Raw genomic sequence first — 272,028 nt, forward strand, 5'->3', positions numbered from 1 at the left:
GCGATGCGCACTACTGCAACAGGAATTGGCGGAGTCATGATGAAGGGGGTTTGATGGGCTATGACTACCCATTGGAACCCTGTTTCACCAATTATGGTTTTCGGTTTCAATTGTAGTTTTGCCTGCTGAGCTGAATGGACAGATTTGTGTCGATGCCATGGATTCGATCCACTCTACCGACCTTACTAATAGGTCACATTTTGACCTGAAAAAAAGATATGTCAGTGTATTGTGTGTATTATGTGTGTGTAAGTACAGCCGGGAAAATACAGTATTGAGCACACCATGCAATACAAGTCTGCGCAAGGGAAAAATGGAAGGGACCAAACCCAATTTAAATTTTTTTTAAATAAAAACACAAAAAAACAATCAATTCTCCATAAAAAATTCCTCCACCACTTATCAGGACCAAAATAAAAACCCAATAGTCTAAAACTGCAGTAAAAGCCAAAACACAATACAAAAAATTTTAAAAAACATAGGAGGTCAAACAGCGCGATCACCTCCAGAGACCTCACCATCTACAACCCGTCACGCACTATATGACCCACGGCCTAATCATTGTATCTCTAGGACGGCCATATATGTTCCTCGCATCCTGGGAACCAGGAGTATAGCAATTTACTATTTCTGCCAACTGAAGATTTTCCGAATTCTGCATCTTATCATATTGTATATTGTGATTCTATTTTCTTACATGTTCCAAATATGTAGTACGTAAGGTGACCATACGTCCCGTATTTCCCGGGACAGTCCCGGTATTTTCTGTATTTTTGGTCGTCCCGACTTTTTCGCAAAAGTGTCCCGGTTTTTCCCGTATTTTACACGACGCTTACTTGAATTTTTATTCTTTATTGAAGTCGAAGATTGAAATTATTTTTCAACTAATAAACTATATTATGATAATTACAACTATAAATGAGAATATTTATCTCCCACATTTGTCTTGGTGAACGTTTTTTTCGTGAAATTCATTTTAATCCACTGCAATTTGCAGTAACGTTTCATTTCCCGCCATTGTGATTTTACCGTAATTTTAACAATATCTGGCAACTTTGCTCGGTTTTGGCGTCATTTTTCGCGATAATTGGCGATGTCCTGTATTTTCCCGTATTTGCAATCTCAATATCCCGTATACGTATACTCTAGTAGTACGTATTCAGCCTAGTAGTACGTAGTTTTGCCAACCATGACTTCATCAGCGTGATGTCGTGTCCAGACTCACGAAAACGGTAGAGTATTTTTCCTACGGATTTCGACTCGACTTTTGCGGACGATCATTCGTCAAGCGGATATAGAGGACATTAATCATTCAAGTCAAGTCAAGATCGTTCGTCAATCCTTCGGCTTGTGCTGCCCCCTATAACATTTTCCCACCCGATCCGGCGGTAGCAGATCGGCTTAAAGTTCGCATCGCTAATCAGGTCTTGTCTCTGATAGAAGGAGGTAGCGGAAACACACTCGTCTCTCGTTGGTTGTGATGTTGACATCATGTCAGTTATTTAATAGAGTTGTCGTTGTCGTCCAAGAATCCTTTTTGGTGCCGGTGCCTCGACGTATTTCAATATATATTGGATATTGTGAATCACGACTTGCTCGGAGAAATGGTTAAAGTTAACAGGTATTTAATTCGCACTATCATGTTATATCATTATTGCCTCGGTGAGGATTTGGGGGCGTTTTTTTTTACATTAAATTTCTGAATTGGGATTTTTCAATATTTCAGTTATTATTCACCGCCAGGGCCGCAACTTTGTCACCCGGGGCAAGCCAGAGTTTTGGCGCCCCTTGCATGTAGAGGAAGCAGTCTAAGGGTGAATTCGGCGCCCCTTCTGGTTCAGCGCTCGGGGCACCAGACCCGCGTGCTCCCCTTTAGTTGCGACCCTGTTCACCCACCCCCCAGAGCCGTCTTGAGAGCATCATGGGCCCCCGGGTCCAGTGATTTTTCTGAAGCCCTACAAGACAAATTTTCGTAAATTTCAACTAGATCTCATTTTTGTGAGGCCCCTTTTCTCTTGAGGGCCAGGGTGGACCCATGCCTTAAGATGGCATGCAACCCCCACTGTTTAATTTAACTGGCATCTCTCCATTCCAATACAAAACTGAATGTTAATTAGCAGTTGACAATTTGTTGCTATAATTTGAGTCGTATTTACAGTAGAGTCTCAGTGAACGGGGAGGAGAAAGCAATAAGAAAACTGCATTGGATGTGGAGGGAAGGGTTGCAGAGCATCATGGGCACCCGGATGAAAAGGTTTTTTCCTGAGACCCCCAACCCCTGCCATGATAGAGATGGCTCTACCAATTAAAATGAAACCAGGGACTCTCGAGCTATGGATCATAACCCAAACCATCTTGGTTTGCAGGTGCTCCCTCAAAGGGTCGTATGAATTGTTTCACTGCTAGGGGCTCCTGAGCTATGAAATTAACGTGCTGCCTATTGAGGCAAGGGATGCTCCTGAGCTATGGGTCCTGACCTCAAAGTTGATTCGCTGGGGCTTCCTATATGTGTTGTTCAAATCCATTCAGTCTGTTATAAATTCACTTATTGCATCATTGATTTCCCTAATTTTGAAGTTCAAACAGTTCCAAATGTCACAAAGAGTTAATTTTGTTGTAGATTTTGGGTCACGGCTGAAAAAGGTTGAGAACCCCTGGTATATTTGAATGCGATTTTGAAAAAATCAATTCTCACTAAAATTACAAAAAAGAAATGTTCTTTGGTGCCGAAAAAAATTTGCTATTTCACCAAACACCAACTCTGGCCATATTGCAATTTACTGCCATTAATGAGATGGGTTGGAAATGAAGGCACTGTCTATTGGTGGGTGCCTCAAGTTCATTGGGGAAAATATCCATATCCTCGCTTGGGTTCAAACCCGGGACCGTGACAGCAATCTTTGCGGTGGTAGATGAGCATCTTACCACCATGCCACTTGGGCACGAAAAAAATTACTGCAAATTTTGTCCACAAAAGCAAATCACAGAAGTCCAGACCTTGAAATTACTTGAAACTTTTGTAAAGAGGTGGAGACTTGTAGCTGAGACGAAACAAAATCATCAATGGGTGCTTTATCAGCAATCTCTGCATCACAATGAAAACCTTACAAAAGCACCAGTAACAGGAAAATTTGAACCAGATCTATATTTTCACTTTAGTCCTTCGGGCCGTGCTAGGGTGGACCTATGCATTATGACTTGTTTAGCTGTTTGGTTCTTAATTCAATTAAATTCATTTCACAGCAGCCAAGACTACATTTTTGACATGAAAAGGCACTGGGCAAAACAGGAATTAGAGGTCCTTTGCAACAATATTTGAAGATGTTTTTTTGGTTTGTCAGGGAGTTTATGTTTGAATTTTGGGGTCTCCCAAAGTAGGCACAGATCTAGGTCAAGGTGTCGGGAGGGGAAATTTATTATTTAGGTTTGTTGAATTGTCCAATATTTTAAGGGATGGATAAATTTCCCCCCTCATATTGTGGCTCTTGGGGGGGGGGGGGAGTGAGCGGCAATCTCCGGATCGGTGCACGCCTCAAAGTTATGTGGGCCTTGGAGAAATGTCCCACTTGCCTATGCAGAAGTTGGGCCCGGGTCAAGACCAGTGGCTTTTTTTCAACGAAGGCTGGAAGAAGACTTGATATGAATGTTATTTATTCACACACGATAAATTTAGTAGCGAAGAGAGTGAAAAATTTGGGTGATACACCAAAGACTCCAGGGTAGGGACCAAGACATTTAAAACTGAAATTGTTCTCATTCACAGAACAAACATGATAAAGTAAGACAAGTTCGTTCTTTAAAAAAAAGGAGGAGATTTCAAGTAGTAATTTCGAAAATTTTGGCACCTCAAATTATCTGGAAACTTAGCTCTTCCTTACCCTATTCAATGCTTATCCATGAGCTCCATTGGCTTCCCAGGGCTATTTAACAAAGAATCCTCATAAAACCTTAGTCTAGTACATATTGTGTATTCATAAAAGAACCATTCCAGAGCATAGACAGACTCACGTCAATATTCCCAGCTTGTCATGACATCCTGTGATGGGAGTTGCTATTCACACTTTTGGAAATACTGCTTATTGATTATTGTATTTAGCTGTAGTTTATAGAGGTTGATTGAGAATAGGTGTTCTCTCAACTAGGAGTAGGATGGCCAGATCATGTGTCTGAGAAACCTGTTGTACCCCTGTGTCAGGAAAGTTTTCTGACAAGGATGAACCAGGTATTGAACTCGCGACACCTCTAAACATCCTTTGGTATTTTAGGCGAGTGTCTTATCGACCTAGGCTACTGTGCCCAAATTAGTCTGAGAAATCTGGAACCTCTTTTGCAAATTTACTGATGGAACCTGGGACGCCTTTAAAAATAGTTTCTTATATCCCATTATGGTGTCAGAATGCAGAGCAATGGCAGTCAAACTTGGTTATAATGACATAGAAGATTCCATAAAATTCTGTCGTTATAAGTGAGGTGTTGTTATCACAGAGATTGAAGTTTTTTTGATGAGATACAGGGTGATCAGCGAATAAGCCCTTATTTCAAAATTAAATATCTCTACAACAAAGATCAATAGAATTATGCGGTAAACGGTACGTTTATTAGCAAAAATGTAAGAATGTCGTACAGAAATTTCGAAAATTTAGTTTTTTTAAAAAATTTTTAAAAATTTAAAAAAAATAAAAACGAGATTTTGGGGTTCCGAAAATCCTCATTTGTGTGAAGAGAAACCACTGCATTCGTCTAAAGTTACTGCATGGGCTGCGGTATGCGCCAGAGGCATTATCGGCCCCTTCTTCGTGCGAGAAACGATTACTACTGAACGTTACGTTACAATTTTCAAACAATTTCTCAGCACACATGGCGCATACCGCAGCCCATGCATTGTAACACAATTTATAAATCATGCGAATTACTTTCATTCCTGATTCAAGCAAACGGGAATTGAAAGAAACCTCGTTAAAGAAACTGGACATTTTCATAGGTTGAGGAGGGCAAAATATAGACATTTTTTGTAAAGTTCTATCAACAAGTGAGTCAGAGTTTTAAACAAAAACTTTTTTTTTCAACGTTAGATGTAAATAGACCAAGAGACAAACATTAGCTGGACGAGATCAGCTCTAATCTGAAGAATTTCTTGGAAAAACATCAATGAGAAAAAAATTGGTGAAAAAATTTGTTATACATCTGCGGTGATTGCTTTTCATTGATGGTGTTTAAGCAAAATTTATTGATATTATTCTCATGAGAATCAGCTGGAGTTGCCAGTTATTGACATAGCTGAGGTGTCGTTATAACGGAATTTGATTAATTACTCTGTGGTCTCAATGCATTTTACATAGCATTAATATTCCATTACTATAACCCCTTGTAAGGATACGTTCTTCTGATTCCTTGAGTTTGAGTATCTTTATATAGGTTATTGTTGTTCACTGTAATTGTTGGTTAATAGGTAATTAACACTAATTGTTCTTATAAAAAGTTGTCAATGGGAAGAATATGCAGGATCGCAATTACAAAAAAAAATTAACTTTGTCGCTTGGGTCACATGCTCAGTGTATCATACGCTCTTGAATCCTGTGTGTGTGTGCATACAGGACGTCTGGTAACTCTCACTTTTTTTAGCGTCTCACCACGATTTGTTGATCAAATGCTCTAGATATACGAGATATATAATCATTATTGCATTTAAGCATTTCAACAGGCTGGCTGGTGCAAATATATATTTTGAAAGTGAGAAAATTCAACTGCCCTTGTGGCGAATCGAACCCACGTCCTTTCACTTTCCCGGTAAATGCCCTAGACCACTAGACTACAAAGGTAACGATTATCTTAATCTTTCCTTGGAGTTTGTGTGTGTTCACCCGGAAAGTGAAAGGATGTGGGTTCAATTCCCCGCACACAAGGGCAGTTGAATTCTCTCACTTTCCTAAGTACAGCCGAATCCAATGAACTCCAAGAGACCAGAGAAATCACCTCATTATAATGCAATTTCGTTATAAAGGAATTCTAGGTTTTTTGCATTGTTCCTATATAAACTTATCTGGGGGATTAGATAAGTGTTTGTTAAAACAGGATTCGACTATATCTTTGCATCAGCCAGTTGTTAAAAATCTTCATATGGATAGTGGAGAGTGACATCATCCGTGAATAAGTTGCCATCTGATGCAGTGTCAGCAATTATGAGCTTTGGCCTGAGTTAGGTACGACCATCCATGGTCCCTTTCAGTGCACACGAGCTCCAAGGAAAAATTGAGAAATTTATTGCCTCTGTATTCTAGTGGTCTAAGGGAACCCAGAAAGTGAAAGGACATGGGTTCGATTTCCCGCAAGGGCAGTTTAATTTTCTTTCCTAGATATATATTTGCATCAGCCAGCTATTGAAAACGTTCATAAGATTGTCTCCCTGTCGATTCTGCACTTGTGATGAGTTCTGGAATAAATTACGAGTGTGTCAGTATCCCCTGTATCTAGAAAACACAGAACAGTGTGTCTACCGAGGACTGAATTATATTTTATTACAGTAGGTGTACTAGGTGTTCAGTGCATTGTCTTCGGAGTAATAGGCGAGTCTTGTGCCTTGGCATGACATGAGAGAGAGCTCTGAATTAACCTTTTAATCGACTCCTCCTACATTACACAGGAGAAACATGCTTGTCTCTGCTGCCTAAATCTAGTTATGGCCTTGTTTTTACCCTCAATATATCTCTTAGACCAGGACTTAACAAGTGAGAAAAATTTAGACGCAAGCAAAATTTCATGGGCACTAAGTTTTTTCCAGACAAAATGTATTTGAAATAGAGTATTCTTTCACCTGTCCGGGACTTAGGGACCACTTTTGATCCTAGCGGACACTCTGACATAATTTCTGATAGTTTTATTCTTTCCACAGATTTTGGCTCAGTTTTCGTAAATAAAAAGTCAAGTTACCTATTGCCAATTTTTCATTCATGTTTTTTGTCAAGTTCTGCCTTAAACAGTAAATTTATATAGGAATGGATAACGCCATTCATTTACAGTGCAAACCTTTAGTTTCTTAATGATGAATTAGGTATTGAATTGTTCATTGAATAAATAAATATAATATGAATGTCTTTATTTTTCAGGTAGTACAGCTTCTCCAGCAATGGGTTATCCAGTTCGATACAATACAATATTACCTTTTGTTACCTGAACATTTATAAACTTTTTTTTTGTTGCGTTATGTCTGTTGGAGAAGCCCTTGTTTATAGTAGTCATTTGGAATCCTCGCGTGCAGCCTCCAATCATACAAAAACTCTAATGCCTTGTAGTGATATGAAAAGCCTGAGTTGCAAAAGGAATACAGCGATCAGTGGCAAGTATGCGGGTGGTGCCTTAGCGTCTTGTGTGCCTGGATCCTCCTGTGAGGCCTTGCGTTACGCTGTGGCTGCGCTCAACCGCTTAGATGACTTCACCTGTGAGAAAATAGGATCTGGATTTTTTTCAGAAGTTTTCAAGGTACTTTTATTATATTTTTTAAATTTTTATTCAACTTGAATGTTTTTTTCCCTTACTTTCAAACTTGCATCATCCTTAGAGTGAATACAGTCAAATTTTGTTATCGGGCCACTCGGATAACACATCATTTTCTTACTGGGCCACTGTTTAGAAAATTCGAATGTCCTCTATGGCAGTTTCTCAACCTGGGGCCGTATGGCCCTCTTGTGGTCTTGAGATATTCCAATTGGGCCACGGGTGGAAATGAAGTTGAAGGGAGGATCCATGAAAGTCCACCAAGGAGACGACGATAGAGCTGTGAGAAAAAAAATTTCAGCTGTGAAGAAATAAAGATTGTAAGTGAAATATGAAGGAAAAGGTGTGACTAGTTTTAGAATCCAGCAGAAGTGCCCACAAAAACCATTGCCATATTAACGCAAGAGCCCTAGCCAGACACATCCCGGGTGTCACAAGCGCACCTGAGTGCATAGGCAGTCTCATCATAATAAGATCAGATAATGTTTTTTGAAAATAAGTGCAGTGTATTGGTAGGCAGGTACTTCCAACCAGATAAGGGGCTCCTCGTGTTAGCAAGATGGCCTTACATAGAACCAAGGCCACCTGAATGTATGAGGCTCATCTGGGCTCTTATGTCCATAGGTGTTCTACAGGATGAAATTCAGCACCATGATTTTCGAGCCCCACTAGGGCCTTCATTTTCAGTTGTAAATGGCTGAGATTTTCAGTCAAAAATGGGCTGACATTTTCAATTGAGTATAATTTCATACTTTCAGCTAAGAATGGTTTGATATTTCCAGCCTCAAATGAGTAGATATTTTCTGTCAAGAATGAGTTGATATTCTCAGTCGAGGATGTTTTGTTATTTTTAGCCACAAATGGACTAATATTTTCAGTCGAGAATGGTTTGATATTTTCTAATCTAGGATGGTTTGCTGTTTTCAGTTGATGTTCTGATATTTTCAGTGGAGAATGGGCTGATATTTTCAATTGAATGGTTTGATATTTTCGGCTATGATTGGTTTGATATTTTCTGTTGAGAATGGTTTGATATTTTCTGTTGAGAATGGTTTGATATTTTCTGTTGAGAATGGTTTGATATTTTCTGTTGAGAATGGTTTTCTATTTTGAGCTGAGAATCAACTGGTATTTTAAGTCAAGATAAAGTATAGTTTTTTTCAAAAAAATATCATTTTACCCACTTCTTCTACCTACCTACCATTTTATCTACTTCACTAAATGATTAATTTAACTAATTATTAACTTATTAATAATTACCAAATGTAAATCTTTGTCAAGTGTGAAATATTCTAAATTTTAGTTTATACCATTTGTGAAAACATTTATAAACTGCAATTCATAGGCGTACACAATTTTCTCAAGGGGGGAGGGGGGTTTACATTTTTTCCTGCAAAATAACACTATAATCTCGGCTTGGGGGGGGGGTTAGAACCCCAAACCCCCCTTTTCATATGCCAATGACTGCAATAGCTCGACTATTCTATGAAAAATATCAGATCACAATTTCGATGTTAAATGTAAAAGGTTATGTAAAATACGCAAAAATTTATAAATATCATATATGAATGTTTTTAGGGATATGTTCTTACTATTAGTTTGCATTTACATCAAGCCTGAAAACATTCGTTATCAAGTATATTTTAACTATTCTATGGAAAATATCATATATATATTTAAAAATATCTGATATACATTAAAATATTGGATATTTTTGATAATATCACGATATTTACAAACCCTGTGTGCCCCGAAAAATCATTTATCCTGAAAGAAGAGCTATTTAGAAGCCATGCTATGAAATGCATCAAAGATATGATAGAATCAAACAAAAAAAAAATTCACTTTTGTATGAGCGTGCCGAGATCTGGTTTTAATTCTGGTTTTCAACTTATTCTGTTACTGTAGGGGTGAGCTACAAACATGTCCCCGACATCTTGAAACAGGGCCCCTAGACTGGGATCTTTTATGGGTCCCCCGACCAGACTTTCACGGGGGCTCCTTTATGATGAATTTATAGTGTGAAAAAACAAAAAAGTGATTAAAATCACACTGGGCCCCAGGGCTGGAGCCTTGTCAGCCCACCCCTTGTGGGGGCGGGCCATGGCTACAAACACAGTTGGACTCGCTTATAATGAGCATAGATATTACAAGTTTTCACATGAAACAAAGTTCTATTTTTCGTGAATTTTGTATTGCTTATCGAGCTGGTGCGGATATAAATTCACTTATGATAAATATTTTCACTGTTTTTTCTGACTGTTATAAATGGGTCTTACTGCTGTACATTTGTTTAGTTTTTCGTCACTTTCATGAGTATGGTCAATGCTATCAGAAATTCAGATATTGAAGTATGGCTGTTAATCATGCATTTTATTGTAATGATTTCAATATTTTTTTATTTGATATCTTTTTATTTTTTTTCAAAAGATGGTTTAAATTTTTAACATGAAAGAGGCAAAAATTTCTCTCTCCACCATTTGTGGAAAAGTCATCCAAAATGATTTTTTCCCTAATTTTTAAAGCAAAAATTGATTGGCTCCCAAGAAATTTGGCTGGTTTCAAAATATTTTCAATTTGTCAAGTCCCGAGTTTTATTGTACATGTATCATTTGTATCTTGAACAGTAATTAATCATCAGGGGAACTGGAACAGCTTGATTGGTTGCGAGTTTTTTGGCTTGTTTGTTACAGTCTGAGTATTTCAGATGTTTCCATCCACACACACATATAAGCAGTTCAAGAAATTTTGGGAGGTCGAGAATTATCTTGAATTTAAGAATATCGAATAGTTCCATAGTTTTCCCTTCAGTGTTTATGCTATGCTTTATTCAAATTGTATATTTTACGAGGAAAAAAATATTTATTGTCCACAAAATAATTCTGTGGAGAGTAGAAAATTATTTTATAATCATATTGAGTATTTATTCTTCGTATAACGTAATCATTTTAAACACTACGTGCAATTATCAGATGCATTTCCAATGGGAATTTTTATATTGAAAAGCAATATTTGACGATTTTGGCGTGACGAACAGCATAAATGTAGTGTTCGAGAAATTTAGAATTTTTCCTATGGGTCCACTTCATTGTTAGAGCCCTATGCACTCTCAGATGTCCCATTTTAAAGTGAATGACCATGTCATTCATGTGTCTGATGCAAACTATGTTGAAAGAAACAATGTGCAAAAAATAAAAGAGAAACATTTGGTAAAAATTAAAGAGAATTGATCATGAAGTAAATACTTTATTAGACAAAAAAGGTCTCCCGATTTATCATCCTTCATTCTTGTATTCATATTAATTTTTCGATCTGGTTATTTGTCATTGAAATCTCATGATTCATAGTTCCAATGATGAATTAAGTTGCTTTTGCATTTTATCAGTTTAATGGAAATGTATTGCTTCATCTCATATTTTATACCACATTTTTCAAGCGGTTTTCATCCCACCTGCTATGACTGGATTTTTAGTCTGCATATCAATCATCCTGATGCATATTTATTGCTATTTGAAATAACGTAGTACAGATGTCATATTACCCTTTGCAAAACATACCTTTATTATTTTCATGTTTTGGTGTCTTAACTAGAAAGAGGACCATACTTTGTTATACTGGATTGGTTTTGATCAATATGAAAAATTGTTGAAATTTATGATCATCGACATGTGTCACGTGCATAACTTTTACATCTTGCAATTGGACATTTAAGAAAATCTTTCTTTTATCGTATTAACTGGTGAATTTTTTGACCCACTTAAGGAGTGGAAAATGGTTGTCCTAAAAAATGATGGACTATGGCTTTTTGTCATTTTACTTCGAATACAACTCAGATTTAGGGTGGTATTCACCGATGTTGTTTAAACTGTAGCTATACAATTTTTGGATTGGATATCAACATGGATTGGTGTAAAACCTGAATTTTGCAATCCTTGTTGATTTCCTGTCTTAAAATTGTGGCTAATAGTTTAAATCATGTCTGTGAATACCACCCTTAGAAAGTCAAATCTCAACACAACTCCATTTTTCTCAAAAGGACATGACACATCTCGATCAAGTGTTCTCTCTTTGGAACAGTCTACTGCTTGGAGGTGTAAGCCTATCCCTACAGATTTAAATGCTTCATTTTTCAAAGGATCTAATACTTTAAAATCTGTATATATGAAACTGATTTTCTGTGTGTCCATTCTCTATACAAATCTACAATTTCAGACAGATTGTTGCCAAATTCTGCAAATATACAAAACAGGACCCGGATTAAATGATAGGCTAATTTAAAAGTTCGTTAGAGCTGGTCAAATGCCCGAAATGGGCAAAAATCGATCTGGCAACAATGGTTTCTGAGCCTCAACAATTACTTTCGGAATGCTTACTTTGGTTACCGTGGTTCCCTAGCAATGCATTCCAGACATGCATTGCATATGCCTTTACAATGGTTTGTTACTTTTTCAATCCTCCCAGTAATTGAAGAAAATCCGCACAATGCTGGGTATTATAGCTACCGTAGTATCTTATAAAATTTCTTGGACAACGCACTGAATGAACTACATGTTTCCTACATTTGTATTTCAGCTGTTAGGATGTCCGTACCCTATATTATCATGACAGATATACTGTATACACTCTATAGCATAGCACATAATATTAAGGGCATAGCATTTAGAGGGTCGTAAAATTTTAGATGTTCAGTTTTTCACTCTGTGGGTCAAAGATGGTTATCGCTCATGGTTCACAAGTTGGTGTGCTCTTAAGAGGGTAGCTGCCCCGGTCGGCAAATTGTAGTTGGGAACAAAACATAGGCGGAGATAGACCTGGAAGTCTGCGGGGGGGGGCACAGTCATTATTGCTGGGGCACGATGATGTCAAATCATATGTACATTAGATCAGTCAACTCCACCTTTGACGCGGGGGGCAATGCCACCCATGCCCCCCCCCCCCCCCCGATCTCCGCCCATGGAACAAAAACACGCTATCCCTTTTAAGCCCGAATGATCGTGTGGATGAAATACTTGACAATGTTTTCAAAAATTTCCTGTTTTTAAAGGCAGGGTTGTTTGGTTTAAACCACGGTTTTAACCAAGTGACTTTTTTTGTAAAACAAGTCTGGTTTTTTTCAAAAAAATCGCATAAAAATTACCTAAATATAATTTTTTCCCCTGAAAAATATCATAGTGGTTCATTATTAGCCAAAATGTTTCATTCTTACATTTTCCTATTCTTGTGGTTACATTCTGGTGGTATATCTTTAAATGGTGTAAGATGATGTGGTTTTTTTTCAAAAAAATGTCAAAGTGGCCTAATAATTATTAGAAGTTTTAATGATTTTTCAGAAATTTATTGTTTTTAATGCTATTGAAACCAAAAATACACGTTTCTTTCACCAGCCCTGCTTAAAGGGTTATACAATTATCAAATTATACAGTGATGGGGGTGGCAAAATTATGTTTGCCCCCGCCCCCACAAAAATCCTTAGGTTCAACACGATTCAAGCGTCTAAAGACTGCCCATTCTCGTAACCCCTAAGGAGTTTGGAATCGCCTCACTTAGGTCGACGGGAAAAGTTACCGCCATTCACCCGGGACACTGAAGAGCATTGCCGGCCCGTACAGCCCAGGGCCAATTTGAAAGGGGGGAAATTTTGTGGTGGCAAAGTTGAAAAAAAGTATTCGAATTTGTGTTTTTGGACCGATACTGTATTCTCAAGGTGTTTTCTGTGCTACGAGTTTCCTGAAGTGAAAAAATAGGTATATTGAATACAGAATTTTTTTTGTTGTGGAAAATGTAATTGAGAAAAATCTGCTACCGTCCACGAAAATAATCCTTTGCCAGCTGTGTACACGTTAGCTACTGCTGCTGGTTACCTGTAACCGTGTGACAGCTATGTGATCTCTCCTTCACTCCCTTGTAATAGAACAAACGAAAGCTTATTTTTGGAGGTTGTTTGTGTGGCATCGCGTTACATAAAATGAAGAGAAGAAAACTTCCTATTCCTCTCGTTGGCCGAGTGCCACTGTTGTCACCACGGGACCGAGCCAAAGCAACAACCTCTCCTCCTTTACTCCGTGTGGAGTAAAATTTTCTGTTTTTGTCACATCTGAAATGTATTTAGGCGAGTAATGTCTTCTCTTTGAAACCACAGCGAGCAAGTGATTGATTGTAACTGGGTCTCGGTGCAGTGATTGTACGTACTCCTTTACAATGAATGCTTAGTCAAAATCATGCCATTGAGGTGAGGCGCGTAGAATTACAAACCTGTGGCCAAAAGTCAATTTTACGAATGTCGTTTCTTAAATATTAACTATTTCAGATACTTTTTCGGCCAGCTTTTTCCCACCGGGGTTACGAGAAAAATGTAACGAATAGTGGTGTAAAAGTAAGTTATAATAAATATTGTAGAGAATATGATTTTAAGACTGGTTCTTAACTTTTTTTTCAGCCGTTACCAAAAATTAACAATCATCTTTGCGACCCGTAGGATTGCTTGTTTTTGCAGAATTTGTGAAACCAGTGACGCAATAAGTGCATTTATGGCAGGACTAAGTGGATTTGTATGACCCATCACAGAAGCACCCACGAATCAAGTTTTGGTCGTGACCCATAGTTTAAGAATCAGTCGCTGTGGCGGTTTCGAATCCGCCGTCGCCATAGTGGTGGTCCACAGAAGTTGGTTTTCTGTGGTTCCCAACGTCGAGGCCCCAATGTGAGCCGTTAAGTTTCGCCACAGACAGCAACTGGCTTAGAACAGTTCAAATATTCAATAATTACACTTCACTCACAATTTGAAAAAAAAGAAGAAATGGTAGCTTTGTGTGTGTGTGTGTGTGTGAATATCAGTACTCACGGGGTCACTTTGTAAGGAGTCCGCTGTGTAATTTTCATTCACTAACATTGCATTTAGTGCTGTCAAATTTTTTTTTTTTCGATATGCAAGTTACACGAAATGATACATTTTGGAATTTATGGAGAGGGGTTGCTCCAAATTGTTACTTTTGCTGCAGGTGGTCCGTGGAGATTTAACCTTTATAGGGGAGTCCGCAATGAATTTGATTTCACAAAAGGGGAGGGGTTCGCGTCGTCAAAAAATTGGGAAACACTGCTTTAAGGGTTTCGTATAGCATTGATATTATTTCAATGATTTCTTAAGAGAGGCGTCTTCAACCTATTGCTTGCGAGCAACACCGTAGTGTTCACCTGATAGTGCTCAACGTCTGATATCATGTTCATTAGGTTTTGCTCGATATCTTGAGTAAACTACCTCATTCAAATTCATTTTCGTTTCGTTTCTGAGCTTAAGCATATGCCAGAGTGACCATGTGTGTGTGCTCTTCTTCAGCCACTGGATATCAGCTGAGATTCACGGCTCTTCTAAATACTGTTAGCCGAAGACGTTTTTCATAGAACATAGCGAATGATTCAAGCATGGGATTAACAAGGTTCTATCCCGAAAGTCGTGGGGAAAAATTATCTTTTTTTTATACAGAACGGTAAGTTTGCTGTTCAGGAGGAGCTTGTGAGAAATCCTGGCCGGGGGTTGACAAAGATTTTATCTTAGATGACGGCTCCAGGATTTGCCCCCGCCCTATATGACTTCAAGGGCTCCTCAACATATGGCAATTTTTCCAAGGGATAATCAGATTATATATGGATGTTATATGTATATGTATGGATGTGGTTTCTACATCAATTGTAGGTGTCTCTTGGACATATAAATTATTTCAAAGTTAAAAAGATCGAAAATTTTCTATCTATTCGAGTACCCAATTCGACGGTTAGGAAACGCTGTTGTAGGTATGTAGACGAATCTTATCGATCAGTCTCTTTCGAATGTGCCCTGTGACCGTTCTGAGCCGAAAATGATTTTGCTTCTCTTCTGGACAGGTTGATAATGACATTTGGTGTTCAGCTTTGATGTAAACAAAACTTTAAAAATGATGCTGCTGTTCAGGATCTACATTTCAATATTGTGTACTTCCCCGGAAATGTTTTCAGCAATTACGTCATTATGTTCGAATGTGCTCTTTATGCTCGAGAACTCTTTGGTATTCTTTGTAGTGACTTCATATACCTGCTAGTTATGGTGATGTTAGAGCTTCACTTACTTTGTGCTTTTGCTGTTGCATCACTTGAATGACATTGAGAGTTAAATTGATATGATTACGTGGGAGAATAAAAAAAGAAAAGTCGCAAAGTTATTTTTCGCCATTGTGTCGTAGCCGTATCGGTGTACTGTCTGTCCCAATGTATATCTTTTTACTCTTTTTTTAGGTCTTTGTCGGCCCTCCCCCATTTTTTTAGCTTGAAGGTTGTAATTTACCTGAAGGGACGCTTCTAATCCGCTGTTTGTGCGTCGTTACGCGGCCACTTTGTAGACAATAACGCTTATTACTATAATTGATCCACTACGCTATTTTCATTCGCACGCGTGTTACACGCACAATTCACCAGGTTTTTTTCCTTTCTCTTCTATATTCCTCTGTTATTTTCTTTGGTCAGTTTCATGGTTTGGTGAGCTTTGCCGACGAGCACAAACGAGAGCGTGTTACTTTGTGCTTCGACTATTACCTCTGGGGGGAAAAAAATTGTCTGTGTGGACGGCCTTCATTGCGTCACTCTAACCGTGAATTTGTCGTTTGTCCTCATTGTCGTTAATTAAAACAGCTATTGTTAGTTGTTGATAATGTAATAACATTTTTTTTTTCGTTTCGGCCACATCGGATAGTGAATAATTTGTTGAAAAGTAACTATTTCGGTGAGCGTGTTGCTACATCTAGTTACGCATGAGCTTTTGTCACTGTTACTTTTGTTTCTGTCCTTTAGAAATGCGATTGCGAATGATATGGCAACCAACAGTCTTTAATGTAAATTCCTTAGGTGAAAAATCCGTGTGAATTTCTTTCTTAGTTTGGTGCTCAACTCTGCTATCAGTTATCGAAATGCAGGCCCGTCGCCCCCCCCCCCCCCCGGCTTTTGAAAATACACTACAAATGGTATATATATATGCGTACCTTTAGTACATGCTCTTTGCCCCCCCCCTCCCCCTGGAAAAAGTTGAAATGACGGCCCTGTGTCGAAATTTGATTATTATCATTATTATCAATGTGACTGGCAGCTGGTGCAGGAATTTGTAGACCGTTCATGTTGATTTCAACACTTGGGAATGAGACAAAGAATATTAAAAATCCCCAAACTTCTCTGCCAGCATTTCGACGGCACTCTATAGAGAGGATAAACTGCTTCAGATTGGGAATCACAGCCCTAACTTCGTTCCATACAATTTTATCTCCGAAATAGCTCGTGACAGCCCTGACAGATCTATTTGCACACTTTTTGGGAACCATGCACGAAGAGTATCGTATTCGTATCGCTTAACCGCCGAGTGTAATTTATGATTTCTTGGGTTCAAACCAGATTTAAGTGCAGAAGCTTGTTGTTCAGTTGGCGGGTAGCTTTTTCTAGAATTTATATATTTTTTCATATTTTTACTTTTTCTTCAGTATTTATATGGTTTTCCATTCCCCGAAACTGGATCAAAAACACATTTCAAGATTTCCCTCCTCCCCCTTCATCGTGCCGAGATGAATTGCGGGCGGCACGTCTGCTTTGTGTGTCTTTCTGAGCTATCAAGCCGGTCATTTCAAATGCTGCTCGGGTGAAGATAATGGCACCGTTTCTGGACCAAGCGGGTCAATCACAGCAATAACCCTCTCTTCATGATACCACTTCGAAGTCGTCTTAAATGATCAGTCGCGGTTTTTTTTTTACTCCTATTCGTAGAGTCATTCCATTCGAGAGGATAAAAGTCATCCAGACTGTTACCGACCACGCAGCTTTTTCTTTTAATACCTGCTCCACTTTGCACAAAGAAGGATCGTCGCATTAAAAGGGAGTAAATAATGTAGTTGGTGAGTGTGTGGCGATTCTGTCCATCATCGTTAGATTCACCAAACAAGATCGAGAGGAAAGATATCTCCGCTTGATTTGGTCCGTTTCACTCTAAAAAAGAATAGGAGTGGAGGCAGGATTAGGTTTTTTTTTAAACTTTAATTCTTCCTCGTCCAATGATGAAGATGGGAAAAACGGCTCTCACGTTAAACTAAACGAAAGCGTATATTTTTAGCTACTCGAGAAGGGGACAGTAAAAAGTAAAGAAAGAAGGTCGCGTGAGTTGGGTATTTGATGGAATTGTGTCTCTTTGTCTTGGATTGCTGCCCCCTTTTATTTATTTTTTTTAATAGACGTGGTTGACATACATATACTGTATGTATCTGTTATACCTGGCGAGACTCCCGCTTCTCTTCTGTTGATTTTTTTTTTAGTACGTTTAACTTAAAGAATGATAAGGATTGCGTATTTGTTATGCATTGGATCGAATTTCTCATACTGCAATAGCCCTTCCGGAATTGAGGTGGTGCTTGCGATCTAAGTTCAAATTCTTCCACATATGGGTAGGCTCATACAGGAATCGTTACAATGAATGATGTGTGTTTCATTGACTTCCTGTCAAACCGAGCATAGCTCCGGTCTATCGCCATCGGAAATTTAGTACCGAATGAGTTGTGCCGGAAGTGTGCATGTGTACCTAACAGTCTGTGGGCGTATCCAGTGTTGTGCGTGATTTTAGTGCTGCCATTTATTTTTAAGACTATGAAGTGTAAGGATTGAATTTTTGCACTGTTGTAGGTCTGTTGCTCTCGGTGGCGAGACTTTTTAACGGGGAGATTGGGTCGCATTCACGCTTCGAGGTTGGAAACCACAGAAAACCTTCAGCCTACGACCACTGTCACCAGTGGGGTCCTCGCGATACGAGTTCGTCACTATGACCACTCGCCAACACAGCGGCTGTTTTCAAAGTGAATTTTCATTTTGATACAGAACGTCGTATATCAGTCTATTGCTGGATGTGAGTGAATCTCAACGAAAAATCGGATGCGTCATTTCTTGATTGGATTCGTTCGTGGATCATTGCATAATTTAATGATTTTTGAAGCACAATAGATCGATGATTTGTGCTTCATGATGAATAGGCGAATTTTTCGTTGTATAAAATCATACATAACATGCTATGTTTTGATAAATGTGAATCCGGTAATTATTGATTATGCATAATCACCTATAAAAATCCGGCGATTATTCACAATCACCGATTTTTCATATTTACCGCGACATATACATGCCATTCAAAACAAATTTACATCGCGTACAAGGTACCGCATCGTATATCGTACATAAACTCGTGTAGAGATCCGCAGTTTTGTTAGAATCTGTCACGCACGTAAACGTTCGGCCTGTAAATGGATACGCCACTACCACCATGTAATGTCAGAACTGGTGGTATTGCATTTAATTGTAAAATGCAGAAGGTAGAGGTTCATGATTCGTGTTCTCAAGCAAAACATACGCGATTTTTTTTCTCTTTTTTTTAGCAGGATAACATAATCCTTTTCAAATTGTACGTGTCGTATCTCTCAAAACGATTTCTGCTTCTTCCAGTATAAACTTATCGGCATTTCTGAAGTGTTTTCTAGGTTCCGTCTCGCGCACGAATTGGTTAGAAGTGTTCTCTTCAAAGAAGCTAGCTCACGTTCTGGATTAGAATTTGTCCGTGACTTTGTACTTCTTATGTATTTTCCAGGGATATGACACGAGGATTCTTATTACTATTCCGAAGGTATGCCTTCATATACATACATCGTTTTGTGCGTGTGAATGCATAGTAGTTTGCCTCAACTTTACTTTTTTCTTTCCACGTATCTTCTGTCATCCATTCGTTTTTTTAATACACCTTCTAGAAGTCCTCGGGCACGTTTCTGCACTTATTAGCCACAAAAGCGTGGCAAAGGTCAAGAGCGGAACTGGTAGGACTGTCGTCGTCGTCGTGACGAAGAGACTATGTTAATACCTACACGGTTTTCTTTTTCTTGCACTTCTCTCAACTCTCTTACATGCTAGTTGAGTAAGTGGCTTCACGTAAATTGCGGAAAAGTGTTCACGAACTTGTGACTGTATTTCGGATCTCAAGTAATTCCTGATGTTAGAGTTACTTTATGGTTTCTCGAAATCATGCTTGATATTTTTTTTCCCTTTTTTTTACCTTCGAAAACGGAAGCAGCAGCTCGGCTTCATAAATTATTTAAACAATTTTGTAATAAAGTATCCGCTGATTCAATGCTCTTGTAGGTAAATTCCTCGAATAATACGAGTATTAATACGGATACAGTAATAATACGAAAAACAAGTTTAGTAAGAGGTTCAACATAATGTTCAGTATCTTACGCGCTGATTCGAAAAAATGATTCTTATTTACAATATGAAATTCAACATCCACAAGGGCTTGGCAAATCGGAGGGAAAAATAGGGGCCAAGCAAATTTCTTAGGAGCCAGCTAGATAATGTTTTTTCAGAATTTTTGGGGAGACCGGACACGCCAGGTGCGACCTGGTACCTGACAGTCACAACATTCCATTGGCCCATCTAGGTGGGCCAGCTAAGTCTGTTTCTTCTTAAAAAAATTTCATGAGACAAATTAAAAAATTCCATAATTATTGAAGGGGGGAGGGGAAAGGATTTACTGTATTTAGTTTTATTTTGTGAATGGGACAATTCTCAGCCTGCTTCGACTTTTTTTTATCCTGAAAAAGGGATTCTGGTATCCATAAATAGAATTAGCTTGTATTATAATAAACTGTACGATAAGAACGGTTAAGTGTTACCCATTTATAGCGGCACCACGCCGTGAGTGAGAGAGGCCAGCGACCTTGTATGTGTCATGATTTCTCAAAAACATTTTTGCCGCATTCACGAGACACAACCCCATCAACGCAGTGGGAGAAATATCTTCTGAGCCAACTCGTTCGTTCTACTGAAGTGCGTGTAAGGAGTGGTTATTAGAAGAGCCCTATGCAGGCCCAGTTAAGGCAATTGAATGGGTTTTTTAAACGTGGGTGGGCCGAACGATTGGGGAAACCCTGCTGATGGGAAAAGAATTCCGAATGGTGACGCTTATTACATTTGTCTGCTCAGTTTTTTTCTTCTACAAGCTTCAAGTTTTGAGGATTCAAATTTTTCTCGATTTCTTTAAGTCGTGAGGAAAACATCTTCCTCAAACACTTGATGTTTGGTGCTTCTGCATACCAGTTATAAACAAAATTCTTTTCAATTGTGACCAAACACTAAATTATCAAAAGCGAATTATGCTATGTATAATTTTGCGAATTAAGGCCTGGGTTTCATAAACTAAACTGATATACAGGGTGCATAGGAAAGTCCCTTCATCTTGGAATAACTCACGAACCGTTGATCCTAGAAGCCGGAAAAATAATTTATAAAAAGATTATCTCGAACTATACTGCTTATAGAATTTTACTGCTTATAAATACCGCATCTTTTACAGATACTGAAACAACACTGTTTTTGTTTTTTAATGTGGGAGAGGGTGTATTTCAATTTTACCCATTGACGCCGGTTGGTAAGAATATTTGCCTTTCGATATTTAAATTTTTTTCTTTGCCAATAATTGGTGGGAGTGGTTCCACTTTGTCTTTTTTTCTTTCTAAGAATCAGTCGTCTTTAATGGGTTAAAGAATCATTAATTCTCGAGTGAAAAATCCAACATACGCATTGGATACTCTTGGGTATTTCAGAGAACAGTGCTCGCTAACATTAGGTTGAAGATGCCTGTTACGTATACAATCCTGGAGATGATTATCTAAGACGATGTATTTACCCGACTTTTAGGCAGTGAAAATGGCAAACACCCGGTGAATTTTTTTTTTCCATGTAAATGGCGTTTTCCATTATATAATATCAGTAATGAGAGTGCATTTCTGATGTCACTTATTATCGTTAATTTTTCGGTAGTCTATCGATGGACAAACTCAGTGGATGTATATTTTCTCGTCCGAATTTGATACATGATAGATCGCCATTATATTGAGTGCTACAGATTACTGATGGTCCAAAGTGAATCATCCTTTCAAGATCCTTATCCTATTTTTATTCACTATTGGCGTTTGTAGCCGAATTGAAATTTCCGAATTTTATTTATCGTGATGTATTTGTGATTTCAATCTAGACCTGACGGGCTGGTTATGAATTACGCAGATGTGAGAAAAATTAGTTCTTCAGAGCTTTAAAAATTATCCAGGCGGCTTTTGTATGTTGGTGACGCCTCACTCATCACGACTCCATGGAAAATAACGAAGAAATTGAATTTTAATGGTACTAAATATGGTTTAAGTTGTCCCGTATTCCAATGCGTTTTTTTAATCGATCGAATTATATCGTTTGGGTCTAATCGTTTATTATAAAAGACGCTCGTTATAAGAATTAAACGAGCAGAATAAAAAAAAGTTAATTGATTGGTAGCGTATCATAAAGAAAAGAGATCGGCCGTAAATAGCGCGTGAACTTTTTTTTTTCTCCTCTGTGGTGAGTTTGAGAAAAAGAAAAGTACGGCCGGTCTTTTTTGGAACTTTCTTTTACAAACGTTATCAGCTTTCAATTTCTGTGAAATGTGTCATTGGTTGATTAATAGGGCTAACACCTCCACCCCACAAGGAGAAGAAAAAAAAATTGAGATTAAAAAGAAAAAAGGCGGCGCGCGTTGGGAGGATAATAATGCGTACGATATGTTTGCGTTGTGCTATTTTTGGCAGGTTTTTGTTCGGAAAATGAGGCGAAGCGAGTTATATTTATATAATCTTTTGTAGATTCTCGATGACTTTCGGTTATTTATGCTGCTTTCTTAGTTTTCTAATGTGCGTGTGTGGGTTTTGACAAACTTCACGAATTTCTTTTGAGATTTGCTAGTTGTATAATATTAGAGTCAACGTGTCTATCGAAACGTGTCCTTTTCATTGCTTCAATGAGAGTTTCAGATTGATAAAAACCCTTATTTGATTTAAAAAAAAAACATATACCATTTACTGCTAAAAACATACGTAGGCCTACTGTTTTTTGTTTAAACTTTTGAATATTCGTATGCATCAGAGCTGGATGAATCAATTGCCCAACATGCCCGAGGCATGTAAACATTTTGACCGGGCATTTATTTTTTTCAACCATGTGTTCGCGACGCTAGCATATTGAATATTGATTCGGGAATGTATTTTAAGTAGGGCATGTAAATTTTGTTGTCCAGCCCGATATGCATATAAACAGGGCTTGACAAATCCCAGGTGTCGGGTCACTACTAGAAAGTCTGTATTGGTGCCTAAAATTTTCTATGTGATTTTTGACTCGGGGTTTGAGGATGAAGCAAAATTTTCCGATTTCATGTGTTTTCCAACACATGGGAAGGAGTTATTAACTCCGGGAAAAGTCGAAAAAACAAACATTACGTGAGATTTTTTTCTTCCTAGAAAATCATGGAAAAACCATGCTTGGTTCTTTACCCCCTTCGCTTACAAGCCATTGGTAAGAAATTCGGATGTTCTTTATTTGACGAATCAGTGATTGAGATGGTAACGTTGTCCTAACCTAAACACACGTTAGAAAAAGGAAGGCGAAAGGAAAAGATACAAAGAAAAAGCATTGGCAAAGAGTTTTTGTATTTTCACCTTCACCCTACGTCTTCTCTTTCGCTTTTACATGTATGTATATGCTAGTGCCAAAGCCCGAAGTGCGGCCAATTCGCTAATTGGCCAGAGATTCCTGGCGAAAGCTCGATGTGCTGGTGTAGGACGGCCCGGTAGGAGCCAAATCCATTTATTTTTTTAATCGCCGACGTGTGATACCCAACCGGGAGCGCGCGCAACTATAAAAATGTTTCAACGAAACATTAATTTATAGTTGTTGTGGGTGGAATCAACAAGTGAAAGAACTACAAATGCTAAAGAAAGAATCTGGTTTTTTCCTTAAGTTTCGTTTCTGAATTTTCAAAAAAAAAAAAAAAAAAAAAAAAAAAAAAAAAAAAAAAAAAAAAAAAAACCTCAAAAAATGAATATTAGCCATAGCCGAAAAGACATTGAATTAGAAATTAATTATCGGATAATATTAATGTAATCAATTACAGAAAAAATTCTGAATTTTCTAACATAAAAAACTCATTCGAGGGGGTGCAGGAAAGAAAAAGGTTGGGAACCACTGGTCTATATATATATAGCAGCTGTATTGGATTAGCTCTATGTGGAGAGAGAAAAACTATAAAAATAAAAGAAATATATAGCTTTTTCTGCCAAATTTTGGAGAAAAAAATGATTACCGCACCGTAATTGCGTTACGACGGGTTGTCATAACTAATGTGGACAAAAAAGTACGCCAACTTGACGATGATCGCGAATCATGTCTTTTGTTATCGGACTTTGGTCAGGGATCACTGGTCACTTCGCTAACTGGCCGGGTTAATATTTAACGGAATTGGACAATTTCGAGCTTTGGCAGTAACATATAACGTTATATAATAGGAAGATACATTATATGTGGTTGAAAAAGTTCCTTATGAGGAGAAAGGAAAAAACGGGGAGGGGAAAAAATTTTATATGGTTAGAATTATAAGGCTTCGCGATAGTGAAGAGAGGAAAGAAAACACAGAACTTTTATGAATTTATTCTCCCCCAATCGTTTGGACGCAGTATTACGTCCTTGATCATAAAGTGGTTAATAAATTTAACTGGTGTCGAATTTTTTTCGATTTGTCAAAGCCTGCATGTAAACCCTACTTTCCGTGCTGCTGACGGCAAAAAAAAAAATGTGTACTCTAACCTTCCTTTTCCCTACTACAATGTTTTGAAGATCCGTTTTTTCCGAACAAAAATTAATGTGGGTGACTCATGAGTTTAAGCCCTGCAAGCCTCCAAAACCATGTTTTTAAAGCATTTGCTCCGTGACCAAGAAGAAATATGCTGAATATTGTGCGTTTAACGTATCTTCGAGAATTTTATAATAAGATGCGACTTGAGAGATTTATTCTTGATTTTAAATTCATTTTCAATCAGATTAAAAAAGAAATACATAAAACATTATCATAAAAATAATAATGGAAGTCCCTCGAAGTCAGAACTACAGCAAAGAAAAGTTATTGGGTAGGTCGTGGCTTTTAATTCGCTTCAAGAGCTAAAAATTAACTTCTAAAGACACGTATAAGCTGCGGCTTGATTACGGGAAATTATACGATAGCCTCTACCATTATTTTCCAATGTCATCCGACGGGACAAGTATTTAATAAAGTGAATTCGACTTTGGTTAATTATATAGTCAGAGATAGGACATTCGGACGAGGTAGCGAAAGCACTTGAAATATTTTGTTAGGTACTCTTTTCTTTTATTGGGATTCTTTCTCCCCCGCCCTTACATCTAATGGAATTATTTTAACGATAGTCTGTCATATTTCATATTTTTATGGATTAATGTTGACTACGTTGCAAACGTCATTTTGGAAGAAAATATCGATTTTTATTTTTTACGAAAGCCCTGTTTGTTGTGATTCCAAAACAGGCCTTGTGTTGTTTGTGACGCTAAGAATCGAATTTGCGTTTTTACATAAACTGAAGAGCCAAAAAAACTGGTACAGGCATGCGTATGCAAATAAAGAGATATGGAACCAATCAGAGTACGGCGCTGCGGTCGGCAACGCCTATATAACCCAACAAGTGTCTGGCAAAGTTGTTAGATCGGTTACTGCTGCTACAATGGCAGGTTATCGAGATTTAAGTGAGTTTGAATGTGGTGTTATAGTCGGCGCACGAGAGATGGGACATAGCATCTCCGAGGTAACGATGAAATTTGGATTTTCACGTACGACCATTTCACGAGTGTACCGTGAAGGTCGGAATCCGGTAAAAAATTAAATCTACGACATCGCTGCGGCCGGAAAAAGATCATGCAAGAACGGTACCAACGACGACTGACGAGAAGACCCTTTTCCTGCGCGAATGCAGGAGAAAGTGTTTCAGCAAAGTCAAGTTGTTTTCTTTCAAGTGGTCCTTTTCGTTTTATCTACCGCAGTGAATATGTGAATAGAAACTTTAAACGTGTTTTATACGAAGAATGCTATTTTTGACATTTTACTTGAGTTTGATTAGATTTTTAGAAATCGTTTCTCATTGCATCATTATGAAATTTTAATGATATTTTGCTGTAGATTGTTGAGGTTATGAACCAAAATCTAAGGCCTATTACACATATTTGTCTAATTACAGTGTTTTATACACGATATGCCGAATGAAATTAAAAAAATTACATTCACCGATTTCAGCGTAACTTATGATACCATACAATCCTTTAACTTTTTGTTCATAAACTGTACTATTACTAGCTAAATGTAATGTGAAAATAGCAAAACATTCCATTCATAGAATTTTTTGCAATCGTTTTTCGAATACAGTGAAACCTCGCTACAGCAATACCTGATATACAGGTCCCTCTGCAATGATATTTTTTCAGACCTTGCTTGGAATTAACCTATAATATAATGTTTAACTCCTCTCGATACAACGATGTTCTTTAATTCGATAAATCCCTCTATAACGATATTTTTTGAGGATATTTCCAAACCGCTATTTTTTTATATTTCACTCAAAATAACCTTCAATATATTTTTGAATTCCTCGCCAGTTTTTGTCCTTTCGAGGGTATTAATAACATCGGTATTCAGCACTTGTACCCGCAAAAAGTGTTGAAGTTTCTGTGAAGCTGTTTTTGTGTAATACACAAGTATTGTGCGGGAAATTACATTACAACTAGTTGTATTTTGTTGAAAAATTAATAGATTAGAACAGCGATATTTTTTCTTGGTTCGCAGAGTATCGTTATATCGAGGTTTCACTGTATTACCTGAATTTTGTTTAATTTCACACAAAAATTGCCTTTTCATAGAAAATGACATACGTAGTTCAAAATCTTCACCAGCTTCTGGTCCTAAAGAGGGGGGAGGGGATGTACGTGGTCGTTGATTTGAGTGGAACTGCATATAATACGTATTATGCAATCGGCACTTGGTCATACCACATCGGTGATTTATTTATCTCACGGGGTTGTTTTTTAATATATTTGAAATAAGAAAACCGTGAGACGACCTCGGCCCAGTTTGGATTTCAAAATTCGAATGCAAATCCATCGTGTTGGTAGAGGATGGCGAAAAAAAAAAAGTTCTCGTATTTATTTCGCTTCGCTTAGCGCCAGGTCGAGATTATTTTTATTTGCGAAGCTAATAACGACGGGCACATCCGAAAAATAGCCGAGAGATTAGTTTGATTTTTCTTTTCTCTTGACACGTAAGGTTATATGCAGTATAAGTTCTCTACTTCAGGAGAGAGGAAAGAAAAAAAATTAGCGAATTTTGCGTACATGGGAGATGAGCATTCGAATATAAAATGCTGTTCACGAAAGCCATACAGGGTTCTCCTTGGAATACACATTACAAAAGGGAAAAATGAAAACTATTTCGGAATTGCATTTGTGAAAAAGGTCGGTGAACTTCGTGTTGGACAATGGCGTACGTGTACGAATTTTTAGTCGGAGAAACTAGCTCAGTTGTCCGTTAAATCGATTTATGATTTTTTTTTTTTTGTCGTTCCTAGTATAATTTTGTGTATGTAATAATTTGAAAAACATTCTTGTTATAAAGAGATGGACGGCTTTTTCCTCAGCTCAATATATCAAGGAAATACATTTTCTGGGTATTATGCCGTGGTGAACTCGGAAAGAAAAGTCATTCGGTCTCCGCCATGACTCGAACCCATGCCCTCTGAGTTTTCTTTCCGAGTTCACCTCGGCATAATATCCAGAAAATATGTTTCTTCTTTGATAGACGGCTTTTTTTTCTCAGCCCAATATATCTCTCTAAATAACTTTAGTCTTTCAAAACGGGACATTTTTATTGAAAGCGGGACGCTTGTGCATATTTGAACGTTAGTGTTCTGCGATGAACTTTTTCTCGTAAATAGTGCTCCATAACTTGAAAAGTTTCCGAACCACTGGGCTAGATCACTAGATACTAATAGATCATCCTCTGGTCTCTGTATATAACGCTGAGCAAAATTTGGCAAATTTTGAGAAAGGGGCCCGTTGGAGTAAAACAGAACGGAACCGAAAAACATCAGTGAATCACCATCTTGTCTGCAACTAAAATTGTTCCATGGTTCATTATACTCTAATCGTGCAAATAATGCTTTTATCCATCTGGACTGCCCAAGTTTCACTTCTCATCACTGAAAATGACAATACAATTTCGGTCCATATGATACACACTTGCTAGCTCACCGTAATTTTGTGTTTAGTACTCTTGTTTCCAAGCTGATTTTTCGCCTTTTTTTGGAAATATTATTGCACCTGTTTCTCATATACGTTTATGAATCATATTCACTGTCACAAAGTGCGGATGAGCTTTTGAATTGCAGTGCATTCATCCTTTGCGTAGATTCTTGGTTTTGGATTTATTTTTTTTATTTGAATTACGTGGCCAAAGGGATGCGGGAAGGTAAAGCAAATAGCACAAGGGGTGCGGAGTGGAAAAAAAAATAACCACTAGTACTTAATGATTATAAAATTCTCAAAGAAAATTTGAACGGTAAATTTCGAAACGCACAGTATTCAATTTAATTTCTATGTTAGTGGTGGTTTTTTTTGTGGTTCTTTGAATGTAAATTCAAAGAGCGGCGGCTTGTATGAAGCTACGGCTTTTCTTTTTTTTCCTTTCGGTCATTTTTCTGAGTGGCATATCCTCTTCGCTCCAGACGTATACACGTGTACCTCATTTTTAACAGTTTTAACTGGTTTTTAACGATTTTTTTTTTTAAATTTAAGATCTGAGGTACTCTTGTAACGAACTCAAATGGTCCTAGTAAAGATATCGACCAAAATTAGTTAATTTTTTTAAAGATCATTTTTACATGCAAGAAACATTAAATCAATCAAAGAAATTTTTTAATTGTTAGTTTTGGCTCAGGTGTGAAGAGGTTATACATTCTATATTATGGGAAATAAAGCCTTGACCTTTGTCATTTTTTTGGTGATTTTGATCACAATTAAGGAAAATTTTCTCGGATGAGATACGTGTTAAATTGTATGTCCTGTTGTTCATGGATAGTTTTTGTGACATGTGGTACCAACGAATTTTCTGCCCGAAAAGCTATTTTGTAAGCTTCTGGTTAGTAGAATCAAGAATATCTCGTTAAGGATAAGTGATTTTGAAACAGATTTTCGCTTCGTAGAAAGCATTCATAAACACCAAAGTTTGGTTTATGCTATGCAGTATTTTTCTTTTTCAATATATATTGAAAAATTGTCGCTTAGACTGTCGAACCCGCGGTTTACATCTTCTATGATTAATGTTGGACATGTCGTTTACGATTGACACATGGGCTTCATCTTGGTGGTATCTTTCCACCTATATCAAGCAAGTTCAAAATGGTGTGAGGAAAAAAAATTGTGCGTCCTTAATTTTTAATATTTGCGTGTACCAAACGGGTCAGGGTGGTGAAAATTGGAGACGGTTTAGGTCTCGGAAAAAAAACAGTGATGTAGCGGATGATTATTGTCGAGAAGACCTAATTAGCAGAGAATGGAGAGATGGGGTGCAGTATAACTTGAAATAATCATCACGATCATGCCCGTTCGCGACTGTGGCCTCGTTATATGTATTATGTGTTGTGTGCTTAATGTCATCTCTGTTGAGGACGGCAGCGGAAGGTCGTCATTCAAAGGAAGGATGAATACAAAATTATATGTATGTGATATTCAAGGGAAGTTCGAATGACGTATCGCAGACACAGTCGCAATAGAAATGTCCTTTTACATATTTATTAATTGAATTAAATTACTGTTTTAAAAGAAACTTTTTTTTATTGGTATTGAACACTAAAGTGCTAAAGTACGGCATCACCAAGGATGCAAATAATTTAGATTACTTCGAATAGAGTCTTGTGAGAAACTCGAATTTCTTCATTAGAAAATAAAAGTCTAGAAACTTTTTTTTTTAAGCGCTTGTGTATGTTTGCATATGGCACTGTTTGTGCTTTTCTTTTTTGTGTTGTGCGTGACCTTGAAATGGAAAGTGTTGTGAAATTAGGAACAAAGCTGTGATTGTGGTGTTTGTATCTCTAGATATAAGTACACACACACGTTGTCGCCACGATTCCTCACCCTTCAGACAGACGCGCCGGAGTTGATGCCAGTTGGCGTTTATTCAAACTTGATTTATTCATTTTCTTTCATTTGGGCCGAAATTCTAATTGACGTGACCTGTGATGATTTTTGGAAGTGTGAGAAACAGTTGAACATCTAATATACATATATATATTGCTGTATAACGCGTTTTCGATTTCTTTAAATTACAAACAAGATTTTAATTTGAGTCAAGGATTTTCATACTGTCATAGTGGCTTCCTGAGCTCCCAAAATCTGCATTCATCTCTCCGTGTTCTCTTCCCATCTAGATCAGTGCTTAAAAAATGTCTAGAGAATGTCTTGAAAATTTATAAGTTACCTTGGATAGGTAGACATTTTCACCTCCAAAGGAAATAGACCTCACTGTTTTACAACGGTTTTAAGCAATTTTCAATAGCCGTTTTGTTTTCTTTAAATTTGTTTCGCCCAGTTTTTCGTTGATAAAGAAAAAGAATATACGTTCTCGGCTAGCGTCACAGGAAGTAGATTTCAAGCTTAGGGGCCCGTTGGTGCAGATGAAGATTGTTTCCAACTTGTCCGGAAAAACGGGAAACAAGAGGATGCTTAACTCAAATGAAAAACTTTGTCTTCCTCTGTTGTCTCCAGACGACCAATCGGCTCTGCCCATATGGAATATATATCCCAGACAAAATTATAGATTTTATTCTTTTCCTTTATGATAAATAAGGGGAAAGAAAAAAAAATCCACAAAAGGGCGATCTGCTTGTTCAATGTTAAAATGAATTGACCTGCCAGATACCCGTATCCATGAAATTTTCACTTTGGAAAAAAAAGCTTTATCAGTTAAGTTATATGTTCCATGTTGCCTCTTTTGTAATCTCTTGTTGCTGGAGACAGATTTTTTTTTTTGTCTATTCTCTTGTCTTTGGGGTGCAACCAAGCGACAGAGTATGGTTGAAACTGGAAGAGTTGTATTTTTTTACGTGTAAATGAGAAAAAAAGGTGAAACTTTGTAGAACGCGTTTACGACGAAGTCCTTGTAAGCTGTGTGTGAAATCTGGTTCACGGGTCAGTACCACCAGTTGTTCGACTCCTTATGGGGGTTTTTTTTTTTGGAGTTTTTCTCTACTCCTGTGTTAAAAAAAATGCTAGTCTAGACAAATTTTTTTTTCCCCCAGTATTTATTTTATTGAAAACAAATGATCATAGTGTATCTCTAATGGTCAAAATGAAGACGCAGATGAAAGAAACTAGGCATTCCCATGCTCATGACGCAAAGTATCCACGAAATATATTTAAGGTATCCGACTATGCAAATGTTGACTACGTTATTTTGGAAGGAAATATAGATTCTCATTTATTTTTTTTAAAGCCCTGTTTGTTGTGATTCCAAAACAGGCCTTCTTTTGTTTATATGACGCTCAGAACCGAAGTTACGTACACTTTAGTGTTGCGTTTTTGCATGTAATCCGTGAATAAAAACTAAACGTGTTTTACGAAGAATGACATTTTTTACATTTTACCTGAGTTTGTGACACGATTTCTAAAAATCTATTTATTGTATCATTACGAAATTTTAATGGTATTTTGCTATACATTGTTGAAGTTATGAACCAAAATCTAAGGTCTATCATATATATTTTTTGAATTAGTGTTTTATAGACGCAATGTGTAGGATGAAATTTCAAAAAATTCACATTTACATCAACATATTTAAGTAACTTATGAACATATCATGCAATCCTTTTAAATTTTGGTTCATAACCTGCAACATCACTAGCTAAATGTACTGTGAAAATCGCAAAATATTTCATTAAAAAAATTTTTTGCAATCGTGTTTCGAATATCATGCCTAAATCGAATTTTGCCTAAAATTTGACATACAAGTTACTTTTTCGTAGAAAATGACAGGTAAACCAAAATTTGTTACTTTCACCATTTCGAGACGCTTTTTATCAAAAAATGTTATTAAAGTTCACTCCAGTACCACTTTAAAGAAAAGTGACAAGAAAGGTAGTCGCGGATACCTTAAAGCAGTTCCTCAAAATTCTTTGCCCTACCTTTTACATCGCTCCAATCTTAGTAGGTGGTTCGCGGAATCATTTTCACTTGATACTATTGCACTAATGATACATTTAATGCTGTGAAACTTAATACAGTAAAATCTCTTTTGTGGTCACCGGCGGGACAAAAACATTCGTCCGTAAAATAGGGGGTGACCGTTAATCAGGGGTTTGAAATGCGTAATTTTATTATATAAGGGGAAATTATTTAGTCGTAAAAGACGGGTATCCGTTAAGAGGGGTTTTACTGTACAACGATATTTTTATCATCCAAATAAACAAGAATATATTATGAATTTTATGGAGCAAGCATGGTGGCAACCCGCTTCATCAAAAAGGCAGAGAAACACAACTATATTCTACGTTATGATTTGGAGTTTTCCCAGTCTAATTCGTTTTATTTTAATTTAAAATTCGTTTTTACAATCTGAAAAACCAGCTTACATTTTTATCCATATTTTATGAGAAAGTAGCAGTGCTTTGTATTCCATATGCTATCAAATGGATGATGAGTTTGCAAGAAGTTTTAAATAGATAATCGAAGGGGTCTGGGAATTGTGCGTCTGTCAAGCTGAAATGCGGGCCCGTTTTCCCCGGAACCTTAACAAAATAAAAATTAATAAAACCATAAATTTGATATTTAATTTCTTTTGTAAAAAAATCAACTCGAATTTTTTCAGATCCCACAAAATTATGGATTGTTAAACCATTTCCTTAAAAATTAAGAGCATTTCCGCAGACATGACCCCATAAAAAAAAATTCTGTACCCCCCCGATAATAATTTCGCATATTTTATTTAAGACCGGTTGGATTAATCTGGTCGATCAGTTGCTAATCGCAGTTAAGAATTTTAGTTGAGTTAATTGACACGATCAATCCGATTGAAATTCTATTACAATTTTTATTGAAGGTATGCAAATTAACGTGATTTATCCGACGAAACCGATTACATGTCCCAAATTATGTTCCAATACACAACATTTCAGATTTAAGTAATTATGTTTAAAAGTATTTGAATCAATATTTTGATCAAATTATTTTGGCACGGAGAAATATAAGTTGATTCAACGAAAACTTATGATTTCAGTTTGAAATTGAGTTTGATGAGAGTTTTGGAAGACAAAAAACCAAAACCACCGAAAGCAATATTATTTGTGTTCGGGAATCGTACCTCCCCATTTCCCAGTATCAGAGGCGTACCCTGGGAGGGGCACCGGGCGTCCACGGCCCTCCCAAGACAATCACAATTAAAAATATTTGCCGATATTTCTCGAAAGAAAATACCTTTTTATAATCAATTTCTGTTAATTTAAATGCTTTTTGAAAGTTAGTAACTCAATTTTTTTCCGGAAGAGAATCCTTGTGCCCCTCCGCTCAAAGGTCGATCTTGCGTACGCCCCTGCCCAGTACCATGTTATTTAGAGAGAGAGAACTGAAAACCAAACAAGACAATTACAAAAACAATCACTATTTGACCCAAATGAGTGAGCTCAAACTCAATTTTTCTATAGTTTTAGTTTCTAAAGGAAACAAACAAAAATATGAAGATCGAAAGTAGTTTCGAAATCGGTGACTGACATCAAATAACTGGTTTTCTGAAGAAAAAAAACGATCCAGTTTAAGAAATTATGGGATTTGTGTGTGTGTGACAAATATTTCCACACATTAAATTACTTTAAGGCGAATGTCCTTAATTTTTTGATCGATTGCCATCCAGTGCGTAAGTGCACAAAATAAATTAAATATATTTTTATAGCATTAATTAATGTTATATAGTTACCAGTACCACGCTTGTTATGAATGATTAGCATTTGAAAATATTCGATTAATCAGTCGATTAATCGATTACAATTTTTTTATGTGCCGGTTAAAAATTTTAATCGGTTTCAAGCCCTAATTTCATTTCAATAAAACATTATGCCACGGTTTCTGGATGTTTGGCCAGAAATGTCAAATGGGCTTTCTCTTAATTCCGTCGAGATCATTCTTGATTATCGAAAATCGCCCGAAGATTTACTGTTATTATCACTTTCCTCGTGTGAGTGATTATTATTAGCATTGAGAGTGGTCGTTGCGAAATCTATTTCTCGCTTTGAAGTACGTTATTCAATTAACGATTTTATTTTTCCCTCTGCGTCGTTGAGTCCGTGTCAAATGTTGGGTGTTGCCGTTTCTCTCTCTGTTTTTTGTGCTTTTTTGCATAATTCTTGCGCTCGCGCCCGTTGCACTCGATGGAGGTCGGACCTCAACGAAGGACGTTTTCTGGGACATTCATGTTGTTTTACCTTGTACTTCTTCCAGAGGTCGCGCTTACCTTACCGCTGCTTATTTTATTTCTCTTACTTTTCGCAAGTACCTCCATAAATATCTTGCGCTCGAGTTTATTTTGCTACTTTCTTTGCGGCATTCTTTCAGCAAACCATCCTGTAAAATAAGGTGACAGATAATAATAATAAATGTCAGAGAACTATAACACAAAAAACCGAATTACGATATCGCCATGTATGTGTAAATTTACATTTATGATTTAAGCTGTCTTTGTAAGACAAAGGAACTGAATCAAATGACAATATATCTGATTTATTTTCAGTTTTGCATGTGGGGCGTGCATTTGGGAAATAGTTCGAGCCTCCTTTCGGTTGTGTATAGACATATCGATTACTCAAGAGCTGGTTCTAATGTAGGTACCTAAATAAAGCTCAAAATTAATTTATGTAAATCTGGAATGTCTGGCACGAATTCGTATGCATGTTTTGCTTTCGGAACTGAATGCGTAGCACCTACTCGTTTTCTTTTCCTTCACCGAAAGATGGAAAGGTTACGAAAATACACCGTTCCGCCAGAAATACGGGTGTTATTTGTCTTGCTTTCTCTGGAGAAAAAAGGGGAACTGATGGAAGAACAAAAGACTGAAATAACTTTTGAGTAGATGGATGTTGTATTGATCGGGGTTGGAAAAGTAGTGATTCTGGATAAACACTGGTGGTGATAGAAATTTATTCAAGGCTGTTTCATTCAGCATCTCGTTCATTGGCTCGTGATCAGCGAGATCTTTTGTATTAGTTGTGTTTGAATCGCGAAAATTCAACGACCATGACGTAAAATAAATGCTCCAATATCCAGAGGGAAATGGCCAATATTTGCTGGGGAATGTCTTTCCTTACTCTTTGAAATTTCATTTTCTTGAATTACCACGAATTTCTGGATCACTTGGTGGATGTATGAATTAGGAAAATCTCCATTCGCAGGAAGTATGTTGAAATCTGTTTAAATTCCAAGCATCGCCTCATTTCTCGTCAATATGACTACAATTGAGCAATAGTTTCAAAGGATAAAATGTAGGCACTATTGTAAGGAATATGTGGTGTCAACTTCAAGAAAAGGCATTTGTGATTCTTTCTGTTAAGAATGAAAGTTGTATTCCTGCTTATGTGTATTGATCATCAAATTGTCAATTTTCAGAGCTCTTATTCCTTTCAAAATCGGTGGTATTTCCCAAACAGTATTTCATTTTAAAATGAAATACTGTTTGGGAAATACCAAGTATAAATATACTTTTGGAATTTTCTTTTTCTCAAAGTTTTTGCTACGACTTGAACTGGAGTTGTAAATGCATTTATTTCACGTCTCTTGTAAAACCCATTGGAAAAAAAATGGTTTTTACTAGCGCTAAAAAGTATCTTGCGTTTTTCTTAACGAAAGGGTTTTTTTTTTTACCTTCCAGCAATAAAGGATCGCGTTTACCGTTTTTTTACGGTCTTGTTATTCGTTGATAATACAGAAGATGGCGGATCATATACGTTTTCTGCGATAAAAAAAAAATGATAGACTTTACCCAGCTTCTCTGAAGACAAAAATTACCCTTTATTGGATTTTCTTTACGGAGCCCAATTATGACGTCTGCATATCTCTTGAGCAAACTAGGATGCATTTGCCTTATTTTATGCCTTTATTCCATCCTCTTTCAAGAATAGGTAATGCATACGTAACAAGTGTGTATACACGCGTGGATATTATGCGGCGGCTTTGCTCGACCGACCTTGAGGAAACGGAGGGAAGTCTTGCCGCTACTCGGAGACAGCGGTGTTTCCGCTTTTTGTCACAGCGAAAATAATAAGGCTTTGTCCTCAACGGGTTGAAAATCGTGGATGACAACCCACGGACAGCGTCGTGATGTCCATTTTCCTCTGCGTATTTGTTGAATGTATAGACCGTGAGGGGCACTTTTTTTGGCTAAAGTATCAGCAATCGGCCAATGCCATTACTTTCGTCTAGTTATGTAATCTGAGGAAATACTTTTCAGAGTGTTTTCTTGAAAAAACACACGCATGACAATACTGGGAACACAGCTTTTCGCATTTACATCCCTCTGCAAGGCTATATGCATTTATAACATGCACGCTACCTTCAAAATCGCATGCCTTTCTTCCTATTATTCTGCCCTCCAGAATATTCTTATCATGTTTGGGAGGGAGGACGACCCTGTAAGAGCGCAACAAAAATGCGATTAGCGTAATAAAATAGTTAATTATTCTTTAATCATTTCCAGTAGTGTACCTTAGCATTCGATATGTTTTGAGGGCAAGGAAATCATCTTTCAAGGCCAATAAGCTGATACGAGAAAGTCGCAGTTGTGACATTTGTTGTCGCATATATTCATTAACTGAATTGTTGCTATAGAATTATCGAAAGAGAAAATTAATTGAATCACATGATCCCAATGCTGATAAATTTCCTTCGTCAGTAAATGTTTACCGGGAAAAATTTTGGAACGATATTACGAAAGGGTGTTCAGGGTGAATGAATACACTACACTTCTACGGAGCGTTTGAAAACTGAAGCATAAATTTTTTTTTGCTATATCATTGTGAAAGAGTTGACTACTACATTTTCTTTTTGCCCAACAGCAAGTTTTATCAATGAGCCGTTTGAATCATAGGGTGCTTCTTAAATACTCGAGACCACCTCGAGCTGCGAACCAGATAAGGTGGTGGGAAAAAGTTTAAGGACAACAGAAAAATCATAACTCGAAAACTTGGGAATGTAAATGGATGAAAATGTTAGAGCAATAATTACAAGTGAAACTAAACATTTTCTTTGAAAATAATTTTGACTTCTGCACTGCTCCAGAAAAATTGTTTAAATTATAATAAAGATTAAAATCTGAAAAATAGTGTAAAGGGGCGAATGTTTTCTGACGTCGGGGGAAAGAGATTTGCATTTTTCTCATGTTGGCGTAACAGCCAAGACTGTTTTGATCAATTATTCGCTGTGTAATCGAATTTGCTTTCTGAAAGCGTCAAGATGGCTAAAGACAACATATTTATGGGACATTAAAAAGGCAAAATATTTGCTCTCAGAGAAACTGCGATGCCTGGTCATGAAATTTCTAGAATCAAAAGATGAAGGCTGTTTGTTAAAGTTTCATAAATGGGCCAGAGAATTATGTACTAAAAGGTTGCACAAGAAGGCTTCTTTCTTTTATCATTCATAAAAAAAAGAAAAGAAAAGACGATTACACTCAGTTTTTACGTGAAAAAAATCTGGTCTATTCAAAAGAAATATAGTTTGCCTTGCACACTTTGAACTGTGCCTAATATGATTAAAAAAAATTCAAATGTCTGGTACGCAAAACCAAAATACAACCACCCCTTACAGACAGCACAGAAAAGCCATGTGAATTGGCCAAACAGCATGTATCTTTCGGTGGCAAGTCAGACGAGGATGTTTTCTTTGATGAGAAGCAATTTAGACAGACTTGATAGTTTTAAATATTACTGCTATGGCGGAGCCATATTTTGGAAATATAGGTATATCAGGACAGTTTCAGCAGAATTTCATAACTTTTAGGACGTTTTTGTTCGGACAGGACAATGCTCCTCCACATGTTTCAGTCTAAAAAAATTTTGAAGCCGATTCAGGTGGAACCTCTCAAGTCATTGAAAAGTCCTCTTAATCCTGTAGAGCAATTGCGTTGCATTTTGACTCATGAAAGGGTATAGAAATTGTACACAGTACGAAAACAATCTTTTATTGCAATCATCAATCAAGCTTGGAACACAACTAGTTACTTATGGCTTATCTCAATCAATGACTTCCCGAATGACAAAGATTGTAAAGGAAAAAAAATAAAACTAAATTTTTTGCACTTAATTTTTAATTGCCCTTATACTTTTTTCCCATGTTTTGACTTTTACTACTGTATAATTAAGTTTTTTTCTGGAGCAGCACTCATCAAAAGTATTTTCACTGGAAAATGTTTAGTTCCACTTGAGATTATCGCTCTAAAGTTTCCATATATTCACATCCACATGTTTTCGAGTTATGGCGGTTTTTCGGTTGTTCTTAAACATTTTTCCACCACTTTGTGAGAGATTGGCCGGAGTAACATGCACTTATACTGATCATGTTGTGTGAATTGATTTTGTTTTTAGGAACTGCTTAAGCTTGTCGAATGGAACCCCTTCGCAAGCCGTTTTACTATTTTCTTTCTTTTTTAAATTTGGGATTTTAAGCATCTTAAAATTATAAATTTCGCACGATAGTAATTTAAAAAGTTCTTTTCCTGTTAGATATGACGCCCTCTTGTTAAAAATTGTTTTTTTTAAAGAATCGAAGTATTAACTTATTTTTTTTATCGAAATGTGGTAGCCGTTATACACGTGTTATATCAGTTGCCGAAGAAGAGGGAGCAGCGTTATATTCAGAATGTTTTGAAAGAGTTTTCAAGATGCATGCGAGACCCACTTCTACGAGTTCGGATTAAGATCGGATCTTTTCATCACTGCTTGGATGTTCCGCTCGGCATCGTCCAAAGTTCAACTTTGGCATTGACGGGAATATCCCTGTTTCGTTCCTAAGTAAATAAATAAATCAGGACTTGAACTGTTTTTGGGTCTTGAAGAATACTAGTATGTTACAATAACAACCGCCTGTTTAAAAATAATAATAAAATGACTGTTATTTCAAGTATAATAGCATCGAGAAGAGCATCTAAAATAAAATACATCATCGATGCATGAACAAATAAATATTTCTTTTCCAATTGACTTACCATTAATGGCTAAGGTGGAGCAGAGTTCAGAAGGATCAAGCAACTCTTCCAGAAACTTGCGGAGCAAACATCGTTTGACCCTCCGTTTTTTCTGTGCGGAAGCTTTTAGCGAGTTGAATGGTTGAAACTACTTTTCGAATAGACTAATTTTTTGAGCTGTGGTAGTTTGAAAATGTGCATGTAAGATGAATTTTCCTTAACGAGTTATATTGACTGAAACAAGGTGTTGAATTTTCCCCAGTAATTTCCATGACTTTGTACATCTAACAAATATAAGCTCAGTATGTTTCCAGTGTTCGAATAAACCTACTGTTATTACTTCCGGCATGTCATATTTACTATAAAGCAGGGGTTCTTAACCTATGGGTTGCAGGTAGGAGCATCTGACATGGGTCGTGTGAACTGACTTGAAATTCGGTAATAAACCCATTTGTTGCGTCACTTGTTTCAGCGGCGCCTTAACGATTTTTTTATGAAGATACAAATGCCACAAATACAACGTCACAACGCCCAACAAGGTGGCTGAGAAAAAGATGCCCATAATAGATATGGATGTCATATATTTCAAAAATGCAGTAACCCAATTAATGCAATTACAAATAATATATATACATGATGAAATATTATACAATGCCCATAAAGAATACTTATGGTTGTCTTATTCTAAGTATGAATAGCTTCAAGATTTACCCCAACATGTTTATCGTATTTCTTTTTAAACGTGTCAATTGTGTTACAATTTACTACCTCCGGGGGTAAGCTATTCCATTTATTTAAACAACCCTATTGGAGGAAAATTCCTTGCATTGTCCCTCACCAATCGATACTGGTATCCACTTGTAATAGTCGATTGACGGTGCCCTAATAATTCGTGGTCTATCCTATCCATCCCGTTGGAAATTTTGAACACTTCGATCATATCCTGCGTTCACCCAATGTAAACATTAAAAAAAAATGAAGTCTCTCTTCATAAGGAAATATTGAGTCTCGTGCAGCGTTCGCGAGTGGGTTGGACCCAAAGCCGCTTGAAAGATATCTTAATGCAGCTTTGGTTGGACCCGAGCGCGATGACATCAACACTCTACACGTAGTGAGGGGATGCGCAGTTCATATTAGTGAGTGCATGAGCGTTTGTGGTAGGAAACGATTCCCCTCAGAGCCATGGTATTTGGGTGATGACACTTCAAAATTAGTGAATAATTAAAATATTGAAAATTCATTATTTTTATAAATTATTCCTTGATTGATGAAATATCATAGTTAATGAAAATTCAGAAGCAAAGGAAAATTACTACGTAATTTAAAAAAAAGCTAAAGAGGTAGGCTACATAAATTAATCAAAATTGAAGATGGATAAAAATTAACGCAAATTTTATAATTGAAGAAAATTTAAAATGAATCACTCAATTAATAAAATTAAATGAAGATTATTATATAATTAACAGAAATTAGAATGAATGAAAATTTAGAACTTGTGAAAAGTCAAAACAAATGAAAGGATTGATCACACAATTTAAAACTGATAATTCCAAAACTGCTGAAAATTCATATTTAATGGAAAATAACTAGATTAAAATTGGTGAAATAATTAAATTTTATATTTAATGAAAAATAATTCCTCTCCGTCGATCGATGAAATATCATTAATGAATATTGGGATTTAAAGCCAAATTCAGAAATTGAGTGAAAATTATTTCGTAGGCCATTAAAAAAAAATTGGGGGTTTTTTTCCTCCAAAAATTGATAAAAATTCTGAATGCATAAAAATTAATGAAAATCAATTCGAAATTTGGAAACAATCACAAAATTAGTGAAAATTCGGTGTATCAGTGAAAATCCCGAAATTAATGAAATGCCATAATGAATGAAAATTTAGAGCTAATGGTAAGTCAAAACCTTAAAGAACAATATTTAATAAAAGTTCAGAAGGAAATGAAATAATTCAGGAATTAATTAAAGAAATGATTGATAATTCCGTGTTTATGTAAATAACGTTGATATTAATTAAACAACATTTCAATGACTGTTTATTTTTTTAAAACCCGTGCCGAATACGAAGAATCGTGCTCGTGGAACACGAAAATCTGTGGCTTAACAGCAGTTCCAACGAGTACACGCGAATAGCGCAGTGTAGTCTCTTGTCCCAATTTGCGCTGTCTTTTTTGATTTCCGTTGGCTGCAAAACAGTTCTACCCTGCGTCTTGTCGCGAACGCTCCATGCGTCTCAATTTGCGCTTAACCTAACTCAAGCGTCGTGTGCCAATAAAGACACGCGTAGCTCTTCTCTGCAACCCTTCAACCAAGTCTATATCCCTCTGTACGTATGGTCTCCAAAACCTTACAGCAGTGTTTCCCAAAGTGGTCAATATCGCCCCCTGGTGGACGATGGAATGGTCCAAGGAGGCGATAGAACCTACTGATTTAACATAGAATCCTATGGGTTTACTTGAGTTGGGGGGCGATGAGAGGAAAAAAATTCTGATGAAGGGGGCGATGGAACAAAAAGTTTGGGAGACTATGCCTTACAGCATACTCCAGTCCAGGACGAACTAAGCCTTGAAAAAGCGGAAGACAAGATTCATACATGATGAAAATTTGAAATTGGTTTAAGAACGTAATTTCAGAATTGATGGAAGATAATTCTTGAACTTACGATAAATAATTGCAAATTTATGAAATAATTTCAGAATTAGTGAAAGCTTTCAATAATTTGTCACCCCCCACCGTTTGATTCGGGATCCTGACTACAGACCTTGCTGGCCCCCACCGGTTAAGACGCTATGTGTGAACAGGTTTCACTAAAACTAAACATTTTATTACCTAATCAGAAATATTTAAGAATTTTAAAATTAAAAATATAGATTGAGTCGTCATGGTGATTTCGGGTTGCGGTTTTACCCCTTCGCGTACAAGCTGTTGGCGATAAATTTGAATGATCTGTATTAGACGTATAAGCGATGAATATGGTAGCCTTGTTCGCACGTTAAAAAAAGGGAAAAAAGCAATAAGGGTGAAGGAAGGAGGAAGAGTACAGGCAGTAGATAATTAGATAAGAGTTACAGAGAGAGATAGATGTACAGTACCCCTTGCTCTTTCGCCCTCACCTACGCCTTCTCTTTCTCACTTCGTGTACAGTATGCTATGTATTAAAAGGATTAGTTCTCTGAGAAAGATACGTTATATGTGGGGGAGGGGGAAACACGCAACTTTGTTTCATAGGGTTGCAATGAAGCTTTGCATACGAGGAGAAAAGTTTCAAAAAACAGTCAGCTGGATTGAATTTATTCCACTGGCATTTGGACGCAATATTATGTCCCTGATCCTAAAGGGCTTAAAAAGGTTGAGAACTCTTGCTACAGAGCAGCGGTTCTCAACCTTTTTCAACTCGAGTATCCCTTTTTGTATATAATTTTTATGGCGGAGCCCCGTAGGCCTTTTTTTCCATTTATCTGTCAAATTTACTTATTTTCTTTTCCTTGATTCTTCGCGGAGCCTCTGGGAAGTGCACACGGAGCACCGGTTGAGAACCGCTGCTGTAGAGCATAGTTTCCCCAACTTTTTTTGTACTATCGCCCCCTTCAGAAATTTTTTCTCCCTACGCAATCTAACCCATAGACTCCTGTGTTATACTTGTAGCTTCCACCGCCCCCCGGAACATTCCATTGCCCACGTTGGGAATCACTGCTATAGAGCAATCAATTATTGAATCCCTTGATAATTATAGTAGTTGCTGAGTCGTTTCACTCGCTAATTTCTTGTTCGACAGCATTGATGAGGGGGTTAGAATCCCCGTGTGTGGCATGGAAGCAAAGCCTTGAGGTATCGGCTTTAAACTGTACGTCTTGGTCTAACTAGCTTGCGTCGTGTGTATATAAAATCATCTTTAATATGACAATAAGAATGTGGGTTTTATGTGATAACTGAAATTTTTGCTAAAAATTCCGAATACACTTTTTATGATTTTAATGTGTCGTTATATAGCAGTTTCACTGTTGATATTTCTAGAACATAAATGCATTTTGGGTGAAAAAGTCTTCTATAACTGATGTTCTTTTTCCATTTATTAGGTCACTCATAGAACTACTGGACAAGTGATGGTATTGAAGATGAACACTTCCTTGAGCAACAGATCCAACATGTTGCGAGAGGCTCAGCTGATGAATAGGCTTTCTCACGAGAACATCCTCAGGTAATTTCGTCCTCCCCTTATTTATATTCGTTGCTCTCTCTCTCTCTCTCGTTGAAAACTGTCCGTACAATTTTATGATTAAACGTGCACGTGTTTGAAAATTTGATTTGGGGAACTTCAGCTTGACTTTCGCAAATAGGTGACATTGATGCCTCGATCATGCACAATATCATTTTCCCGATGAGTTGTATTTCGCGCTGCATCGACAAAGATATAAAGCTGCTAGTCAACCCTCATAATTATAAATGATTGGGGAAACAGACATCCAGAACAAATCTGTGCTCTTGTCTTCATTCCCACAGGGTTCGTTGTCTTTTGGATGAGAGAGAGAAAATCATTATTCTAAAAAAAAAAACCCCACATAACTATATTTTCCTTGAATCTCACGACTGATAGTTATTATACGCGCATGTACAGCGAGTTTTCATTTTCCTCTTCTGTTTGTGCTAATGAGACTAGCTGGGTCTTTCTTCTACTAACTTCCTTAAAGGAGAAGGGACTTTGTGGAGATTGTGGGTGGCTTGCTTTTTTTTAAATAGAAGTTTTTCCTCGTTTATTCATCGTAGTTAATTTTTTTTCCTCCCGCCTGACCGCGTTATTATCTTCATTAGTGTTGTAATGAATCAATCCCGCAATTTTTCTCTTTGGATGCGTTCTGTTGAAAAGAAATTGTTCTTAGTACAGCGCACGCCGCTTAATGTGATCACAACACTGATAGCAACACCCGGTTATACGTACGATGGCCATATGTCCCGTTTGGTTGAAAGGGTATGGAGACGGGACAACTCCGTTTTTCTTTCCTACATAATAGGTTTCAGTATGCAAAAAAAATCGTGCTTTTTTTCAAGTGTTCCGATACAGAATTTTTCCCTTTTGAGTTTAAAATCTTTTTTTTTTACATTCAGAAAATTGTCAGGAGTTTCATTGGAGCTGTCTAATGTGTATTATGAATTACGATATTTCTTATAATGTACGGTACGTTTCATAGATTCCCTTGTGAAAGTTTTCCGGCCGAGGAAGATGTGGTTAGTTGAAAACCACTGACCATGAACTGAAGAAAGGGACTTTTTTTTTTATCTAACTTCTTTCACTATAAGAAAGTCATTGTAAAAGCAAAGTTACACGGATCATACAGGCTATTACGGCCCGATAAGGACATTGTGAACTGAATACGGAAATTTTTGTCAATAAGGGAGCTTTCTGACCTCCTACAAAGTAGTGCAGGATGATAACGATTACTTATAGTGTAAAAATAATGCTGGGTCAGCCTTAGCTTTAAAGTTTAAATATACAAAAAGAAAATATTTTCGACGGAAAAAAAATAACAAACCGAACAAATTTTTTTTTACAAACTAGTTTTTTTTCCCATGTTATGATATTGGTCCATTCTGTACTTGGTGGGAAAAGGTGATAACAATATCTGAATGAGTACATTATCCATGATGCTAATACGTGGCGTCTACTGTACTTACGCGGAATTAATCTAATTTATTCTCACTTCAACGTATGACTCAGGCCTGTTTCTCATAAGTTCAGGCCTTGGGCAAATATGATTTTTTTCACCCCCTCCAATTTCGGGCCCTGAAAATTTGTGGTTCGTGAGCGCGCGCGCACACACACACACACACACACACACATGATCTGTGCTTGCCCATGCGAGAAACAGGCTCTGCGTTTGGTAGCACAATGGATTGCAGCCCTAATCGAAGTTTCGTGAGGAAGAATTGTTCAGATTATTTTCATTATTTACTATTAAAAAAAAAAATTGTGGTTATCTAACATATCTCCATATTATAACTGAGCGGTTGAAACTTGTAATAAAGAATTTCAAGGTCAGACAAAAAGGACTTTCATTGCATTACTAGGGAAGATATTTTTTTACAGTTGGGAGTTTCGTGCTGTTTGACACAATTATCCTGAACAAATTCGTTTTCGTCGCACTGAAAATGAAGTTTTGTCTACTACATGTGTTATGATGTTTGATGTCTAGATTGGTGGTGGTTTGTCTGGTGTGACGTGTGCTTTTCCTCTCGTCATTCCGAGCCTGCATGTATGGAGGTCAGTGGCAATTCCATGGGAAAGTAGCTTCATGTCGTCGTCGCTACTTGTGTGTGTGTCCCCTTTTTGTGCTTGTGTTTATTTACATCACTTCCCTCCTGCATGACACACACAAGCCACATAGTTATTTGGAAATTATCTCTGGCACGCAACGTTGTTGTTTCGTTTGTCAGGTGACGTCAGTTTAATCATCCGAAGACATACATTCCTGCTTCGTTGGTTTTTATATGCAATCGTGTTTGGTGTATTATTGTAGCTTTTTATTTATTTATTTCCTCTCTTTCCATCTCTAGCCAGCGGATCATCTCGCCACCCTGTTGTGTGTCGTGCTGTCAGATTTGATTGTCGTTTATCATGATCTGCTGTGGCATTCATTGCTCAATACATTGAGACACGCCTGGTAATTTTGTATGAAATCGTACCACGTTTATATTTGCATGCATATCTGGGGAATTACTGTCATTGATAAAAAAAAGTTATCTTTTTAGGTCTGGTTTTGTAATAGCGCACATACCCCTTGCTTGCGTGAAGAAAGAAATATAAATTCTGGATATTTGTGGTTTTACAGTCCACATTGTGCAATGTTCGTCATTCGAGTACATCCTGTAAGAATTGATTCATTTGATTTTTCTCCTGGATTGGGAGGTAGGATGTCGATATTTTTTCGCCGGTATTTGCTGAGGGCATAATACAGAGTGGGCAAAAAGTCCGTAGAAACTTTAAAAATTGATAAAAACCGGAAAAATAACCGAAATAAAAACGGTTTGCAAAGTTAGCATCGCTAGGCCACGGGAATTTTTTTAAGACGGAAAATAAACTTACAGAAACAGCCGATAGGTGGCGCTTAAGTACACAAGTTAAAAGATACGCAAATAACGAACAGAATCCCTCCAAATCTTTTATTATAGCAGTATGTGTTCCACATGACCACCACCACAGGGGATAACACATTGCATTCGAATCACAAATCCAGCAACGGCAGAGTGCAGCAGGTCCGGATGTATACATGACACCTCTTGGCGGATCGCATCTTTCAGTTCCGACAGAATGGACCGGGACGATACACTTTTCTTTAACTTTTATATGTCAGTGCCACCTATCGGCTGTTTTTTGTTATTTTTTCCCGTCTTAAAAAAATTCCCGCGACCTAGCCCTACAAACAGTTTTTCATTTCGGTTATTTTTCCGGTTTTTATGAATTATTGAAGTTTCTACAGACTTTTTTCCCACCCTGTAAAAAAACAAGACAGAAGGTAAAAATATAACTTCGCTGTCTTCGACAAGGATAGAATTTCATAAGACTCATTAACATTCAGCTGTAGCGTCAAGAGTCGTAATTACTCAGATCCGAAAGATCATTTTGTCTATAAGTTTTACAATGACTCATTTGAATCATGGGTAACTTCTTGAAGTTGAAGGTTATCTGAGTTATATATATCAAGGGGGGAAATGAAGCTTTTACTAATTGCAGAGAAGATTGCGACGAATGATGAAAAAGTTGTCTTTCCTTGCAGCAGAGCGTAAAGTAATAAAAAGTGCGATTCCTATTTGAAAAAGGCTTTAAAATATCTGAAAAGATAAACTCGGTAGCATGAGGATTCGACAGAAGAGAAGTGTGATTTTGAGTTCCACGTATGTCGTAAGCGGATGTGAAACAAATTCATTCTCAATTTTTTGAAAATTTGCGTTTTTTTAAATGAAAAAAAAACTCATTGCCAGTAAGTTCGGTGTTTTCCAGTGGGTGATATTGAATGGACGGGGCTGGGGCTATTGATCCCATGGTACAACCAACCTTCATTATTTCACGCACTTTGGCGTGAATCGCAGAAGTAGAGACGTTAGCAGCCTCACAGAAATCACCAGCGAATAAGGCAAATATATGGAAAATACAAAAATCCTAATGCATTTTCGTCGCAAAGGGGGTGTCGTCTTCAAAAGAAAATATATCTGAGGATCTTGGTTGTGTAACGGTCAGAATGGTAGTATAGCCTCCCTTCACTTCGGCAATAATTAGACGTAATGAGCCAATATGTATGTAAAAGCAAATTTATATAATGTTCGCACGTTTTTATTATTCGTTATTTTAATCCTATTACAGCTCCACGGAAGTATTTACCGATAGCCGAAATTTTTCTTATGAAATGGTTTAGCCCTCTTTTTTCCGGATGAAGGGGTTTAGGCCCTATACTGTCTGTGATTCGGCACCATACTTGGGAATCGATTAAAATTTTTAATTGGCTAACCAAAAAATTTTAATCGAAGTTTTAATCTAATATTTTGAAATGCTAATCGTGGATAGCAAACGTAATATTCGTAACTATACAATAGTAATAGTGAAAAAACAGGCATGTATTTCATTTACGGAGCTGCAAACGGAAGTTCCGAAGAGGCAGCACGAATGTAGTGAGCGTCTTTCCCACAGGCGGTTGCCCAATCCGTATTACTAGTGCGCCATTATCCCTTACGTTACAACTGAGAGCGGTTGCACACTGGAATAACTTCACAGGGCTTGCGCCTTTTATTCACTGTGACGCAGATTTGCATACGGTTTCTGCCACAGATTACATTTTCATGCATGGTGCTCTTTTTCTCCTGATAAATTTCAACAGGAATGTCGTTTTAACGTTTGTGGAGCGGCCGTTTCGAAACGCGCGTTTGCGTTTCATGTTGGATTATGCATTCTTTGATGGCAATTGTTTGTATTGGTGTGTACTACCACCTCTTAAAGGTTTTCCATCTTTTCTTAATCACCCTGTAGACAATTCCGAACAAAATTTGAAAAAAAAAAATCGTTTTAGAGAGATTTATGGTTATATCGAGTATTGTTTTGAAGCGAGGTTTCAGTGTAATATGCTGAACATGTCATAAATCCTGGAAGTTATAATTTGAATCTTGTCTTTTTTTTTTTAAACCAGTTATTTCATGTTAGTTCAGTTGGTTCTTAACGTTTTTTCCTTCCCGCATCCCCGTTTTGTTGTCGTTTTCTGTAACTTCCATCAAACTGAATTCGAAAGTGAAATCACGGTAACTTGTATTTCCTCGTGTCGAAAAATATGATCAAAATAATGATCCAAATATTTCTAAATATGGTCACTCATCTGAAATATTGTGTATTGGAACATAATTCAAGAAATATAATTGGCATTGGTTTTATCAATTTAATCAAGTTAAACTATAAATTTTTAATAAATTTTAATCGGATTGGTCGAGTCGATTAACTTGACTAAAATTTTTAACTGCGATTAACAATTGATCGATTAATCATACCAGCCCCAATTCAAATATATTCGTTTATATAGTGAAGCTGCCCGTTATCTTGTCGGGCCTGTCTTGCCACAGTAGTTTCGAATGCAGGGTGGGGAGGGAAAGAACCGTATACGGACCGTTAGCTTTTCGAGACAATGCCCGTCTGTGAACATAATGATTCTTCCTTTGTGGTCAGGAAGCCACGACCGTTATATCCGACAGCAGAAGCCATCGTAGACAAGCTGGTTATATGGTTTATTCCTATTGATGATACCTACCTTCACGAAAAACATCGTGCATTTCCCGCCGCCCACTCTCGAACCTACGGGGGTTTTTCGTTTTAATCTTCCGGTATCCGGTGAAATACTCAGCCAGCTAGTCAACCGTGGTGGATATCAACAAACTATATGGTCGGAAAAGAAGAAAAGTCATCAACCGCTATAAAAGGAGATATAATATATGTATACGACCTTCACCAACGATCAAGTCGAGAGATTGCGTTTGAACTTCTTTATTTTTTTGCTAGAAGGAAGGATGAATGAATACGAGATTTGAAGAAAAAAAAAGAAATGTCCCTTTAGAAACGAGACTTTTTTTTTTCTCCTTGTGAGACTTGAGATGGTTCAGAGAATCTCAATTCAAATGCTGAGAAAGTTGAGAACACTTATAACAACAGTGACGCGAGGGGCATTAAATAAGCCTTTGATAATCAGATAACGTATTAACATATACGATGAAGTGTTCCGTAAGGTTTGGATTTTTTTTCTTTGCTGTGATGACTTCTTTGTTTACTTGCGAATAGGACATGTGTATGTTCTTGGAAGCATTATGCATAATCGGTGTCCACATTCGTTAATGCATCAGAGTCGTATTTAATTTGATTAAATTTCGTTGATTACACTATATCCGGTAGAAATTTTCTTTGTGGATGACAGTTTTGATGCTGGTGAACCATAAACTTGATGAGACAAGGTGAGCAAACGGTAACTTTACCAATAGCTGGTTGGGAGCGAATCGGGGTTTCATCGCTACCTGTTTAAAATCATCGGTGATCACCGAATCGATTATAATTAAATAAATCCTAGAAAAAATTCGTTGCAGATTTCCGACAAGAAGGTAGGGATTAAATGTTCGCTCACCAAAGCTGAAGCTATCGAATGTTTCGATTATCATCCCACCCTTTTGCTCAGCGGTTCCGGGTTTGAGCTTTGGTTCGTGAATATCTATCGGCATACCCATTTCAGACAAATTAGCTCCCGAGTTCATGTGATGACATTGGTATGACAAAATCATCTCAGAGTTGTTAAAGCTGTCTTGAGAAGCTGAGTTGTCGTGGAATGACGTCCCTAAATGTGATTTAGGGAAAATTCTTTGATTTTCCAAAAGTTTTGGTTTACCATCGGGGGCAAAAAATGAACGCTAGAACTCTGCCGCCCGACTTATCCCGTTGGAAGAAATCTCCAGAACATGCAGGGCCGGACCCTGACTTGATGGGGCCCTGGGCAAAAGAGGTATCGTTGCCCCCCCCCCCCCCCGACTGTGGTCGTAGAGGTTTGGCACGTCAGCAGATACAGTGCATGTTTCTAAACACACAAAATTTTAAATAAGAAATATAATGCAAAATTCTCCATTAAATAACTTACAATTAATGAGTTTTTTGCACTCCCAAATGAACAAAGTTATTAATAATGTTATCAGTCTAGTTTTTGAGTTATCTTAGCTTTGATACACAATAAAGCTAGAGGGAGAACGGTTTTGCTTGTATAAAAGACGAGTGAACTAATGATTTTATCCTTTAGGACAGTTTGATATATTGGTTGTGTTGTCAATGATAATTCAATGCTGTCTCAACGTTTGCAAAAACTTTGAAGTATATACTATTACAGCCGAACTTAGTTATTTCGAAGTCCAAAGTCACTGAAAAAAGTTAGATTAATCGGATAATTCGAATTTGGATAACTCTATCCCGGATCTGTAAAATGGCTACAAATTTTAAAATTCTATCAGCATTCACATAAGACAATCATCAATTATTAAAATTTTATCAGTTACTTCTCAAATTTCAATAATTATAGTAATTGATCTTAGCTGCTACATATTATTCCACAGTTCTGGAATCAGCATCATTGCAGAATTTCTTGACCGTGTTCGAAGCCTTATTTACTTAAACAGTTCATATGATCATCCGTTCCGAAACTATTTTGCTTAGCATTCTTATGCCATCAACAAAATATATTTTCATTAATGTATTAGTTACGTGCCGATATTTTCTATACTCTTGACGAACAAAAAGATTCAGATTTTGAATGGTATACCATGATAACATAATCGCGTTATTAAGTAGTACACATTCCCGATGCACTCCAGATGAACAATGTTAAAATGGGAATCACATTATCAAAAAAAGAGAAAAAAAGATTAGAGTTAAAATAGAATTTTCTCAAACTTATTTATTTGTCTTTAAAAATTTTCTGTTCAAATTAATCGAGAGGAGAAAAGTCTGACTTGTAGAATTTTTCAAAAACTAAATTTGCTCGTACAAAAATCACGTTTTTTCTCCTCCGACATCGAATTATCCAAAAAATTGGAATTAAACAAGAAATTTTAACATTAAATAAGATAGAAAACTCAAGAAGAGTTCGTGAAGTTCGAATTATCCAAAATTCGAATTAACCGAGTTCCAGTGTATAAATTTGCTACCTTTAAAGCATGGGTCCCTAAGCAAATGCCTACGTTGCCCATGTAAAAATCGGGGCCCTGGCAACGGGATAAGTTAACCGGGACAACGTTTTCACAGAACGAATACGTAGCCATTTATCAGTAACTAGCTGTTACTCGCGGCTTCGCTCCCGTGGATTTGGCAATCTGAAAATTAGGCTACTCGGTGATGATTCGCCCATACGACATTTGAACCCTCCTCCTCCTGAATCCCCTTGGGGGATGAATTTCAGAAATCGTCTTAGTGGGTGTCTACACCATAAAATATGATAGACCAAATTTCATATCTATAGCTTCAGTCGTTTCGGCTCAACATGATTTCTCTATGTAACCTTTGCACCCTCTTATTACCCACCATTTTTTTCTTTCTTTCAAACCGAGGGCAACTCGGGTCTATCGCCATGGGCAATTTACTACCTAGTGAGTTGTGCGTACCTAATAGTCTGTGAGTGCGTCGTCGTGTCTGATTTTCAGTGCTACCATATTTATTTCAGAAGTTAGGTGAGTGAAGTGTAATGATTGAATATATGTACTGTTTGTAGGCCTGTTGTTGCTCTCTGTGGTGAGACTTTTTAACGGGATGATCAGCTCGCATTCGTGCTATTACCCACACCCCCCATGAGGTCGAATTTCGAATAGCCCCTTCTTGGTCAGTCTTTACGTCATGAGATGAAATAAAACCACTGACCAAATTTCTTGTTTATAGCTTCAGTGGTTTTCGGCTCAGCGTGATTTCTCTATGTAACCCTTGAATCCCTTTAGGGGTTGAATTTCGAGAAAAAAAACCCTTCTTAGTGAGTCTTGCGTCACGAAATAAAACCACTGACCAAATTTCTTGTTTATAGCTTCAGCGTTTCCGGCTCGACGACGATGAGGAATCAGTCAGCGAACCAGTCATTCAAGACATGTTATTTTATATGCATAGATAATGATATGCAGTAGAAAATGTGAGAGCTTCCGAAGTGCCATTATGTGTGACAGCAGTCTCGTACAGTTTACAAGCCAATTGTAGCAAGCCTGTTGCAAGAACTGGACACAGCTCTACTTTGTAAAAGTTTTCAATAGATGAGGAAAAAAGTTCTGAAAATTCAAAAAAATTATTTACTGTGATTACCTTTTACTTGCGTATTGTATCCATGTTTGTTTTTTGGGGCGAATGAAAGAATTTTTTTCTAATTATTGAAAAAACCCATGGAAACCCGTTATAATAAAAAGAAGCTATGTGGTTCTTCAATTTAGATATTTGTTCATTTCCTTAGTTTAGCTCCTATTGATTTGAAATGAAAACTTCTACGCATTTTTTTGCCATTGGTGGTCGTGAAGTGTCATGTTATATATGAGCATGATCGTATCTAGTCTCTCTGTCCCAAGTTATCCTTCGAAGCCCTTTTGTTTTGTAGCTGACTGTAGTCTCTCACGTTATATACAGAGATTCGTTGATAATATTGTGACGCATTCGCGATGTCAATCCTTGATGGGGGGGAAATTTGCCTCGAGGTCACGCATGCGTGTTTATGGCTAATTAATCGGAATCGTCATCGTTGCTATTATACGCTACTTGACGTAATCCTTTTTTTTCGTGTGTTAATAGTTATTTGTGTGAATACATTTTTATATGCACTGCGACATAGCGTCCGAATCACGGAAACGGAGGCATGACACATCATCGGGACGAGCGTAGAATTTTAAGTATGTGCCGTTCCCCTGTAGAATGCCCATTGTTTTTTTGCACATTCTCTTGTCTTGATCGAGCCCTGGCCTTAAGTTTGGATGACGCTATCATTATAGGGTGGAAACGTTAATTGTTGTTCTTCCATGACACAACCTTGAATTATGTTTTATTTCTAGGACTAAAGAAATGTCGCTGCAAATGCATCTGTTTAATTTGTTTCTTTTTTTGTCTGATTATATTTGTAGGTTCATGGGAGTTTGTGTACATCAAGGACAGCTCCACGCTTTGACTGAGGTGAGAGGAAAAACCTATTATTTCTTTTATGAAAGGCTGCATGACTATGTGTAAGAGTATTGGGTAATAGATCATGCGTACTTTTTTTTTTATAAATCGGTGTATTCGTCTATAATGCACTCGTGTATAATACATCATCCACCAATAATTGTCCAGACACCTCCGACATCAGCAGTGGATAGTTTTGATATTAGGAGTGTTTTCTGCTGGTACACTACAGTGGTGGTTGTGGCACCATTTGAGTCCTGTTCTCAACCCAATCGAGCAATTGCGAAGCGAAGGTACGAGTACACCCGATTTCAGAATTCAGCTGTTCAACTCGCATCAGCTTTTCAGGAGTAATAGCGAAAATCTCCCATTCGATATTGTTCCGGATAATGTCGCTCATAAACACTCGAAATGGCAAGCACGAATCAATTTCAAGGAAAACACAGATTTATTTTACAGAACGGCTATTTATTTACACGTATTCACGAGCAACGATTTGACGAAACGCTAATAAACAGGGAGCGGCTTCTCTCACAGAGTTGCCAACTGCTACAGATTGTCCGTAGTTTCTACGGCCGCAATGAGCTACGGAGCTACGGGAGACACTCTCAATACTACGAAAATCGGTTTTAAAAAAATCGGGTCTGAGTTTTCTTGTGGCGTTTTACTTATTTTTATTTTTACAATGTTGGCATGTCTGCACATACAAGGAATCTCGTATTGTAAAAACTCAACGAAACTGCTTATAGTTCTGCTGTGACGGTGCTTATATATAGGCGAATGAGGGTTCTCCGAGTGCGTTTTGCCATATTCTCGTGAGATGTTACCATTCCTCTTGGCGTCACGATGTCGCCAGCTTATCGGCGTTGTCGCCAAACGTGCTAAGTTTGTCGTCAATTTGGCAATATTTACAGAAAAATGCGTTAGACTATTTACAGGCGAAAAATGTCAAAAAATAAAGATTATTGACAATTTTCGTACCAAATAATCCATAAATTTGTCTAAACTTACTGGACTCTTACGAGTTAGAACAATACCCTCTTTTTTCGCACACCTCAGGCTTTCACAACCAAGTCTTTGTACCACTCTGCAACAGTCGCATTGGCGCAGTGCATTGCCATCCTATAAATAAAATCGTCAGTAGTTTCGTTGTACACAGTGCAGGAATAACGCAATGGTCAAGAATACCAATGCACTCATCCACCGTCTTGATAGCATGAACCAACAACATGGGGGAAGGGCTTACAGGGCTATCACTTGCATGCCCGAGATTAATCCTATTATTTTTTGTTTATACTATAAATTTACTCGGGCGACTCTTGGATCGTGCGGACGCACGAGGAGCCTCTCTAGGAGGGCCGCCAAATCCGAGTTGAAAGGGAAGTAGGTGGTGAGGTAGTGACTCTAAAAGTAGGTCATGTAAAGTAAGCATGGGTAGAAATTTTTCTCTAGTCTCTCCTGAATTTACCGTAAAGAGCCCGTGAGAGAAAAATCCTGCCTTAAACCCACCTTAGGTCTTGGGCAAGGGGTCCTGCTCTAAGATGTGGGGACTATGATGAAATATATAACCAGTGGTCGCTACAGGACCAGACCAAAACTACCCACTGCCAATATATGTCTGTAGATGATTGTAATCAAATGATTTCAGACAATTATACGTGGGCAGGGTACGTTACCTCTTCCTAGAAGTCTGCATTCAGAATTAGATCTATATTCCACAGATGTTTATAGTTCTATATTTTTGTTATTCGAAATATCAACGTGAAGAATTACAATGACTGAAAAATTCACTGGGAAAGCAAACCTTCTGTTGAGGTTCAAAGTTCGAATGAACTCTGTCATAGAATGATGCACAGTACCGTGAATACCGAATACCATAAGATACAAGCCGTATAAATGTTCCTTTCATCTTTCATGACTTGCACCGATTAAATTCTCTCTCGTTTATAAAGAAAGCGTTGAAATTCATTTTACGATTTTACCATAACAAGTTCCTTATGAAGCATTACTTTTCATTTAAAGTAAAAAAAAAAAATCCAGGAAGAGAGAGAGAAAGTTTATTGAATGCAAATGAAAACAAAATTCACACCACAGGTAGGTTTTCTTTTACTGGGTGTGAACTCTTCCATCTTTCTCATTTTATTTCTCGCCCATCTTTGAAAATCCCATTATACGCTGGAAAAAGCGATAGATTTCTTCGGTCTGACCTTTTGAACCATCTTTGTTGTGGTCTGGCCAATAGTTTTTTTTGAATGTAAAGTATGGGTCGGGCTCGTTATGATATACACCTGAACTGGATAATAATTTTTTTTTTTCACCGTTTTTCATTCACAGGAGTCTCGTACGTGCTTTCTCTATAAAAAAAAACCATCTATTCACCTGACTATAGGCTTCCTGTGAAGAGAAAAAATTAGATTTTTTATTATTAAATGATGGTCGAGGAAGAGTTTTATTTGGAAATGGTGTCACTTGTTAAGAATGGGAGAAGTTCCCAACGCCCACCCGCATTATTAATCAGTTTGTGCTACAGGAAGCGGAAGGCTTGTGTATTTTTTTCCGAAGAGATTTCACTGTTCCGCATTATCACATTAAGAGCTGTATTTTTTTTTATGAAGTGAAATCAGGTGCGAGCCGCTTTCACCTCTTTTGCTCTTACTACGGTAGATAAAACGAAAAGGACCACTTGAAAGAAAACAACTTGACTTTGCTGAAACACTTTCTCTTGCATTCGCGCAGGAAAAGGGTCTGTCACCCATACTGTGTGAAATACATTATTTTTATACACTGAAAAGCCAAAAAAACTGGTACACCTGCCTAATATCGTGTAGGGTCCCCGAGAGCCCGCAGAAGTGCCACAACACGACGTGGCATGGACTCGATAAATGTCTGAAGTAGTGCTGGAGGTAATTGACACCATGAATCCTGCAGAGCTGTCCATAAATCCGTAGGAGTAAGAGGGGGTGGAGATCTCTTCTGAACAGCACGTTGCAAGGCATCCCAGATATGTTCAATAATGATCATGTCTGGTGATTTAGGTGGCCAGCAGAAGTGTCTAAAGTCAGAAGAGTGTTCCTGGAGCCACTTTGTAGCAATTCTGGACGTGTGGGGTGTTGCATTGTCCTGCTGAAATTGTCCAAGTCTGTCGGAATGCACAATGGACATGAATGGGTGCAAGTGATCAGACAGGATGCTTACGTACCTGTCACCTGTCAGAGTCGTATCTAGACGTATCAGGGGTCCCATATCACGCCAACTGCACACGCCCCATACCATCACAGAGCTTCCACCAGCTTGAACAGTCCCCTGTTGACATGTAGGGTTCATGAGGTTATCTCCATACCCGTACATCAGCTCGAAGCAATTGGAACCGAGACTCGTCGGACCAGGCAACGTGTTTCCAGTCCTCAACAGTCCAATGTCGGTGTTGTCGGGCCCAGGCGAGGCGTAAAGCTTTGTGTCGTGCAGTCATCAAGGGCACACGAGTGGGCCTTCGGCTCCGAAAGCCCATATCGATGATGTTTCGTTGAATGGTTCGCACGCTGACACTTGTTGATGGCCCAGCATTGAAATCTGCAGCAATTTGCGGAAGGGTTGCACGTCTGTCACGTTTAATGATTCTCGTCAGTCGTCGTTGGTCCCGTTCTTGCATGATCTTTTTCCGGCCGCAGCGATGTCGTAGATTTAATTTTTTACCGGATTCCCGATATTCACGGTACACTCGTGAAATGGTCGTACGTGAAAATACAAATTTCATCGCTACCTCGGAGATGCCATGTCCCATCTCTCGTGCGCCGACTATAACACCACGTTCAAACTCACTTAAATCTATATAACCTGCCATTGTAGCAGCAGTTACCGATCTAACAACTTTGCCAGACACTTGTTGTGTTATATAGGCGTTGCCGACCGCAGCGCCGTACTCTGATTGGTTCCATATCTCTTTATTTGCATACGCATGCCGGTACCAGTTTTTTTGGCTCTTCAGTTTATGTTGCCGAGTGGTTAGTTTACCAATTCAGATTTCTTGATCGAACTCCTATGACCATTTGAAATGAATGAATTTACCTTGATATCACACAACAAGAGTGAGGTTTCTGAAAATCGGCTTGAAATGGTCACTGGTCTGATTAGCCATGATGTAACCAAAATCACCATATTAAATAAAGTGATTCTGAATCGAAATTTCGATGGGATATTTTGAATTTTCAAGTCTGTGTCCAGTAGTCTTATCCACCGTCGGTCGGAATTTCAATATGCAGTAAAACATCTGTAAAAAAAGGGTCACTTTCAAGTTTGGCCAATTTTTTCTAGTGTTAAATTTTTCCTCACTCTAGTGGTTGCCAAACTTTTGTCCCGTGGCTCATCAAAATAGTTTGGTAGATATTTTCACATTTATAAAAGAAACACTTCAAAGCACTACTAGCCACACAAATTAGTATCTTTTGTCCGCCGCGACAAAGGTTGGTGATGCCCCTACGAACTGCGGCACACACTTTACGAAACATTGTCCTGTGCATTGGGTCATCTCCGGTTTTCTAGGATCGAAGTGTCCTGCTTGAGTGGTTTCACTGTTATTTTCTACAACTCGGCTTTAACATGTTTGAGACTTACCCATGTTGAATCTAAGTACCTCAAAGCCAATCCTCAAGTACTTTGGTGGTCCGTCTCTTATATTCCCAGTCCTAACAGAATCTGCGACGCCCGTCGTACTAATGTACTTCATATAGTAGTAATGAGGGGCTGGAATATATCCAATGTGTAATTGGGTACTCAAAGGGGAAAAAATCGTATTTTTCTCTTTTTGGCACAGAATATTAATACGTTATTTGATGAATAACCGTTTAAGTCTATGCGCAAGTAGCTTCGTATAACTTGAAACAACGTTGCGCCTCTCTCTCTAGCTACTGATGGCCCAATTCCATATTCAAAAGACCAGCCGTTATTTAGGAAACCAGCCCAGATTGTGGATGATGACCGATATTACATAATTGTAATAGCATTTTGTTGCTCGTCCATTTTTTATCATTGTCATCGATATTGAAGTGATTTCACCTTTTGTGATTCACCGGTAGATTCTTTTGTAAGCATTTCTCCAGAGGACGACTGGTTTTGTTTTCTTGTTCTGAAAATTACAAGGAACTCGCATCTGACTCTATAATTTGTGCCATCGTATCTGCGATGCGTGCCGTGCTTTTTTTTTTTTTCATAGAGATATAAAATCTCGATAAACGTGTGCTTGTTATAGCATCCTTTTAATAATGGCTACAGCATATCCTTCGGTAATTTTCGATTCTGTAAGCGCTACTATGCCGTGTAGAGACAGATTTTTATACCTTTTATCTAAGACGGCCTCGTTGAAACTGCTTAGCATTTCCTCATGTGCGAGCCTAAAACAGAACGCACGTGCTGAATATACGTGTGTGTATATGCAGAGATAGGATAGTTTTTTTTTCGCGATAACTTAACACTTTCGTGGCGTTTAGTTAGTTCTATTCGAGATGATGTTGCTGACAGCTTTCTGTTATAACTGTTATCGTGTTCGGATAAAAATGGATATTCCGTTAACGGATGCGCAAAGTAAGGGTTTTATCTTTCATGTATACGAGGAGATAGCGTTATCGACATGAAAATCTCGCGCATTGGCGATATTTTTTTCTCTAATATTTCTGGTCGTCATATGCATACGATATCCGCTTTTATCTTCTCGAGAATTCGGTACCTTTTTATTTCCCTGTCAATTACACGGAACGTCTTTTGAGGAAACGTGAGATTCTTCTAGTAATTTTTTTTTCAAGCATAAAAAATATATCAATATGTATCACAAGTTATGTCTTGTTAAGCCTCTACCCACGCGGGCTGCCTCAGTTGTAAGGTTTTAAAGATAAATATTAGCAATAAAACGATAATTTTTATTTCGAGTTCTAGACGTCGTATCTAATAAAAATGTACAAGCAACTGCCGAGTTATTTTCTTTCAGATATTGTTGTATAGGCCTACTAGATGTGGGCATTTTTGTGTCATTGCCAAAATTTGTATCTCAAAAGAGCTCGATAATTTTACAGCGATGTAAAGTTCTTATCACCTTTCGATAATGTTATCGTCGAAATTTCTTTTTACGTGTTTCCTAAAAAAACATCGATTGCGATGTAACTTTAGCCGGTCTGAGAAAAGTCAGTCAACAAGTTTTTTTATGTTAACGGCTGTATGATCGGGCATCTGACATTGCAGACAAACTTTTACAAATATTTTTTAAAGCTGATTTTAATTTGAGCGTCACGTAACGCCACGAAAATTTCGTATTTAACAGCTGATAGCTCAGGAAGTTGACACGAATGAAAATAATAATTGTGACAACTGTCAGATGAAGAAAGATCCGACGATTCCCAATTCATGCCTCACCATGTCTTCGAATTTAGGTACCGTCACGAAATCGATCTAAGTACGTGTTTTGGTACTTGCATCGCAAAAGTATACGATGCGGACAAAATCCAGGTGAACCTTTTCAAGAAGAATCGCACGAATACCTCATTCGTATGAATCTTCTTCCTGCGTCGAAACATCAAATCATACAGAGCAAATAAAATAAGTACAGGTTTGAAATTAACCCAACGATATCACATTGATGCGAATATGTTAAGTGAGGGTAGTCCTCCTGTAGATCATAGAGATTCATGCCGAAAGTTGCAGCCGTGTTGATATATATCGCCCTATTTTGTTCCCCATCGAATGTCGAATTCCGCTATCGAAATACACGTTTGAAATCATGGAGAGTATTTATTTTACTTAAATTATTCGGATTTCTCTCAATTACGAATGCAATAGGTTAAGTTAGCGTTTATCACGACTTTATTGGGACATAATATATAAAATCTGTTATACACCTTAAAATTTAGTTGGCTTCAATAAAGCCGTAGGTTAATTACGAACAACGCAAATAATTGTTAGCTTTATAAAGCGATCTAGTTAAAAACGACGCGTGATAAAAGTGCATATTTTGAGCCAGCGGATTTCAATGTTACAATAAATTCAGAGGCTTTCAGAGTGAGCCGAAACATGAAGGTGAGTCTTTCATCCCTTATAGTCTTGTTTCGTCATGTGTGGGAAAGTCGCCAGTATAACCATTCACAAAAAAACAAAAAACGTACATCAACGTGTGTATTTTAGTTTGAACTGTGTCATCGTTTGAATATCTGTCGGGGAAACGACAAGTCTCCCACGCGGAGCGCCGCGTCGTAAATACTCCTCTCGTGGTGACGATGACGATAGTATTTCCTATGCAAACTACTGTGTAAATCCCGTGAGCGTATTTTTCCTCTCAAATTCATATTCTGTGGTTTAAAACAGCGCGACCCGATCTTGTCAGTTAGTGCGTTTGAACTTCGCTTGTCGCTCATGTTTATCTGTTAGTCAGTAATGAGCACATTCACTAGGTCTGTCTGTGACTCCCTTTAAAAAAAAAATTGGAAAAGAAAAACAACTTCTATTTGGCTCGCCCCCAAACAAAATAGCCCGGGTTTTTCAAGTTTCAACGTGAGAACTGCCTCGGATTAGGCTGCTCCTTTGCCATGGTTGGTCAATGTTTGTGATTTGGGTGTGTGAAAATTCTGGCTTCAATATAATTCTGTTTATTGATTAAAAAAATAATCTATATATATAATAATTGATTTTCTGTGTGTATGCTCTCTATACAATTCTACAATTTTAGATCGGTCGTCACCAAATTTTGCATATATACCAAATGGGACCCGAATTGAACGATAGGCTACTTTAAAATTTCGTCAGAGCAGGGCAAATAACTGTCGGACAACAATGGTTTTTGGGCCTCAACATCATCCTCAGCCTCACTTTTAGAATGTTTACTTTGGTAAACCGTGGTTCTCTAGCAATGCGTTTCAGACATGTATATGCCTTTAAAATGGTTTGCCATTTCTTTAATTCTGCCAATATTATGTATAATAGTTTATATGCCTTTTTATAATGGTTTGTCACTTTTTCAATCCTCCCAGTAACGAGAGCTTTTCGAATAGACGTCAGAATAATAATCAGCATCACTTTGAGGGTTAGGTAAAAGGATGGTCCCCATAGAAATGTGTTAAAATTTCCGATTTTACTGTAGAAATGCGGAAATTTAGTGGGGTTTTCCGTCACGTCAATAATTTTAAAAATTGTATTGAATTCTCGATTTTTTTAAATATTGAGTTCACTTAGAGCATAGTTTCCCAAACTTTTCGTTCCATCGCCCCCTTCTTCAGAAATTTTTTTCTCTCATCGCCCCCCCAACTCAACCGAACCCATAGGATCCTATGTTAAAACCGTAACTTCTATCGCCCACCAGGGGGCGATATTGCCCACTTTGGGAAACACTGACTTAGAGATAAGAAGTCCAGAATATTAAATATGAAGTAATTAGCCGGACCTCCTTTTGAGTTGGATATCCATGAAATAACATTGATTTAAACTTTTTATTTACATCTTAAGCTCGAAAATGGAAATGTGTGTGTATTGTCTTTTAATATTCAACTGCATAAATTCATACAGTTTAGGTTGTTTTAAAATTAAGTAGGGGTCCATCGAAGAAATTCCACAGCTTTAACTAAGCATTTTTGGAAGCTGAAACAGGCAGATGGATAAGTTGAAGTTCAGAGGGGCGTATCGAAATACTTAGTGCCCCTTAAAAAAGAGAAAAAAATTAATTTCTACGTTTCTTTAAATCTAGATTTATTTATTTATTTCATGAGTCGCGCAGGAAGTCGCCATATTGGTTAACTTGAACACGGTTTGCATGTCCCTCAAAGAAAGAGGGAGATATCAAGTGATCCAAAAAATCTCGGGCAGCGCCGGGTATTATAGCTCTGGTAGAGAGATAATTTAACCTAGGACTTTAACCTACATTGGTTGGCCATAATTGGCGATGGCTTGCACGGTGTCATAGTTTTTGCAACGGGAAAATATTCCTAAAATTTCCCTTTTACAAATTAAAAATCCCCAAAATGTTTTAAAAAGATCCCTTTCACATTTATTTTTGTACGGAATTCGGATCCGCGCGAAAACCTCCCGAATTCTCATTCTCCAAAGTTGGCAGCTATGCAATAATCTTATTGGGTCCATACACTCGAGTATGGACTACTACATACTTAGTAGCATGTGTATAGCAGGGTTCAATCAAGAAACTACACAAGTGCGTAATGGCTTCCATATGAGTCTAGAGCAGTTAGTGGGTCCTTGTAGGTTATTGTAGAATGAATTTGTGAACCTCTAAGAGAGCAACAAAGAAGCCGCTCGAAATATACGGCGACCATTGGAGAGACATGGTTTAATTTAACGGTTGATTGGTGAAGGGGGTTTTCGATCTGGATGACCTGATATTTACAGTAATCATTGTTAGCTCTTGTTTGTGAAAAACGTTACGGATGTAGGTCTCGCAGGTTCGATTCGTATCGATGAATTACAGGTGGTGACTATCCATTGATAACGACTTTGGGATTAGGACCGCCAAAATCCATGTCTTTTTTTATAACAAGGGCTCCAACCCTGGAGATTTTTATTTTTTATACTATAAATTTATCATAACGGTGTCTGTAAAAAACAGGCAGAGGGTCCACCGAACACCGGCATCGGGATCAAGACCCCTTTAGTGATGGACGGAAATACGGGGACACCCGCTCCCCCAGCGTCAATGACGGATCTATAACTGATATAATGTAAATATGTGCGTTTACATTGTATACAAATTGACATCATCGTCCCCTCCCCCCTGCAGCTTTTCAAGTCGCCGCTGTGATGGTCGAGTGGTCATAGTGACGGACTCGCATCGCGAGGACTCGGGTTTGAACGCCATTGTCGCCACAGTGGTGGTCGGCTGAAGTTGGTTTTCTGTGGTTCCCAACTTCTAGGTGCGAATGCGAGCTGATCTACCCTTTAAAAAACTCGCCAAGGAGAGTAACAGGCCTACAAACGGTACTAATATTCAATCATTACACTCCACTCATTTCACTTCTGGAATGTAGATGACCGCACTGAAAATATCAGACACAACACTTCACACACACTCAGACTGTTAGGTACATACACACGATTACACTTCCGGCACAACTCACTAAGCAGTAAATTTCCTATGGCAATAGACCTGAGTTGTGCTCGGTTTGAAAAAAAAAACAATCTTTTCAAGTCACCTCCGCGTATGTCTTCAGTCCCTGGAAAGTCCTCTTCGAATTAAAATTACCGGCACTTCTAGGAAAAATGAAACAAAACACGTTCTTGGGAAAAAGAAAGTGAGGTTTTGCGAAGGAATTTCGAAAAATTCCAGCATTTTTAAAGAGTCCGCTAATGGGGAGTGGAGTCTCCACTGGAGATGGAGATTAACTGGCTTAGGCTTCTTATTTTATTATTAAAGTTGTTGTTTAATTAAGAATATTTGCCGAGCTGAAGGAAGAAAGAAATTTGCAATTCAGTGGAATCTCAAAGCAAACGCGTCCGTATGAGGAATCTAAAGAATTCCGAGTACTGTAACGCAACTGCTGTGAAACCAATGCTGCTTCCTTTCGTTATTTTGAAAGGGACACGTGCACGTCTTCTACTGTAGTTGGAGCCTGAGTAAACTGATTCTAATCCACCCTTGTTTGATTGTCAGAGGTGGATTCCGTCTGCTTGTTGTTTGTCTTATCATCCGATTACGTGAAACACGTGCGGTGTTGTTGCCAATGCTGCCTATGTATATTAAGGGAGGTAACGCAGGCAAAAACTCAAGAGACGGTGAAAGGGATATGATGACGTTACTTGCGAAGGTGTAGGCATGAATGTAGCGCATGCCTCAGTTGTCTGTCTTCCTCTCCCTGGGAGGATTCTATACTTCGAAGTGAAATTGGAAGCATTCCAGAACGTCCAGATGAATGAAAGTTGTGTCTGTATGTATCTTAATTTACTGCGCGGGGCTAGGATGCAATAGCTTAAATATACCGACGAGATATCAAAGGTGCGTGCATATATATTGCGCTGCTTCCATTCCCCCCTTTTTGAAGGTCGTTTTTGATGTCTTTTTGCTCTGTTCGCCGGTATTGGTTGCCAGGACCGTTTCTTGTGTAGTTTTATCCGTTTTGACTAAACTTTCTGGTATACACCTATTGACTAGTCGTTCTTTTGAATATTAACGAGATGCATGTGTGATTTTGTATCGGTTCTTGTCAGAAGAGACATACAGGATCGTATGAATAATAGCGATCAAACGACAGGAAATTACCAACCGATTATTGTGTTGCTTTAAGTAATACCAAGTATTACTTGAATTAGCAGCGTTGGTTAAAATCGGATATTGATACGGATGTATTTGGTAAGAAATGAAATTCTCATTTATGAGAAGTTGAGCTTGTGAGATTCTGTTTGTTCCGGGTTTTGTGGTGAATTGACGTCAGTTGAAAGAAAGAAGCTTCATTCCAGCTTATCAGAAAGTTGAAATGGCCATTTGCTTTCACTTTTTAGCATAATATTCATTACTGCCATAATGGTTCGCTTCGTTGAATTATCCTCGCCTTATACTTTCGGTGTTCGTCCCACGCTAGGTCGACCCCAACCGGAATCGTACGCGAGGATGTCTTATTATGTCAACTTTCGGAAAGCCATTAGTAAGATCGAAACAACCGCCTCATTCATCATATCCTTGTTTTGTTTATTCATTGATGAATGAGATTCGTCACGAAGAAAAACACGTCCAAGTGTTTTATTTGTGGTGCAAAACAACAAACTGCGGAGGAAAGGGATGGAGGGATATCGTTTTTCCTGTGTTCAGGAAATGCGGCCTTTCCTGCTCGTAGCGTCCGACTCTTTGGCGTCCCGTACCGAGCTGAATATTAGTGAACGGATATATCTGCTGTTCGGGGTTTTTTTTTAGCATATATAAATACCTGATCGAGACTTCCAAGAAGTTGCCAAATTTTCATGACACCGTCTTTTAATGTAAAAAGGCCTAAAACGATACAATTATTCAATCATTCGCACATAGATAGAAACATTGATGGTAGATGGCAGCACTAAATTCCGCAGAGGAATGTGGACGAGGTGCATAGTAGTAGTAATGTAAAAAAGGAAAATTACGTGCTTTTGAGGTCAGAGCCGCCCTTAAAGGTCTTGCACCTTGTACACATTCCTATACGAAATTTACATGATCCCCCCCACAAAATATATATAAACTCAGGGCTTGGTGTTCATATTTTTTGCTTCAACTTCGATATTTATTCATATATTTTTTAATGCAAAAAGTATTTTTTTTTAATTTTCGAAAGAAAATACATTTGTTATTACAGTCGGCCCTCCGTATTCGAGTTTTCCCCCCTTTATTGGAATTTTTTTTCTTTTGCAGCACTCAGAAATCGTCATTCATGTGTTTTGTGTACAAAATTTGAGTTGTGTGTGTGTTTAGGATGGCTCGCTAATGACATTGTCATCACTAGAGCCGTTGCAGCCCCCAAGAGAGAAAGTCATCTTCGGGTTGGATTAACCTTTGACCACAATATGCGCTGAAGGATACAACCATTTCTACAGAGTCAACTGAAGAGACTAAGGCCCGCATTACACTATAAAAGTTTGATAAAAGTTCGTTTATAAAACTTGAAAAATGCAACCAATAGGTGGATCAGTTAAGTTCACTCGAATGTAACAGATGTGCTTATTGGTTACATTTTTCAAGTTTTATAAAAGAATTTCTATCAAAGTTTTATAGTGTAATACCGGCCTAAAAGACATCCTCACTTTAGCGAAACAGGTGGGTGGAGGAGAGTGCAATGATATGAATATAGAAGTCGAACAGCTGATTAATAGCAATTCAGAGGTATTGACCGAGGGGGAATTAATACAGCTGACTGCTCCTGAAACTGATGCGATACCAAATGAAGATCAGGATAAAGAAGTAGAAGACAAGTTCACCATGAGTAACATATCGGAAGGACTTTGCAAGTTCAAATCAGCAATAGATTGTTTTCATGACATAGATCTCTCTATGGTACGCTCTTCTCGTGTAGAAAAATTGGTAGAGGATGCCTTGTCATCATATTGTAACACACTTGATGATATGAAGAAGAAACGGCAAACAGAAATAGCAATGCTCTTTCAGAAAAATCGTCAACAATCGCTACACCCTGTTTTACATTCCCTTATACCTCTGCGTTACCCTGCTCTTCAATAAACGAGATATACAAGAAAAAACTATGGTTTTGGTTATTCGCGTATTTCCAACACCCCCTATAGATAAGATCTTATCTATAGGGGGTGTTGGTATTTCCCGTATTCACGGTCACCCCCGTAACGTAACCCCCGCGAATACGGGGGCCGACTGTATAATCAATTTCTGTTAATTTCAGTGCTATTTGAATGCTAAGAACTCTATATCTTTCTAAGAAATTCATTGTGACCCACCCTATAAGCCATATATGGTAAACCCTTGTCTCGCGGACCAAATGCAGGGGTGGGAACTCTGCGCCAATTGCGCCGCACTGCGCCAAAACTAATATCTTGCGCCATCCTGCTCCAATAGCTTATTTTCGCATTTTTCTGAGCCAAATCACGAATTTCGCTTCAGTATGCCCGGAATTTCGGAAAGGACGCCAAAAGTTTTTTTGTTCCTGCTAGCCACGAAACGTTTCTTTACGAAAAGAGCGTGTTTTATTCCACTATACTTAAACTATCGGCCCCTGATCGGGCTTTCCATTGCGAAATCCCGATATTGTCCGTGATTGTGGAACTGAAGATGGTTTGCAGTGCCTTTCAGCTTTAAAGTGCAAATTCGAGTGTTTCCGTTTAAAAAAAAAGTCGTCACTGGAAGCAGCAGAAATTACTGTAGTCGATTGTCATTGTGTTAAATCCCGATGTTTCGTGAAAAAAATTGTCATTCCGGGAGTAAAAAGCGCATGTCCGCCGAATTACGAATGTTAGTTTAGAAACTTTGGCGAATAACGAGTGTTAAATCGCCAATGTTGCCGAATTACGAATGTTAGTTTAGAAACTTTGGCGAATAACGAGTGTTAAATCGCCAATGTTGCCGAATAGCGAGCGCTAAATCGACAATGTTGCCGAATAACGAGGGTTAAATCGCCAATGGTGCGGAATAACGAGCGTTAAATCGCCAATCTCGCCAAATAACGAGTGTCAGATCGCCAATCTCGCCAGATAATGAGTGCTGAATCGCCAAACATCGAGTTGATACTTCCGAAATTTTCTCCCATTTTGCAACAATTTCTTTCCAAGTATAAAAAAATTAAAAACTTATAAAAATTTTGTTAGCTCATTTGAAGTGCTGCTGTTCAAGGCAGCAAATAGTGCCCTCAGTAAGTAAAAATCATCCTAATAGACGGGTGCAAAAAATTTTATGACAGCCGCTCTTTCAAACAATGTGTCAAAAGCCTAAAACACCAAAAACAAAAATCAAGCTGATGAAGAGATGTTTCATAGCAAAAGACAGTGCAGTTTTATTTTGAAAAGGGTTGAGGGTTAACGAAAATATTCTTGTTAATTTCACTGCTCCAATTTATAAATATCTGCTCTGAATCCCACATTTTGCTGCTCCAAAATTGCTCCAAATCCAGAATTTGCTGCTCCAAAATTGCTCCAAATCCAGAATTTGCTGCTCCAAAATTGCTCCAAATCCAGAATTTGCTGCTCCAAAATTGCTCCAAATCCAGAATTTGCTGCTCCAAAACTGCTCCGAATCCTGAATTTTGCTGCTCCAAAGCTGCTCCGAAATGGACTTAGTCACTTCCCACCCCTGCAAATGTGGCCTGCTCAACCCCCGTCAAACCTAATTTTGCTAAAATAAACTAAGCACATTAACAGATCTCAAGTGATCGCGGCATAATTGTGGATCACTTGGTTTGGAACTGTGCCACGCATCACTCATTTGAGCGGCCCATACGCATTTCCACATGATCACTTGGATCCGCGAAACATGTAGAGAGCACTGAAGTGGCTCTATAGACGACTTATGAATAGGGAGAATGTTACTTCAGGTGCCCACAAACTATCGAAAGGTTTTTCTCTTTTTTGGCGCACCGAGTAAGATGCCATTAAGAATATTTCATATTTTCATAAAGGGTGGTTGATGACGTAAGCATTATCCAATCATCCCTCCTTTCCCCCCCCCCCCCGTCATCAAAATTCAGCAAATTGGAACCACCCAATCGATGCTGACGTAATACTTGAATGACTCAAATTTAATTCAACATTAATGAATAAGGAGAGATTAGGTGATTAAAAATAGGTAGATATGAATTCTTAATGATCACCTTGTTTTGTCTGTCTTAATAAGCAGTTAATTTTAATCAAAAAAAAAATCTAATTTAATTTTGTTTTTAAAAAAAAATCATGATTTTTTTCGTACCACCCTGGATAAGGGATGCCCTGCTTGAGGTGAACGAACCAACTGATGGGAACGAGATGGACGTTCTGATCGGGACGTCGAAATTTCTTATTCGATTTACGGAAATGACGCCATACATATGCAGACTGGCGTATACAACACCGGCATTGGCCGTCGTTCATTAGGAAGATTCCTGAATACGATAGTTCGGTATAAAATTCAAAAAACACAGACGAATGAATGCATCCACGATAGTTTCTACACGGGCCGGTGCTTCCGAGGAGGGCTTTTGTTTCCAAGTTCATCGACTTCCTCGAATTTTGTTTATTTTTTTGTGTTTGCCCACGAGAGTGAAACAAGATGGAAGGAAACAAAATAACAAAATGAAATTAGTTTTCATTTTCAATCATTTTTCGGCATTTTTCCTCTGTTCCTTTTTAATGCGAATTCGTCAGATTTTTTCGTTGTTGTTGTTGTTGTGAGGAAGCGCTTCTTTTTTTATCATCAGCGGTAGGTTCCCGGTGCAGCTGGTGTCTGGACACGACTGTTCAGCTGGTCTCGCTCTGATGCGTGGCGGTGGTGGTATCTGACCTCTTTTTCTTGCTGGTTCAAGGTCTCGGCCATTACATAAATCCAATTTAAGATTAAACAAATAAATAAATGGCCGTTTATTTATTTTTTCTTCTCTTCTTTACTATTTTTTGCTTCATCTTCAACATTTTGATCACGGTATTGATGTTCGAGTTGGCGGGGGGGAACCTTCGTATTCAGTATGTCTTTATGGAAAATCATTGAGGGTAATCATTTAGGCTCCATTTACGTCTGGACGTGCTGAATCTCTTTTACGTCGTGAATTCTAGTGAACACTAAAGAACTAGCTTTTAACCTTTTTATAGAAACATAAAAATTACCTACTCGAGAGTAGTATAGGCCTATATCGTGGCACTTTTTTAGATGCCTCAACTAACTGTACCATAAACTCGTATGAAAAAAATACAGAACAGCTTCATGTGATGTATGCATTGATAAGTTAAAAATAATCAATGTTTGAGAGAGATGGACGGTTTTTTCTCAGCCCAAGACGTCAAGGAAACGGATATTTTCTGGATATTATTATGCTGAGGTAAACTCGGAAAGAAAAGTCCCGGCGGAGACAAGATGACTCTTCTTCCCAGGTGCGAGCATAATAATAGCCAGAAAATATGTTTTTCCTTAAAAACTAATGTTTGGTTTGGTTTGCATCGTTTAACGTATGGATATGCATGATAGCTATAGGATTAGGGGAAACATCGTGAAGCGTATTGAGAACTCAGAAATTTTTACATAGGCATTATAGAAGAAATTGTGATTCCCGGAGTTCATAAAGTTGTGGAATTCAATTCACTTTACATTACAGAACGACAAAGCATGTAGCTGTAGCATCTCTCGCCAGCCGTCTGATATTTTTTCCAGAGAAAGTTCGCCGTACTTGGAGTACAATTAAAGAATCCTGAAACTTGCTTTCGAGGAACTCTAAAACATGGAAATTATCGGCTTTTTGAGATCTTCAGAAAGATGTTCTGGGAGCCATATATATATATATATATATATGCCTTAGTGCTTCAGAAAAGTTTATAATAATGAAATCCGTTTCACATTCATTTTTTATACATATTCTGGTTGTCCTGCTCCTACGCAAACATTATTTCATTTACATATTTCAAGCCAACATATTTTTTTAAAACAGTGTGAGCGAACACTTATTTCCCACAAAAGAGCGCTGATCGACGCTTTTTCCCCCTGGTGTTGCTAGTTCGTAAATCAGCCGCTGTGGTGGTCGAGTGGTCATAGTGACGGACTCGCATCGCGGGGACCCCCGGGTTCGAGCCCCACCGTCGCTACAGTGGTGGTCGGATGAAGTTGGTTTTCTGTGGTTCCCAACTTCGAGGCGCAAATGCGAGCCGATCTCCCCGTTAAAAAGTCTCGCCACAGAGAGCAACAGTCCTACAAACAGTACAAATATTCAGTCGCTACACATCACTCACTTCACTTCTGAGATATAGATGGCAGCACTGAAAAATCATACACAACACTAGATACGCACTCAGACTGTTAGGTACACGCACTTACACTTCCGGCACAACTCACTAGGTAGTAAATTGCCTATGGCGATAGACCCGAGTTGTGCTCGGTTTAAAAAAAGTTCGTAAATCGATTTTCAAGGTCACATTGGAACAAATTTATGATTTTTTTTTCATTTATTCCGCATTTAAAATGATTGATTTTACCAGAAATTTTACACTGGGAGAGAAAAGAACCACTTATATCTTCTTTTTTTCGCGTTTCAAACGAATCATCGGTAGTTTGTTTGAACATGATCGATCTTTTTGCTACGGTTGCAAATGTCCTTATAGCTACCCGACATATGCCAATGCTATAATCCGATTTTTACTAAACCACTGGAGCGTATTCCTATCAGCATTCGTCACAGCTGCTGTTATCCTATATTTAAGGGTGGGCACAAAAGGAATAGCCACCACACAAACAGCTCAACAACGACCCAGTGAACAGCATCATGTAAAAGATGGTGCCCGTGACATCGGTAACCACAAGTTCGTGATGTTCTGAGTATGACAATCTACGTCCGTGTTGAATGGGCCACTCACCAGACAGAAATGTGGTTGGCCAAAATAATATTCGAACCCTACGTCCTGTGACACTTTTTTTACAGGATCACATCAAGGACAGCCCTTCCCCAGGGCCGGACTTCGGGGGTGCGAAAGGTGCGGTCTCACCGGGCCGCAAAATTCCTAAGCCCGGCCCTGGCCTCCCCCATTTCAGTGGTTTTCAAACTTTTGTCGACCGCGGCTTGCCAGAATACAGCAGTATCGAAAAGAATCACAGCACTTAAAAGACACTATCAATATCGGCAGCTCACCGCAGCGTCCCTAGGAGCCGTGACGCACATTAAGAGAAATTCTATATCTGGGTGTTTGTAAATAGTTTTTTTTTTTGTAAAGGGGTCATTCAAGTATTACGTCAGCATCGAGGGAGGGAGGGAGGGGGTTTCGGATTTGCTGACTTTTGATGGCAAGGCGTAGCGCGAGGGGGGTCTGGTGGCCCCCGAAATGTGAGAAAATGACTGGAAAAAGATGGCCAAATCTGTTGTTCTATCACTTTGGTTTCCTACCCCCTCCCCCCGAACGAAATTTCTGGCTACGCCCCTGCTATGGGGGTTATTTGTATGTCATAAATTAATTGGCGATTTAAACTGGCGAGACCCATTCTCGTTGTTGCTCAGAGTGAACTTGTCTTTCACTTGTTCATCTTGATCTTTCCGGTGGGCTGTGGCTTCAGTTTCAGGAGTAGTCATATCGATTAATCCCTTCTCTTTAAATGTATCTTGATTGCTATCTGATTAATTCTTGGATTTCTTTTATGTCCATACACCGAAGCCGTTTCCCTCCACCTGCTTGCTAATGGAAATTCAATTTCCATTTGAATTGGTTCCGTTGAAATGGAAGTGACCTCGGGCACACATTGTGGTTGAATAGGTTATTCCAATACGGGCGTTTAGCTGAGCACAGTGAACACCGAAAATATAATTTTTGAGAGTAATTCCACTCCTCTTCAAAATTCTAAGGTGTATTTTTGTAATTTTTGCTATCAGTACTACTCTGTTTGAAAAAAAAATCTCGAATTTGAAGGATATGTATTTTCACTCGTGGACGAAATTTGGAGGAGTAAAATTTCAATTTTTATTCGCATTGGCGAACACTGGCTGGGCATGTTATCTTGACATGTCAAATTGTTCTTGCGAAGTTTTCACTTTATTTTATGTTTCAGAAAAATTTCCAGAAACCCTGGAAAAGTCTCATAAAGAACCTTCGTTAACACGTACAATTTATACAGACGACGCTCGTTATAACGACCCCGCGTTATAGCACCCATTCCATTACAATGAACGGTTGGGTAAGTCCCAAATGTTTTTAAATGCATTATGATCATTTCCTTCGAAAGCATATCTTTTCATGGAACGATTATCATATATGTTTAACCTTCGGTATAACGACCCTCCCAATAAACAGACGGAACAGAGAGGGTCGTTATATCCAGCGTCCACTGTACTTTTTTTCCGATAAAACGCAGAAACAGTTTAGTCTTAAAAATTGAGGAAAAAGACAGCGAATACGGAAGCCGCGATTATATACCGAGTGTATTTGCTACTGACCGAGAATTCGCGCATGGAGCATTTGTAATTTACTGCTTAAAGATACATGCTAAAAACTCATTTGAATAATTTACATGATCTGTTACATTCATTTTTCCTACGAAATTGGGCTCACGTGTTATGGAATGAACGGGTGTACGACAGAATTCATTATCGCTTCGGAATTCTCATTTATGCCTCAACACGAATTCGAGAGTAGGGTAGAGGTATGCACACGCCAAGGCTCAAATTTCCAAATTTTCTCTTTCCTGTGTGCGAGTGAGTTGTAAGATTTTTAAGAAGGGAAAATGAGAGAAAAATTGTCGTTTCCGTTCGTGTGTCGTAAAAACCTGGAAGCTTTGGTCGGTGTCCAAAGAATTTCGTGCATATATATTTTCTTTCTTTTAAGGTGGCTGAAAAGAGTCTCCGATTACTACCAGAAGAAGCTTTGGCATCGCTAACTGCCAAATGTTGTGTATATATATATAATTTTTTTTTTGGTGATACCATTGTATTTCGCTTGTTCGCGTTGTTTTCACGATACCGCGCGTCGAATCGTTATTTATGAATGAACCAGGGGACTGCCAGAAATTATCTAGGTGTGTCGGCCAACATACTACAGCATTCTGTATGCAATGTATGCGGCTGTTTCCACACCAAACCCATCCGATTCTTCTTTCTGTATTCCCGTGAATTACGGGCAACTATTTGCCTGACCTCTACAAGAGCGAGAATTCTCCATCACACATTTCCCTGATGAAGCAAAAGTGTTAGTTGCTGATGCAAAAAAAGAAGATTCTGTGCTTGATTAGAACTTTTTTTTCTTCTGAAAAAAAAAGGGGTGACAACACAAATAAGTTTGAAAGAGACGCAACAAAGCCGCCCTTAGTGGGGCGTGCGACAAGTGCGGTCGCACCGGGCCTCGCGTTTTTTTTGGGGCCCTGCCCTTACGGTAAAGATAATTTGTTCAATAAATTCTGAATTTTCATCAATTCTGGAATTCTACATTTATCTAGAACAGTAGTTCCCAACCGGGGATGTGGGAGAGCATTTTGGGGGGGGGGGGATGAGATGGAAAAAAAATCACGTGTTGACTGATTATTCAGGAAAATTGAAATGATGAAAATTGAATTTTCTTACTTAATTACATTTTCATACATATCTTTTTTTTAGGAATTAGAACCATACCAATTTTTCATACCATGACGCCTCGTCTTCTGCCTTCTGCTGGCAGAAAAGATGAGATTTCTGAAAATATGTCATACAAATTTTGCGTTGTGAAAGATTATTTTTCAATTAGCGATCGTAATTGTTTTCCATTTCGGTTGTGGAAAAATACCATTATTTGCCTAAACTATTTCGTGGGTGGTTTACATTGGTACCTCGTGTTATTAGCATGTTGTGCTTAGATTTGATACTGTCGTGAACATACACATGGCTCAGAAAAAACATCAAAAAATTCAGTCAAATGCATAAGGAAATATAATTTCCATCAATAATTTTCCTTATTTTCAATTCATGGATTCTGAATTTTCGTTTGTTCAGACGATTTCTTTCATTAGGTCATAATTTTAATTGGTTTTGGAATTATTTCTTTCATTAATTTAAAAACTTCCTTTAGTCCAAAATTAACAATTATTTTTATTAATTCACCTTTAATTGTGACTATATTATATTCGGTTGGATATTTTTCAGCATTTCTGTTTACTATATTTTGTAGTGATGTATGAATTTTTGGATGCCAATTCCCCTCTCCCACAGAATATATAAAATCGGGGCTAAGACGCACCAAAATTATGAAGATTTCTCGGACCTCTGCTGCTATTTTTGTACCGGACGCCGTGACTGGTAAGAGCGGCCCTGGTCCACAATAAGTTGGAGATGTTGTGTTTGTAAACAAGATTGACTTTCAGGGGTGTACACAAGGAATTACTTCCAGAGAAATTTTGAGTTACCAATCAACCTTCAAAACGGAATTTAAATTGAAGACCTATTCACCCCCCAAGTAATTAACTAAATTTAAAGTCATCAAGTTCTCAAAAAATTGTCCCAATATAATATGGTAATCAAGTAGTCAATGCTCATTGGATAATACTAGGCAATGCCCACTGACGCATGTGCATAGGGCCTACTTAATCGTTAAAAAAAAAGGAAAGTTTGTGTTAACTAAACTTTACAACTAAAGGTCTTAAAAACTTTACAAACTAAGCCCCTTAATGTTTGCATACATTTTAAAGTACCTGATTACTTAACTTGATTTCAACTACTTGATGCTTGTAAATGGGCCTCAACAGAAATTAATTGAAATGTATTGATATATTCTCTCACAAAAACATTTAAATTTTTGGTAGTTTTGAGGGGACGAGTCTCTTATGCCGCCCCCCCCCCCCCGCGCATTTGGCTCTGGAGGAAGGAAACATTAATCCAATGCAGGGGTGGGAACTCTGCGCCAATTGCGCCGCACTGCGCCAAAACTAATATCTTGCGCCATCCTGCTCCAATAGCGTATTTTCGCATTTTTCTGCGCCAAATAGCGAATTTTGCTTCAGTATACCCGGAATTTCGGAAAGGGCGCCAAAAAATTTTTGTTCCTGCTAGCCACGAAACGTTTCTTTACGAGAAGAGCGTGTTTTATTCCACTATACTTAAACTATCGGCCCCTGATCGGGCTTTCCATCGCGAAACCCCGATATTGTCCGTGATCGTGGAACTGAAGATGGTTTGCAATGCCTTTCAGCTTTAAAGTGCAAATTCGAGTGTTTCCGTTAAAAAAAAAAAAAGTCGTCACTGGAAGCAGCAGAAATTACTGTAGTCGATTGTCATTGTGTTAAATCCCGATGTTTCGTGAAAAAAATTTTCATTCCGGGAGTAAAAAGCGCATGTCCGCCGAATTACGAATGTTAGTTTAGAAACTTTGCCGAATAACGAGCGTTAAATCGCTAATGTTGCCGAATAACGAGCGTTAAATCGCCAATGTTGTCGAATAACGAGCGTTAAATCGCCAATCTCGCCAAATAACAAGCGTTAAATCGCCAATCTCGCCAAATATCGAGTGTCAGATCGCCAATCTCGCCAAATAGCGAGTGTCAGATCGCCAATCTCGTCAGATAATGAGTTCTGAATCGCCAAACATCGAGTTGATTCTTCCGAAATTCTCTCCCATTTTGCAACAATTTCTTTCCGAGTATAAAATTTTTTTAGCTCATTTGAAGTGCTGCTGTTCAAGGCAGCAAATAGTGTTGTCAGTAAGCAAAAATCATCTTAAATAGACAGGTACAAAAAATTTTATGACAGCCGCTCTTTCAAACAAGGTGTCAAATGCCTAAAGCACCAAAAACAAAAATCAAGCTGACGAAAAGATGTTTGATAACAAAAGACATGCTGCAGTTTTATTTTGAAAAGGGTTGAGGGTTAACGAAAATATTCTTGTTAATTTCACTGCTTCAATTTATAAATATCTGCTCCGAATCCCATATTTTGCTGCTCCAAAATTGCTCCAAATCTCGAATTTGCTGCTCCAAAACTGCTCCAAATCCTGAATTTGCTGCTCCAAAACTGCTCCGAATCCTGAATTTTGCTGCTCCAAAGCTGCTCCGAAATAGACTTAGTCACTTCCCACCCCTGCCAATGCTGTATTCCGTGTATTGTGATTGTATTTAATTTTATTCCAAATCTTATCACATTTATTGATTGAGAATTTGTGTGAGTTTTGCTGTTCGTATTAGAGTTGAAGTAACTTTGTCCCGTTTTTTTCCCTACAAAGTATATCAACGGTGGAAGCCTGGAACAACTGTTGCAGAACAAGCAAGTGGACTTGCCTTGGGAACTGAGAATCAAGCTCTCCCTGGACATTGCCCGTGGAATGTGCTATCTTCATTCCCGAGGAGTATTTCATCGGGATTTAACTTCAAAGGTGATTTTTCAAAAATATATATCATACATCTGGTGCAACATAAATTACCAGAAACAAATCGTTATTTGTAACACTCTCACCTTGATCACCATGCCTCATCCGTCAATAATTTTAAATTTTTGTTAATATATTTTTCTCAAATATATTAACAAAAATTATTTCCCTAAAACTTGTCGCCACTTAAAATTCTATTGCTTTCTGCAGCTGCGCTTGTTGCACAGTCCTGACCACCACTAACTTAATTTTGAAATACATTTTCATCCTTTGTTGCAAATAACAAATTTTTAACATTAAAAATTTCTTGGCTTATCAACTCCATGAGCAGTGTTTCTGAAGAGGTATCGAGGTGTGTTGCTGCAGCAATTTTATCAATTACCCTCATGATTGAGCATATCCTTATAAATAAATACAGGATGGGAAAAAAGTCTGTAGAAACTTTAAAAATTCGTAAAAACCGGAAAAATAACAGAAATAAATGGTTTGCAGGCTTAGCATAAAAAAAAACCTCAAAAAGCAGACAGGTGGCACCGGTATGAGCGACTTCGGTGGAAATATGCAAGTGAGAGACAGTTATAAGAACTTGCTCTCCTAATCCACAAGCAGTTCACCGTTGTGAACCGTGTATGTGAATGAGGATGCTGAGTGCTGAGGATAAAGCTTTGTTGAAGTTGTTTTACGTGAACCAGGAATCAGTGGCCATTGCCTTGCGTAAATTCAGAGTTCAGAAGAATGTGAGGACTGGAAAAAAGCCTTTAACAGCTGCCAGACGCTTGGGCTTACCACCATCCTCATAAAGCTCGTTTAGCAATGTGAGGAAACTGGAATGCTGGAGGACTGTGTAAGAGCTGGACGACCATGTTTTAAGAAAGGCACGTTTGCCACATGTGGCAGCCAAAATGGAAGCGTTAGCGTCTTTATCAGCTTCAGGAACCAGCAGTGCTCGTGAGGCTGGCTACCAGACGCTTGGGCTTAACACCATCCTCTGCAAGTAACATTCTTCAGATCATTTCAGATTTTATGTACCCATATAGAATCTTGTCATGGCTTGACTGCAATCCGTAATACAGATTGCAGTCATGCCATGAACTTTTACCAGCGGATACTGTGCAGAGGGAAGCATTTGCAAGGTCCAAAAATCAAACAGAATTCCACCTGGGTCTTTAACATCTTGTGAACAGATGAATCTCATTTTGCACCTCATGGCGACGTCAATGCCCATAACTGTCGTATCTGGATGACGTCTAATCCACGTGAGTTCATGCAGAAACCATTGCTTTCCCCAAAAGTGACAGTGTGTTGTGGTGTGGGTTCACAGGTTCATTCATCATAGGATCTTTTGAAATGCAGTGTCCAGTAAATGAGTGGAAAATGGCTATGGTGAATGCACAGCGTTATTTAACACTTCTGAGAAGGTCGTGCCATGCTTGCGTGAAAGAGATGCTCTTTCTACCATCATGTTTATGCAAGATGGAGAAACTAGTCACACTGCTACTCCGGTTGAGACATTCCTGATACAGACATTCGGAGAAGACAATGGTTATGGGATATTTGAAATCCTGGGTGTATCAATCCGGTGCATCCAATATGTCGGAACTGAAAGATACGATCTGCCGAGAGGTGTCATGCATACATCCAGACCTGCTGCACTCTGCTGTTGCTGGATTTGTGACTCGCCTGCAGTATTATCTCTACTCTCACTTCCATTGTCTGCACTTAGAAGCACCTTCATTTTGCAAGTAAACACTTATTACATTCTGTTTCACGCTTAATTTTTAAAAAGTTAGGAGATCCGGCTTTGTCTGGCCATACCCCAAACTCTAAATATGCGTGACATGTCTAGATTTCATGCACTGTCATACATTTTAATTTGTTCAAAAGTGGTTTGTGAGACCTGGAATTCTGTAGAACTTATGGGAACCTGACAGAAAAGAGCAGTTTTCCGCAAACATTCATGTTTGTACATGTTTTCATTTTTCAAGTGAGACTTCAGTGGGAGAATATTACCTATAATTTTACAGAATGTGTGCAGACGAAAGCAAAAACCATCAACTCAGTTGTGATAACATAAACTAATAGACAAAGCGCAAAATTTTTTGCTCGTAATGTAAACCATCACTTGTTAACCCAGTCAAAATTTTTGCTCATTTATCAAATCGCTCATTAACTGAAGTTCCACTGTATATGCACTGACTTTTAATATTTGATTGTCTTTATTTTTTATTACAGAATGTTTTGATCAAAAGACAAGGAACAAGCATGTTGGCCGTTGTTGGTGATTTTGGATTAGCTGAACGTATACCTGATTCCAGGTGGGGATAACTTAGAATTTAAAGCTGCTGACAGCGTTTTCCAATTTTTCTGAATGGATATACCAATATGATGTCTGAAATACAGGGTGTTTCTAAAAGAATCACCCGATTTGAAATGCATATATTACGAAAAATTCTGAACATAGACACTTAAGATTAATTTTATATTACATGGCTAATCAAGGTTTTTTTACAAACCAAATTAAAGGTACTCAACATGTCCATCTTGGGATGCATGACATATGTCTATACGGTAGTCAAATTCATCTCCCAAACTTTTGCGAGCATGTTTGCATCCACTGCTTCCACAGCTGCTGTTATGCGCATCTTCAGTTCGGCTAATGTAGCTCTAAGGGGAGGCACATAAATGTAGTTTTTTATATAAACCCCCACAAGAAGAAATCTCACTGTGATGTCCGGCGATCTTGAAGGCCAGTGATGTTTAACTGAATCGTCAGGTCCCACACGGCCGATGCATCGTTTAGGAATGAGATTGTTCAAAAATTCTCGAACGTCCAAGCACCAGTGTGGTGGTGCCCCGTCCTGCTGGAAAATGAAGTCATCCGAATCAGTTTCTAACTGTGGGGGAAAAGCCAATCTTGACAAAAATTGGAGTGGTAGCCGAAGGAAGAGCATTAGCCTGCTATCTGTCGACAACTGTGTGAAACTTGAGATTTCTCTTTCCACCTATATATTATTCAATTAGAACGGATTAAAAGCTGAATAGTGATGATTTTTTTTAAATCAGATGATTATTTTTGAAAAACCCTGTACTTTGACCTAATCTTTTAGTTGAACTCATGTGAATATTTCTAACATTTTATGAGACACAGAATTCAATAATTCTCATTTATTTAGTATTAAATTTTTAATTCTGTCTGCGATCGGTTGTTGAGAAACGCTGTAATATAAGTTGATGTACAAAGTTATTTTCTATTTTCTTTTACTGTTTTTCCAAATTAATTCTATTTTTGTGTTTGTCAAAAAGGATTATGAACTAATTGTAGTTGGTTTCTGTATTTGAAGGGATAAAAATCAAAGACTTCCAATTGTTGGATCGCCCTATTGGATGGCTCCGGAATGTCTGAGAGGAGAATGGTACAATGAAAAGGTATCAATCAAATATATTGCTTTTTTTATGCATTCATAATCTTTTGATCCAATGTGGCAATCGCCATACATGGTCATGGTGGAGAATAGCCGATAAGATATCATGAGATCCTTAGTAATGCAAGTACAGTCATGCTGGGCTTGCCAAAAAATTTAGGCGCCAACAAAATTTCATAGGCACCAGACATTTTTTTCGTCCAAAAGAGGGTATTTTTTTAACTTATTTAGGACTTGGGAACCCTGTTTTCATGCTAATAGATGCATTTGACATAATTTCTGATAACTGTGCTGTCCTAAGATTTCAATTCAGTTATAGGACATTAAAAAAAAATTAGGCGCCAATGTGACTTGGGATTTGTCCAGCCCTGCAGTAGTGATGCATAAGGTGCAAGAATCAGTGCTGTATAGTTAGTTGGTAGATTTAGTCTAATTATGCTTGAGATTTCTTAAATACAGTGGATGTATTTGTGCACTTGTGAAGATAATAGCATTTTTTTTGTATTTGATTTTTAGGCTGATGTATTCTCGTTTGGGATAATCATGTGTGAAATTATTGCGAGGATAGAAGCTGATCCCGATATATTACCAAGAACTGAGGTAAGTGGTCAAAAATTTTATTAATTTTTGATTTTTTTAAATTGTATAATCAGTAATATATATATATATATATATATATATATATATATTAGTTTCTGTGCATGTAATCTACATATACAAATTTCATGCATCAGTAATATAATTATAAAGAATGGAAAGGATGAGTAGAGAGAGTGAGAATTTTTTCTAAGCCCAATACATCAAGGAATTAGACATTTTTCTGGATATTATGCCGAAATGGAATCAGAAATTAAAATCATCTGGTGACCGCTGGGACTCAAACCCAGGTCCTCTTGCAAACTGAGCAAGCAAGCTACCATGTACACCACTGGATACATTACTCTTCCTTATTTCATACACTTTGATTAGTTCACCCGGACTACATTCCCATCTGGGGGGGGGGGGGCATTCCCTGAAGTTAAGGGAGGCTACTGATGCATCTATTTCAGCACCTCTCACCACCGTGCGTGAAATACGGAAGGCAGAATCATGTCTCCAGTGGTGTATATGATAGAGCACCTGCCCAGTTTGCAAGAGGACCTACGTTTCAGTTCAATTGGGAGACCAGGTGACTTTACTTCAGAGTGCAGTTCAGATTCCAGGGCAATTCCCGGTTGAATTCAAGGTGCTGGATCCTGGGAGAGAAAACCTAGTGAGGACAGAGGTTTCTAGAATACAGTCAAATCCCGTTATAACGAACACGAAGAGACCGGAATAATCACTTCGTTATCAAAGAATTCCAGGTTACCTAGCATTGTTCCTATGTAAACTTATTTGGGGGATTAGAAAAGTGTTCATTAAAACGAGAATTTAGCTATAACGGTATTCGTTAAAACGGGATTCGACTGTATATACACTTGGGGTCCACTTTTCTTCGCAATATGAAAAAATATCCAGAAAAATATCTGATTCCTTAATAGAAAGGGTTGTTTGTCACGTTTGTTCAAAAAAATTCAATAGGCTTCTATACCCTGTCTATAAATGTTTTTAAAAACATTTTTTTTACAAATTTTTTAAATACTTTTTTGCAAAAAAAAAAAAACAAAGCATCATGGAGAAAGCGACTTTTTATTGAAATTTAACATGTGTAAAGCTCATATACAGATAATGAAATGATTAAAAATTCAAAGCCGTTGGACCCATCAATGTGGCTAGCAATTGCACATTGAATGTTCAAATCAGTAATTGGTGAAACCTTCCCTGGCGGCGATTCATGTTTGTATACGTCGATGTAAGGAGTGATAAAGATTCCTAATCTCATCTTGCACTACATTCTGCCAGGCATTCATCAATTGTTGCTCCAGATCTGTGACATTTTGGGGTGCCCAAATCTGGCTGCCAATTATGTCCCATACATTCTGCCAGGCATTCATCAATTGTTCCTCCAGATCTGTGACATTTTGGGGTGCCCAAATCTGGCGGCCAATTATGTCCCATACATGCTTGATTGGCAAAAGGTTCAGTGACTTTGATTGGCCAGGGAAGAGTATCAACAGCATGGAGGCAGTCCAGAGATATGCAAGCGTTATGGGGCCTGGCATTATCTTGTTGGGAAATAGCCCTAGGATGACGTGTCATGAAGGGTAATGCAACTGGCTGCATGATGTCATCAACATATGGTTGAGCTGTTAAAGTTGCACGCAGGACAACTAGAAGTGACCTGCTGTCATAAGAGATAGCACCCCATACCAGGGGTAATGGCTGTATGCTTCTCTAAAACAAAGGATAATTGGGACCACTGGCCCCCGGCCCTCCAAACACTGGTTCAGTAGTCATCACTGAACACTATGTGATGCCAGTCTACTGGCAGCCATGATTGGCTGCGACACCACTCTAGGCGACTCTGCTGATATTGTGGGGTTAAAGGCTGCTGTGAGCATAACTCTGCCTCAGCCAAGCGTCGTGAGATGGTTGAAGGTACCATGGGGGGTACGGAAGAGGTTGTAGCACTTTAGATAGTGGACAATGATGCCGTTGGGGCAGTTCAGGTCTGTTGCACAATCATCCAGTTATGGCTCGCATTCGTGCACCTTGGCCTTCCAGAGCCTTCATTCCGCTGATAGTTCCTTGCAGCCACCACCTTTGCACAGCTGTGTCCGTACGGTGCAGGTGATGGCCTATTGTTCGGTATGAACAGCCAGCTTCACACATCCCGACTATGCGATCACTTTCAAAGTTGTCCAATTGGCTATAAGGTCTTCAACAACGTCATAGCAGCATTATTGGTTGTGTCTCCAGGGAACTGCAATGCTGACAACAAGAAAAGGTAAACCATCTGCGATTGTTACCTGTTTTATACAATGCTAGTTGCTACAGGTACTTCAAACATGCTCAATGGCTGAAGTTAACATTCATTGGCCTTGAAAATGTAATCATTTGCATACGAGGCATAAAGAAATTTGCATGCGAAATTTCGAAATGATTGGATTATTTTTAGGAATGCTTCATTTTTTTTGGCAAAAAAGTGTATTTACTTACCTCTTAGAGAAAAAAACACAGAAAAAGAAAAATGTAGCAGTAAGTTTTTTTAACGCTTAAAAATCTGCTGATTACGTGTAGTAAAAATACAGCTAAGCTTATACATGTTAAAAATACAGTATAGCTTATATGTATTTTTTAAAAATTCATTTGTAGAACTTTGGCGTTGATTATGTTGCATTCAGCGATATGTGTCCAGAGTGTCCACCTCAATTCCTGGAATTGGCTTTTACATCTTGCAGGGTAAGATAAAAAAAAAATTCTTTATATTATAATATGGTAGACAATGACTAAATTTATCTGAGTTTGTTTATTAAGTTGCTTTCAGATTTAGAAAAGTTTCACTTGTTATTAATATCCATGGCAACAAAAAGCTATGTGTTTCTACACTTTTCAAAATTTGTTTTTACCCTTTTTGATGGCAGACATCAAAATTGTAATTAATGTATTGCCGATGATTGATTTAATTTTCAAAGTGTTGTGTTAATGGGTTCTCATCTCAATCACTTAATCAAAACTTCAATGTGGTGCTCTTTGTTTAACAGCATAATCAAATCATAATGGTACAGAGAGATAGGTTCTGAAATCTTTCAAATCAGTGCTTAAATCTGTTTTTGTAATCTCCAGGTGTGAGTATAACCGAAACATATGCTACTGCATTCAGAAAGTTTCAGAACTTTTTCTTTTGTAACTATTTGAGTATTGGCCAGGTATGGATAGCTTTTGTTATTACCCAATGTTAACCTGACCAACCACCTTCTATAACTAGTTTTATTCAGGATGCATGCTTAAGTTTGTCAGTTGGAAATTACTACACCATTCTAACAGATGTTGGCATTTTCATTTCATACCGTGCAATCGCCCAGGCTCTATCAACCGTTGTCAATTTTAGCCATTGCCCCGGATGAGGGGGCTGGGCGGTGTCGGGTGCTTTATTAAGAAGGGGCAACAACTGCAATCTCCGTAAATGTTTTTAGATGGGCATTTTTTTTCCAATGGACGATTTGTTCACTGTGGGTGTTGAAGGCCTTTTTTTGGCCTCTCGTTATCTTACATTTTGTTAATTGTCATTCCTAAATTTTAGCTTGTCTCCTTGCTCTCATCATATACTGCATCAACCCAACTATATCCTCCCTACAAATTCGCTACCTATCCTGTATCAGCACTGTTGATAAGGAAATAGGTTATTTTACTGTAAAGGCATTATTCCACGTTTAGTGAGAAAAGGACACTCGCCATTCACAGGTTTATTCTGCTTACATTTGAAATCTCTATCTTGTGGTGTCTAATTGGGGACTTACTTCTGGAGAAGGTGGCTAAATCTGGAATGTCTTGCATTGGTTATGCTGATGTTGTAAATGTGACTAAGGGCAAGCTATTGAGAGGACATGGGGATAAGATCCTATAGTCATCCACTAGATCTACTCATTGTAGGTCTTATCACTTATAGTTCTGATGGCTAAGTCAAACACTGCTGAACTACAAAGAATAGTTTGCATGGCCATCTCTGGCTGTATGAAAACCACTCTTCTCTACGCATGCGTATAGAGGCTGAAGCAGTCATCTGTATGAAAAGATTCAAAAATTTGGGTCATTAAAAACAGTACTCACATTACTTATCATTGGATGGACTTGATGTAAATGTTACGCAACACCCATATCTTAACGTGCCAAGTGAGGGCATGCTTTCGAAATTTGCATGCAATAAGCCTTATATGGTTCAAATCCCTTCTGTGGAAGACTGGGGTGTTGCTCCTACTCAGTGATAGAAATATTATTTGGTATATATATTTTTTTTCCAAACCGAGCACAACTCGGGTCTATTGCCTTGGGCAATTTACTACATAGTGAGTTGTGCCAGAGGTGTAAGTGTGCGTACCTGACAGTCTGAGTATGTATCTAGTGTTGTCTGATTTTTCAGTGCTGCCATCTATATTTCAGACGTGAAGTGTAATGACTGAATACTTGTACTGTTTGTATGCCTGTTGCGAGACCAGTGGGGGCTCGAACCCTGGTCTCCGCGATTCGAGTTTGTCAATTATCATTTCCTTTAGATTGTGGCTACAAAACTGTTTTTCAGGCTGAAATCTTTGCAATTCTCATGTGTTGTAGAATTTGTATACATAGGGGTTTTGGTAGATGTATTTTTATATGCTCTGGTGGCTTTTCAGAAGTCTGAAACTACTTTTCATGTGGTCTGGTAGTGTTACACTGCACACTCTGAGATGACAACAGAGGACAACTTTGCTGGGCACCTGGTCATTCAGGTATCTGGGGTAATGATTGGCTGACAAGATCTGGCTAAAAAGGTTTTTTTTTAAAAACTCTTCATTGGTCCTGAGCCAGCTGCCAGATTTGGACATTTCACTGGAATTGATTAGAGATACTGTTTTCAACTCATTCAGGAAAAAACAGTACCAAGATTGACTGAATATGGATGGTCAGCGACATGCAAAAGAGAAATTGTGACTGCCCTCGTTTTAGACAGAAGGAGCTGATGAAACTCAGCAAAAATGATATTCGTAGAGCTGTTGGCCTACTTGCTGGTCATTGTACTCTTAAAAGGCATCTTAATGTCATACGAGTTAGTAGTGATGCAACCTGTAGAGATTGTTGATATATGGAAGAAACAGCTACTCGCTTTCTTTGTGAATGTGAAATGTACGCTTCACATGGATTTGAGCACTTGGGTCGTCAGCTGATCGAACCCTGGGAGCTTCAAGACGTTCCTATTAGATCTTTGCTGAATTTTGCTCTTCAACTACAGGTCTCTGAACTAAATACTTTTAATTGTTTGGGGGATAGCACAATAGACCTCTACTTTACTTTACCGCACACCAACTCCGGTCATATATCGTCATACAGCAATTTCCAACCAGTGAAGTTAGTTAGGAAATGATTCTATCCATCTGTAGTTGCCCCAGACTTGGTATGTAAAAAACTTTCTTCTGACGTTCTATGCCCGGATTCAAACATTGATGGTAACCTTCACGGTGGAAGACTAGCATCTTACCACTGCACCACTCGGGCGCACAATAGACCTCTGGTCACAGTGCTAGGCTCTATGGAACCACCCACCCATAAGTCAAAATCGACATTTGAAAAGTCTCTCAAACAATTTTCTTAGCAGGATAAAATTAAAAGTCAGTTTGCATATAACACGAAAGCCTTAAATGCCTACAATCAAGGTTTAGGCATGTAAACAGTAAGCATTTGAATTTGCTGTAATGTAAAATGTGTGGCTTATAATGATTTATTCTTGATCCATTATTTTCAGATCGATCCTACTAGCCGTCCATCATTCAAGGAGTTGGTTATACTCTTGGAGAAACTTCTGAACTTTATAAGTACTTTGTCTGGAAGCCCTCAGTATATATACCCGACACCTGTCTCGTATCCATCATGCCTGGAGGACATCGATAACATTGACAGCGTCAGAGCTATATGTAAGTGTATTTGTCTTGTCATATTGGATTAGCTTACTGCTAGAGCTGTGTACTTACTGAGTTGAGTGGCGACGACTGGGTGGTTAGTGTACCAACCTATAATCGGTTTCCCTAATCTAGTTTCATTTTTTAAATTACCGAAATGCTCTAATATGGTTCAAACCATGCGATTGATTGCCAAATTATTTGATATGTTATCTGAAACATTATTAGAGATCTCTATTTATTGTGATTGAATTTCATTGATGTTTTTATTCGACGCTATTTCAGTTGCACATGGATGGACGAAGAGTCTCTCATCCAACACTGTTAGGTCTAGATCAAAATCAACTCCAGCAAAAGAAGAGTTTCATTGCGCTTCAGATGAACCAGTTCCTGTCACTCCGAAACGTGTTGGGGAAGTCATGTCTTTGAATGATCCCCATTACAAGCCTAACAGCAATTTGCGTAACCCTTTTGCATCACTTCCAAGGTTTTGGAAGGGCAAGAAATTCATAGAGTCCATGAACTTCAGTGATCCAGATTTGTCTCAATCGTTGAGTTTCGATTTGCCTTCCCCAACTGATGTACAGACGCCACCAGGGACTCCTGTGTGTCCAGAGAATGTGGTCGCTTTTCCAGTGTGCAATAAGAAGAAGAAAGTCTCCCAATCTCTTCCTACTTCTCCAGTTCTGCAGCGCAAGTCAGTAAAATGCCAATTGAATTACTTGCCTATGTCGGCTGCAGAAGCTCCAGACTCGCCTCGTTCCGCATCGCCTGGTTTTTCCTTTTCCCCTTCGCATTCGCCTTTTAACGCAGACGATGGCCTGTTCCCTCATTATAGTTCCGTCCACATGCAGCTAAGCGGTTGCAAGATCAATGATTCCTGCTTGCAGTTTTCGCCCAAAACTCTAAGGAACAGTGCGTCTTTGGTGCAGACGGATAACTCTGAAGCAGTGATGTTCCGCACAAAGACGCCAATCCTGTGTGCCAAATTAAGACGTTCATCTGGGGAATCCGGTTTTTTCAGCGTAGGGGATCGGAATAGTACTTGTGATTTGTCCTTAGACAGCTGCCATAATCCAGAAGACATGCCTTCGTGGACTACAGACAGTAGTGCCGAGCAGCAGTCGGACACTTTGAGCAATATAGATGAAAACGAGCAACAGTGTCAGGGCGGAAAGAAGAGGCCATCTTCTTTTTATTCTGATGACTCTGGTTGTAGTTGCACTCCAATGTCTCAGAGCATTGTGGAGACTCGTAGCCTTGAACAAAATGACAGTTTCGCCAACTGCGCCATCGATGGTGCCAAAGTTGCTACCAATGTCCTAGTTCATAGTCAGGAACGTTCCTGTGGTGATATTGAGAGTGAGTGTGAAGATGCCAGAAACTCGTGTAGTATCCGTTGCATCTTGACAGAGAAAACCCCGTCTAGTCCAGAACAGAAATGTTTTTGCACGAACAACTCCGAATCGACAGACTGTGCGATATTCAAAGAACATGAAGTTTGCGAAGATGCTCAAAGTAGTCTCTTGAAAGACAACAGATCGGCCAAATATTTTAGGAAATCGTCAGATATTTAGGTAAGTTTGATACTTTTGCTAGTTCGCTGTGATGTAAATAATGGATTTTTTCAGCGGCATTGGTAGAATAGTGGTTCCTTCTTTATCATACCTGTATCGTAATATACATCGGATATGCTAAACGTGTTTTTAAAAATTTTTTTTTATTATAGCTCTGGATATCGAAGTTTTGTACTGATATTGCCAAAAAGAGGAGTCTTTTTACCGTCTACAAAAAAAGTGACAAAATTTATTGAATTCCGTTTGAAACAGATGGCTTTATTTCATTTAGTAGTTGATGTTAATATTTGTGTGTCGTATGCGATTTTGGTTCTGTTTGTGCATTCCTCGAAACAGTTTTGTGCGTGTCGAATGTCATGATTATCTGGAATGTAAAAAAATGTGAATAATTATCATTATATGTAAATTTTGTGTGTAATTGCTTCTTACATAATTCTCGCTGTTGCCAAAGATGTATTTTAATTCTTCCTCTTTTGTAATTTTTTTTTTAAGTTAATGCATGTATTTTTTTTAAAGTAAATTTGCGGCTGCGGTTTTTGAATCTGTAGAGGTGTGTGCCTTTTGGTAAAATTAAGAGAAGAATTGAACTAAATACAGGTCTGTTCTAGGTGTTTTATAAATCTTTCGGTGTAATGCCTCCTGATGAAATCTACTCGAGCATTTCCCCCATGCTCTACCTTGATCGGGAAAGTCTTCAAAACTCACCAGGGCAATGCGTCTTTGACCTTAACGGCGAAACCGTTAATGGAGTGGTATTTCACAGGTCAAGTCTGGTGAGGTGTAACTGTATTTTCCATGTGACAACATTCAAGAACTCTAGTTTTATATGAAATTTTTCTACAATGTGTCAATCGAGGCGCTGTTTTTTTAAAAATTGATTTGTGCCTGTTTGTTATCAAGGCAAATATTGGTTTCAGTTATTATTCATGGTTTTCTCATGAAACTCTATTTCTATTTATCTCTTTGCATATGCAGTAGGATCCACAAGTTCTGGAATAGTGGATCCCGTTACTCTTGACGGCTCAAGCACAGGTTGTTAAAAATTTCATGTTCAATATACATACTACCTTTCCTCAGTCAAAATTGCTCCGCCCATGGTACATGATTGAACTTGCAACAAGGATAATTGCATCCCTGAATTCATATCGGATCCAAATTGTAAACAAAAACATTTCCACAAAAGTTATTTATTTTTCCCACTATCAACACTAACAACGAGGCTTTTTGAATAGACGTCATCATCACTTTTAGGGACAAGCACAGGATGATCCCCATAGAAATAAATGTTAAAATTTCAGATTTTACCACAAAAATGTGGGAATTTGGTGTGGTTTCCCGCCATATGAGTGATTTTAAAAATTGAATTGAATTCTGCATTTTGGAAATATTGAGTTTGATTAGAGATACAGAGCCCAAAAAATTTAATATAAAATAATTAGCCAGACCTTTACTTTTGTGTTGGATATTCATGCAATAACATTTATTTCAAAGTTTTATATCTTCTCAAGCAGGAGAATGAGAATTAATGTCTCATTATTGCCTTATAATATCCAACTGCATCAATACACATAGTTTAGGATGTTTTGAAATTAATTATGGGCACATAAATTACATTGAAAAAATTCCGCAGCCGTAATCAAGTATTTTTTGAAGCAAAAACAGATCAATAACTTGAACTTCAAGACAAATTTTGAAATATCTACAGCCCATCGAAAAGAGAAAAAAAAGATTAATTTTTTACATGTTTTTCATGACATTACACCCAAGCACATTAGATCCAGTATTTAATCGCTTCTCTGCCTTTTGGCTAAGATCAAAGTTTAGTATTTAACAAGTAAAGCCAGAAACTGAAGCACTCAAGTTTGAGCCAATGCCACTTCACTTGTAATGATGACATAATTTCAGAAGTACCTAATTCTTGTTTTTCCCTTGGGGAATTCCACTTCTACATAGTGAGTTTCGGTCGCACCTTGCAATTTTTTTTTATAATCGAGAAAAGTTTTGATGTCAGATCATCAAACTTCAAAGTAGGTGTCCCCAGTCTTTTTTTGAGTTCTAGAATTGTGAGTGTTTGCATTTTAGGACGTGGTTGCAAACCTGACTGGGTTTATATAGAAGTGAAATCTATCGTAACTGGTGGCTTATTATATGATTTGCATGTGAGTCAGATACTACGAAATTCCACAGAACTGGAGCACATTGAAATTGTAGGACTCGGAATCATGCATAATCTACCATACGAAAAACTAAGTCCTCACTGTGAGAAAATAATATATTCTTGTATACATGTTTTGTTGCTGCAAATTTTTAATTTCAGCTTTAATATGTTTAAGTAACTAGTAAAGAGATAGCAGATGGCAGAGCACTACACATAACAAGCATTACACAGAAACAGATTTCACGTTAGGTTCACAACACATACACACAGAGCTTCCAGCATGTCCCAGCTTTTTCCCAACCACCTGCTAAAAATTCTTCATTGAGACAGATCTGCGGGCCATGATCTGGTTAGAAGGAGATCCCTGCCCTTTCCCTCAAGGAATTCTACTTCTACCAAGTGCATTACAGTTGTGAACAATGTTTCCAGTCTGGGAGCCAAATATGCGGTATTCCTGCCGCTCGTGGGCTAGAAACAAATATGTAAAATGTTATCGATGCAGGATCCATATTCTGTGGGATATTCTCGTAATCTTGACCGTCCCACATTTTTTTAGAAAAAATGTCCCGCTTTTTCATATAGTTTCAACGAGGCTTGTTTGAATTTTTATTATTGAGTGAAATAAATTACGATTATTTTCATGGCTTATATTAATCATGTTATGATAATTATAACTCTATCCTAGTTAATTACGATCAAATATATTAATTTCACATTTTTCCAACAATATTAATTTTTTTGGTGAAAAGTTGATATTTTATCCTCCCCATTATTTCCCATCATTGGTGACTTTTAAGCAGTTTTAGCAATATTTGGCAACTTTCAAATTTTTTTTCAAAAGTTGGTAAAATATAAAAGAATATTTTGACTATAATTGGAAACTTTACTTGCCTTTGACAATGTTTATGGCCATGATTGGTGTTGTTTCTGTATTGATGCCAATTTCCCGTATTTATACACTAGCTTCCAAAAGTTAAGCATGAGATGGCTTATATAGCATACCAACACCACTTTAATCGTGTTCCTCTGGATGGAGCAGTTACTGGAACACTAACTGTGTACTCTGTACTCTAGCATACAGTTCCTTCACGTTGAGCCTTCTGCGCACAGTACTGGTAGAGATTGTGTTACCAAGTGACACTGCAACCATAGATGTAACAGTTTTGCAGATCGCTTGGTGATTCTGCTTGGCTACTCTAGCAATATACCGATTGCTGGAACAAGTCAAACAGCTATCTGGAGATTTTGAACTACCGACCATGGACAGCCTCTTGGACCATGCAGACGCACAGGGTGCTGCTCTAGAAGGGGCGCCAAAGATAGGTCCTGCATGGGTAGAGATTTTTTCTTAAGCTACCCCTGTGATAAACCAAGGGTATCACCCCCTCCGATGATTAGTATATTGCTACAGTAGCCAAGAGGAATCAACGAGCAACCTCCCCTTGGTAAACATTGTCATGTCAAACATGAAGGGACTGTATGCCCAAGTACTACCTGTTTGTGTTTCACTAATCATCCAATCCAGCAGGACGTGATTGAAGTGGTGTCGTTATGTTATACATTATATATGTTACTGCCATAGCCGAAGTTGGTCACTTTGCGAAGTGGCCAGCCCAGTTAATCTAGCCAATGTCCTAAATTCTGGCTCTCGCTGGCCTTTATATGTCCACCCCTATATCTGTATCACTAAGATGCCAATATTCAGATTCCTTTGATCGTAGGATTGCCATAGCTAAGGTTAGCTGTGGATAATTATAAGTGGCCATAATTTTCACAACAAAATACGTCAACACTGCAATGACCCCTGAATCATAGGGATCAATATAAGGATGTATGGGGCCTGGTATATATAAAAGCCTGGCGAAACCCTAAATTTCAGGTGTTTTCCGGGCCAACTGGGCTGGACACTTCACTGGCTTTGTCAGTAACAAATATTGATAAATCCCTAAATGTATCAATATATCTACCACATCTTTCGTGGGCTGGGTGTAACACCTTGGTGAACTGCATTTGGCCCATGGGTCGGAGGTAATGCACTCCTGGAAGACAGTATGAAGTTCAATTCGTTAATTTTGCTGAAATTCTCATTTCAGTAGTCTGATATTTTTTCTTTTGTTTCGAAACAAGCTCCAGAGTCAGGGTTGGAGCTACAGTCGCATTTTGCTAAAACTTCCTCCCACCCCCGTTTTGCTTAAGGAATTTTTTATCTGGCTTAAACCTCGGTCAGTTGTACAAGTTGCTAACGGCAGATGTTTTGTATTCAAAAATTCTGTGCAATAAATGGCTAACATACTTTTTCGATATCAATTTTTAAAAATATTTTAATGCAGGGGTAAAAACACATGACGGTATATGTATAATTCCGCAATACAAGATTGAATGCAGTTGTTTAATTGCTTGAAATAGATCTGGCAGAAGATTTAGTCTTGATAGACTTTTTCTAGTGACCACTAATTTGAAAGTTGAAGTGGGAAATCACCCTGACTTGTCACACAATAGTGGTCATAACTGTGGTCATAAAATAGCTGCCTTATAATGAGCCCAGGGCTGCGACTGGGGGAGCAGGCAGGTCTGGTGCCCCAGAAATTTACCTGTTAACTTTTACTTCTGCATCACCACCTTTCCGAAATGAGTGCTTGTCCCAACTGACAAAGTATCTGGTTGCAGCCTAGTACAAGCTCCCAGCTCGGGCATCTTCAACTTGTTGCTCGCAAGCACCACATTGCTCCCTGAAGCACCAAGTGTGTGCTCGTGAACACTTGATCAATGCCCAAATTTCATTCAAGGATTAAAAATCTTGATTTTTCATGCAAACATCGTCAGAGGGATTGAGCACCCTTGCTCTTTGATGAGCAAGGGTGCTCTTCTTTTGATGATGAATACACGCAGTGTTCGCAACTAGAAAAATATTTGAGACCTCTGTGTGTGTGTGTGTGCCTTAGCCGCCACAAAAATAGACGCATGTGAATGAAATTTGAGATATAGGTGTTTGAGAGTATGTGTGCGCTCAAAAATGAAAAGGAAAAATAAACTACCTTTCGTGGTTACATCCACATCGAAAATACTTTTAGACATACACTTATATGTATTGTGCAGTGAAAAACCATGAATGCCATTGGAAGTGTACATGCAGCATAATAAATGCCGGTGATAGACAAAAAAAACATGTGGAAACTACCAATGCAGATTACAATACTGCCGAAGGAAGTGACTGTGATCCTTGGTGAGATCTTTGCGTTTCTACGCCAGCATTTATGGTACTACGAGTACAATTTCAACACCGCACACTGTTTTCCACTGTGCTGATCACTTGATAATGCCAGTGCAGGCATCTTTCAAAGTTGATTCATGGAGTGTTGCCACTTGAATTTTTAGAAATTTTGTTGCTGTGACCCTCAACCGTGACAACTTTTTTTTCCCTTCTTCATTCTTGAGCACATACTTTGAAACGCCTGTATCTAGAATTTCATTTCCAGTTGCTGATTTTTGCTGCCTTTAGGGACTCGTATATCTGTAAATATCTTATGACCACCTTGTAACTTTTTTTCCTGCGTGATAAACGATGGTTTACTGCATGTGTCGTGTCTTATTAACTGTGAGGTTCCTATTTTTTGTTCGAAACAAACCAGTGTTGATTTCTGTTGGTAACAATTGTAACGAAGTTTTGTTTTGCATACGATATAACGCTTTTTTTTTCTTGTTTTTCGGGTGATTATAATAAATATATATATATGAGAGTTTCTTTATATGTAATTGAATCGCACCCTTGGCAGAAAAGATAAAGTTTTTAAATGTATTTTTACGAACTGGATGTTCATCATTAATATTGTCCATTGAGAGTCGAAATAAAGGTACTTTATATTTTACAAATTGTGTTGCGCCAATCAATGTGCGTGTTTGATATTTTCCTTCTTTTTTTCCAAGTAATTAGCTTTCTGTGTTTTTATATTTGTGATTAGAATGCTTAAAAATGTGTATCATATGAATGTTTCATGACTATGTGAGGCTAGTAGAGAAAATAGTAGCGATACTATTGTAGAAACGCCATGCATTGTTGTTTGAACCACATGATAGTTACATACTTACCTGGCTATAGGCATACGCAGAGTTTTCTCGAGGGGTGTTTTCAGATTTTTTTCCTATTACTAAAAACCATTTACGTAACCTCGTCCATATTCCTCTGCTGAACCTCTAACGAATTGGTACATGTTGGAATGTACATGTAGTGAAACCTGATGTGAAGCTTGTTTCTGTGTAATGCTTGTTATTTGTAGTGCTGCCATCTGCCACCAGTTTTTTCTAGCTATGAGTGAAGTGTAATGATTGAATAATTGTATCGTTGTAGCCCTGTTGCGAGACTTCCACGGGGAGATCAGCTTGCATTTGCGTCTCGAAATTGGGAACTTTTTTCTGTAAAATAACACTATAATCTTGGCTCGGGGGGGGGGGGGGGGGGTCAGAACCCCAAAGCCCCCTCCCTCCCATATATACCAATGTACCTAGCGCAAAGGTAGATTTATGGTTTTGCCACCTTTTCTCAATTCCACTTTAATTTTCTTTATCATTTATTTCTCAAATTCGCTGTCTCTCCAAGCTTGCAGCCCTGGGATATTGCCTACATCCCGTAAATGTGCCTCTGATCCTGTGTTAGAGCATATTGACTCTCTTCCAAATCTGTACACTTGTGCAATTACGAGACTGACGGTCCAATGTGATACAGCTTTAACGCATAGGTGGAGATAGACTTGGAAGTCTGAGGTGGGGGGGGGGGGACACGATGATGTCAATTCATATATACATTAGATCAGTCGACTCCACCTTTGATACTGGGGGGGGGGGGGCACGCCCCCATATCTCTGACCATGCTTTAACATTCTCAAAATAGGAACAGTGGAACTGGATAAAAATTTGAATGTGCAAGAGGTTGTGCAGTAATACACAGATGTGTGTGTGCAGATTTTTGTCTTTGCCAATTCTAGCCTGATTTTCTTGACCACTAATTTCTCATATTCGTCTCCCTGCACTGTAGCCTACTTATCCCCCCCCCCCCTACACTGAAGTGCCAAAAGTCATGGGATACCTCTTAATGTTGCTGCACTTCGCCGGCTAAAAGGAGGCCCCACACGACATTAAGAGGTATCCCATGACTTAGTACTGAAGTGCCAAAAGTTATGGGATACTTCTTATTGAAAAATACTTTCCCCCATGTATAACGAAAGTATTCATTTCAGACCCTTGATTAACAGTTACCCTTCTTTTAAGGACAATTTTTTTTGTCCCACTGGTGTCGGCAAAAGAGTCCAGCATATATGCTTGCACTTTCACCTGGTTCCTTGCTCTCTAGGCCACGTTTTTGGTTTGCTCACTAACGTAGTCCCATGCACTTTGGGTCAATCGCATATACGTTGATCTGGGTCACTTTTTTTGGTTATTCACACCCTCAGAGCAGGCCATTCTCATGCTGACATGCTTGAACACTCTCTAGCTCTCTTTTGGTCTCACACTGACATAGTCAATTGCTCTCTAGGTCACTCTTTCATTTCTCACACGTTTGCACTCTTTAGGCCACTGATTGACCTAGTCCCATCAATCTCTATGTGAATTTATGCATAGGCGGAGATAGACTTGGAAGTCGGGGTGGGGGCCCACAATGATGTCAATTTATATTTACATTGGATCAGTCTACTCCACTTTTGACGCTGATGCCAAGTCCCTGTATCTCCGCCCATGAATTTATGGTTTTCCTGTGGCCTTTTCCATTTTCTGGATCAATCATTCCTTGAATTTGCCGTCCCTCTGAACTCATTCTCTTGGGCTTCAACCTGTTTCCCCCCGTTTGTAAATATGACTCTGGGAATACAATGTTACCAAGGACTCGCTGAGACTTGGACATCTGTACTACCTTGTAAAACTAAGAAAAAAGAGACAGCCTTTGCTAAAGGATGCTCAAGAATGCTCGAGCACATGCGGCACAAGCTGTTGCTGGTTTGTCCATTCAATTGCTTTGGTTAGGAAGTACTCTATTACACCCTAGATTGGAGTCTCTGGGACTTTATTCCTTAGAATAAGTTTTGGAAGCTGTCTAAATATACCAACAAGTTTCGACAATAAGCTTAGTCCTAAGATTGAGGAACTGCATTTTAGGATTGGTTATATAATGGTTCTTTTTGAAAATATGATTCTAATGAGATGATAGTCGCTATATATTCACATACACTATGGTTACACACATCTTATCTGAAGATGACACTCTCTGCTATTACTATGAAGGTTTCAACAGCTGGCTGATGCAAAGATAAATCCAGGAAAGAAAATTCAACTGCCCTTGCGGGGAATTGAATCCACATACTCTCACTTTATGGGTTAGCGCACTAGACTACAAGACCAACGAATCCTCTTTCCTTCGTAGTAGTAGCGGAGAGTGACATTATTTTCTGATAAGTCCCATCTGGTGGTAGTGTCAAATATAGGGCAAGCGAGAGTATACGGGTTCGATTCCCAGTTCTTTCCTGGATTTATCTGCATATCAGCCTGCTGTCGAAACCTTGGTACATGTATCTTGTATTTCATATGCGCTTTATTTCGAGACAGGAGCAGAAAAACTATATTGCCCATGATTTTCAAGGGTCATTTATTGAAATGTTAAATTTCCTAAAACATAGCACCTACGTCTTCTTTATTGAGAAAATATATCTTGACTTTTCCGGTTGGTGTTTCAACGATTTCTTCAAATTTGATTAGGAATATCGCTGCAACGCCATATGCCAGGGTTGGAATACCTGAATAAGTAAAAGAAAAAGCATCTATGAAATATTAGTCTTATTAATAAACCATTACTAATTATCAAAGAAAGCGTTGATGCGAGAGAATTTTCTCATTTATTGAATTATGTACAGTAAAAACCTCTTTTGCAGACATCAACGAGACAAAAAAATATTTGTCAGTGAGAGGTGACCTTTAATCAGGCGTTTGAAATGAAAACTTTTATTGTACAAGGGGAAATTATTATTTGGCCACAAAAAAGGTGGGGGCGACCGTTAAGAAGGGTTTTACTGTATACAAAAATAGTGAAAGAATTTCTTTTGCCTGTCAAGAAATTACTATCAGATATGGTATGTCTGTCAAAAAAGTGGAGGGATAGGCTTATACATGCATTGAAATCTAAGGGGAGGGGCTTACACGAGATTAAGAGAAAACACCCCCAAAGCAGAATGTTTAGCACTGTTTTGCAACGAGCCCTCCTGACTGGAAATGTTCTGCAGTAAAAATCCCCATACATGTAACAGTGGTTTTTTTTTGTGCTTTTTCTTCCAGGTTGTTCTGTAGTAGCGTTAATTGTTCTGTGACGTATGTTGCAGCTTTTGGCACATTCTGCTTTGAAAACAATGAGGCTTAAGGATAATTAAAGCAAAATGTGTCTGCCAAGAAATGCTTAGATGTACATACAACACTTATGTATTACCTAGAAATGCTCGATAGAGTTGCATACTCCTAGAACATAGGCAGAGATAGACACAAACGTCTTGGGGGGAGGGGGGCAGGAGACAATGTTGTCAATACATATATACAGGGTGGTCAAAAAATTGAGTACTGTTTTTCTCCTCATTCTCGAGTGCTTACTCTGAACCACCTATCTCTAATTCTATTCGCATGTGTCTATTTTTGCAGCGACTAGGGTTCTCGTATATTGTCAAAGTTATTTTGAGACCACTCTGTTTTTGTGTAGGTTACCTGTACACTCATCTTTGATTTGGGGGGAGGGGGGGTTATCCCGTATCTTTGCCTATGTACTAGGAATCAGTAAAGAGCTTGTATAAACTGCCTATGAAATATATTATACATCATGCCATAATCTAGGTTTTGTGTATTTTTTCATTGTTTATATATAAATAGTTTTTTCCAGATTATTTTACGCTTTTCACAAGGTGGGTCCCACTTATCATTGCCCTAGGTTTAGTTCATAAAAAAAAACTGATGTAAAAAAAGTATATATCCGTAACTGTTCCTTACTAAGGCCAATGAGTTTGAGAGCTCAAAGAAATTTATCTTTCAGCTCGAGGTTTTTAACAGCTCTGTATGGGCAGAGATAGGGGGGGGCGTGGTCCCCCTCATCGTCAAAGGTGGAGTTGACTGATCTAATTTATATATGAATTGACATCATGCTTCCCCAGACTTCCAAGTCTATCTCCGCCTATGCAGCTCTTCAAGTTCAGTGGTATTTGATGAAAGGAAAACCAGGCCTGAGAATGTGGTAATTAGCTTTACCATCACCAGCGACGTCCCAGTTAAAGTGAGATATTCTGAACATCCTTGTATCTAGCGAAGTAAGATATCCAATGAAGGAAATTCCTTCAATTCAAATGACTTCAGAACTTCTGAAGCTTTCGATTTTATTCTCTTTGCCCTAAACAACGAATCAAAACGTTGTCTTCTGACCGTTTGATCAAACAATTAAAACATATAGGCATCATTTGACTTGTTGAGTCAAGCTTTAAGTGAATTCTTGCAACCAATCTTGGAAGCTCCACAAATCAAGTTTAGGTGGTGACCAGTAGATTCGTATGACCCATCTTGCACACCTCTGTGAATCAAGTTTCGATCATGACCCATAGCTCTAGAATTCCTGACTGTAAGTGGATTTGTACAACTGATGGTAGAAGCCCCTGACAAACAAGTTTGGGTCATGACCCATAGCTCAAGAATTCTTGACTGTAAGTGAAATATTTGTATGACCCATCTCTCATATCCCTGTGTATCAAGTTGGGCCGGGACCCACAAACTCCAGAGCTCCTTGCTGTAAGTGAATTTGAATGACCCAGCTGGGAAGCCTTTTGATCCAAATCTGAGTCGTGACCCATACATTAACAACCCCTATACTGTAGGTAAATAAGAAAAATAATCGCTGATGCAAATGATATGCGGACTTACCAAGGTTGATGATTTTGAGAGCTCGAAAGAATTTATCTTCCAGCTCGAGGTTTTCAGCTGCTCTTCTAGTGCAGTGGTATTTGATGAAAGGAAAACAGCCAGTCCTGAGAATGTGGTAGTTTGCTTTCCCATCACCGACTGCGTCCCAGTTGAAGTGAGATTTTCCGAATTGATCGTTCTGGACGTCCTTGTATCTCACAAAGTAAGATGTCCAATGAGGGAAATTCCTCTGATTTAAATGACACGTCAGAACTTCCGAAGCTCTCGGTTTTATTTTCTTTGCATTGAACAACCAATCAAAGTGTAGTCTTCTGACCATCATTCAATCAAACACATTGATAATCATTTGTCGTCAATAAACATTGTGAGCAAATGAATTCAGACTTGCCATTTGCAATTCAAATAATTCGGATATTATTCGTGATTAAAAAAAATTATCTGAAAATAAAATTTTTCAATGAGTAATCAATCAATCATTAAATAATATCAATAACAGCATAATTATATCAATTGCAAATTGCCAAAGCCCAAAATTAGCCAATTCGCAATGGGGCCGCCATTTCGCGAATAGGCTAATTTAGTTTAATATTGACCCGATCAATGTCCAAAATTCAAACATCGCCCAGCCAGTTCACAAAGTGGTTGGTGCTCCCTGGTCAAAGTCTGATAACAAAAGACATGATTCAGGATCATCGTCAAGTTGGCGTATTTTTTCATGATAATTATGTCTACATTAGTTATGACAACCCATAATCATACCACAGTTACAATGCTGTAATAATTTTATTCTCCAAAATTTGGCAGAAAAAAAGCTATATGTTTATAGAAAAATAATTATAGTTTTTCTCTCAAATTTCTCTTTTTTTTCTTTCGTCACATATTGGAGCTAATCCAATACAGCTGCTATTTATAGACATGAATCACATGTTGGCAATTAAAAAAAATTGATTTGGCTCCTACCGAGTCACCGTCTTACATCAGCACATTGAGCTTTGTCAAGGGATCTCGAAATGGCCAGCCTAAGTCTGAATCATTTCTACAATTTGGACTTCGGCCAATTCACGAAGTGGCCGCTCCATTGAAAATTAGCCGCATTTCTAGCTTTTGCACTAACATATACATGTAAAATAACATGTCCTGTACGAAGGTTTTAACAACTGGCTGTTGCGAAGATAAATTTTTGGAAAGAAAGAAAACTCAACTGCCTTTGCGGGGAATCGAACCCATGTCCTTTCACTTTACGGGTGAATGCACTAGACTACACAGGCAATGAATCTCTTTCCTTGGAGCTCGTATGCACTGTAAGGGACTGTACATGGACGGCCGGACCTGACTCAGACCAAGCTCAACTGCTGATGCTGCCACCAGATGGCGACTTATGAAAGGATGACGTCACTCTCCACTTATCCATAGAGGTCATTCAAGTATTACTTCAGCATCGATGGGGAGGGGGGGGGGGGTTGAAGGCTGCTTACGTCATCAACCACCCCTTTTTGAAGATATGAAATATTATAAGCTGCTGACGAAGTTTTGCCGACGGGGGGGGGGGGGGGGGGTCTAAAATGGTTGAAAATCTTCTTACGTAATACTTGAATGGCCCCATATGAAGATTTTAACAACTGGCTGGTTCATAATTGCAATCCAAAACAGCTGAAGCTATAAATATAAAATTTTGTCAATAGTTTATTTCATGATGTAAGGAATCACTAAGAAGGGATTTTTCAAAATTTTACTCCTAAAAGGAGAGGAGCTCATAATGGAGTTGAAAGGTTGTATAGAGCGAGAGATCATGCTGAGCTGAAACTAATACAAATACAACGCCACAACAGGCAAATTGCCCAACGAGGTGGCTGACTTAAGAACATCATGGATCCCCGAGCCATTTTTTGGAGGCCCTACCTACTACTACTACACCACACATGCACCCCGCGGAACCCCCAACGAATTGGTACATGCGGGAATGTGCGTGTACGTATAGTGAAACCTGACGTGAAGTTTTTTTTTGTTTCTCTGTAATGCTTGTTATGTGAAGTGCTGCCATCTCCCACTAGTTTTTCTAACTATGAGTGAAGTGTTATGATTGAATGATTTATCGTTGTAGGACTGTTGCTCTCTGTGGTGAGACTTTTTAACGGGGAGATCGGCTCGTATTTGCGCCTTGAAGTTGGGAACCACTGAAAACCAACTTCAGTCGACCACCACTGTGGGGTTCGAACCCGGATCCTCGCATCGCGAGTCCGTCACTATAACCACTCGACCACCAGTATTTGATCAGTATTTTTATTTTGTAATATAGAGACTATGAAGGGATTTTTCAGAATTCAACCTCTAAGGGGTTCTTATTGAGGTCATAAATAGGATTCAACGGTTATATGGGGCAACCATTGCTGAGCTGAAATCGCTGGAGCTATAAATACGAATTTGGTCAATATTATTTTTTATAATATTAAAAAAAAAAACAAGACAAAATTCATCCCCCAAGGGAATCAGGGAAGGAGGCGGGTTCAAATGTTATATGGAGAGGAATCATTAGGAACAATTTTCAGATTACCAAATCCATGCGGGCAACAGCTAATATGATCAAATACATCAATAACAAAAATATACATATCAATTACAATATAAAATACGGTGGAACCCCGCTAATCTAAACTAATTGGGACTAGGACCTGTTCAGATTTTACTGGGGTTTCTTTTTAAACAACGCTTTTTTAAAATTGTAATAATAGAGTATCTCTAAGGGTGGGATAAGAGTTACGGACCAGATAATTCCGTTTAGCAATGACCAAAACAATTGTGGGGAAATTAAAGTGATTTTTTTTTTTTTGCTTCAGCCAAGGGGTGATACAAAACATCAAACAGGCATATAAAAATGTTGCTTCGATATCGCATTTGAGATGAAAATTCTTTTCCGTTCTCCAAAAAATTAAAAAAAAATTCATTGAAAAATGCTATTTACTGGCCGGCAGAAGCCTACATGATGGGAACGTTGCAAAAGTTGTGACCAGGACTTGCTTTTGATAATTAAGAAACAACAAAGGAGTCCAACAAAATCCTCTAGCTTTTGAAAAAAATCCCTGGTTGTGAGGAAACAGAGGTAAAAAATATGTGGGTGAAATGTTATCATTAGACTATAAAAGCCCGTTCACACGCATTAAGTGATTAAGTAGTTAACTAAGTTTAAGTGTTAATGATTATTCAAAAAGTGTCCACATGATGAGTGATTATGTAATTATGTGACGCTTATTGGATAATTTTTATGGAGGCCAAGAGCAACTAGCACATGCTCACTTCAGTCTACTGAAATCAATGGACGGAGAGAAAGACGCAACACGCGGGAAAATAATAGTAATAATTTCTTACATATCTGGCATTCAGAGAGGGTTTTTTTTTTTAAAAAACTCATAGCTTCTGAAACAATGGATGAAGATGATCTGGTAGCATTTACGAATATTGTGATCAGAGCCATATATTGTAATGGAAGTTAACAAAGAGATAAAGCCGAAAAGATTATGGGAGAAGATTCTTGGCGTTTGTAAGAAATTCTAAGGGTTCATCTATATATATGAAATTGATTTTCTGTCTGTGTTCTTTATACAAATCTACAATTTTAGATCGATCATTGTCAAATTTTACATATACGGGAATACATCCTCAGATTGAACGATAGGCTACTTCAGCAGTTCTCAAAATTTTCTGACTTGCTGAGCCTTTTTCAGTGTATAATTTCTATGGCGGAGCCCTGTTTAGTATATTATTATATATGGCGGTACCATTTAGGCTTCTTTTTTTGTTTGTTTATAAAATTTATCAATTTATTTTATTATCCTCGATCACTGGTTGAGAACCGCTGGGCTACTTTAAAAGTTTGTCAGAGCAGGGCAAATGCGTGAAACTGGCGAAAAACTGTCGGGCAACAATGGTTTCTAGGACTCAATAATCACTTTTGGAATGTTTACTTTGGTTACCGTGGCTCTCTAGCAATGTGTTTCAGCCATGTATATGCCTCTACAATGGTTTTTCACTTCTTTAATCCTGCCAGTATATGTATAATAGTTTGTCACTTTTTCAATCCTCCCCAGTAATTGAAGAAAACCTGTGCAGCGCTGGGTATTATAGCTAGTTAAACATAAAAATTACTTGATTTTATTTATTTTTAATTTAATGCCGATACTGTATTAATGTTAAATACTTGATTATGCATTTTTATTAATAGATGGCAGCAAATTCGTTTTGGATGAGAGAAATATTCCAAACCCGTCCAGTTTTTAATATATAATAAATCCTCCACACAGATATATTTTTGAATCTTCAATTTTTTTCAACTCCTGGCAGCACGTCGACCATTATTCCATAGCTTCCACTATTTCCAACATTTCTACAGTTCAACAAACATTCATGGCGAAAATATTCTTCAACCAACTTGAAGCTTGTGTCCTCTGGCCACTGCGCCATCGTATATTTCAGTGGAATTCTAGCTAAACGACAGGAGACAATGCAGCATAAACAGGTTTACGCTTGAGATCAAAATACCCCTGCAAGAGTGACAGACCATGCCTATTGGCGCATAGGTCTGCTTAACCGAAAAAATACAACGCCACAACAGGAAAAATTCCCAACGAGGTGGCTGAAATACAATCATCTTCATTTCACTAAATTACTTAATCACTTACCAACTAAACCCATGTAAATGGTTCTTATCGTCTACATACATTTTAAAGTACTTGATAACTTAAAATTTAATTGACTACTTAATCACTTAACACATATGAACGGGCCTTAACAGATATCAAATTTTCACGGATGCAGAAATCGTCTCAGAAGTTTCAACTGGCAATGCCTCGTCATCAAGCAATGGGTTAGATAAGTGGTTCTGAAAGTGTGTGTCCTGTCGCCTAGAGTTGTTGCAAACTTTCATCAAGGGTGTCACAGTCAGCTGCGAATATTAATGATTGGTTCTTTATTAGACAATTCTGGAGGCGTTGCAGATAAACATTGCCATAGCAAGGGAGCCACGGATGGCAAAAGTTTGAAATCCACTGTGTGGGTTAGATCACGTCTCTCCACCATCAAAGATTCATCCAGAAGCTGAGATAAGTTTTGAAACTGCCCTACCATATGTGGAGTAGAATGATAACGCAACCCCTGCAGGCATCACGTTTCTCAGACGCGATGACTATGAACTGCATCGTCCGCTAGAAGTTGTCGCTCCTTCAAATGAAAATGGAAATTTTTTTCGAGACAACTGTAATTCATCATTATGAGGCATTTATATTCATTGTCCCTATGTAGAATGTTACAATGCAGAATTCATGCGAGTTTTTTCCCTATTGTTGATTCTTCAATTTTCTCATGCACTTCATCTTTTTTTTTTAAATCGCCATTCAGCAGGTTTTTGGATTAGCAGGATTCTACTGAAATAATATAATATAATATAATATATAAAATAATAATTATCAATAACAATATAATCCATGATATCAATTACAATATACAATTAAATATATATCAATTGCAATATATAATCAAATATATTAATCAAAATATACAATCAAATGTATATCAATTACAATATATAATCAAATATATTAATCAAAATATACAATCAAATGTATATCAATTACAGTATATAATCAAATATATTAATCAAAATATACAATCAAATGTATATCAATTACAATGTATAATCAAATATATTAATCAAAATATACAATCAAATGTATATCAATTACAATGTATAATCAAATATATTAATCAAAATATACAATCAAATGTATATCACTTACAATGTATAATCAAATATATCGATAACAAAAAACAATATCAATTAAAATATAAAATAATATCAATATAATCAATGCCGATAAATGACAATATAATCAAATCAAGAAAATCAATTTACATATCAGTAACAATAATATTAATGATAATTAATATAAAATAATTACAGTCAAACAATCGAACCTTTTGGCATCATTGTTTGTCAACAAACATCGTTAGCAGACGACTTCCGACAAACTGTTGCCATTCGCAAATCGAACAATTCTAATATTAAGATTAAAAAAAAAATTATATGAAAATAAAATTTGTAGATGAATAATTAACTTATGGTAATATTTTCAGGAATAAATACCATAATATATGTAGTTTTTAAATAAAAATTTATTATCGATTAATTAAGGGGAAATATTAGACCAGAATTTGTGGCGGACGACATCCATTCGGAGAGCGTCTTTTGTCCCAACAACTTGAACTCGTTACATAAACGTCATCACAACAATCATGGCTGTCCTACAGACCGCTGGTGATATTTTGTTCGAGATCAAGAATTCATATTACATCGGGAATTACCAGCATTGCATCAATGAAGCTCAAAAAGCCAAGGTTCGTTACACTTTTTATAATTCCTAATTTAAACTTGTTATTATTAGACCCGCAGCACCGGGTCCGCTAACATTTTATAACGCCATGGATTTGGCCAAGACATATTCGTGTGGCTAGGTAATGGCTCTCAAAAAATGGTCCGATGACCTCTCGAGAGAATACAAACTCGACCCGCGAACCTCGAAGTCATCATCTATAATGAGGCCAGCGACCTCAAACCTAATTTTGCAAGAATTATCTTAGTGGCACATTTCCAGATGACTTAAAGGACTGGCAGTGCATTTACAGATCACTTTACTGACCCGCAGTACAGTTTCACATCACATAAGTGGCCCACAGCACATTCCCATATCACTTAAGTGGCTAAGTATTTACAGGTCACTTGAGTAACCCGTGACACTGTTTCAGAGCACTTGAGTGGCCTGCAGCATATTTCCAGATCACTTAAGTGCTCTGCAACTGTGGGGGAAATCCACTTAAGGGACCTGTAAATGTGCCGCAGGCCATTTGAGTTATTTGGAATGGTGTGGGTTACTGAAGGGATCTGTAAATGAGCCATGTATCATATCTATCTTCTTTCTTTCTAACCAAGCACAACTCAGATCTATCACCATCTATTGGCGATTTACTACCTAGTGAATTGTGCGTGTATGTAGTGTTGTGTTTGATTTTTCAGTGCTGCCATCTATATTTCAGAAGTGAAGTGAGTGATGTGTTATAACTGAATTAACTTTGTGCTATTTGTAGGTCTGTTGCTCTCTGTGGCGAGACTTTTTAAAGGGGAGATTCGCTCACATTCGCGCTTTGAAGTTGGAAACCACAGAAAACCAACTTTCGCCGTCCACCACTGTGGTGATGGGGGGTGGGGGTTTGAACCCGGGACCTCACAATGCGAGTCCGTCATTATGATCACTCGACCACCACAGTGGCTATGTATCATATTAAGGGATGCTCTTAAGCAGGCATCTGGCCATGACCTGTTATTCTGTCATGGTAGTATGAAAGGAAATTAGTTGGCCAGATGACTGGTTAAACCGCCCTTGGTGCAGTTTCACATCACTTAAGTTACTTGCGGCACAGTTCCAGATAATGTGAGTTATCTGCAACACTGCTCTAGATAATACAATTGAAAGACTGATGTAGTTGAACCCAAAATATCAGGGGTTCAACTACGTCAATCGTTCAATTTTATTATCTAACCCAAAAGGTAATTCATTTACACTGCTCTAAATCACTAGTAGGGAGTGAATGGTGCAGTGGCTCACGACAGGATTTCCAAACCAATGAATTTGTTCACATTCTTCTAAATGCTAAGCACCCTTGCTCAAGGGTTTGTGGGATATGTTTCATAATAATTGATTCAATTCTTTCTCAACAGCTATAATATAATTTGCAGTTGGCAGTTTTTTGGCGACTTTTTCTTTTGGTGCCAAACATATATCTGACACCAGACAAGTCGCCAACACCATAACTGATGCTATGTACACCAAAAACAAAAAAATTCCAGCATAGAAAACAGTAACCAACAAGCATAATAATAAAAATATTACGGAAGATGCGGGTGAATGAAGAAAACTGTTTGGAAACCCTGTGGAAATATTGCCACTTGCACATATGTTTGTATAGAACTTTCTAAAAATCAAGAGAGGAAACTGTGTCGTTATATATATGTTTCCCTTGGCGACTTAACGTTGGACCATCTGAAACAAATCGCTTAGGGAATCTGTGGTTTATACTATAGCTGTTCCTTTCTTTCCAATCCAAGAGATTGGAAGGGAATTTAATCATTAATTTGGTATTACAGGGGATGCCAAAATGTAAACTTGCCCTGCCTGATCTAGTACGTAGTTGCGACGCTGGATGACTGATACTGTGATTATCGACTGTGATTATAGAGCTCGACAAGTTCGAGCTCATATTAATCGATTCTCTAGCGCAGTGCTTCTCAAACTTTTTTAACCTTATTCTAGTCATAATTCAGCTCCCCAGAATAGCCCATTAGGTAATTAGGCTAGATTGCACCCATAAAAGAACCGCTTCAAAGCACTGAGAATAGGAACACATCAATATCTCCAGCATGCCATGACGTCCCTGGACAAAGGTTGGCGATGCCCCTAGGAGCTGAGCATACACTTTGAAAACCACTGCTCTGGCAAATCAGTTATAAATATATCTTTAGTTTCGTTATTTTATTACATTTGAATCTTGATATTTATAGTTGATTTTATTTTTTCTTTTCAAAGACGGATTTATCCAATATTCTGATTGTTCTGTTTTTCCCCCCTTGCAATCTTTCCAAATTACTATATATGCTTTGTCTAATACATGTACTTTCTCAACAGTTCAGTGATCCAAGGCAGTCGCTGGAGAAGGATACCTACATGTATAGAGCATATATTGCTCAAAGGAAGTATGGAGTTGTTGTGAACGAGTTGACTTCCTCGTCTCCTCCGCCTCTGAATGGTGTGAGGATGTTGGCTTTGTATTTGGCTGGTGATGAGAGCAAGAAGTAAATATTTTTTTATGAATTTCCAAAGTATGGTAATACAGTAAAGCCTCTTCTAATGGCCGCCTCTGAACAATGGTAATCTCCGAACAATGGCCACATTTTGTTGGAACAGAATGCGTCCCATAGGCTTAACATTACAAGAAATCTCAGAATAACGCCCACTTTGGACATGGAGTTGGGGGAAAAAATATGCATATCACTATGAGAAAAATAATTTTAAAGTGAGTTTTTTCCGCTCCCTGAACTTTATGGGGGGGGGGGGAAGGGAAAGATTATGTATGCTTTCTTTCCTTGGGTACAAATGCTAGATTGGCATATTGAAGGCAGTGCAGAGGAAAAAATCTTGAAGAGATAACATAGGAGACAACAGAAGAGACCTGTTGTCAGCACTCTTAATGACTAGTGGGATGTGCAAGTTCACGGCACTCCGTAGTCCAAAGGATGGTTATATCCAAGAGAAATTGTACCCACAAATAGGAATAGAAATATAAAGGATATTAATTTTTTGAGAGGGATGTGTCAATTTTTTTTTAAACAAGAATGTATGTCAGCACCTATGTCTTCAGCTATTGGATTGGATTCAGGAATGATCTTGAAAGGTCTGGTTAAGAAAAGCCAACACTCATTAAACCACACTTCCAAAACTTTTTGTTCCATCGTGCCCCTTCTTCAACATTTTTTTTTCTCATCAACCCAACTCAAGCTAACCCATAAGATCCTATACTGAGCCCATAGCTTCTACCACCCCTTGGATTCTATCGCCCCCTTTGGGAAACACTGGTTTAGTTAAAGGTCCAATTAGAACAAATTAGAGGTTTCTGGTGCACCGTCTTGGTCCATATCAGTTTTTCTAGCTTGTTGCGTTCTACCTGAGCACTGCAAGCCTGAATTTCAGTATGTCACAATAGTGTTGTAGATAGATTAATAAATTATTATAATATTATAAAAATATAATCATATATTTTAATATAATCAATTATATATTGTAATGGATTATTATTTCACATGCTATGTACATACATCGCAAATTTTAGTTGTTTTTTTTCTGGAAATAAAACTACCTCTCCCAATAACGGCCACCTCCCAATAGCAACCACATTTTCATGGCCCCGTTAATGGCTATTGTTGGGAGATTTTACAGTATAATGTTTTTTTTTCATATGGCTTTTATTAGTGCAACTGTAGTACAGCGAAAATTCACTAAAACGATACTTGATGCAACAAATCCCGCTTCAATGATATTTTTCCAAATTTTGTTTAGAATTGCCTATAGTCTAATGTCAAACTCCTCCTGATGCTACAATAAAGCCCTCTATAACAATATTTCTGAAGAGAGTCTGAAACTGATATAATGATATTCCTTATATTTGTGTATCTTCTTCGATGATCTAATATTTGAAATGATGTTTTGAATATGATAGTTTGCTTCATTTCAAAATTAACATCTATTTATATATTTTGAGACACCATCACCAGTGATGCGAGAAAATGGGCCAACTGAACTGTACGTCAAGTGTTTCCAATGATTTAGTTTGATTGTTAGGACCCTTAATGGTTACAAGACTGGTCCGTGGAATTCAAATAAACATGAACATTTTTCCATTATTAATATTTTTATTTCTGTGTAATTAAAAATTTTATAGCTTTTAGTTACTTAATACCACAGAAAAGCTCTCGCAAACCCCTATGGTTCTGCAGAATGCCAGTTGGAAATCTACATGCAGTGTTATTCGAAACTCGAATAGAAGTGAAATTTTGAAGAGTAATTTTACACCTCTCTCCAAAATTTTAGAGTATTTTTATGGAAAGCGGGGGTTTTACCCCTTGTGTCAGAAGTAATTCTATTAAAAAAAATTACCTATATATATATATATATGTGTGTGTGTGTGTGTATATATATATAAAAAACTTGACGGAGTATTTTCACTCCTCAACAAAATTTGGAGGAGTAGAATAGAATTTTGATGCATATTGGCAAACACTGCTTACATATCATCAGTGCAAGATTTAGAACACAAGACAACGGCTAACTATACGGTTATTGTAGTTTTCACACAGAAAAAGAGGTTGCTATAATTTAAATTTTTGGTGCCATTACTGGCAGTTTATTTGCCTGGCATGAATAGTACAAAAGTACTGTAAAATGATTTTGCTATCACAAAATGTGTGTGCATTGTGTTTCTTTTGATAGCTGCTGATTGCCAACTGTCTTGGTCAACGTTTTTTATTAAGCAGTTGGTATCCTCTGCTTCTTTACACAATACAATCAGTTACCTGTGGCTCCATTACCATAGCTACCACTTATCTATGTCCCTGGCTAAAATTACCTTGAGGCCAACTTGATGTGGTGATTATTTACCTGTAACACTTTCACCTCTGCAATCATTCATCTGTGCCATCTTTGCACTGGTAGTTATTTACCAGTGACTCCTTTGTCGTAATTGTCTCATCCACAGCTCTCTTATGACAGTAATACTTGTGCAAATAGTTGGGTAAAGTGTGATTTCTATTGATCATTATGTAGACATTCGTCAATATTTTCTACTCTATGTGACTTTGGAAAGTTTTGCTGTGCCCCTGGGAGTTGCAACAGTTTTTTTTAAACTATAAACACTAGCATGGGTAATTATTTTGGGAGTAGTTCCTCGACTCCTTGTTTGATTACTTGGGTCTTCAAATTTATGGAAATATCAGTCCAAAAAATTTGATTTTGCTATCTTTAATGTTTCCTGATCTGAGTTATGTATTAACATTTCCTGTTATTGTTTTATGCTAATTATGCTAATTTTATATTATTTCCCAGTGATTGAAATTTATTATTCTAATTCTCTGTGATCGAATTCTGTTCAGGTCGGAAATAGCTGGGTCAATCGAAGAAACACTGAAGAACGTTAGTGTTGAAGACATTCTAGCTCAGATTGCATATTTGATGGCTGGTACTATCTATTATCTGGAAGAGGTAAGTGAGGGGAATGATCACCCAAATTGCCACAATCTTCTCTAAAATGAGCAGTCATTTGATTTGTACCAGAACTTTCACCTTTAGTCAAACTTGATTTTGCTTATAATCAGCCTATAGTTAACCATGGCCATTTGTGAGTTCAAGTACCTAAGTCATGGCATGACCAAATGTATCTTATAAGTGCTGTTTAGTTATTATTGTTGCTGATGTACTGTATGTATATTTTTAAATCATCTGTGCAACTTTTTTGTTTTTATCCTGTTGCTAAAATTAAGGAAGGCTGCCAAAGTCACGTTTTCTTAGGAGTAGGTTTTTTGTGCTGCACACAAACAATAGGATCATTTCACTTTGGCAGAAACGTAACTTTTTTGACTATGCATTTAATTTTTCCTAGCATGGCACATCAGCTGTTCTGTAATCTGCGTATCTCCATTCAAGCATTTAACTTTTGTGAGAACACAACAAAAATGAAGAGAAGATTGGCACAATGTGTGACGTACAGTGCTTTTGTCTCCTCTAGAACCAGTGGACCAATCATGCCGGTGTAAAGCGCTGCTGAGAGGCTTCTTGGGCTGTGCAGGAAAACAGTCATACGGCTTTTCCTATTGGTGAATAAACGACATGTCGCTCTAGGTGATTCATGTTGTATACAACACAAAAAAATAAAAACATACTCCTAGAAAAATAGGGCTTTAATTTCTATTGTATGTGTCATAAAGAAACAATATCACATCTTCTATGGTGTAATACAGGGCTTGACAAATTGGAAAAAAAATTGTGTCAGAGTTAAACTTCTTGAGCCAAGCATATTTTTTCATAGAAAAACGGTTTTAAATAATATTTTTTTCTGGGATTTCAAACTCTTTTACATGTTGGTAGACGTACCGATATAAATTTACTGCCATTAATGAGTTGGGTTGGAAATGAAGGTGCCATCTATCTGTGGTTGCCTCAAACTCAATAGGAAAAATATCTTATCTATATTGTTTTTGGGTAGGAACTTTGGATTGTGTCAGCAACCTTCACGGTGGTAGAAAAGCATCTTACCACCACTTCACTCAGGGGCTGACATGGCGACTTAATGTCTCCATGAGTGTAGATAAACTTGAAGGTGGGGGGGGGGCATGGTGATGATGATTTCTATCAACATATGTAATTAGGTCATCCGCACACATCTTTGGTGGGGGAGGCAACTATATCTTCCATATCTCTGCCTGTCAGTGCCTGGGATTCTTCATGTTTTGGTGTAATTGTTATCATATTTGCTTGTATTGCAAGAAGACCCTTGTTTGATTCCTGGAAGAGACGAGAGAATAGAATTTTCTTTACAAGTTCACATCAGCATAATATCCAGAAAGTCTCTTTTCGTGATTTGTTTGTTTTAGTAATGCAAATAGTCATCCAATTTACATTCTCCCTGCGTTAGTGAAAGAGTTGTGTTCAAGTGATATGAGGTTGGGACATTAGTTGGTATATCTCGTCAGTCCTTGGCTGATCTGAAGTACTCGTCTGTTTTCTTAGATGGCTGGTAAGTAGTTTTTTTCCAAAATAGCTCAGGTATCCTTAAGCAATCATGATGAAACAGTGCAGGCTTAGCCGGTACTAGATAAATACATGCTTCACCACCAAGGTTGACCAATTCCAGGCTAAAAAATTGGTATTTGCACAGAAATTTCCTATGTGTGGTTAATAAATTGAAATCTGAGGACATGTAACATTGAGAACCCGGACACATTTCGCTTCATATTTTGGAGAGATATTGTAGCTTTCCCAAAGGATGGGTTATACCCAGGAATTTTATTAAAATCAAAGGAACATAGTCGCTTCAGACGAAGGCAACAGAAATGAAATTGATATACTCTCCATGGTATATCATCAATCTAAGATCTTACCACTGATAAATGAAATGTAAATAAAGTTTGCCAATGGGCAATCAAAATGATAAATATGATTATAAGGTGATGACATGTAGCCATTCATCATATAAGAATCTGGCAATCGCCAATTAAATGAAGGATTGTCAATAATTTAGGTATACAAAATTTTAAACCACAGTAAATCAGCTAATCATTGTCAACATGTTGTTATGTGTTCAGTCTTCTATATATTAGTCCCATTGTTGCCATGAGATTTTCAGTAGTTGTGAGTCTTTATCAATGGTCACGTCTAGTTGTCGCTGCCTCCCCAAGTGGCGTGGGTGGTGTAATGGTATGAACCCGTGGCGAGTGGAGAGGAACCACCTCATTTAAAATAATTTTGTTAATTGTTTCTCACTAATATATTGCAAGTCAGGTCATTGGTGCTGGTCCAAGGTCGTTGTCGATCCGGAGCAATCGGTAAACATCGCTCCCGAGGCTCTCAACTGACTGTGGTGAAATGACGCCATTCCTACTGTCGCTGCATCGCGCTTCCACTGATCTGGAAGGTATGCAAATCGGCAATGCGGTCGATGGTGATCGGTTGCTGCTTCAGTATAAAAGGCAATGATAGTGTCTTCTCTACTCACTTGTATTTTTGACTCTAGTTGTGTTTGCTCGTGATGTTCATAATTTTTGATTCCGGTTGTGATAACTTAAACGTCACAGTGGTAAGAAGATGCTTGTCTACCACCGTAAAGGTTGCTTTCATGGTCCCAGGTTCAAACCCAAAGGAGAATATAGATAAGATATTTTCCCTAATGAGGTTGAGGCGACCACTGATGGTTGGTGTGTTTATTTCCAACCCAACTCATTAATGGCAGTAAATTGCAATGCAGCGATATGGCCAGAGTGGTGTTAGGTGAAGTAGTTGTCACTGCCAAGATGACTGATTGTTTGCTGAAGATTGTCGTCATCTTAGCAGCAAGATGTACTCCCTCACACCTGACTGCTGCACTCTTGTGAGGGTAGATACATAGTGTCATTGGCTTCTCTGTCTTGGCTGCAAGTCATACTCCCTCACCTGACTGCTTATGAAATTTACATCAGCATGTCCACCAAAATGAAAAGGGGTTACATTGTCCTGGAAAAGTGATCCATTTTGAACTTATACCCTAGAAGAAAGTTTCATTTCTAAAAAGTTAATCTGGTGCTTAGATTTTTTTGGTAATTTGTCTTGCTGTGTTCATCAACAATATTGTATCACTTGAATACATCTCCTACAGATTTTTCTGTCACCCATGCAAGTGAAACATTGAGTTTATGTTCTTGTAATGCTAATGATTTCTGTGCAATTGATTCCTGATATGGTTTTTAGACATTCAATTATTTCTTATTAGTGGAATTATACAAAAAAAAAAATCAATTTCAGTCATGTAGATTGGTTGTGTATGTCGTAAAAAAGTTTTATTTATTTTAAAATTTTGTCTTTTATCTTCTTTTTTTCATTAAACATAAAGGCTGGAGCTATATATCAAATAAGCATGAAAATGCACGCACATATAATTTTATTTGACTTTCTTTTCTTCTGCAGAACTATGATGGAGTTCTCAGGCTGTTCCAGAACTCTGAATTGATGGAAGGGTGAGTTTTCAAATACATAATTATCTACATGACTTCCAAGCAAAATTGATGTCTTTGTATCGTGTGACATGCATAGGTAGTACTGAAATTCATGCGAGTACTTTCTACAAATCAGAATTTATTCGCTGTGTGGAAAATGAGTATCTTATTTGAATCCACAGGAAAAATTGCTGACATTGCCCGAAATCCCAAAGAAATGTTTCATTTTGCAAAGAAAAGACAAAATTGGCCAAACATCCAGCATCAGTTTGGCCTCTTGACAGTCGAATCTGAGATAGCCCTGGCTTCAGTTGACTGTTTTTGAGACAATTGACATTTTTCTATTGGCTGCTGTGATTTTGATTTCAATGTAGTAATGAACGTAATTAACATATTGTCAGGTGATAAATCAAAAACTATTTGTAAAGAAGAGGACAGTGTTGCAACTTCTGACCGCCTATGTAATAATAATAACTTATGAGGAAAACATGTCTGGTTCAACCTTAGCTTCATAAAGCATAAAAAAAAACCTTTCAGCCTAAAAAAAATTGATAACATTAGCCAAAATCTGACAACGTAATAGTATAGAAATTCTCAAGCGATAGCTAGTACTTCATGGAAGTAACAAAAGAGATGTTGTAAGGACCTTTTTTTTCTCTTTATTACTCGCATGAGAAATAATTTAAAACCATTTCTGTTAAGAACTGCCTTTATTGATATTTTTAAAATTATTGATGTTCATCATAATGTCTTGGTGATTTTTTTTATTTATTTAGCTGTGCTTTAGCAATCCAGACGTACTTGAAAATTTCACGCCTTGATTTAGCCCAGTGAGTGCTATATTTTTTAATGCTTTGATTAAGAATCATGGCTCTTATGACTTGTCTATAAGTAAATTTCCTGTCTATAATCCACATCTCCATATAATCTGCACATGTAAGTTTCGCTTCTTTGAAGGGAAAAAATGGAGTTTTTCTGTTATTAGCGGATGAAATGAAATAATGCAACGCCAATGTCTAATTCAGTGGTTCTCAACCTTAGAAAGTCCATGGCTCAGTTGATTTGTTTTGGAGTGGAAGGCGCTGTCCTACACACAACTAATGAAAGATAAAGAAATAAATGAGGAAAAATTTTTATTTGTGAATGGTAAATCACTCACAGCTTGGTAAGACTTTGATTGGAGCTTGGTACCGGGCCATGACCTGATAGTTGGGAAACACTGCCGTAGTTCATAAGCATATTGTAGGAAATATAAAAACATTACTAACCTTGAATGTACATATAAGACATTGAAAAAAAAAAGTGCTACGACGATTCATTTGTAATCCTCAAGTGGAACATCAGACGTAGACTAGGACAAATCCAGCATTTTCGGTTTCATATTTTTCATTATCATCACTTTATATGGAATTGAGAAATTGTTTGTTTAATACTTTTGTCTTTTGGAAATTTTTTTTTATTGTTTTTACTGCAGAGGGCTCGACAAATCTCAGTCACCATGACAATTAGAAAATTGATATTTGTCAGATGTATCATTAAGTGGACTCAATAAATACAGGGTCCTCTGAATACATTTCTTAAAAATTTAACATTTTTCAATATTTCTTCAAGATTATTAACGAACACACTAGTCTGCACAAGTGCAGTCGGGAATTGAGTAGCTTTTAAGTGTCACCTTCAGTTGACGACGTCAAATGCCCTTAGTCATGTAACTCAATGTTGGCTGCCCACCCATGATTCTTGCTGCACATTATCACTTCTAGCTGACTGCCAGCCTGTCTCACTTAAGTTAAAAAATACACTATTTTGAACTGATTTTGTAGGGTAAAAGATGCTTGGCTCCTATAAAATTTTTCTGGCACCTAATTTTTTTTTTTTGATTATTCAAGCTGTCTTTACTGGCACTTAATTTACACGACTGACACCTGTTTTACACATTTTGGCTGAATATGCGCATCACACATTTCAAGTTCTATAAAGGTATGTTTGTCATCTTGCATCTATCTCTTGCATTTTTCTAATTTTCGAATGATCCATAATTCAAATGTCAAGAAAGTGAGAGATCTCATGGAATGGAAAAGGTTGCTGGGGTAACTTTTTTTTATATCGTCGATGAAACTTACACAAAATTTGCCATCTATTATATTTGGATAAAAAAAATGGGTTTTTTTGTGGATTATTTTTTAAATATTTTTTTTTATTTGTACCTCCCGCTCTCAGAGGAAAAAGCTACAGATACTTAGAAGTTCAGATTTTTTTTAAATTATATAATCTGTGAATTATAGGCAGGAAATTATAATAACTCATTAATACCACGCATTTTGGTGGTTCCTCTCCACTTTGCCAAAATATCCTCATATTGACATTGGTTTATTTAAAATATGCTGTATAATAGTGAGAAGTCAATACTATTTATTATGTAGGATATCATTGTAGTATGGTTTATTGCTGTATTATCGCTGTAACAAAGTTTTACCATTTTAGGAAAGAGCTGAATAAAATGAAATCGTTCGATGAAGATTGTACAGTCACTCAGTTGTGTCTAGCATGGTTGAACCTGAGCAAGGTGAGTGTTTCTTTCATGCATTGCAGTTTCTTTAAACCTATGTACATTCATTCGCTTGTTATTTATAATTTATTTTTCGTTCAGATGAATTCCATAATGGATTGGGAATGCATGTTTTGGTCAGCATTCTTTCTGAAACAACGTTAGCAGCAGTGACTGTATCAAAGTGAGGAAAGATGTTCCGTCTTTCTCTCCTTTTTATTGCTTTTTTTCCCCCTCATCATTTCAAGGTGGAGAATAGGAAACATAATACATTTTTTGCAAGAAAAAAAAAGCAACCTTAAAAAAAATCTGATCATCTTGAAGTTTTATATGCAAATCCCTTTGCACCAATCATGCAATTGATTAAATTTTCAATACCAATAGGTGTTAACTTCAGTCATTCTACTTGGGTTTCTATTTCCAATTATTGGGTTTCTAACTGGAACCATATAAAAAGTAACCATTGGGAGAATTTATCTTTTCTTATTGTCTGTATTACATTTCCCTGGAGACACAAGAATAATGTCATTACAATGACCTATTTCTCGATTATAAGAGTATCCATACTTTTCATTCTGTTATACCATGTTTGAGGCGTTCATCAGCAGATGTTTCATTTACTGCTGCTGTTAACATCATGATTGCAGGTGATGACTAGCAAGGAGACGAAACGGAATCTGTAGCATCATTGTTGACATTGAACAAGTAACATATTGATGTTAATATGGCGTGACGGCTTCTGATTGAGTGGGTGGGGATAGGAGTCTTCAAATTTTAACAACGGATCAGAATTTAATTGAACTTGCCTTCCTTCAAGGGCCATGACATCCAAGACTTTGATATCTCTCTTCTGAAATGCTCTTCTACTCCCAGCTTTTATTATCTTTCTTTCAAACATATCACAACTCCAGTCCCATTGCGTGGGCAATTTACTACTGGATGAGTTGTGCCGGAAGCATGAGTGTGTTTATCTGTCTAACTGCATACAGGGTATTGTCTTATTTTTCAGTGCTGCCAGCTTTACTCCTTTTGAATGAAACATAGCACTCAGCAATACAAATGCCAAGATCAAAATGGTTAAAAAACTAATGCTTTTTGAATTTGAAGACTCCGATCCCCACCCACCCAATCAGAAGCAGCTATGTTATACCAACATTGACATCACTCATTCAATGATGATACAGATTCCGCTGCATCCTCAATTGGAGCGCCAGTAGTCTTCCTGTTTCGTCACCTGCATGATTATGTCCACTGCGGCAGTGGACAAAACGTTGGCTGATAAAGATACAGCATAATAGTCCGAAATGTATGGATGTTCTTATAAACTCTCCGGCCATGAAAGCCTGCTGTGTGTTTTTCCGTTATATGTAAACAATTATTCTTGATTGGGAATTCATTCTTTTCTTAGTGATGTCGGACCCTAATGATAATTTATATCAATTGGCAACAAATGTTTTGGTCACAATCAACTGGTTAAACATGAAGTTAATTTTGGTTGTTTGAGAAACCGTCATATTTTTAGTTGATGAGGGGTCTTTTGTGGTTTCTCACATTTCCAACAATGCAATATTTATTACACAAGCAGTTATGGTGTTTCCCTCTAAAAAAAAACAGCATATATACTAATTGAGAATTTGTATTTAGTGTGTTTTTTTTCAAGAGATTGCTAGTTCTTTCTTTATCATTAAAACCAATAATTATTCTTTTTGTTTTTTTTTTAATTTCAACTCTCAGCTTTATTTTTGAGTATGAATGATTTTTTTTGTCAGGGTCAGGAGCTTTCAATACCTTATTATTAATGTAAGTGATTCACACACGCTGTCACAGATTTATTTTTCATATTCATTGCAATATTCTTCTACCATCTTTATTTTCCAGGGTGGTGATAAATCCCAAGATGCTTTCTACATATTTCAAGAGCTAACTGACAAATACTCGCCTACTCCAATGCTGTTGAATGGCCAGGCATCTGCTCTTATTGGATTAGGGAAGTATGATGAAGCTGAACCACTTCTACAGGAAGCTCTGGACAAGGTTAGCGCATTGCTTAATGTCAAGTTCAGCTTCGCCATGTCAAATCTATAATGCATCCTTATGTTTACAGAATTACAATTCCAGTTTTTATTCTTCTTGCTCTCTTCTGATCTTTGAGATGGTATAAAAAGATGAGCAATCAACCTTTCATCAGCTTAACAGTTCAAGTGTTTCTATAACAGATGCTTCGTGTTGTTTTATTTTAAAGGAGTACAAAATTGGATGTATAGTTACACTGTTAATGGTTCATAACCTGCTCAGTCACTGCATCACCTGTGGGAGACACTAAATGACACTAAAAAAAAGCTCACTTAGCTAAATGAAATTCTCTCAGAAGTAGATTCTGAAGTCTCTATAAGAGTGGGAATAAATTCTTCTGTTTCTTATTTTGAACTTTCATCTCTGAGTGGAGTGCATTTATAATCTTAAAAAGTAAAACCGCCAACATTGTAGTTAGATTTTTGATACAGCTATATTGAAGCCATCAAAGTAATTAGATTTCACTGATTTTCATTGTTGCTTTATGGATAGCATAACATCTCATTACAAATGGGGTTGAATAAGTTTAACTTCAGTAGATGACTTTTTTTTAAGCGCATTTCAAGTACAAAATTAGATGTTCAAAATGCTGTCATTTTTATTTAAAAATCAAGTTTGTGAGTACAACTTTATTAATTTTTGCTATCTAAATACCATTCTTTACATTAGAGTTTAAGCTGGAATTTAATTATTTTTTAGTATATTGTTTAATTTAAACAAACCTTTGCAAGAAAAAGAAAATTAATCCATCATGTTAGAATAATGTGCTAGCCTACAGTGTTGCATCTCCTTGGAGAGGTCTCAAATTTTCCCAGGGGATGTGCAAGAACCTCCAAATTTTTATAACTGCTGAAAAATGGTTTTTAAAGCGCTTACTATGTTGATCAAATTTTATGTAAAGAGTTCCCTCCCCCATTTGGGAAGCTTAGCAGAAGTATGGTCACTGTACTCTTAAAAGCTATCTTAATGTTCAAGGATTTAGTAGTGACTCAACCTGTAAGGATTGTTTATAGTCAATGCTCATAATAGCGACCATTCCATTACAACGACTGGTAGAATGTCTCAAATGTTTCCATATAATGACTATCATATATACAAATATATGTTTTCCTTTAATAAAATGACACCCTTCCCCATGAGGGGAGATCATTATAATGAGCATTGACTGGAAAAAAAGAAATAGCTGTTCATTTTCTTTATGAATGTGAAATGTACTCTGCACATAGGTATAAGCACTTGGTCATCATTTGACTGGACCCTGGGAACTTCAAGACATTCCCATCAGATCTTTGCTGAGCTTTTGCTTTAGCTAGAGGTCTCCACTGAGAACTTTTTTTTTGGGGCTAGTATAACAGACGTCTGGTCATAGTGCTAGTTAGATGGAACCGCCCACCCATTTGTCTAAGTCTGCCCCACATTTACTTTGTCCCTTCCTAATTTTTTAAATATTTAGTTTGATGCATTTTGAGCAAAGCTTGAAGACCTTTGACATCATGTTCTTAGAGAGAAATGCTTCCCTGAAAGAGTGTCTCATAAGAAAGAAGGAAGAAAATTTGGAAATTTACCTCCCTTTTCTTCCTGAAGAGGAAGGGGCATTTCCAATGGGATAAGTTTAGTTCTAAAAAGTCTTAGGAAAACTGGCTATGAAGAAGTTGGCTGTCAAATAAAGGTGGCAGCTGACCGAGTTTTTACTTTTTCATGGTCTTGTGCTTATGTGTACACATTTTTTGTTTTTTTCCTCTTGTCCTAGGATCCTAATTATCCGGAAACGTTAATCAATATGATAGTATTATCGCAGCATTTAGGAAAACCGGTCGAGGTGAGTTTTTTACTTGAAATTATTTATTTTAAAGTTTGTAATTTTTTAGTATGATTCAGTTCAGTATGTTCTACTTTCCAGTAAGAAACTTTGGTTTTTGAAAAACTTTAAAAAACAACTTGATTAGAGTGCTACACATTATTTCTATTTGCTAGTACATTAGCAGTTTGAAATCTGTGAGGCGCGGTTTAAAATTAAGATCCTATTATGTATAAAAAGTGATTGGCAATATTGATTGGTTTGTGCGTGTGTAGTAGTAGTGTTAACTGGTCTGTTGGGAATGTTATCTCCATATTGCTGTCAGTTGATTGTCATTCTGACATTGCAAGACAGTCTATTGAAATGAGTTTGGTAACAACAAATCTTTGTAATAGGGAATTTGATCAACAATCGTATTTTTAAACACAAGGACATAAGGGTGCTGAAATTCACAATCAACCGTGTGAAACATATGAGCCTACTGCAATGAGTGAAGGAAAAGTGAAGCAATGGTGTTGTGAGTTTGTGGAAGATTGTTCATGATGAGCAAAGGAGTGGCAGATCTAGTGTTCGAACTGACAATCTCATTGAGCCTGTAAGTGCAAAAGTGAAAGAAAATAATTTCTTTGCAATAAACAATCTTTCACTAGAATTTCCAGAAGTTTTTAGGACAATGTTGTTGAGAATCGTGACTGAAACTCCAATTCAGTGACAGGCAAACTTTTTAAGATCGATCGAGCCAAAAAAAATATAAAAATTTGGCAGACCAGACATATTTAGACACTGATTCATAATTGAAAGTTTATGCTTAAAAATGAAGTAGCTGAATATGTTGTGTACATTGAAGACTGCCACAGTTTCATTGCAAATGAAAGACAATGGTTTATCCTTTAAAACTGTGAAAAAATAAGTACATTTTGATAACTATCCACACTCTATCCACAACTGACCCCCAATATTTTTCTCTAAATAGAGTATCTTAAAATTATTAAAAAAACTGAAACCCTATTCTGTTGGCCCTGTTGACATCCCAAATTCAATTCTTAAATTCTGTGCTGATGAAGTCTTCGACTATCTTTTAAAGCCTGTTCAATGTTTCACTAAATACCGCTATCCTCCCCAACAACTGGAAAATCAATAAAATTAATCCTATCAACAAATCAGGTCCACTTTCCAATCCCCTTAACTTTAGGCCAATTTCAATCACCTCCTCCAGCTGTAAATCTTCAAACATATTGTAGCAAAAGAAATCTGTATCCACTTAGACTCCATCAACTTTCCCCTCCCCACAACCAACACAGCTTTCGACAATCTCTCTCTACTACCTCTTAATTGACCCCATCCACTACCTCTTGAGAGCCATTGATAAAAACCTACAAACTTATATCGTTTTCCTAGATTTTTCTAAAGCCTTTGATAAAGTTCCCCATGATAAATTTCTCCTTAAACTCTCAAACCTTGGCCTCAACGTACAATTACTTAATTGGGTGGAGGCATCGTAAACAGTTTGTCCATTTTAATGATCATAACTCCCCATCTGCCCCCGTAAAGCCTGGGACCCCACAAGGATTGGTCCTCTCCCTGTTACTTTTCTTAATTTACATCAATGACCTCCCAGAATCCCTCAGTTGTACCACTAGATTATTTGCTGATGACTGTGTAATTTACCGTATCATTCACCATGCATCTGATCAAGAACTCCAACATAACCTGGCTTCCATCACGGACTGGTGTTCTTTATGGCAAATGCCAATCAATATCTCAAAAACTGTTCACATGAAAGTTACCCGTAAATTACTTCCTCTTGAATACTCCTACTCCATCAATAATTTAATGTTATCCCAAATTTCTCAAATCAAATACCTTGGTGTCATAATCTCAGCCGATCTACATTGGAACAAACATGTTGACTACGTTTACCAGAAGTGTCTTAACAAACTTTTCTTCCTCTGCCGCAACCTTAAACACTCCAATCGGGATATCAGACTACTCTGTTCCAAACTTATATCTCCCCGTTCTTATGCTGCTTAAATTTGGGACTCCCTACACGTCCAGTAATATAGACAAACTCGAATCAATCCAAAATAAATCCACCCGATTTGTTCACGACTGCTGGTCATCTTTCGTTTTTGCGTCCGAACTCAAAAACGAATTTCATCTCTTTCTCTCTACTCTTAGTCTCATTTCTCGATTAACTTTGTTGTATAAAATTTTCCATGGTCAGTTCAACGTATATACTTCTGGTATCTTAGCCAAATCATACTACATCTCTCGAAGACTCGACCATTCCCTTAAAATAAAACTTATTTTTGCTTCCATGGACTGCTTTAAATACAGCTTATTGTCTCATACCATTGGTGAATGGAACAAACTCCCAAGCTCTATTGTCGAATCCCCCACTATCACTAGTTTTTTGTCCAATATCAAACAATATCTTTGTCATTTTTAATCGTATCTTCTTGTATGGGCCCCAGGGCCAACAATATTGTATAAATAAATAAACTTTATGCATATTTATTGCATATATGCTCTATTTTTTGCATGTGCAAAAGTTTTTTAATAAATTTCTATTTAAATTCTCACAACAATATTTTTGATATGCTATAAAAAATATAGCCCTTAAATGAATTTTTATAAATACTGAAATTGAAAACTTCTATACTAATATTTTGAAATCTGTGGCTGGCCGGATAGAACCTCTAAATGGGTAATAGTTTGATAATCCTTCCATCATTAATGAGGAAATCTTGGAAGGTTCTGATAAAGTATCCCTCAAGAAAGTTCAGTTCAGAATTATGTGTTGCTTTTTTGAAACAGACGCTTTCTCAAAATCAAAATTATGTGAAAGTTGCCTACAGTGTTGGGCAATATCTGAACTATTTGTCTGTTCCTTCTCAACATGCTTTCTGTGTTCGAGAACTCAAATATTAAGATTTCTCCGAGTTTGGCCAATATACCCTTTCTCGCAATTCTTGCATGGGATGAATTGGGATGAGAATTTCACAATAAGAATTGCGAAAAGGGTATATTGGCCAAACTAGGAGAAATCTTAATAGGTGAGTTCTCAAACACCAAAAGCATGTTGAGAAGGGACAGATAAATAATTTTGCTATTGCCCAACACTGTTGGCAACTTCCACATAATTTTGATTTTGAGAAAGTGTCTGTTTTCAAAAAACCAACACATAATTCCGAACTGAGTTTTCTCGAAGGATACTTCATCAGAACTTGCCAAGATTTCTTCGTTAATGATGGAATGAACATGCCACATATTTTGTCAGCTTGGACAGGCTTTATTAACCTCAGTTGAGACAGAATTTCCAACACCTTACAACAGACGGTGTCTCAATTTGCATCCAAAGAACACTCGGCCTCAGCAAATACAAAGGCAAACTCTCTGGACAACCAAATATAAACATTACCCCTTCAACAACTCACTTGTGTGATTTCTGACCACGAGGTCCCGATGACAGCTCTCCACTGTAGAGCTGAACCGTGTCGATCAGTCAATCAATTAAAATTTTGTCTTAAAAGTGTCAATTTTTGTATAAATTACTACATATTTGATACACCAGAGACTGCTGTAACACATTTTATTTACACCAGAACCCTGCATTTTTATTACCCTTATAAATATTTTGAATTTTCAGGTGAGCTGTAGATATTTGAACCAGTTGAAGGATACTCATAAAGATCATCCATTTGTGAAAGAATACCATAGCAAGGTAGTTTTCAGTTGAGCTATTATATTTATGTGTTACTGAAGTTTTATTGAGTGTGTATTTTTATCATTTTTATCTTTAAATTGATGACTGATTATAATTACGCTTTGAATTTCAAAAGTTATCATTCATTTGGTCAAAAAGTTGTCATTTAACTCAATAAAGTGTGAAACGGCCAAAGACAGCCCAGATAGGACATATGGATATGTTTTGGATTTGTGAAAGGTGAGGAAGAAAATGAAAGATCTTGTCAGAGGCGGAAACCTGAAAAACAAGCTTAAGGCTCATAGAAAGGTGAGGGGGAAAAGAGTAAAAAGGGAGGAAAAAGATTAGTCAAAACTTGGACGAGTCTATTTTGAGGGAAAATAAACTAGCTGTAAATGCATTTATGCTGATTAGGGATACGTAAATTTCGTATTTACGAAATAACCACAGTAAATGCGAAATTTACGAAATAACCACAGTAAATGCGAAATTTACGAAATAACCACAGTAAATGCGAAATATTGACTTTTTTACTACTTTTTCGCGAAATCTTGGTAATTTACACTTTTTTGAAGTGGAAAGTCATAATTTTGCTCAGTACTTGTGAGTGTACTTGAAAGGGAAACCACAAGCAAATTTTAATGATTTCACAACTGTATTTTTATCCACAGGTTATGTTGTAAGTGTACCTGACTGTATATGCAACTTTTTCAAATTTTGGAAAATGATGCTATAAAAAGCATTTGAAAAATAAGGTTAAATTAATAGAATAAATTTAAACCGTTTTATTTATTTGAGTTGTTTTTCGTGTTTGTGCGTACGAAAGTGAATTTTTTTTTCATTTAGAAGTTGTTATTGTGAATAAATGCAAAATTTCTGATCCTAATTTTTTTTTTTGCAAACAAATGCGAAATTTCTGATTCAAAAATTTTTTTTTTTTGCAAAATTTACGTATCGCTAATGTTGATGCATTCTAATTTTTCATTATGTGAACATTATAATCTTAAATGTAGGGTGTCCCAGAGGTAATGCAGGATTTAACTTTCTTGCTATTTTACCGCTTGGTGGATGAGCAGTGCTATATTAAATGGCAGTAGATAGTATAGACCAAGGCTTGACAAATCAAAAAGAAAATTGTCACCAGCCAAATTTCTTAGTAGCCAAGCATGATTTTGCTCTCTAGAAAAACTGCCCTAAATAATGTTTTTTTCGACTTTCCCAGGACTTTACATCTCCTCCTTATGTTAGAAGACACGCTGTCATGAAATCAGAAAATTTTGTGTTATTTATAGACCAATTTAGCAATCGCATAGAGAACCTTTTTTTCACCAATACCAATTTTCTAGTCGACCTGGTGCCTGGAATTTGTTAAGCCCTGGCATAGACCAGGGGTTCTCAACCTTTTGTGTTCCACAGACCCTTTGTGATAATAGGTCAAAGGCCAGGGACGTCTTTTGCAGAAGAACTCCATCATTAATAATGCTAAAAGAATAAGTTAATTGTGTATTTGTCCACCCAAAAGAAAAAGCTGATGGATCTACCTTCCCTCCTGAAACTTCTCCAAGGACCTTTGATTAAGACCCACTATTATAAACATTATGTTTTATAGTGATGCAAAGATAGATAGATACACAAGGCAATAATGCATCTCAATTGTAAAATGGATTGATCATTTGATCATTTTTGTCGCACCACGGTCATTTTCTGCACACGAGGGCTAATTAGACCGGGACCTACAATTTATTGCCGATTCCGAACGGCAGGCTTGTTTTTCATACTCATCGAGAGGTTGGTGCGCTAACCCCTCGATGGGGGACTCCCTGCGGTAGCAATTTTTGCTGCGGTCAAGTCGCCGTTTTTTGTTGTACCCCTGTGTCAGGAAAGTTTTTCTGACAAGGACGAACTGGGTATCGAACTCGCGACACCTCTAAACATCCTTTGGTACTTTAGGCGAGCATCTTATCGACCGGGCTACCGCGCCCCTTATTGTGTAATTGTGGATTGTAATGTAATGTGGATTGTAAATAACCCCGTAAAATGGATTGAAAGTATGGTGAAAATTTTGTTGACTCTATGCATATTACACTGAAGAGCCAAAAAAACTGGTACACCTGCCTAAATACAATGCAATACAAATACAACGCCACAACAGGCAAATTGCCCAACGAGGTGGCTGACTTAAGAACATCATGGATCCCTGAGCCATTTTTTGGAGGCTCTACCTGCTACTGCTACCCCCCCCCCCCCCCCCGCGGAACCCCCAACGAATTGGTACATGCAGGAATGTGCGTGTACGTGTAGTGAAACCTGACGTGAAGTTTTTTGTTTCTCTGTAATGCTTGTTATGTGTAGTGCTGCCACCAGTTTTTTTCTAACTATGAGTGAAGTGTTATGATTGAATGATTTATCGTTGTAGGACTGTTGCTCTCTGTGGCGAGACTTTTTAACGGGGAGATTGGCTCGCATTTGCGCCTTGAAGTTGGGAACCACAGAAAACCAACTTCAGCCGACCACCACTGTGGGGTTCGAACCCGGATCCTCGCATCGCGAGTCCATCACTATAACCACTCGACCACCACAGCTGCTAATATCGTGTAGGGCCCCCGCGAGCACGCAGAAGCCGCAACACGACGTGGCATGGACTCGACTAATGTCTGAAGTAGTGCTGGAGGTAATTGACACCATGAATCCTGCAGGGCTGTCCATAAATCCGTAGGAGTAAGAGGGGGTGGAGATCTCTTCTGAACAGCACGTTGCAACGCATCCCAGATATGTTCAATAATGTTCATGTCTGGGGATTTAGGTGGCCAGCGGAAGTGTCTAAAGTCAGAAGAGTGTTCCTGGAGCCACTTTGTAGCAATTCTGGACGTGTGGGGTGTCGCATTGTCCTGCTGAAATTGTCCAAGTCTGTCGGAATGCACAATGGACATGAATGGGTGCAAGTGATCAGACAGGATGCTTACGTACCTGTCAGAGTCGTATCTAGACGTATCAGGGGTCCCATATCACGCCAACTGCACACGCCCCATACCATCACAGAGCCTCCGCTCTGTGATGTAGGGTTCATGGATTCATGAGGTTATCGCCATACCCGTACACGTCCATCAGCTCGAAGCAATTGGAACCGAGACTCGTCAGACCAGGCAACGTGTTTCCAGTCCTCAAAAGTCCAATGTCGGTGTTGTCGGGCCCAGGCGAGGCGTATCTAGACGTATCAGGGGTCCCATATCATGCCAACTGCACACGCCCCATACCATCACAGAGCCTCCGCCAGCATGAACAGTCCCCTGTTGACATGTAGGGTCCATGGATTCATGAGGTTGTCTCCATACCCGTACACGTCCATCAGCTCGAAGCAATTGGAACCGATACTCGTCAGACCAGGCAACGTGTTTCCAATCCTCAAAAGTCCAATGTCAGTGTTGTCAGGCCCAGGCGAGGCGTAAAGCTTTGTGTCGTGCAGTCATCAAGGGTACACGAGTGGGCCTTCGGCTCCGAAAGCCCATATCGATGATGTTTCGTTGAATGGTTCGCACGCTGACACTTGTTGATGGCCCGGCATTGACATCTGCAGCAATTTGCGGAAGGGTTGCACGTCTGTCACGTTTAATGATTCTCGTCAGTCGTCGTTGGTCCCGTTCTTGCATGATCTTTTTCCGGCCGCAGCGATGTCGTAGATTTAATTTCTTACCGGATTCCCGATATTCACGGTACACTCGTGAAATGGTCGTACGTGAAAATCCAAATTTCATCGCTACCTCAGAGATGCTATGTCCATCTCTCGTGCGCCGACTATAACACCACGTTCAAACTAACTTAAATCTCGATAACCTGCCATTGTAGCAGCAGTAACCGATCTAACAACTTTGCCAGACACTTGTTGTGTTATATAGGCTTTGCCGACTGCAGCGCCGTACTCTGATTGATTCCATATCTCTATTTGCATACGCATGCCTGTACCAGTTTTTTTGGCTCTTCAGTTTATATATTACTATATATAGTAAAACCTGTCTATATAACGATACTGTAGGGCCCCAAAAAAATATTGCTATAGACATGTTATCGTTGTAGACAGTTTGGGCATTTTTGCTATTTGCCATTAAATAGGAATTCTTCCGGGACCAAAGAAAATATCATTATATCAGCAGGTTTGCCATTATACTCACGTTTGTATGTATTACTGCCTACAATGGTGTTATTTTACCAAAGATAAGTATTTGGACACCTATGCAAATGACAATATCTGCGGTCCTGAGATACGTCATGCCCTCCGCCGGTATATATCGTGTAGGAAACAACATCGGCATTAGTCGCATGCAAGATGCCGCGCAGTTCGGAGCTCTCTGATTTCGAGAAAGGTATAATTATCAGGTATCACAAAAATGACCGATCCTTAAGGTACATATCTAGCGAGCTGAAGTACCCAAAATCGACAGTGGCCTATGTGATTAAGAAGTGGAAGGTGAGCTGTGATTGTCGGAATTTGCCCCGAGTCGGCAGACCAACGAAACTGGAGATAGAGACCGACGGGTGCTGTCCAGAGAAATTCGGAAGAACCGCACCCAACCGATGGCCCTCATCCGCGAGGAGTTTCAACAGGCATCCGGGAGTATTGTTTCAATGAATACCATCCGTAAGGAAGCACATCTGATTGGTTTTCATGGTCGTGCTGCTGCCCATAAGCCTTTGATCACAAAGTCCAATCGCGTTGCTCGGTTAATGTGGTGCAAAGCACATCGAAATTGGACTGTAGATCAGTGGAAACGGGTTCTTTGGAGCGACGAATCAAGGTTCACCCTCTACCGTTCGGATGGCGGGGTCTGGGTCTGGCGTCTGCCTGGAGAACGTCTCCTGCCAGAATGCATTGTGCCAACAGTCAAGTTCGGCAGAGGTGGAATTATGGTCTGGGGGTGTTTCTCCTGGTATGGACTGGGATCCTTGGTACCCATTCATGGTAAGCTCAACGACGATGCCTACTGCACTATTTTGGATGACAATGTGCTTCCTACGTTGTGGCAGTTTTACGGGGTGGACTCCTGTTACTTCCAGGATGACAATGCCAGCTGTCATACTACAAGGTTAACCAAGGCTTGGTATGGTGCCAATGGGGTTCATCGAATGGACTGGCCTGCCCAGACCTATCGAGAACCTCTTGGACGAGTTGGATCGCCGAATTAAGGGGTGCCCTACCCGTCCAAAATCGGTGAAGGAACTGACATGTCTTCTCCAACCCGAGTGGAAGAAAATACCACTAGCCGTCGCACAAGGACTTGTGGAAAGTATGCCCCGGAGGGTTCACGCTGTAATTGCCTCTCGTGGAGGCTCTACCAACTATTGATTTTGAATAAAGTTAGTTTTTCTTTTCTATCACAGGTGTCCAAACACACTGCTGGCCACCGTAAATGCAACTCCCTGAAGGAAGCATGCAAATAATATGAAATTTACAACATGCATTAGCGGAGGTGAGATATGCAAATGATTAGAATTTCAGCGCAGACGCACATCACGCGCGCCTGTGGCGCCACTTCAAAGCGCTATTTAAGGCTTGGAGATTTCGACGATTTGAAGTACGGCAATTGTGTTTTTCTTGTGGTTTTTTCAAAAAAACGATCAATTATGCCTCGTAGAAAACAGCGATCATCTTTTGATCAAGTATCCGAGTTTGACAGAGGAAGGATAGTGGCCTACCGAGATTGTGGATTATCTTTCAGGGAAATCGGTAGTCGTGTTGGACGAAACCAAACAACTGTAATGCGGATATGTGATCGTTGGATGCAGGAGGGTACGACGGACCGACGTGTTCAATCGCATTCACCTCAGTGCACCACTTCACGTGATGACAGGCGTATTGTGCGTATGGCAGTGACGGATCGCTCAGCCACATCACGAACCATAGCACAGCACATTCAGTCTGTACCGCATCATCCAGTGTCTGCGCGTACCATTCGACGCCATTTACAGCAGAGTGGTCTGTCCGCAAGACGTCCATTGCTTCGTCTACCCTTGACGCAGAACCACAGACGTTTCCGCCGCCAATGGTGCGATGAAAGAAGGATGTGGACGGCACAATGGAATGAAATTGTCTTTACTGACGAGTCACGCTTCTGTCTGCAACGCCACGATGGTCGGATTCGAGTCTGGAGACACCGTGGAGAGAGGATGCTGAACAGCTGCGTTATGCACCGCCACACTGGTCCTGCACCGGGTATTATGGTATGGGGCGGTATTGGATATCACTCTCGCACTCCTCTAGTACGCATTGCCGGTACTTTAAAAAGCCAGCGCTACATCTCCGAGGTGTTGGAGCCAGTTGTCCTTCCTTACCTTCAGGGCTTGCCCACAGCCATATTTCAACAGGATAATGCGCGACCACACGTGGCACGCATTGTACAAAGGTTCTTCGTCAATCGCCAGATTGAATTGCTTCCCTGGCCAGCTCGCTCTCCGGATCTTTCGCCGATAGAAAACATGTGGTCCATGGTTGCTCAACGATTGACCCAGATTACATCCCCAGCTGCCACACCAGATCAACTTTGGCAACGTGTGGAAGCTGCTTGGTCTGCTGTACCCCAAGAACACATCCAAAGTCTCTTTGAATCAATACCGAGGCGTGTGGCAGCGGTGATCTCTAACAATGGCGGCTACTCTGGCTACTGATTTTGGCAGGAACCACACTTCACAGAAGTCTATAAATTTAATCATTTGATGCTTGGTCAACATGTTATGTACAAAATAAATATTGTTGCGATATCTCTTGTCTTTCTTGGTGTTGCAATTTGGGTGGCCAGCAGTGTACTTATTGGTAGATAGTGTATATCCCCCAGTGTATCGCCAACCCTGCTCAACACCTTAAATATTCCATGAACAAATCTTCCATGTAGGGGGATTATAATGTAAAAAAACCTATTTTAGCACCAACACGTTATAACGCCAACTGTTGTTTGGTTGTATACAAAGTCATTGTGTCAATTTCCAAGAATTTTCACAACATTTTTTCTTTCATCATTTCGCTTTTTTTTCCCAAAGAAGTTGAGGGTTTATCCTTTTTACTCCACTGTTATTATTAGTCAGTATAGCAACAGCTTAGAGCTTAGAGACTTAGCTTAAATGACTTAAAGAATAAAGAATGGTGTGATCAGAGGGTCTTAGAAAGCACTTTGAGTACCTGAACATGTGCAAGGACCTTTTAGAGTTTAGCAATCAATAAGAAACATCACCAATGAAAAAGGCAAATAAAAGGAAAATACCAAATTCCTTATACATTTTGACACATTATGTGTGTTATCTTCAGAGGATGAAAAATATATCATGCTGACCGAGGATCCCACTTGGATTGATTACCAAATCCTAACTCTCAGTTGCTCAGCTAGAAGAAAAATATATGTCTGTCCAAGTTAAAAGTCTGTACCAGAATGAAGCTGAATGCCTGTGAGTAAGTCTTCTATAACGTCCTGATTGGCTGCTTGCAAAATTGAGCTATCTGATTGGTCTTTTCGAATTTTCTTACAATTTCTGCTTGTATTGAACTTAAGCCATGGTGTTGCGATCTGTGATGTTGATTTATTGTTGTTTACAAATTTATTTTTGAAGGCAGAATATATGTGCCTTCGTAGAAGTCTAAATCAGCAGTGGACTTTACTTTGTGGAAAACTTCTACTTCCTGAAATTTGAATCTATGGCCCTCTTGCTAGCAGTGAACTGTGATTGTCAATTTTTTTCACATTCTTGATTTTTAACACAAGCATGCTCATTTAATCTAGCTTTTAGGGTCTCTTTGTCTGTCCTATGTAACCAAGAGGTCAATCACCACATGGAATGTAATAAATGCCCCATTGTTTATTCTGTGGTACAGCGTCTTTTAGGGGGCTTGAAACCTAAGTTTTTAGTAGGCACATCTGTGGTTGTTAGGTTAAATTATTTGTGAATCGGTTTGATCTTGGGTGAGACTATTATATCGTAGGGTACAACTACACTTTCTTTCAGTAGCCTCTCCATGATATTTTTTAAAGTAGTTCCTCTTGTTGGTCTACTCATTTCGTCAACGATTTTGGTGTTGAACCCCCAGTCTTTAGCAATTGTTTTGATTTCTTGTTTACAGTTTATATGTTCTGATCTGAGCAGATGCAAATGCTCTCCCTGCATAAGTGTGAAATGCAGAGAGTTTCTTTTTCATGGGATGAAACGATCTAAAGTATAGTGGTAGTGAGACAGAAAGGTGACAGAAGACAAAACTGATTTATTGATAAGGAAAAATTTACAGTAAGTGTAGTGCACCAGTTTGTTCAAAATTGCCAAGAAAAGTTTTTCAAACAATGTATGTGGTATCTCTCAATTTGCTCCATTCAGTCATGTGGAAAGAAGTTGTTCTTTCAATATTTGAAAAATGGGAAGTTTGTGATTCGCTTATCAAACCAATACAGACTAAAATCAATGCAGCCATTATTTCCCTTTGTTTATTTGTTTTTTACTTATAAAATGCATCACTAAATTTATGCAGAATTAAAATAATTCAAAGTATGTGGTTTACTGTTGAGTTTTATATCAAGAAATATTTAAGTCATTGTATAGTGTTTACAATTTTACAAATTTCCTAATCTTAAAATTGGATGCGTATAAAATAGGTTATTTTACTTATGGAGTAACATTAATAAGATACTGAAATACACAGTAGTTCATAATAAACATGTGAATTTATCTACTGGAGCCTCTCTGAAACATTATCCCCCGTCCATGATCCAATGTAATGGCAATCTCGTTATAATGCCAAAATTCTTTTGGACAGATGATGGTGCTACAACTTGGTTCAATTATATGTAAAACATTTGTAAAAGAAATTTTAATGCCATGAGTAGCTTTTTTTCGTAGGTTTTTCGAAATTTTGTGTGAATTGCCTAGCTTGCTTTTGTGATGAAGGTAATTCGCTGTTTCTATTGCCATTTTCCCATTTTATGCTAGAACTGTAACAATTTATTATTTTTATTTGCAGGAAAATGAATTTGATCGTCTTGTGAAACAATATGCACCTGCAAAAGCTTGAACATAGTAATGACTGTATATTTTCTTTATGTGTAAATTATGGTAAATTGCTTATAAATTGTGTTTAATGAAATTTGATTGTTTGATGATCATTTTCATTGAATTAATATCATCATAAAAAGTATGATATAATTGGAGCAAAATAAATCATAAATTTTATGAATAACATTCTCTCTGGGAAGAGTAGATCAACTTTGCCCAAGAATATTAAGAAGTCACCAACAAATAAGGCAAAGACACGAAAAATACAAAATTCCTAATCCATTTTGACACACAATGGGTGTCATCTTCAGAGGAAAAAAATACTTAACTACTAATCAAGCTAACCGAAGACCCCGTTTTGGATGGATACCAACTCTTCACTCTCTGTTGCTCGGTGGAAAAAAGTATGTCTGTTCACTTCAAACGTCATGGTCAGAATGAAGCTTAGATCCTACGTGTAAGACTAATGCAGCGTCCTCCAATCAGGACGCTGAAGAATGCCTTTTTGTCCCATAAAGCCGTGATTTTTTTTTTATTTTGTGAAATTGAACTTTAGGGAATGCGTAGTATATGCATTGCAGTGATCATTGTTTGAATTCATAAACCTGCCACTAGAAAATTCATGGCTCCTCCATTTTGCTGATTTGATTCACAGAAATCACACCATTGTTGCTAAAGTTATGCAGTAAAATACCTCTCTGCCTCCTGATGTATCTTCACTTTTCAAAGAAGCTACATATATATAAATATATATATTATATATATATATATGCTACATATATATATATGCTACATATATATATATATATGAAGCTACATATATATATATTTGAATATATATTCAAATTTATATTAAATCCCTAGAAAGTGATAATGCCCATTGTGGCTGACTGAAAAAATCTTGAAAAATGGCTGTAAAAAATGGCCAAAAAATTCCAAAAAACACTTAAAAAACTAAAAGAAATATTCCCCAAAAATCACAAAAAATGCAGTTAACATAAAACAAATTTCTTTGGAAACTGAACCAGTCATTATATTGACTGGAGGTCAGAAAAAAGTTATTATAGTATCTATTAAAAATCACATTCATTCTCAACATCAGATTTCATCAAAAATTGCTAGTGGAGTTTTCCAAATAAAAACAATGCATAATTTGTGAGTGGGGTAGGAAATCTACAAGAAAGATCAAATAGAAATTTCTGAAAAGATGATGACGAACTTCTCTCAACATCAAGAGATGTTATTGGGGATATTTAGGGGAAGGGGATCTGATCTACTTACAGTGTTAATTTCTCTTCAATTTCAAAACTTTTAGACATTCTTGTAAAGACATCAAAGATTTTTCTACAAGCAATGTCTTTTTTTCCCATTTACTACTTTTAATAATATTTATATTACTTAAATTAATTAAGTAATATAAATACTTAATTTATACTACTTACACAATTACTTTTTCATATTTTATGGTAGCAAATTGGCCTACTCCACTTTTAGCAAACTGACTTTATTGATAGCATCAATAACCTCCACACTTTTCTGCAAGGATTAAACGATGGAAACCAGAATGCTGAAGAATGATCTATGTACGTCACACATTCTTCAATGTTCCCCCAAGGCAAAAAAAAAAAAAATCTTACTACATGCAGCAATAGGATAAATATATTTTGAATTCATTTTCATTTCTTGTTTGGTTAAATGTGGTCAGCTGTTAGAATTTATACTAAATTTAACTGAAATTTATTCGAAACTTTGTTTGTAATCTGCAAAGGAAGGTACAAGTTAAGTGATGAAAGTAATGGTTGGGCGCGGTAGCCCAGGTCGATAAGATACTCGCCTAAAGTACCAAAGGATGTTTAGAGGTGTCTCAAGTTCAACACCTGGTTCATTCTCGGCAGAAAACTTTCCTGACATGGGTACATATGGGGGGGGGGGGTGCTCCCCCCCCCCAGCACCAAAGGTGAAGTCGACTGATCTAATGCATATATGTATAGATGAACTGACCCCCAGCAATAATGACCATGCCCCCCAGACTTCCAAGTCTATCTCCGCCTATGGGTGCAACAGAAATGGCAACATGACGCAGAAAAAATTGCTACCACAGGGAGTCCCACATTGAAGAGTTAGTGCACCAACCTCTCAATGAGTATAAAAACAAGTCTGCCATTCGGAATCCACAATAAATTATAGGTCTCTGTCTAATTAGCTCTTGCTTGCAGAAAATTAACATGGTGCGGAATGATAAAAAATTATGATGATGATGATGAAAGTAATATTTTTTTTTGTTTAAAACAATTCTAGCTTACTTTTCCTTTTGAAAAAAAATTTCAAAAGTGAAAAAGTATTGAAAAATGCAAATGTGTCATTAAAATCTGGGTCCTGGCGATGATCCTCAATTATCGTTCAAAATGTTAATTTATACTGTTTGAAATCAATACAGTCAACACTCGTTTTTATGAACTTGTTTTAAAAGACTACTATATTTATGACATCACTCTATACTTTGTTAATATAAGATATATAGAAGAGTGGATGTTGTTTGATGATGCTGATTTTTGAAAAAATGTTTTTTTTTCGTAAAGGAAAATTCATCTCTGCCTCTATCGGGACTCGAACCCAGGACACTCATATGCCAGACAAGTGCTCTAACCACCAAGCTACAGAAGAGATAGAAGATTTCTTCCTTGTAGCCTGTATATATGCTGAACGGGACCATGCAATGAACAGTGGCATGTCATATAGCTATCTGATGGCCTTTTCCGTCTTCAAGCTACTAGCTGGTTGTGTCAGACTGTCCATCGTTCAGTCCCATTCAGTTCAGCATATATACACTCCAAGGAAGAAATCTTCTATCTCCTCTGCAGTATAATGGTTAAAGCAATCATGGGGCATATGACGGCCAGGTTCGAGTCGTGGTAGATGCAGAGGCAAATAGTATATTGTTTGAGATCAGAGGATTAGTTTGTTAAAATGAGCAGTTTGTAAATTTGAGGTTTGTAAAATCAAGCGTTGACTGTAACCACTATGCAACAAAAAAACCTTTTTCTTTGTCCTTGGATAAAAGTTGTAATTTCCTTTTTTACTTGGCCTGAATGATCGTGGAAATTATTATTTCCTTTCAACTTTGGTTTTGTGGAGAAGGGAGATCAATATTTGTTAATTGATTATTTATTATTGGCTGATTGGGTTACGAATATTGAAAATGACAACAAAAAAAAGAACTTTTCGCACTGGTAATTTTAAAAACTGTAAATAGCTTTTAGATTTAGCATACAAGTCACATGTCTGGACGTTTCATGAAAAATAAAATTATCTTTAAATTACTTTCTTACTACCCAATGTTTTCTTTGAATTTTTTGAGATGAGCATGGAGGAGAGAGAGAGAAATGCAATGTGCCATTTGGGGAAACATTAGAAATTCCATCTTTCTAGAAATTTTTATTTTTTTTCCACAAGCTCAAGATGGTTTTTTGTCGAATGGTTACCTAAGAACCTGTTGAGCATGCGAACAGATATATTTCAAGCTGATTTTTTTTTTTGGAAGTTCTTTGTATTCCGCATTTCTTAACTATAATTACAGTACACGTATGACGCATCACATCCTCCATGCTTATCTGGAAAAATAAAAAAACTATGCTTAAATAAATGCTTACCTAAAAGAGCATCTTCACCAAAAAATTCTAGACTTGGAGCATCTATTTAAGGAAGAACACATCGAAAATATCATGGCAATTATTTTCATGTGGGAGCTAAAACGTGAAGATGAATTCATATGGGAATAAAGATGGAAAAAGTTCCATTATTTTTATATTTAAAATTTTATTATATTTTTAGTCAAATTTTATTTTCTGTTTAACTTCCAGGTATGAGAGGAGTGATCTCTCGCTGAAGATCAAACTGATTTTTAAAAAGTTTAAGCTAACAACCATAGGATGTGCCCTCTGAAAACTTTGGTCTCATGCTCCCTAAAGATGCTATACCACAGAATAAACAATGGGGCATTTATTATTATTATTACATTCCATGTGGTGATTGCCCTCTTGGTTAGATAGGACAGACAAGGAGACCCATAAAAATTAGATTAAATGAACATGCTTGTTGTGTTAAAAATCAAGAATGTGAAAAATCAAGAATGTGAAAAATCGACAATCGCTGCTCACTGCTGGCAAGAGGGCCATAGATTCAAATTTCAAGAAGCAAGAGTTTTTCACAAAGTCAAGTCCACAGTTGATTTAGATTTCCACGAAGGCACATACTTGTATATTCATGCCTTCAAAAATACACTAGTAAACGATAATAAATCTATACCCGATCACAACACCATGGCCGGCGATACAGGGGAGGCATTACCCCCCAGTATCAAAGGTGGAGTCGACTGATCTAATGTATATATGAACAGACAACGTTATCATGCCCCCCCCCCCCCAGACATCCAAGTGTATCTCTGCCCATGACCATGGCTTAAATTCATTTCGAGTGGGAATTCTAAGAAAATTGGAATAGACCAATCAGATAGCACTATTCCACAAGCGTCCAATCAGGACCCTGCATTAGTATCTCACGCAGGCTCACAGCTTCATTCTGACCACAATGTTTGAAGTGAGCAGACATACTTTTTACAACTTACATAAGCAACCAAGCGTTAAGATTTGGTATTCAACCCAAGTGGGAAACTCGGTCAGCGTGACTAGTGGTTAAAAATTTTTCCTCTGAAGGCAACATCCATTGGTGTTGAAATGCATTAGGACTTTTTGTATTTTTGTGTATTTGCCTTATTTGTTGGTGTCTTTTTAACATGCTAATAATACAAGGTAAACAAACCGTGAAATAATTTAGGTAAATAATGGGATTTTCTCCTAACATACGATCGCCAATTGAAAAAAAACTTTCACAATGTAAATTTTGGGTGACACATTTGTCTAAGCTAAGAGATGAGTTCTCAAAATATTGGTAGGATTCATATTTTTTAAGAATTGAAAAATTCAACTTTTATCATTTTAATATTCCTGAATAATCAATTAACATGTTGCAATTAATTTTCCATCTCATATCCCCAAAAATGTTCTCCGACAAACCAGTCACGGCCCAGGATCTGTCCCTCCAGGGATATAAGCCTTTTACCCTTGCGGGTTGGGTCGCGCTGAGGAGTAAAGTGTTGCACCAAAAATGTTCTCCGGCACCTACGGTCAAGCACCACAGGTTTAAGCTGGTTTAAATGATTGTGTTCAGTCATTTTTTAGTCATAAACCATTGGGAAATGTGGTCTAACCAAGGGCAAAAATTGTCACATAACGTAATCAAAATGCAGAACTATTTTAGTTCAGCCCGCAATCAGTTGCCAAATCACTTAGTCGGCGCCATGTTCTTCAAAAGGGTGATGATCCCCTCCCCCCCCCCCCCCCCCCGTATTTCCAATTTTCAAAGATAAAAATAGTCAAAATAGCCCCCTGGATCGTCAAGTGATTAGCACATTAAACACAGGTTTGATAGGTCAAGTTTGAATCCCTGAGTTAGAGATGTGAAAGCATTAACTGTTTTGATTTTGCTATAGAAATTGGGATAGTGATTAAAAGAAAAGAAATTCACACAGAACATTGCAAAGTGTTTTCAGGAGAAAGAAATCTCATTTATTCACAGTTTTTTATTTTTTCCTCGATTTCACAATGATTCAGTTTTTAATTTAGTACGAAGATGAACGAACTAATGGGAATTTCACTGATGGGTTTTTAAGAGGGGGTGGGTATGAACAATATAGTGTTTTCCTACAGCTATATATATGTACAATTATGTATACACACACACAAATACATTCGAAGGAACAGTATTACGATAAAAAATATTCCAAATATATATATACACACACACATACTTCTTTAGTCTCATCATACACAGGCAATGTTAAATATATGCATTAGTAGTAGTTATCGTATGAAATAAATGACTAGAAACGTGACAGGAAGTAGGTGTTATCACAAATCAATTACAGTAGTGGGAAAAATCGTGCATTTAGCGGTCATATTATACCCAAAAACTTTTATGATTATTGATATCTTACGTTAATGCATCATGTTCAGCCATGACAACATCTAAATGAGTAGTCTTGTTTTGTCATTATGTTCGACGGGTTTGGATTTTGTGACCTAAGGAAAACAGATGTGGCTAAAATTTTCCTTTACAATTTATCAAGTATTTTTGTCAGTGGGTATAATCATTTGTTATAAGGACTAATAATGAATTTTAACAATCAAAATTACCCGTATATGTAACTTTTTAAGTAGTCTTGAATCAACTCTACAAAAATGCCAAGAAAATTCGAGTACTTGGGGAATCAGAAGGAATCGGACAGGGAAGCTCATTTTTATACATCTCAGGGAAGCACAAATGCAAGAGGACATAACTCAAAAACAGATGATGAGAAAGTCTCAAAAGAAATTTGTTCGAACAAATCGTTAGATGCCACGGCTATGAACGATAACAGAATCACAAATAGGCCTATATGTACAATATAGAACAAACAGAGATAGCAGTTCCATTCATACAGCCAATCAGCATCTCATGCATTTCAATGCACGCACACAGATATAGATTATTTTTTTTTATCCCAGGAATTCAGGATCGAAACACATGAGATTTCGTACTTCCTGCATTCAGTGATTGCACACTCACTGATGATATAATTGGTTGTCGAATCATCCTAAACGAATCTAATGCTAGCATTTATCAAATATATTGGGTAAATTGAAAATATTTAGCTTTTTTTTTGTTTTTGATATTCCCTCAATAAGTTACACAATATCTTGAAGCTTCATTGACCGAGGTATTCTCAAATAATATTTATGTGTGAGTACCTATATTGCATATAGACAAAACATTATGTATGTGTATTGATACAGTGTTTTTGGAAAGATATTGTGGTGGTGGAAATTCACACATCAAGGTATTTGAGAGATATGGCAAGAATCACATTTATGGGTGACGTCCATCCCAGGATGTTTCTGTCAATCTTCTCAATAAGCACTTCGGAACTTTCCACGACGTACTTTCCAGGCACACGATAAATACTAAGTTAGGTAAAGGTTTATAATATGTGTGTATATATTGTCTTTGATTCGTGTATTTTATGGGTGAGAAGACATAATTTGAAAAGCTATAATACACTAACTCGATGGAAGTTATGTGTTAAGGAATTGATCCATCGAGTGAAGGTTAATGGGGTCGAGGCTAATGTATATATATAAGGCTTCATCTTTGATTTGAGAGTTCTTTTTTTCACTGGAAAACGTTGTCCGCTGACAGGAAGTCGTCGTCGGAATCGTTGGATACGAGGGACAGAGTCTCGTCTTCTAGCATGTCGTTGGCGGGCAACCCGCCGAATTCACTGTTTTCCGATAGGTGGATGCGTTTCAAGCTGTTTAGGATGAGGTCGGCGTTTTCACGTAGCGCTTGGTACTGGTCGTCGTCCTCCTCGTCTTGGTCATCATCTTCGTCGTCTTGTCCGTCATCGTGACCGAGTTTGGGGTTGTCCTCGGTTAGTGTCACCGTCAGGTTTTCGGTGCTGCCGTCGCCCTGTTCTTCTTTGGTCAGCGAGGACGGGTACCGCGGGGCAAGTAGGGTCTCGGAACCGAGTTCCTCGTCGTCGCAGGGAAGGTCGTCGGCGAACTCGACGTCAGAGGCTATCGTGTCGCAGCGTTCGGTCGCGTCGTCCAGGATGTCCAGTGGCGGGTGGATCGACTGCGGGGGAGGCGTGTTGGTGCTGATGGTGATGTTGCCGTCGGATCCCGAGTTCGAGTTCGGATGGTTGCCCGTGATGTTGGAGAATTCTTTGGCGTACATCTGGACCATCGCGGCTGCCTCGCACAGCCTTTCGTTCATGCTGTTCTCGTCCGACGTATACATCACGACCTTCTCGTCCAGGATGTTCGACGGCAGGCTGTTCAAGCTGCCGGTGCTTCCCGTGAACGATATGTCGTCCAGCATGGATGGCGGGTTTATGTTCTCGAGTATGTCCGAGGTGCCACTGCTGTCCATGTTCAGGCTGCCCGTTGAGCCCGACATCCTGCAGTTAGCGAGGTCGTTCTGTTCGCGGGACAGCCTGCTGATCTGCAGCTTCTTCAGAAGTGATTTTTGGTTCGACGGCGATCCCTTGGCGCACTTTGTCTTGTCCAGTTCGTAACCGTTGTTCGTCAGGCTCAGGCATTCGAGCTCCGCCATGATCGACGGCGGCTGCATGTTGTCAATGTCGGATAGGCAGCTTAGAGTGCTGACGGTCATGTCGTCGGTGCTGTCGACTACTGCCTCGAGCATCTCGTCCGTTATCTTCTGGGCCTCCACGCTGATTTCGGGTACCAAGTTACTCTCTTTCTTATCTTTGGCGCCCTCCACGGCTGCCGTGGAGGGTCTTTTCGATTCCTGCTGCTTTTTCGAACCCTTGGGATCGAGATTCTCGCCATCCGGTTTCACTCGTGGTATTTCTGCGGTCTTTGTCTCTGACTCATTTTCTACACCCTTATGGTTCATTCCAGAAACCTCATTAGTTGTTGCTTGTATTCTAGGAGGACCCGCGTGCTTTCTGTAAGTCAGATACTGCGTAGCGCTAGGAATGGATGAACTCCTCGCCGATTTATCCGGAGATCTCAGAGGACTCTGTTGCGAATTCGTTTTGTCGCAGCGTTGTCTCGCTTCCCGGTCGATCGATGGCTCGTTGTCCGCCCCACACCGTTGCTGCTCGGAAGGGCACGTCGGGTTCTGGATCATCTTGGCTGGCGCGTGTTTTTCCGAATAAACGTGTTTCTTCGGCGAGAAGGTCGGGAGTCTGGTATACAAAGCCTTATTTGAGCACGATTTCACGGGCGAGTTCGATTTTGACGCAGCCCCGTCCTGAAAGCAGGTTCCGGATGCGGAAAGATCCTCCACCTCGGTCTCTTTCTCGAAATTGTGGCCAGAGTCGCTGAGATTGGCCGAGTCGAGATCGTCCTGTTTCGTCTTCTCCAGAGACTTGCTCTTCTCCTGAACGAAATTCGTCAGCGTGAAGCTCGGTTTCCCGAGTTTGTCGGGAACGTTTTCGGCATAAACGTTATTACTGCTGCTATTGGTATTGAAGCCTTGTGGAAGTTCGCCGTACTTGGCGATGGCCTTTTGCTCTTCGTCGTCGCAGACATTTCTTGGGACTCTTGTTTTCGGCTTCTGGATCTGCTGTTCGTAATCTTCAAGTTCCATTTCATCCGGTTTTTTCTGCAGCTTCGAATTGATCGGCTTCCTGTAACTTTTCGGTGGTTTGATCATCCGATCGAAGTTGCTCGCGACCGCTGGCTTCACCGAAGTGTCCACCGTGGGCGGGCAGATGTTCGACTTCGCCGCTTGATGCTTCAGGTCGTTCAGATGCGTCACGTTCCTGCTTCTGTCGACGACGACGTTGTCGTTCGAGTGTCTCCTGTCTTGGAGGATTAGCATCTTGTCTGTGGAAACCTTCGTGGGAATGACTGTGTTCCTCTGGTATATTTTGTTCTCTTCCCTCGACGCGTCGCTGCTGGCGGTCGACGAGTTGATCCTGTTGATCACCGACGGCTGTTTGCGGACGTTCTTGGCGGGATGAAGCTCTGGTTCTGTAACCACGTTGGCCCTCGATAAGTTCTGCTTCGCGTCGCTTCCGGACGCCGCCATCGTTGTCGTTGGCAACATCGGTTGACTAGGGGAGTCTGGCAGGTCACTTGGCGATACTCCATCGCTTGTCTGGTGGCTGGAAAAAAAAAGTTTCAATTTAGGCCTGTGGAAGCTTACATATCCCTCTTGTGCTCCCAATAAGGGTATGCCTATAAATTACCTGAATTCACTGACTGGACTGTTGTCGTCCTGCTGCTGTTCGACGCTGCTTATCGAACCCAGGGAGCTACTTCTCGAAAACATCAGCGGTGTGTCCCGAAATCGGTTTCCGACCGAGTCTTCGGCGTTGCCTTTTGTGTCTGAAAATTATAAGGCATTAACATACAAGAAGCGGAACTCGCAATAATATCATGCGTAACGTAAGCACTTCAGTAAGGTCATATTCTCAGAAATGCAATTGTGATCGCCAAAACGTTTCGGGACAGCGGATTTCGTTCGGGAACACACCCTTTCCGTGAAGCGATGTGGCAACCTCGAGCATGTGCAAGCACGTGAATGACAGTGCCCTAGAGCGTTTGCAAGCATGTAAATGACCAAAAAAATATCTATAGAGTGTGAGAGCATGGGAGTGATTTAAAGAGGGAAGGGCTGGGTAAGTGAGCGGCAAAAGAGTGACCAACAAAGTGTGAAAACATGTAAATGACCAAAAGAATGACGTGAAGATTGTATTAACCTGTAGAATGGCCAAAAATGTGTGGACGCATGTGAATGGCCTATAAAGTGTGTGGGCAGCAAAAGAGTGATCTAAGATATATGTGATCGTGTGAACGAACAAAAGAGTGATCTGTAAAGTGTGTGAGCATGTGAGTGATCAATACTGTGTGTCATGTGAATGACTAAAAGAGTGACCAAGAAAGAGTGCACGAGTCCAAAATGAGACCGAAACAGCGTGTCAGAGCATGTGAATGACCAAAAGAGTGATTTATAATGTGTGAGAATATGAATGACCAAAAGAGTGATTTATAATGTGTGAGAATGTGAATGACCAAAAGAGTGATTTATAATGTGTGAGAATGTGAATGACCAAAAGAGTGATTTATAATGTGTGAGAATGTGAATGACCAAAAGAGTGATTTATAATGTGTGAGAATGTGAATGACCAAAAGAGTGATTTATAATGTGTGAGAATGTGAATGACCAAAAGAGTGATTTATAATGTGTGAGAATGTGAATGACCAAAAGAGTGATTTATAATGTGTGAGAATGTGAATGACCAAAGAGTGATTTATAATGTGTGAGAATGTGAATGACCAAAAGAGTGATTTATAATGTGTGAGAATGTGAATGACCAAAGAGTGATCTGTTGAATATGTGAGCATATGAGTAACCTAGAGCGTGTGTAAGCATGTGAATGACCAAAAGAATGATCTATACCATATAAAGGGGTGTGAGTATGGGGTTGATCTAAAGCAGTTTTTCTTAACCTTTTTTGCCCATGGTCCCCCTATGGACCATATTTTTTCTCGTTGCCCCCTTGTCTTAGCCAGGGCCACCTCCAGATAAAAGATCAAGACCCTTCTTATTATTGGATTGATCTTTTGAACAAATTGATATTAATGAACAATTTCATGAGTAAGGTCAACCCCTGATTTAGTGAGGGTTTTCGGGGAGGGATTCTATGCAGTGCCATCTCACCTTCCTTGCCCTCGGGCAAAAAGGAGCAGCTTGAGTATTTAGTTATTCCCGCAAATCATGGTACCAGAGCTCATCATATAGGTCCCCCTACTGATATCAGGGCCATGCCTAGATTGGCCCGTGTTTTAAGATGGCCCTGGTTCTATGCAGAGCCGTTTCAGTAGCATTATTTGCCCCCTACCTTCCTGGGAATACTTGGTACAAATTTATACGTTCATTCTAGAAAAATATAGTATCAAATCCCATTATAGTGGGATTTATTAATCACTTAATTTATTAATTAATCACCATCCACTTAACAAGGCCATGGGCCATGAATGAGCGGGAGCATGTGTTAAGACGGCCCTTACTCTATGGGAACACTTTTTCCTCACCACACTTCACTTGAAGCTCAATTCCTTTATATCTGATTTTTTTTAGAGCTAAGCAGTCTATCATGGCTCACTCCCCTCAACTCGATGACCCATGGCCCCACGGAGTATCTCAGGACCGCAAGGGGGCCATGTGGCCCCAGGTTAAGAAACACTGATCTAAAGAACGAAGGTCTGGGTCAGTTAGCGGCAAAATAGTGACTTAAAGACGGGTGTTCGTGTTAAGCAGAGAGAATCGCCTCTGGCCGTAACATTACATTAATACATTGTACGAAAAATAATTAGGGACAGGGTCCACGTCTCCAGCTCACCTTTGACTGGCGTGGGGTCGCTTCTAAGTTGGGGTTCCGGCCTCCTCTTCTCGGGATAACGCAGTTTCTTTTGCATGAAGTCGCTGTTCTTATCGGGAACGGAATTCCTCGAAATGGTGCCACCGGTCTCGGACCTGTGGAAATTCCTCGGGCTGACTTCGTAAGTCTTGGACAGGGCGTGCACCTGGGGCGGCTGCAGTGGAGTACCGCCTGTAGCTGCTGCGGCCTCCTCCTGAGATAGGTCCGACAGCGAACACGACGGAGAGGAATGTAGCGACCTACGCTTCTGCAGCAGTGACCTGTCGACGTCGTTACGCGCCGAGAACAGCTTCTGGGGTGCTGCCTTGGCGTAGCTCTGCTGTGTCGGTTGAACGTCGTCCGTGTGGTGGCCCGTATTCCTCGGAATATTTGTTGTCGACTCTGAAAATAGGGCCCTGTTTTGAAGCGACGGTGCTCTCGGGATTCCCTTGGGGGTCCCGAGTCCGTGAGAAATGGTGCTTTGACTCAGCACTTGAGGGGTGCCGTCGATGTAGTTATTGAGTTTTGGGGCTGGTATTTTGCTCTTCTTGCCCGAGTCGTCGGTACCTTCGTCGGAACACACCGACCCGTCGTTTGTCGGATAATTCTGCTTGTTGTCGTCTTCGTGATAATGCACGTTTTTGGTCTTGTTGATTAGGTTATTGTAGTAGGCCCTGTCCCCGGGTGGCCTGATACCCTGCGGCTGTTGGCCGATTGCTCTCGCTTGCCTTCCTGCCATCGGTCTCTGTGACGACAGTGGAGGCGACGAGGATCTGAGACTCGACCTGTCGTACCTCGAAGGGAACGAGTAAGGCCTTACGTTACCCGGGCTGGACACCCTCATCGTGACGGTCTCCTTGATACTGTTGTTCGGGGGACAAGGGACGTTCTTGTGGTTCGTGTACCTCTGGTTCCCAAACCCTTCTCTGTTTTTTATGACGCTGGTGGGAACGCCGATTTTCCTCGGACTGCTTTGTGGGGTTGTCTGGGAGATGTGCACCGGGCTTTGGTTGATGCCGTCGTCCAGGATGTTGGTCACTTTCTCCGACGACGAGGTATTATCCGTCCGCGTCTCTGAGACGTTGCGCTTTTTGGCGTCTATCCGCTGTGGTATGCCCTGCCGCGGCAGGGATATGGCCCTGCTGCGCGAGAAGCTGGATTTTCTGCTGCGGGGCTCTTTGGTCGGACTGCTGAGAGACACGTCCGTGTTATCGAAGGTCTCCGACAAGTTCTGGTCGATCTCGGCGTTCAGCAGCTTCTGCTTGCGGACGTGCAGCGACGGCATGCCGTTGTTATAGTCGCTGCTCGTCAGGGTGTTCAGCTCTCCGTCCAGGTTGGCCGGCATTGCCGAGAGCAGGTTTTTCAGAGCTGCGGAACTCCCCATGGAGATCATCTTGTGCTTCGAGTTCATCAGCTTCTTGAGCATGCCCACGGCCCCCATCTCCCACAGCGCTCGCTGGTCCTGGGCGTTCCTGGCCGACAGGTTCCAGAGCGTGCCGCAGGCGTTGCTCACGACCGTCAGGCTCGGGGACCTCAGGTGATGCAGCAGAATCTGCAGGCAGTTGTGTTTCCTCAGGACGGCCCTGTAGTCATTCTCGAGCGCTATGTGGCTGGAGACGTTCCTCAGTATGCCGCCGCAGTTCTCGACGACAGCCAAGTTCTTGGAGCCGCTTTTGTAGCTGAGCGTGTTGACCAGGAAACCCAGGGCACCGTCCATTTCGCACAGGTCTGCCTTGTTCTCGCTGCAGTGAGCCGACAGGTTCCACAGCGCCGAGAGGATGCTCTTCAAGGTAGACTCTTTACTCGCCTCCATCGCAGCTGTCATCAAGGTCGTGACGGCACCAACTTCGCGGAGCATCTTTTTGCTCGGTTTGTCTGCTCTCCACGATAAGTTGCGTAGGACGCTGGCCGACACCTGTAATAAATCCAGTTATTAACATTACGCACACAAGAAAAAAAAAACATTCATACAAATAGCGCATCATCTCGTCGAGACCAGTCAGTCGTATTCTTCAATTTTTTCTCGTCTTACCTGCCTGAGTTCTTCGCTCGGTGACTGAAGCTGCGCCACCAACGCCAACATGAATGGCTTCATGGAACAGAGGAGCGCCTTGTTGGCCCCGTCTCCGAACGTCAAATTCGTGAGCGCCATCCCCGAGTAGCGCCTTATCATCGTGCAGTACTGATCGCCCGAGCACCCGTGCACCTCCTGATCGATTTCAATGAGTTCAGCCAGCGCCTGGAGCCCACCTTTAGGATTAAACAGAACCATACATTATAAAAAATTACTTACACAGGATAGATACTTTCGACTGACCAATAATTAGTGATTCCCAGTGAAAAACTTATGCGGAAAAATGTTTTCAGTTTTTTGATTGCACTAATAATTATGGATGCTGTGAAAATTTATTACGTCACTTCCAAATCTTGCCGAATTCATCGAACGTACACCAAACGTGTTACTTGGTGTTTTTGAAGCTGAAATAATACTATTAACCCAGAGAGGTATCAAGAAAGCTAAAGATGTGCAAACCAGTTTTTTCCCCCCTTGCACTTTCCCTCAAGAAATGTGACATAACACAGTGAAGGAAAAAAATTACATTTTGGCAAAAAAGTATTTTGGGAAAACGATTTTTTTCAATATATTTCATTTGGCTAACACTTTACAAATCTGGCGATGAATTTGCTAATATAGTGAGTGAAGGAGCAACACTTGATATAACAAAGTTATATCACTCTATACGAAGAGCAAAAACACCAATCGTGAAAGAGAAAAACTAAACTTGGCTTCTAACAGGATTGAATATTTCAGTTCTTTTAATTAGCCGCAACCCGTTTGGTTGAGTGTTTGGCGCGTAACTGACCATTATACAAAACTGATAAGCCACAAAACGTTATAACTCCCTTAATATTCGCCCGAACCTAAAACGAGAAACAGCTACCCATATTAGTTGTGTGTTCACAAGGAGAATCACGTGTATAATTATTGAGCGGTCGATAGTATCCTCCCTGTATAACTGAGCATAACGCATTCAGTGTCGATGTCTGGACCAATTCGTTTCGATTTTCACGAGTTTTGTTCAAACTACAGAATTTGAAAAGCTTATAAAAAGAGCTTCTTTTTTTTTTTCTACTTGGGCTGGCTTCAGTAACTTTTAGATTTTTGAGGCCCTCGCCATAAAACAAGGAGGGGTCAACCTTTTGGAGAGAACGGGCCACTTCATTGGTTTGGAAACGTGTCGGGGTTCACTCGAGTTATCCGGAAATATGCCCTCAGTCACTCAAGTCAAAGGCGTATGCAGGATCGACCGTTGGAGGGAGCACATAAATTTTCCTCTAGAGAAATTTTCTTCCATCTTTCAAAAAAAAACCATTGAAATTAATAGAAATTGGTTAATATTGCATGTAAAAGGTATTTTCTCTTTCGATATTTCCATTTTTGAACCGAAATATTAAGTTTATTCCGCTAATGTTTAGTTGGCTTGGAAGAGGGATGGCACGGGATCCCTGAGCACCCCCTCAGCTCTGCGTACGCCTCTGACTCTGGTGATCTGCAAATGTGTCGCGGGCTACTTTAGTTATATGAAAATGTACCGCGGAAAATTTAGGTGATCTGGAAATGTGCCAAGAGTAACTTGAGTGATCTATAAATATGCCGCGGGCCGCGCGAACCAGGCGTACAAGTGAACCAGGCGTGACATGGAGATGCGCCGCGAGTCACCCCAAGTGATTTGGAAATATGCTTGGGGGTCGCTCAAGTGATCTGCATATGTGGTAGCTTAAATGATCTGGAAATTACTAGAAGGGCCACATTTGGCCCGCTGGTCATGGGTTGAGCTTATATACCGCCAACCCTTGTCGGGAGAGAGGAAAGAAAACAGGGAGACCTTGTGTGGCGTTTGAACGCAATATTACGTTCTTGATCGCAAATTGGTTAAACGAATTCAAAGAACCCTACACACAGTAGTATTCAGTCTTAATTACCTAGAAGACACATGGCGTGTCGATGATCTTCGTCGAACGACAGTTTCATCAGCGCTGCTACAGTCGGTCCGAGCTGCTGATCAGAGCACTTATCTAGAATGAAGAAACGAAGACACGTTTTTTAGTCATAAATCAAAAACATGGTAAAAAAAATCACTTTCAACGCCAACACGAAGAATGGTGATGACCACATTCATTGTCCTTGTCGGTCGCGCTCTGTTACTTACCGTTCCTGTTGTCGTTGACCTCGTAGCTGGAGTTCTGCAGGTAGTCGGAGTAGCTGCGAACTTGCTCCAGGAGTTTGAGGACCCTGGTCTCCCTCCTGCCTTTCTTGTCGTCCGGCTGGGAGAAGACAATGTTGTGCAAGATCTGAACGGCCGTGGCTCGTAACCTGACGCTCTGTCTGTATGCCATGAAAGTCTGTTTCTCGCTCCTGTCGTGGATCAGCTGCACCAGTAGAGGTAGGCATTGGCTTCCTGTAGACATTGGAAAAAAAAAAACCATTAGCCTGTATGAAGTTATTATCATTAGCCGCGGAAGTGATTTGCGACGTGATCAGTCCAACAATGACTACCGCATTACTTTGCCAGTATGGATTTTTTGTAAAATAGCTTTAAAAATATGTTTCAAGTGTTTTTTGTAACAAAACTGTAAGTGGCAACCGTTCAAAGGTGCGTGGGTGTCACAACCCTTGCGGTGTGCGGCTTAGCGATATCCACCCTGAAAGGGCATCTGGTTCCACTTCACTGACAGTCTCCAACCGTGGCCTGATGGTTACGACAACTTAATCGTACATGCACCGCGTAAAGATCTCTCTAGGAAGTTTCTGATGAATCGGTGCATGCAGGAACGTCTTGTGTGTGTGTATGCGGGGCTCCCAACGTATTTATGTTGTCAGTGTTATACTTGTTTCGTGTTGTACTGGTGGTGCCACCTGTCTTCCATATTTTTAAGTGAATATGGTAACTGTTTGGGTATTTAATGTTATGCAAGTATCCTGTGGGGAGAGTCTGTCTGCTCTCTGAGGAGCGACTTTTTTCAAATGGGAGACCCGCTCGAATTCACGCCTCGAAGTTTGAAAACGGCAGAGTCGCCAACGGGGTTTGAACCTGGATCTTCACTATGAAAATCTATAGCACGATGACCACACACTACCGTAACTACTCGTAAGAATGTTTAAGTCAGAGAATACGATGAAATAACTGTAAAAAAAACTGACCGGGCTCGATCATGGCTATGCAGTTCTCGGGGGAAGAAGACATCTCTAGCAATATCCTGGTCACTTCGACTTTGTCGTCATTTTGCAGCAAAGACACGAGGGTGCTCCTGAGCATCACGTCATCCTGGATAACGATAGAGAAGAAAAAAAACAGGTTTGTATATACAGGCCTTTCCAAATTGTTCCCACAGCGGATATCTCTGCAACCGCTGACTTTTTAGCAACATGCTTTCAATTATTAAAAACTTTTCAAATCATGTCCGGTTACTCAAATTGTGTTGAATTTCTCGAAGGGTCCGTATACACAGAAAAAATAAAAATTTACTTTTTATACAGTCCCCGTAATGCTGAAAGTTCCACTTAGTGGAAAGTAAATGCGGCTCTTGGAAGGCATTTTACAGAAAATTGCGTATTTTTAAATGCAATATTAACGGAGATATATTTCCAGGATTAGTTGCCAATGATTGAGGGTGTGGTTCACGAATTTCAAAACGTAAATTAAATTCAAAGTTGTAAATATTCCGTAATTGCCAAAAAATATAATTGTTATTTATTGTGAATAAAAAAAAAAAAAAATGATCGAGCTCATTCTATTCGTGTTCTAAAAATGGCAACTTTCGAGCCAATGAAAACTTGTCAAGTATGAGAAGTTAATTTCTTCATTTTTTTTCGTATACGACCCCTCAGCGACAGCTTTTGAGATTTAAAGTAACTGCACCGTTGTTTGAAAACTTCTTGTAATCGAAATTATATGTTTTTGAAGTCAACAGTTGCGAAGATATCTGCTGTGTAAACAATTTGGGACAGGCTGTACATGCAGTACTGTATGTAATTAAGGGTGAGACGCCTTCATATACGAACGGAACCATCAGCCATTTATGGTTCTGTATCAAGGGCCGTTCAAGTATTACGTCAGCAGATTTTAGCCATTTCCTAACCCACCCCACTGTCAGCAGAATTTTGTCAGCTCTGCCTTCCTACTTCCTAACGCACATTGGGATCAGAGACGTATGCCGGGTGGGGCATAGGAAAACTCGTGGTCCCCCCCCCCCCATCCCAGATCAAAAGTTTATTTTTTTAATGCACAAAAAAATTTTGGAAGAAAATACCTTTATATGTGTGTGTGGTTATAGTTCAATTTCTGTTAATTTGGATGCTTTTCGAAATCTGAGAACTAAAGATTTGTCTTTGAGAAATTCATTGCGACCCACCCTCAGTCATTTATGCTAAACCGATGGCCCACAGACCACGTGTGGCCCGCCATCTCAAACCTAATTTTGTAAAAATGAACTAAGCGGCACATTTACAGATCGCTTAAGAGACCCATAGCACAATTACAGAGTATTTAAGCGGCCCGTTTTTAGATCACCTGCCTGCTCTCTGCGAAGAGACTTTTTCTAATGGGAGGCCGGCTTTTTCATTCGCACCTCGAAGCTGGAAAACAACAAAAAAACCAACTTCAGCTGACCACCACTGTGCCGTCAATTCCGGGTTCGAACCTGGATCCTCAGGGCGAGAGTCCAGCACGATGCCCACACGACTGCACAGTGGCATACCACTGCGTCTCATCTTCCGATCTTTTTCCGAGATGTTGGAACGGAAATTAAGGTGCTCACGTAATATGCCGTCCAGAGGCGTCCGCAGGGAGGTGCGCCCCCCCCCCTCCCTCCCAAGCCACCCAACTTGGTTTAATCATTAAAGCAAATCTTTTTTTAACTATTTCGTAAAAAAATCTTTTTATGCTATTTTAATCAAGTTCTATTGATTTAAATGTTTTTTCAAGCTCAGTAACTCTATTTCTCTCTAAGAAATTGCTTGTTTCACCCCGCCGCGGCGCAATGGTCGATTGTGCGTACGGTCTGTGATGCCGTCGATCATTTTGGAATAAACGCAGATTCCGCGGAAATGAAGTCTAAAATATATGTGGTACACTTAATGCTAGCATGTAGCCAAATGTAGGTTAATTTGTACTCAAAGCCGATAGTTAGCGTACCGACATATATCTGGATGCGCTTGTTGCGTGGGGACGCGGCCCCCACGCGTTCAGCACGAGTAGAGAGAACTGTCATGACAAAATAAAAGCGAAATCACCATAATTACTAATTTCTAATCTACTTTTTTATTCTTAAATTTCTCATTTGGCGATATTTTGACTTGGAACCTTAATAACCCCCTCATAAGATCGGCCGTTGGATTGAATTACCTTGACGCCAGAAGGATCACCGGCTATCATAGAGGCTTGGTTAGTCATGGAACTACACGTCATGCTCGAATCGAAGCTCATGATGCTCCTGGTGTCCTGCTGCATGACCGCCTCTATCGAACTGGCATGATTTTCGCCGTCTTCGCTCCAGTATGCTGCGTACACACAAAGAAAAACAAAAAAAATCAACGTGAGAATCTCGCTCGATAGAAGTGGAACTTCTAGGTTTGACATGTGATTAGAGATTCATCACAATTAAATTTAATTTTAATTATTTAAAATTGAATTCACAGAAATTTTTCAAATTTAATTATAAATAACATTGATCTTGGTGACTCCCTTGTCTTTCTTAAATTTCCCTCCCCCCCCGAAACTTGACCAACTTTATCTAATTGGCCCCTCAAATCCCAAGGCACCATCCGCCCCGTAGAATTCTAACGAGTTTGGCGTCATATGGAATCATAGTTGAACCCACTGTAAATCCCATGTGTGCAGATTTGTTCGCTAAAACTTTCTAGCGATAAGCATGGTTGGCTCTAAATCAGAGGGGGCGGGGGCATGGGCGTACCTAGCGAGCGGCAGAGGGGGGCAGCTCCCCCCCCCCCCCAGAAGAGAAATTAAAGTGTAGTAATTAGCACACAGCATAGACGTATGAATTTAGTATCGTGAGTTGCCCCCCTCTAGTTCAGATCCTGAGTACGCCCTTGGGCGGGGGATTTAAGTACGGGAGTGAAGAGTAAGAAGGAAAAAAGAAAAGTAAAGCGCTTTGGATGTATTCTGTGTTATGACAGCGCAGCCAATTAGGAGCTGGCACTGTGACGTCACAAAACTTGCGTTCGCGTGCGAAATATACTCTCGTGTGGCCAGGGTGTGCGGCGTCACTGTGGGTAGAGAAAAGTAATAAACTGTCTTTGTCCTTTCACAAACCGTCTGTGTACCAATCCTCCTACCTCACCTAACTTTATTTTCTTACACGTCCGAATGTCTATTGACACCACCACTACCATTACCCATCTGCTTCTCAGGACTTCATTACACAATCAGTTATCTACGGAACGGGTTTTGAGAAAAAAGAAAGCGTTTCACTTTTTTGTGATGCATTTCCTTATCCTCATAAAAATACACTTCCTTGGCTGAAGAAGTTTCACTTCAAAAAACAAAAACACGTGTGAACAGGAGACAAAAAAAAGGGGATGATAATGATCGAGAAAAGCAATGGAAAAATCTTTGATGGACACGGTGATGGTCGGCCTGATACTTACTCTTGTTGATCGGCCATTCCCCTTGGAAAACGGTCGACAGGTTCTTTTTGGTTTCGTCTTCCTCATCCATTTCGTGGCCGTTGTTGAGACTCAAACTGTCCGAGTCGACGTCAATGTCCGAACTAGCTTGGTCGAGCATCTTGCTACTTATGTCTGAATCGTCGCTTGGAGTGTCCTGCAAATCGTATGAGTGGGAAATCAAGATCATGACAAACTTGGCGATGTGTTTCGTACTGGGTGTTTCAAAACTAATGTAACCTACCGTAAGGGATCACTGAACAAGCATACTGTGTAATTAGCAGTCTGAGTTGATATCCAATGCTCCTCCCCGTTTGGATTTCCAGTGTTGCCATCTATACTTAAAATTGTGAGGGAAGTGTGATGATTGAATAGTGTTTGTATTGTAGGTCTGCTGCTCGAGACTTTTAAGGGGGAGATTTGACTCGCATTGTACCTAGAAGTTGAAGAAACACAGAAAACCCACTTCAGGTGGTCGTGACGTGAGTCCAAGATTATATCCATACAATGCAGTGGTAATGAATCCAACTATAAGGCATCATTGAAAAAAATATCTCGTGTTAAAGGGCACCTTTGAAGAATGCTATGTTATACATCATTTCACCTCAAGCACTATATATATATTTTGGCGTATTTGTTACAAATACTCAACCGAACATGTACCTTGCAAATAATCCTCAGGGATGGAGGGTATTTCTAACAAGTTTTTTTTTGGTGCATACCGTAAAGTTTTGTGTGAATATGAGTGATCCTAATGTACTTACGATGTAAAATTCTCATTCGTGTTTCATTTTCGAGAAGTGCTGCCATCTCTATTTCATATTGAAAATGAAAGTAACAGGTGCCTGAATTTTCGTTTTAATATGAGTATTGTGATTGCCAATTTAGAAAGCCTGCAGGCTCTAGATTGCCTGCAGGGGACTAAAACAGGGTCTTTGCGATGTCCAAATGACCGCGTAGAGTCTGGCGTGTTTGCTGCACAGGATGCGCATCAACTATGAGACCCGTTTATGCCCAGGAGCGTTAAGTAACTTGCTCGCTTCATTTCTCTTCTGATGGATCGAAATCGGTGGACCCATGAGAGTACTCTTCATGATCTAAGGATATGTCTTGTGTAGACTTGCTTATGAGTCTTATTATCGTCTTTGCGCTTCACACTCGACTTCGCTGTTTATTACGAAGAACGCTTGTTTAGATGGGTTCTGTCACCCCCCTCTGTTGAAGTTTGCTACATTCGTTTTGAAACACCCTGTATAGTAACGGTCATGAAAGATTGAGTGACTTAGAAAGGAGTGACTTACCAAATCGTCTGAGCTGTATACGTTATTGTTCGACTCTACATTACTGAACATATTATGTTCACAGGCACCCTGCAACGAAAAATAATGAGAATCCGTTATCGTAATTTTTTAACTAGTTCAATGTTTCTGACGTAAAATTACGTCGAAGGTTCTATGGGAGAAATGCGGAGCACCATTCTTTTGCTTGCCAAGAGTGTGTCTGCCGATTTGAGATAAGAAAGTTAACCCTAGGAATTTTGTTTTTGTGCGAGTACACACGAAAACATTTTTCACTCGAAATCTTTTTACTCTCTGCTTGTCTTTTTGCTCGACGAGATTTACACATGGTGGTGATTATAATTAAAGTTCCCGTAGTCTGAATAGTTTTTACTGAAACTGGGGACTGTTTGAGTAGCACAACTGACAGTTTTTAAAAATACTTATCTCTGAATACAGCCAAATTTTTAAGTTATCTTAATGAGAGCCATGGGAAGAGAGATTTATGAAATAAAAAAAAAAGTACAATTTTCGACCACAAGGTGAAAAAGTGGCGCTTTTTTTGTTAAATTTTTCTATTTCCCACGTGAAAATTGGTATATACGCTATATATTGAGGTTCATGTGTGGTTTAGTAGTAGTAGTGGTATATACAGTCGAATCTCGTTTTAACGAACACTTTTCTAATCCGCCAGATAAGTTTGCATAGGTACAATGCAAAAATTTGGAATTCCTTTATAACGAAATTTCATGTTAACGAAGTGATTTCTCCGGTCTCTTGGAGTTCGTTATAACGGGATTCGACTGCACGCTATGTAGTCTATAAGGAAATCCAATAAAAAAGAGCCACTTTTTCACCTGGTGATCAAAAATTGAACTTATTTTTTTTTTACTTCATAAACATCTCTCCCATGGTCTCGTTAAGATATCCCGAAAATTTGGCTGTATTCGGAGGATAAGCAGTTTTAGATTAAAAACTACCGAGATTACGGGAACTTCAATTATAATCACCCTGTATATTAGAATAATTTCTTAGGGAGAGGATTCGAAACTATGACCAGCGCGTTTCGAATTACAAATAATTATCAAGTGCAGAGGCAATATGCAGAGGCGCGTGAATAAGTCATTGAAAATATTGGCTGGGCTCAAACTAAATATTTCTATAGGTATTAGCGAGATGGTGGCCCATATTGTGTCGGCTCGGGCTCATTCACCGGATACGAGTTTACGCCTACGATCATTCGGCAGCGTATAAAGGGTTTCCTGTAAGTCCTAAGAAAGCCTTTATCTCATCAACCGTTCGTCGTAGAGATATGGTTCCAGTTAAAAAATGTTCAAAATGTGTTAAAAAAATACCCTGTACCAGTTTTGAGTGTGAAAATAGAATGCCACAGAATTTAAAAGAACATATAAATTTTCATACTGTCTCCTTGTTCTCTAACTTTCAATTAAAAAGCCTCTTCTGAGGCCAACAGAAAAAAAAAATCCATGTTTCCAAGTGCAATATTCGCTGTGATATTTGAATTCATAAATCGGAGAAAAAAAGTTGTGAAATAACAGCGTAACCTAACGGAAAACGTTTCTTTCCCTCATTTATGCTGTTCTATCCCAACTTTCCTGTTTTTCGATTTCAAATATCTCGGCGAATATTGCACTTACAAGGAAACGCTCCCAAGCTAAATTCATAGAATTCGCCGAAAATTTTACAGGCGTTAGTAGATGGCTCAAAATACGTACTGTGAAAAAAGCAGCCGCGGAATTGCATTAGGAGAGGATTAAATTAATGTTGAAAATTTGGTCTGGGATGCCAAACCCGTACAGTTAGCATCAATTGGCGAATTTGCATTCTTGAAAATTAACGGAAACATCTAATACGTTTATACTATCAAAACGTACTTTATGTTGTATTTAGAGGCGTTAATATTTGAAAAATAGCTTCTTAAAAGTGTCACTCGGAAACCAGCATATGCAGATTAGATGCATCAGTACTGTCTTGCATAGTTTACAACAGATATAATTGATTACAGTTGATTTTTTCGGGTCGAATGAAAGGGTTAATTTCTTTATAAATTGAAAGTGTTACAAATATGAGGCTCATCGAAGAAACGTATTTTCCATCAGCTACAGCGAGCGAATACTTTGAATGCACAGTTTTGTTTGCAACAAATATGAAATCGACAGGATTCTCGAAATACCCAGGATGCGTTTCTGTGTATGAGCATGCACATGCCATGAATATTTCCACACGATTACGTAGCGTGGTGAAGAAAACTGGTTGTGTGTAATGGATTGTACTTTAAAAATATTGTCTCGATGAAACAAAATCGATTTGTATTTTTCCCACACCCGAAAACCGCACCAATCAAGCGGTTGTGTTAGATGAGTGGTTTTTGGTGGCATCACAAACACACGAACGATTTTACTCGGTGGCGTAGCGTAACACTATCAATCAAATCATTGGTTTTGAAGGGGGTGACCAACAATATACTTAAAAGTACGGTTATATCGGGTGTGTTTTTAAAATACACTTCCGATAAATATTCGCGCAGTTTTCTCTTTTAATCCCATTTTCGGCGATTTCGAAGACACGGTGTCAATATTGTCAGCTTGAAGCATTTTCTGCCGAACTTGAGTTTCGAATTGCCCTTTAGGTTCAGAATGTACAATAATTAAAGGCGACAGCAGCAAAAATAACTACAAAACAGATTTAAACTCATTTGGAGGAAACACGGACAGTTATTTCATTTAAGAATATTTGCAGCTTTTCTCTGAATCCCCGCCAAGTAGGGTTGCATTTGGCGTTAAAAATGTTGATTTGCATTCATTTTTTTACAGCTTTTCCGTTGCAATTCCGCAGCTACTTTTTTTCATATTTTTAGCCATCTACTAACAACGGCCGTAAAAGTTTCGTCGAATTCTATGAGTTTAGCTTGGGAGAGCGTTTCCTTGTTAGGAACATGGATATCATTATTATTTTTTTGGCATCAATAGAGACAGGGCAACAACTTTCTAATTGGCAATTAGAGAACAACGGTGGGACCGTATAAAAATTTAGATTTTTTTATTTTGTTGCACACTGTGTTTTCACTCTCAAAACTGGTACAGGGGTAGCTTTTGAACTCATTTTGAGCATTTTTTAAATAGGAATCATAACTCTACGACGAACGGTTGATGAGATAAAGGCCGTGACACCACTTACAGGACACCCTGTACAGTTCGCTTGCATTTTATTTGGCATTATACAGTTTTTTAGTTGTACATTATACTATATTACTATTATTACACAAATTTCTTTTACGACAAGATTGAAGTTTCGCTTTAGATTTAACTTCTCATTTTATGTAGTCGAATCCCGTTTTAACGAACACTTTTCTAATCCTTCAGATAAGTTTACATAGGAACAATGCAAAAAAACCTGTAATTCCTTTATAACGAAATTTCGATGTAATGAAATGATTTCTCCGGTCTCTTGGAGTTCGTTATAACGGGATTCGACTGTATATACAGATGTATGTTTCATTCCACGTTACTGATTCATAAATCAGTGATGCTAGACTCTAAAACAGGGGTCTTCAACCTTTCTCGAGTAGCGAGCACTTTCTATGCTTATCGTCAAACCCCTTAAAAGCACCCCTTACTGCAAGGGCGCTCAACCTTTAGGATAGGAGAATGTGGGCCACTTTTACTTCATTGGTTTGAAAACGTGTCGTTAGTCACTTAAGTGATCTGTGAATGTGCCGCGAGTCTTTCAAGTGATCTAGAGCTGTGTCTTTGGCCGGGTGAGTGATCTGTTGTACTGCGGGTCGCTAAAGTGATCTAGATCTGTGCCGTTAGCCGTTTGAGTGATCTAGAGCTGTGCCATTTGAGTGATCTAGAGTTGTGTCGTTAGCCGTTTGAGTGATCTAGAGTTGTGCCGTTAGCCGTTTGAGTAATCTGTATATATGCTGCGTGTCACTTAAGTGATCTTTAAATGCACCGCGTGCAGCTTGAGTGGTCTGTCAATGTGCTGCGGGTCACTCAAGTGATCTGTGAATGTGTTGCAGGGCGATAAGTGATCTGTAACTGTGTCGTCGGGTGTTTGAGTGATCTATAGATGTGCTGTGGATCATTTAAGGCGATCTCTAAATATGCCGCTGGCCTATTGTGTGATCCGGAGCTTTGCCATACGTCACTTAAGTCATCTGTGAATATGCTACGGTCTAGTAACTTAAAGTGTGATGTAGAACTGCACCGTGGATCACATAAGTGAGATGTAAATGTGCCGCATAGTTAATTTTCACAAAATCAGGGTTTGAGGGCAATAACATTGGGCCCTTGGGTCATAAGTTGAGCCTATATGCCTTACGGCAACGTTTACATACGTTTGCTTGAAATCTGCATAATCGTTATTCCTGAATGCAATTTTTCGGGGTATTTGATTGAAGAGATGATCATTGTTGATTCGGAAAGCACCGTGGTGCTCGCGTTTGCGAAATCGGGCACGAGTATTGGTGAGCACCATGATGCTCGCAAGCAACAGGTTGAAGATGGCTGCTCTAAAAGCTCAGTTTAAGTGGAAGGAATCAAATTCGGGGATGTCGGAAGTGTTTTAAACTGCTGGTGCTCAGTTTGAGCTTCAGTAAAAATTCCGATAAATTTTGTTGTGATCGTACGCATGTCGAAAAACACTGGGGGGGGGGGTGCTCGAGTGTCACGCGGGGGGTGCCCGCATGGCCCCGTTGAACAAAAAAAAAACCGGTTTTATCTGCCCAAGTTATAAATCCCTCGTGTTCAAAAAGAAACACGGGCTTGTGTGTTTTAAAACGACAAACAATAAAAGATATCAAATACTTTATTGCTCGGCCGAAGATCACTACCAGCTCTAAAAACCGTGACCTAGAGGGCGTGTAAGCATGTGAGACCTAGAGAGCATGGAAGCGTGTGAATGACCTACAACATGTGTAAACGTATAAATGATCAAAACAATGACAAAGCAAGAACCATGTCAGTGAGAGAACAACCCAAAGAGTGACATAGAGCGTGTGCAAGCACGTGAGTGACCAAAACTGTGCAAGCATGTGAATGGCTAAAAAGAGTGACTGAGAGTTAGGGATTGAGTGAGCAGGGGAGTGACAAAATGAGTGACTCTTGGAGATTGTGTAAGCAGGGAAGTGACCGAAACGGTGTGCAAGCATATGAGTGACCAATACAGTGTCTAAGCGTGGGAGTGTGCAAAAGAATGACTTAGTCACAAGTGTATTTGTTGGAGTGTGGGGGGGGGGGGTGGCGGCAAGCGTGTTATAGCCCCAGGTGGAAAAACTACAGGGTGGTTATAAATAAACTAACATTACTCAGACGTATGTAGCTCCCATTCTGATGCAGGTACAGTGAAACCTCGTTAGTGCGTCACCCGGTTAACACGTCACTCCGCTTACCGGATCACTTTTTGGAAGTCCCAATTATCCTCAAGCAGGAATTGGCACAGCTAAAGCTTACTCCGTTTAACGAGTCACTCCGCTTATCAAGTCATATTTTTGCTCTCCCAAGAGTGACTCATTAACGAGGTTTAACTGTATTTCGATGAAACTTGGCATACGTGGACCATGCGGAAAAAAAGTTTCAATAAAAAAAAATTAGTCCACCTTTTGACCACCAGGTGAAAAAGCGGCACTTTGTTATCGCATTTATCTTTTTCCCACGGTCCAAGTCCACCACTGTGGGCATTACATGAGTCGGAGTAATGTCAGTTGAATTGTACTCACACTACTGCTTATGCAGCGCCCGTGCGTTGTGATGGACGTATTTCATTGAAACTTGGTATAAACGTTATTTGGACCGTGGGGGGGAAAAGTAAATGCGATAAAAAATTCCACTTTTGCACCTGGTGGTCAAAAAGTGAACTACTTTTTTTTTTATTGAAACTTTCTTTTCCGCATGGACCACATACACCAAGTTTCATCGAAAAACCTTCTTCAGAATGGGAGATACGTACGTCTGAGTAAGTGTCAGTTTATTTATAACCACCCTGTATAAATGCGCCTCTGCTACAGTCTCCGTATACATCATTGTCCATTGTTACTGAATGGCTAAAAACCTGTACTTGAAAGCAGGCCCGTAGCCAGAAATATCGTTCGGGGGAGAACCAAAGTGATAGAACAATAGATTTGGCCATCTTTTCCCCCTTTTTTCGGCCATTTTCTCACATTTCGGGGGGGGGGCAGACCCCAAAAGCCACCCCCTTCCCCCGCTACGGCCTTGCTTGAAAACATATAAAAGAAATAATCTAACTATAGAATAATCTCTTTTTCCCTACTTTCTCATAAAAAACCAGGTTTTCCCCCCTTTTAGTGAATTCTTGCGTGGCAGGGAATTTCATTGAAAAGAAGGGAGAGGGGAAAAAAAGCATTGGAAGGGTTACCTCACCGAGCACCATGTGATTGTTGCTGAATATTTACCTGAGTTATGTTGTAGTTACAGTTGCAAGTGGTGGCGCGCGCTGAAGGAGAAGATACTACGCCATACCTCGACACGATTGAAGGGTTCATTGTGACTACGATTATCACCTTGATGTGTGTGCGATTCTACTATGACTACTGTCCCGCTTGCCGTTAGTTCCATTCAAAAGCGCTGCAGTCACACGTCACCATCACCACATCGACACCTGTTGGCAAACAAAATGCAAAAGCGTTCGGTTAAATCACGTAATCATAACGGTTTACGGAAAATTCACCGACAGCAATTCACCGTTAAGAAAATTCACCGACACGTGACGGTGAGCCAGGAATGATCGAGTGAGGGAATCCGTAACTGATACTACTACTGTTAGAGTGACAGAGTGGTTAGTGTTGGTGAGTGACATACAAGTTAGTGAGCGAATGACATACAAGTTAGTGAGCGAATGACATACAAGTTAGTGAGCGAATGACATACAAGTTAGTGAGCGAATGACAGATTGAACGACTTAGTGAGTGAGCGACCAGATGATTGAGTGTATAATAGATTGAGCAAGCTAGTGAGTTGATGAAAGAATAAGTGATCTAGTGAGTGAATGACAAAGTGAGTTAACAAATGAGTAAGTGAGTGACCTAGGGAGTAAATGAGCAAAGTAAAGATCAAGTGAATGATCGGCCTACTCAGAGCGTGATCGAGTGACATAGGTCACTCAATTACCGAGTGAGCAAGTGAGCAACCTAGTGAGTGAGTGGGTGAGTATTATAATGAGTGACACAGTGAGTGAGTGATAGAATGAGCTATCTGGTGATTCACTGAGTGACCTGGTGAGTGAGTGAGCTAGCTCTAGTGACAGGCCGGTTTGGATCATTCATTCATTCACTCGACCATTTATTCAGGTGTTCATTCGCTCACTTAATCGCTCATTCATACCCTTATTCATTCATTCACTCATGTCGAACTGACGTCGAATTGCTTGTCGGTGAATTTTCCATTCGGTGAGCTGTTGTCGGTGAATTTTCCGGAGACACACACACGAATCACATAACACTATTTCAATACTTACTTCCATCGATGATTTTAATCGGATTTGGCACACGCCACACACACGTCCTGTCCTCCATTTTTTTTTGTCTTCTACCGACCGGAAACTGTCGAGCCACTGCGGCAGCCATATTTGGCTCGTGAGTTGCAAGTTGCCACGAAGCCGTCAGTTTTGTGGTTTTCTCTCTCTCTCTCTTCTTTTGGACGTGACGTGTGTGACGCGTTTCAGACGCCATTCCGTGACTTACATACTCGCTTGAAAAGAAACGTGACTTGTGTGGATTTTCTCTCTCTCTCTCTCTCGCGTTTTTTTCTTTGTTAAAGTATTAATTAAAAAAACGTTGCCAAATAGCGTTTTTGTACGTTTACGCGCAACGTTTCAATGACGTTGTTGTTTTTTTTTTGTTACGGCAGGTGTTTAGCAGATGCTTCAGGTCTTGAATTTGAGTCATTGCCATTTGAAGTACGTACTACGTGCTTCCTGGTTGGACTGATTTCCCGCTACTGCATCACACTTACTATACCTATTCATTAATAAGAACCTGTGGGGGAAACCCATCAAAAAAACTCAAGAGAATCGCTATGGGATCTTATATGGCATACATGGCCCGCGAGCAAAATGTGACCCTCCAAGGTCAGCGTTCCGGCTGTTCCGGCAGGAAAATATCAATATAGGCCTACTCGGGGGCGGCTGTAAGACTTAAAAAATTTGCAAGAGTAAAAACTCACATGATGACGCTTTTGAGCCATAATTTAGCAAAGAGAACGTTGAGGCCGTCTTCACGCATAGGCCCACTCGTGCACTGCCTAATGATAGGGAGATCTGGTTAGAATTTTCGAGAATAGATATGTAATTTGGAGACACACAAGACCTGGGGGGCCTATGACGTTGTTTAGACGGCCCTGATTTAAGGGGACAAACGGGGTCTGGGATTGTAATACCAGAAACAAGAAGTTATTGTGTCGCAAGGGGCAAATGTCAGTTTGGTGACCACACAGTAATTCTATCGGAACAGGAAGGCATGGGAAGAGAAATAAATTTCTCGCTTTTCTGGTCTCTAGACAGTACTACAAACGCCTCTGAAATAAATTTACTTAATAGATGTCGCTTTATTATATTTGCTCTTTACAAGATGAGCGTGCTACTAATGATGGGTGATCAATAAGCGCTGTAATCCAGATCAAGTTAGCTGGTATAATTAAGACTGAAAACGTATGGCCATTCATATTTTGCTCCGTAAACAATGATGTGCGACTTTATACTAAAATAAATGTTTGTCTCAGGGTCCCCCCAGGCCTAACTTTCCACGAGGGTCGTCTATAGGGGTGGCACATGAAGCTTTGAAACCTGGGCGGCAGGTAAGCTCGAGCCGCCCCTGAATACACTCAACACGATTAATAACAAATATGGGATATCCCCAAAAAATTTATCAAGGCAAGGAAAGTTCCCAGTTACAGCCGAAAAAATTGTCAAAGTCTTGTGTAGTTGCCAGTTACAGCCGAAAAATTGTCAAAGGCTAGTTGCCAGTTACAGCCGAAAAAATTGTCAAAGGCTAGTTGCCAGTTACAGCCGAAAAAATTGTCAAAGTCTAGTACAGTTGCCAGTTACAGCCGAAAAATTGTCAAAGGCTAGTTGCCAGTTACAGCCGAAAAAATTGTCAAAGGCCAGTAAAGGTGCCAGTTACAGCCGAAAAAATTGTCAAAGGCCAGTGAAGTTGTCAGTTACAGCCGAAAATTTTTCAAAGGCACATAAAGTTGCCAGTAACAGCAGAAAAAATTGCCAAACTCTAGTTGCCAGTTACAGCTGAAAAAAATCGTCAAAGGCAAGTAAAGTTTCCAGTTACAGCCGAAAATTTTTCAAAGGCACATAAAGTTAAAGACAACTATCGTTGAATCTGCGGAAAAACCACTAGTTGCGGGAAATGATGGGGTATTGCTAGTCAAAATATAATTCACCAAAAAAAAACGTGTATGTTTGACTAATATATGAGACGAATATACTTATTTGACTGTAATTAAATATAGTGCTTAGTCATAATTATCATAATACGAATACACACACATGCGTACGCACACACAAATACAAATACAACGCCACAACAGGCAAATTGCCCAACGAGGTGGCTGACTTAAGAACATCATGGATCCCCGAGCCATTATTTTTTTTTGGGGGCCCTACCTACTACTGCTGCACCACACATGGTAGTTTTAGGTGGGAACAAAGAACACCGTGATAAAATTATCGAATTTTAAAAGTTGTAGGGGTGGCAAAAATCCAAGTTACTCTTAGGAGGTAATGTTCCCACTGCCGGGGTGGGGAAAGGGGTCATATTATACCGGAATCTCAAGTTTACAGGATCTGAAATGACTATTCATAGCCCTTAAATTTTCCAGATACGTAATCGATAGTCACCACACTATAGCCATTATGTAGAAGTAATGCTACAGATTCTTCCTCCCCCCCCCCCCCCAAGATCCTGTACAATCAAATCGAAACAACCACGGCCTTAATAAAAATCCACACTGTCCGTGATTTGCGCTTGTGTGTAGTGTATGTATATGTTACGGGGGATCGGGTATTATGCATAATAACCGATTATTATTTTACCAACCCTCTTGTTAAGTTTGATAAATTCATTGCTTTTACCGGCAAATATACATAACACCCAAGTGTCATTGGTAAATTTGATAAACACTCGAAATTTATCTGTGATTATGCATAATACCTTAGTGAAGCTAATTGGGTGAATTCGATAACTATGAAAAATTCCAAATGAGTCTAGTATGTCTGATGAATATAGTCGGACCCCGATATAATGCCAACAAATTTTACGATCGTACCAAGATATAATGATACGATATATATACATATATATGTGATTATGATTTATAGTAGTATATCACAGTGTTTCCCAAAGTGGACAATATCGCCCCCTGGTGGACGATGGAAGCTACGGTTATACCATTGGATTCTATGGGCTTGTTTGAATTGGGGGGCGATGAGAGAGAAAAATTTCTGAAGAAGGGGGCGATGGAACAAAAAAGTTTGGAAAACTATGGTATATCATATAGTACGATTTATCATGTTTATCAACGACGCGATGCTTGATTATTATGCATTTATCGCCAGAAAATGGATAAATTTAGGGAAGTTTATCAAACTTACCAAAACGCGCTTGGTAAGTATGCATATTTAACTGGTTATTATGTAATGTTATGTATAATAACTTCGTATTTTATCACATTTAGCGTAACAAATGCAAATCCACGACTTAAATAAGAATCGTCCTTTAAAGTTCAATATCTATCATTGAATGTAATGGATTCATTATGATGATGATTCTAACTTCTCTTCACGGATTTCATACAGTTTATTAACATGTAGAGTGACGTCATTTTCTTTTTAGTTTTGGAATATCTCAAAGGCAAAAAAAGCAAGAAGAAACATATAAGGAAATGCGAAGAGAAGAGACTTTTTTCACTCACACACGCACACATACGCATTGTCTGGAAGTCATTAAAGCAAACAAAAACTAAAAAGGATAAGGCCACCAAGGTTCAATCAATTGCAAATAGATGCAAACGGTGTGTATGTACTTTTACACCCACGCATTTCACTCATCCATTCGTTTGCATTGTCCTCCCACACGCTGTTGCATCACTTCCATAACATTATTTAAAAAAAAAGAGGAAGAAGAAGAGAAATGAATTCAAGTCCTGAAGAACTGTCGGTTTCCATAGCCAAGTCCGAATACACAACTGAGACGTGTCCAAATGAAAATGATTGCGATGCAATATGTGGCAAACGATCAACCATTCCAATTTGACTCCATTCCAAGTTCCACGTATACACGTAATATTTCCGATTCGTGTTCCAGAAGTGATGGCCGTCCATCCAGTAGGACGCAAGCCAAAACCATAAAAGAAATATTCAAGTATCGAACCAAGGTATTGTCAGGGAATGCAGCAGCGATATTGATTAATCTACTTTGTGCTGCACTAAATTTAGACGCAGCTGTACCCAACCCTGATGTGGGAGGTGATAGAAGAATTCTGGGAAGAACGATTTCTGGGTCGATTCCAGTGGATAATATTAAGTTATTTTTCACATTTTTATTTTTTTGGACAAAAAACGTTTTTTTGAATATCAACAGATAATGTAAATTCTTTTTGGGAAAAGTCGGAAGTTTTCTTTCTTCTTCAAATGCCACAAATTATCAAGTCAAAGCCGTTGTATAATAATTACTACGCGTTTGTCAAGTGAAAGCTGCTTTATTATTCTACGTATTCGCTTCGTAGAATTAGAATGACAACCATAAATACATTATGGGCATTGTGTATATATTGTTTATAGTTTTTTGATTGTGTTTTTAATTGGGTTGCTGTATTTTTGAAATATGACATCCATATTTGTTATGGGCATCTTTTTCTCAGCCACCTCGTTGGGCATTTTGCACTGTTGTGGCGTTGTATTTGTATTTGTAATTAAAAAAGCAACTCTTTGACCTGGCTTATGCAAACAGTTATACTGCGACTTTCACTTCACACATTTGCAGAATTCTAAAATGAATTTCGCTTCGCGAATTTGTGGAACTGAGGCGCATCTTTCATTTGGTGGGTCATGGGTGGCCAACCCGCGGCACTCGAACGCTTTACAAAAAATTAAATACAAATTCTATTCCATTTTTCAATCAAAGTAATTCTCTCCAACAATCCTTTTCTTATGAATGATGGTATTGTTGGCCACCATAACTATATTTAGGCGGTGCTCTTAAAACAATAGTACTACTACTAAACCAGACATCGTCCATATTCCTCTCCGGAACTTCTAACGAATTGCTACGTGTTGGAATGTGTGTGTACGTATGGTGAACCTTCCGGGAAGTTTGTTTCTGTGTAAGGCTTGTTATGTGTCGTGCTGCCATCTGTAACCAATTTTTTTAAACTATGAGTTTTTTCCGCATTCGCGCCTCGAAGTTGGGAACCGCGCAGAATCTTAAAACAATACTGCATACTGCTACATGTAGTATAGCTACAAACCTATGGCAGGTACTCTTAAAATAACAGTTATGCGATGACTTTTTATTCAATGCCTTTCTGTTTAGTTTTTCGTCTTTGGGCATAGTTGCTGGACGTCCCACGTGTACGAGACTCAGGGTGATCCGCATGAGGGAAATGCATTGTATCCAAGAAATCAGTGGAGGCCAGAGCACCCCTGAGTCCTCAGGTTCCAGTGTCTATGCCCAACATTGTGTTAGTAAGATGTACTTTCACAGATATACGTACATACATAACCTACATTGCAATTATCGAATTTATGACTCAAAATAAAAGCAATTTAGGACTCAAAAGGATGACAAACTGAAATTCTTTTCATGAAAATAAGAGGATAGCTGAACAATATTTTGCAGAAGAGAAAATGCTCGTTTCCCGTAAAATGGGACGTATGGTCTCCTTGTTAAACTTCGTAGTTACACGTTCATTGAAAGTAATCTTGATTGATGCACGACTTGGGAGAAAGGTTGGCCACCCCTAACTTAGATAAGGCAAAGAATATTTAACAGCAATACCAGCTTCACGAATTCCGCTAAACTGAAATATCATTTTCTCTTAGCTGATGCAAAGAATTCTAGAGCACTCGAGCGAAGCTAGAGTTGCTTTGAAATTCGTTGCATTAGCTACATAAGTACAAGTTTCATTTCAATTCTACGAATTCTTGAAGCTAGATTTGCTCTAATATTCTTTGCATTACTCAAGTGAAATTTGCATTTCAATTCTGTGAATTTGGGGGAAGCTAGATTTTCTCTGCAATTCTTTGCATTAGTTAAGTGGAAGTAGCATTTTAGTCCTGCGAATTCGCGAAACTAAAGCTTCTTTACAATTCTTTGCTAACTGAAAGTATCATTTCTATTGGCCAAATTGGTGAAGATAAATTTGCTCAGAAGCTATTTGCTTTAGCTAAGGGAATTTTGCCTTTCCTTTCTACGAATTCGCGGAGCTAAAGTTTCTTTAAAATTCTTTGCATTAGCTAACAGGAAGTTACATTTCCATTCTACGAATTCGTGAATTTAAAATTGATCTAAAATATTTTGCATTAGCTAAGAGAAAGTTATATTTCCCTTCTAAATTCGAGAAACTGAATTTGCTCTAAATTTTTTTGCAGTAGCTAATTGAAAGTAGCATTTCTATTCGATGAATTCGTGAGGCCAAAGTTGCTCTAAAATTCTTTGCATTAGTTAGGTGAAAGTTGTATTTCAATTTTACGAATTCGCGAAGCTACAGTTGTTCAAACATTCTTTGCATTATTCAAACGAAAGTTGCATTCCCATTACACCAGTTCGCGAAAGTAAGTTGCTATACAATTCTTTACATTAGCCAGGTCGAAGTTGCATTTGAATGCAACTCATGATTGTAACTCATGATTTCTAAATAATTGAAAGTTGTTATTTGGTTCTCTACGAGTCCTTATCAAAAGCTGCCCTACATTAACTCTAGTAACTTCACGAATTCGTAGAACTGAAATGCACCTTTCTCTTCACTATATCCGAGAATTGAAATGTAATTTCAGCTTCACGAACTCGTGGAATTGAGAAGCAATTTGCACGTATTTAATGCGATAATCGAGAGTATTTTTTGAAATAATTCAAATCGGATTTCAGCTTGAGATTGCTTATCCATTCAACGAAGCTAATGTTAAGTTTGAATTCTTACGACATTGTGAAGTAAGTTTTCTTTTCAATTCTGCAAATTCCAAATTCGTGAAGCTGAAGTTACCTTTCAGTTCTGCGAGAGAGAATCTTTGCTTCACGCATTTGTGAGAGAAGCTGTAGGTACATTTCAGTTCTACGACTCTTTGCTTCACAAATTCATGAAGCAAAAGTGAAAGTTACGTTTCAGTTCTTCGAATTTGTAGAGCTAGAGTTGGTATACGAGTCTTTGCCTTAGCTAAGTGAAAGTTTCATTTGAATTCTACAAATTCGTGAAACTAATGTTACTTCTCGAATCTACGAATACGTGAAGCTTAAGTTGCTCTGCAATTCTTTGCATTAGCTAAGTAAAAGTTTCATTCAAACTCTGTGAATTCTTGAAGCTAATGTCGCTCTTTAATTCTTAGCTAACTGAAAGTTACATTTCAATTCTACGAATTCGTGAAGCTAAAGTTACATATCAATTCTACGAATTCATTGAGATAAAATTGTTTCTTGAATCCATGAGTTCCCGGAGCTTAAGTTGCTCTGCAATTCTTTGCATTTTTTTAGTTAAGTGAAAGCTTCATTTGAACTTTTTGAATTCGTGAACCTAAAGTTGATCTAAATTTCTACGCATTCGCAATAATTAAAAGTTGCTATTTAGTTCTACCAGTCCACTAATCAGAATGCCGGTTGGCCATCTAGTAATTAGCACGATAGTGTTCATCTGAGCTGGTTCGAAAAAAAATTCAATGAATTCGTTTACAAAATTTTTTATTCAATTTGTCGATCGGAAATCAGTCCTTAAATTCGATGAATTTACAAAGGGGCCACCAAATTTGTATGTATTGCGACGTTGCGTTCACACAGGCGCACGCAGGAGTTTCTCAAGGAAGGGGAGGGGGGGGGGGTTTAAATTTTTTTCCCTTCTAGAACCTCCCCCCCCCCCATCTTGTGTACGATAATGCACGTTCAAGTCTTTTTTGTTCAAAACTGAACTCCAAGAAGCTTGTTTTTCCAACCTGAAGCTTTCTTTAAATATTTTCAGACACTGATTTTGCACAGGAGAGGAAAAATCCACGATTTTAAGGAATACTTATAGGTCTTTTCGGTGACTAGACATCACCACGGTAATTGCTTGTCCGACGAGGATCATTTTTCTGAACCATACAATGTCAACCCATGGTCCACGGACCCCTCGGAGTCATCTGATGTGGCCCGTGACAGAATTTTGCAAAAATGGACGAAGCGACAAATTACTAGATCAGTAAACCGCGGTGCAGTTCCACATTGCTAAAATTTCCCGCTACCAGCCTCCAGATCACTTGGGGAACCTCACGGCAGAGTTTCAAGCAACTTGAACGGTCCGTGGTACATTTCCAGTCATTTAAGTGACCTGCGGCACATTTCCAGATCACTAAAGTGACCCGTGTAGCAGTTCCACATCACTTAGTTAGCCCGTGGCACGTTCCCAGATAACTTGGGTGACCCGCGGTTCAGTCCTAAAGCACTTATGCTGCCAGCGGGACATTCACAGAGCACTTGAGGGACCCCGCAGCATATTTTCAGTTTATTTAAGTGACCCGCGGCACATTTCCTTTTCACTTAAGTGACCTGTTATGTCCCAAATTATTAAAGTGGCCCACGCCACTTCTTTCAAACCAATAAAGTGGCCCGAACTCTCCTAAAGGTTGAACACCATTTTTCTAAACCTTGAAAGGAATGATGATAAACGAGTCTATAAAAAAGAGAGACCCGCTCCTCCTCAGCCAAATAATTACGATGTCCGGAAACGAAGGACAAGCTAATACTCGACCAATTAAAACTGTTTACACGTCCATAATCCGCTCTTCAGGCGATCATTATTATTACAAACGAGTCCTTCTCTTTTGACGACGGGAGTCTTACAAATTGGGCATCCCGATACTCGACGTGGCGCGTGCAAAAATACTAGGTAGAGTAGACAGCACTGGATCAATGGACTCGGGACATCGCGTGCTCAATACGTGTGACCGTGTGTGGCTCCAAACGTCCCGCCGACGAGTTTTTAATGCGAGCAAAAGGGTTGACGTGAGTGAGTCATCTCTCTCCCACCTTTTACCGCTCTTTCGGAATTCCCAATAATGGTGATATCCATTATTTAAATACAGTAAAACCCCCTCTTAACGGACACCCATCAGATGCGGTCACCCTTCTTTTACGAACGAATATTTTTGTCCCGCCGGTGTCGGCGAAAGAGAGGTTTTACTGTATTTGATTAGACACTATATGATACCATGAAATAAGAAGGGTGGAAAGTCCGTGGCACTAAATACAGTAAAACCTATCTTTTGTGGTCACTGGCGAACAAAAAAATTCGTCCGTTATAGAGGGATGACCGTTAATCAAGGGTTTGAAATACATACTTTTATTATGCAGGGGGGTAATTATTATTTGGCCGTAAATGAGCGGTAAACACATCGGGGGGGGGGGGGTTCGTTAAGAGGAGGTTTTACTGCATATCAGTGTTTCCCAACATTTTTTGTCCCATCGCCCCCCAACGCAATCTAATCCCCAACCCATAGGATCCTATGTTATACCCGTAGCTTCTACCCCCTTCCCCGGAACATTCCATCGCTCCCCAGGGGGCGTTAACACTCACGTTGGGAATCACTGCTGTATATCAATGAATTTACATGAAAAAAAGTGTGCTTTGCATCAAAATGTTTATCATGGCGTGAAGTTTTTCTGACGTGTGAATACCTCTTTTAGATTTGGGGTGTCCAACGTTTTTGCATCCAAGGACCACATTAATAGATTTGTCAAGTTACGTGGGCCACATTCAATGGGAGGGGTGAATCACTGGGGTTGGGTGCCCTTCCCCCACCCCTCTTGGTGACCATGCAATGAAAAAATTGCTACAAAAGTTGTGAATTTATTTTACAAAAAAAATATAGCGTATATGACAGGGTGGATTATTATCGACTGCCCAATAAATACACACGTGATTCCATGTGCAAAACCAATTGAGGAAAAGTGTTTTCAGTTTTCGGGTTCGACCAATAATAATTATGGAGTTACGGCGCATTATAAAAATTGATGACGTTGCCAAATTCACCGAACATGCACCAAACGTATTGTTTCAGATAATTTCTCACAAGTCCTTGAAATAAGCGGAGGATGGAACACTTTGCAGGACGTTACAAATTTATTCACATAACAGTAATTTTTACATGTATTAACAATCAGAGATAAACGCTAAACAGATCAGAGTTCTCTTCTCTTCCGTAAAATCCAACAACTCTCCCTGTTTTTATAGATACGACGAAAATTCTAGAATTCTATAGTTCCGGTTTTGTGGCACCACCGTCTGAAGACCTTCTAGATAAATCTAGAAGCTTCGAGCATATCTTGATATTTCCAGTTTGGCAACAGGAGATTATTGTCCCGAGGGGTTCTTCAAAAATTGTGCTACGATATTTTTCGTAACAGTATAACTTGGCGTTTTTAAAGCTGATAGCAATGCTACAACCCCGAGAGCAATTAAGAAAGTTAAAGCTGCTCAAAACAGTTTTTTTACTCTTTGTCCTTTCAAAAGTTCCCCTTTTTTCCCCTCAAAAAATTCACTTAACAGTGAAAGGGGGAAACACACTTTGGTAAAAAAAAGTGTTGATTTTGAGGAAAACAATTTTTCCAATAGATCTCGTTTGGCTAACGCTTTACAAATCTGGTGATAAATTTGCCAAAATAGTAGGCGAAGTTATTACCTAATTATAAGGATATAACATTACTCTTCACGCGAGGAGAAAAAGCGCCAAGCGTGAAAGAAAATAACTGAATTTGGCTTCTAACGGGATTGAATTCATTTTCATAAGCTACAACCCGTTGAAGGGGGACAACTTCAATTTCGTTGGGTGTTCAACCCCTTCGCTTACAAGTTATTGACAAAAAATTCAGATTATCTCTATTTGACGAATGGGCGATAAATATGAAAACCTTGTCCTAATGTAAGGTTGGAAAGAAGGGGAGGGGGAAGAAAAGGAAGGGGAAAAAACCAAATGAAAGGAAAATAGTATGATAGATAAGTACAGATAAGAGAGAGAGGGGATAGACTTATGCGAGTAGGTATACGAAATACATTTTTCTTTCTATCCTTACCTACCCGTTCTCTTTCGCTCTTTATATATACACATACGGTAGAAGGATACATCTTACATGTGGGAGGAAAATCACTATTATTTGTATATAAATAAAAGGGAAGGTAAAAAGAAAAACTTCGTAGCGTTACAACAAAGCTTCGCGATGATGAGGAGAGAGGAAAGAAAACAGAAAAAAAACGTGTTTGAATTTATTCCACGGGCGTTTGGACGCAATATTACGTCCTTGATCGTAAAGTGGTTAACGCGTCACAAAACTTCAAAACGATATAACTCCCTTAATACTCGTCCAATCCTAAAATTCGGTTTTTTCTAGGAATCACGTGTGTGATTATTGTGTCGTCGATGCGGTATAAATAAATTATAATTATCAATAAGAATTAATAAACATAAATTATTAAGTAAATGCTAATTAATTTGGCAAATTTAGAGCTCGCTCAATCCGAGAGTTTTGTCCAATAATACTCGGGACTATCAGTCTGATATCATTGCTAAGTAACCGTACATGCACCTAGTTCATATCCTTCTGCGGAACTTCTAACGCATTGGTCATGTGTGTGTACGTGTAGTGAACCTAACGTTAAGTTTGTTTCTGTGTAATGCTTGTTATGTGTAGTGTCGCCATCTGCTCTCAATCTTTCTAACTATAAGTGAAGTGCAACGATTGAATAATTGTGTCATTGTAGGCCTGTTGCTCTCTGCGGTGAGACTATGTCAGTCTGATATTACAGTCGAATCTCATTATAACGAACTCCAAGAGACCGGAGTTACAACGAAATTTCGTTATTAAAGGAATTGCAGGTTTATCGCATTGTTCCTATATAAACTATTCTGGGGATTGGAAAAGTTTTCGTTAAAACGAGATTTTCGCTGTAACGGTGTTCGTTAAAACGGGATTCGATTGTATTTCTATATAAAAAACATTTACCTTGGAATATTAAATTCCCCAACAAATGTTTTCCAATTTATTCCCTTGAATACTATTGATAAAAAAATTTCCAGATTAAATTCAAAATATCTCCTCTTTTCGCTTCAATGTGGAAACTAGTCAGTATGAATTTCTGGTCAAGATTTGATATCGTCTGTAGATATACCAATTGTTCGCGCAATAGAGGGGATATTCAGAATTAATAAGAGAGAAAAAATTGAAGAAGAGAATTTATGAAAGTTCAGAATTAATGAGGGAGAAAAAGTTGAGGAAGAGAATTTATGAAAGTTCAGAATTAATGAGGGAGAAAAAGTTGAAGAAGAGAATTTATGAAAGTTCAGAATTAATGAGAGAGAAAAAATTGAGGAAGAGAATTTATGAAAGTTCAGAATTAATGAGGGAGAAAAAGTTGAGGAAGAGAATTTATGAAAGTTCAGAATTAATGAGAGAGAAAAAGTTGAAGAAGAGAATTTATGAAAGTTCAGAATTAATGAGAGAGAAAAAATTGAGGAAGAGAATTTATGAAAGTTCAGAATTAATGAGAGAGAAAAAATTGAAGAAGAGAATTTATGAAAGTTCAGAATTAATGAGGGAGAAAAAGTTGAGGAAGAGAATTTATGAAAGTTCAGAATTAATGAGAGAGAAAAAATTGAAGAAGAGAATTTATGAAAGTTCAGAATTAATGAGAGAGAAAAAATTTAAGAAGAGAATTTATGAAAGTTCAGAATTAATAAGAGAGAAAAAATTGAGGAAGAGAATTTATGAAAGTTCAGAATTAATGAGAGAGAAAAAGTTGAAGAAGAGAATTTATGAAAGTTCAGAATTAATGAGAGAGAAAAAATTGAAGAAGAGAATTTATGAAAGTTCAGAATTAATGAGAGAGAAAAAATTGAAGAAGAGAATTTATGAAAGTTCAGAATTAATGAGGGAGAAAAAGTTGAAGAAGAGAATTTATGAAAGTTCAGAATTAATGAGAGAGAAAAAATTGAAGAAGAGAATTTATGAAAGTTCAGAATTAATGAGAGAGAAAAAATTGAAGAAGAGAATTTATGAAAGTTCAGAATTAATGAGAGAGAAAAAATTGAGGAAGAGAATTTATGAAAGTTCAGAATTAATGAGAGAGAAAAAGTTGAAGAAGAGAATTTATGAAAGTTCAGAATTAATGAGAGAGAAAAAATTGAAGAAGAGAATTTATGAAAGTTCAGAATTAATGAGAGAGAAAAAGTTGAAGAAGAGAATTTATGAAAGTTCAGAATTAATGAGAGAGAAAAAATTGAGGAAGAGAATTTATGAAAGTTCAGAATTAATGAGAGAGAAAAAATTGAGGAAGAGAATTTATGAAAGTTCAGAATTAATGAGAGAGAAAAAGTTGAAGAAGAGAATTTATGAAAGTTCAGAATTAATGAGAGAGAAAAAATTGAAGAAGAGAATTTATGAAAGTTCAGAATTAATGAGAGAGAAAAAATTGAAGAAGAGAATTTATGAAAGTTCAGAATTAATGAGGGAGAAAAAGTTGAGGAAGAGAATTTATGAAAGTTCAGAATTAATGAGGGAGAAAAAGTTGAAGAAGAGAATTTATGAAAGTTCAGAATTAATGAGAGAGAAAAAATTGAGGAAGAGAATTTATGAAAGTTCAGAATTAATAAGAGAGAAAAAATTGAGGAAGAGAATTTATGAAAGTTCAGAATTAATGAGGGAGAAAAAGTTGAGGAAGAGAATTTATGAAAGTTCAGAATTAATGAGGGAGAAAAAGTTGAAGAAGAGAATTTATGAAAGTTCAGAATTAATGAGAGAGAAAAAATTGAAGAAGAGAATTTATGAAAGTTCAGAATTAATGAGAGAGAAAAAATTGAGGAAGAGAATTTATGAAAGTTCAGAATTAATGAGGGAGAAAAAGTTGAGGAAGAGAATTTATGAAAGTTCAGAATTAATGAGAGAGAAAAAGTTGAAGAAGAGAATTTATGAAAGTTCAGAATTAATGAGAGAGAAAAAATTGAGGAAGAGAATTTATGAAAGTTCAGAATTAATGAGAGAGAAAAAATTGAAGAAGAGAATTTATGAAAGTTCAGAATTAATGAGGGAGAAAAAGTTGAGGAAGAGAATTTATGAAAGTTCAGAATTAATGAGAGAGAAAAAATTGAAGAAGAGAATTTATGAAAGTTCAGAATTAATGAGAGAGAAAAAATTGAAGAAGAGAATTTATGAAAGTTCAGAATTAATGAGAGAGAAAAAATTGAGGAAGAGAATTTATGAAAGTTCAGAATTAATGAGAGAGAAAAAGTTGAAGAAGAGAATTTATGAAAGTTCAGAATTAATGAGAGAGAAAAAATTGAAGAAGAGAATTTATGAAAGTTCAGAATTAATGAGAGAGAAAAAGTTGAGGAAGAGAATTTATGAAAGTTCAGAATTAATGAGAGAGAAAAAATTGAGGAAGAGAATTTATGAAAGTTCAGAATTAATGAGAGAGAAAAAATTGAGGAAGAGAATTTATGAAAGTTCAGAATTAATGAGAGAGAAAAAGTTGAAGAAGAGAATTTATGAAAGTTCAGAATTAATGAGAGAGAAAAAATTGAAGAAGAGAATTTATGAAAGTTCAGAATTAATGAGAGAGAAAAAATTGAAGAAGAGAATTTATGAAAGTTCAGAATTAATGAGGGAGAAAAAGTTGAGGAAGAGAATTTATGAAAGTTCAGAATTAATGAGGGAGAAAAAGTTGAAGAAGAGAATTTATGAAAGTTCAGAATTAATGAGAGAGAAAAAATTGAAGAAGAGAATTTATGAAAGTTCAGAATTAATGAGAGAGAAAAAATTGAGGAAGAGAATTTATGAAAGTTCAGAATTAATGAGGGAGAAAAAGTTGAGGAAGAGAATTTATGAAAGTTCAGAATTAATGAGAGAGAAAAAGTTGAAGAAGAGAATTTATGAAAGTTCAGAATTAATGAGGGAGAAAAAATTGAAGAAGAGAATTTATGAAAGTTCAGAATTAATGAGTGAGAAAAAATTGAAGAAGAGAATTTATGAAAGTTCAGAATTAATGAGGGAGAAAAAATTGAAGAAGAGAATTTATGAAAGTTCAGAATTAATGAGGGAGAAAAAATTGAAGAAGAGAATTTATGAAAGTTCAGAATTAATGAGAGAGAAAAAATTGAAGAAGAGAATTTATGAAAGTTCAGAATTAATGAGGGAGAAAAAGTTGAGGAAGAGAATTTATGAAAGTTCAGAATTAATGAGGGAGAAAAAGTTGAAGAAGAGAATTTATGAAAGTTCAGAATTAATGAGAGAGAAAAAATTGAAGAAGAGAATTTATGAAAGTTCAGAATTAATGAGAGAGAAAAAGTTGAAGAAGAGAATTTATGAAAGTTCAGAATTAATGAGAGAGAAAAAGTTGAAGAAGAGAATTTATGAAAGTTCAGAATTAATGAGAGAGAAAAAATTGAAGAAGAGAATTTATGAAAGTTCAGAATTAATGAGAGAGAAAAAATTGAGGAAGAGAATTTATGAAAGTTCAGAATTAATGAGGGAGAAAAAGTTGAGGAAGAGAATTTATGAAAGTTCAGAATTAATGAGAGAGAAAAAGTTGAAGAAGAGAATTTATGAAAGTTCAGAATTAATGAGAGAGAAAAAATTGAAGAAGAGAATTTATGAAAGTTCAGAATTAATGAGGGAGAAAAAATTGAAGAAGAGAATTTATGAAAGTTCAGAATTAATGAGGGAGAAAAAATTGAAGAAGAGAATTTATGAAAGTTCAGAATTAATGAGGGAGAAAAAATTGAAGAAGAGAATTTATGAAAGTTCAGAATTAATGAGAGAGAAAAAATTTAAGAAGAGAATTTATGAAAGTTCAGAATTAATGAGAGAGAAAAAATTGAGGAAGAGAATTTATGAAAGTTCAGAATTAATGAGAGAGAAAAAGTTGAAGAAGAGAATTTATGAAAGTTCAGAATTAATGAGAGAGAAAAAATTGAAGAAGAGAATTTATGAAAGTTCAGAATTAATGAGAGAGAAAAAATTGAAGAAGAGAATTTATGAAAGTTCAGAATTAATGAGGGAGAAAAAGTTGAGGAAGAGAATTTATGAAAGTTCAGAATTAATGAGGGAGAAAAAGTTGAAGAAGAGAATTTATGAAAGTTCAGAATTAATGAGAGAGAAAAAATTGAAGAAGAGAATTTATGAAAGTTCAGAATTAATGAGAGAGAAAAAATTGAAGAAGAGAATTTATGAAAGTTCAGAATTAATGAGAGAGAAAAAATTGAAGAAGAGAATTTATGAAAGTTCAGAATTAATGAGAGAGAAAAAATTGAGGAAGAGAATTTATGAAAGTTCAGAATTAATGAGAGAGAAAAAGTTGAAGAAGAGAATTTATGAAAGTTCAGAATTAATGAGAGAGAAAAAATTGAAGAAGAGAATTTATGAAAGTTCAGAATTAATGAGAGAGAAAAAGTTGAAGAAGAGAATTTATGAAAGTTCAGAATTAATGAGAGAGAAAAAATCATAGAAAATTCATGAATATTCAGACTCAATGAGAGAAAAAAATCACAGAACTGGTGAAAATTCTGAATTAATGAGAGAGAAAATCACAGAACTGGTAAAAATTCTGAATTAATGAGGGAGAGAAAATCATAGAATTGGTGAAAATTCTGAATTAATGAGAGAGAAAATCATAGAATTGGTGAAAATTCTGAATTAATGAGAGAGAAAATCATAGAATTGGTGAAAATTCTGAATTAATGAGAGAGAAAATCAGAGAACTAGTGAAAATTCTGAATTAACGAGGGAGAGAAAATCATAGAACTGGTGAAAATTCTGAATTAATGAGAGAGAAAATTACAGAACTGGTGAAAATTCTGAATTAATGAGAGACAAAAATCACAGAACTGGTGAAAATTCTGAATTAATGAGAGAGAAAATCACAGAACTGGTAAAAATTCTGAATTAATGAGGGAGAGAAAATCATAGAATTGGTGAAAATTCTGAATTAATGAGAGAGAAAATCATAGAATTGGTGAAAATTCTGAATTAATGAGAGAGAAAATCATAGAACTAGTAAAAATTCTGAATTAATGAGAGAGAAAATCACAGAACTGGTGAAAATTCTGAATTAATGAGGGAGAGAAAATCACAAAACTGATGAAAATTCTGAATTAATGAGAGAGAAAATCACAGAACTGGTGAAAATTCTGAATTAATGAGAGAGAGAAAATCACAGAACTGGTGAAAATTCTGAATTAATGAGAGAGAGAAAATCACAGAACTGGTGAAAATTCTGAATTAATGAGAGAGAGAAAATCACAGAACTGGTGGAAATTCTGAATTAACGAGGGAGAGAAAATCATAGAACTGGTGAAAATTCTGAATTAATGAGAGAGAAAATTACAGAACTGGTGAAAATTCTGAATTAATGAGAGACAAAAATCACAGAACTGGTGAAAATTCTGAATTAATGAGGGAGAGAAAATCACAAAACTGATGAAAATTCTGAATTAATGAGAGAGAAAATCACAGAACTGGTGAAAATTCTGAATTAATGAGAGAGAGAAAATCACAGAACTGGTGAAAATTCTGAATTAATGAGGGAGAGAAAATCACAAAACTGATGAAAATTCTGAATTAATGAGAGAGAAAATCACAGAACTGGTGAAAATTCTGAATTAACGAGGGAGAGAAAATCATAGAACTGGTGAAAATTCTGAATTAATGAGAGAGAAAATTACAGAACTGGTGAAAATTCTGAATTAATGAGAGAGAGAAAATCACAGAACTGGTGAAAATTCTGAATTAATGAGAGAGAGAAAATCACAGAACTGGTGAAAATTCTGAATTAATGAGAGAGAGAAAATCACAGAACTGGTGAAAATTCTGAATTAACGAGGGAGAGAAAATCATAGAACTGGTGAAAATTCTGAATTAATGAGAGAGAAAATCACAGAACTGGTGAAAATTCTGAATTAATGAGAGAGAGAAAATCACAGAACTGGTGAAAATTCTGAATTAATGAGAGAGAGAAAATCACAGAACTGGTGAAAATTCTGAATTAACGAGGGAGAGAAAATCATAGAACTGGTGAAAATTCTGAATTAATGAGAGAGAAAATTACAGAACTGGTGAAAATTCTGAATTAATGAGAGACAAAAATCACAGAACTGGTGAAAATTCTGAATTAATGAGGGAGAGAAAATCACAAAACTGATGAAAATTCTGAATTAATGAGAGAGAAAATCACAGAACTGGTGAAAATTTTGAATTAATGAGAGAGAGAAAATCACAGAACTGGTGAAAATTCTGAATTAATGAGGGAGAGAAAATCATAGAACTGGTGAAAATTCTGAATTAATGAGAGACAAAAATCACAGAACTGGTGAAAATTCTGAATTAATGAGGGAGAGAAAATCACAAAACTGATGAAAATTCTGAATTAATGAGAGAGAAATCACAGAACTGGTGAAAATTCTGAATTAATGAGAGAGAGAAAATCACAGAACTGGTGAAAATTCTGAATTAATGAGAGAGAGAAAATCACAGAACTGGTGAAAATTCTGAATTAATGAGAGAGAGAAAATCACAGAACTGGTGAAAATTCTGAATTAATGAGGGAGAGAAAATCATAGAACTGGTGAAAATTCTGAATTAATGAGAGACAAAAATCACAGAACTGGTGAAAATTCTGAATTAATGAGGGAGAGAAAATCACAAAACTGATGAAAATTCTGAATTAATGAGAGAGAAATCACAGAACTGGTGAAAATTCTGAATTAATGAGAGAGAGAAAATCACAGAACTGGTGAAAATTCTGAATTAATGAGAGAGAGAAAATCACAGAACTGGTTAAAATTCTGAATTAATGAGAGAGAGAAAATCACAGAACTGGTGAAAATTCTGAATTAACGAGGGAGAGAAAATCATAGAACTGGTGAAAATTCTGAATTAATGAGAGAGAAAATTACAGAACTGGTGAAAATTCTGAATTAATGAGAGACAAAAATCACAGAACTGGTGAAAATTCTGAATTAATGAGGGAGAGAGAATCACAAAACTGATGAAAATTCTGAATTAATGAGAGAGAAAATCACAGAACTGGTGAAAATTCTGAATTAATGAGAGAGAGAAAATCACAGAACTGGTGAAAATTCTGTATTAATAGGAAAAGATATCCCAGAAAATCTATGAGAATTCAGAATTACTAAGAGAAATAATTCCAAAATTGATTGAAATTCAGAATTCATGAAAGAAAAAAAGCACAGAATTGACAGAGATGACAATTCAGAATTAATGAGAGAAAAATTTTAGAAATTTGTTGAAAATTGAGAATGAATGAAAGAAAAAATTCCAAAATTGAAGAAAATTCAGAATTTATGAGAGAAGAAAAATCCTAGAATTGAAAATAGTTTTGACAGACACACACACATGAATATTTTTTCACTTGTACTACCGTAAGTACGGGGGGGGGGGCCCAGACCACGGAGCCCGGCGTGACCGCTCCTGTCGCACAATAGAGATAATGCCCATAATGAATAAGTATTACTATCATAGTTACAGATAATGGAGTGCTGATTTCCACTAATCGGTGTGTTGGTGGGCCACTAAAATGTCGTCGGCGGGTCCCGGGTTGAAGACCCTTATTTTAAAACATCACCGTATAAGTGAGTGAGCGACCAAGTGAGTGATCGCATGAGTAAGTGAGTGTGAGGACTGTATGGGTGAGTGAATGACTGTATGAGTGGCCAAATGAGAGGGTGATTGACTGTATAAGTGAGTGGATGACCATAAAGAGTGATCAAGTGAAACGTCCGGGGTAAATGGCAGGGGCGAAATTTCCTTAAACCCTGGGTAACACCCATCAATGTCAATTCCTTTATTCTAAACGTAAATTATACTTAAGCTGTAATATAGTGAAATCATCGATAATTTATGGTATCATTATTACTTACGTGTACATGTGTAAACTACATTCACCTAATGACCTACTAATAATGACATTATGCTTCATTACTTCCGTACAAATACTGAACCAACGAGTATAAGGTTCAAAAATGTACATTTTTGCAATGTAATCATACAGAATAATACGTGTTGCATCATGTTCAGTATCTGATGATAATGATATTAATAATAGTGTCGAATACAAGGTATCTCGATAGAAAATAAAGAAGATATTAATTTAAAAATAATGACCAGTTTAATTATTTACATCGAACAACAGCTATTTCTGATGGGATAATGACGTTACAATTATGTTAGGGAATTATCGATAATAATGACGTTATATCAAGAGATTATTTCCGTATATACGCATCAAGCCGAATAAGGATAAAATGTGCACAGTAATGAGGAATAATGTGAATCTTATCCAGTATTTGATGATGATAACAAAGTGCATAATAATAATAGAAAATTTTATATAGGATTCATTATTATGTGATTTAGGCATTACCATTAGGCACTATTTTCGTACGAATGGCATAAATACTGATGAAGAACAGACCTAAAAATGTATATTATCGGAATAATGGGATATTCATCATTTCCAATATCTTACGAAATATAAAAGGAAATTAATTATGAAACTATATGAATAATCATGCAATTATTTGTATCGAATAATAATTAGTTTTTCTGGCATCTATATAGATGTATACATCCGGAATGGCAATCATACCGGTAATTATAGCATCATTATAACTGATCAGATCAGTCGGTGTCGATTATATCGAGACTATACCCACCTCCATCACCTATTTAATAACGACGCTATGCATTATTTCTGCTTGACTGAAGAAATAGGCGTAAAACTGTATATAGTATTGTAATATAATGAGAAATAATGCGTATTGAGTTCATTTCCAGTATCTGATAATAATGTCAAAATATACAATGAGCTATCTCGATGGAGTATAAAGAAGAAATTAATTATAAACTAATAATGAATAGGTATTTATATATTCAATTTGTTTTTAATTGTTTCCGTTATTGATATTATAGATAGTATAATGATCATAATCACTGATAATTATGCCATCATTATGATACTGATCAATTCATGGCCTTTACTAATGAATGGCATTGTACAAGCATTATTTCCGTGCGAACGACAAATATTGCTGGCGAATATCAATGAAAATGCAATATAATGCAGAATAATGTGTATTGCATCATTTCCAGTATCATATGATGATGATAATGGTAAATGATGATGATGGATAAGAAATCAATTATAAACTGATCACATATAATTATTTGTATATATTTATGTTTTCAATTATTTAACAGTTATATACCATTATTTTGCATGTTATAGAAATCATTATAGTTGCGGAATATCATTGATGAAATGATAACGTTATATAATACTGACCAGTTCAAGACCCATTAATAATTAATGGCATTATATAAAAGCGTTATATCCGTATGAATGCCAAAAATATTGATGATGAATATCACAAAAGAAATTTACGGTATTGTAATAATAATGCAGAGAATAATGATATAATTATACAGTATCACAATAACATGCAGAATAATGTATCATTTCCAGTTTATGATGATAATGACAATAATAATAATAATAATATAATATCCAACATTAAATACGGTATCTCGATAGAGTATAAAGAAGAAATTAATTATGATACGATATTATAATTAATTGTATTGAATAACAATTATTATACCTGAAATCGATACTGAGTGTTATAATGACGTATATAACCCGAATGATAATAATAATTTTGATTATAATATCATTATAATACTGATCAGTCGGAGACGATTATATTACGACGATCCTCACTCTATGACCTATTAATAATGACGTAATGAATACATTATTTCCGTATGAATCAAGAATAGGCCTATAACTGCTGGGCAGTGATGTACTATAGCGAGGAATAATGCGCATAGCCTTTATGTCTAGAATCTGGTAATGATGAAAATGACCCACATACACAACACGGTATCTCGATAGAATATAGAGCAGAAATTAATTACTAATTGATCAGATATAATTATTCACGGTGTATTGAACAATATTTTCAAATATTTCAGAAATCAATATTAAAGATGGTATAGGAATTTACAAAAGTGGAATTGCTGATGATTATGACATAATCATTGTTATATTGACCAGTTCATGACTGTTATACGGTTATACGAAAACCATTACCACCTTATAGCCAAAAATAATGACATCATCCATGCATTATTACCGTACGAATGACATAAATATCCTCATCCCATAAAAATAAATGCGTGATATTTGAATATAGCTTAATTCAAAATAATGACCAACGCATCATTTCTAGTCTTCTCTGGCAGTGATAATAATGTCAAACAAATAATACGATATATCTATAGAGAACGTATAAGAAAAATAAATTAATCATGAAATTATAATATAATTATTTACACCGAATAATAGTTATTATTCCTTAAATTGATACTGATGGCATAATGACGTATATAGCCAGAATGGCAAAACCATGACAGTAGTTGCCGATAATTACAGTATCAGTTTTACTATCTAATGATAATAATAATGTCCAACATATAATAAGATATCTCGACAGAGTATATAAAGAAGAAATTAATTATAAACTTATCACATAATTATTTATATTGGAAAATGCTTCCAAATATTTCCCATACGAATAGTACAGGTGATATAGAAATTATGGTAGTGGAATGGTCAATGATTATGGCATCATTATAATACTGACCAGTTTATGACGGTTATTTCTAGAATATGCCTATAAACGAAAAATAATGACATTATCCATGCATCATTTCCGCACGAATGATATAAATATCTCCACAAGTAAGCGATAATGTAATTCAGAATAATGAAAAATGTATCTTTTTTCTAGTGTTCTAAGATAGTGATAATAATGCCAAACACACAATACTGTACCTCAATAGAGTACGCAGAAGAAATTTATTTAAATTGATCTTATATAATTATTTATATTGAATTAGTTTTTAATTATTACAGATGTCAATATTATAGATGATACAGAAATTTATAATAGTGGAATTGCTGTCATCATTATAATACTGACCTTCATGATGATTTCATTAAAACTATTCCCATCCTATAACTAAAAATAATGGCATTATCCATGCATTATTTCCGTACTAATGACATCAATATCAAAGAATATCTCTAAAAATGTACGATAATGCAGTAAAGTGTAAAATAATGAACATTAAATCATTTCTAGAAACGATAATGTCAAACATACAATACGGTATCTCGATAGACTATAGAGAAGAAATTAATTACGAACCAATCACGTATTCTTAATATTTTCAAATATTTCCAAAACGAATAGTACATATAAGATATGAAAATTATAATAATGGAACCGTTATCCCTCACCCCGATAATTACGACATCATTATGATAGTGACCAGTTCATGCCGGTTATATTATACCCACCCTATAACCAAAAATAATGACTTCATCAAAGCATTATTTCCGTAGGAATGAAAAATATCCTCGGAAAATTTGTGATACAGTATTTCAATATACAAAAATAATAAATAATACATCATTTCTAGTCTTCTCTGGTAGTGAATTAGTGGCAATAATGTCAAACATATAATGCAGTATCTCGGTAGATTATAAAGAAGAAATTAATTATGAACAGTTCTCATAATTATATCTATATCAAATTATTTTTTAATCATATGAGGTATTAATAGGATGATACAGAAATATTTATAATAGTGGAATTTCTGGCAATTATGGAATCACTATAACACTGGCTAATTCAAGAAGATTATTTGGAGAACATACCCAATCCCACAATAAAAAATAATGACATTATCCATGCATCATTTCCGTATGACATAAATATTCCCAAAAATGTGGGACACTATAATATAATTCAGAATAAAGCATATAATGCATGATCTTTTTTTCTAGTCTTCTGAGATAGTGATAATAATGTCAAACACATAATACGGTATCTCGATTTTTTTCTTTACAGAAGAAATTAATTAATATTTGTCATACATAAAAAATTATTTATATTGAATTTGGCTTATTAATTATTTGCAATATCGATATTATAGATGATATAGAAATATTTATAGTGGAATTGCTGATGATTATGCCATCATCATTATACTGATCAGTTCATGACTGTTATATGAAAACCATTTCCCACCCTATAACCAGGAATAATGGCATTATACCGCACGAATGACAGAAATATTGAAGAATATACCTAAAAATTCCCGATAATGCAATACAAGTGCAAAATAATCATATCAAATAATTTCTAGGTCTTTGATAATAATGACAAACAGTACGGTATCTCGATAGAGTATATAGAAGAAATTAATTAATATTTAATCATATGTAGCTATTTATATTGAATTAGGTTTTGTAATTATTTGTGATATAGATATTATGAATAATTTAGAAATTTATAACAAGGGAATTATATGAAAACCATTCTTTCCCTATAACCAAAAATAATGACATTATACGCGCATTATTCCCGTGCGAATGGCATTTATGTCAAAGATATAAATATAATTCAAAATAACTAATAGTGCATAATTTCTAGTCTTACATTGTAGTGATAATAATATCGAGCATACAATACGGTATCTCGATAGAGTGTAAAGAAGAAATTATTATGAACTGATCACATAATTATTTATATTAAATTATGTTTTTAATTACTATTTGCTATATCAATATTATAAATAGCATAGAAATATTTATAATACTGGAATTGCTGACAATTATGACATCATTATGATACCGACCAGGTCCTGACGGTTATTTGGAGACTACACCTCAACTCATGACCTATTTATGATGACATTATATAGATGATATGATACCGAAAATATTTGAAAATTCAATATAAATAATTGTATATGATCAATTCATAATATATTCATGTCTTCTCTAAACTCTATATCGAGATATCCTATAGTATGTGGGACATAACTGTCATTATTAGACACTAAAAATTATACTATAATTATCGGTAACTTCTGTCGCGCGTGGTTGCCATTATACGTCATTGCGCCATCAGTATCAAATTTAGATATAATGGCTGAAAATTAATCGATATAAATAATTATATGATTATCATTTCTTGATTTATTTCTTCTTTATAATCTAATTATTTATGATATAGATATTATGAATAATATAGCAATTTATAACAGGAGAATTATATGAAGACCATTCTGTCCCTATAACCAAAAATAATGACATGAATACACGCATTATTTCCGTACGAATGACATTCATGTCATAGACATAAATATCTCTGAAGATATGTGATATATCAATATAATTCAAAATAATTAATAATGCATAATTTCTATTTGATATAATGTCTATTGATATAATCCATATGAATGACAAATATTGATGAAGAAATTCCCAAAACATTTACGATAATTACGGTAATACTATACAGAATAATGCATATTGCATAATTTCTAGTTTTTGATGATAATAATGCCAAATATACAATATGCCAACTCGATAGATTGTAAAGAAGAAATAAATCAAGAAATGATAATCGTATAATTATTTATATCGATTAATTTTTAGCCATTATATCTAAATTTGATACTGATGGCGCAATGACGTATAATGGCAACCACGCGCGACAGTAGTTACCGATAATTATAATGTAATTTTTAGTATCTAATAATGACAGTTTGTGTCCTACATACTATAAGGTATCTCGATAGAGTTTAGAGAAGACATGAATATATTATGAACTGATCATACACAATTATTTATATTGAATTTTCAAATATTTTCGGTATCAATAATATAGGGGATATAAAAATTATAATAGTGAAATTATTGATAATTTTGTTATCATTATTATACTGACTAGTTAATGATGGTTATACGAAAACCATTCCTACTCTATAACAAAACTAATAACATTATCCATACATTATTTCCGTAGGAATAGCACAAATACTGATGAAGAATGAGCGTATAAATGTACGATAATGCAGTAAATTGCAGAATAATAAACATATCATTTCTTGATGATAATGATAACAATGTTAAGCAACAACAATGCGGTATCTCGATAGGATATATAGAATAAATTAATCACGAATTAATTATGTAGAGTTATTTTTCAATAATAGTTTTAATTATTGCGGATGTATAGAAATTTATAATAGTGGAACCGCTGATAATGATAGACGGTCATATGAAGAATATACCTATCTCATGATTTATTAATAATGGCAATTATCCATGTATTTTTTCAGTTCTAATGACATAAATATTGATGAAGAATGAGCCTAAAAGTTTAATATATTTTAATGAGATGCGGAATAATGCATCATTTATAGCCTTCTACATTAGTGGTAATAATGTCAAACATACAATAAAGTATCTCGACAGACTATAAAGAAGAAATTATAACCAACACGTCAACAATGTTAGACAGTATTTAGACACGCATTGGAGAGACATCCCAGGGGACTATGACTGAAATCAAGACAATACATATATTGATAATGATGGTAATAATGATCATTTAGACCAAAAATAACGGCATTATCCATGTATTATTTCCGTACGAATGAAATAAATACCCTCGAAAAATTTGTGATATTTTTATATATTTCATAATAATGTGTGAACAATGCATCATTTTTAGTCTTCTACAATAGTGACAATAATGTCAAACACACAGTTCGGTATCTCGATAGAGAAAAAGAAGAATTTATTTACGAACAGTTCTCGTAATTATTTATATTAAATTATGTTTCTAATTATTTCAGACATCAGTATTATAGATAGTATTGAAATTTGTAGCATCGCCGATAATTAGCCTATGGCGTCATTGTAATACTGACCTACATGACGGTTTTATTAAAACCATTCCCACCTTATAACTAAAAATGATGACATTATCCATGCATTATTTCCGTACTAATGACGTCAATATCGAAGAATATGTCTAAAAATGTACGATAATGCAGTAAAGTGCAAACTAATGAATATCAAATCATTTCTAGATTTTGATAATGATGATAATAATGTCAAACATAAAATACGGTATCTCGATAGCGTGTACAAAAGAAATTAATAAATATTAATTACATGCAATTATTTTTATATTGAATTAGGTTTTTAAGTATTTGCAATATAAATATTATAAATAAGATATAGAAAAAATGGATGAAAATTTATTAGTCGAATTGCTGAATCATTATGAATACTGACCATTTCATGACGGTCATTTGAAGAATATACCCATCTCACACATGACCTATTAATAATGGCATTATCCATGCATTTTTCCCGTTCTAATGACATGAATATTGGTGAAGAACGAGCTTAAAATTTTAATATATTTCAATAAGATGAGGAATAATGCATTTTAAATCATTTATAGTCTTCTGCAATAGAGGTAATAATGTCAAATATACAATGAAGTATCTCGATAGACTATAGAGAAGAAATTAACCAGCACATCAACAATATTAGACAGTATTTAGACAGACATTCAGAGACATCCCAGATGATTGTGACTGAAATCAAGGTACTGCATAGATTGATAATGAGGGTAATGAGAGAGAGACACCAGACTTATAGACCAGAAATAATGATATTATCCATGCATTATTTCTGCACGAGCGACACAAATATCCCGGAAAAATGTGTGGTATCACAATATAAGTCAAAATGACGAATAAGGTACCAGAATAGTGATAATAATGTCAAACATACAATACGGTTTCTCGATAGAATATAAAGAAGAAATTAACCAACATCAACAATATTAGACAATATTTAGACACGCATTGAGAGACATCGCATATTGTTATGATTGCAATCAAAAGTTAATACACATATATTGATAATAATGATCATACTCACCTTTAAAATAGTGTGTAATAATCCTGGTTGTTGGTAGTGGAACAACGTCATGGTGTATGTTCGAGCCCGGAACGGCCATTCTCCTACGAGTGTGTGTGTGGGCTTTTGTGGACGATCAATACTCGTGCTGTGGGACCCCCGGTATAATAATAATGATTGTTGATAAAGAAAGGTCGCCTAAATTAGGATGCCGAAGATGGGCCCCGTCATTATTATCATTATTATGTTATTATTTTTCTTTTTGAGATGTGTTTCCTGTTACTTCTTGCTTTTTTTTTCCTATCCACTGTTAAAGCTAGTGTATGTTTCCTTCACCCCCTTACTATAGGGTGTATGTGTGTGTGTGTGTGTATATGTGTGTGGGACGGGGGTGGCAATACGCGGCGATGGGTGTGGAGCGTGAGATCAATTGGATGATGATGCGGCACATGCGTCACACAACAATAATACCAAGGGCGCCGGCGCGACAGGATTGGGGGCCGTTTACAAATTGAACGGTTGAGAGATACTCGACGGGACGCGTCACAAAAATGATAATGGTAGCTATCCCAGGGCCGTCCTAACCTGACGCGGGGCCCCGATGCGAAAACAATAGCGTGACCAAGAAACGTCTTTTAATTTCGGGGCCCCTTACATTTGATCTCATATATTCTTTGGGAGCGGGGAGTCGCGTCTTCCAAAAATTCATCAATTATTACGAAGTATACAGGAACGATGAAAAAAATATAGACGAAATTAAATGTAAATTAAAGGAGAAAATTAATGAAAATTTCGAACTGAAGAAAATTTTAATTTGATGAGAAATTATTCCAAAACCATTTGAAATTAGGACCTAATGGAAGAAATTATCCGAGAACTAGTCGAAAATTTAGAATCGATGAATCGAAAAGAAAAATAAATGAAATAACTGATGAAAATTCACAATAAATGACAGAAATAATTCCAGAATTGATGGAAATTCAGAAGAAATACTTTTAAATTCGATCAGAATTTTGATTAAAATTCAGAAAAAAATGAAAGCAATAATTCAGGAAAAGTGAAAGAAATTATTACAGAATTGATGAAAATTCAGAATAAATGATGATGAAAATTCAGAATAAATGATGATGAAAATTCAGAATAAATGATGATGAAAATTCAGAATAAATGATGATGAAAATTCAGAATAAATGATGATGAAAATTCAGAATAAATGATGATGAAAATTCAGAATAAATGATGATGAAAATTCAGAATAAATGATGATGAAAATTCAGAATAAATGATGATGAAAATTCAGAATAAATGATGATGAAAATTCAGAATAAATGATGATGAAAATTCAGAATAAATGATGATGAAAATTCAGAATAAATGATGATGAAAATTCAGAATAAATGATGATGAAAATTCAGAATAAATGATGATGAAAATTCAGAATAAATGATGATGAAAATTCAGAATAAATGATGATGAAAATTCAGAATAAATGGAAGAAATAATTCAGAATAAATGGAAGAAATAATTCAGAATAAATGAAAGAAATAATTCAGAATAAATAAAAGAAATAATACTGAATAAATCAGGGAAACAATTCCAGAATCGATGAAATTTGGAATAAATGAGAGAAATAATTCAGAATAAGTGAAAGAAATAATTCAGAATAAGTGAAAGAAATAATTCAGAATAAGTGAAAGAAATAATTCAGAATAAGTGAAAGAAATAATTCAGAATAAGTGAAAGAAATAATTCAGAATAAGTGAAAGAAATAATTCAGAATAAGTGAAAGAAATAATTCAGAATAAGTGAAAGAAATAATTCAGAATAAGTGAAAGAAATAATTCAGAATAAGTGAAAGAAATAATTCAGAATAAGTGAAAGAAATAATTCAGAATAAGTGAAAGAAATAATTCAGAATAAGTGAAAGAAATAATTCAGAATAAGTGAAAGAAATAATTCAGAATAAGTGAAAGAAATAATTCTGAATAAGTCAGGGAAAGAATTCCAGAATTGATGAAATTTGGAATAAATGAGAGAAATAATTCAGAATAAATCAAGGATATAATTCAGGATAAGTGAAAGAATTAATTCCAGAATTTATGAGAATTCAGAATTTCAGAACGGTTCAATTCTCATAATTTAAATCTTGATAAATAATCAGTCAACATAAAAGAAGAGTTAGAAAAGAATAAAAGATGCATTATTATATATTTTGAATTACATTGAAATATCACACATTTTCAGAGATAATGTCATTCGTACGTGCATTAATGCAACGGATAATGTCCTTATTTTTCGTTGTGGACAGTGTCGTCTTAAGGCATGGGCCCACCCGGGCACGGCCCGGGGGCCTCAAGCGAAGAGGGGCCTCACAAAAATGACATCTGATTGAAATTTTGGAGAAGTTGTTTGGTAGGGCCTCAGAAAAATCAATCAGGGCCGTCTTAAGAGTATCATGGGCCCTGGTTGTGGAATGGGTATATTCAAATAGCCGTCATGAACAGATCAATATTATATAATGATTCCATAATTATCAGTAATATTCCAATATTATAAATTTTGTGTATAATCTCTTGATATAATTAAAAAATAACTTCCTGTAAATAATTATGTAACCTGTTCATAATTAATTTCTTCATTATAAACTAAATTATTTTCGATTGGTTTGGGTTTTGCAAAATGCCCTTTTAGAAGAAATAAAATTAATTAAATGATGAATTAATTAATTTAGGCCGATATTTTTACTTGGGACATTTACCACACGTTCAATTCAGAATAAATCAAAGAAAAAATTCCAGAATTTATCAAAATTAAATAAATGAGACAAAAAAGTATAGAATTGATGAAAATTCAGAAACAACGAGACAAAATATATAGAATTGATGAAAATTCAAAATATATAGAATTTATCAAAATTCAGAATAAATCAAAGAAAAAATTCCAGAATTTATCACAATTCAGAATAAATCAAAGAAAAAATTCCAGAATTTCTCAAAATGCAGAATAAATCAAAGAAAAAATTTCAGAATTTATCACAATTCATAATAAATCAAAGAAAAAATTTCAGAATTCATCAAAGAAAAAATTTCAGAATTCATCAAAGAAAAAATTTCAGAATTTATCACAATTCATAATAAATCAAAGAAAAAATTCCAGAATTTATAAAAATTCAGAATAAATCGAAGAAAAAATTCCAGAAATTATAAAAATTCAGAATAAATCAGAGAGAAAATTCTAGAATTTACCAAAATTAAATAAATGAGACAAAAAATGTATAGAATTGATGAAAATTCAGAATAAATCAAAGAAAAAATTTCAGAATTTGTCAAAATTCAGAATAAATCGAAGAAAAAATTTTAGAATTTATCAAAATTCAGAATAAATCAAAGAAAAAGTTCCAGAAGTGAAGAAAATTTTCAGAATAGATGAATGGAATAATTCCAGAATCGATGAAAATTCAGAACAAACGAAAGGAATAATTCCAGAGAATTATTTCTTTTCACATGAAAATGCAGATTCCAGAATGGTTACAAAATGTACAGGGGGGAGTGCTGAAGAATATACATACAGAAAAATTATAGACACAAATTTTAAATGTAAATTAATAGCAACAACAAAAAATCATTTTTTTGTTGTTTTTGTTGAATTTCAAACTGAAGAATATTTTAAATTGATGAAAGCAATTCCAAAACCCAATTAAAATCAGGACCTAATGGAAGAAAAATTGTCCGAAAACTAATGAAAATTCAGAATCGATGAACCGAAAATAAGAAAAATAATTCACAGAGATAATTGCAGCACCCACACGTGAAAATTCAGAATAAATGAGAGAAATAATTCCAGAATTGATGAAATTTCAGAATTTGTTAAATCAAATAATTCCAGAATTATTTTTTTTCTAGATGAAAATTCAAATTTCCAGAATTTATGAAAATTCTAAAATTCGTGGAAGAAATTATTACCAAAACGCGTGGTCCCGGTGCGACCGCACCTGTCGCACACCCGTAAGTGTGGCTCTGCAATTAGCATGTGATTGGTCTGATGGTCGAAGACCGAAAAAAAAAATAGAAATAATAGTTTTGTTTGGGTTTACCAGATACCTCATCTATGAGGACATGCCCTCATTATTTGATGTATTTCTAAATGTAAGTTTTTGAAATTTCTCCCTATATTGTCCTCGTTTTCGGGGCGCGCCCTAGTGAATATTTTTCACTTCTTTTTTTTCTTCACAGAAAAATTGAATTTTTCCATTTGCAGTGAAACAAAAATGCAGTCATAAAAGTTGAAAGCATAAATATCCACACACACACACACACACACACATCAACATGTCCAGCTAGCCGCGACGCCACTATGAGCCGCGACCCACACTTTGAGAAACACTGTCATATATGTATTTAATTTTGATTGGAAACTAATGTCGTCGTTCTTCATAGTATAGTGGCGCCGTCTGTCGTGAACAGACATAAGTCGGTCATTGCCACTAGGGCACAGGAACGTGCGCCCTCATTTCAGAGTTTCTAATGTTGGCAACCCTGATGTGGAAGAAACGAAAATGATGACATTCGGAATCAAAGCTGTAAGCTTTTTATTTAACTCAAAGCTGTATTAAGCTAAGCTCTTTAATACAGTTTCGGTCGGAACCATCATCGCATCAGAGAGTTGAACTTCACTGTTTATTGGAAATATAGATGGCAGCACAGTGAACGTGGATAGTCGTAATGAATCATTCAATCAGGAGATTACTTTGTCGAAATTTACCTGCTTCTGTTTTTAACAGATGGCAGCACTAAAAAGAAATTTCCATTCTTCTTTTAATACGTACAGTGGAACTTCGGTTAACGAGCGAAATTCACGTATTCTTTCCACAATTATTCTTTCACATAAAATTGCAGGGCCGTGAGAAGACTGGACCGAATTGGGGGGGGGGGCCAAAAAATTTACATTTATTTTGCAGAATAACCCTTTCAAGAAGGACCCCAAGAAAAAGTCTGCCCGCTGCCGGGACCCCGGAAAGGCACACTACGCGGTGCCGTTTTAACGCATGTGGCCCACTCAGGTACGGCCCGGGGGCCTCAAGAGAAGAGGAGCCTCAGAAAAATGAGAAGTAGGTGAATTTTTCGAGAATTGGCCAGAGGTAGGGGCTCAGAAATATCACTCGGCCCGGGGGCCCATGATGCTCTTAAGACGACCCTGTAAAATTGACTAATAAATATGTCTTCATTCAATAATGCAACACAATCAAGACCGTACGAGCAGGGATTAAAAGTAGATTCTTGGTCATCCGGAGCAAGCACGCATTTTGGCTCCCCTTCATAATGTTGAAGGAGAGGTTAAACAGTGAAATTTGCACCCCCTTTAATCCGGCTCCCGGGACACCAGACCCGCCTGCATCCGCCCCCCTAGTTGGGGCCCTGCGTACGAGGGGGGGAAATTGGGGGGTCTGCCCCCCCCCCCACCCTCCGAAATGTGAGAAAATGACCGAAAAAACGGAAAAAGATGGCCAAATCTTTTGTTCTATCACTTTTATACTGCAGCAAAAAAAATTGCACGAAGTTAAATCTTTTTTTTTTTTGGCACCTTGTTTGCAATCTGTCACAGACGATTTCGATAACAGACTGAAGGAGAGCAGATATAGGTATACACGTAGTGGCTTTTAAACTCTCATCACCCGCGGCTTCCTAGCCCTAGTCAATATTCATCCAAGGATTCTCATAATAGTCTTACATTGAATCGCTTCAAAGCAACGAACTAGCATATATGAATATCGCAACCCCACCGTGACACCCCTAGGAGCCTCGCGATGCTCACTTTGGAGAACCACCACTGGTATACAGAGAAACGAGCAGTCGAAATATACCTGAGGCGCAACAGCACCACGACAGAGTGGTATGGTGTTGGACGAAAGAGGCATTTGTGGGAAGAGGAACAGGGATTCCAAAGTTGCTGAGGTATTCAGCCAAAAGCAAAAATGTTGATAAAAAGTGAAAAGATCTTTTTACAAAGAAGAGAAGCAACTCAATTTTTCAGAAGAGCCAACTTCTGCAGAGACCTCAACCTGAAGAACTAGGTGCGCCCAAGTTGCCACCCCACTTATGCAATTTCTAACCTTCCCGAAGGTAGTGGCGTCTTAACGCATGGGCCCACCCGGGCACGGCCGGAGGGCCTCAAGAAAAAAGGGGCGAGCCTCTCAAAAATGAGATCTGGTAAAAATTTTCTAGAATCCACCAGATAGGGCCTCAGAAAAACCACTTGGTCCGGGGGCCCATGATGCTCTTAAGACGGCCCTGCCCGAAGGATAGATGCAACTAGAAAGATATAGTCCGGCTATGTCCGGCCTATCTATTGAGACAGGTGGCAATTTTTATAAGTGCAAGAAAGGAGATGTATTTGCGCTTTGAATAGCATTTCAAAAGTATTGTATTTACTTGCCCTTATATTTATTTATTCGCAATGATTTCCCACCAAAATGCTTTGGATGTGCAAAAATCTGTGAAAGTGAAAAGAAAACGTCATACAAATCTGCCATAAAAAAATGCCGCCCCTTTGAACATGCCGTCACAGGCCTATGCCTATGCCTCATGCCTGGCATCGGCCCTTACGTATCTAATGGCACTTGATTTTGCCTCCTTTCCAGGATTTCTCGGAAATGAAGAATTTGCATTTTTCTCGGACAAATTCATTTCTCGCACACTGATACAGCTTTATTTGATTGGTTCTTTTCTACAGAATTTTGCGCAGACACACATTTTACACACCTTTCTAATCTCATTTGAAGTGAGGCACTTTTTTTTCTTCCCAGAAAAGATACCCTGCACATAAGATCTTGCTGTTACGTGTAATGGAGGTCCATCAGTTTGTCTGCAGTCACCTCCTGGCCAAGCCGAATTTATTTTAAAAAAAACTTCCAGCGCCCATACGCGTGGTCATACAATGCGACATCTAGTTTCGTATCTAAAAACAGTCAAGCTCGTATACTTGGTACATGCTTGCTATATGAAAGTTCTTACTTTCCTTGACAAAACTTTCGAGTAAAAATGCAAGAGTATCGAAATTTTATAATCTTTGCTTATCCAGCTATGACAGAAACGACTGGACTTTTTGAGAGAATAAATTAAGAATATTTTTGCTAGTGTGTGATTCGCCAACGTAATCTCTACGGATCCCAACGCAAAAAAAAATCTTGAAAGCAAAACACGTTTCGAACAGAATTCAGAATTAACCAACCCTAGAATTAATGATAGAAATGATTCCAGAATTGGTGAAAGAAATGAATCCAGAACTGTGAAGAAAATTCAGAATTATTGAGTAATATGATTCCAGAATTAATCCAAATTGCGAACTTAGGGGGCCGTTCAAGTATTACGTAAGCAAATTTTTAGCCATTTTCGACCCCCTCCACCCCCCCTTGCCAGCAAAATTTCGTCATCAGCTCTGCCCCTCTGAATCCCAACTCATATTTTCATAAAAGGGGGTTGATGACGTAAGCATTATCCAAACCCCCCCCTTCCCCCTTGTCATCAAAAGTCAGCGAATCGGAAACCCCCCCCCCCCCCCATCGATGATGACGTAATACTTGAACGGTCCCTTATGAGAGAAATATAAGTCTAAAATTGATAAAACAAATTCAGAATTGATGAAAGAAATAACTCTAGAATTAATCCTTCATCAATTCTTTGGCTTAAGGAAAGCTCAGCATAAATGAAAGAAAACAGATCCAGAATTAGTGAAAATTCAGAATTAATGAAAGAAATTAATCCAGAATTGAGGAAACCAGAGCTTTATCGAGTCGAATTGTCTCTTCTCAAGACCGAAACGATGACTTTGGTAGCATTCCGTTATAAGTATCGTTTCTTCTCTCTTTTTCTATCTTTTGTCTTCCCTCATCTTCTAAAGTCTTTTTGAAAATAAACAAAGGGAAGAAAAGAAGGAAACATAATTGAAATTTTGAAACGGTTGCCAAACTTTTGAATGATTCTAACGCCAATTCGCTGTGACAAGAACGTTTCTTTTTGTTTGCCCTTTTTTTATATATGGCGAAAGTGTTGTTTGTTTCGAGAAGAATCGAACGAAATGTTGTTGTTACCCAAGAAAAAAACGTTAATGTCTTATTCTTTGCTGTTGTTTCTAGTCGATGTTGAATCATTTAATGTACGATTCTCTCCTCATGCTTTCGATATTTACCTTCCGTTAGGTGACCTGTTAGTGAGGTCGAATGAGGAATCACGTGCGTGACGGTTTTTTTTTTCTTTTTCGGTGACGCTTAAACTCGTCATCGATGTCCCGAATAAATTTGTTTCGCTAACTTTTTTCTATGGGCAGAAGCAGCTTGATACGAAATTCCCACCCATCGTTTCCGTGCTCTTCCGGCGTAAGGGCCTCCTCACACGGGGGGATACTAAAGTCTGGCGACTGATAAGGAGACTCCGTATCCAGAGGATCGAGCACGTATATTTCTATGGAGCTGCTCACACGAAATATACCCGACGCGACGTAGCCACTGGCGACTTGGCGTGATAGTCGAAAGAAACATATGTAGCGAGACTCCAATGTATTTCTTCATATTTTCACCGGTATGATGGGGTGGTCACGCGTTGGATTTAACTTGTATTTTTAAAATAAATGCTACCTGATGCAGGTTCCCATAATCTCCCCCCGACTGGAATGCGAGTAATATAAATGCAGGTCACGAACGCACGGGAGGATATATAGCCAAAAATCTTAAAAATCTAAATGAATAATCTTTTCAGTGTGTGTGCATGTATGGATGTCCGAGGTGACTCTCCGATATGCATACAAAGGTGTTTAACAGCTGACTGATGCGAAGATATATTTTGGAGAGAGAGAAAATTCAACTGCCCTGCGGGGAATCCAACCCACGTCCTTTCACTTTCTGGATGAACGCACTAGACCAGTGTTTCTCAACCTGGGGCCATATGGCCCCCCTTGCGGTCCTGTGGTATCTAAGGGGGGCCACGAGTGAAAATAAGATGAAAGGGGAGTCATGGCAAGTAGTTAAGGGTGCCCGCAGAGAGATATGAAGAAATCAAGTTTTCAAGTGAAATATGTTGGGGGAAAAAGTGTGACTAAACTTTGAGAGTCCAACATAGCTGTCCATGAAGCAGAAGCAATCTCAACCTATGTGGGCATGGCTTGGGGTGTTCATGGAGGCCCTTCATGGTCACATGGTATTTTTGAGTGTAAATATGTAAGTTGTTTCGATTACGTAAAGGGGCGCCCCAGAATATCATTTTGCCCTGGGAACCATGATTGTGAGACGGCCATGCATAGAACCCCCAAAAGATGGAAGTTTACTGAACTTCAGTCTACTGTAAGATGCAGATCCATAATGATGTGTCGGTAGGGGAGATTTATTGTGTAGGTCCGTTAGATCGTCCAGCATTTCGCACAGACCTATTATTCCCGTATAATTTGTCCCTTAAGAAAGGTGGCAATCTCCCTTTTCCCCACTTTGATTGATCTTATCTATAAAATTTTTGCTCATTAGAAATATAGTTTGGACTAAACTAAATTCACAGTAAGTAGAATGTGTTTCACTCTTTCATGAGGGTGTGGACCCTAGGTAAGACGAGGGGGCCGCGAGAAGAAAATGTGGTTCAAAGTGGGCCATAAGATAAAAAAGGTTGAGAACCACTGCAATGGACTACAAAGGTAACGAATATCTCAATCTTTCCTTGTAGCTTGTGTGCACGGAACGGGACCGTACGTGGACTCAAACCAAAACTCACAATTGCTGACAATGCCACCAGATGGCGACTTATCCGAGGATGATGTCACTCTCCGCTATCCATACAAATTGTGAGCTTTGGCCTGAGTCAGGTCCGACCAAAGCTGCATTCTAAGAGTTTCTTTATCGGGACCTTTCAAGCGGTCCGACCGTCCATGTACAGTCCCGTTCAGTTGACGCCCGCAGACGGCAAAACCATAATTGCACTTCTGTGAGCATGTGCTAAATCACGGACGGAAGTGCTTCAGAAAGATTCTTTCCTGAAAAAAAAAAAGGCCGTCATTGTTTCGGTACCGTTTTACGTCTGAAGAATAGATGCGATGCCGCGTTATTAAACGTCTTTAATGGCGTCACATTTGGCATCTGTTTGACTCACAGCAGCGGATGTCATTCATCGTTTGTGCGCCAGAAAAGAACGGGAGGTATTTTGGCAATTCTTAAGGTCACGAACGTCTCGAGCGGAGCGAGTCTTTTTCTGAAGGGTGCCCAACGTGTCGGACGAGCACCTGCTTCGTTATCACGAGAACCCGGCTCTCGCAGTATTTTGGGGTCGAGACCGAATCACGAAAATTCGTGAAAACGTCTCCGATCAACAACATGAACACGAGTCGTGTTTAGTTTAAGCACAAAAAAAAATGGCTCTCGACCAACATCCGGTAGAACATCCTTTTGAAAGAAAAAAAGATAGATATGAATACATGGTCCCTCCTCCTCCCTTTATTAATGTATTATTAACCTCGCCGCCGTCTTGTTGAGAGGACTTACGATGTGAGGTCAAGAGGAATGACCCTCGGCTATGCACACTTTATAAATAGCAGCGCGTGCGCTATGTTACGTGTTAATGGTGAATTCGAAGAGGAATGTGTGTTTGAAGATTGTATTAAAACACACCACCAGGTAAATAGGTTTACGGCCGACTCCCTCGTGGATGATTATCATCGGCCGTCACGAGCTCAGTTAGATTATATACCAACAACTGTACCAAGATTATCTAATCTCGGCTCCTCTCTTTTGGGGTTCCGATCAGTGGAATGGGTTCGAGCTCTCGTCTGATTCGATGTTATGCGATTTATTTTAAATATCTAAAAATTGTTCATTTTCAACTCGTTTCCACAATGCTGTTGCGTATCGATATCTCTTGGGTGGGAAGGGACGCCATTTTGAGTCGAATTAACAGCTATCTGTTCCCTCTAATTTATATTTTTACGTGAGTGGACTTCTTCTGTGCCGTGGTGGATATTTAGGGTGACCATATGTCCCGTATTTCCCGGGACAGTCCTGGAATTGTCTGGTTTTTTTTGGCCGTCCCGACTTTTTAGCAAAAGTGTCCCGGTTTTTCCCACATTTTACACGAAGGCTACTTGAATATTTATTCTTTATTGAAATTATTTTTCTACTCATAAATTATGTTATAATAATTACAACTATAAATGAGAATGTAAATCTCCCACATTTGTCTTGGTGAACATTTTTTTTTTTTCGTGGAATTCATTTTAATCCACTGCAATTTGCAGTAATGCTTCACTTCCCGCAATTGTGACTTTTCCGTAAATTCAGCAATATTTGGCAACTTTGTTCGGTTTTGGCGTCACTTTTGGCGATAATCGGTGATGTCCCGTATTAGGAATCGCAATTTCCCGTATTTCTCTCGAGGAAATATGGTTAGCCTATGGATATTGGATACTGAAGGACCCGGACACACCCCTCTTCACAACTCAGAGAGATGTCGAAGAGTTCCTGAAGGAAAGGGCCATTCGAGATCAACGTATAGCGTGCGCATGTAAAAATACCTTTTCATAAGAGACACTGCTCAGATCAGTGGCTTCGGAGCCGGGGTGCAGTGGGTGCTCGAGCAACCGCAAAATTCATTCAGAAATCAAAATTTGCGTGGAAAATCTCAAGCTAAGCACCCACGAGTGCGTAATACTTCCGACGCCTCTGGCCCAGATGTATTGTGTTCTAATAACCTCAAGAAAACACCATAATCTCACCTAAGAAATTTGGACCCCCCCCCCCCCACCCCCATAATTTCTGGCCCTTTCATGAAATTCTGCTACCACCGATGTGCTTTTATGTGCATTTCGTGTTTGAATTTCTGTCCGCTTCCTTTCGTGAATTTATGCTCAGTCCCGTGCCGTTTTCCCAATTTGTGCCCGTTTCGTCATTTTTTTAAATTCGAGATCAGCTCCGTGCTGTTTTCTAAATTTACAGCTAATTTCGTCATGCTTTCTGAATTTGTACCCATTTTTCCGTTTTCTGAATTTGTGACCAGTTTTACGCCATTTTCTGAATTTATGCAGTTTCGTTTTGTTTCTGAAATTTGTGGCGAATTCCTTCTTGTTTTTTGAATTTTTCACCGTTTTCTAATTTTATCCTCAGTTTCGAGCCATTTTTTAGAATTTATGCCCAATTTTTTTTTATAACAACGTGATCCTCACGTATTCCCAAGGGATCAGCCAGGGAACTTTGTTAGTGTTAGTAAACATCCATGCCCAGACCTGCACAGTGAGAAGCTAGTTCCCTAACCACTCGACTGCCAGGCGGAAAATTTCGTTATGTTTTTAAAACATGTGGCCAATTTCTTGCTGTTTTCTCAATTTGCGCACAGTTTCCTGAATTTATGCCAGGTACGTTTTGTTTTTTCAATTTTCAGTTCACTTAAATTTATGCTCGTTTCCTTTCCATTTCATAAATTTATTCCCAGTTTGGCGGCGTTTTGCGCTCAGTTTCACGCTGTTTTTTTTCCTAAATTTATGCCCAATTCCGTCTTGTTTTTTTAAAATTTGTGGCCATTTCTTTGCCGTTTTCTAAATTTGCACCAAGTTTTCTGAATTTATGCCAGTTTTACACTTTGTGTTTTAAATTTTTGCCCGGTTCCTTTCCATTTTCTAAATTTATACCCAGTTTTGCGCCGTTTTCGAATTTTTTGCCCAGTTCCGTCTTGTTTTTTTAATTTGCGGCCAGTTTCTTGCCGTTTTCTAAATTTGTGCTCTCCTTCCATATCTCTTCTTCAATTTGTTGTTTCACCATTTTCTTTTCTGAATTTCCGTCCCTCTCTTGGCCTTTTTAGAATTTCTTGTCCCCGTGCCCCCTTTTCGGTTTACGTCGTCCCTGGATTCAACGAAAACATCTTACGTCCATTTTAATGCAATTGAACTAGACTGAACCACTGTAGTGAGTTATTCACAATGTTGTTTCCCCTGGTTACTGCTTTGCCCATCAGAGGATGGCATCGAAGATGTTTGACCAGAATATCTATCGGTGCAGATTTTTTGGAGATATCATGTGGTCATATCATATATTCATATACGCAGAATTTGAAAGTGAAAGCAGTTGGACATGTGTGTGTATATGGTAAACGGGTTTTGACCGTGAAACGAATTCATTAACGAGCTCTAATTCAACAAGGGAAAAACTCTTTTTATTGCTTGGAGTGACCGATCTGTTTCTCGAAATCTTTGTTGCGATCGGCGTCGTTCCAGAGAAAAACAGGAAAAGTGAACCTGAGACACAGATAGTCACACGAGTGATCGTCGGTTTTCATCACGCAGCGTCATGGTATGTACCCTAGTTCATCCTGCAGGTTGGTATGCGACCACCTGTGGAAAGTGTCCTCGCTCATCCCGTGGTGTATCTCGACTCGCGTCACCTGCTTGTTGCCCAACCTCAACGTCTTCTCCGATCCAGACCGGCGTAGAGCGCTCCCGTCCGACGGGTAGTACTCTTCGACGCCAGAGTCCGACGCCGAGGAATGGCGCCTGCGGTGCTTCCTTCGAGTCCGCCTCTTCGAGGACTGCCTCGAGTTGCCGCCGCCGCCGCTGCTGCTGCAGCCCTTGCTGGCTTTCCTGACGGACGCTGCGCTGGACCGTCCGCCAGTACTCTCGACGTCACTGGCGGAAGCCCGTATATTCCTGTACATCGCGCCTGTCTCTGAAGGACGGTCAAGGCCCGCTTCCCTCAAGTCGTGGAAACTCCAAGATTGTTGCCGATGGGCTTTTGGTCCCGCCTTGGATCTTCTTATCCTATCGTCATCCGTGTAATAAGTGCGGCCTGCGTAATGGGGACCCTTGCCGCTAGGACTTAGGCACACCTCGGCTGTGTCGTAGGCTGAGTCCTCCGATCCATCCGGGGATTTTCTAGAACCCATCAGCTTCGTGCGCATGCTTGAAATGAACCTGAGAAGGAAAGATTGAGGTAAAATATAACGTAACTTGAAAATGTTTGTCGTATTTGGCTATCAAAAATGTTATACAGCAAATAACACCCAGCGTTAATACTTCAAAGCATGGGCGGAGATGCGTGCGGGGGGGGGGGGGGGGCAGCGTCAAAAGTGGAGTCGACTGATCTAATATATATATATATGAATTGACATCATCATCATCATCATCATCATCATCACCGTGCCCCTCCTCAGCGATAATGACTGTGCTCCCCCCCCCCCCCAGACTTTCAAGTCTATTCCGCCTATGCTTCAAAGTAATTCCTATCGGCATCCTGCACCATTTGCCAAAGTGCCACAAGCTGCGCAAGACGCCCGCCCTCCGTTGGTAAAAAGTTCAGAATCTTTGTCGCAAAGAGTCCGTGAGAGTGCCTGTTGCAAGCGTCTCATATTGGTAAGGATTTCCCCATGGAAGTGAGAATCAGCTTCAGACCTAGACTGACTCCCAAGAAATGGCACTATTGGTACAGGGTCCGAGGGGAACTGTGTATGAGATGTCTCCTAGTACTATCCATGTCCATGCTGACGTTGTCATTTCTGTGTTTGGAAAAACCTCCGGAGGCACCTGAGTGAGTGAGTAATTGAGTGGATGAATGAGCAAGGGAGCGAGAGAGTAATTTATTAAGTTAGTGGGTGAGCATGTGAATGAGCAACTCAGTGAGTATAAGACTGAATGAATGAGAAAGTCAATGAGCACGAGGGTGAATGAGAAAGTGAGCGCAGGAGTGATTGAGTGAGGATGTGAGCGAGCGATAGAACGAATTTGTAAGTAAATGAGCAAGTGAGTGGTCGAGTGAGTGGGACAATGCGCTGAAATCACCTTGCGTGATACAGCCTGGGTGTCTCTCGGTATCCTGAGGGAAAATTCACCGGCAAACAATTCACCGCTAGGAAAAAATTGACAGCAGCTAGTGACCTAGTGTGTGAATGAGCAAATGGGCATGTGTCAGCAAGTCAGCACGTATGTAAAGGAGTGAGTGGAAAGTGCTCGACCGAGGCACTGCTACTGTGAACGAGAGAGCCACATAAATCACTCTCGCCCATTCACTTGATCTCTTACTCACTCACTTTTCCCTCACCTACTCACTTGCTGACTTTTTCCTCACCTACTCACTTGCTGACTTTTTCCTCACCTACTCACTTGCTCACTCATTGACTCACTCACTTCCTTGCTCACTCGACCACTCACTTGCTCATTTACTTACACATTCGTTCAATCGCTCGCTCACATCCTCACTCAATCACTCACGCGCTCACTTGCTCATTCAGCCCTGCGCTCATTGACTTTCTCATTCATTCAGTCCTATGCTCACTGACTTGCTCATTCACATGCTCACCCACTAACTTAATAAATTACTCTCTCGCTCCCTCTTGCTATCCACTCAATTATTCACTCTCTTATCCATCCCCTCACTTGCTCACTCGTTCACATACTCATTTGCTCACTCACTCACTTATCCATCCTCTCATTTGCTGACTAGCTGTTTGTCGGGAAATTTTCCTAGTGGTGAATTTTTCTTTAGGGAAATCGCGTGGCGGTGAATTTTCCGGACAGGGAGGTGTTCGAAGAACGATTTTGTCCATTGGTAGAAGATCCCGGTGCCGGACAATGGCAGTGACCATTTGCATTTACTGGACAACCACCTTCGTGGGAATTTTTTTTTTCAAATGAGACGGACTCCCACCCAAGCACCCACAGACTCCTTTGCACCCAAAATCCTGGTTTTTACCGCCAGGGCATTGTGCTGCTGGATGTCGATGAGGATTACTTTGAAGACTAACTGTATGCGACATTTGCAATAAACCACCTTGTTTCTGGCTATCAAAAACGGCAAGAACGGCTTCGGTTACGTTGTGATAATCAATAAACCCAATGCATTATTCGGGAGAAAAATGGCCATCACCGAGATACTCACTTGCCAGTCTTGTGTTTGGCTTTCGTCAGCGACTGTAGGCTCAAACGCTTCAAACTCCAGAAGAAGCTTCTGTGAGCCGGTATCCTGTCCTCCGACCTCCACCTCAGCATCTTCTGGGGTCTGTGGGTTCTGGAACGTCCGCCAACGTCGTGATGGTCGTGGTGATGGTGGTGGTTGTGATCGATCTTAGACGTCGAATAAGACGACGACGAGGAGGAAGCGTGACCACCGGCGTCCCTTCTGCTCGACCTGAGGATTGAAGGGACCCCTTCCTCGGACGTCGTCTGGCTCATCGTCGACCAATCCCCGACCCTACGGTCGCTCCTGAAGCTGCGGACTCCTCTCGTGGGCAGCAACACGACCACCGACGACGAGGCATCGGTCTGAGTCGAACTGGCTACCGAACTTCGACCGCCACCTATGTTCGAAGATCGTCCGCCGCCGCCTCCTTTGTCTTTCCTCTTGCAGAAGGGGACGTTGATTGTGATCCGACCGGTGCCATTCCCCAATATTATAGCCGCTGCAATTAGATCAAGAAGAGTTTCAGATGTAAGTAATACGTGTGCATTAAATGTATGGGTTGCACAGTTTTATAAAAATTATCAAAGCAAATGTCACATCATGGTATTTGGTACGACCAGACTTGAGTCCTTTTCTCTTGATACAGAGCTAAGGCGCGGTAGCCCAGGTCGATAAGGCACTCGCCTAAAGTACAAAGGGTGCTTAGAAAGAAGTGTCGAGAGCTCGATACGCGATTCGAAGCGGAGGCAACAACAGAAATGGCAACAACATGCCCCCAGAAAAAGATTGCTATCGCAGGGAGTCCCACACTGAGGAGGACTATATGCCAGTATAAAAAAGGTAAAATGTCTCATGCTGCTGTTGTTCAGAATCGGCAAATAAATTGTAGGTCCTGGTCTAATTATCCCTCGTGTGCAGAAAATGACTGCCTTGCGACAGAAATTATCAATGATACAGACCTAGACTGACTTATTTTTTTTCATGGTTTCCACCAACTTACGGTAGGTATCTGAGGGTCACGTGCGATCGATGTTCTATCACTATACCATTGATCCCAAAGAGCCAAGTATACTGGAAGAATATAGCACCATCTATATTACTCAGTTCATATAATTTATGATTCTCACCATACCCATCCCAAAGGTCCAGTCGAACAAACCTATTTGTCTGACATTCTGTTATTGATTTGTCTATCTGGCGCGTTTAACGCTTTTATCACCGATTCCTCGTAACGAAATTATCCGTCAGTAACATGATTGTACACTATTTATGTCACCTTACATTTCACCCGCAATTCCACGTATCGAAGGATTCTGTCAGTCTTTATCTAGGCATCTTTCTTATAGCGTGGTCAGGAAGTCCTTACCAGGGCATTGTTTTTATATTGCGAACAGGAAGTCCTTCATCCTCGCATTTTTCCATAGCGTGACCAGGAAGTCCGCACCCAGACATTTTTTTATAGGGTGGAAAGCTCCCACAGATATTTTTCTTACACGGTAGCCAGCTTAAAGAAAATTTACATTTTAAAGAAAATTTACAATGAATGTATAGAGAAAGTCATCATCTCTATGGTCAGGAAATTTGGTTCAACGACCAAAGATGACAAAAGGAAAAATCGATAACAATGCAGAGGAAAATGCTACAAAACTGTATCTAACGATGCTATGCAGGTGTTGGCAGTGATAGCACTCATGGGCATCAAGCTAAAAAACACAATCAATATTAGGAAGACGTATCGCACATAGACGATAATAAAAATTGCCATATACCTCCTTGGCAGAGACTATGAATAGGGTGGAGCAAAAATGAAACCGATAACGCATCCATTCAATTTACACTAATGGCTCAAAAATAGCTGATAAAGTCGGTTATGCAGCAGTTCACCATATAACAAGCATTACACAGGAACAAGCTTCACGTTAGGTTCACAACACGGACATGCACATTCCCAACATGTACCAATAAGTTAAAAATTCCGCAGACAGGTACATGTGTGATATAGTAGTAGTAGTTCACTATAATAACAATAATATAGCGTATGAAGACATGACTCGAGCGACTGAACGATGGCAGTACAATGTATAAAGCCGAAATGGCAGCAGTAAAGGACGCTATAGACGACATTCACAATACCGAATTAGAAGGTGTCCACGTCTATAGTGACAGCCAATCAGTACTATAGACATTAGGGGCCGTTCAAGTATTACGTCATCGTCGATGGGGGGGGGGGGGATGGGGGGGTCTCCGATTTGCTGACTTTTGATGACAAGGGGGGAGGGGGGGTTCGGATAATGCTTACGTCATCAAGCACCCTTTATGAAAATATGAGTTAGGATTCAGAGGGGCAGAGCTGATGACGAAATTTTGCTGACAAGGGGGGGGGGTGTCAAAAATGGCTAAAAATTTGCTTACGTAATACTTGAACGGCCCCTTAAGGAAAATTAATCAGAAAGTTAAAAATGTACACATGAAAATTTTAGCTGAAAAGAACAAAATAGTGTCTTCCAATTGGTTAAGGCCCATAATCGGAACCTCATAAATGAGTATGCTGATAAAAAACTAAGGAGGCAACAGAGAAGACTGAAATAGATGCAATAGTTAAAATGTTATCGATACAATTGAAAAAAACATGATAAAGTAATCCATAATGGAAAACTGGCAGCAAGATTGATATTGTTCATCAAATGGAAGATTTACACATGCAATATTTCCAAAAGTGTCACTGAACATCCTGCAGGGTGATTTCTACTTCAATCAAGTTCTAAACCCAACATGGCGCATTTGGTGAATACCAAAAGGGATTTCTAAAAGATCTGCCAAATGCATCTTTTACGAGAAAGCTCCAAGTGAAGTTAAACGTCTAATATATAAATGCGAAGCTTGGAAGAAAAACAGAGAAGATGTCAATTTTAAGAATGAAAGCATCACCATTCTGGCGCTAATGAGAAAGCAAAAAGACTGGATAATCTCTCATAAAGCAAATTATGGAAAAAATTGCAGAACACTATATGCATAATTCATAGCTACACACATGGTTCATTGGTAGTAGTGTGCTGACAATATGCTGATGTAATAATATGCTGACAATATGCTAATGTAATAATATGCTGACAATATGCTAATGTAATAATATGCTGATGTAATAATATGCTGACAATATGCTAATGTAATAATATGCTGATGTAATAATATGCTGATGTAATAATATGCTGACAATATGCTAATGTAATAATATGCTGACAATATGCTAATGTAATAATATGCTGATGTAATAATATGCTGACAATATGCTAATGTAATAATATGCTGACAATATGCTAATGTAATAATATGCTGACAATATGCTGATGTAATAATATGCTGATGTAATAATATGCTGATGTAATAATATGCTAATGTAATAATATGCTGACAATATGCTAATGTAATAATATGCTGACAATATGCTAATGTAATAATATGCTGATGTAATAATATGCTGATGTAATAATATGCTGACAATATGCTAATGTAATAATATGCTGACAATATGCTAATGTAATAATATGCTGACAATATGCTGATGTAATAATATGCTGATGTAATAATATGCTGATGTAATAATATGCTAATGTAATAATATGCTGACAATATGCTAATGTAATAATATGCTGACAATATGCTAATGTAATAATATGCTGACAATATGCTAATGTAATAATATGCTAACGTAATAATATGCTGATGTAATAATATGCTAATGTAATAATATGCTGACAATATGCTAATGTAATAATATGCTGACAATATGCTAATGTAATAATATGCTGACAATATGCTAATGTAATAATATGCTGACAATATGCTAATGTAATAATATGCTGACAATATGCTAATGTAATAATATGCTAATGTAATAATATGCTGACAATATGCTAATGTAATAATATGCTGATGTAATAATATGCTGACAATATGCTAATGTAATAATATGCTGACAATATGCTAATGTAATAATATGCTGATGTAATAATATGCTGATGTAATAATATGCTGACAATATACTAATGTAATAATATGCTGATGTAATAATATGCTGACAATATGCTAATGTAATGAGCATGCTGACAATATGCTGACAATGTGCTAATGTAATAATATGCTGACAATATGCTAATGTAATAAATACAAATACAAATACAAATACAACGCCCCAACAGGCAAAATGCCCAACGAGGTGGCTGATAAAAAGATGCCCATAAAAATATGGTTGTCATATGTTTCAAAAATACAGCAACCAAATTAAAAATGCAATTAACACAAATTACAAACAATATATACACATGATAAAATATTATACGATGCCCATAAAGATTACTTATGGTTGTCTTATTCTAAGAATGGATAGCTTCTCGATTTACCCCAACATGTTTATCGTATTTCTTTTTAAACGTGTCAATTGTGTTACAATTTACTACCTCCGGGGGTAAGCCATTTATTAACAACCCTATTGGAGAAAAATTCCCTGCGACACCATAACCTTGCATTGTCCCTCACCAATCGATACTGGTGTCCCCTTGTAAAAGCAGTCGATTGGCGGTGTACTAAAAGTTCATGGTCCATCCTATCCATCCCATTGAAAATTTTGAACACTTCGATCATATCTCCTCGACACCTGCGTTCATCCAATGTAAACATATTCAAAAAATGAAGTCTTTCTTCATAACTCAAGCCCTGTGTGCCAATAAGGACACGCGTAGCTCTTCTCTGCACCCCTTCAACCAAGTCTATGTCCCTCTGTAGGTATGGTCTCCAAAACCTTACAGCATACTCCAGTCCAGGACGAACTAAGCCTCGAAAAAGAGGAAGAATGACTTTAGGAGAACGCGAAGAGACCTTTTTGAAAATGAGACCAAGCATTCTATTCGATTTTTTGACAACCGCTGAACAGTGTTCAGAAAACTTAAGTCGCTCGTCAATGAGAATTCCCAAATCGGTGACTCTAGTTGCATCCGGGATAGTGACACCATTCAACTCGTAAGAGAACCGTTGGTTGTTCGAACCAAAATGAGCGACCATGCACTTATCTACGCTAAACGTCATGCTCCATTCATTTGCCCATGCTGCAATAATATGCTAATGTAATAATATGCTGATGTAATAATATGCTGACAATGTGCTAATGTAATAATATGCTGACAATAGGCTAATGTGACAATATGCTAATGTAATAATATGCCGACAATATGCTAATGTAATAATGTAATAATAAGCTGATGTAATAAACATGCTGCCAATATGCTAATGTAATAATATGCCGACAATATGCTAATGTAATAATATGCCGACAATATGCTAATGTAATGAACATGCTGACAATATGCTAATGTAATAATATATGATAATCTTTTTCTTTAATGTAAATTACTTATTGTAAGCCCGAGGGGCACCAAATTTCTGCTCGCGAGGAGATGTTAATGGTGCTCCCTGGGAATATGATGTTTATATATATATATATATATATATATATATATATATATATATATATATATATATATGGTTTTTTTTTACATTGATAAAATAAATTCTCCCTCCGCATGGCCGGGGTAAAGTTACTTTTTTTAAGTTATGAATTCACATATACAGTCTATCTATCTCGAAGACGGAAGAAAATTTCAAGGAAGAGGTTTTTTTTTTTTTCAGCAAGAAAGGTAAAACACGCCAAGTGAAAAATTCGATCGATAAAAACTGAAAAATACGGTACTGTATTTTACTACGTACTAATGAAATTATTGGCTACACAATCAATGTCCAATCACAGTGCATGTATGCAAATGAAATGCAATACGTACGATTTTTTTTTTTTTGGTTCAATTCAGTTTTATTTACGCACCATATTTAAAATAATCCGTAAGCTTAGATTGATACATATTTGTGTTTTTCGGGAGCCTTCACAATTTCATCAATACCAGCAAGAGCTACTGTTATTTTGGGCAAGGGCGTAGCGAGGGTGGGAGGGACTTGGGGGTCTGGTCCCCCCCCCCCGAAATGTGAGAAAATGACCGAAAAAAGGGAAAAAGATGGCCAAATCCATTGTTCTGTCACTTTGGTCCCCCCCCCGAACGACATTTCTGGCTACGCCCCTGATTTTGGGCCCTATCTTCCCAATTTGCTCCAGAAAATGGCGCAGCGTTTTCACAGCGTGCGTTCGGAACATTTTTCATTTACTTTTTTCTAATTCCTCTGGAGCATTTTCTGCCGTATTTTCGTCACCTGAGAGTCGGCCATATATTCACCAATAATTTCGGTATATGCCAAGGTCCTGTAAGTTTGTAGTGAACTTTGTCTATTTCAACAAAATCGGAAATAAAATTTCTAACTTTAAGTGTTTTTTAGTAATGCGGAATACGGAATGCAAGGGATGTTACGCGGAGTCCTGCCCTCAGGGCTATCACAGCGGCTTACAAAAGGCCTGGCAGCAATTGTCAATGGGCCAAGAAAAGAATTTCCTGACCCAAGGGTCATGGTCAAAATGTTCCAATGTTTTGCAATTTCATCTTCAACATTGTTCTGAGAACCGTTGAGGTTCGAGCGAATCACCGGATTTGATCCTTCATCATTGAGATGATTAGTTCCAAACCCGCAGCTTTCTTGAAGCAATTTTGAACTGCTTGTTGGCAGACTTTTTGCCATGCTGTGCAAGCCACCCTGTGCCAATCATGGTACCCGCCCATGATTTGAAAAGATCCATCAATGGCTTTATGAAGGAAAGAATTATTTGCGCGAAAGAAAGGGGGAATTTACGTGTTTTCTTTTTACTGTCACTGGGTTTGCCCCCCCCCCCCCCCAGAATATCCCATATCCTAGGACCGCAAGAGGGCGATATGGCCTCCAGGTTGAGAACTACTGGCCTAGGCTATAGGGCAGTGTTCTCAAACTTTTGCCATTCGTGGTTCCCTTTGCCCTATTCACGGTTCATCTGCGACTCCTCAGGATACTTTAGTACAGTGGTTCTCAACAGGTGCTCCGCGGAGCCCTTGGGGCTCCTTATGCACTCTCCTGGGACTCCGCGGCCGCTTGAGGAAAATAAAAAAAAAACAGTAAAATTAAAAAAAATAATAATTATATAAATATTTTCAAATAAGTAAAAATAAATCAGTAACTTTGATTAATAATTAAGAAATGGGCCTGTATACGGGGCTCCGCCGTGTAATTTTTTTACTAAAAAGGGCTCCGCGAGTCAAAAAAGTTGAGCACCACTGCTTTAGTAGATACCGTATTCTTTAATATAAAAGAACCACTTCAGGGCATAAATAGGAAAACGCACACACACAAACGCACATCAACATTTCCAGCTCGTCTCGACGCCCCCCCCCCCCAGGAGCCGCGTCGCACACCTTGAGAAACATTGCTCTTAGGGAAATTCAGATCTGCCTCGAAGTGACTCAAAAAGGTTGTCATCGAGTCTTTGTTATTCAAACCAACATCTAGTGATTCACCTTAGAGAAAAGAATCACAAGGAAGATTTGTATATACGTATATTTTTACGAGCCTTTCGCCCTCGTTTTTATGTGTCATGCAAGTTTCGGTGTCGGCGGCCCACTTACTGGGCACTTTGACAGAAGAGCCTGATATAAAATGCGAGATAATAATGTAAGTGAAGGTCACGCTAAATCGAAACACATAAAAAACAAACAGAATAAAAAGGTCTTACGTACGTTTTGTGACGGATTTCGCCTTGCCGTGGTGCCTGCTGCTGTTATCCAAATGGTGGCTGTCGGCCTGTTGCTGCTGCTGCTGCTTAAAGTGTGTTTTATTGCCATGGTGTCTGATGGTGGTGTCTTCGTGTCGATGTCCCATCACCAGGCTGCTGTTGTTGTCGTCCAGGTTTTCGACTGCCTTGTTTGTGGGTATCCACGTGGGCGCCCGATACGTCTCGTATCCGAAGTAGGTGTATTTGACGGGGGCGGCGGATCCGGTTTGGTGGTGGAGGGGCGTCGCCGGCGTGGACGACGACTTGGCCGTTGCCGCCCGTGAGAACGGCCCCGCGGTCAACCTTCTGTTGCCGACGGGCTCGTCTTCTTCTTCTTCGTCGTCTTCTTCGTCGCCCCCGCCTAGGCTCGAACTTTCGCTGCTGAGGTCGATGGTCTTCTCTTCTTCGGCTTCTGTCATCGTCCAAACGTCGCGTCGATTCGAGTCGACGCCGGCGATGAACGACCTTCTGCTGAACATCGACGGCAATGAAAAAAAAAAAATCGACAGTTATAGAGTGACGTCAAATTAGTTCGATTTGTATTTCGTAAAAAGTGAACGATATCACGTAGGCTGGTGCTTCTTTACCTTTTTCTGCCCATGCCCCCACCTGAACCATATATTTTTTCTTGTGGCTCCCTTTGCATCCAAGAACCCTCGCCCCCTTAATTTTTTGAGCGAATTGATATTGAACAAAAAATTCATGTGAGTAGTGTCGACCCCGGGCCGTAATGTGGCTTCTCGGGGCAGACTTTCCTTCTCCCCCCCCCCAGGAAAGTGCTGCTCTAGATCATTTCAATCGTAGCCGGTCAGTTTGTCGCACTCAACTCGTCGCGCCCCAATTTGTCGTGGTAAAAATTCGTCGTGGTACAAGTTTGTCGCAGTGTTAATTCGTCGTGACGTCAATTTAGGGGCCGGTCCAGTATTACATAAGCAAATTTTTAGCCATTTTTGATCCCCTCCTTTCTCCCCTTGTCAGCAAAATTTCGTCATCACTGCCCCATATCTCCTAACGCATATTGGTGGGATCAGAAACGTACGACGGAGGGGGCATAGGCAATATCTTCTAAAGCAGAAGGTATCTCTTGCTCTAGAAGGTGTTGGCATAAGGGGCTCGTGCGCCTCCTCCAGACGAAAAAAAAATGTTTTTTAATTCAAAAAATATTAAAAAAAAATTTCGAAAGAAAATACCTTTTTATTAGGTTACTATAATGAATTTCTGTTAATTTCAATGCTATTTGAAGGGTAAGAACTAAAAATTTATCTTTAAGAAATTCATTGCGGCCCACCCTTTAAGCAATATACGGTAAACCCTTGACCCGCAGAACAAATGTGGCCCTGAAGGTTATCTGTTGTGGCTTGTCCCCCTCAAACCTAATTTTGTAAAAATGAACTAAGCGGCACATTTACAAATCGCTTAAATGACCCGTGGCACAATTCCAGAGCATTTAAGTAACCCGCGACACAGTTCCAGAACACTTAAACGATTCGTGGCTCATTTAGAGATCCCTTGAGTGATGCGTGGCACAGTTTAAGAGCACTTAAGTTGCTCGGAAACATTTCCAGAGCATTTGAAGGATCCGTGAAACATTTAGAGATTATTAAAGTGGCTCTGTAGAAGGACTTATCAATAGCTAGAATGTTAGTTCAGGTGCCCAATAACTGTCGAAAGGTTTTTTCCGTTTCTTGGCGCACCGAATAAGATGCCATTAAGAATATTTCATATTGCCATAAAGGGTGGTTGATGACGTAAGCATCATCCAAACCCCCCCCCTTGTCATCAAAAGTCAGCAAATCGGAACCCCCCCCCCACCCCGACATCGATGCTGACGTAATACTTGAATGACCCCTTATCGCAGAATCGGGGGGGGGGACGGCTTTTGAAAATACACTACAAATGCTGTATATATATACAAATATATATACACATACATTGAGTACATGTGTTTTGCCCCCCCCCCCCCGAAAAAAGTTGAAATGACGGCCCTGAGAGAGAGGATGGTCACCGACACAAAGGCCACCAATAAGAAAGACGACTATATCTTTGGCTGGCTTGTTTGGATATTTTCATTGTTTTCCATTAGTGTCTAAGATTTTGGTCGTGAAGGTTGGTGCTGTTGGTCTACATTTTTCTGTAGGCAAAAACATGGCTCCATATTGGCAAAACCGAACGTGATTACGATACGATATGTTAGTTTGTGTGCGTGTGTTTAAAAGCTTTTTCCCACATAATTCATGTTCCGAAATTAGAAAAACTTTTAATGTAATTGAAAATGAATTAGCCTATTATTCATTTTCTTTATTTGAGGGGGTTTTTTTTTGTATAAAATAGACACAGATTATACAAATGACAAAAAATAATGTCGTACTTTTTAAATCAAATTGTTTGAATTCAATTTAAATTGCAATAAATTGAAATCTTCTCCTACGTATCGTTAAAAGAAAACAAAATTATGAAAATCGTCATTCATTCCGTATATAAGGGATTCAAACCCGTACCCAGGAGGTGGAATGGTGCATTGCATTGTATATTCATTACTTATTGGGGTGGGGGCTCAATTAGCATCAGCCCCCGAATTCTGGTGCCTTTGCCCGGAGTGCTTGAATATTATTTCGGCATAATAATACAGGGCGATTTGAAATGTACATTGCATTGCAAAAAAAAAATTTTAAAGTAAGACTCGCAGCTATTATATATAAAACGTAAGTAAATTGTCGGTAAAAAATTTCTCAAAGATATATTCTCTGCATGGATATATTCAATAGTAAATTACAGAAATTGTGCTGGGAGGGGGGCACTTCGATCGCAATTTATTATCTTGATGTGCGCCCCAGACGCCTCTCGCTGCAAAAAATCCCGGCGGAAAGCGGGAAGCGCGGCGTATACGGTGGAAATTAAATTTTCAAAATTTATTTCATCCCAATTTGTTATCTTGATGTGCTCCTCAACGTCCCTCACTGCGAGAAATGGAAATCCCGACGGAAATGCGGCTTATATGGTGAAAATTTATTGAATCGCAATTTATTACCTTGGTTCCATTTTTTACGCCTAAAGCAACCACCCTATTTATAAGATCGCAACAAACATTTGAATTTTAAAGCAATTCAAATTTGTCGTGACGAAATGAGTCTGCGACGTATTTGTACTGCGACGAAATGAGTCTGCTACACATTTGTACCGCGACGGAATGAGTCTGCTACATATTTGTACATCGACGAAATGAGTCTGCTACATATTTGTACCGCGACGGAATGAGTCTGCTACATATTTGTACATCGACGAAATGAGTCTGCTACATATTTGTACCGCGACGGAATGAGTCTGCTACATATTTGTACCGCGACGGAATGAGTCTGCTACATATTTGTACATCGACGAAATGAGTCTGCTACATATTTGTACCGCGACGGAATGAGTCTGCTACATATTTGTACCGCGACGGAATGAGTCTGCTACATATTTGTACATCGACGAAATGAGTCTGCTACATATTTGTACCGCGACGGAATGAGTCTGCTACATATTTGTACATCGACGAAATGAGTCTGCTACATATTTGTACCTCGACGAAATGAGTCTGCTACATATTTGTACATCGACGAAATGAGTCTGCTACATATTTGTACCGCGACGGAATGAGTCTGCTACATATTTGTACATCGACGAAATGAGTCTGCTACACATTTGTACCGCGACGGAATGAGTCTGCTACATATTTGTACATCGACGAAATGAGTCTGCTACATATTTGTACCGCGACGGAATGAGTCTGCTACATATTTGTACCGCGACGGAATGAGTCTGCTACATATTTGTACATCGACGAAATGAGTCTGCTACATATTTGTACCGCGACGGAATGAGTCTGCTACATATTTGTACCGCGACGGAATGAGTCTGCTACATATTTGTACATCGACGAAATGAGTCTGCTACATATCTGTACCGCGACGGAATGAGTCTGCTACATATTTGTACCGCGACGGAATGAGTCTACTACATATTTGTACATCGACGAAATGAGTCTGCTACATATTTGTACCGCGATGGAATGAGTCTGCTACATATTTGTACCGCGACGGAATGAGTCTGCTATATATTTGTAGGCTGGCTTGTTTGGATATTTTCATTGTTTTCCATTAGTGTCTAAGATTTTGGTCGTGAAGGTTGGTGCTGTTGGTCTACATTTTTCTGTAGGCAAAAACATGGCTCCATATTGGCAAAACCGAACGTGATTACGATACGATATGTTAGTTTGTGTGCGTGTGTTTAAAAGCTTTTTCCCACATAATTCATGTTCCGAAATTAGAAAAACTTTTAATGTAATTGAAAATGAATTAGCCTATTATTCATTTTCTTTATTTGAGGGGGTTTTTTTTTGTATAAAATAGACACAGATTATACAAATGACAAAAAATAATGTCGTACTTTTTAAATTAAATTGTTTGAATTCAATTTAAATTGCAATAAATTGAAATCTTCTCCTACGTATCGTTAAAAGAAAACAAAATTATGAAAATCGTCATTCATTCCGTATATAAGGGATTCAAACCCGTACCCAGGAGGTGGAATGGTGCATTGCATTGTATATTCATTACTTATTGGGGTGGGGGCTCAATTAGCATCAGCCCCCGAATTCTGGTGCCTTTGCCCGGAGTGCTTGAATATTATTTCGGCATAATAATACAGGGCGATTTGAAATGTACATTGCATTGCAAAAAAAAAATTTTAAAGTAAGACTCGCAGCTATTATATATAAAACGTAAGTAAATTGTCGGTAAAAAATTTCTCAAAGATATATTCTCTGCATGGATATATTCAATAGTAAATTACAGAAATTGTGCTGGGAGGGGGGCACTTCGATCGCAATTTATTATCTTGATGTGCGCCCCAGACGCCTCTCGCTGCAAAAAATCCCGGCGGAAAGCGGGAAGCGCGGCGTATACGGTGGAAATTAAATTTTCAAAATTTATTTCATCCCAATTTGTTATCTTGATGTGCTCCTCAACGTCCCTCACTGCGAGAAATGGAAATCCCGACGGAAATGCGGCTTATATGGTGAAAATTTATTGAATCGCAATTTATTACCTTGGTTCCATTTTTTACGCCTAAAGCAACCACCCTATTTATAAGATCGCAACAAACATTTGAATTTTAAAGCAATTCAAATTTGTCGTGACGAAATGAGTCTGCGACGTATTTGTACTGCGACGAAATGAGTCTGCTACACATTTGTACCGCGACGGAATGAGTCTGCTACATATTTGTACATCGACGAAATGAGTCTGCTACATATTTGTACCGCGACGGAATGAGTCTGCTACATATTTGTACCGCGACGGAATGAGTCTGCTACATATTTGTACATCGACGAAATGAGTCTGCTACATATTTGTACCGCGACGGAATGAGTCTGCTACATATTTGTACCGCGACGGAATGAGTCTGCTACATATTTGTACATCGACGAAATGAGTCTGCTACATATTTGTACCGCGACGGAATGAGTCTGCTACATATTTGTACATCGACGAAATGAGTCTGCTACATATTTGTACCGCGACGGAATGAGTCTGCTACATATTTGTACATCGACGAAATGAGTCTGCTACATATTTGTACCGCGACGGAATGAGTCTGCTACATATTTGTACATCGACGAAATGAGTCTGCTACATATTTGTACATCGACGAAATGAGTCTGCTACATATTTGTACCGCGACGGAATGAGTCTGCTACATATTTGTACCGCGACGGAATGAGTCTGCTACATATTTGTACATCGACGAAATGAGTCTGCTACATATTTTTACCGCGACGGAATGAGTCTGCTACATATTTGTACCGCGACGGAATGAGTCTGCTACATATTTGTACATCGACGAAATGAGTCTGCTACATATTTGTACCGCGACGGAATGAGTCTGCTACATATTTGTACATCGACGAAATGAGTCTGCTACATATTTGTACCTCGACGAAATGAGTCTGCTACATATTTGTACCGCGACGGAATGAGTCTGCTACATATTTGTACATCGACGAAATGAGTCTGCTACATATTTGTATCGCGACGGAATGAGTCTGCTACATATTTGTACATCGACGAAATGAGTCTGCTACATATTTGTACATCGACGAAATGAGTCTGCTACATATTTGTACCGCGACGGAATGAGTCTGCTACATATTTGTACCGCGACGGAATGAGTCTGCTACATATTTGTACATCGACGAAATGAGTCTGCTACATATTTGTACCGCGACGGAATGAGTCTGCTACATATTTGTACAGCGACGCAATGAGTCTGCGACATATTTGTACCGCGACGGAATGAGTCTGCTACATATTTGTACATCGACGAAATGAGTCTGCTACATATTTGTACCGCGACGGAATGAGTCGGCGACGAGTTTGTAGCTCGACGAATTGACGCTGCGACAAATTGCACGCGACAAGTTGAGCGCGACGAATTGACCAAGACCCCTTCAATATGCCCCAGGTTGAGGAACACTGACGTAGGCTACTCACCTTTTCCCGACTTCCAAGTATTCGGCTGAGCAACTCGTGTCCGATGGCGTCATGGCTGAACTCGAAGAAGATGATTCTCTGGTGGTCATCGGATGGACCTGTGGACGGATCTTTGACGGGTCGACTTCGGGAGACAGGTGTCGGTCGTGGTATTTTTCCGGGATGCCATTGGTCTTCACCACGGGCATCCAAAGTCCGCCCTCGTACTCGATGTCGGTGTCTTCCTTTCTGCTGTTGTCGTTAACCGGTACATTTGGCTGAGTATTGTTATTGTTTATGAGCTCGGCTCCTCCACCGATCGGCTCGCGACGTATGAACAGCGTCTTCTGGCTTCGGCGACCTCGGACACCCGAAGCCGAAGATTCACTGGTGTTGCCACCACCATCGGCTTCGAGCCTGTGGCCTCTCCTTCCTGTAAGAAGTCGTCGACTAGGAGGGTGCCTGAGAAGGGAAGAGAGAGAGAGGACGAAAAACCAATTACACACTAAGTAACACGATTTTAGTACTTGGTCAGCCGACCACATTTCCCAATGGTTTATTACCAAAAAAAGACTGAATACAGCAATTTTATGCTTTAAATTTTGGTTTTGTGGTGAGAGGAATCGATATTTGTGTTAGCTCTGCGGTGTCGCATACACCAATAGCGACCGAACTGTGACGTCTCGGACCATCCGTGTGTGTGTGTTGCGCGCATGAGGGGGGGGGGGGAAGAAACAGACGATCGCGAGACGCCGAGTGGTGTGGACGTCCATACGGCCTACGTGTCATTATTTTATCTAAATATGTGATAAAATTATATTACGTCATAAATTATCAAAGATAACCCCCCCCCCCAGCCAACGACCAGCCAGTACAGCTCTCTAAAGTAATTGCCACGATATTTTCCTCCCTTACTTATACGTGGTTTGTTCAAAACGTATCTGACCATAATTTTTCCATGAAGCTAAGGAGACGTGGTTTGGTACATGTATGTACACAATCCTAGTGCGCAGGGTTGAATTTTTTCCTGCCTGCAGAAGCTACCAGTCGCCGGCAGGCCGCCAATGAATAAGCGAGCGCCGTCGCATTTTCGTTTCTTTGACAAAATGGCAGGAAAATTTTAACAACGCCTACTGAATAAATCGTGAAGGAGCTGCCAGTTGCGACGCAGAACCTCTTGGTTGTACCCCTTGAGGATGGTTGAACCGTGCGGTGCGTACTCGTGATGAACCACATCACTGTGTGGAGTCACATGAACGGATCCAATGTGATGCTCGTCTCTTATGCAAGCTCTCTGATTGTGATTCGATGATCCTGCATTACCAGGGTCCTCACTTGGTCAATAATGATGCCATTTCTGGATGTTGAGGGCCTACCAGAACATGTTTCACTCGCCCCTGATGGGCGGCCATCACTGTGAAGCGTTTGTACTACGCCTTTATCTTTGTAGTGTCTACTGTTTCGTCTCCAGAAGCCTGTTGAATCTTGCGGATTATTTCCACACCAGAATCACCAAACTTCACACAAAATTTAATACAGTAGCATTGTTCAAGCTCACCTGTCATTATGTCAAAAACGAAAATTTGACGGCGCTCACTCGCACTTCCTCATTCATTGGAGGTCTGCCGGGTGCAGCACCTCCTAGAGATAGAAGGCCTCCGTACAAGTTGCCAAGTTATATCTGTAACGTCATTAAGACAACCTAGCAAGTTCGTCACATCTTGAACCAAAGCATTCTATTTCGTTTCCTTCTGATTTTGGCGTAGAATCTTCCTGTTTGGCTCACAAATACCACACGGTCATTTCTTTTCCTCACAACGATGATACTGCCACGAGCAGGGAAATTTTTACCCGGAAAATTCTGAGGGAAAATGAACTACTTGCTGACGTCACGAGCAGCGTGAGGAGAGGCCTTCTATCTCTAGGAGATGCTGGCTTCGGCTTCTGCGGGCAGGAAAGAATTCGAGCATGCGCACTAGGATTATCTATATACATGTACCAAACCACGTCTCCTTAGCTTCATTGGTTTACGCAAGAAAAATTGTGGTCGAATACTTTTGAACAAACCTCGTGCAGATGCTCCAAGTCGAGAATTCTTTGGTGAAGGTGCTCTTTTGGGCAGGCGCCCACCCATGCTTTAATTGAATTTTCCGAGATGAGTATGGAGGATGTGCTATGTGCCATTTAGAGGAAACATTGGAGAAATTCCATTTTTCTATAGATTTTTGTTTTCCCACAAGCTGAAGATGGCTTTCTGGTCTAATGGTTACCTGAGAACCCGTTAAGCATGCGAACAGATGTAACCCAAGCTTCTTTATCAGTCTTTGACTTTTTCTTTTTTGGGTAGTTATTTTAATTTCCCAATCTTTACTTTAATTTACAGTACACATCAAATCCTCCACGCTCATCTAGAGAAATTCAAAGAAAGCAAGGGGTGCTCACCCCAAAAGAGCACCTTCATCAAAAAAATTGTCAACCTAGAGCCACATCCAGATCCGTATTGGCGAACACTGGTCCCGAGTGTATGGGTGGCCCTAACGTATTTATATTGTCTGAATATTGTGCTTATTTCGTACGGTGAATGGAATAATGGAATTGTCAGAAAAATTATTTTTCGCGCTGATAATTTTAGAAACTGCATAATCAGGTTTCAGAATATAATCTGGACGTTAAATAGAAAATAAATTTTGCGTTAAAATGAAATGTTAAATTTAAAAAATGATGGGATGTTTTTCCACCTTCATTCCCATATGCACTTCATCTTCACTTTATGGCTCCCAAAAACAATTGCCATGATATTTTCGATGTGTTCTCTTTCTCTCTCATATTCCCTCTAATAATCTATCTCTCTCTGTAAATCTATTTATTTATTCATTCAATATTACTTGGCCGAGGCCTATACAAGGGAATGCGGCGGTGAAGTTTGTCAGAAGAGACTGTTGATGTTACAAAAGAAATCGGAAACTGTTGTACAATCAATAACGTTTGATGGGAGGTTGTTACTTGTTACAATCGTTTATTGTTCGAGGAAAGAAACTAAGTTTGAAACAGTCTGTGGATGCAAAGATGGGTTTCGATTTATGGGAATGGTTAATTCCATCGGAGAAGTATGAAGCTGGAGTTAGAAAATTTGAAGTATCGATAGTGAAAATGGCCATGAAGGCTTTTCAAAAGAAAGGTTATCTCTACGGGTGGAAAGCGGTTGGATATTGAGTTGGCGCTTGAGTTCAGTAATGGAGACGGAGGATGACCAACAGTCAAGAATGAAGTGGACGGATTTATTTTCAATAGATTCTAGTTTGTCTATGTTTGAGAGATCATGGGGGGGGGGGGTCCCAGATTTCACATTTATATGAGAGTACAGGAAGGGTGTAGGTTTGAAGCAGAGATGTCTGAGGTAACGGGTGGAGTTTTTATGGTTTCGACGAAGAGAAAAGAGTTTTTGGAGACACTTATAGGAAAGACATAATCAACACGAAGATTCCAACGGAGGTCGGCAGAAATAATTCCACCCAGATATTTATAATAAAAAACCTCGTTGATTAGAGACTTATTGAGAGAGTAAGAGGAATTAAGGAGAAAAGTCTTTTGCGTGTAATTTTCGTAAAATCTGTTTTTAAAGAGGGGTAAATTGCCAAGACGTGCACCACATTCCGATATAACGTTCAGATTGTTTTAGAGAGATGCTTGGCCGGATTCGTTTGCACTGTTTGGTAGACGACGCAATCGTCTGCAAAGTGTCTGATATGGCAATTGATAGAATTAGGAAGATCGTTTATATAAATCAAAAACAATAATGGCGAGAGGACCGAACCCTGAGCCGTGCCAGACTTGACCTGAAGAAATGGGGAGTTCTAGCCCTTGAAGGAGACAAACTGACTGCGATTGGTAATTAAAGCTTACACCCATTTAAGAGTTGAACACATAGACCAGAGTTTTGGAGTCACCGAATCTCGCCAAATTGGCGACAAATTTGGATATTTAGTGACAGCTCCGATGATTTGGCGATATCATGACGCCAAGGGAAAGGAGCTGATCTCACGAGAATATGATAGAACTTTCCAGAACCTTTCTTTTTGCCTGTATAACAGCGCCACCAAAAAAGAACTATGAGCAATTAGTTGAGTTTTTACAATACGAGATCTCTTTTATGTGAGAGAAGCCGCTCACTATATTTAGCGTGTTTCGTCCAATCACTGCTTGTGAATACGCGTGAATAGCTGTTCTGTTAAATAAATCTGTGTTGTCATTGAAATTGATTCGTGCTTTGCCATCTCGAGTGTTTATGAGAGAAATTGTTCGGGACAGTTATTTTTCACTGATAAAACACCAACATTTTGGATATGAGTGAAATTACTCTTCAAAATTATTTTTTCAGATAATATTGCTCAGAGCACATATTCCGCCATGTACCAATTTGTTAAAAATTCCGTAGAGGAATGTGTACGAGGTTTATGTAATGTTAAGTAGTAGCAAATATTCTAGTAACCCAATCAGCCAATGGTTAGTGACCAATTCACAAATATTGATCCCCTCACCACAAAACCTCTCCTCTTGACTACATCATAGCCCGCCACTCTGTCTCAATGATAAAAGCAGGTGGTCAAAGAAGACCTGGGCAGAGGAAAATATGTCATGAACCTAACGTGAAGTTTTTTCTGTATAATGTTTGTTATAGTGCTGCCACCTGCACATTAATTTTTCAAACTATGAGGGAAGTGGAATAATTGAATAGTTGTACCGTGTTGTAGGCCTGTTGCTCGCTGTGGCGAGACTTTTTTAACGGGGAGATCACCACAATGTTTGATGGGGGGGGGGGGTAATAATCATTTCCATGGTTATTGACGCCAAGTAAACACAGTTATAAGAACGTTTAAACCAAGGGCAAAGAAAAATGGTTTTTTTTGTTACATAGTGTTATCGCATTACATATAGACACTTAGTGGCCATTAGATTCGTTTAGTGATTCTGCTGTACTCACTTGTTAAACTTGTGCACGCTGGCGTACGAATTGGACTCGTCACCTTCGGATTCAGTTGTGCGATTCCCTCTGTACCTGCGGCTATTGGTCGATGGCAGCAACAGCAGGCGACGTTGAGACGTGGTCGACGTGGATGGAGGTCCACCTGAAGTGACGTAGTGACTCGGCGGAGGCTGAGGCGGAGGAGGCCACGGAGGCCTAGTCAACGGAGGCATGTCGCATCTCTCTCGGACCAGGCTCAGTGCAGAACCTAATGCGAGGGCTTCCCTCGCAGAGCCGCACGCGAACGCGTGACATTCGAAGCTCCTGGGGTCCGTCACCCGCCGGAACACGCAGGCGAACACCGAAGGATGGCTCAGGCTCACCAGGAACCTATGACAGGAAATAAGCAAATTCATGAACTTACTTACTTGCTTACCGCACACGGCCACGCGATTTAAGCACATTGCTCCGGAGGGCGTGGCCGTGTTGAAAAATGTTATGAATTTTTACGCAAGATTTTTATATACAGCAAAAATATATGGATAAAATTTCACATGAGTAAAAAGACATAGAACGTGCTAGAGAGAGAAAACACATGTGTGCAAAAACGGGACAAAAACTCTTACACTGCGTACAGAACATTACAAAACTTTTTTCCGTTAACTAAGACGTAAAAACATAGCATGTGCAAATTCGGGTATATTATGTGGAAGAAAAATTTGGGGTTCTCTGACAAGGGTTCCCGTGGGTACACAGACAACATGTTCTAGACATAAGTACTCGGAATGGGCGGGGTAACTACAATATAAGGCACGTGCCAGATTGATGGATTCTGTACCGAGACTTGTAGGGCCGTGTCGTGAACTGCATGCTCACAGTGCGGGGAAACATTTTTGTGATGGTGCTATTTAATATAGCATGTGCACACGATTGAATGAAGCAAATACCGTGTCGAAAAATGAGGGCCTCTGTAGTGGGGGGGAGGGGCGGGAGTGGGGCGTGGTTATACTTGGAGGCCTTTTAAGTAGAGTCGCATGCATGCAGCATGAGAGCATTTGCGAAGAGGCATTGTGCATTAGGATATGTGCGGATAAATCAGAATAATGAAATAAAATACTGTGCAGTTACTGATGGAGTCCCTAGCGATAGGTACACTTGAGGGACCCTTGGACGAAAGTGACACATTATTTGTGTAATTTGCGGTATGAGAAACATTTGCAAAATGACATCATTCATCATGACCAGAGAAATAGATGAAAAAAAAGTAAAGTGAACTATTTTACGAAATAATTAGGAGCCTCCCTTGGGAGGGGTACACTTAAGGGACCCTTCTACAGTAGTCAATGTGGGATTACGCAGAACATATGCTAGTTCGAGCCAATGTCTTCAGTAAGAAGGAGAGTTGCTGTCTTTCTCAGTCTGGCCGATCACTCTAGGCCGACGAGGGAGGGAGGGAGGGTCTTCAACCTTTCAGATACGGCGGGCCGAATTGAAACTTCCCATGAAGCCGGCGGGCCACCAACTCAAGTAATTTAGGGACATACATAGTGTAATTTAGTGAAGGGGCCCAATAGGGTCACCGAGTCAAGCAAAAGACAAAAGTAATTGAATACTTTTATTTATTCTGAAACTATTTCTCTTATTAATTATCAATTTTGATTAGTTTTAAATTATTTGTTTTATTAGTTCTGACTTTTCATTAATTTGTTCCGAAATTATTTCTTTCATTAATTCTAGAAGTAATCTTTTCCAATGTTTTCAACCATTTTCTGAATCGGAAATAATCTTCGGGCCACGAAAAAAGCTCCGACGGCCAAATGTGGCCCGTGGGCCCTGCTCTACTACTAGTTCACCAATTTTAACTCCAGCCATATCGCTATACAACAATTTACTGACATTCACGAGTTGGGTTGGAAATTGAGGCACCATCTATCGGTGGTCGCCACAAGCTCGTTGAGGAAAATATTTATATTCTTCGTCCGGTTCGAACTTTCACGGTAGTAGACGAGCATCTTACCACCACGCCACTCGGCCGCTTCTAGGCTCTACTGGAATGGTGCTGAACCCCTATTCGTCTTGATCCGGTCCGGTCATTTCTGCTTTCTCGGGGATGTTTTCTAGAAATTTCAACAGTCTTATATAAGTTTCTTGATGGAGTCAGATCGTTTTAAGATGTCTAGCATCCATTTCTTCTCTAGAGCTTCTAATGGGACCCTCGGTAGGAAAATTAATTTGTACGCTGGCATGCAGTGGTGTAATGTAGTTTGGTTCCGATCTCGCCACAGCTGCAACGGTATCGAATTTATGAACTGGTATCTTGGGTGTTGCCACTATCAAGGCCATGTTTCCAAATCACATTCTCCATAATGATTTCTTATTCTCAAATCTCGTCACACCCGCGTGCATTCCATACTCTTCAAAGAGCTGCAAGAACGGGTGCGATAAGTCAATTGGTGCTCAGTGGCAGACCCCGCCCTTAAATAATATAAGAGCTGTTGATCCGCTGGAAAGGGCACATCCAGAAAATGCACGTGACCTTTTTAGCATTTCGTTCTATAAAATAAACAGTGAGGAGGTCATAAGTGACCTTGCAGGGAACCTTGACCCTCAATGCACGGATCTGACATTTTCCTCCTTGTGTCCGCCGTTCAACTTAAAAAGCCATCAAGGGTCTCGGTAACTCTGCCCATTCCATGTTCTCCAATCTCTTGTAACTGCCTGGCAGAATGGAGTGGTTGTTGCACCGATCTTTGTATGTACGAGTCAGGGTTGAACGAAATTACTTAACCCCGTATATCTTTGTATCGCCACTCACAAATCAGTTTAAACTACTCGATTTTTCAGACTACATATAATGAATGACGGTAGTCAGATGATTCTGGGCGCTTGAACACATCCACCCACTCTTACAAGCAGACACGTCATTCCATCCGAAGATGATGTCACTTTCCGCTGATCATACGAAGGTTTCAATAGCTGACTGATGCGAAGGTGATTGATGTGAAAAGAAAGAAAGGAAAGAAAATTAAACTGCCTTTGCAGGGAATAGAACCCTCGACAAACCAATCTATCGACACAAGCTGACACATCAAACCATTTTCTTCAGCAGACATATCAATCCATTCTTACAAGCAGACGCAGCAATTCATTCTCACGAGCAAACACATTAATTCCTTCTCACCAGCAGACATATCAATGCATTCTTACAAGCAGACGCAGCAATTCATTCTCATGAGCAGACGCAGCAATTCATTCTCACGAGCAAACACATTAATTCCTTCTCACCAGCAGACATATCAATGCATTCTTACGATACCATTCTTACAAACACACCAATTCACTCTCACCAGCAGACACACACCAATCCATTTTACGGGGGGGGGGGCATCAATCAGTTCTCACAAGCAGTGCCGTCTTAAGGCATGGGCCCACCCGAGCACGGCCCGGGGGCCTCAAGAGAAAAGAGGGTCTCACAAAAATTAGATCCGGTTGAGATTTTCGAAAATTTGCCTGGTAGGGCCTCAGAAAAATGATTTGGCCCGGGGGCCCATGATGCTCTTAAGACGGCCCTGCTCACAAGCAGACAAATGAATCTATTTTTACCAGCTGACACATCAAACCACTTTTACAATCAGACCCATCAATCATTTCTTCAAGCAGACAAAGCAATTTATGTTAGCTAGTAGACACATTGCTCCATTCTCACGAGCAGACACATCAACCCATTCTCACTAACAGACATATCAATCTAACGTTTTTAAAAACAGACACATCAAACCGTTTTTAAAAACAGACACATCAAACCGTTTTTAAAAACAGACACATCAAACCGTTTTTACAAGCAGGCACACCACAATCTTCTCTTAATAACACACATTAACCCATTCTTACAAGCAGACACATCAACCCAGAGACATATCAAATCAGATAAACACACATTTCCTGAAAGTTCCGACGCATATTCCCACCATAGTTTATTCTGACCAGTAAAAACCTGCACTTTTCATGAGATAGTTTCCAAATCTCTCTCATTAACATATATTAATAAAACGATAATGACATGAAGTTTGCTTTCATTATTTTTTCATTGTAGAGATAATGAAAAAACGCTTTTCCTTCCTAATGAATATTCATTAATTTCCGAGAGAGGAGCTTTTAAACAGCACCAAACTTCGTGGCCTACACCTCCCGTTGTCCATTATTGCGTACTTTATAGCATACCATACCATACCAAGCAACATGCTGCATACGAATGTGTACATGCTACATAATAAATGAATGAATGAATGAAACAAAAAATGATAAGGAGCCACTTTCTCATTCATGATATTCAATTTGGCGTGGCCTTTTTCTTCCGTCCTTAACCCGGGTTCGAGAACTTCATTGCACATATTTTAATGTGAATCTTGCTTAATGGCCCATGACTTCCAACGGGCGTTAACATTAAAATACTTATCTACGCGAAAAAATTTTTTATACCCCCCCCCCCCGATCTTCATATTATATTTTCACTTCCTTGAGCACAGGATTGAAAATTGAGCATGATTAAAGGTAATTGACATTAACAATCGCACTGGTAATATGATAGAATGCATACTGAGGATAGAATGCATACGGCCATAAGGCAAACAGGATCGCAATCGCACATAGTCATGAGCAATGTGTATTTAGAATCACACACATATACATATGGTCGTGAGAAATCAGGATCGACGATCACGCATAATTATGAGCGGTCAGAACCGAAAATTGCACATGGTTACTAGCAATCAGGACCGACAGTTGCGATTGGGCATAAGGAATGTGTAATGAAAATTGCACATGGTCGTGAAAAAATTTGAATCGGCAATAAAATATAGCTAAGAGCAATCGGAATGGAAAGTGCACATGGTCGTGAAAAATTTGAATCAGCGATCACACATCGTTACGAGCAATTACAAACGAGAATTACACTTGGTCATGAAAAATCAGAATTGACAATAGCACATCATTACGAGGAATGATGGATGAAAATTTCACATAGTCGATAAAAATGTGAATCGAAAATTGCACATCGTTACGAGAAAATTTAACATTGTTGTGAAAAATGTGAATCGACACTTGCACATCGTTACGAAAAAATTAAATGTGGTCGTGAAAAATCTAGATCGACACAAGTGAATATTGCGCATGGTCCTGAAAAATGTGAATCGGCAAACACGCATCGTAACGAGAAAATTGCACATGTTCGTAAAAAATCTGAATCGAAAATCACATACCGCTACGAAAACATTGCACTTGGTCCTGATAAATGTGAACCAACAATCACACATTGCAATCACAACCGACAATTGTACTTGGTCGTGTGAAATCTGGATTGATAATAGCACATCGTTACGAGAAAATTGCACTTGGTAGATAAAAATGTGAATCGAAAATCGCATATCGTTACGAGAAAATTTCGCATTGTCATGAAAAAATCTGAATCGACAAACGCACATTGTTACGAGCAATCACAACTGAAAATTGCACATGGTCCATAAAAGTCTGAATCGACAATCCCATATCGTTACAAGAAAATTGCACATGGTTGTGAAAAATGTGAATCGACAATCGCGCATCGTAACAACAAAATTACACATGGTAGTGAAAAATCTGAATCGACAATAGCACATCGTTACGAAAATTGCACGTGATCGTAAAATTCTAGATCAACATTAGCGTATTTTTACGAGCAATCACGACTCAAAATTGCACTTGTTCGATAACAATGTGAATCGATAATCGCACATCGTTGCAAGCAATCGGACATTGCATATGGTCGTGAAAAATCTAGATCGACAATAGTACATCGTTTCGAGGAATGACGAATAAAAATTACACATGGTTGAGAGAAATGTGAATCAACGATCACACATCGTTACGAGCAATCACAAGCGAAAAGTGCACTTGATCATGTGAAATCTGGATCGACAATTGCATATCGTTACGAGAAAATTCGCGTGGTCGTGAAAAATCTAGATCGACAAGAGTACATCGTTACGAACAATCAAGAATGAAAATTGCACGTGGTCCATAGAAGTCTGAATCGACAATCCAATATCGTTTCGAGAAAATTGCACTTGGTCGTGAAAAATCCTAATCGATAATAGCACATCGTTACGAGAAAATTGCGCACGGTCGTGAAAATTGAGATCGACAATAGCATATTGTTATGACCAAACACGATGGAAAATTGCACATGGTCGATAAGAATCTGAATCGACAATCGTACATCATTACGAGAAAATTTCTCATGGAAATTTTCTAAAAGATATAGAATTGAACACCCGACTCTGACGCAACTAGTAATATGTGAGGTGTCATCGGGGGGGGGGGGGGGTAAAACGGCTATGTATGAGACACGAGCATCAAGCACACTTGGGTGTTTCAGTGAACACCCATGGTGTTCGCGGGCAACAGATTAAAAATATCTGACCAAAGGTCTAATGTTATTGATTCTAAATGGTTGTGTTTTCCCCGCCTATCGAACCGGAAGTTGGTATGGTACGCTAACCATTCAGCTACCAGATGGTGATAATGATTATTCAGTACCATCAAAAAGCATTGTTTGTTCCCATACCAACTGTGCGTTAATACCAGAAAAGAACCGCAAACTCACTCACCTGTGTTTGGAATCCAACCTCAAGAACCCCTTCCGGTCAAGCACAGCGTCGCAGCAGGCCAGAGGCACGAACGCCGCACCCAACACGCGTCGCTTCAGAGCCTTCGCCTGGAACCTAACAGCGGCCCAGAGCACGGCGTTCGACAGCGGCGTCAGCACCTTCACCAACACGAGGTCCTCGTCCCTATCTATCGTGGTGCCGCCGGTGCCACCAGCGCCGCCATCTCTCTGGTAGTGGGGATGATGGTGATGATGGTGATGCGACGCGGAAGACCTCTGAGCGAGCACCAGTCCGTATTCCAGAACATCCAGCCTCTGATCCAACGCGAACAGATGGGTGCTCCTCTGACTGTCACCTTTCTTCCTGGCACCTGAGTACACCTCCAGAAGGGGTCGCTGCATCGAAGCGATCCCCTTCGGGGTCCGTTTCTTGCGCAGGGTGAACGCCGTGCATCCCAAATACTTAACTCTGAAACCAGAACATGGTATCCTCTCAAGATCTTCGTCTTCGCTCGCGAGATCTTCCGGTAAAGATTCCATAGAGCTCGGCTGTGTGTTGTTTTACCGTTCAAACTCTCGAGTCAGTCACCGCGGTCATCGTCATCATCGACAGCAATGACCGATCCAGAAAGAACAGGCCACTATGCATTCCCCTGTTCCCGTTATAGAAAACAAAACTAACCTGCGATAAACATCACGGAGGCGGTTTAATCGTTCGCACGGTTCAACTACGTTATTGAATAGACGAAAATATCTCCCATAATTGGCCTTAACTCTCTTTCTGCACCCATAGATCACACTCACACCAACACGAGGTTCGTCAACAGAAACCACAGAAACTGAACGCAGATTCACTCTCGGGAACTGTCCGACGGTGGATGTGTCGACATATCCGAATACGGAAACGGCACGGCCGTAATCACCACAGTGACAGGATCTCTGGAGAAAGGTGTTCCGCTGGACTTCTCACACACACGGCAACAATCTCTGTCAGTCAGTCAGTCAGAAGTCGGTGATATCTCCACAAGGCCAACTGCCCCAGTTCACTTCTTCAGCGTGTGGCTTTCCTTTTTTTTTTCTTCTCTTGTGTGGCCTACATACTAACTAACATACACAATAACGGGCTCTCACTTTGAGCAAAGGCTCGCACACTCTCACTCTCTGCACCACGATCGGTAACGGAACCGGTTTGTCCACTGGTGGTGGTCAAAAGAAAAACCAGCTGGAAATAGATAACACACACAAAATAAGAAAAGGAACATATATAAGTGTTTTCGCTTCTTTTTTGTTCTTATCTCCAAGATATTGCTGGGTGGAAAAAGAAATGGAAGCAAATTCTATCTACAGAAGAAGAAGAATTGGATCGTCGAATTCTCTCTGGAGCCTAATTATAGCTCTTAATGAAGAAAAAGAAGAAGCTTTTCTTCTTTTGGAGATGTATTTATGGACTGACTGGCCATTGCCGGACGGTGAGGAAAGTCTCTTCAGAGAAAAACCTCAAAAATTTAAGTTTTTTTTTTTTTAAATATATATGGATGGTCGGTAACCAGTGGAGTACTTACGGGGTGGGGGGGGAGACTTCTTATAGTGGGCTATAGTCCCAGGGTGGCAAGTTCGGAAAGGCGGAAAATTTGTGGAATGAGTGGTCAAGAAAATTAGTGGAATGGGAGAAGGGCAGCAAAATCCTTGTAGGTCACTGGTGGTAAAACTATAAATTCTCTTTTGCTTAGAGAGCAAGGGATAAGGTCAGTGAGCGACCGAAAGAGTGTCCAAGAATGTGAGTGACCTAAAAGTTAACCTAGGGAGCGAGGGACCAGGACTAGGTCGTTGAGTGACCGAAAGAGTGAGTTAGAGCGTGTGCAAGCATGTGCGTGATCAAGAAGTGCGCAAGCACGTGAGCGACCAAAACAGTGACCAAGAGAGTAAGAGACCAGATCAGTGAGCGACTAAAAGTATGACTTAAAGAGTGTGTTAGCATATGAATGATCGAAGCATAGGAGTAACCAAAAGAGTGGCCTAGCGAGCGAGGGGCCAAGTCAATGAACAACCAAAAGACTGACTACAAGCCGAAACACACTATACTGACGTGACGTAATTATCACGTCACGTTGTCACGTCAGTGTAGTGTGGGCCTTTATAGAATGTGTGATCATGGAAGAGACCAAAAGAGTAAAAGAGTGCGTAAGAATGGGAGGGACTTAGGGAGTGTGTGAGCAAGGGAGTAACCTAGAGAGCGAGGAACCAGGTCCGTGAACAACTAAAAGAGTGACCGGAGCAACACCATCTATGGCATAAGGCCTCCACGCAAAGCTCGTGTCGTCACTGAAGAAGGTCATCCCACCTATAGCTATTGGATATACTAAAAAAAGGGTAAAGATGGGGCATTCGTCGGCCTGCTATATCCAATGGCTTTAGGTGAGATGACGTTATTCAGTGACGTCACAAGCTTCGCGCGGAGGCTAGATCTGTAAAATGACGACAAATTGCAACTTAGTCATCAACATTCACACAGGAAATATACTTTCATTAACGAATTACGAATTACTTCCCGATACTTTGCATACTCTTAACGATGATAAAAAGATTCAGATTTGAATGTTACACTTTGATCTGTGGGTTGAAAAGCATAATCGGTATTAAGTGGTACACAGTCTCGATACTGAACAATGTTAAAATGGGAAATCAAGTGGTAAGCAGTCTCGATTTACTCCAGCTGAACAATGTTGAAAGGGGCATTAAATTATCAAAGAAATAGTAGAGGAAAACAAATTTTTCAAACTTTTATTAGTCTTTGAAAGTTGGTTGTTTAGCACTTAGCGGGTTATGGCCCAGGGTGGCAAGTTCAGAGGGGCGTCAAATTTGAGGAATGAGTGGCCAAGAAAATTAAAAGAATGGGAAAAGAGCGGCGAAATGTTTGTAACCCTCAATAAATCCGCCTCTGCCTATACAGCAAAGGACTAGGTCAGGTCAGGGAGGGACCAAAAGAGTGACTTAGAAAGTTTACAAGCATGTGAGTGAGCAAAAGAGTGACAGAGCGCGAGCAAACGTCAATGACCAAACGAGTGACCTACACAGCGAGGGACCAGGTCAGCGAGTTACCTAGAATGCATGCTAGTATGTGAGTGACAAAAAAAGTGTGCAAGCATGTTAGAGACCAAAACCAAATGCGAATGCCAATCAGAAGAAGATATAATCCGGCTAGCTAATTGTCAATCAGAACAGAAAATCGAATCTGACCACAGTCAACCAGAATAAACGATCGCACTCGATTATAAGCAGTCGGGTTCGACAATCGCACATGGACACATACACACACACACAATCGGAATATTCAATCAAAATTACTTTTGCTATTCATAATGTGTAATATTCCCAGAAAATCACAACATGGAAACCAATAGACATAAATATATATACAGGCGTTTCTTGCTTTGGGGACATTCAATCTATTACGTAAGCAGATTTTTAGCCATTTTTGACCCCCTTCCCCCTCCCTCCCTGGTCAGCGAAATTTCGTCAGCAGCTTAGAATATTTCATATCTTCAAAAAGGTTGGTTGATGACGTAAGCAACCTTCAAACCCCCCTCCTCCTCGACATCAAAAGTCAGCAAATCCGAAAGCCCCCCCCCCCTCGATGCTGACGTAATACTTGAATGACCCCTTTAAGCGATTAGTCGGTTTTACAAAATGTCGCGTAAGACGAAATCGCGTGAAGCGAATAGAATTTAACATGGTGGGATAGGGGGTTTCCTTTAGAAGGATAAGAAGAAAAACCCAGTTTCCAGCAGCAAAGTATATATATATTTTTTGAATAAATTAATTATTCTAACTTTTAAATAAACCTCGTTAGTTTCTAAAGGCTACGTGAATAAGTTTAATTGATACTTTTTTTCTGTCTTCGTTACTTCTGATTGATTCTAGTGAATGTGGATGTTTTTTTTCCGAAGAGTCTGGCTGATAACTTTTTTGATGAAATCAGTCGAGATTCAGCTCACAAGTAGCATTCTTCGTCTCTTTATAATAACTTCAGGAGCAGAGTTAGAGAATTCTGAATATACCTCGCAACTATGACAGATTCATCGCGAAAGTTTTCTTCGATTAAAATTCTGATGGAATTGCAGATGTGTTACCAACAGGCGCTCATTTGTGAGATCTGTTGAGATGGATTCGAGAGCGTTTCTGTCATATATGTCTTATCTACATCAACAAATCCAACGGATTTTGTGATTTTAATTGCCGTACTTCTAATTTACAAGCCCATTTTCAGGACTGAAATCATGTATAATATGACAAGTGTAAGATACCAGATGAGATGGCATGCCCCCCCCCCTCCCCAATTGCTTTTAAAATACACCTTCATCGTAATATGTGTACATTCATCCTTTTCAACGAAACCCCAGAACTTTTCTTCAACTCCCAACCCTATCTCGTCTCTAATCACCACAAAATTTGTTACTCGCGATAATTCCAAAAAACAAAATACAGAAATGGCAATTCTAAAATTAACGGACTTGATAAACAATGGAATAAATAAAAATAAATATTCAATAATAGTTTTTTTGGACCTAAAACGAGCATTTGATTATGTGGATCTAAATATTTTAACAGAGAAATTATATACAGCCGGTATAAGAGGAAATAGCTTAGAATGGTTTAAATCATACTACTACACTAGACGACAAGCTGTCATAATAGAGAAAAAAATTAGCAATTTTCAAGAAGTAAAAAAAAAGGTGTCCCACAGGGGTCGGTCTTAGGGCCGATACTATTTTTAATTTACATAAATGAACTGAGTGAACTAAATCTAAATGGTAGCATTATATCTTTTGCAGATGACACAGTTTTATATGTTGAGGATACAGAAACACATAGTTTGGTTGAAAGAACAGAGAAAGACCTAACAAAAATAAATCACTGGCTAATAAAACACAAATTAAAAATAAATACACAAAAAACTAAATTTTTGTGCACGAAAACAAGAAATGTAAATGACAGTACAGAAATCCACTTAAAATTACACACTCACTGCCAATCTCAAACAATATCAGTATGCAATTGTGAAGAAATAGGTAGAGTGTTCGATTATGAATACTTAGGAATAGTTATACAAGATAACCAGCTTCGTGGACTCTGCCACGAAGCTGGGCAGGAAGAGATCTCGGCAACGGGATAAGTTCAGTGGCGTTCATTCATTCAGGACTAAAATCAAACTACAGACTAAATTTTGCGGGTCGCAATTTCTAAAATCAACTTTTCAAAATCGCGGTATAACGAAAATCGCTTAAAGCGGAGGATACCTATACACATCCTCGATTGTCTTTCAAGTATATCATACACTACTCGATAATAATGTATCAATTGATTGGTTGAGGAACGGGGGGGGGGGAGATGCTATCAGCATTTCATTGATAGCCATTTTCATGTAGTATTACATACGATATGTTAAATTGTTTCACTTTCTCTTCCTGAACGATTATTACTGTATTATCATCGTGATACTAATGTTCAGGATCGATGGGTTCATTCACCCTGGAAGTATCATTGGATGTTCAAAAATGAATTTCACGATTCAATAAAAATTTCGTTCCACCTTAAAACGTTGACTTCATTTTCAGTCTTTATCTACCACGACCGTTTTTTTTTTCTTCTTATTTGTTGTCTTTGAAAGAAAGAGCACGGAAGAACAAACATGTAATGGCAGAAAACGTTTAATAATAATAATAATCGAAAAAGAATGGCGTCGCGTTTCTTTTTTTTTTCTTCTCAGGACAGAAGTTAATTAGAGGAAAAAAGACAATGAACAAGGAAGAAGAAATTATAACGTGATGAAAAAAGAAAACATTTTCCTTATTTATTTTTCCCTCCAATTTTAAACTGATACAATTTCTTTCATTCGCACGGTCCAGGCCGGACACACCCTGAAACATTCTTCTTTCTTTATTATACGTTTCCTTTGACGCGCGTTGTCGTCTGCTTCCTTTTTTTTTTTCGCATGGAAGCTGACATTTTACATGAGAAGCAGGTGAGAGTTTATCTCTTCCAAAAATGAAAGAAAATAAAACAACATGGCGCGTGTTGCGCGAATGCCCCAGTTAACCGTCAGTGTGTGAATAGATATTACTGTATATTCAAAATGGTCGCCGACATAATGTCACGAAAGCTCATTGCTCTTTACTTATTCTATCATTCTCAAGTTATCACTATGTTTCTCTATTCTTTTATATCTTTTCGAAAATTACTTTCTTTTTCTTTTTTTTTTCGTTTACCTCTTCGGATACTTTTGAATTTCATCACTGGATGTTATTATTGTTATTATCGGTGGTTTCGATGTTTTCCTTTTGTTTCGTTGTTTTCGTGACCACACGAAATACATTTCTTTTATTGTCGTCTGCTGAAAGATTTATTTTGCTTTATCCGTATTGGGGAAATGCATTCTGATTTGAAAAAAAACGGGGGGAGGGAGAAATATAGAATAATGAGAAAAAATCAAGAAAATTGCCTTTATTTTTAAAACAGATTATGAAATTATTATTATTAAGAGCACTTCGAATTTCGTACCAAAACACGAAGGAATTCATGAGCATGAAATTTATTAAAATTAAAAATTTAATAAAATTATTTAAACTCATAATACTGCGACAAATCCTTCCAAGGCAAATCGCTCGTCAAACACTACGCGCATTTCATTTTTTTTTTTAAATTATAAATGAAACTTAATCTGTGGTAAAAAAAAAAAAGAATATCTAAACTACGATTGGCACAACGTTGTTGTCTTTTTACAATGCGTTTCATTTGAATTATGAAATACGAACAATTAAGAAGAGGCCTTCGGAAGTCGAAATAACATTATTATTCACAGAAAATTCAATTATGTATCTTCATTTTTAATTCAATCATAATTTTTCCTGCAACCCCAACTTTCCTCCAATCTCAATATATTTCTTAACCTTAAACCTCTTTTCCCTTTAATCCTGGTTTTTTTCTCCGATCCTAATTTTCAATGTCTCTAATCCTATTTTTTTCTCTTTTCCACCTTTTATTTTAATTTTTCATTAAATTCTCCCCTTCCCCACTGATCCTAATGTTTCCTTAACGTTCATTTTTCCATGTAATTCTAATTTTTCTATGTCCTAATTTTGCCTCTAATTAATTCTCAATCTTTCATTCAAATCTGTGTATTTTCTACAATCCTAATTTTTTTCTCAAAGTGTATTTTTTACAATCCTTTTTTTTCCTGAAAAGTGATTTTATCTATTTTATTTTATTTCCTATAATCATTTTTTCTGATTTAATTTTTTTTTAATTTGATATTTTTTAATTAATTTAGTTCATTTTCTTTTATCCTAATTTTATTCCTTAAAGTGTTATTTCTTTTAATTATAATAAAATGTATCTTAAATTATAATTTTTGTTATTTGTTTTTTTAATTGGGTTGCTGTATTTTTGAAATACTGTATCTGACATATATTTTTATGGGCATCTTTTTCTCAGCCACCTCGTTGGGCGTTTTGCCTGTTGTGGCGTTGTTTATGTATTTGTATTTGTATTTTGTCCTAATTTTTCTCTTAAAGTGTATTTTCTATAATCCTAATTTTATTTTTCTTAAAGTTTACTTTCCATTACACAATTTTTTTTTCCTCAAAGTATATTTCTTTGAGCTTTAGTTTAAGTGTATTTTTCCTCTAACTAATTTTTTTTCCTTTCGATCCAACTTTCAATCGATCTTAATTTTCTTTTTTGTAGTCTCAGTTTTTTTCTCTCATTAATCTCATTCCATTTCATTTTAATCGTAAATTGTTTCATCCTAATTATTTTCTTTTTTACTCAAGTTCTTAGTTGCATACTACAATGCATTTATCTCTTTCTTTCCATTTTTAAATACTCATTAATTAATTATTTCTCTAAATTCATTATTTGTTTTTTTTAATTTCAGTTTTTTTTCCTTATGATGATTTTATTTTTTCAGTCACGTTTTTCTTAAGCCTTTTTTTATTATTTCGCGGGAACGAAGACAAAAAACGCAATCTATGAAGCCATTGTTAAATTACAGAGAAATCGAATACTGTACCGTCTTCAAAAATACGAGAATGTCAAGGTTTTAATTTAAAAGGGTCATCATGCCTCGCATTCCAAGACATTAAGCCGAAATGTTTTGCATCAACTAAATTCATGCTTAGTATGTATCCTCGTAGGTATGTGATGACAGTCGCCGACAAGAATCTCACATTGATGATCCGCGACAGACGGAGAGCCATAAATTACTCTCAAATTATGATAATTATAGTTAGTTTATATCATCATTAACATCATTATAACGATGCTAATGATGAACAAAATGTTTTCGTTCCCAACATTCGGAGCATACTATTATCGTTTGTATTTTCTCGTGATGAGAAATCCACCTGTATAGCTTCTTTTATTCCCATCAACGGCTATACCTCAACTAATTTACATAATTTTTTAAAAGTATGAAAAGCATTATTTATAACGATTGTCGAAAGGACAAAAAAAAATATTATACAATATTCGAATTTCTTAAAAAAGTTCTAAATTATTTAAGATATTATTTTGCCCCTATTAATCTTATTGCCTTCTGAACTCAGGAGATTTCAACTTATGCGGCCGTCGAGAAGTCGCCATGCATAGTTACAGAAATTGTCGAAGCCATAATTTCAGAGTTTGATGAAAATTTCATAATTAATGGGAAAAAAATTACACCAGGAAGAAAATAAATTCAGAATTAATGAAGAGAAATAAACAGAATTAATGAAGAGAAATAAACAGAATTTTGAAGACAGTAATAATTTTTTAGGATTAACGAACAATTACATTTCAGAATTAATGTGAAAATTAAATTCAGAATTAATGTGAAAATTAAATTCAGAGAATCAATGTGAAAAATAATTTCAGAGAATCAATGTGAAAAATAATTTCAGAGAATCAATGTGAAAAATAATTTCAGAGAATCAATGTGAAAAATAATTTCAGAGAATCAATGTGAAAAATAATTTCAGAGAATCAATGCGTGTGTGAAAAATAATTTCAGAGAATCAATGTGTGTGTGAAAAATAATTTCAGAGAATCAACGTGAAAAATAATTTCAGAGAATCAACGTGAGAAATAATTTCAGAGAATCAATGTGAAAAATAATTTCAGAAAATCAATGTGTGTGTGAAAAATAATTTCAGAGAATCAATGTGAAAAATAATTTCAGAAAATCAATGTGAAAAATAATTTCAGAGAATCAATGTGTGAAAAATAATTTCAGATAATCAATGTGTGACAAATAATTTCAGATAATCAATGTGTGAAAAATAATTTCAGAGAATCAACGTGAAAAATAATTTCAGAGAATCAATGTGAAAAATAATTTCAGAGAATCAATGTGAAAAATAATTTCAGAGAATCAATGTGAAAAATAATTTCAGAGAATCAATGTGAAAAATAATTTCAGAGAATCAATGCGTGTGTGAAAAATAATTTCAGAGAATCAATGTGTGTGTGAAAAATAATTTCAGAGAATCAACGTGAAAAATAATTTCAGAGAATCAACGTGAGAAATAATTTCAGAGAATCAATGTGAAAAATAATTTCAGAAAATCAATGTGTGTGTGAAAAATAATTTCAGAGAATCAATGTGAAAAATAATTTCAGAAAATCAATGTGAAAAATAATTTCAGAGAATCAATGTGTGAAAAATAATTTCAGATAATCAATGTGTGACAAATAATTTCAGATAATCAATGTGTGAAAAATAATTTCAGAGAATCAACGTGAAAAATAATTTCAGAGAATCAATGTGAAAAATAATTTCAGAGAATCAATGTGTGAAAAATAATTTCAGAATTGAAAAAAATAATAATTTAGAATTGAAAAAAATAATAATTTAGAATTAACGAAAAAATAATAATTTCAGAATTAACGAAAACAACATAATTTCAGAATTAACGAAAACAACATAATTTCAGAATTAACGAAAATTTTTTTTTCAGAATTAATAAGTCTTAAATAGTTCAGGGGCCCCTTTTTTGACGCCGTCGGTCCATCAGTTAAGACGCCACTACGTGAATATAGATATCAATGTATAACTTGTCGGCCCGCGGGCTTCGCGTTAATTTCTAAATTGTCCCTCAATGTCAGAACCGTTGACCTATGTTGGTGAATCCGATTCTTTTTCCAATCACATTGGAGGTCAATAGAGCAAGAAATAATTAAAAACGGAACAAACAACTTGATGGAGGGGGAAAACAACCCAATTGAATTGGGAAATTATACAGTAGAGCGAGAAGAAGAGAAAGTTCTATCGCGCGAAACACATGGGAATGAGACATTTCTTGCGAAGAAGCACCAAAAGAAGGTTAGCGGTAATTACTTCTCCTCAAATTGAAAAGAAACCGTACAGAGAGGGGGGGGGGGAACCGACATTCCTTTATTATTATATTACTATAAATGATTATTATTATTATTGTGTTATGAAGAATCCACGAAGGTCTCCGTCTCTATTCATTTTCTTTTGGATCAGACCCGAGAAATCCAGTTCATGGGCGAAACAAATACCAAAAACACAATGTCTACCAGGTGTGTGTGCATATGTTGGTTGTCGTCGATATTCGTACGACCTATTCATTTCAGCTCCGCCAATGGCGGCCATCCCTGTATTTATAGCATTATGTATAATATAATAAAGAGATGTGTATATAAAGAGCAAACGCTTCCCGCGTCTTTGTTATTCTGGGTCAGGGACACTTTGTTTTTTTTTTTCTCATATTTTTTGATATTAATTAATTTTATGCAACGATGTCTATTTGTTTCTTGGAGGCGCGTGTGGAATTTTTTCGGATGTCCTTTTTTGGGATGCGTTTCTCATGTTGTTGCTGTTATGCATTTGATGTGCGCGCGTTATCGAATGAGCATTTCTTCAAAAGTTTTATTTGGCATTATTGCCAAAGTGTTTGCCTGAGAAATTAAATCATGCATAGAAAAACAAAGGTAGTGTTTTGTAAAATATTTTCTACTAGCAAAAATACCGGGTTTTCTCCATTTACTGGGAGCATTGAAGAAGTGACAAAACATTGTGAATGAGTAAACTTGTCTAAACGAATTGTTTGGGAACCACGGTGACCAAAGTAAACATTCCAAAAATCATTGTTGAGGCCCTAAAACCATTGTTGCCCGATACTTCCCACCCGTTTCGGGCATTTGCACAGCTCTGACGTACTCTTAAAGTAGCCTATCGTTCAAGTCAGATCCAGTTTCGTATACATGGAAAATTTGGCGACGATCGGTCTAAAATTGTAGATTGGTATAGAGAACATACACACTGACAGACACGTAGAAAATTAATTTTTATAGATTATCAACCCCTTGGTTACCAGAGAGATCGAAAATCAGAGCTATATAGTAAAGGCTGTTTCATTAAGCGCCGCATAATGTAAAAAATAAATGTAAATTTTGACAGAAAAACATTCCAAATGTGTATCATATCATCAACATAAAAACGTACGAATCGATGAAAACAACATCGCAAAAAAGTAATTCGAAATATGACCTTGAAAAAGAAATAGAAAACACAAAAACGTCGCAATATCGTTCATAAATATCAGGCTCTTGAATCATTTTCTACGAAACCAAAAAAGAAAAAGGCAATTTTAAAATTCCATCTTGAAAGTTTAAAAACAACACGTGTTCCCACCCGCCTTCTCACATTTTTCCTTTCGGTTCTAGGTTTCTTTTTCGTTGTTGCCACAATAAATAATCAGAAAAGACAAATAAATAACGTCAGAAAAAGAGTGTTTTGAAATGAAATTATATGATAACAGCGAGGGGGGGGGGGAAGTGCATTAAAAGAAAAACGCGTCGTGACTCGAAAAAAGAGCGAAATTCGACCAAATCTCCGGGTCAGTCATCATATCAGCGACATGTTTCTGTTTTGCTTTTTCATGGTTTTTTTTAAAGAAAATTCGTGACTTCCATATGAAACCAAATAAGTAAATAAATAAAACGAAACCTATTTTTTTTTTCTTCTCTTATGAAAGTAGTCGTTGCTGAGATTATATTATAATAATAGCGATAGAGAGAACCTTCTTGCGAAATTCTGTGTCGTCTTTTTTTGGCCTCCAATAAATACCTGTTGTCATCCTCATCCAGACAAAAAAAAAGAGACCTCAATTTCCTTGAAAAGTATTCATATCCACCATTGAAGGAAACACACACACACACACACACACACAAAAATATGGTTATGGTATTTTCATTTTTGTCGCCAAAAAAGAAGCTTTTGATGACTCGGATATTTGAAGGTGAAAATGGAGACAGAGAGAGAGAGAAATATATAAAAGTTTTTCTCATACGGGAGACACTTTTTTTTTTATATATATACCGAGCACAACTCAGGTCAATCGCCGTTGACAATTTACTACCTAGCGAGTTGTGCCGGAATTGTAAGTGTGTGTACCTAACAGTCTGAGTGAGTATCGAGTGTTGTGTATGATTTTTCAGTGCTGCCATCTATATCTCAGAAGTGAAGTGAGGGATGTGTAGTGCCTGTATATTTGTACTGTTTGTAGGCCTGTTGCTCTCTGTGGCGAGACTTTTTAACGGGGAGATCGACTCGCATTTGCGCCTCGAAGTTGGGAACCACAGAAAACCAACTTCAGCCGACCACCATACGGGAGACTGCTCTTTTCGTTAAAATCTAAACCACTTGTGTTATCCGTGGATCATGTCACTCTCCGCTATCCATACGGAGGTTTATAACAGTTGGCTGATGCGAAGCTATATTTTGAAAAGAGAGAAAACTGAACTGCCCTTGCGGAAAATCGAACCCACGCCCTAGAACACTAGACTCAAATCCAACGAATATCTCAATCTTTCCTTGGAGCCCGTGTGCACTGAACGGAACCGTACATGGACGGTCGGACACAATTCAGGCCAAAGCTCACAACTGCTGACACTGCCACCAGATGGCGACTTATAGGTGGCATCGACAAAAAAGTAGCCAATAGTCAAGTATAAGATGAAAGACATCACACTCCCTTGTTAATACGACAGATACGAAAAACTGACTGAGTTTGGAGATATCGATGTTTGAGGAAAGGAAAATTCATCTCTGCCCTCACGAAGATCAATTTTCTTTTCCCGAAATATATCGATATATACAAGGGGAGAATGATGTCTTTCATCATATACTGCCATCTGGTGGCCTTGATGTCATGTGCGAGCTATCAGCAGAATGTTGCCACCGTCGATTGAACGAAGCCATTCAGCATATACATATGCTCCAAGGACGGAAATCTTCATAGCTTAGTTGGTAGAGCCCTCGTCCGGCAACCGACAGACCGGGGTTCGTGTCCCCCCCATGAGGGCAGAGATGAATTTTCCTTTCCTGAAACATCGATATCTCCTCACTCAGCCAGTTTTCCGTATCTGTGGTAGTCCACAATTGTGAACTTTGGCCCGAGTTAAATCGACCGTCCATGTACGGTCCCTTCCAGTGCACACGAGCTCCAAGGAAAGAGTGAGATATTCGTTGCCTCTGTAGTCTTGTGCGTTCACCCGGAAAGTGAAAGGACGTGGGTTCAATTCCCCGCAGGGGCTCACAGTTTTTTCTCTTTATACAAAATATATCTTCGCATCAGCCAGCTGTTAAAAACCTTCAGTCTTGTCTTCTTCAATCGCTGGTCTGTGCCGGTCCGCAAAAAAATTTCGCCCAACCTATTTAGCCACTACATACAGTAATTTGATATTTGCAAAAATATAATAATGTCTCTAAATTCATTTTTTTGTCTCAGCCGGATGTAATTTATTCCTCCAATTCACTTTTTTGCTGTCCCGCAATTTTTTTTTTTCATATTTATTGATTTTTACCAGTCTGCAAATAGTTCTTCCTATTCATTTATCTTTTGTCAGTCCGCAAATTATTTTTTCTTATTTGTTTTCTGAACCGGTCTGCAAATTATTCCTCCCACTTCTTTACCTCTTAATCCGCAAATTGTTTTTTCTGTTTCCTTTCACCAGTCTACAAAATGTTTTTCCTATTCGTTTTCGCCTGTCTGCTAATTATTCTTTCAATTTATTTATATTTCGACGGTCGGTAAATTTTTTTCCTTATTTGTTTTCATCGTTCTGCAAATTATTTCTCTTAATTATTTATTTTTTTGCAGGTCTTGAACTATTCCTACCATTCATTTACTTTTTTTCTGGTCTGCAAATTATTCCTCCTATTCATTTATTTTTTGCCAGTTCGCACATTATTTTTCCTATTCGTTTTCGCCGGTCTGCAAATTATTCCTTCCATTTATTTCTGTTGCCGGCCCGGAAATTGTTTTTCTTATTTGCTTCCGCCGGGGTTTTTCTTTCAAACCGAGCATAACCATCTATAGCTGAAGGCATTCGCAAGAAGCTCGTGACGTCATTACAGTCATTGGATACAGCATAGCTGAGACGGATGTGATATCTTTCCTTTTTTTTGCAGTCTATCAAATCACACTCGACTATAGGTGAAATAACTTCTTCAGTGACGTCACGAGCTGCGCTTTCGCCCCCCGGTCTGGAAATTAAAATGGAAGACAGATGGCAGCGTGAACACGAAACAAGCGCAACTCGACAGCATAAATAAGTTAGAGCCACACATACTCTCAGAACACACATACTCTCCGGCATGTGCCAATTCGTTAGAAATTCCGTAGAGGAATGTGTACGAGATGCATGTACGGTTATCTTAGTAGTAGTAGTCTCATGTTTCATATAAACATGGGTATCGGATTAACCTTGGAGTCTACTGAGGCTAACCTGGAGATTTCTCATTCATTATGGAATGAATCCCAATTAATTTGATTATTCTCATCATCTGGTTCATTTTAATGTCGGGAAACGGGGTCCACTGCGCGATCTGTTTCAAGACTACGTGACATTTTGAGGCCCTCGGTCATTTCCTGCGCTGGGACGCTCGGGGGTCAGAATACAACCAGCTGTTTTGTCTGCAACTGCAGCAGACACTGTCGGTGTAGTGGAAAGTTAGGTTATACTAGTGAGAATGCGCGAACCGATCCCACATTAAAAAAAATATCTTCATAAAGAGCAGGCACACCTTCAATACGAGACTGCGAAAACTATGCCACTTTCACTTACAATAGGAAAGACAGATGGCGGCACTCGTCGAGCACTGAATAAGATTAATACTGTCATCCTAATGCGTTAGGGCAGGGAAAGCTCAAACTTCTGGAGGGTGTGGGCCACTCGAGTGATTTTTGTTGACTTGATACGAGTCACTTGAGGGGTTTGGTGATCTGTTGCGGGGTATTTGGGTGGTTTTTGTAATTGGTCAGTCTACACTGTAATATATACTGTTTTTTCCATTCTTTTTAGATTTTAAATATTATAATGGGAATTTTAAAGTAAAAACTAGATCGTCTTTTTAACTGGAATTAATCTGCGTTGAATTTCGACAGAATTTTCATCGTATACCCACTGACACCAGCGATGGAGAATCCACAATAAAAGAACCCATGTAGGGCACCATTGGCATACGCAAGGGCCGAGATTATAGTGTTATTTTGTTATTTTTGCTGGAAAAAACGTAACCCCCCCCCTCCCTTCAGAAGAAAATTTGTTTTTAGAAACCCACACCTCTCGAGAAAATTCTGCATACGCGTATGTAGGACACAACCAGTGGTTTAATAACGTAGAAATAGAGTGGAATAGTTCTCTTGTGAAAATTAAATTATTCTGCATGAGTGACTGAAATTGAAAAATAAGGTGTTGCGCTTCATCGGGGGAGGTCGTGGGCCACATAAGGCTCACGGGCTTATGGTTTAGCATGTGTGCGTTAGAACTGATGTGCACAACCGCGGGCCAAATATGCGGTAATTCTGCCGCTTGCGGGCCAGAAAAATGCATACTTAGGATGACCTGTATTTTACGGGAAATTTCCGTAATTTGGTTGTCCTAACTTTTCCGTAAAATGTCCGGTTTTTTCTCTTATTTTCACAAGAAGGTTTACTTGAGAATTTGAAAGATCAATAAAACTAAGATTATTTTCATGACATAAATTATTGCGCCTTTCACAGATTTCTTGGCTGTAATTGGCAACTTCACAATCCTTTGACAAATTTTTGGGCTGTAATTGGTGACTTTACTTGCCTTTGACGTTTTTAGCTATAATTGGAAACTTCTAATTGGCAACATATAATTGGCTTTCATGCATTTCTTTCTAAAATTAAAACTTGTTTTCACTTCCTATTGAAATAAGAAAGAGATTTTTCTCACAAATTCCACCACTACGTGCCATAAACAAGCACACAGTAGCCTTACAATAAACAGCCGCCATTTCTCGAAAGCAATCTCAAAAGAACGGAAACTGTAATTTTTTTCCAACAACAATTTTGTGTTCGAAATCACAGTTGAAGATCCTGTCAGCAATTGTATTGTTGTTTTTTTTCTCTACGTCCAGGGCTGAAAAAGCCATCACAAGCCGTCGAAACGTCACATGGTACCGAGAAGCTGCCTGACCCACTGTTCTCTACAATCGAGTTGTCCTACGCTTGCTAAATGGGAAACCTGCTTAATTACCACTACTCTCGTCATTAAGAACAATACTCCATTCACAAATTTCTATTGTCACAAAGGGTAGCCATTTTCTCTCTTTCTCTTACTACCCCCCCCCCCTCATTTTTGTTGTTTCGTTGAATATCACCTTCTACGGCAGTCGAAGAATAACATATTAAGATACACAGTAGCCTTCGTCCATTTTTATACGCACCAACACGTCCTCTTTCATTGAGTTCTTTTTTTATTTTATTTTATGTGTCCCGAAAAATAAGAAAAAGAAAGGAAGTAGAAAAAAAAAAACTTTCTCGCGGTCGTCTGCTAACCCGGAAAAACAATGGCGGATTGGAAACAATAACCGAGGAAGAAAGGACGGACGATTTCACGCTTCGCTGAACGGCACGTTCACAATCAAAACAAAGATCGGGGCAATGATTTATCTATTCTGGGTTTTCCTCTGACAATCTCCAATGACCTAATCACATTCGATTTTATTTAACCGAAACTTTTAATCAATTTCCACATTATCTATCTATTTCAATCACTAGACAGGTCGGACGAGTAAGCGTGACGTGTACTATTGCAAGAATAGTTTCAAAATGTTCCGAAAATGGTCTTGAACACGTGGGTGAAGAGTCTTTGTGTCTTCCTAGACGAGGTATCTTTGTTGGTATGACTTCCGACGCGAAGATCTTCAAGCTTGCATCTAAGTCTAGTCCGGAAGGGATCTTTGATGGTGCGACTTCTAATGTGGAATCTTCAGGCTTGTGTGTACTCCAGAAAGAATCTTTGCCGTGCTGTGACGTGCACATCTGGCGTTTCAATCTACCTGCATAGAAACTTGCTCTTTACCTCGCTCTTCCTCTAGCCACCACATGCACGCTGGTCGTGCTGATGAGGTCGATCTCAATTCTTGATTTTATGTAATCAGTTATCAGACCCTAATATTAATATTTAATCGTTGAATATTTAGTTGTTAATAGTTTAATAAATTGTTGTTAACCCTTTAAGTTCGTACTTTCAATATGGAGTCATACCACATCCCCCAGAAATCTTTGGTGGTACGACTTATAAAGTTGCGATTTTCGGTCTTGTGCCTGAAGTAGTCTGGGAAGAGAATCTTTGATTTAACGACTGTGAATATCTTTAGGCTCAGGGGCGTCGGAAGTGTTTCGAACCTGTGGGTGCTCGTCTTGAGTTCCATATAGGAAATTTCGATTTCTGAATCAATTCTGTGGGTGCTCGGACCTGTTTTACAAATTTTCGTGGGTGCTCGAGCACCCACAGCACCCCCGGCTCCGACGCCACTGTTTAGGCTTGTGTCTGAAGGGTGAACACCAAGGGAACTGAGGTGGTACGACTTCGAACGTGGAGATCTTCGGGCTTGTATCTAAAGTAGTCCGGGAAGAATAGTGGCAGTACGACTTCTAAAGTGGAGATCTTTAGGTTTGTATCTGGATGTATTCTGGAATGGATCTTTTTCGGTAAGACTTCTGACACGGAAATAGATCTTCAAGCTTGCGTCCAGATATAGTCAGTAAGGGATCTTTGATGTTACGATTTCAAATGTTCAGATTTTCAGGCGTCTTTGTGTTGTTTCATTGCATCTTTGGGTAGTCCGGAAAAATATTTGGTAGTGTCACTTCTAACGTGGAAATGTTCAGGCTTGTGTTTAATATAGTCCGGAAGAATCCTTGCTGGTATGACTTCTAATTTGGCGATCTTTAAGCTTGTGTCTGTATGTAGTCCGGAAGGGATCTCTGGTGGTACGACTTCTAACCCTGAGATCTTCAAGTTTGTGTATGAAGTAGTCCGAGAGAGATCTTTGATGGTACAACTTCTAATGTCAAGATCCTCAGACTTGTGTGTGGATGTAGTCTGGAAGGGATTTTTGGTGGTGCGACTTTTGATATGGAGATCTTCAGGCTTATGCATGAAGTAGTTCGAGGAGGATCTTTGATTGAACGACTTCTAGCGTGGAAGTCTTTGAGCTTGTGTCTGGATATGATCCGGAGGAGATCTATGGCGGTACGATTCCGAACGCGGAGATCTTTATGCTCCTGTCTGGGTGTGGTCCGGAAGAGTACGAAGTAAAGGTAACTGGATGCGATGCGAAGATGACTTTCTGGGCATACGCGTAAACTCCGGTCTGTCATAATGGAGCAACTCATAACAGTTTTTACTTCCGAAGAAATTTGTCAGAATTGGAATTCATTTTTACTCTTTCATTTTTTGCTCTACTGCCTTTTACATTTTAATTCGTACGTCATTAGTCTTTCCCAAGAGAAAAATCACCCACCTTCTTGTCCGTCCACCTTCATGGTTTGGGAAAGGCTTTTATAAGGTTGTTTAAGCAATTTGGAACCTACGAAACCATTTGAATTGTATCTAATTATTTCTTAAGCCATTTCTTTGCTCATCTGAGGAGGAACATTTAGGCTGGATTTCAAGACACTGTACTGACTAAAATAAACGTATGGCTTCTGCGATGTTTACTATTTCTAGCCACAAGTCACTCATATATTTAGCAATAATAAATCATCTTTAACTTCCAAAACCTCATAGTGGTACATACGAGTTCATAGTCCATATCAACGCATAAACACGTCGCATGTGACATTCATTTTAATGTTTTTCTTTGCTCTCTCCTCGTCAACCCACAGCAAGGAACATGTAAGTCGCGGAAGAGAATGGGGTAGGAATGCGGTTACCACTCACAAAATTCTGGAATCTCTCTCTCTCTTCCTGGTGGATAGGATTACTCGTCGAAGTGGGTTTTAATGGCCGAAACAAGAAAAAAGAATTTCCAACGTCTCTAATGAATGTATTTCACGTACGTATGGGGTTCCAGAAAATGAGATCGTCTCCTTTGTGGGAAGCTCGTGTTTTTGTGGGAAAAAAAAATGGAACCAGTTTTTCAACTATTAGTACCACTTTTAGTTTATGTAACATGCAAAAAAATAAAAATGAAAACCGAATCTTATTTGAAATCTAATTCCCCCCGCAGTGCGTTAAATATTCAAATGCGCTGCAGACGCATATTTTAATGGCGACGAGTTTTTCTTGCGAAATCTTCGAAATGCGTCGCTGACACGGACGTTGCGAAATGTGGAACGCTTTCGTTGCCGGGAAATGGGGTAGATGTCGCGTGGACGTGTCTTTTTACGTTTACGGTTGAACTAGTTGGTAATTAATTAGTGAAATGTTATCGAATGAAGTCATGAAACTGACGTTTTACCCGATTCATCAACTATATGTCATCAATTTATACGTCAAATATCTCTGAGATACGCCAAACGTAGATTGATTTATTTTTCTAACTACGAGTCACAATTTTAATTTTTGACCTCAACTATAAAGCAATTATAAAGACATTAATTGTTGCAAAAGTTTCCTAGAAGTTACAAAATACTTTTTTTCGTAAAACAAAACCCCAAGCTTTTTGTTCCCAACGCGATTATAAACACGACGCGTTATCGTGTGACAGGAAAACCGGGATTGTTTCCCCACCCCCCTCCAGAAAAAATATTTATAAAGCGGATCATCTTGGCGGTGAAACCACGTATTTTTTGGAGGACAAATGTTTTTAAAAGCCGCGCTATTTTGGCGGGAAAACTAAGCGTTTTTTTCAGGAAATATGTGCACAAGACACGTTTTCTTGGCGCGGAAGCCAAGCGTTTCTTCTAGGAAAATTATGTACACGAAGCGTTATCAGGAAAACCAAGCGTTTTTTTTCCAGAAAAAAACTATTTATAAGACGCATTATCTTGGCGGAGAGACCAAGCGTTTTATTTGATAAATATTTGTTCAAGACGAGATATCTTGACGAAGAAACCAAGCTTTTTCTGCAGGGAATACGTGTACAAGAGGCGTTGTTTTGGAGGAGAAGCCAAGCGTTTCTTCCAGGAAAATTATATGCGCGACGCGTTATCGTAGCAGGAGAAAGCCGTGTTTTTTTTCACAGAAAAAAATATTTGTAAGACGCATTATTTTGGCTGAGAAACGAAGCGGTTTTTTTTTAGTACAAACGTGTACAAAAGACGCGTTGCGTTGGCGGGGAAACCACATTAAAACTGTAGTACACGACGTGTACTTTTGCAGGGAAACCAAGCCTTTTTTTTTTCAAAAAAAGATATGTATAAAACGTATTACCTTGTCCGGGAAAACCAAGGGTTTTCTTCAGCAAGTATTTGTCTAAGACGCGTTATATGTTGTAGAAACCAAGCGTTTTTTTTTCAGGAAGATTATGAACACGACGCGTTATCTTGGCGCACAAAACCCAAGTACTGTATTTTTTCAGTAATAATGTATAAAAGACGCGTTACGTTATCCTGGCGGGAAAAGCAAGTGTTTTCTGCAATAAACATTTGTACAGAACGTTCCAAGTTGTCGCCTGACGTCAATAAAAACGTTTTTTGGAAGTCATGAAATGTCTCAAACATGACGTGATAAAATGGTCATTATGAAAACGTCAAAAATGACCATTTGCAAATAGTTCGACTTTCAGAAGGAATTACTTCCTGGCTCAGGTCGGATTCGAACTCAGTCCGTTCGAGGATTATTCCTATGCATTTCATGACATGCTTCTACCGATCGTACTATCGTAGCCATAACCAGCTAGTGTTATTTAATGAAGACTTTAAAACTATTGATTAGTTATATTGCAATTACCGTTAAGTAATCTCTTGCTGAGTTTAGCCGACGGCAGTTATTTTTTCGTTTTCTTTTATTTTTTATCCTTGAAAAATATAGTATTATAATTATAAATATAATTATTTGCGTTATTTATAATTATCGAAAAAATTTTTTTTTTTAATTATATATATATATTATAATTATTTTAGTTCAATTCACACACACACACGTCAAAGAATTCATTGCATCTTTTTCAATTGTTTACAGATTTCACAAATCCTCCGATCTTCCGTAAAAAACATGATATGGATGCAATTATAATTTATACAACGTGTTGATAAATTTATATGAACAATTACTCATTGAAAAATTCTACATTTCCATTCAAACAAAATCGCAATTAAAAGTACTTCATTTATCATGTGACAACCAGTAACGAATAGGCCTAGGGTAATTTTGAAACACCCTCTGAAAGTTCCTTAACAAACATTTTGGATAATTTTGATATTTTCATCCGGAACAGAATTTTTCAGTTCGAAAGAAATTCGCGATTTTTATGACGCAAAATCATTTACGCCATAAAAAATCACGTTATTTCATGACCTTCATGGCTAATAAGGTCATGAAATGACCTGATATTTCATTAAGGTGATCAAGAATCACGTTATTTCCTGACCTTTATTGTTCGTGGTCATTAAATGACTTTAAAATGACGTGATTTTTTTTTTTTTGACTGACGTCATTCAGCGAAAATGACCAAATTTTCACGTCATGTTTGACGTCAGGCGACTACTTGGGGTGTTATCTTGGCAGAGAAACCTAGCATTTCTTCAAGGAAAATTACGAAATTTCCGTCAGTCACGAATATTTTTTTCACAAACATTTGTGTGAATAGTTATAAATAAAATTTACAAAACTTTTTGCTATAGTTTCAAATAAAACGATTCAGAAAACGTAGAAACACTCCCCTGAGAGAGGTTTCATTTGACCATTTTTGTCGCACCACAGTCATTGTCTGCATACGAGGGCTAATTAGACCCGGACCTACAATTTATTGCCGATTTCGAACGGCAGGCCAGTGCCGTCTTAACGCATGGGCCCACCCGGGCACGGCCTCAAGAGAAGAGGGCCTCACAAAAATGAGATCCGGTTGAAATTTGCTAGGATTTACGTAGGACCTCCGAAAAGCCACTTGGCCCGGGGGCCCATGATACTCTTAAGACGGCCCTGCGGCAGGCTTGTTTTTTATACTCATCGAGGTGTTGGTGCGATAACCCCTGGATGGGGGACTTCCTGCGGTAGCAATTTTTTTATGCAGTTACATCGCCGTTTTTGTTGTACCCCTGTGTCAGGAAATTTTTCTGGCAGTGATGAACTGGGTATCGACCTCGCGACACTTCTAAACATCCTTTGGTACTTCAGGCGAGCATCTTATCTACCCCGCCCCATGAGAGGTTTCGATAGTTACAAATAAATATCCACAAACTAAGCTTACGAATACTCTCAAAAATATTAAATTACGAGTATTCTGATAAGTAAAACAATTTATAAATAACGAATATTTTCACAAAAATTGCTTACAAATTACGAATATTTTCCACAATTTGTTTTTAAATTACGAGAATTTTCACAAAAATTTCCACAAACAAATATTCTTACATGAAAATACATCTTTTTAAAGTTACGAATTGCTCACAAAAATTAGTAGAAACTACGAATATTTTACAGAAAACTAAAGGAAATAGCATATATTCTTGAGGGCGCGGTAGCCCAGGTCGATAAGATACTCGCCTGAAGTACCAAAGGATGTTTAGAGGTGTTGCGAGTTCGATACCCGGTTCGTCTTTGTCAGAAAACTTTCCTGACATAGTGGTACAACAAAAACAGCGACATGGCCGCAGGAAAAATTGCTACCGCAGGGAATCCCCCATCGAGGGGTTAGCGCACCAACCTCTCGATGAGAATGAAAAACAAGCCTATGGTTCGGAATCAGCAATAAACGGTAGGTCCCGTTCTAAAATTAGCCCTCATGTGCAGAAAATGACCGTGGTGCGACAAAAAATGATCAAATATTCAAATGAAATTTTCTATAGCTAAGAGTAGTTTTCCTTTTTAAAATTCAGCCAACTACGAACATTTTCGAAAAACGTTTATACAATTTTTTCCTAAAATGGAACTCTTTTATATAATAAAAGAGTTATAAAAAATATTTGAAATTTACGTGTAAATACTTTGTAATTTTTTAAATATCGTAACTTTTAGGAAAATGAAGGAACTCTTTTATTGTATAAAAAACCTTTTTATATTAACCTATAATTTTGTTATAACCTATAAAAAATCTTTTATTGTATAAAAGAGTTCTTTCATTTTCCCAAAAGTTACGATATTTAAAAAACTACACAAAGTATTTACACACAAATTTCAAATATTTTTGCAATGAAAAAACTCCACCATAGATAACAAACATGAATCAGAAATAAAAGCAAAATCACTGAAATATATAAAATATTGTTTGTCCGTATTTTTCGGAACTGATTATCATCGATCTGAGAAAGGCAAAAGAAATAGATTCTTATCAAAACAAACTGATATGTAGGAGCTGCCAGAAACGAAAATGGATCTTATTTGGATTATTATCAAGGGTGGATATCTTAATCATCGAGAAATTAAAACGAAAAGAAAAAAATCAAAATAAGCTGAAAAATCCTTGGCCTGAATCGATTCCGGTTCCGAGGACACGCGAGATAAGACCAAAAGGTTTATTTGTGCGCGCGTTTTATACGCATGAAAATAAATTTTCTCATGAGATCGAGAACTCATTTACATATCACACGTGATTGAGAGAAAAAAGAGATCGAATCAAGTTCTTATACAAGATCTCTTTTATCTCACGCTTTGACTAATGAGAGGTTGCGTAACGAGATGATACCCGAATCTATAACATCGATATCCAACACATGGAAATACGATGCCTAACTAATTAACATGGGGCTCGTAACCTCCTTTTTGCAATAATTAGAAGTTTCATTGATATGTGTGCATTCAAATAAATTTTAAAAAAAGAAATAACATGACAACGTGCTCCACATGTTCAAATTTTAATTCACGTTTGGCGCTAAAAATACAAATCAATGAAACTTCATGTTGTATTTTTTGGTGAATATTTCTTTAAACTATTCGAATGTATACTTTAACGGAACATCTTATGAAATATAAGGAGCAAAAAACATGAAAATCGATAAAACTTTGCCGAAAAAAATGTGAAGTATTGCAGTCTTAGGCCGGTATTACACTGTAAAAGTTTTCTAAAAGTCCTTTTATAAAACTTGAAAAATTCAACCAATAAGATTATCGGTTGCGTTTTCGAATGCAACCTATGAGCTTTATTGGTTGAATTTTTTTAGTTTTATAAAACGGATTTTATCAAACTTGAAAATGCAGCCAATAAGGTCACAGGTTGCATTTTCTAGAATGTAGATAATAACCTTATTGGTTAGATTTTTCAAGTTTTATAAAAGTGATTTGATCAAACTATTATAGTGTAATACCGGCCTTAGCGAGATAAATCAAATTTTTCGGATCGTCTCGGCGCATAGGTGCTGGGACCTGGGGGCTAAAGCTATTTGAGTCCTGCCCAAAAAAATTTAATGGGGGGGGGGGGGGAGGTGAGGCCTTGAATAACACAACGTTGCAGCGTTGGTGCCTGCAATTTTTCAACTGATTTTGACTATATTTGGTGTACAGGTTTCAAATATGAAAACAGATTTTCTCTATCAGCTCTAGTTTTTGAGATAGTGCAGAGCTAAATTATGAATTATTTTAACATTGAGTAGTACTTGTTTTTTATGTGAATTCGTTTTCCTCTGCTTTCTTCTTCCTTCTTCTCTACAGCGCTATCAGCTGATTGACTTACAGACATAATGCATCTAACATAGCTACTGTTTATAGTTGGGAGGGTGTCGATACGTGCCAGTCAGTGTTCGTTTTCTCTTTTATATTTTGTGTCATTTTCTATTCGTATATCTTGTTGCTCCGTGTGTGCCGTCCGCCTTTCGTAAAGCATGGTCGTGGGATGTATAATCCGAATCTAAATAAAGTTATAAGTATTTTCTTTATAATCTGTTTCAGGAATCTCATTTGGCAAATCGCGAACAACTACATAACTTATAAAGTTGTTTATATTTTGAGGGTTGATGAAAAGAAAGAATGACGTCCAGTCGAAGAAGTTGTAATAATCATCCTGATGTATTTTCCTGTATATGTGGTGAGTACACCCTAAAAGAGAACGGAATAGCCATTGCTGATTTTGTTAAAAGAGCTTACCTTGGGTACTTTGTCGTTAGGCTCGGTGACCAAGATAAAATTTGGGCTCCACACACACATATGGCGTGTAAAACTCGTACAGAACATCTACGACAGTGGACTAATGGGAAGAGTAGGGGGTCTAAAGGGGTCAATACCCATTGCTCACTCAACCAAAATGAAAGAGCAATACGATACTATTGCTTTGGTTACGGAGAGGATTAAGTTTCACGAACATCAATGAGTAATTTGTGTGGACTTGAAAATGGTTAACTTGTTCCTTGGTCAGCAAGGAGGCTACACGAAATATCCTTGCTTCTTGCACCTATAGGATAACGGAGCCTTAAATCAGATGCATATCAGCGTATTTTTCGTTCGTGTAGTCAGCCATCACTGTACTCATTGAAACAGAAAACTAACTGCTATATGTGCTTACTGTAATTTACGTCGTCCGCAGCGCGTGATCCTACCCCCAGCGCATGCGTTTCACGACGCTGCCTACGTCAGATATGGTGAGCGAACCCACGAACGCATTCACCGATCGTCATCCACCTTCCGTCTCCTCTGGACTCAGAACCTGCATGCGTTTTTCGCGATTTTTACCCTCTCAACGTGGTTTGCGACACCATGTTCCATTGCAATTTTTGTTCCTCTTGATGCCTACTAGCAACCCTCTGAATTTGTCGGCTCATTAACAGAACATCCTGTATAGCTAGGGTTAATGGAACAGTTTATGGACAGCCCTTGCTTTGCACACATAAGACTATCGTAAAAGGCTGCAAACTATATTGAAATATTGATTACTTGAAATATTATGCATTATCTCAAAAACTAGAGCCAATTCGGCAAAACCAACACCAGTTTTGAAATCAGCAACCCCAATATACCCTGAAACCATTAAAATTCCCTTTAGGCACATAAAAATGTTTTTCTTTTCTGTTCTGAAATTTGGCTATTTTAACCTACTGCTACTCGCAAACGTTCAGTTTTATGGTAGTTAATAGAGCCAGCGTATTATTCGAAAAAATAATTTTGAAGAATAATTTCATCCCTCTCAAAAAAATTTTAAGGGTAGTTCAGCATACCATATTCTTGTACAATGAATGCCACAAATTAGAAATTATAACCAAAAATAGACTCGGTACTTTCTGGAAAACAAAACAAAATGACTAACGCTTTATCTATAGCCTCTGTGAAAAAGTTTTTTTCTCTTTCCTGAGAAGTATGAGGGGGGTTAATATATTTTTTTAGAATTTCCAAAAACGCCAAGTTATACGTTTGGTGTACGATTGGTGAATTTGGCAGGATTTTGAAGTGACGTCATCAATTTTTAAAGTTCTTTCTGTGCACACCTCTACACCTTGTCCACATTCCTCTGCGGAATTTCTAATGAATTGCCATGTTGAAATGTGCGTGTACGTGTTCTGAACCTAATGTGAAGTTTGTTACTGTGTAATGTTTTTATGCGTAGTGCTGCCATCTGTTCTTTCTACACTGTTTTTTTTATGATTTCTTTCCATGGCGGAGATACGGAAGGCATAGAGGGATGCCCCCAGCGTCAAAGGTGGAGCATATTGATCTAATGTACATACGTATATATGAATTGACATCATCATCATCATCATCGTGGGGGCCCCCCCCCCTCCCAGATTTTCACGTCTAGCTCCGCCTATGTTCCTTTCCCCACATATAATGTATCTCATGTACAGGGTGGATGAGTTGATCAACTTTGCCCAAGAATATACTAAGAAGACACCAACGAATTAAGCAATACACGAAAATACAGAAATCCTAATGCAATCCTAATCCCTGAGCAACCGAGCGCTAAGATTTGATATTCAACCCAAGTGGGAAACTCGGTCAGCGTCACTAGTGGTTAAATATTTTTCCTCTGAAGACGACACCCATTGGTGTTGAAATATGCATTAGGACTTTTTGTATTTTCGTGTATTTGCCTAATTCGTTGGTGTCTTCTTAATATATATAGGGGGTGTCCCATAAAAATTCATAAAAATTGAGGGAATTGCTATATTCAAAAGAGGTTTCGAGAAAGTTATTCTCACGGTTTTTTGGTGCAGAAAAAAAAAAATTAGATCAAATTTTGGTCGATAGAGAACGCTGCACGAAAGCAAATCACTATAAATATGTAAATCAGAGGCCTATAAAATGCAGGGTGTACGATTAACACCTCATTTCTGAATGTTCCTGACGGCTACATAAGGTTTTCATTGTGATAGGAAGTACAGATGACTGGATACCTAGCGAAGATAATTGGAAAGAAAAGTCACATTCCTCTGTGGGGAATCGAACCACCATTAAAGTGCGAGGTTGGTGGTTCGATTCCCCACAGAGGAATGTGTGACTTTTCTTCCCAATTATCTTCGCTTTGTATTCAGTCATCTGTACTTCGTACAATTAGCAAAGAGATTCATCGTTTCGTTTCACAAAAAAGGTTGGCATTGACAGATAAAGTATTATTGCTGAAGTGGTGTTACTTCAGCCACAAATCACTTTATGAACGCTCTGGTCACAGAAGAGATTGTAGATAGGTTCAGGTCCAATCATTTGTGATTTACATTTGTGTTGTGCCCTCTATTGACAAAAAAAATTAATTTTTTCCAAAAAAAATCTCCCTTCGTGAAAATGATTTTTTTCGTGAACAGCATTCAAATATACAAGTTTCTTCAATTTTTATAAATTTTTAAACTGTTTAAGAAATTATGCGACACCCTGTACTGCACGAAAGGCTGTATATAGGCTTTGCTCCACTGACGCCTTCGGCGCCGAACCCACCCACCCCTCCAATGACACATCACTCAAGTTACTCGTGGCCCATTTCCAGATTATTTGAGTGATGCGTGACACAGTTCCAGAGCACTTAAGCGGCCCGGACACATTTCCAGATAACTTGGATCCGCGAAACATTTAGAGGGGACTTATCAATCGGGGCCACATTTAGCCCGAGGACCAAGGGACCCTACATGACTTAGAGGGTGGGTAGTAATGAAATTCATTGCTACCCACTCTCTAAGGTGCGGTGCCCACAAACTATCGAAAGGTTTTTCTCATTTTTGGCGCACCGAGTAAGATGCCATTAGGATCATAAAGGGTGGTTGATGACGTAAACGTTATCCAGACTCCCCTCCCCCATTGTCTTCAAAAGTCAGCAAATCGGAACACCCCCCCCCCGCATCAATGCTGACGTAGTACTTGAATGACCCCCATGCACAAAAATTGGTCCCGATGCACAGCGATCTAGGGGGAGGGGACAAAATTAAATTTTCAACTGATCTGAAAAGCGGAAAACATCGATAGCAGGATGTCCCTACATTGTGGAAACGTGGTTAGTTTTCTTTTTTAAGCATGCAAAATTGCACAGTACCGTTCGAGCTTGTCTAAATATGCCAGTTAGGCCGGGATTACACTATAAAAGTTTGATAAAAGTGATTTTATAAAACTTGAAAAATGCCAATAAGGTTATCGGTTGCTTTTTCTAAAATGTAACCAATAATTTTATTGGTGACATTTTTTAAGTTTTATAAACGTACTTTTATCAAACTTGTATAGTGTAATCCCAGCCTTAAACATACACCTCTAAGGGCTTCATCACCCACTTCATTCCGTCAACTTTGCTTGACCAGTGTATATCCCACCCACATTTTCTTTTGTTTTTGTCCAATGGTAATAATTTACATCCTTCTCTGATATTTTTAATTCAAAAAATTTTCAAAATTGCTTATAATTAACCTGAGGACGTTACTTTGTAAAGTAAGTGATTTTTATCACATAAATTATTATTTTTTCTAATTTCTTTTAAGGTTTCAGCATATTGTTATGTGTTATTGAGCGCGCTGACCATATAGAAGTTATAAAAACATGTTTGACTAATTAATGCTTCAAAAACCTGATACGGAATAATTTAATTTTTTTCCCCCAGATGGGTCGATAAATTATTCGTTGGTCACTGTTTGGCATATGGGTAGGAAACGGGAGCGTTACAAGGTTTGAAGCCATTTTAAATTTTATTTTGGGAGATATTGGCAATGCAGATATTGCTAAGGCATCAATGGAAAATTGGAAAGGATATGTTCGGAATATTATTGCCTGGTAATTGAAAAACGGTGGCAAAAAGTGACAAGTTGCAAAGAACAATTTCTTGAACATTGTTTTAGCTTTAGATATTAAAGATTATTGCAACTTTATGAAAATATATTGCACCTGAAGATTTATTTGAAGCTGACCAGGTCCATCACAAAAAAGAATTGCAATTAAAAGATCCAATAAGCGCTTCACCGACTGCGTTCTTAGAGGGAAGTCGCGAAAAAATTGAAACCTCTTCTGAACTCCACGAGCACAGAAACATTGTGCGCTATCGAAGTAACACTGATAAAAGTGGTTAAAACTGATACGGTGACTAGTGAAATAACTCTAAATGCCTCTCGAAACAGAGGAACTATGATCAAGAATGTCCGCAGATCAATTCTTGAAAAGTCATCTTCATTATCAGCAGATCAAGAGCTTGCTTTGATGATGGATATTGATCTTTCGACGCATGAGCATAACATTTGCATGAAAGTTACCAATAATTTCATTGGTTGCATATGCTCGAAAGTGGCATGCTTTCGTGCTATACACATGCAATACACCTGCTATTAAGCATGTGTATTGCAGGTCTAAACTCTTACGCCAACAAGCAAAAGACTTCAAGCGTGAACTCTATCCTGCGTATTACAGGATAAAGGAATCAAAATTGTTATGTTATCCACATGGCGTAGGTTATATCAGTCCCAGATTGCAAAAAATGACTGACTATTCAAGATCAGTTAGTGACACAAAACAAATGCTCTGTAAATAGCTTGGTTGAATCGGGTCCTATTATTAATAGGACTGGACAATACAAATTGGTTAATTCGAACATTGAGAAGTTATCTACGGAAAATATTAAGTAACTAGGATTCAAAATTTATTACCATAATGTTCGTAGTCTACGAACCAAAACTTCGATTTTGAAAACAGCAACATTGTCGAACGATCGTGATTTTATCTGTCTGACCGAAACTAGGTTGAATAATCATTTTGATGACTCCGAACTTTTTGATGACAGATACGTTGTGTTACGCAAAGATAGAAATTATAGTGAATTATTATGTGAAAGGGGCGGGGCTGTACTCATTACCGTTATGAGCAGATACAAATTCAGCGTCATAGAAATGGGCAATTCTAATCTTGAAGCTGTTTATATTAAAGTTTGTTGTGATAGAGGAGTGTCTTTGCACGTGTGTCCCAACTGTGATTTATAGTATTATATTAATTTTTATAATGCTATTAATAATTTTTCAAGTGATCAAAGAATAAATTTGGTTATTTGTGATGATTTCAGACATAAAAATGGCTGGATTCTGAATTTTTAAAATGTATGTACAAATCAAAATTTAATATTGAGCTGCTGAAGTTCATCCAACAACCTTGTTCAGTGCAATAATGTTACAAACAGTTTGGATAAAATATTCGATTTGATTCTAGTTAATCTCATTGTTTTTTCTATTGAAATTTCAAGAGATTATATCCCACATCATTGAAGATAATCCTCATCTATCTCTTTTAATTACGATCAATAAACTTGTTTTAGCTAAGTATAGGTCTACCAAAAATGATGTTGCTAGTTAAGATTTTTTTTTTTCTCTTTACAATCATTTTGGCGATTTTAATTGGAATATTTTAAATACTGTGTATGATAGTGTCGACGAAATTGTCAGTATTTTTTATCGATATACTTTTATGATTTTCGATGTATGCGTACCTAAGCTAATCTCTATTGTAAGAAAATTTCCACCATGGTTTAGTAAACCCACGATTTTCAAAATCAAACAAAAAAAAATGAAATTTCGCCGTAGATATCTCATATAAGAGAAAAGCATTGATATTATGCAATACCAGTCTTATAGAAATATAGAATTAAAGTGATGTACAGAATGACTACAATCAGGGCGCGGTAGCCCAGGTCCTTAAGATACTCGCCTAAAGTACCAAAGAATGTTTAGAGGTGTCGTGAGTTCGACACCCGGTTCGTCCTTGTCAGAAAACTTTCCTGACACAGAGGTACAAAAAAAAACGGCGGCTTCACAGCAGAGAGTCCCCCATCGAGGGGTTAGCGCACCAACCTCTCGATGAGTATAAAAAAACAAACCTGCCGTTCGGAATCGGCAATAAATTGTAGGTCCCGGTCTAATTAGCCCGCGTTTGCAGAAAATGACCGCGGTGCGACAAAAATGATCAATGATTACAATCAATATATCAGAAACGTTGAAGCGTCACTCGAAAAAAATCCAGAACGTTTTTTTTGGTCATTTTGTAAAAATAAGAAGCAAGCCTAATCATGACGTATCAAACCAATATTTTATCTACTGATTCTGATATTGCTGATGGCTTCGCAGAATATTTTGGATCTATTTTTTCCACCAACAATTTTGATAACGTCGACATCAGATCATCTATTGGATGTTCAAATGACAATGATATAGCGAGCGTGAATAACATTACGGCTGGTGTGAAATTAGGAAATGTATCAATGACCTCAAGAATACAAAGTCTTTAGGTCTTGATGGGATTCCTGTTTGTATTGTTAAAACTTGTGCGGATTTTTTTTTTTTTTTTTTTTTTGTGTGTATCCATTCTATAGAGTTTTTACATATGAATGGAAAAAAATCCAAAATAATTCCAATTTATAAGAAGGGGGATAAGGCTTGTCTAACGAGCTATAGACCGGTGACAATAATTTCTTGTTTTCAAAGATTTTTGAGTCCGTTATACACGCAAGAATCGTAGGAGGAGATAGACTTGGAAGTCTGGGGAGGGCACGGTCATTATTGCTGAGATATGCATTAGATCAGTCGACTTCACCTTTGATGCTGCTGCCCCCCCCCCCCCCCGTATCTCCGCCCATGGCAAGAATATATCCTCAAATTAATACTCATGTTAATTAACATGGTTTCATGTTCAAAACATTTACTGTGGCCAATTTGATGAATCTTGACCTTAGCATGATTGAAGCAATTAATAGAAATGCCCAATTGGATGTCATCTATAGCGATTTTGTTAGAGCATTCGATAAAATTCATTATGCTATTTTACTAGAAAAATTAAGAACTTTTGGTTTCAATTGTGATCTTGTGGATTGATTCAGTAGTTATCTGTTATGTATTATGAATTTTTTATGTATTTTTTTGTTCCGCATTAAGCAAAAGTGGTAATGTAACACATCTGGGGTCCCGCAGGGATCGATTCTGGGACCGTTCTGTTTTTTAATTTTCATTAACGATCTTGCTGAAATCTTTGAAAAATGTCTAATCTTCGCGGAGGATTTAAAAATTTTCAGAATTATTGATAATGATGAATCGTGCAATAGACTGCAACAAGATATAAATCTTCTATCCGCTTGGTGTGATCGAAATTATTTGTATCTGACTATTGATAAATGTTTTGTAATCACTTATAGTCGCAAAGTCTCGCGTATAATTCATTCATACCATACACATAATATTGCTTTATAAAGGCGTGACTCGACGACTGATCTTGGTGTCCTATATTCTTCGGATTCTACTTTCTCAAAACACATAAATGATATTGTTTTTGTTGCTTACAAAAAAACTTGGCTACATTATGAGAATTACCAAGAATTTTGAAGATACTAAAGTTCTGACTTCTTTTTAACTCTCTTATTCGATGTAAACTTGAATATGCATGCATTATTTAGAACCCAGATAACTGGTGATTACCAAAGAAAATTATTGGAATCTGTACAATATAGATTTCTCAAACAGTTGTTTTTCAAAAAAAGTTCGGTGTTAATCATGATATTCTTATTAGTACGTTCTTACGCTCGTTATTTCATGTTGTTAGTCTAAGTTATCGTAGAGATTTTTTATATTTATATCATTTTCTATAAGTTATTTCATAATAACATTGATAGTATGCAAATTTTACAGGAAGTTAATATTAATGTTTCAATGTATTGAATGAGATTTTATAATTTATATGCAATTAAGAGGTACAGGACAAATTTATATATGTAATTTACATCCTATTTAACGATTCAGTCTTCTACATAATTGTCAAACAGGACATCTAGGTATTTTTTATTCCCCTTTGAAGAGTTTAGAAATCACCTTTTTAAGCTATAGGATTTTTGTGTTTTTATTCTGTTTTATGTATTTTATATTCGATTTTGTATATTTTATATTCAATTTCATGTTTGGTTTTTATTTTACTTTTTTATTTCATTTTAATATCAGCTTTATTCGCCGATTAATTTTGTTTTTAGTCTACCTAAACGTACGTTCCTTTGTATTTTTATTCACGTAATTTATGCATTTTTAAGCTTCATTTTGTTATTTTTTTTGTGCAATATGTGTTTTGTTTTTTATTACCCTGTCCAACTGTAACTGGATATTTTCTGTTGTTGGATGATGAATAAATAAATAACAGGGATATATCAACAGAAATCCCACTCATCACCCGCATGAATCCCAATCAAATCCAGATTCGTCGAACGCAGAGCAGGCTTTTTCCCATCATTTTTATTAGCATTTTTTTTTTACTATTAGGTTATTTGTTTGCATTTGTATACTTTTTAAAATTATTTATAATTTTCGGCACATGATATGGTGGAATGGACACTCATCAATATAATGTGTATTGCATGTTTATCTTCATGTAACAGAGCAATGGTTGAATTTTAAGGAGCCAATCCACGTGTATATCTGCATTTCATTAAAAAAAAAATATATATATATATATATATATACTGCATTTTATAACGTTTATAGCAATTTCACTGTAATTTATGGGATAAATTAAATATTACTGAGCATATATATGTATTCATGAATGATACAAGAGATAGGACACAAAAAATCAATCTCGATCAATTTAAAGCAAAGAAAATATTTTTGTCCCCAAGATGGCCAAAATAACACACTGTGCGATGGGTCAAACGGTTCTCGATATGTTCAGGCGTTTAATGAAAACTTGACCCAAAATCATAACCGATTTCCGTCATATAAATTCGTCACTAATTTCTGTTGCATAGAAACGGGCCTTTTTGAAGTTTGTGATTTTGTATTATAGAGTAGATATAACACAGAGAGCGAAAACACACATAAGGGAACAGGGCCGCAACTAGATGCTTGGTCACCCGCGACAAGCGCGCATTTTGATGCCTCCTTGTAATGTTGAAGGAGAGGTTTCAGAATGAAATTTGCGTTCCCTCGAGTCTAGCGCCCGGGGCACGAGACCCGTCTGCTCCCCCCTAGTTGCGGCCCTGTAGGGGAGGATGACGGTGAAAGAAAAATTCGCTGTACCCTTCTTTTTCTAACAAGCGAACAAGAAAACCAGTTTCTTGAGGATTATCGCCGATAGTACATCGAATGGAGATCTTCCTAATTTGTTGCCAAAACCCTGTACGTGAAGGGGGTTAAGTCCATGATTATCCTTGAATAGTTGAAAATATTGATCTAGGTGCTCTCTCTGCCACTTTTATCCCTAATATTAGTTGGGTTGCACTTTTATATGACTAAACTGATTACATATTTTTTTTTTATACCGAGCACAACTCAGGTCTATCGCCATGGGCAATTTACTACCTAGTGAGTTGTGCAGGAAGTGTAAGTATGTGTACCTAACAGTCTGAGTGCGTATCTAGTGTTGTGTATGATTTTTCAGTGCTGCCATCTATATCTCAGAAGTGAAGTGTAATGACTGAATATTTGTACTGTTTGTAGGACTATTGCTCTCTGTGGCGAGACTTTTTAACGGGGAGATCGGTTCGCATTTGCGCCTTGGAGTTGAAACCACAGAAAACCAACTTCAGCCGACCACCACTGTGATGACGGTGGGGCTCGACCCCGGGTCCCCGCGATGCGAGTCCGTCACTATGACCACTCGACCACCACAGCGGCTAACTGATTACATATTGTGAGGAAGCGAAATAGAAAACGTATAATAATGTACGATCCGAGAATTCTATAAATTCAAAATACGGGACAGCGAAACCTACTCGTCTCTCAATATTATCTACTTAAATTAATCTAGAATTTTTCTTAAAAATCTTTTTTTTTCGCTTCCAAGATTTTAACATTTTCAGAAACATAGGAAAATTCAGGTTTGTTTGTGTGTGACTCGAATGAAAAATTACGTAAAAAGAAAGAAAATAGATTTTTTTGTGAAGGAAAGCAAGAGTAAGAAGAAGTCCTTGAAACGATTTCTTTTCCTTTTTTGACGCGAGAAAGTTTTCTTCTCTATACAATTTCCAACTTAGGGAAAGAAAGACTCCGTCTCAGAGAACGCGTTCAAAATAAATAAAAAAATCGAGCAGAAAAGTGCCTTTAATTTTGTCCTTCAGGTCGGGACAATGACCAGGTCAAGTTGTATGTGGGACGACGGCGGCGGCGGGGAAAAAAATTAATCCCCCCTTTTTTCTGTTAGCGTTTCTGCTCGGAATTTATTTATTAATAACTCGTTTTGTACATTCAAAGCACCCTAGATCAAAAGTTTCCATAAGATGATCCGAGGACCCCCGCCCCTGGGATAAGCGAGAAGTGTTCCAGAACACAGAAGATAACAGAATGAAGAGAGTAACTATGACACACAGAGCAGGGTGTTCCTTTGTTCAACCAAGCGGGTGTTCGGCTAACAAGGGAAGGGTCCCAAAATGTCATCCTCAAAAAATCATGAAAAAATTTAAGCACATGCATCTCGCTTAAAAACACATAAAAGCAGGAAAATTAGCGACGGAATGCAATTATTAAAGCCGAAAAAGTTATTAAAATGACAACACTTGGTTACTCATCGCCTCTCGCACTTTTTGGCGATATCTATAAAAATTTTCTTTTCACTGTTTTTACACACTCTATAGCCTGCAGCATCTGCTATAGATGATGGTGCTATAGCTTTTCTTTTTCTCTTCTTCCATATTTTTTTCTCTTTCTTTTTCTGTACCTGATGTTGTTTGAATGACGTCGCTCTTTTTAACGCGGGATTTTCAAATTCATTCTTGGCCTCTATTGGCGTTCAAAATATTAATATTTAGGCCTTTTTACTTTTTTCTGAGAGACCCATAGTAATTCGTGATTTTTTTTTACTTCTGTGCACATTTAAATGAGTAGAATCGGTGATTTTTTCAAAACTTTTCGAGGACGTCACCATGGGATTTTTCTTGTAAGTACTGATTCGAAAACACTAAAGCACGGGATCTTAACCTATGGGTCACGACCCAAACTTAAATCGCGGGGACTTCCTAGATTGGTCGTTCAACTCCACTTCCAGCCAGGGATTCTTGAGCTATGAATCATGTCCCAAACTCGATTCAGCATCGGAGATGAGTCATACAAATTCACTTAGGCCTCTTCCACACATACACCGGTTTCGTCCGGTCGGAAAGATGCCGGACCGTCCTTTTCCATGGGTGGGGATCAGTCAATTGAGGAAAGGATAGGGCTCTTTCACAAAGTACGGAGGACTGATTTTTTCCGTCCGGTGGCGCTGATGAAGTTGGACCAACGACAAACAAATGAGGAATAATGACTAACAAAAGACTACGACGGGAAGGAAAACCGGGACGGCAAATTTCCGTCCGAACGAAACCGGTGTGTGTGAAAGAGGCCTTACAGCCAGGGACTCTAGAATTATGTATGTGTCACGACCCAGGCTTGATTAGCAGGGGATTCCAATATGGGTCAACCAAATGCACTTATAAGTCCTATTTTAAAGCATTTATTGCGTCACTGGTTCCATTAATTTTTTAAAAACAAACAGTCGCACAGGTCGAGAAGCTGAGCTTGTTGCTGCTTTTGGGTCGTGGCGGAGAAAGATTAAGAACCCCTGGATATAGGCGGTGCTCGTTATTCAAATAAAGTTGAAAACCTGTCATTGATAATTCAAAACCATTTTGGACAGAGGTGCATAACTTTTTCAAACAACACGGCCAGCTGATTGATCATCCCGTTTTTACTGTATTTTGAGGAGCATCCGCAGCGACATTACAAAAATTACGTAGAATAGCCAATGTGCCATTGACAGTACTGGCTGGTTGTATACCGATATATCTCTTAGGCTGGGATTACACTATCAAAGTTTTAGAAAAGTAATTTTATAAAACTTCAAAAATGCGACCAATAAGATTACATTTGCTCGAATGTAATCGATGTACTTATTGGTTGGATTTTTCAAGTTTCATAAAAGAGCTTTTAACCCTTTGAGGGGCACTATATAAAAAAAAATTTTTTTGGATGAACTAACTTCATATACTTGATACATAGGACTCATATAAATATGTTTTGCAACTATTATTTTATTTTCATCAAATCCAGCGAACAACAGGTGGTCGCACAGTGGGGACACCGCACACCTAGAACACTGAAAGCTTCCCTAGGGTGTAATGCAGGAAAAGCAACATTTTTTTTTGAAAAATTCCCTTTCTACCTATTTTGTAGGCCAAAATGATCAATATAAGCATATTGATAGCTGGTAAATCTTTTTCAATGAGATGGCAGTGTAAATTTTCCTTCTTGAGTGGCATATAAATTTATTCGAAATGCTAAATTTTCCATCAGTGGCACTGAAAAAAACAATAAGAACATCAAGATTGGTGATGTATCCGGCATTGGTAGAATTTACTGAGATGGGTCCCACTTCTTCCTTGAAATCTGGGTTTTGGTTTTTTCTCCTGAACCATATGAAATTGTCGAGAGGATCCAGGCATTGGGCAGTGTATACATCAGCATCATTTTCGTGATAATCCATGCAGTAAGCTTTGTTTTATTTTCTTTATCTGGTGTATCATCAGATGCATTAGACTCCAGATCAGAGAGAAGCTCTGAAATTAGTATAATATTGCTTCAACTGTACTTAGGAATTTTATAGGCATTTCACCACCAATAAAAGTAATAAATGCCCAATAATCGGTTGTGAAGAGGGGGGGGGACTCAAGGCGAAATAAATCCCAGAAAATAAAATTAAATTAAAGCAGTAGAGAGAGCATAGAAAGTAGTCGTCAAAAGAAAAAGCTGCTCTAAAACCACTAGAATGAAAGAATGGTTATGCGTGGGACAAAAAAATAACATATGTTGTGTCTTCCATTCTAACCCCCGAAATTTCCAACACAAATACACATCCGAGATGTTTCAACACCATTGCTGCTGTCACCCATTTTCTAATAAACAAGAAAGAGGGGAGAAAATGAAGAAAAACAAGGTCACTTCGTCTCAAGAGAGGTGGTTTCACACTGACGTCACTTGGTGTATCTCATTCCTCTAGGTGTGCGGTGTCCTCAGTATGGGCCTTTTATTATCACCTTTTTAAAACTTTCATAATTTGATTTTAAACTATTCTTAAGTTTATTGAATGGCTTGATTTCAACAAATAGGGCAAAATCTATAAAAAACCATTATCAATTTTTAAAAAAAAATTTTTTTTATTAGGAAATAAATTTTAAAACAAGTACCATAAAAATAGAGAAAATGGCGGATTTTTTTACCAATTGCAAAACAAAACCAGTATGATGCTGCCATCTCTGACAGAAAATCTAAATCTTAAGCTATTTAATAAGATTTAAATGATTACTGTGCGAAAAGTAGTTATTTTTTGATGGAATTTTGAAAAGGTGGTTTCGCTATGGGGACACCGCGCCGGATTAACAAACTTTTATAGTGTAATGCCGGCCTTAGCAAAAGCTAAAAGAAAACAATTTCTACTATACCACTTACAAGTACCTACACAAGTGGGTGGAGAGATTTATGCACCCGATACTGTACAGCGAGTCAATCAGTTTCTTCAAGAACCATGACAAATGAAAACCATTGAATGGGAAATGAACAATTTTGACAACCGTGAATGATCTATCTATACAGATGGTCCTAGAGTAGAAGAAAGAACAGGCTATGGATTTGCAATTTTTCATTATGGAGAACCAGAAACTGAAGTTACCGGTTAAATGATAATGCCGCAGTCTTTAGATCTGAGATGACTGCATTAAGACTCAGTATAATTAGAACTGTAGAAAAAAATCGAACAAACTTTCGTATCTACTCTGGATTCTATGTCAACATTAATGTACTTGAGCAACTGGAAAGTGAGGATCCAGATGCAAGAGAAATAAAAAATCTCTTGCAAATAACAAATGTAACATTTTATTGGGTCAAAGCTCATTCAAATAATCAGAGAAATGATTTTGTGGACAGACTAGCAGAGAACGGTACAAATAACCCAGTTATACAAATACAGACAAAATACAGCAAAGCACAAATTAGAAAGATTCTCGATAAAGAATGTTTGAAAGAATGGCAAACCTAAGAGAAGATCTGTGTTAATCATTATATCCAGAAATCAGTGTCAAAAGAATTAAGGGAAAC

The 272,028-nt window shown here is 38.1% G+C and overlaps 5 protein-coding genes across 10 annotated transcripts; 2 read left to right on the top strand and 3 right to left on the bottom strand.

Moving 5' to 3' along the window:
* The first annotated feature begins 1,390 nt into the window (after positions 1 to 1,390).
* On the top strand, positions 1,391 to 88,045 carry cdi (serine/threonine kinase). The gene is made up of 12 exons (XM_089232202.1): positions 1,391 to 1,621; positions 7,104 to 7,476; positions 42,742 to 42,863; positions 52,802 to 52,850; positions 76,131 to 76,280; positions 78,507 to 78,589; positions 79,616 to 79,700; positions 80,213 to 80,296; positions 82,931 to 83,017; positions 86,052 to 86,220; positions 86,491 to 87,782; positions 87,935 to 88,045. Exons 2-11 carry the CDS (start codon positions 7,201 to 7,203, stop codon positions 87,780 to 87,782), a joined length of 2,397 nt encoding a protein of 798 aa, XP_089088328.1. The 5' UTR covers positions 1,391 to 1,621; positions 7,104 to 7,200; the 3' UTR covers positions 87,935 to 88,045.
* Positions 88,046 to 96,554: 8,509 nt separating this feature from the next.
* LOC149085795 (uncharacterized protein C15orf61 homolog) lies at positions 96,555 to 104,901 on the bottom strand. Of its 5 annotated transcripts, none has more exons than XM_089232206.1 (4): positions 104,833 to 104,880; positions 103,984 to 104,282; positions 98,869 to 99,306; positions 96,555 to 96,719 (listed from the first exon to the last, which is right to left on the bottom strand). In XM_089232206.1, exons 3-4 carry the CDS (start codon positions 99,188 to 99,190, stop codon positions 96,592 to 96,594), a joined length of 450 nt encoding a protein of 149 aa, XP_089088332.1. In that variant the 5' UTR covers positions 99,191 to 99,306; positions 103,984 to 104,282; positions 104,833 to 104,880; the 3' UTR covers positions 96,555 to 96,591. The 5 variants fall into 5 exon arrangements, with proteins under 5 accessions (XP_089088332.1, XP_089088333.1, XP_089088329.1 ...); XM_089232207.1 differs by having other exon boundaries at positions 103,984 to 104,279; positions 104,833 to 104,873; XM_089232203.1 differs by lacking the exon at positions 103,984 to 104,282 and having other exon boundaries at positions 104,833 to 104,901.
* Positions 104,902 to 105,096: 195 nt separating this feature from the next.
* epsilonCOP (coatomer subunit epsilon) lies at positions 105,097 to 133,436 on the top strand. The gene is made up of 10 exons (XM_089232209.1): positions 105,097 to 105,252; positions 107,595 to 107,761; positions 110,612 to 110,720; positions 114,174 to 114,223; positions 114,979 to 115,032; positions 116,687 to 116,768; positions 118,629 to 118,784; positions 120,574 to 120,642; positions 124,271 to 124,345; positions 133,314 to 133,436. The coding sequence occupies exons 1-10, from the start codon at positions 105,151 to 105,153 to the stop codon at positions 133,362 to 133,364; spliced, it is 915 nt and encodes a 304-aa protein (XP_089088335.1). The 5' UTR covers positions 105,097 to 105,150; the 3' UTR covers positions 133,365 to 133,436.
* Positions 133,437 to 138,945: 5,509 nt separating this feature from the next.
* On the bottom strand, positions 138,946 to 190,782 carry LOC149085797 (uncharacterized). The gene is made up of 12 exons (XM_089232211.1): positions 190,409 to 190,782; positions 161,734 to 161,939; positions 155,325 to 155,393; positions 154,006 to 154,180; positions 152,744 to 152,898; positions 150,541 to 150,664; positions 149,549 to 149,797; positions 149,322 to 149,414; positions 147,370 to 147,587; positions 145,320 to 147,252; positions 143,163 to 143,301; positions 138,946 to 143,078 (listed from the first exon to the last, which is right to left on the bottom strand). Exons 2-12 carry the CDS (start codon positions 161,821 to 161,823, stop codon positions 140,612 to 140,614), a joined length of 5,712 nt encoding a protein of 1,903 aa, XP_089088337.1. The 5' UTR covers positions 161,824 to 161,939; positions 190,409 to 190,782; the 3' UTR covers positions 138,946 to 140,611.
* A 12,752-nt stretch (positions 190,783 to 203,534) lies between these two features.
* LOC149085798 (uncharacterized) lies at positions 203,535 to 233,269 on the bottom strand. 2 transcript variants are annotated; one of them, XM_089232212.1, is made up of 6 exons: positions 232,143 to 233,269; positions 225,517 to 225,888; positions 220,557 to 220,997; positions 213,989 to 214,494; positions 206,271 to 206,790; positions 203,535 to 204,310 (listed from the first exon to the last, which is right to left on the bottom strand). In XM_089232212.1, the coding sequence occupies exons 1-6, from the start codon at positions 232,679 to 232,681 to the stop codon at positions 203,689 to 203,691; spliced, it is 3,000 nt and encodes a 999-aa protein (XP_089088338.1). In that variant the 5' UTR covers positions 232,682 to 233,269; the 3' UTR covers positions 203,535 to 203,688. The 2 variants fall into 2 exon arrangements, with proteins under 2 accessions (XP_089088338.1, XP_089088339.1); XM_089232213.1 differs by having other exon boundaries at positions 213,989 to 214,491; positions 232,143 to 233,255.
* Between the last annotated feature and the right edge of the window lie 38,759 nt (positions 233,270 to 272,028).

This window comes from Pholcus phalangioides, unplaced genomic scaffold, assembly GCF_987345545.1.
Source record: "Pholcus phalangioides strain wild (caught in Gottingen) unplaced genomic scaffold, Ppha-v1.0 ptg000005l_1, whole genome shotgun sequence".
Taxonomy (NCBI): domain Eukaryota; kingdom Metazoa; phylum Arthropoda; class Arachnida; order Araneae; family Pholcidae; genus Pholcus; species Pholcus phalangioides.

What these genes read in the sequence shown, in the direction of transcription:
- cdi (XM_089232202.1), top strand. Translation starts at nt 7,201, where the DNA reads ATGTCTGTTGGAGAAGCCCTTGTTTATAGTAGTCATTTGGAATCCTCG. An exon ending in GAACGTATACCTGATTCCAG is followed by an intron (nt 78,590 to 79,615) that starts GTGGGGATAACT and finishes CTGTATTTGAAG; the next exon opens with GGATAAAAATCAAAGACTTC. An exon ending in TGACAGCGTCAGAGCTATAT is followed by an intron (nt 86,221 to 86,490) that starts GTAAGTGTATTT and finishes ACGCTATTTCAG; the next exon opens with TTGCACATGGATGGACGAAG.
- LOC149085795 (XM_089232203.1), bottom strand. Translation starts at nt 99,190, where the DNA reads ATGATGGTCAGAAGACTACACTTTGATTGGTTGTTCAATGCAAAGAAA. An exon ending in TCTCAAAATCATCAACCTTG is followed by an intron (nt 96,720 to 98,868) that starts GTAAGTCCGCAT and finishes TTACTTATTCAG; the next exon opens with GTATTCCAACCCTGGCATAT.
- epsilonCOP (XM_089232209.1), top strand. Translation starts at nt 105,151, where the DNA reads ATGGCTGTCCTACAGACCGCTGGTGATATTTTGTTCGAGATCAAGAAT. An exon ending in GCTGGTGATGAGAGCAAGAA is followed by an intron (nt 107,762 to 110,611) that starts GTAAATATTTTT and finishes AATTCTGTTCAG; the next exon opens with GTCGGAAATAGCTGGGTCAA. An exon ending in AACTCTGAATTGATGGAAGG is followed by an intron (nt 114,224 to 114,978) that starts GTGAGTTTTCAA and finishes TTATTTATTTAG; the next exon opens with CTGTGCTTTAGCAATCCAGA.
- LOC149085797 (XM_089232211.1), bottom strand. Translation starts at nt 161,823, where the DNA reads ATGAACCCTTCAATCGTGTCGAGGTATGGCGTAGTATCTTCTCCTTCA. An exon ending in CATAGCCATGATCGAGCCCG is followed by an intron (nt 149,798 to 150,540) that starts GTCAGTTTTTTT and finishes CAATGTCTACAG; the next exon opens with GAAGCCAATGCCTACCTCTA. An exon ending in CGAGCGAAGAACTCAGGCAG is followed by an intron (nt 147,253 to 147,369) that starts GTAAGACGAGAA and finishes GATTTATTACAG; the next exon opens with GTGTCGGCCAGCGTCCTACG.
- LOC149085798 (XM_089232212.1), bottom strand. Translation starts at nt 232,681, where the DNA reads ATGGAATCTTTACCGGAAGATCTCGCGAGCGAAGACGAAGATCTTGAG. An exon ending in AGCGTGCACAAGTTTAACAA is followed by an intron (nt 220,998 to 225,516) that starts GTGAGTACAGCA and finishes TTCCCTTCTCAG; the next exon opens with GCACCCTCCTAGTCGACGAC. An exon ending in GGCGAAATCCGTCACAAAAC is followed by an intron (nt 206,791 to 213,988) that starts GTACGTAAGACC and finishes ATCTAATTGCAG; the next exon opens with CGGCTATAATATTGGGGAAT.